Below are 275478 nucleotides of genomic sequence, written 5' to 3'. Positions count from 1 at the left end.
TGATCTCCGCCTCGAAATACTCCCGTCACGCTCCAGCCTACTCCGCTTCATGCTTGCAAATTTCCTAATCTGATCACCACCCACCCAGTTCTTTCCCTTGCTCAACAACGTTTATCGTCTCTCGGCACACGTCCTGTAACTCTGATGGGCCAGCGCTTATCCGCTCTACCCAGTGCACGACCTGGCAACTTCCTCCAGTTCTTCATCCTCAACTACAGAACGTCAACTACCGGCGTTTCCCTAATCTACGTTGGCTACCGTTTCCTGTCTCCAAACATTTAATGTCTACCTTTCTTTGTTTTGTTTGATCGCTCGTTGCGCTGTCCCTATAGTTTTCGAAAGCACGATTCCCTAAATCCGAAACAAAAGAACTCGGATAAAAGGCACGGAGCGTGCGAGATAACAGCTTGCCGGAGTGAGCGGCTGCGAAAACTTTGCCGGGCACCGCCGAGCCCGGTGTTCAGACCTCGAACGACGTTGCAGCGAGAACGAGAAACTCGTTAAACGCACTCGCTGCGCCCCTCCCCTTCATCCCCCATCCCGCTCCCCTCTCCTCCAAAAACGGCCTCGTTCTGAGACCCAGTGGCCTCTCTCCACGGCGCACGGTTTACTCGTTGCACTCTTTCTCTCGCGAGCCCCGTCCGTATCGTTAAAAGGCGGCTCGCGCTCGCTGGCTTGTAAATTTGATAACTTTATCACCCCCCTTCTTCCACCACCCCAGCAGTCTTTCCTCGACTCTAGCCTAGCGCTTCGCCGCACGACACTTCCGCGAGGCCGTGAAGAAACCTTTGTTACCACGTCAAGGCAGAAGAGCACCGTTAACGGCCGATTCGCAACGAACGGGCGGCCGATTATGTACCGTTTATAGCCGCATACAGCGTCAGCTTTTTTTCCTCAATTCCTCAGCATCGAACGGTGCAATGACGCGCGCTGATTCTTTGCTGTCGATGTTTCCGAACTCTTGCGTGACGATGAGATAAAGTTGGTTCTTTTTCAAGTACAGCTTCGTATTGCGTTTCGCGTGGAAGTGGACAACTGTCCACTTGTTGACCAAGGCAGTTCTCGCTCTTAATTTTCATCGCCCTTTACCTCTTTCTTACATACATTTGTCCGGACGATAAACCAGTTGTCAGTTTGCGGAACCGTTTGTCTATCCACGTGCGTACTGTTCCAATGTTGCGCGTATCGTAAAAATAAATAAAACATAAGCGAACGTGCTCTTCATTCACGTGAACATCTCCTCTGCGCACAAAAACAACATGCAAACACGCAACACAGCATCGCTAAGCCTGATCAGAAAGGTATGGACTACCTTTTCCCTATCTTTGAGCGCCGGCTTAAGCGCGACGATATCAGCAACTTCTCTCACCAGCTCATTATTCTCATCAGTGGTAGCTCGTGAGCAGCTCCAGTTGACGCGATTCAAAGAGGACAGTGCTTGTGGACTCCTTGCTTCATCTCTCTTTGTTTACGTGTGTTGTTCCTTCGCTCAGGGAACAATAACTAGCTTATTACGGGAATACCCTTACATGCCGTGATATACGGTAGCAGCGCGTGGCGGCAGCCAACCCTTTCCGTTTGCTCCTATGGCCGATGCTATCTTTCAAAGGCTCCTTTTCGCGCGGGTTTCATCTTTTCTTCTTCTCTTATCGCTCAAGCATACGTTAAAAAACTGCTCGAGAGTGCCCCGTCTTATCTTGGAGGCCGAATCTCTTTTGCCTAGAACTGGCGTAGATCAGCTCGGCCGCGACGTAATTAGACTCGAGCGCTTACCGTTGCGAAAGAGACGATAAGAAGTTTGCCTATGAGCTGCATCTGTTTCGATTTGCTTTGTAGCGAAGGGTGGCGTTAGAGCTCGGCCAAGGAACCCTTTAGTATCTGCAGCTTCGTAGAGAGCGAAGCACGCCTACGTGCCAAACGTTGCTAGTGAAAAGCTAACCTCTACACCAAGTTTCCATTTTTCTTTCTTTTCTCTTTGCTACATTATAATGTGCTGCACCGACCTCTTGCGGACAGGAAGTCCCACTACCGCTGTAAGCTCTTGGGCCTCCACCAGCGCGTTCCAGTCATTGCTCTACGCTCCCTGTTTTCTAGCCCTAAATGCTCTTATTGCTCTAATGACCCCGCGTATCAGCTAGCTTCCTTTCAGTCTACCCCAGGTGGAGGAAGCCCCTTTCAAGAGGAAGTTATAAACGAAGGTGGAGGTAGGCCGCTGGAACAATTAACGCCATTTCTTGCAGCAACGCGTCCTCAACCGACCGAACGGTCGCGTTCTTAACGGCCCGGTCAAGTCATTCCTGGGTAATCAACGGAGTGTCACATACAACGATGTCTGTCTAAGGAAAATAAGTGTACTGAGAGAAAAGGGAGACTAAACTCGGCAGAAACCATCGCGGGAGCATTGTCCCAATGCAAGCGATAGCTTCGTTGTGTAAAATTGCCGAGACGTCCAGTCGTGTATGATGCGTCGAGTGTGAGAGTGACGACAACGACAAGACGAGATGGTTCGATGACGATGGTGCAAACGACGACTACACGAGAACGATAACACGATGGGAAGGAATTGACGACAGAGATACGAAGGACGGTGCCATGAATACGACAAATCAGCTTATACTGGTCTCTAGCTGATGATAGTCCTTATCTATATGCACGCTTCACGTCGTCTGCACTAGCGTACTAACGACTCTTGTTGAGCTCGCTTCAATTCGACAGTGACGCAAACACGCCGCTGAGAAAAGCAGCTGGTGACCTAGGATGAAAATGTACTGCAGTAAGTCCCCTGGAACCTTCCTTATCTTGGCCGCGCCCTGATATTTGCTTAGATGCGAGGGGCACGCCGCTTCTCGCATCCCCAATTGAGTCAAAAAACCGAACACGACAACACTACAAGCGACATGCGATGGCCATCCAAAAGAAATCAACCCCGAACAATAGTGCGTTACCTTGTCTGCCACCGCTTCCCTGGACATCTCGACACGTGTTATCTGCTTTTCACTCACTATAAGGTTCGCCGTATCGTTTTATTACGTGTTGATCTGTATCTGTACAAACACTTAAGTAGCCTTTCGTTCCATTTTGCTTACGCCAAATTGCTAACGCCGTTTGCTACGCCTAAAGCACTGCTTGGGCGCAGACATTGTTTCTGCCATCGCTTAACATCGTGCGGAAAGTTGAGAAGTGAAGCACATGTACAATAAATGATAGGAAGAAGCACACGAAAAGACAAAATACAAACAAGCAAACAAATAAACAAACAAATGTACGAGTCCAAGAAACATCCTTCCAAGATCTCGTCCGCCTTCCTTGCACTATTTCTTTACATGATTGTATAAGTAGCCGTTGGCATAAAAAAATGATACCGACTACTCTTCGACCCATTAGGAAAGCTGAAATAAATCGCAGACGTTCGCAAGCAGTTGTTTAACGTTCAGAACAGCACCGGCAGAAGCGTTTCGCCTTCTCCCGAAAAGCAAGTCTCCAAGCTTCTTTCGTGACGCCACCTATAGCCAACAATACGTACTGATAGGGCGCAGCGCTGAACCATGCCAAAATCATTACTTCCCACTGACACAAATTCCTTTCTTTTTTTCCGCGGCTGTCGCATTCCTCCGCGTTCTCTCTCGTTCGATATACCTCCGTGTTCGCCGGACCACCGGTCCTACAGCCGCTTTCCGGGCCTCTCCGCGGGGCCGTCGTCACACCTCGGAAGTTCGGTCACGTCCGTCCCCAGCCACACGCTTAGACAGCAGTCTCGGGAAGAGCGGTCGTCGGCGCAAATAGAGGAGGCGCGGCACACCGAGCTCACTCAGCATACCCGACGGACGTCCCTACAGGGGCCTCGCTTCGAAATACCCGCAAAATAAAAGCAATCCAAGTTGTAACACACCGTGGGTATATGCAAGCGTCGTGTGTTTCTATTCGGCGCTGCGGCGTCCGGTTGCGCGCGGGCGCAAACATCACGTGCCACTACGTAAGCTTCACGCACGACCACGCACTTCCGGGATGGAAGGCACGCGGGGTTGTCTCTCTCTTGGATCGGCAACGTCGTGCTTTCTTTCTTGCTCGCGTGCGCGACGCGGAGCACGTGGGCGACGGGGGTGCTTTACGGAGCCGCGGTTGGTTGTACACGCGTACGCGTCGTCAAAAGACGACCTCCCTGCATTGGTTCCTCAAAAGGGCGCTTAGTCAGGACGGAAGGAAAGAGAAAAGCAGAAGGCAGGGAGGTTAACCAGAATAACGTCCGGTTGGCTACCCTACACCGTGGAAATGGGAAAGGGAAAACAAAGATGACAGGGATAGAGAGGAGGGAAGGAAAGAAGGAAATCAGCGGCGAGTTCGCTGACGAGTGTGGTCTAATAGTTCTTGCACTCATGGTCACAGACGTTCGCACGAGCCCGTCGTGCTCAAGAAGCACAAAACTGCCTTCACCACTTTATGGGCCGACGAGCGATGGGAGCGGTGCTCCAGCGGCACCTGCACGGAAAGCGGCCGATAGTCCAGTTTTTGGAGTGCGTTAGCAAGTTCGTTGTCTTTCTGGAGCATACCGTGGACAGGGGCACAGCAGGTGGTCAATATTTTCTTCGGTGCCTCAGACCTCGCATGCGGCACTGTCGGTCACTCCCATTAATGTAGGGTGTATGTCAGTGTGTACAGGTTATCTACCAACGCGTAATTTTCTTTCGCTTGGCTGTGAAATGTTGCATAACTGAGTACGAGGTCGCGGTTGCGATTACCCTGTCATGGTGAACGCATCGCGAAAGGGGGTGGCATGAAAAAAAAAAGAAAAGCACGCGCACGTGCTTCGATTTAGGTACGTGCACGGTATGGTAGTCCAGGCGGCCCCAAATTACTCCGGAGCCCCAACAGCGTCCTAACCCACCGGGCCCGGTTCGGGATCACAAACTGCGCAAATTTTTCTGGAGCAAATGAGGGCAGAACGTACTTCAATTTCGCTCCGGAAACTCGTCGTCGGTACATACGTCACCGCATCTCTACCCTCTCTGGTCGAGGCATGCCTCACCCCGTGAGGGTGTTCCTAAAGAGCGAGCGTTAAGAGGGATCTGAGGGGCTGGATTTTTTTTTGTTAATCACATCCAAAGAACGTAACATACAATAAAGACCTATAGAGAAGCGTAGGGGAAAGTAATCGTTACGATTATTTGAAACAGAATCAATGAGAGACAGGGAAACGAAAACGCCCGAAAAGATAACTTGCCACAGGTGGGACCGAACTCACGTCCGTGCATTACTCGCGCGGTGCTCCACCAATTAAGCTACCGCGGCGATCATGCTCTCGTCCATTTCCATGGGTGTTTGTAAACAAAAAATGACCCCGGGAGTGTTAGCCGGCGCCGCCTATACGGTCAAGGCGGCGGGCGTGGTAGCCAGCGCCACAGAGAGGCGCTGGCTCCCCCTAACACTCCCGCGGCTAAGCGGGCACAAAAAACGCCCGAGAAAATGGACGAAAGAACGGCAGCAGTGACAGCCTAAGTGGTAAAGCGCCCGCGTGCGCAATGCCAGGACGTGGGTTCGGATACCGCCCCCGACAACTTATCGTTCCGTCCACTTTCAATTCCATCTTCCTTAATAGTTCTATATTTGAAGAGACTATAACAATTATTCCGCCCTCTGCTTTTTTCTGGTTTCTTTGTCTGTTACTTCGCGTGGTTGTCATTAACAACAACAACAACAACAACAACAACAACAACAACAACAACAACAACAACAACAACAACAACAACAACAACAACAACAACAACAACAACAACAACAACAACAACAACAACAACAACAACAACAACAACAACAACAACAACAACAACAACAACAACTAAAAATCCAGCACCTCTTATCCCATCATTGGGTAGCTTGCCGAGCCACTCCCGAATGGATGCGCAGCTTGTGCGCCAACGAATTCGCCCTCATTGAGAATCCGCTGAGCGAGCACCGAAGGCAGCCAGTGCGTTCTTGAACTCTAATCGAAACCCCGATTGTCATTCTGCTCGGGGGATCGAAACGACCGCGGCGCTAAGCAGGCGCCATTTGCGGCGACGCTGGAGACGCTAATCGCAGCAACAATTAAGCGTAATCATTTGTACCGGCGCCAGCAGGTGAATCTCCAGACGTCCCCCCCGCTAATACAGTTCGACCATTAGGACCGTCGCGCCCTGATCTTAATTCATGACGCAATGAGCGCGTCTTATCGCGATTAACCTTGCGCGTCGTTCCCTCTGCCAAGGAGAGAGTACCAAAGGCCCGTTCTTTGTCGCTGGTGGGCAGAGAACATAAAGACGCGCAGTTAATCGGAAGACAAATTTTGCGCAACTTAAGGCATCCTTCTGTTCCATTAACAACGCGAAGGCAAAAGGAAGATGGAGACGGTTCCCGACAACAACGCTTTGCTTGGCGTCAGAGGTAATTACTATTTTCTGGGGGGATGGAGATGTTTGCCTTGCCGCACGCCATAGCATGGTACTCCTGAACACTAAGGTGATGCATACGTTGCGCACGTGCAAGCGCCGTACACAAGTAACAATCACACAGCGGTATCAAGCACACAGCGGTATCAAGCAACTAGAGCGTCTCGTTCAGGCCGAAGGAAGCGTGCTACGAGCGCCCAGCGTAAGGCACATTCGCAGCTTCTCACCCGCAATGCTGATACTAGTACGTTGGCAGGGCCCTTACCTTTACTTAGATACGTGCACCTGTACTTCAGTATTTATAGTTGGTGGCCACCCAAGAGTTACAAGTCGAGCTCGTCCCACAAGATCGCAATACATCACCATTCTCTGACCCCAGGTTCCAGTACTTTTAGTCCTCGAGAGGGGCCAATATAGGTGGAGCCCAAATCTATACGCCCCCCCCCCCCCTCTGATCCCCATACACTACCCCACTTTATCCCCAGAGCGACGACTCCATCATACAAACAAATGCCTATGTCGAAGGCCATGCTTTTGCTTACTGCACGCGCCAGAAGCGATTGCAGGAGCCGCAAGCACGTCATGGCCGGCATGTTTGAAACGTCACTTATTGAAAGACGTTTGTATCCGCCGTGACGTCCCCAGAGCGAGCGAACGTAATTGGCTGGCACATGTAATGAGTTGGAAAGCGGTGAACTTACCATTGTGTTCTTAAGGTGTACGCTAACATAGAAAACGATTTACCGGCAACAGATTGAAAGACTAGTCGTGAGACCTGTAGGGAGCTGAGTGAAAATTGAGGACGCTTTCGTCGTTTCAGGCTTGCCGTCTAACGCCAAATGGGATGCCCATGGCGAAGATAATAAACGCAATCACAGACACGGGTACTTAGCACACGCGCACTACGCATGCGCACGCACCAAGCGCTTGCACACATGCTCCAAAATACACAAATCGACATGAAGCACACGCATATAAGAGATCCGTACAGTTTGCAGACCTGCGTCCTTCAAGTTCGATAGTGTCTTAGGCGAGTCAGATGCAGAAGCAACACCTCCCCCACCCCCCCTCGCCATGAATGAAGACTGTTACGAAGAACTCAGCGTCTAGACGTCCAAATACCGCAGCTGAGGACGACAAGAGTGTCACGACTGTTGCCTCACATCTTACACAGAAGCGCTTTCATTAATTCACCTGATTTAGCTTGAAAAAATGCGACAGACATGGCCTGCTCATGCTTACGCGTGCGTCTCGCACATCTTGAGCAACATGCCCAAACGGTATACATAAGCTACGACGACTGCGATCGTGATAACGTAAGACGCGCCAACCATGCTAAAGTTTCCGGCTGCTTAGCTCCTTCCACGAGGTTCACCGCATTGCACCAAGGACTACGGCAAAGTCGCGTCTGGCTGGGACACAAACTTGCTACGGCGAGCCTCATTTCACATCTTCGCGCAACGCCTTCTTGGCGTGCGGTGAAACTGGCTCTCAGGAACTGCCCGGATCGGTCTTCCAAGTCGAGAGATGCCATTGAATAAATTGCGGCGCAAAGCGGGAGCAAGTAAGGAGCAGCTCATGTTGCAAAACAAGAAGAAAGAAAGAACGAAGGAAAGGCAGGCAAAGCACTGGAGAAAAATAACAAAACAACAACAACAAAGAAAACGAAGAGAAAAGAAGACACAAAACGGGAGAAGGCGAGTGACGACATCGGACCCGGGAATGCACAAGTGGCCGAAATGGCTGAAACACGAGCGATCCCTTAAATAGCACCCCGTGGGCCTCAAGCCCCAAGGCGCCGGCTGCTGGCGCTGCGGAGAATTGGCTACGGCTGGCCGAGCGGCCGGCCGGTCGGCTACACGCGGCGACTGACCTCTCTAATTGGCCGGGGGCCGTAGGTTAGCGGTGCCCTAATGAGCGCAGTGTGCAGCTTGTTTTGAAAGGCAACGTTATTAGCATCCTCCGCACCGCGTCTTCTCGCCAATGAGAACGAAAACCGGCTCATTTAGGCCGCTCTGCCTCGTGGCTCGATTTCCTCCCAAGACTTCCAGGGGAGCGTAGCTTCGGTCTCTGCGTTGTCTTTTTTTTTTCTTTTTCTAATTCTTGTTTCTTTGTCTCGATGTCGAGGACATGACCCAGGCCATTGTTACTTTTCCACTTCTTGTGCTGTCTTGTCTCTTGTCTGCCCTTCTTTCTTTCTCTTCCTTTATGTATTTTGATTTTCTAGTGCTTTTCTTGATTTTATTCCTCCTTGCCTTTTCCTTTCATTTTATATTATGATCTAAATCTTACTCTTCCTTCTGTTTTCGTTATCTGTTTACCCGTCTTTATTTTCTTTCCTTCTTTCTGTCTTTCCATCCTTTCTTCTTTTCTCATTCTTCCTTCTTCACTTTATCAAAATCTCTCTCTCCCCAATTTCTTTCTGTCTTGAATTATCTCCAATTCTTTCTGTTCTTCCTTCCTTTCTCTCTCTCTCTCTCTCATTTTCTTTTCCTTCTGCTGTCATGCGAGAGCACATGGTACCGCTCGCTTCACCAGACGCTTGTGCGTCGAATGACCCCTCCACTGTTTCTGGGCGCGTGGAGAAGAGTTGACTCTGCCCAACGTGCCCAAAAGTCACTCTTGAACTTTCTACGCGAGACTGGTTTAGACGATTGCCTCTAGAACCTGGGCAACGTGCAGACAGTGCGAAATGTGTTTGCGCGATAACTTTTTGTGTGGACAAGATTACTCTTGTGCGCATTGCGTCTACAGTGCGCATCCTCATATTGGACAACGCGTATAGAGTAGCTCATTGTACCATAGCATAATCAATTGCCACCTACCTCTCCCTGCATTTCCCACTTCCCCTTTTCCCAGTGAGGAGTAGCAGGCTAGAGACACGCTCTCCATGCCGACCTCTCCTCCTTTCTCTTCAATAAAATCTTCTTCTCCTCCTCGTCCACTGTGACAGACCCACACGAGAGAGCGAGGCCGCTGTCTCCAGCGCGCCCTCCGGTGCTGTCTTATAGCGAGGCTTGTTACGTTTGTGCCTGTTATGCCCACCATAGTGACGCACAATGCGGGGCTCCACGATGTCTCACGAGCTTGTAGTTATGACCGGGAAATAAGAACCCACCGTTTAGAAATGGCTGAGTTAAGGAGAAGGTGCACAGAAGGGTGCTAGCGTATTGCAGGCCATGTTAAGTCAACTGAAATAAAAATAAGCAAAAGCAGATATAGAGAAATTTAAACCACGCAAAAAAAAAAAGGCTGAGTGATGAGCTTGCAACTGCCAGAACGTGGCGCTTTTCTAGGCGCAAGTTTTGTGTTAGAATTTCTCCGCAGCTCACCTATTAAACATATTCTTGTGTTTCATTGGAACTGAAAGTACAGGCTTGTTTTGCTTTCAGGCAATCGAAAATGTTGGCAATCACCATGGTATTGGCTTCGATGCCACGAGAAATTGATCAATAAATTGAAAGGCAACAAGAGGTGCAATGTATCCTTGCAACGATAAAGCTGCTCAAGATAACGTGTCTTTCTTTCATTTTTTGTTTTGAAAGCTGGCGCTGTCCTTTGTACACTTCTTGCAACAGTGCGAAGAATATGAACAGGAAATAGGGCACAAAATAGACTAGTCTGGGAGTTATTTCGTGCGTTTGTCTTCTTCGCACCTCCGACCGAGGGGTGCGGCCGAGTGGAACAGGAAATAGGGCACAAAATAGACTAGTCTGGGTGTTCTTTCGTGCGTTTGTCTTCTTCGCACCTCCGACCGAGAGGCGCAGACATTTCCATAAAAAACGCAGTAATGACAAAAAAGAAAGAATTCGCAGCTTCACCGATAGGCGAAGGATTGATAGCTTATAGCAAAGTATAATGATATTGCACGAATTGAGGCTCTCGGTTCTACGTGCACTATAAATTGCAATAAACATTCGCTCACACCACAAAACCAGAGTTACACGCCCGGTGATCCAAGCTGTTGTGAAAGAGGCTGGTTGCAGACTAAGTAAACAAGCGTGGCGTCACGCGCTCAGCGAAGAACACGAACAGCCTTGGCTCGATGACTGCACGCATTTGCGGTCACAACCTTGGCGCGATAAAGAGTGACGGCTGCGGAGAGCATGCGCACTTGTCACGCAGGGAACGTTCCACGCTACCGCTCCCTCCGCCATTTTACCTGTGCCGCGCCTGCGAAACTCTCAGCTGAATGAATGGGCTCCGGAACCCTGCTCGCGGGCCGCGTATGCACTCGGCCGCGCGGGCAGAGGGAACTCAACCGACCGGGCCAGTTCTGACTGCGCATGCGCCGTTCGCGCACGGGCGCGCATCGCCGCATCGCCGCAACGCCGACGGTGGCAGCTCGGGCGCGGAGCGCGCCTCGAGTTTAGCGCATAATTAGTGTCGCAATAATAACTGTACAGACGTTACGTTCCACAAGGTCTACAATGGAATAAACGCTATTATGATTGGAGCAATATACTCCGAAATTAATGCCCTGTTGACAGTCACAGTGTACAAACGCTTTAAAATTCGATCTCCTGGAGCACCAGCCCACAATGTTCAGTGTTTCTTTTTCTTCGCCAAATGGAGGAGCGCGAAGCTCGTCGTGAATGGGTCGCGTGACGTCGACGACGCGACGTGACCACAATGACCCCGTGACGAGGACGACAACGTTGACATGACAACGAGGGTGTTTCGGAAATGACGGACGAGTGGAAACGGGAAACCCAGTTTCGAGTTTATAAGTGATTTCGTTGCAAGTTATGGAATCCTGTCAGCCGTCGTTAAAGACAAAAAGGACGGGAGTAACTTGAGCGCCCCCGAAAGCTGTCTGCTTTGCTTGCTGTCTGTGTTTTCGCATGTAAATGGAATGTTAATATGATAAATTTTTAACCTTCAGCAAACGAAAATAATTATCTATGCCTATTCTGCTTGAAGTGACGGGAGGGTCACGTGGAAAGAGGTTTCCATTTAGACTGTCATGTACGGAAACCGGAAAGCATGTATTCGGAAAAAAAGATAAAATAAAAGAACGTGAAATTAGGTTTATACGCGTGTCAATATTTGTCCAACCGAGTAATAAGTTCAGTAAGAAGTGTTTGCACCGCACTTGAAATTGAAATCGCCAGTAGAAGCACGCAAAAAATATATAAAGGAGGAGGAGAGAGAGAGAGAGAGTGAAAGCGACAGTGACGATGGGTAATTCGCACTGCTCAATAAACTCGAACAAAAAATTCAAAAATCACAAATGGTTAGAAGCGCTTGCCGGTAGTTCTGATCAGCTTCCACCTCTCGTCAGAATCCCCTCGCAAATACGATCCGAAACTCATTAAAAACGGGCCTGACAGAGAAATCAACAATGAACAGCTCCTAAGCAGAAAAACTACGTCAACGTGCCGCCCCTTTTTTTTAATAGGCACACAGCGCGAAGAGCAGAAGTAAGGGAACACGAATCAGCAGCAAATCGAGATAACAGGGCAGACAAAAGAGAAACTGTACAAAATGCTCAGAGATAAAGAGAAATTTCCCCGTCGTATTCACGAATTCATCCGGAAACAAGGACGGAAAGAAAAAAAAAAGAAACAGTAGACGAAACAAAGCTGCGCATAAACTCGCCGCTGAAACAAAGAAAAAATGGTCGAGAAGCTTCGAGCCGTAATTTTAAATTAATCGCGGAAAAGCGGCTTCCTTTTCATTTTTTATTTTATCCTTCGGTAGAGGTGGGGAGGCTCTTTTGGTACATTAAGCTCTGGCTATATGAGGTACCTATAACGGGAACACAGTTCTCGTTGTGATGGGACGCGTGACGAGGCGATTCAATTCCGCCCGTTCACCTCAAACACAGGCCACGGCGAACCTTTGCAGAAACAAGGAGAATACGTATATTTGTAGCTCATTCGCGGACATTCAATTTTCACGGGCCCGTCGCCGGTCTCCGAGCTGCTTCCCGAACACGATAAGCGTGCAGCGGTGCGCAAGCGTACGGGCCGGTCCCGGAGCCTAAATTCTGGACACTGCCCCATTTGTATATGCCAAGTTCCGACATGTTTGTCCTTTTGAGCCAATCAGAGAGGCCGTGGCAGCCCTGTGAACCAATCAGAGTGGACAAGATGGAGAATCCGACAAATGTGGCATAGTTTGGCCGTAAAGAAATAGGAACAGACTAGAAGGAGGCACGACGGCAGGCAGTTAGTCTCGGCAAGCCAGCCCCCTCTGACGCTGATCCCTCCTTTCCGTCGGGGTTCATCTGCGCGTTCACTCCTGCGAAGTAGTCCCTACATGGTTGCCGGATATTTCAGGGCATTGTTAGGTTAATGGTGACCCTATAGTGGCGCCTTCGTCAGGACTGGCCCTCGCTACTTGCTTTCCGCTCTGTCCTCCTCCATGCAATCCGCGTGCTCGTCGGCTAGAAATTACCGCTCACCTATCACGCAGTGAAGGCTTATTTCAGATGATCCTTTCTTTTATAATGTAGTGCAGTAGAAAGACAAAACAGCTTTTATTTCACTTATGTAGGCAGAGCGAACAATAGGCAGCGCGTGTTTGTTTTTTCTTTGCTTGCTTGCTTGCGTGTTCGTTTGCCTTCTACCACTGGTAGGGCGTGTTCTACTTGCTCTTCTTCGTTTTTTTTTCTAACAGCGCCCACAACGCATCGATCGCGGAAAACGCTTTCGAACAGAACAGACTCAATCGTAACTGCATCAGGTACGCCATACAACGTACTCGCACGGAAAAGTCTACGGAAACTCTTGTCTTATTTTTAATGCTGGCAAGACGAGACCACCAGAGATGCCTAGACAGGCCACCGAAGAAGCGGAAAGCCATAAAAAACTTCACCGCTATGCAGCAAACAACGTCAAGTTTCAGCGTCAGGCAACGAGGTCCGCGCAAACGCCGCGAAGGCTTCGCGTTCTCATGGATCCGACATAATCTTCAGACCTGTACAATTTATTTCTGCGTATGTGTGTCCCTACGTTTCGAAGCTACGAACATTCTGCATAGCGCGACTTCGAAAAAACGGCGGTAGCAATTACATCGAATTTTACGAAGAAGAAAACTGTTTCAATGCCCTCTACTGACACTAATTTTCGCGCACAGGCAACGCTAATAGAAGTGGGTGAGCTTTCATGAAGTTAATTCGCGGAGATTCGTTTGAAGCAGAAATTTGTTTATATTTATACAGTGCGCGGCTGAATTGAGCTCGCGCCACGCGCGGACTTCGCGGCGGCGCCGCTAGGTGGCTCAGCACGTGCAGTTGGAAGCGCGAAGAAGGAGCCTGGCTGCAGGTCACTTCTAGGTGGTGGCAATGAGGTGTGTGTGGCAATGGTGCTTCAATGCTAATCGCATCAACACCGGGCATTTGTTGTGAGATATGGGTTCTGCCGAATTGTTTTTTAATTTCAGAATTCAAGCCACAATTTGATATGGAGGAACGCCGTAGTAGGGCGAGGACTCCGGATTGATTTTGACTACAAGGAGTTACTTAAGGCGCACCTAAATCTAAGTACACCGAAAGTTTTTAGGATATCGCCCGCATCGAAATGGGGCCGTCACGACCGGGACCGAAGACTTCGACCTTGAGCCGAGCAGATATTTAGATAGATTTCCACAGACGTTTGTGACTCACAAAAGAAATGCCAGTAGGTGCCTCAGACCGGATGTTTCTTTTTTTTGTAGCTGTGGTTATCGTAATGGTTATCATGTGGTTATATTTACCTCTCTCAGTATAACTGATACTAAGGAGGAAGTACAGTGAGCGGTGACCGCTCTCACATTGCTACGGCATATTAGAATTAACTGCAAGCAAGTAAAACTTGATAATAATGAAGAAAACTGTCATCGACTGCTTTCGCAAATTAGTGTCTAAGTTCATGCAACGGTGAGCTGAAGCCAGCGTTGCCACAGTTACCGGATTTACCAGAAGGTGTGAACGACTTCTTTGAAGTATTTAGGAATTCAATCACAAAGCTTCAGTAGGCACCGATCTCTGGCTTGTTCCGGAAGAAAAACGATGGAAAAATCTCCTACTTTTCACAATTTTCAGCTTGTCCCACTGTTTTCTATTAAATCTACTTTTTTGTAGCAATTGCAAAGCGCGAACACCTTTTACTGTGCACGAGGAGCAATGAGTTACATACGCATTTTATTCACTTTCGGGCTTAAGGTTTCAGGCTTTCTGTGCAAAATTCATCGAACACTTCATGCACGGGCCAGGTGTCTTCTAGGGCACATTAAAGAAAAACTCGTTTAAATGTTGAAAGCAATGCGTCTTTTGAATAGCTATGGCGTTCAGGATTTCCTACGCGTCTTGCGGTTTTCTAAATAACGCACAGCGTCGGTAATTGAGGAAATCAAAGCAGATGGCCCATTGTAAAAGCTAACAGCAAGCGCACGATCTGCGCCGGCGAAAAAACTGCGCTCAATATACCTCGTTTACCAGCGTACAGAGTTGCACCAGAACCAACCTCGCGATGAGTGTCGACGTATGTGTGATTAGCAATGAAGCAACGTGGCGACAAACCGCAATGCCAACGCTGAAACGTGCACGCGGCCGGGTTCCTTTCTCGCGGTTCCCAACTGCACACGCAGCGCCATCTGTCGGTGCCGCCGCGAAGTTCGCGCGTGGTTCGGGTTCAGTTGCGTCGAGCTCCGGAGAGATATCGAAGGATCTGCTTCGTCAGTGAAGAGCGGCACGTAATGCAGTGACTCACACCCAGTAACTCAAGTTGGCGCCACAAGTGTTTCGTCGAAAAGCGGCGCAGACAAAGTGGCGGCTCAGTTCCAAGTCGCACGTACCGAGCGCTTCAAAATGGTACTAGATGGGTTCGTTGAACAACGGCACGTAACCAGGGCCACATAACTAATGCCACATAACGGGTGACCCACGTTGGTCCGAGAGTTGCGTTTCAAGCCCCGTCTCCTCTGCGCAGCAGCCCAACGCCCTACCCATCATACGATGCACTACCTACCCAGTGACCGACGTTCTCGAGCAATTCGTTAGAGACCCAGGCAGACAGACAACCAGACCGACAGGCAGTCCGAGGAGTACCCATGAAGTGCCCTCTACCGAGTTATCTATCTACTAAAGATCTATTGATTTCTACTAGTTTGCCAGGCAAAACACATTGCTTTTGCGTGTGTGTTTGTGTGTGGCTCATGGCAACACTGCCATAGGCTGCCGCCACAGTGCACACTTTTAAAAACTGCCGGGTAAATCGAGTGCTCGTGCGAAACAGATGGCGGCGAGGTAGAAAGCTGAGCGCGCATAGCCGCGCTAGGCACTAAAAATTCATGGCCATACCTGATTAACGTCCTCATTTCCCGGCGCCCTCCCTGGAGGTAAGAAAGCTAGTGAAGCTTCGGCGCTGCCGCCATATAGGACCGTGGGCGAATTGCGGAACCTCCAGTTTCACGCGGGCTTTTTAATCATTGCTCGATTGTTTCGCGAGCCCACTGTCCTCTGTCTATTCGTCTAGAACACCGGACCGGGAGGGGGGGGGGGTGCAGCGTTACGCTTAATTCAATTTGAATGTCTCCGCCCGGCCGTGATAATGACCTTCATGGAGCGCTCGGCAGACCGTGACGGCGCACTTCCTCCTGCCGAGGTGCGGAACTATCAACGACTCGTATCGATTTTCTAGGAAAACGTCTATGCGATCCTCTTTCTCCTTTCTTTGTTTTGTTTTGGTCGTTCTTGATCTTCTCGTTGTCTTTTGTGTGTTCTATGATTCAGTGCGTCGTATTCGTTTATACAGCGTCCATGCATTCTTCAGTTTTTTGGCTGCTGCTGCTGCCACAGATCGATGTTTGCGAAGTTATTTCGAAAACCTTATACTGGTATGTCGGACTACGATAACATAAAACAGCATATTTCAGTAAGGAGACGCCACCAAAAAAAAGCAAGACAATTCACTTTTGTCTCTTCCGCCTGTAGCAGATGCTGCGTGCATTTGTAATTACTACTAGAAATTCTACTAACTTCGCGGCTTAATTTTTCCTATAGGAAATATGTAATAAACATCGGTTGGGACTGACGATGAGGAAAATAGTTTAAAAAAGTAAATCAGGAACCCCTATTCCTTGATCGCGGTTTTTTTTTTTCAACTAGAACGGCAGGGTCCCTCAGTTCCACCTTTTTAAAAAGGACAACTTGAAAATTTCCTTACGTAGCGTTTAATTCGGCTTTAACCTATAGGCACCTCCACAGCCTACATAGCTTATGTCAAATTCTAAATAGCTTATTCGCCGGCCGGCTACCTTTCTTCCAGCGCGAAGCAATCCCTATGAGTGCACAAATACAATACCAGTTCTGTCTTGGCAACCGTATCGCAGCCAAACAGCGACGGCACCCTCAGAGAAATAAAAAAGAAAACTGATGCCGAAGGCCACAATTAGCCATACTGCAAGCGCCGGAAGCATCTCCTAGGGACGTCGTGGCCACTACGTTCTGGACACAACCTACTGGAAGTTGAGGGCTACAGTGACTAGAGAGCACTCTCTGAACTCGTTCCCCAGCTAACCAGTCTCCTGTAGAGTTTACGGGGCCGTTAATCCAGACTTAGTCCGATTCCGCCCCGTGAGCGCTTTGAGCCGATCAGTTAGAGCGCAGCCAGTCTGGAAGTGAGTCGCGGTTGACAAGATGGCGAGATTGGCAATACGGCGGAATGTGACGATGTCCGCTACAGCAATCCAGCCCCCCTCCCCCCCCCCCCCGTATTTTTTTCAGAGGCGGATATCCTGGCATTGTGGACTCGTGTGTCTGCAGTTTTCGAATTCCTCAAAAAGTGCTGCTGAGTTTCTCCAGCTGCAGCAACAGAGCGTATGCGACTGCTTGTGTTGAACTGGACGCGTTATTGCTTGTGTGGTCATTGCATACTTTATACCTCTCCGCTTCTCATCTTTCAATTCCCCTTTCCCCTTTCTCCAGGGCGGGGCAGCCATCCGGGCTCATTCTGGTTTTAACCTCGCTGCCTTTCTCCCCATCATACCTCTTCTACTCATTCCTTATCATAATGTCCGACACACCGACGTGCGACTTATGCAACTGTGAAGCACGTGATCGAGCACCTGTTGTGTTTTTGTGATCTATATTGACAACGAATGCAACGTTCTTCAGAGGGTGTTATAGAGATTAGACAACAGGACATTTTCAGAGACTGAAATTCTCGGACCATGGGGCCACGCGTCGCAGGCCTACAAGGCGACGCGGGCACAGCTACGTTTCGTGAAAGCGACTGGCCTCAGTGACTGATTATAGGTGTGAAGTTACGGACATCCGCATGTACTCACACCGACAGTACCTTCTTCCCTTAAACCCCTTGCCCTGTGTAGGGTAGCAAACCGGACGTGCATCCGGTTGACCTCCCTACCTTTCCTTCCATGCTTTTCATCCTCATCATCATCCTCCTCCTCCTCCTCCTCCCCGGTCGACTCCGCCCAATTTTGGTTCGGAGCAGTAGCGGCTGCTCTTGGGATTGTTCTCGGATCGACATGTGCTCCAGATTTGCCACTGGTACGATAACTCTGCAGTGCGTGGTGAAAATGTGTCTTGGGAGGTGCTCGGAGTCTGCCAACGGAATGCGCCGGCAGTCGACAAGCGGCAGTGCTCGTAATTTTCTCACTCTTTCTGCTCTGACAGTGGCCATTAGTTTCGCCTTGCTCGCTGCCGCGAGATTTGTACTTCTACAATTCTTTTTTTTTTTGCGTGCACGCCTGGTAACTCTAGTTATGGCACTCTAGTCATCACGATTAAATTTATCGCGTGCGTTTGCGTGTGTGTGTGTGGGGGGGGGGGGGGTGGCATTACTACATTAATTGATTTTTCGACAGATTTATTTATCTATTGATCATCATCAGTATAATAATAATAATAATAATAATAATAATAATAATAATAATAATAATAATAATAATAATAATAATAATAATAATAATAATAATAATAATAATAATAATAATAATAATGTTTGTTTTTCATCATCACACCGATGAATGAAGCTGTAGGTAAAAGCTGATTTCCCTAGAGGCAGCTTTACAAAGGCCCAAAGCTAGCTTTATCACAGTCATTATCACCCTACTTTTAGGTCCATCGCAGGACGAAGGCTTCGCTCTGCGATCTCCTCCAATTACCCCTGTCCAGCGCCAACTGATCCCAACTTGGGCCTGCAAATTTCTTAACTTCATCACCCCACCTAGTCTTCTGCCGTCCTCGACTGCGCTTCCCTTCTCTTGGCACGCATTCGCTAACCCTAAAGGACCACCGTTTACCCATCCTACGCATTACTTGGGCTGTCCAGCCCCACATTTTTTTTCTCTTAATGTCAATTAGAACATCAGCTATCCCAGTTTGCTCTCTGATCCATACCGCTCTCTTCCGGTCCCTTAACGTTACGCCTAACATTTTTCGTCCCATCGCTCTTAGCGTGGCCCTCAAATTGTTCTAGAGATTCTCTGTCAACCTCTAAGTTTCTGCCCCATATGTTTGCACCGGTAGAATGCAGTGAATGTACACCTTTCTTTTCAATGATAGCGGTGAGCTCCCAGTCAGGATCTGGCAATGCCTGCCGTATTCACCTCATCTCATTTTTATTCTTCTGTAAATTTCCTTCTCTTGATCAGGGTCCCCCGTGAGCAGTTGACCTAAATATAACGTACTCCTTCACAGACTCTAGAGGCTGAATGGGAACCTGAACGCTTGTTCCCGTGCCATGTCACGCCCCGCGAAATGCGGCCGCCGCGTCCCCTAGTTCAACCCGCAAGCTCGGGTTCAATAGCAAAACGTTATAGCCAGGGAACCATCGCGGAGAGTACTCGCTATACTTTCAACGACGCGTATTCGAAGCGTGAAACCTTGAATGTTGACTTCTATTGCAGCCTGCAGTGCTTTGCCGGGAAGGGACGTTTCTTTTTTTTTTTTAGTTTTACTTGAGCTACTGGCAGTTCTATTCGTCTTTCATTCATCGAGGCCATTCGTTCTGTTTTTTGTTTGTTTGTTTGTTTGGTTGTTGTATTCTCCTACTATGCCGTTCAACAAGTGAAAGAGAGACTACGCTTATAACCGGATAGGTTGAGTGTAGATACCGGCTCATTTTGCAACTCCAGATCAGTGGTGTCCTTCACCTGCATTGAAGAGGGTCGCGCAACCGCGCTATCGTGTTTCATTCGCTGACCATTCATACACCTGGCCAACGCTCGCACATTTGCACGTGATGCGGCCAGCAAAAGAGCAAAGCGGAGCGAACAGTGAGAGCCGCAGGAAAAAGAAAGGAAGAAAAAACAGAGAGAGAGAGAGAGAGATGGGAAGAGAGGAGAGAACACACACAGAGACCGATCCAGCGGTGGCGGGCGCCTATTTTTGTCCGTCGCCATGGCAACAGGCCAGGTTGATCCAGCGCTCCGCCGTCGAGCCCGCACAAGGTGTGTCCCGGGCCTCCGCCACCGCTTGCTCGGAGGGGCCCGGGGTCGCTCGACCGAGCAAGAGCGAATGTTTCTGTTATTCTCTCGCTCTTTCTTTCTCCTCGTTTCTTTCTCTCGCTCTCTCTCCATCTCTTACTCCCCTTAATCTATCTATAGCTCTCACTCTCATCCTTCTCTCATTTTTTCTCTCCGCCTTCATCTATGTATACCTGTCCCTCTGCCATCCTTGCCTTCTTCCTCTCCTCTTCCTGTATCTATACCTCTCCCTCCGCCCTTCTCTCTTGCTCTCCTTCCCTTGCTACCTATCTATGCATCTGCCTCTCTCTCTCTCTCTTTGTCACTATCTCTTCTTCCATCCACCACACTTGTCCCTCGCTCTCTTTATCACTCTTTCCTGCTCTATGTATACACACCTTTCTATCCCTCGGTATATCTATCTATGTATACATCTTTGTTTCTTTGCTTTCGCATCTCTCTCCCTGAGCACCTTGAGACATCTCCCTCCCCTCTTCGTACCTTCGCTGGGCCGAACACTCCGCAGAAGAGAGACCAAGAAAAAAAAAAGGCGAACCGAAGAAACGCACGTCGTTTCCGTCTTAAGGGGAACTTGTTGCTAGGCTAGGTGGCGTGCACAGTTATAGGAAAGACAGTATGGAGAACACTGTGTCCAGTGGCGTACAGTTGCGCGTGTAGCGTTTCCTTGTCTCGTGTTGAGTACTCACGTGTTGTGTACGCAGGTGCTCCACTTGCGCTTTCATTGATTTGTGCCTATTACTTATCTCCCTTTTTTTGTCTTTGGAAGTTACATTAAAGGCACTGTAGCTTTCGCTACAGCTAGCCAGATACATTTACGCGTCTAGCGCTTACTAGTCAAGTGATTAGTGCTCGTATATAGTGTGCATGCATTTGTACCACTTGTATCTTCACGTATTTACACTCCCTTGCTTCTTCTTTCTCCGCTGCAATGGCGGAGTTGTATGCGAGTAACTACGGCGTTCCTTCTTGGTCCACAAGCCCGTCTGTGAAGCCATAATCAGGTGGATTAAGGATCGACCAACCAGCAGTGAAACGCGTTGTTGCTGTTACAGTTAATAAATGCAGAACGAAGTACTACTGAGTTGAACAGCGCGGTTCGCTTTGCTAGAGAATTTGAGCTGCTCGTTTCTTGAAACCCCAGAGCAAGGCACAGTTTCCAGCAAAAGGTCATGCGTAGAGTACAATTCCCAATTACAAAACGCCTTCTACAGCTATTAATTAAAAGCCACTTACTAAACGATTGGTAATGAATACTTGTATATTTGTATTTCTTGAGCAAATTTCGATATCCGCAACTGTTACGAAGCTTGGACAGTGGAAGTTCTTCCGTGTCGTATCTCCTGTCTCTTAATGCGAAAGCATTATCTGTCCCATGAGGCAGAAACGCGGCGTTGTCCGCTACGAGTGTCAACAAAGCTAATCATCATCACTGACGTCATCAGCACCTTGTATGAGGTCAGCAGTAATATAGAAGTTAGTATAAGTTAGAGCAAGGTGACCTAAAGTGGAGCAAAGTGAACTAAGGTGAAATAAAGTGAATTAAAGTCTATTAGGCTTGGTACACAAACTAGAGCAGAGTGGACTAAGGTGGACAAAGGTAGAGTTGCGAAGGACAAGTGACAATGTATGACGTCACGTATCACTGACGTAACCAAATAATTAAAAGAGTCATTGCGGTTTCGCATTCAAATCTCGTAAGGCCACCTAAGTGGCTGTCCTTTTATTTAGTTACCCGAGACCAGACGTCGCAGAAACAACGTCTATACGCCGCACTGTCTTTCTGCTGACAGCCTTGTGCCTGCAGCTAAGCAGAACGTTAGTCTATCATTGTGATAAGGTAGGGCACGTGCTTGGGTTGACCGTAGCATCACAAGGCGCTGCTGCATCTGTCTATCATGCAGCCCCGCCACGGACAGCAGCATCTTAACGGCCGGACACTGCAAAGCTTCCGCGCGATAGCCCCCTGCGTCTCCTAAAGGGCAATGAGTGCATCCCACAGCTCGGCTGGATGGCTCTCTATACTTTCTCTCTCTTCCCCTTCTTTCTCCTCCCCTTCCCCCGGCGTAGGGTAACCAACCAGACCCTTGACTGGCTAACATCCGTGCCTTCCTTATATGCCTCTCTCTAGCACGAGAGGACAAGTGGCCTATCTTTCTCCTCCCTCCGACGCCACCGACACTGTGAGTCGAGGAACCCGGCCAGCAAGCAATAGGCCAATACACTGGTCAGCTATCCAAAGAAATCTCTCTCTCTCTCTCTCTCTCTCTATATATATATATATATATATATATGCACACGTGTACATCTCTACCACGTGGCCGTATTTCCCATAATTCACACTTCGACACTCTTAATTCTAATGCATAAAAAAAGAAGTAGACTCGGATGAACGACAATTTTTTCTTTCCTGAACCTCTTCCACCTTGCGGAATTCCACATAACTGATCTCTCATTGGCAAACGATGTGCAAGTTGGAAGGAGATGTGTCACACGTTAGAATAAACCATCAGCTACTCGTTAGATCCCATGGTGCGCCATTCTCGCCATTGCCATCGCTGACAAACTCACTATAAAGATACGTATACAAATCTATGTGTCGCACATAATACAGCCAAACGACGAAATGACGTCACATACTGACAGCGTTGTCGCGAGCGGTGAATTCTGCTACACGCGATTAACCAGTTATTTCTGGACGGCTTCCCAGGCTAAAATCTGCATAATGAGAAGTAATCCCATCGTTACAATGTAGCAGTAAGACAACGGTCGTACTACTGTGCCTAGAACATATGAGTCATACTCCAAGGAAAAAAGATATTGTGTGGAAGCCGTCGCATAAGACTACGAAAATAAGCGAAGCTTATACAGTTTTGTATCACATTGCGCTTGTCTCTGGGACCTTTTCCTGTACACTCGAAGGGCCGTCGTTCCGGGCGTACGTTTCACGGCCGCACACCTCGCAGTCTAGGGAAGCCACGGCATCTTGGTGCGAGGTTGGTAGACGAACTTTTCGGCGGAAAACACTCTTTTCGCTTTTGTCGCGTACATTAATACAATATACGCAAAAACCGGAGGCGCCCTTTTTCGCCGACCGACTCGAGCCAATCCGAAAGACGGTGCAACTTATTTGTCAGCGGAGAATAATTGGGGAAATTGACGCGTTTTTGTTTTTCACATTTAAAATCAAATTACTACTCTGCGACGCAAGCACCAAACGTGTCAAGGCTAGCTTTCAGGCGCGAGTGAGCGGTTACGTTATTCAAGCGAAGGTTTCTTCGCGAACGTAATTGTGCATAGAAAAAGTTTATTTCGACAAGAGACGATACGAGCACTGAGTCACAATCACGGCACAATTCCACCAGGACGATAAAACAAAAAACGAAACACGGCACGTTTTCAAAGTAGTGTCCGAGTCCTTATAGTCACATATACCCCCATGTATAAAACGATGTTCCATATGTACAGTGTACGCAATTGGCTACAGGTTGCTACTCGGCTACTCGAATGCCACGTAACTCCCACCCAAAACGGCACTACCATCTTTACTACCCCCACAACTGTCCCTGGTGCTGGCATTGTTTTCTACGGAATTGCTAGGCGATGCAGAAAAAACTGATGCGGTAGTTTACTTCGTAACTAATGCGCGTCACCAACAACGCAATTCCTTTAATAAAGCGAACTTTTCTGTGCGCGCGTTCTTTCTTGAGGGTTTGGCACATCTGCTTAATCTGACTTTGGCCTAGCGAAATCCACTTCGCTGCTCAAATTCTAACACGTGTGTTCGATCTCTCACAATTTTTATTTTATTCTCGCTCGCACATCCTTAGCCTAAATTCCGTCGGGCTGCGGCAATGGGGTTACCTGGTTAAAATGCAGTTATCGGACACGCATTTTTTTTTTCTTCTGGAGTGCAGGTTCGTGTTAGGCGCCCAGCTGAACCGATCTGGCGAAGAATCCAGGAAGGCAGCCGCCTTAAACCCAGAGGAGGTAGGCAAAAAAAAAATCTAAAATTTTTTGTTTAGAAGACATGCATATTTTCAAAGAACGGTTATGGAAAAATATTTAAAAATAACATACATAGGGGTTCAGTAGACTAAGCGAAAACAATAAGAAACGTGAATTTAACGGAAGACAATTGCAAAAAAAGATACCATCAGCCTGCAGTTGAAAGACGACACCTTCTCACTAAGATTAGGCGTCTGATTTGAAAGAACGCAGCGTCGGAACACAATCTGCAAACACAAATAAAGCTCAAACTAAGATACATAAAGACGCGCGCGGTAAGCTTCTATCAAAACATCAAGCGCATGCGCGCAAGAGAGAAAGGAAACTATTCGAGATGCACGTTTCAAGCGCAGCATGCCCAGTGCGCTATCAGGAACGGAGCTTATTTTCGGGGCGCGCTGCTGGAGATCTCCACGTCTTCCTTTTCCGCGCGTCTAGAAATTGCATCCGTTTCGGATAGGGAAGCGAGAAAAAAAGAAATAGTGACCGAAAACGAAGAACTCACAGTGGAAGAGAGGAAGCAAGGAAGTAAAAAAGAATTATAATTTAACAGCGCAAGCAAAAGAGTATCTCAATTCGAACAGAAAGCTCGGAAATGCGGACGTATACCTAGGTAAAAGAGGCGCTCGACGCCCCAGAAGTAGGTGCAAAGGGAGGCTTCGTCCCAGCTCCCGCATTTTGTGAAAAGGAGGAAACACGACAGGCCCTTTCAGGTTGATCGGCCTTCGTGACAGGGGAACTTTTAAGGAGTCCCGACTCGTTACCCGGGCGACTTGGCTGGGAAGTTTGCCTCCACTTCCACGTGGCGTCTTTTCCATCTCGTGTCGCAATCCCTGTTTCAGATACCGCCTCAATATTTTCTTTTTTTTTATTTATTCATCTATTCTTTCATTGATATCGCTCGGCTCTTCCAAGCATGTCATTTCTGCGAACAAGCAAACCATGATTTAGGTCTAATCCTGCCGGCATCTCCTGGGAAACGCGGCATTGAAATCGAGATCGGCGTTCAAACCACTGGTTTTCGGCTGTCAGTGCCAGCTGTTGAAAGCACTCATGAGTAACGCATCGCACCAACTAAATTTTTGAAGTATAATTTCTTCTGTTTCAAACACATATGCCTTAAGAGGAAGCTTTAGCTCGAGTGCTCCTATCTAAATACATGTAAAAGGAGAATTCGTTTTTCTCGGCAACCACTGCACCAAATTTGACGAGGTTTGTTGCATTTAAAAGAAAAACTTAAAATCTAGTGACTGTTGGTTTCGAATTTTTGAGTTAGATTGTCAATTTTTTGTTAAAAATTGGCAAAAATCGAAAATTTTCAAAAAACGAAACTATCAAGTTTACAACTCTGTAACTTAACTACTAAAAATGATAATACAATTCTATGAATTGCACCTAATAGTACATCTAAAGCGGACAAAATTGATATGTTACACATGAATATAAAAAAATTTAATAATAGAGAAATACAACTTTTGCAAAACCGTTGTAACCAACGTAACAAATTCACTTAAGATGTAAAATGACATATTGAATTTGTCCGCTTTGAATGATCTAATGGATGCCGTTTACATAACCGCGATATCGGTTCTTGATGCAGAGCTATAAATTTATAAACTTCGTTCTTCTATTTTTTTCGAACGGTCAAATATTTGAAAATCGTTTTAAGAAAATTGAAGCCCTAAATAGAAATTCCGCTTCCAACAGTCACTAGAATTTAACTTTCTCTTTCAAATGCAACAAATTTCATCAAAATCGGTCCAGGGGTTATCTCATAAAAACGTTTTTGCGTTTTACATGTATTTGAATAGGCCGCGTCCGAGTTGGGCCCGAGCTAAAGCTTCCTCTTAAAACAGCTTTCTTTGAATAAGAATACAGAAAAGGGGGAAGAGACCACAGGCTTAGATTGACCAACAGCAGAAAGAGTTGAAACGATTCGTGGTTTGAAACGTTAGGCGTAGAAAACGTGAGCGGAGGTGTTGTCCTTTGCTCAACTTGTGTGCGTGCGTCTTCTGCCTAACCTTTCAAACCATGAACTATACACAGTTCCTTTCCTAGCAGAAAGACTTGTTGTAGTTGCTCACCCTCAGATAAAATTACATTAGAAGTTTATCAAATATTTTGAGTACATCGCTGAGACGTTCTGTAGGGCGAACTGGCCGGGGGATGCTAGTGGTTAAGGAGCGAGGGCACGGAATGGGCTTTTCTGATTTGCTCATATGACCAAGTCGCCGAGGGAAGGGACGGACATAGAACCAGCTAAGACGAATTTTGAACAGCCATACTAAAAGAACATAGGACAAGGGAAGGTAAACAAGGATGTCTGTCTTCCCTTAGTAATTTGTTTGTTTTTCTTCAGTTCAGCTGTTCAAACCTCGTCGTAGCTATGAACCAACTAGCTCAGTTAAATACTGTTCTGATAGAACCAGCGCTGGGGTCCGGGCCCAACATTGCGCGAGGACAACTTTGCCCTTCAAGCAAACTTGTTCCGCGAAAGAAATGCGAATCTAGTAATGAAGAAATGCTTCAGTAGGCTTAATTTTCTGTTGCTTTTTAGTGCCCCCTTTGTTGTCACTTCTTTTATCTCCTTATCAGATGACAATTCACTATCATCTCATCTGCTCGTCACGAAGTGTCGAACGCTCAAGGGCATGCGACCGTTCGCTGCTCCCATAGAACCAATGTGCCCATTTGGACGTGCTGTTTCGCCTTGTCCAAGACTCTCTTGTCAGCTTCAGGCACTCTGTGCAAAGGGGGCTCATCAAAACCAAAGCGATGATGAAAGTAAGAATATATAAAGCACCTCACATACATATTAAAAGACTTCCGGTTGTAATTTTACACCAAGTCAGAAGGATTTTCCTAAGGCGTTCACGAGAAAACGTGAAATTCGGTACCTACGTTTATGATGCAATCGCGACATATCACACTTTGCTTTTATCTTAGGGTATGGGGCGGGCGGTCTATATTCTACGGAGCGACGCATAAAAAGGTGTGCCGGGGTTGCGTGACCCTCCTTGAAAGCTGCTGAGCTTATCTCCGCTGATATTTCGCTCATGGATACAATTTTGCATGAAGTTTAGTTTAATACCACCGTTTGGCGGACAATAATTACCAGATGCTTCCACAATAAGTGCGAAGTTGATGGCCACTCAAAGCTGGTCGACTGCGCTGCAGTTAGAGCGCCTCAATGGCAACGTCAAGGGCATCGTCACGCCGCCGGTCATGACTTGGAACCTGCCTGCCAGTGCTCTCGAACCTAATTTTCGCTCGTCCGTAAACATTCCCCATCAATCGTGAACGCATTCATATCACACAAATTCAGGGGGCAAATCTAGAGTCCACCGAAGGACGCATGAGATATGGTATAGGTACAGGGTCGTCCGCTCTTAGCAAGAACACGGCTCAACGTGGCCACGCTGCGCCATGGAGCCCGTTGCACCGGAGCCACGTTGCTCTACGGAGCGCGGCCACGTTGCACCGTGGAGTGCGTTGCTCCGGAGCCACATTGCTCCACGGAGCGCGGCCTCACTGCTCCATAGCCGGGGGGGGGGGAGCGCAAACCAAAGGTACACTCACCCTCTTGTCAGACTTGCGCTGCGCGTCGTAGATCTTCCATATGAGCTCGGGTCCCGCCGAGGCTGTCTGGCGACCGATCTCGTAGAACTGCGAGATCGGGTTCGCCTCCAAAGGCGTGGCAGGCCGCGCGCGCAGCTGGGTCAAAGCGCGAGAAAATAAAGAAAAGACTAAATACTCGCTGCACGAAGGTTTGAAAGGATAGAACAGTAGCAAAACTGCGGGCGTTGAAATGCGTTATCCTTTCTTTTTTTTTTGGGGGGGGGGGAAGGCGCGTAGGAGGGAGCTACAAGGAGAAAGAGGAATCGGTGTCATTGAAAGGCAAGAGTGCCTAACACGGACACAAGAAACAAACAAAACGACCAACGCAAAGGCCAACTCTCCATTAAGCGGCCGTACGGCGACGGGAAAGAACGAAGGCACAAAACTTATTTTTGCGCATGCATCAAGGAAGGCGGTTCGAGCCTACGCGGTTATCGAGAAAGATAACCGCGTAGGCCAGACAAATTTCTCTTCGCGCGTGATAATCGAGGGCTGGCCTACGCGAGCGCTACCTCTATTAAAGATTTAAAGAAAAAACTCTGGGCGCACCGAAGCCACAATTTCATTATGAAGCATGCCATATGGTGGGGGACTCTGGGTTAATTTTGACCGCCTGGGGTTATTTAACGTGCACCCAATCCACGGTACGCGGACGTTTCTGCATTCGGCCCCCATCGCAGTACGGCCGCCGTCGCCGGGATTCGATCCCACTACCTTGGGCCACCATAGCCGCTACGCCCACCACGGCTCTAATTAAGATATCCCATGCCTCGACCATAAGGAACACGTTTTTCGCACTTATGTCGGAGCAGAACTATTAAATCCCAGAAATGAGGATGGTGCCTCGACAATAAGGCGTACTTCTTTTTTCTTATGTGTGAAGAAAACTAGCGATGCACCACTGTTAATAGGTTAGGTGGTGTTCCACCAGTCAACAAACATTTATGCTCAGTTACTCCTCGACTGATGCAACCCCCTGTCTGCACTACATAATAGTGACCGCATCTTCTCGAGTGCTCGTAAGTGTCCACGTGGTGAACGGATTGGATTGCCTCTGCTGCTTTCTTTTGAGCATGCGCAAATAGGTTTTGCGCCTCCCTTCTTTTCCGGCATCGTGCGACCTTTGAGTTGACAGTTGTGCTTTCTGCTGTCGTGTTAGTTCCTATCTCCTTTCTGAAGAGTAGGCAGGCGCTGTGTTCCTTGTGGTGGCAGTTGCTAGCCTGCTCCTGGTTTTCCCTTTCATTTTAAGTATATATGTGTTTTGAAATAAAAAAAATATCAGTGTCATTATTCGCACACCTGTCTGAGTGAAGTGAGGCCCTGCGAACTAGCTCAACCACCAGTCTTTCTAAGTAAAGCAACAAAGAACGGAAACGTTCGCCGACTATAGCTGAGCATGTACCGAAGCGCAAGAGTAACGTACAGACTGCGCGCATGCGCATAGAGGCTATGAACCATGAAAGGAGGAAAAGCTAGTAGGAAGCACGACTCTCTGCGAGTGTTCGAGGGCTCATTTGATTACTTCGAACGGTGTACGTAACTGTGCATCTCAGTCTCCGTCTTTCTTTTTTTTTTTTTTTGGTACTGCATTCTGTTGTTTGCTGTTACCTACCTGGTCAACTACTGTTAGAATAAGCTCAGTGTTCTTTGGCACTTGCTGTGCTTCCTTTTACATTTTATTGCTAGTCCTGCGACGAGTAGTTGCCGATGTCCCTCCCAACTAAAGGCACCCAACTCTCCTTCAACTTCTCATTATTTTAAATTGAGTCGTAACAAACCGGATTCCACTAGCGCAGCCGGTAGCGCGAGGCAACTTCCGCCACGATCGGGCGTTGGAGGGTCCTTCTTCCGGTGGACTCGGGATTCCCGAAATTTGAACGCCCGCTCGAGTAGTTAGGTGAGTACTCCGACTCGAGTAGTGGAGTTCGGCATCGGGGTTCAATAGAAGAGTTCTGTGATATTTCAGTCATCGTGGTCTGTGTCTTTTCATGCGTTTTCTTTTTTTTATGCCCACTGAGAGACTACCGTTATCTTGGCCTCTAGGGTACGACTCTCAATGAAAGCCTGTACTCCAGTGGATGCGCCTCTCGACGAAACGAGGAACACCGAACTCTCCTTACCTTACTAAATGATACTGACCTGGCTTCCCGTTTCTAGTGAACCTTCCTTTCTTCTCTGTTTTTTGAGAGATGAGACCTCGGACGTTACTTCTTCTATTCGTTTACGCTATTTCATTGTGCGTGCAGCAGTGAGCTTTTCTTTGTGTGTGTGTGTTTTCTTATTGCTGTATTATTTCTTTTTGCCGAAATGCTTTTAGTCTTTCAGATGTGTCATTTTGTTCTTTATTGGATCTTTACTTGCCCTTTCCTTCTCTTCTTCCTGTCTGCCATATTTACGTTCTCATTCCTACATATTGAAGAGTACGAACGCGTTATACCCCTTCCGGTGGCAGTTTCCAGCCTTCTCCTCACTTTCATTCCTCTACCTTGGGCTGGTGCAATATGAGCTGCAACACGGTGACCAATGTCGAAGGCGCCCGAATACTTCACCGCGGCGCCTACACACGAAAGAGTGTTTTATTGATACCATTCTTCGGGGAATGGTGTTATGGTTCTCCAATTCTTCGTACGTACGCGCCAGCGCGCACATTTAGGGGCCTCTTGAACCACGGACCACCGTGTTGCAGCTCGTACTGAACACAACTGTACATATGTTTTCGGACGAAATAACATACATAAGTGTCCCTTTTTTATGGTTCCTGTTCCTCTATATGTAGGCGGCTTATCCGAAGGGAGGGGGGGAGGAAGGTGGTTGAAGCGGGCACAAGCGAAAAGTAACTTCATTTCATTTCATTTACTTACCCTAAGGGCCGAGAATAGGGCATTACATAGGATGGATAACAATAACAAGCAATTTCAATAAGGGGGTTATAAGCACGAAGATCAAAAACAAAATAATGAACCGAACTGTTTTCAGCATTAAGAAGATGCAGTGCATCTGGTAGTAGCATGGTGTAATGTTCATATAATGCAATAACAGATTGGAAATAATGCAATACCTTCACGGTGAATAAAACCGCTACAGACACGTTACGGAGGGCGACGACCTGTGTTGTCGTCTCCCTCCGTCCTGTGTCTGTGTCGGTTTTATTCACAATGTCTCACCAACTGGCCTACAACTTTATTACCTTGCCAAAAAAAAAAAGTTAGCTCGGTTCACTTTATAGGTATACTCGGAGGGGAGAGGAAGGGCTCACCTTGTCCCCCCCTCCCGGGTTCACCAGCTCGGCGATGACGGAGCGCCGGCGGCCCCCCTTGGGGCTCACGGGCATGCCGGCCACGGCCAGCTTGCCCCGCTCCTCGGCGACCAGCGAGGCCGGCAGCGTGGTGGGGGCGCCCGCTGCCCCGGGCGCCGCCCCCGCGGCCAGGCTGCCCACTCCCGCCAGTGTGGCGGCGCTCGGAGGCACGGCGGCGACGGCGGCGGCGGCCGACGGCGGCGAGCCGGCGGCGGCCGCAGCCGACGCCAGCTGCAGCACATGCGGCGAGCTGGGCGTCCTCGGGAATATGGTGGTGGCCTTTCACGGGGCCCTGCGCATGCGCCGTCGCGCGACGCGCTGGTCATTCGCGACATCCGGGGCAAGAAGCACAGGGTTGCTCGCTATATTACCTAGAGGAAAATCTGGCGCTGCTGCGCTGTGGTATGCATGGGAATGCCGGTATATTGTGACTTCGGATTGGCATCGTTCTCAGAGAGCCAGGCAAGCACCGTTCCGTCTGTCACAATGATTCATTTTCTACTAAAAGGGCACGCAAAAAGCAGTTTTAGCTTTATAATTACAAAACAACTTGTTTTGTTTAACTATGAGAACTTGCTATTGCACGTAGAACTACATGAAGCGTAAGAAGCATCGATGGGCCGCTAAAGTTGGAGAACAGACGACAAGATTCGTGCTCGCTTTGGAACAGTTTGTCGTCTGTTCTTGCTTTTTTTCTTCGCATGGTTATGCATTGCAGGTGAGTAAACTTCGCTGAAAGATGTAATATGCGTGAATGGAAACATTTTATGAAGATTTTAATCTAAGAACGCGTTATTTGTGTAGCCATATCCACGTTTTAGACGAAGCCTCTTACAACATCAGCCAACACAAGCCTCGCAGGCACATATACCGTCATTGCCATGTCGGCACGGAGCCCCTTAAGAAACTCCCATAGATGGTGACGCCAGAGTTCCCTCTAGGTGTTATAGTGAGAAGCTCTATGCCAAGAAGAGACAGTGAGAAGGCACACACACACACACACACACACACACACACACACACACACACCCTGCATGGGGGAAGGGTTAAGGAGGATAAAAAGAGAAAGAGAGTGGAAGGGGCAGAAAGAGAGAAAAAGAGACGAGCACGAACAAAGCGCGTACACTACAAAGTGGTAGGGGGCGGCGTTCTTAAAGTCTATCGTAAAGCCCCGTGGACCGCAGGAACCTTAATAGCGCGAGTACGGCCTTCAACGTGGATGTTCTTTCGGAGCACTGACATAAAGCTTTGAGTGATGATAGTGGGCGATTGTCCAACTGGTCCAGCACTCCGCACATCACTTGTCTCTGGGCACTATATCACGGGCAGACAGACATAATATGTGCGAGCGGATACAAACTGAATGAGTGCAAACTTTTTCACGGACGATAATGTGGCTGTTTGGGCGTGTTGGTAAGAGATCACAAAAGAAGAAAAGAAAGAAGGACTGTTAAGAGCACAACTAGACGAGGACGGCGAAAGAAGACTAGTGAATACCGCTCGTGCGTCTCCTGCCTTCCTTCGCCGACCTTGTCTGGTTGCGGGTTTAAAAGCTTTTGCCACATTTTACGGAAACAGTTGATTGACGGCATCCTGCACTATTATCGGCTGCCGCGTTCTCTCTGCAGTCGCCAAATGCAAGGCCCCACAGCCGGTATACATGTTTATTTATTTACACATTCGGGGGACCCGTGATCGATCGCGAATTCTAGAGAAGAGAGTGTAGAAGGGCGCAAATTATTAGTTTTAGGTCATTAGCCCCGAGGCCGCACTGATTTGGCCACCACTGAAAACATCAGTGGAACGCCACTACATACATTTGTTTTCAAAGTCAGAAAAAATATGCGTCTTATTCTATATACTTATCCATCTTATCCCATATACTTATCCCATAGTTATCCCATACACATATCTTATCCCATATACGTGAAATGGAGAAGCAGGAGACACGGGCTTCCGTGCTTCCAACCACTCCTACAGATCCATCAGATCTATCTATCTATCTATCTATCTATCTATCTATCTATCTATCTATCTATCTATCTATCTATCTATCTATCTATCTATCTATCTATCTATCTATCTATCTATCTATCTATCTATCTATCTGTCTGTCTGTCTGTCTGTCTGTCTGTCTGTCTGTCTGTCTGTCTGTCTGTCTGTCTGTCTGTCTGTCTGTCTGTCTGTCTGTCTGTCTGTCTGTCTGTCTGTCTGTCTGTCACTCCCTTTCCACTTCAAACTCACGCCATGACGCCATCTCCCTCTCTCTCTCACTGCTGTGCCGACGAATCACCGAAACCTATTTCGGCAGGCCACCACTCACTCCTGTCTCGTGGATCCGGTGCCCATGACGATGGCTTGCCGCCGTAAGAAAAGCGGGGACCAAGGACTTTCTTACAACCACTAGAAGAAACTATGGTGCCTGTGTCTATAGGAGCTGCAAGCATGACGGCTCAGCCAACACAAGAACGATTAGCAGTAAGTGGACTTGTCTAAACTTCTTCCTTCTGGATTCCACAGACCTTGTGAATTTGCGAATGGATTCGAGATAGTATTGAGTCATAAATGCAGCAATTCGGAATACTTACACATGTGCGCAGAGTCTCAGTTCTTTCTTGCGCTTAGAAAAATGTGATAGTCTCAAATTTTATGCCAATAGGCGCTGTCCAAAAGAATGGTTGCCACGACGTGTCCGCGATTCCGCAATCACTTCCAGCGTGTGCACACCGCAAAAGCACAGCCTTTTGAGATCTGTTTTTGGCGAGAATCTCGTTGGGGCCTGGATTTGCACACCACCTATGGAGAAGGCCCATAAGGCGTAAACAATAAAGCCACAAGAACGTCTGAAGTCAAAGGCACGAATATTAGCCAGATCCACGAGCAAATAATAGTCCATATGGTACCCGAACGATGGCAGCACCAGAGTTTTGTACAGTTATTACTAGTGCTAAAGTTTGACGTGGAGAGTGGTTTGTTTGCACGTGGTTGGTCACCTGTGGGCCGCTGGGCCCTGGACCCGACGCTGGCGGTGCTGACGATGCCGATGACGCCTGTGCTGATGCTGTTGTCGCTCTCGATGGGGTTGCTGATGCTGATGCGGCGTCGCTGCTGCTTTCGGGGGCGGCCGCATAGGGGGCGCTCTGCCGTCTGTCTCGTTTTCTCCTCACAACAGGTGGCGAGGCGGAGTCTGCAGTGCGAAACGAAAAGAAACGAAAACGAAATTATAACTCTTCTGCCCGGATGTGGGACTTGTACTTTTCGTTCTATTAAACAGTTCAACGCTCCCTTGCAATGTGAACTGCGAATCGCAGTTCACGTTTACTGCCCTGGTTTACTACTCTAGTTGTGCAAGACAATGCATTTGCAAGACACAAAGAGCAACTCGCGAAGCAAAAAATATTAATCGCACCTACATGGTTAATGGCTAGCTCTCACTCACTCACTCACTCACTCACTCACTCACTCACTCACTCACTCACTCACTCACTCACTCACTCACTCGCTCGCTCACTCACTCACTCACTCACTCACTCACTCACTCACTCACTCACTCACTCACTCACTCACTCACTCACTCACTCACTCACTCACTCACTCACTCACTCAATGAACCTCAACTAACCAGTAAAATATAAACAAGATAAAGCATGGATACAAATCAACCGTTCCATAACGTTTCTTCTATACAGGAAGACACACTGCAAATGCGTGTTAAGCGAGAGCCTCATACATATTCTGTGTTGTTTTCCCGGCTCAAAATATTCATCAGGAAGTGCCTGAAGTCTGCTGCAGGTGACTGAAAGGCTACACTACTGCACGGCGAGGAATAAAAAAGAAAGCATCCGGCTCCCAAATAAGACTCACGAATCTAATAAGACTTCTCGCAGAAGCGATCGAAAAAAATGTAATCGCGACGAAGCATACTCACAACAGCAAACAGTAACGGCTTCTTTTCCCGAACCACCGAGCTCGTTATAGTTTCGTAGTAGTTTCTCAGGCTACCGCAGAGTCGGAAAAAAAAATACTTCAACGCGTTGGCGGAGAGGATGAAAGCGCCGTGGTTCTCTCGGCTCAAATCACTATCGCATCTTTCCGGCGTCTTCGCGGAACGAAGAACTGCGCTCGGTAGTTTTACAGTGCGGTCACGTTCTCCACGGAACTGTTGATCCGCAATGTGTTCTGCTCGAGGGAACAAGGAGAAAACAGCCCGAACATAATGCACTGAGAGTTTTTCTTTGCTCTTTTTTTTCACTCTCTTCGTTCCGTACTCGCGCAGTTCGCCCGAAGTGGAGCGAGAAGATAAACGGAGACGTGAACATACCCGGTAGGAAAACACTCACGACTCAAGGCGAAGCACGCGACATCGGTTTGAATTTCAAAGAGCCCCATTTGGCGGCTTGGTGCTCATGTTCCCGCAGTTGTTTATTTAGAGGTATGCAAAAAAAAAGCAAGACAAGATAAAGGAAAATGGAGAACTGGTGTGATACGTGTGTTGAGACCTGCGTGCATTGCCGGAGTTTTTAATTCATGTTCTTGCTTAGACACCCGGAGTCCTTTGACGTCGCAGCATTGGAGAATTAAAAACAAACAAAAAATAACCCTTTGATTCACTCAGGAACGCTAACGATCACCCGAGGTTTTCTTTTACAGGACAAGCATATATGAAGCAATGTGCAGCTGTGTTGTCTTTCGTTCTTTGTTTTTGTGCGCTGCTACGTTCTTGCACGCTTCTTTTCCTTTGTCGCAAACATATGGAGTGCCTTGTTTTTTCTTCCTTTTTCTTTAATTACTCGTATATGTAAAAAAATGGAATATGCGGTTTTACGTGCCATACCCACGATCTGATTATGATGCACGCCACAGTGGAGGACACCAGCCCAGCTGAGGTTCTTTAACGTGTCGCCTAAATCTGCGTACACGGGTGTTTTCGCACTTCGCCCCCATCGAACTGGGGCCACTGTAGTCGGGATTCTATCCCGCGACCTCTTGATTAACTGCCCAACACCATACTCACTAAACAACTACGGCGGGTAGCTGTATTTGTAGGAGAGGATGACAGCACAGGTGGTGCTGGCTACTGCGTCTAGTAAAGATAGGCCGGCGCCTAGCATCGCGGATGTCACAACCTTTGCGGGTTTCCTTTCTCTTTCTACTGCACTTTTTCTTTTTTCCCACGACTATGTCCTCTCTTCGAGAACACGCTGCCAATAGGCCGGTTAGTGATCACGCTGCTTTTGTGCACATTGTTTTGAACCATCCACGTCCCGTCTAGAGATCATTACAGAGCGAATATTCTAGCATTAATGAACAACCCTATTGGGCTGTCGGCATCGCTGAAATTATTACAAATGCCTAAAGCATACGTAAGCGAAAAGCAACTGTTCCAGAACCAGTTTAAGAGCTCTAGCCGTCTACGTTGGGCCAAAGAGTTGCGCAAGCATGAAATGATGCAATAGACGTCGCTGTAGTAGCTTTAGCCTTGGTTTGTGGACGTAGCTATTTTGGGAATCTACTGGACACGAAAACCTGTTTCAAGTACAGCAGTTTTCATACGAATCGTTTTATCAGTTTAAAGGCAAGACGGTAAATTCTGGGCTCCAAGTAACAGTCACCAAGTAACATCAGTCAATCCTTTCAACCTTCTCTCCAACGTAGGGCTCTACGCAGTAGTGATTAAGAAAACGGATCTTTCATCAAAACAGTCACGTGTCAGCGATTCAAACCAGAGCAATAAAAAAAAGTTGTGCTGCACTAACTTCTGCAAGGATGTCGTAGTTGTTTAGAAAGTGCTGGGGAATTTCTCTGTAATTGAACGTGCGCGCTTACTCCTATTCACAGGAGAAAAGAAAAAAAAACACGACATCGTGGATCGCAAAAAGCAAGCGCAGAAGGTATCAATCTTCAGCAGCAAACTTTAGCTACTTCGCGCATTCAAAGCAGCAATGACAGCCACCAAAAATACACTGGGGGCGTGTTTCCCGACAGGGCATGTCCTTACGTGAAGCGCGGGTTTGTTGGTGCGCAAAAAAAAAAGGGTGTTGGGGAAGCTGTCCATCGAAATGCGTAGTTCAAAATGAAAACGCAAGACAAAAACAAAGACAAAAGAAAAGAAACGAGAACACTTGAGCAACCTTCAACTATTGAGGCCACGAAGGGGAACCAAAAGGTGGAGGCGACGTGAGGAACATTTCCGAGTAAACTCTGCGCGGGAAGCAAAAGAAAAAGAAAATGAAGCGAGCGACGAGAAGATTTGGGACTCCCCGAGCGCCATTTGCATGCATCCCAGCACGGGCCAAGCACAGAGACGCGGGGGAGTATTTTTCGTCCATTCTCTCACTCCCCGCCCTTGGCAGCTGTTATCTAACGCAGCGCACGGCTTCACGTGGAGCTGCATTCAAGTCCCGTGCGCTCTGTTTGACACAGGCGCCGAACTGGAGCATGAAGAACGCCTCGGGTACCTTAGTGTAAGCGCCAACGACAAGACAAAACAAAAAGTGCCCGGGCCGACTGGTTCCTGAACAGGCAACTCGAGACCACCGGCCCGTCACCGCTGGACTGAGTGGCTTTCTTGCCGAGGACACGCACGTTCAACCCCAGTTGGCCAAAAGACATTGAAGACATGAACTGTTGCTTTCTCTTTATGATTGTGTTTACTGTATTCCTCTGTCAGTTGGCGGGTGTCAGTGTCTGTCTTCTCTTCTGCTAGTTCGTTTCAAGGTGTCCATGGAAGATAAGAAGTCCTTTTATTCACCACCAGTTCACGTCCTTGCAAGAGTCGGGTCAAGGAGAACTTTACTCCTCAACGTCGGACTCTAATAAATATATGTAGATCTCCACATGGGAAGGAGGAGAGATTCAAACATTGCCAAAATATGCGGGCATCACACCAGCTGCATCTTGTTTTGCGGCGAAGATGTTTAGATTTCAGATCAGTTTCATTATCTGCAACAGTTTTACATAAAAAGAACTAATTTAGCACTAGTTTTTAGTTTCCCGTCTTCTTCGTTCGCGCTGTCCTTTAACAGACCACGTAAGAATGGGTTGTTGTGTTTTACATTATATACACAGTAGGCCTGCTCTACAACTGAACATGACTGACTCTGAAAAGCTTCCGAAGACTGCTTAGGGATTTGGGCTTACAACTTGCGCATGAAGCGTACGCTTACGAATGTGAAACGTTGGGTTTCAAAAAAGGGTTGTAGAGAAAGACGACAACAGTAAGGAACACAGCTGACCTTCACCACAGCATGCCATCGAGCGCCACAGTCTTGAGCATGGTCTCACCTAAAACACGCGTTGTGGTGATACCGCACGATAATTTTCACCGTACACGAACTGTACTTTAGCAGAGAGAGAGGGTAATGTATTTGCCGTCCTCCAGAGTAGCCCCTAACCTCGCGCTCTAATCACTTTTTTTCCCAGTTTCCCGATTGCCACGGGCGATTTTGACCAGTAACCGTTTATTCAGACAAGCTCTGAAGTGCCCGAACTGCCTGAAGCCACAACTGTCTGAAACTCCATGATGCGTCTTCCAAAAAGTGTCCGGTAATTAAAAAAAATAAAAACAACGGTCATATTGAAGTAGATGGTGAGGGACCACTCGTCTCACCGAGATGCTGCCGATCGTTCTTGGAAAACGAGGCCGACGAGGTTCCGGTCATCGACTTTCATTAAAGATCCCCGCAACTTCCACTACGCGCATGCCACTTCCGCCATCACCACCTGCTTTGTCACGCAGGCCAAGCAGACCTGACATCAAGGACGACAATTCCAGCGACCAGGATGCCAAGAACAGTGATGTCGAGGGCAAATAAGCTGCGGGGAGAGCAGCTGTTGATTGCTGGCCTCCACCTGCCAGGGCACCATCTATCCTCTATCAAGGCAAAGCGACAACGCAAACTGCCCGTTAGCCCCCGAGAAATTGCCCAAGCAGTAACAACATGGTATTCGTCATGCTGCAGTCCCTAGTTGATGATCTTATGCATGCTTGCTGACTAATCTGCAGACGCTGTCAGCTCAAAACGCCGTAGAAGTACTGTCGCCCTGCATCCAGTGCTTGCATACCTTCGGTATGCAACGTTACTTTTCGTAAAGGAGGATTCTTCGACTACGGCTGTGCGTGTAGCTGGCGCAGAAGGTGACTACAACATTGCTGCCAAACATCAAGTCAGCAGGTCTGTGTGACTGTGCAGACTTGTGCATCTTCATGTGTCGGACCTCACTTCCTCTCTCTCTTTTTGTCCCTAAATCCTCTCTAACACAGTGCAGGGTAGCAAAGATGATGTTAGTCTCGTTAACCTCTCTGCCTTTACTTGTTTCTCTCTCTCTTTCTATTCATTAAGTCAATCCTATAGTGACGTCATGATCCCTTTTTTTTCATTTCAGAAACACGTTTCGACTTTCGGTGCGATGCCCTTTCTTTACCACAGTTTAAATACCGGTTGTCTTTTGAACGTTCTGTGGCGCAGGGGCAGGCATGGGGACACACGAAGTTAGCAGAACACGAGGAATGCAGGACAAGTGAAGCGCGAAGTTTCGTCGGAGTTTCATTCAAACGGACATAAATTATACCTGTGGCCGCTATCAGCAGCAGCGGATTACATGTGCACGAAAAAGTGGAGAGAAGGAAAGAGAAAAAAGAAAGATAAAAGGGTGAAATATCACATCTAACGCGCGTTCCACTTGAATCGTATGAAAGCGATACCACCTTATAGCAAAACGAGAAAGACGAGAAAGTGACAATGACAGCTCACGCGCGCAGGCTTCTGCATTAGCGGCAGTCATTGGTATGGTATGGTATGGTATTCCTTATGCGATGGCGCACACCCACTGTGGGGGATTGGCCAAGATTTGGATGAAATTAGGCTATCTTTATTAAAAAACTGAAAATGGTAAAGCTAACTGGAGGAAATGAACAAAAATAAAATGTTTAAGAATTCAAGACAATCTCTTTGTAGCAATTATAAAATCCTCCACGGTTGAGCAAATATCCCTGTGGCACTGTCCAAGAGAGGAGGCTCCTAGAGAAAGGATATTTATAATTGAAAAGCTCAAACCAAGCTGTGTAAATCTTGATTCTAGATTTTTTCTTAAAGAAGTAAAACGGCGGCATTGAAAAAGCATGCATTTATTTCTTCTCCTTTTTTTAAAATATAAATCTCGGTTGACAGTTTGCGTTTCACTTTTGTGTGTATATTGTTTTCCACTAACTTCGCGCTTCGCCATGCCTGCCAAAACGCCTTAGAATGATTAAGCTGCATCAACTAGGCCCTTCTCAAACTCTGCTTACTCTGTCACTTACAATCATGACTCTTCAATGTGAGCGACTCCCTGTTCACATTGACGGTAACTCATATTGACGATAACTAGTGTTTTAGTATGATTAGAGGTTCAACACCTGCTCGTCACAGGCTTATGCTCTGGCTCTTTATAGCACATTACATGTACATATGTGCAACTCCGTGGTACGTTCAATAGTATAGAGCAAGGTTTCCTTAAGGAATTGGAACGGTTTAAATGTTATGTTTTATTCCATTATATTTTTCTTTGTATTGCGTCATGTTTATCGTCAATTTTCCGATAGCGGCATCTTAGTTGTTAAGCTTTTCGTTTCGCTTTCCCATTTATTGAACAACAACAACAACGACGACGACGACAACAACAACAACAACAACAACAACAACAACAACAACAACAACAACAACAACAACAAAACGACTGGGAAATTGCCTTTCGATAAAAAAAAGAAATAGGATTCGCTGCATGCGTACGGGGTGCTGAGCACCAGAGGGCTCTTTTTTATACAGATACATGTCAGCCAACTCATACACAGGTGATCACTCTCTTTTATCAAAAACATGATGATACGCGCCGAATCTTCGTCTATAGGCAAGCAATTTCTTTTTCACTGAAATTCCATCAACAGAATCTGAAAAGACCGGCACAGAATCCGTCAAAGCAGAAAAAAAGAAAAAAAAAAAGATAACCACGGCAACAGCTCCAGCACAGTAGCAAAAGTGGTACGCATCTTAAGAGGATATAGAGCATCGGTCGAACAGAGCCGAACTCCACCAAATAGGAGATGACAGGATTCAATCCTCGTTCACACGGAGCGCTTGTTTCGCCGTATTTGTGTTTTTCTTCCTTTCCGTTGACGTGGGGTTCTATTGCTTTCTTTCCCCCTTTGTTTGTAAATATTTTCCTATGACTGCCTCGCCAACAGGACCAGGTTGCTGGAGCACGGGAAGTCTCTCAGCATTATTACGTTTTGTTCGTAGGCCCATTTCCTAAAAAAAAAGAAGAAAAAACACAAGAGCGGGTCTGGAGCTACTCAGTCAGCATGACAGGCCGATTTCTTTCGCCGATCCACACCGCGGGCGCCTTTCCTCGCTGTTGACACGAGACAGCGCCATTGCAGCCACGGTTGGTGAAGTCCTGGAAGACGTGCCCTGGATTTCCGAGTTTGTCCTTCGCGTTCTCTCACCTGCCGCGTGTGCTATGTCTCTCTCTCTCTCTCACTCTACGTGTATATATATACGTAGAGAGCCACTAACGCTCACTGGAGAGATTGTGACCTTTGTTATGGAGCACAAACAAGGACCAATTGATTTCGGCCCTTTAGGACCAAAGGGAATAAGTTGGCGTTGCGATGGCACAGAAAGAGCGCGTTGATGGAATTACATAAATCGTTTGTTCTTTGAGTACTTTCTTTATAGACGGCATGGACCGGGAGAAGACCGCATTGGTCCCTCCTGGCGGGCTTTAACGATTCGAGGTTTATTTCCAGTCCGTAGGGAAACATAAGGGCGGCAAGAGAAAGGGAGCATCGCAGCACTGCCTGGGAAACCTCGCCAACGCTTATGTAACCGGCGTAGGACAAGATATGAATCGATACACGAGTTAACACCTTCCGCTCTGCTCAACGCGCCAGCAACGTTTGGGAGAATGATGGATATGCTGCATCAAGCATACGAGTGGTGCACATGCCTGCGCTATCTGGAAGTTCTCGCCGACTTTCGTATCACACGGGCCTTAACGTTGTATGAGACGGCCTCGCACGAGCTAGTGCGTTTGGATGGGCGCCTCTAATCAGAACGCCCTTCTTCCTTTTAATACTTTTTTTGTTCTTTCTCTCTCTGTCTCTCTCTCTCTGTCCACCCTTTCCAGTCCCTGTTTCCCCACATCCCAGTGCAGGGTAGCGAACCGGAAACTCGCGACTACTACTACTACTACTACTACTACTACTACTACTACTACTACTACTACTACTACTACTACTACTAATAATAATAATAATAATAATAATAATAATAATAATAATAATAATAATGCCTTTATTTTTGATCCAAAGGATGTGGGAGCCAGAGAGAAAAAGCTAGATTTCCAGCTTGACGGGCTCTCGCCTCCCCGATACAAATACATGATGTTTAGAAAAAAAAAAGGCACACTGGTTTTGACATTCCTGTCTTTCCTCTAGAGGAATGGCAGGGACAAACCTTGGCCGCCAGCCTCGTGCACCATTCTGCCTACCTTCCCGCAAGCTGGACTGGTATATATTTTCTCTGAGTCCCGCTTAGCTCTTTGTTCGTTCGCAGTTTTACTGCGGGAGCGCGAACGCAGTGGTTCGGAGTTGGGCCCGAATGTGGCTTTGTGCGAAAACGAAGGAGACGAAAACACGGATGATAAGTTACGAGAACATATGAACAAACGTACCAGAGCAAAATAATGTTGGTGAGCTTTCTGATAGCATGTTGTTTAAAAAAAGATTATTGTGTGAATGACTCCTCAATTGTGTCATTAAATAGAGAGTGATATATATATATATATATATATATATATATATATATATATATATATATATATATATATATATATATATACATATATATATATATATATATAGAGAGAGAGAGAGAGAACGATGAAACAAAAGCTAACCAAAACGCGTTTGTTAGTGCACCGTATTATTACCGCTTCGTCTGTGTTTGATAGGATATATATGTGTGTTTGGCACTGGTAAGCTATCCGGTAAGCACTGGTAAGCTATTTTGTAGCTTACGGTGACAAGGCGGTAAGCCGCGTTGTCACCGTAAGCTACAAAATACCATCATCACTCAACTCTAGAAGCCATTCAGTAGAACGAGTTCTTGGGCGAGTTGGTCACTTAATGCAGGCGTAACAGCTGCGCTAAAGAACGCACACAAAAGACAGGAACACTGACAGACATGGAATATCACTTTCTCACAACTGATTTCATTCCATGAAGAGTTGAATATAAAAGCTGCTTCGCACATGCGCGTTCGGACACAGCAACGGCTGTCCGCTTCTGTCAGTGTTCCTTTCTTTCGTGCGTGTTTTTTTGGTGTTGCTGTTAGGTTTACAAACCACTTTCGCCATGCGACGTTTTACGCAGGACATAATCGGGCGCGCTTCCTACGTGTGCGCTCAGTTCAGGAACGCTCACCCCATGAGAACGAAGACTGAAGATGTGTCTGGTCATTCTTATGGACTGAGCTGAGCCGAAAGTGTCGTAGCTTGTCAGGTGGTTACGAAAGAGAGAGTTTGAACTTCGTTTGCGCACTACTTGAGCGTGCGCGAAGCGTCTTAAACTATGTGCTTGTTTTAAAAGTAGTTGTCGTGGGCTAAAAGGTTAGTGTGCATAATGATATATATATATATATATGTATATATATATATATATATATATATATATATATATATGTTATCGCTTTCTGTGACTGCGAAAAGGTGAGGAATTGAACTAATGCAAATCTATTCTTTGCGCTTCTTGACGTTAGAGCAAGGAAGCCAAACTCGGCAATATTTATCTGGGGTTCAGGTTGTCCTGTCTGACCCGAACAAAGCGCAAACGACCGCCTGCCCAAGGAGTTGTGTACCTAACAGATTAAAGTGCACGGTGGACAGAAGCTACACATTGGCCACAGCCATATTGACCTTTGCAGTTGGCCAGGCGTCACGGATACAACAATGTACCATACAGAAGCACAACGCGAACTGCTTCTCAGTATTGACCGTGCGTTCCGAAACAAAGCACCACAAAACCATCAAGAGTACGGAAGCATACACCGCACACTAGAAAGTTCGATGGCAAATTTCCTTGTGGGTCACGTCGGGCGTGCCTGCTATTTACTTCACAAATAGAGCAAGTCCCCTCAGAAAAGTTCATTTGTGTTTACTATCGTTTCCTCGAATAGTATACACGAATCATTCTGAAAAGCCTGCTAACAGTTGCTTCCACAATGAAACACCCCAATAGAAAAAAATTCACGCAGGAGCTTCTCTGGGAGTTGCTTAAGTATGCGTAAGCATTGTGCCACTTGCTCATCTCCGTGCAGCCTGGTGTCATAATCAATGTTACACCGACCCGTATACACCGACCCATATAAAGCTAACACTGACCCATATAAAGCTTATATCAACCCTTATCAGTCGTTATAAGCCCAATGGGACAATATCCGACCCTTATCTACCCTTATCGGTTTTTATCGAACTTAATGTGCTCTATTCGATTCTTATCAATAATTACCTGTCCTTATCAGCCTTACCAGGCACGACGCGACACTTATCAGCTCTTATCAGTCCTTGTCTACCTTATCGGACTTTATCCGACCCTTATCAAGCGGTATGAGTGCTTATTAACATTATCAACGTTGATCCGACCACTGTCATCATCATCATCATCATCAGCCTGGTTACGCCCACTGCAGGGCAAAGGCCTCTCCCATACTTCTCCAACTACCCCGGTCACGTACTAATTGTGGCCATGTCGTCCCTGCAAACTTCCTGATCTCATCCGCCCACCTAAGTTTCTGTCGCCCCCTGCTGCGCCTCCCTTCCCTTGGAATCCTGTCCGTAAACCTTAATGATCATCGGTTATCTTCCCTCCTCATTACATGTCCTGCCATGCCCCCCCCCCCATTTCTTTTTCTTGATTTCAACTAAGATGTCATTAACTCGCGTTTCTTCCCTCACCCAATCTGTTTTTTTCTTATCCCTTAACGTTACACCTATCCTTCTTTACATAGCTCGTTGCGTCGTCCTCAATTTAAGTAGAACCCTTTTCGTAAGCCTCCAGGTTTCTGCCCTGTACGTGAGTACTGGTAAGACACAGCTGTTATACACTTCTCTTTTGAGGGATAATGGCAACCTGCTGTTCATAATATGAGAAAGCCTGCCAAACCCACCCCAGCCCATTCTCATTCTTCTACCAACCACTATAGTAAGCGCTTGTCGCTTTTTAGCACCTTATCCGTCCTCGCCGAACCCCTATCAACAGTGATGAGACCGATATAACTCCTCATCACTCCTTATCATCCTTATCCAGTCACTGACTACTTATCTGCCTGTGTTGCGCGACATGAAGCACATCAGCCCTCATAGATTGCTGGCATTTTGGCCGGTGAACAAACGCCCGAATACAAGGCGCACCCCGCGACCCCCGAAACGGAACGGAAATGTGGCGTGTTTGGCATTAAATTTTCACACAAATATGAATTTTTCTGATGCGTAGAATGCACCAAGTTGGCCCTATACGTGGTTCTAGAGTTGGTGTTTTTTTTCACCTTCACCAAACGTTTCAACGAAGCCTTCATGATAACCACGTTTTAAACATTATTTTCTTTGTATCGATTCGTCTTGACAGGTTTCCTCGCTGAGTAGGCATAAAAATGCTTACGCATTAAAAAAAAATTATTACTAAGTTTCCGCGAAGGAAGCAGCACAACTTAAGAGGAATCGTGCATTGGCGTGTTGCTGATCAATTTGATAGAAGCGCTGCACCAGTTGGCGAAACTGCGACGCCCCTCAGTATAGGTTAGCGTTGGTTATGATTACTGTCACACATAGCTAGACTACCCTCTCTGACGTGCAGCTGCTGTCTGGGACACATGCCTGCGACAACTGGGAAAAGTTGCAACTGCGAAGTGCAAGCCGCAAATCATGTTTATCATGGTGGTAATTCGATATCGTGGGCACGAACAGGATACGTTAGAAAGGGGAAAGAATACGGCTGGGCCTTTCCTTGGCAGCGGGAAGCCATTGCATGAGCATTGTTTTATTGTCTTCAGTATGACTTTACTGACGTAAATCTTTCGCTTTTCGAAAACTCTTGTACTTTCTCTCTCTCTCTCTTTCTCTCTCCACCTTTTCCTACCAGTCTTGAGCGCACAGTCAAAACTCGAACCGTCGCTTCGAAATTACAAAACTTATGTTCACTATCTCCTCTTGACTAATCGTCTGGTTCGTGTTGGAAGTAGTAACTTAGCGCGAATAAAACCACGAAAACAAGAAAGCGGGACAAGGACAAGCGCTTGTCCTTGTCCGTCTTTCTTGTTTCCGTGGTTTTATTCTCGCTAAGTTTCTACTTCAAACATGGGCGAGAGTCAACAGTCAACTCGTCTGGTTCGTGATTCTGTTGTGGCCACCAAGAAAAAAAAAGCCGTTCAGATCCTCTAGTCTTATCGCTAAAACCGAAAGCAAATAGAACGCAACGTACACGTAAGCAAAAAAAAAATCTATGTTATTACTTTTCACAGCATACAAGTATAACGTTGCCATATGACCGAACCGGCAGACTGATCCCCTGCATTCATGAAACAGCACACTCATCGTTTCCTGCAGGGAGATTATAATTACTTCCTCCGAAGAACCTTTGACGAGTGTCAAGTCATTGAGGCCAGCTCCGTAGAATTCAGCGGAGAAGACTTAACGGAAAGTTTTTTTTCCTCAGTCACCACGACACTTTGACTCTTTATGTTTCTTCGTCTTGTGACAAAGTGTCGCCATTACTTGTCGCGTTTTGCCCTTCGGTGAAGACAGATGCCTAAAGAAGCGCCATCCATCTTCACAGGGCAATATCACTCACGAACACGTGGGTCTGAGCCCTTTGAGAGAGATTAGCAGACTTCATTTATTCTCTCTCTCTCTCTCTGTGTGTCGGGGCGCTTGCGTGTTATGTGCGTGTATTCTTTGCAAGTGTGTTTGTTCACTCTACCAAATGAGCTACGGCGACGGCTACCCCACCGTTAACTTTTGTTTGCTGTGAAGCTTGCAAGGCGGCATCGATATATAGTTCAAAAAAAAAAAATAGGCGATTTAAGATCCAGTTTAACTCGAACAAAGAGAATGTCTGGCTGAGCGAGCTGGCTTTGAAAATGGAGCCCAGTCACTGCGCACGGCACTCTATCGCCTCGCTCCTAGCGTGAGAGGAGTCGAATGAACGACGCACTGCTTCATTTTCTTTCCTACTGTGCCATCTTTTGAGGATCGTTCCACGTTTGCAGACTGCACAACTTTCGGGATCGGTCCACACTTTTTTAGGCTGCACATATCCGCTAGAACGTCCCACATTCGTAGACTGCTCTATTTTCGGTGATCAGCGGGAGAAGGCTACAGAAATTCAAATACCAGAAACGGAAAAGTGGAGCCAACTCGTTAAGAAAAACAATGTTCTTAATGAAAAAACAAAGAAACAAACAAACGTGGGGATCCTCCTTGTGCAGAAGTGGTGGTACTGGTTTAACGAACCTGTGATTCACGGGCCAAGGCCGATAACTGTCTGTCGACTCCCATAGCCATTCGTATAGCGTGGCAGATCTCAGTATACTTTTTCGAGCTGCCCTGGTTCTTGGGCAGAGCCACAACAGGCGGTGAATGTCTGCACTATAAGCGCTGGAGGAACATGCTTTATGCATTTCACGGGGTCTTCGGGAGTTCGACACCAGGCCCAGGTGATGAAAGGTGTAAGGGCCGCTCCACCCCGTATTCTCCAAGAGAAAGACTTCCTCCATCCAAGAAAGATTACGAGGAAGGAAGTTAGCAGGCACACCGGAGGGATGGAGGCGCGTGTCAACCGATGGAGAGCTGACATTTGGGCTAAACGGATAAAGTGGTGGTTCTAACGGACGGGTATCAGGTGCAATTTCGCTGCGGATTTATAGCCGTATCAACGCGTTGTGCATTTATGCAAATTCATGTGCAACACCACCTTTGAAGCATAGCGGCAGCGCAGGCGTTATGTGGAAGTTCTGGGTTAGGTTCCCTCCGGTGGAAAATCCTCTTTCGTTCCAGCTTTGTTTGGTTGTCTTACTTTTTTTATTAGGTTCACAAATCTTTTTCCTGTTTGTAAGCCCTGTTTGCCATTGCTTAGACAGGCTCGCTATAGTATTACGACAAGCGCAATTAGTTGACCGCTACTCTTGCAAGCAGTCTTTAGCGCATTAACATTTTTCTGAATACGGGCCCTGAAAGCTTACAGCAAAGTTAACACTTATACTGCGCCTCGATAAAAAAAAGAATAATAAAGCGCACAATTTTCTACGCTTTTCTTGGCTGCATTGCTTGTTTGGTTCATATGGCTCCTTCTAAAAATCTTTGATCTTCTTGTGCTTCTAGAGAGTATCGAAATCACCCGACAGTGTGTTTTTTCGAGGTGTGGGAGTGTTGCACGGTAAGTCTTACGTACATTGCTACGAAAGAATGCGCTCGCCGCGTGTATTTAGTGGCATTAACCCTCTGTGTTAATGGATTAATTAATGTAATGAATAGTGTAATGGATTCGTGCTTTGGATTATTAATTAAGTAAGTAATTAATTATTTGTTTAATTATTTAATTAATCTATAAATCACACGAGTGCTCAGATTGGACGAAATTCTTTGCTGAACACAAAGGGTTAATGCTACTAAATACACGCGGCGAGCGTATTCTTTCGTAGCAATTTACGTAAGACTTTCCGTGCAACACTCCCACACCTCGAAAAAACACAAACTAATTAATTAATTATTCGATAGATAGATAGATAGATAGATAGATAGATAGATAGATAGATAGATAGATAGATAGATAGATAGATAGATAGATAGATAGATAGATAGATAGATAGATAGATAGATAGATAGATAGATAGATAGATAGATAGATAGATGGCTGTGCATAGCATTTGTTTTACTATATTGAACTTGACTGTGAGCATTTGCGTTGTTCGAAAGATCAAGCCATGAAAGAAGAGACGTTGATTCCGAATGTCATAGCAGAAAGAAGATTTGCATGTCGAAAAAGAAACTAATGCGTAAATATCCGCAATATTTTTCTTCTGCTGACAAATAAGACAAAACGGAAACATAATTTAGAGAAACATAACATTGTAAATCATAGCGGTATTCTTCTTGACAACAGCAGGCTTCAGATTTGAGCTGGAGAAACGAAACAATACGACTTCCTATTCACAATGTTGTAAAATAAGCAGTGTCGGCGCAATACAGTTTGAAAAGTAAATATACGGCTCGATAATGGGACCCGTATCATGATAACGCAAACACAAGACAGAAAAAAAAAATAGAATAAAGTTTTAAGTTTTCTCATGCCTTTCTTTTTCTTTCTTATTTTTTCCCCTTTAGCAACTGGAGATTTGAAACATACATTCTCTTTCAACAAAGCCAATGAAGCTGGAACAGAGAGGTTGCCTTGACTTCGCATATTTCCCGGATCTTTTTCCAACTACTTCAGTTGCGGTGCGCAAATTATTTTTCCCGCAGCCTGCGTACACATGCTCAGGCAGAACAGCTTCAACAAGCATCAACATAAAAAAAAGGAATAATGAAAAATAGCATCACCGCAGGGAAGTGAATACAAAGGGCACCCACGTGGTGCCTTGCAGGTACTCAAGGGGCCGGGAGGCGAAGAATGGAAGACTACACGCTTCACGTAGCAGCATCCATAGCATTCCTTTGGCTTCCGAACAAAAGAGTTGAATAGACGCGCCCCAGCAAGAAAACAAGCCGGAACAAGTGCCATTGAAACGTCGCCGTCTTCTTCCATTCCAGTCCCCTCCTTCCCCCTCGTGCACCCCTCCTTTCTTTTTCTTTCTCTCTTTCCTTTTAAGACACGACGCTTTGAAGCGGCGCACAATAACGTAGCCCAAGGAATCGATTAAGGAGTGAAGAAAGCGTCTTTCGTTTTCATCCTTCCCGATCTTCCTGGTCATCGATCGTCCTTGACACTTCAGTGTAACCGTCTTTTCTTTCCCGAGGCACGCCGCTTTTAGCCTCCCGCAGCTTCACATCTATTCTTCCGGCAGAAGCCAGCCTGCGAGCTTTTTCAATACTCATCTCGAAGGTTTACAAACACGTATCTCCGGAAACTAAAGCTGCGCGGTATCGATGGCTCGCACGTTCAGGGGGATAAATGAAAGCGATATTGCGGTGACGACGCTGCAGGATTACGCATTGAGCGCGTTGCAATCGAAAGGGCCTCCGGAAATTCGTTTCGCGAGAAGATCGCGTGGTTATGACAAGCGCGTACGCTGGGGAAATTCCGGAAATGGTGGTTTCCACGCGAAGGAATGAATAAAGGTTATAGCCGCGGCGCTGACATCGGGGTTCCCATTAAATTCGAAATGTCGAATTCTACGCCATCGTCGAGCGTGGCGTCCGTGTGGGATCCACCGTACCCGAGCGCTGTCCAAAAAACAAAAAAACAATAACGCGTCACTGGGCGGCATAAGCGGAAGTCATCTGTTTCCTATAGGAGTGACACATTGATTCTTAGCAAGCGTTACAAATCTTGGAGCTTAAACTGAGCTCAAATGATTCGTTGTCGAGGCACATTCGACATTCCTTCCTTCTTGCAGCTGTAGTCTGTCGCCTCCATCATTTCTTTCGTCGTATGGGCTGTGAACGACGTAGCCTTTCCTCACCTTCTTCCTCGATCTGTGACTCGGCCTCTGCAGCTATCGATGCGCCGCGACGGCGAGATCACCTAAGGTAAACGGTAGCTGTCAGACGTGAAGAGATGGCTTCCCATCTTGCTCTCGCAACTTACGTCATTTAGACGCAATTTCGAACGGCGCCCCGTAGTCAGTTTATAGACGAGCGCGAAGGTGGTGTTTGGCGCCCAGCGCCTTGCCGGCCCAATTGCAGAGCGATCGATGCGTCACGAGTGCTATACACGGTAGCTGCTCAAAACAACGCTGAAGATGATACGTTACGGCGGATATTCTATCCTATATCGAGCGCAAGTATGTGCGTTGGTAGCGCTATGGAAAAACGTCACTCGCCAATAATAGCAACACTCCTGTTGTTCCTGTATCTCCTCAGAGGCGAGGTCGTCAGAATCGTCTTTTTTGTTTTACCTCTCCGCGAATGTCCGGGATGTCGTCTCGAATGGAACTTGAAGTATCGGTGTTGTCGCATTATCATCTGCATTAACATCCTTCATCGGTCACGTGTTTGATGACTCGATAGCATATCGAGCGTGATAGTACGGTTAAGCGGCGCCGAGTTCCTAAAACAACAGCTATTTTGACGAGTCAGCGTATATTTTTTTTCGCCCTTCTTTTATCCTTCCTTCGTTCGCTAGCTTGTTGCCTCTCTGAGAGCTGCTTTCGATGGAATGAGCGCTTGCATAAATCTCGGGATATTTCTGGCTCGTCGAGTCGCTTCGAGTTCTCTGGCCCAGCAATTGGTGACACCATGCAAACATCGATGGAAGAATCGGAATGCGGGTCGTGAGGTCAGTGAGGAGGGACAGTGAAGAGCACGTGGCCCACGTGGATGACCTCAGCGGTCGGAAACGCCGACTGTTTCGATAGAGGAGAGTGCATATTTGGAAGCGACGACCAGCGTTGGGACTTACGTGTTCTTTCTAAACACTCCCGTCACGCACGTGCGTGTACGATCAGCAAATTCAAATATAGAAAGAAAGAAGGAGAAGCAGGTCGTTGAAAGCAAGCTAAATAAGTATTACGCAAGTCCAAAGCGCAGTTTGGAATCTATGTGAATCTAAGCTTTCGCGAAGCGGTCGAATAAATGCTAAAAAACTGTTCACCTTCTGCACTGTCTCGAAGTACGGCGGTTCGAGGCAAACGAGCAAGACGCGGAAAGCGCCACCGTGGCGTGACCACGTGACCCACGTGATCACAGATTGCACTGCCTCCGCGACTTCACTGGTGCGCTTTTTCATCGCGGCATCTCGGGGATCATCCCAGTTCACCGTTGCACTATCTCAGGGGAAGGGTCCACCTTACGCGGTGAAAAGCCGACTGAGATCACGAATGTTCATAGCCGCAAGAAACATTTCCACGTCAGAAAGAACCCGATGCGCAAATATGCGAACACGCTCCGAAGTCCAGAACAACAACAACAAAAAAAAGCTTCGCTTCGACAAAAGGAATGTGCGCGTGAAACAAACGGCATTGCTGCACTGGGGATATTTAGCTGCGGTTTCTTGTTTAAAAACGTGATTCCGCTGAAAACACAGTCGGCCACAGACACATTTCTACGAGTAGCACAGAGAGTGCTGTATATACATACAAGCCGCATAAATATACGAGTGCTGCATTGTATGTGAATGACATTCGGCAAAGGAGCAGCCCCAGCCACGTTCAGGAATGTCAAGGAGGGTTAAAATAGAAAGCTTCGCATTAGAAAATCGTACTATTAAAACGCCCGCTCGATTATGACGAGAAGATGGTTTGTGCACCATCTTATCTAGCACCTGCACAGATGGATGGCAACCTTCGATGACCAGTCCTTCGCTTTTCTGTATTCAGACTTTGCACGGTACGTCGACGACAGAAAAGACCTAACAAATGAAGTGAAAAGGCTGTCCGATGAAAAGCTGCCACGTGAGGCTTTATCGCGTACACGTGTTGCATGTCAAATGCTTATCTTGAACCGACACGCCCTTAAATAAGATCTGCTGTCCCGATAAAGACCAACGGCTGAGGCTTTTCACTCTCCACATGCAGTGCAGCTCTGTGCGTAGTGGTGCAAACGTACACAGGCTCGATTATGCAGACATGAAACACTGAAGAGGGCAAAACGAGCGCTCGATACGGGCCTTTAAAGAAACGGTGCCTGGGATAAGACGTGCTCCCGCTTTGCATGCAATCGCGCCAACCAGGACGCCATCCCGGTTATTTGCAAGGCTAGTAAGATAGGACAATGCGAAATTTATTCCGGCAACGCTCAGACCGCGATGTGACAACTACACGCGGCGCACTATATAGCTATTGTTCGGTGGAGTACGATGCTAATTAAGCACGTTGTCGCTTCGTCTCGAAGACTAAAGAGAGCATGCCGGTGCAAGTAACTCGGGAGAGAAGTGGTGGTGCAGTTCTGGTGCCCTACGAAGGCGGACATTAATTAACATGCCGATTCCAGATGCCGCGCACTGTGTTGCTCTCAAGGCGCTCGGCCTCCTCTGCCTTGCTTCGCCTTGTGTAAGCTCCGCGACGATCGTTTTGTACGTTGTATTGCGCAGCGACACACACTTTGAGTTGGAGGCGGTATGTAGAGTATGCGACAGGAACGACCAATAAATTACGATAGTACAGGCCTGCGACATCTGGTACATTTGGAACAGCACACTATGGCCACCTTATAGCGAAGAGATCTCGACTAGAAGTTGTTCCTCAACTACACGGACGGATATACACGGGTGTGCGTGCACCTAAATCTAAGCACACGGGTGTTTTCGCATTTCGCAGAACGCACATCAGACATTTTGCACGTGCCCCCTATCACCAACTTGCAACACTACCTTCAGACAGGCACCAATCATCACTCTCTAAAACTATAATCAATTACAACGACAAACTTCCCTCGGGCTTCACCGCTGCATCTAAACCATCGATACCCCGTTGGTGTCTTATCAGCCCCACAATCCATCTCAGTGTACCAGGAATCGGGAAAAAGTCTGAACTGTCGTCGCCTATGCTGAAACAACTGTCTCTGCTTCTTCTGCACGAGAGGTACGCGGACACTGAACACATCTATACTGATTGTTCCACAAACATCCAGTGTTCGTCCGGTGCTATGCTTGTCCCAGCAAAAGCTATTACCATCAGCTTTAGGACTGACCACCCAGCGACATCTACATCTGCTGAACTAGCTGCTCTTAGCGCTGCAATTTGTTTCGTCAATCGGGAGCCACCTCGACAATGGTCAATCTTCAGCGACTCAAAGGCAGCCCTACATTCTGTACTATCAGCTCTGCGTCGCGGGCCATTCGAACAGCTCGTATTCGATATTAGATGCCTACTCCATACATCACAGGAGAAAGGACACCACGTGGCGTTTCAGTGGCTGCCAAGTCACTGCGGCGTCATTGGAAACGAAGACGCCGATAATGCCGCTCGGGCAGCTCTTGAAGACGCACAAGAAGAGGCCATATCGCTTTCACGATCCGACGCAGCTAGCAGACTTCGAGTGCTTGCACAGGAGATCACGCTCTCTCTATGGTGCACACCAAACAACCAGACCAACCGGAGCGACCGTCAATACCACCTGCCCTCTTTGATGCATCTCTATATGCCAACTGGACTCCGCCGAAGAGAGGCGACTCTGCTTTATCGCTCATGGCTAGGGGTGGCTTTCACGAAATCTTACTCACTTCGCATTGCAATGGCCGACAACGCTCTCTGCAATGCCTGTCTTTGCGAGGAGATGCTGGAACACATTCTGTGCGACTGTCCTGAATATAATGTTCATCGACAGTCCCTGGCATCCGCTCTAGCGCACCTTGACACTAGACCATTGTCCCTCGACACGATTTTCACATGCCGCCGACAGAAGACATCGCAGGTGAAGGCGACGAAGGGACTATTTCGGTTTTTGAAAGAAACGGGATTGGACAAGCGGCTGTGACAGTGATATCACGTAACATGCCAGATTGATGGACTCTAACGGACGATGTGTGTGTGCAGTGCTATGTGCTTGCTCTTTCTCTCTCTCTCCCTTCCTCATCTTTCATCGCCCCATCCCTCTACCGTGTGCAGGGTAGGAAACCGGTTAAGCTAAACTGTTTAATCTCCCTGCCTTTCCTTCTCCACTTTTTCCTTCCTTCCTTGCAACGACACAAATGAGAAGAAAAAAATATTTGAGTCGTATTAATGCATTACCCTGCGCGTTAACTTGATCAAACGTGCGCTAGAGGGGTGGTGGGGAGTGCGTCTCCTCCTCCTCGAGTGGTGGCATGGTATGGCTGAGTGAATACGCAGTCCGCGCGGACTACATTGTAGGTAATCTGCAGCCGGTGCAACGTTCGGCCGAGCCGAGATGGCTGTGTGGCGTTATGTGCGATGTCTTGCCGCGCGCCTCTAGTGCTGGAAGCCACACACCCACAAGTTACAGGAACGCATTTAGGGCAGCGTTCACGCCCCACTGCCGGCGCTCTTCATCACGCCGGCGTTGTGACAGCGAGTGCTCGCGGTCATCGAGTGAGATGCGTTCATGCATACCTGTGCGCGCGTGACACCATGTTTTCTAATTTAATTAGTAAGCGAATGTTTATTGCGAAATTCACTGCCGATAAAAACTACGAACCTTGTTTGGTATAGTTGCCTAAATACTTTGCCGTAGGAATCAACGCGTCGCCTATTAGTCGAAACTGCGAATCTTTATTTTCTCTTTTTTTCTTGAAGCAAGCGGCTTCACTAACCAAGGGAAACGCTAACTACACATCGCAAGTAACACGCGAACTCCTTCAAGTTACTTAACGGTCGCCCAAAGCCCGACAGGCGAGTGTTGTGGCACTACACCCCCTCAGAATCCGGCAGACGTGCCGAGCCATCGAACCCCGCGCCTACTGCTCCGGCACTGAACACCGTTGTCACCGAGTCATAACGAGTTTATATATAGACCGTACTGGGGGACGGTGGGGGGGGGGGAGGTGCACGCGTTTGTTCGTCGTTCGGCGTTCCTGACAAAAAAGTGCAGCGAAACTGTACAGTCCTTAAGAGTGTTGGCTATTATGGGTCGTACCGTTACATCGCAGTTCAACTGCAGACGACGACGCGGGTGCAGAAGGCGCCTCATCAGTATACGACCGCCTTCCTGTACCCCATCTCACAAGCCGTTTGCAGCACTCTGGAAGCGGCAGGACTCCTTATACCTCCTGTCACACGGGCATAGTTCGCCTCTAGTGTCATTCGCAGGCTGCCAAACAGGAACGTTCAGTGACACTTACTGCAGAGCGCGCGTAACGGCGAGTGTCTTCGGCGAACCCACTTTGCGGCGGCGAAGTGCTTAGCCTCGTTAGCAATCAGTAAAAAAACAAGTAAAATATTGTTGAAAGCAGAGCCAGGAGTAACTTTAATAATATTTTTTTTATTGCTAACGTTACAAGTTTATAGAATGTGTCACACTGCAATGAAAATAGAAAGGAAGGAAAGAAAAAGAACAAGAAACTACTCTCGCTCTCGGGCTGTTTACGGCCACGCCGGGTACAGGGCACGCAGTTGTTTGGCGGAATGCGTCGTCTAGACTGGTCAAGTCTCTTCTCGTCTTGGCTCGTGATGATTAACCTTAGTATTGAGGTAGCAATCAATTACTTCCCGTGCACTTCAGTTGATTGTAATCTAACAGTAACAAACTTTTTTTTTGCCTACGCACTTTTAGCTTAACAAATATAGGCTTTGCCTTCTGGCTCCCGATCGCCATCGCCACCAATTTTAAAGAACACTTTTCTCTCTCGTGTAGCAGCACGCGGCCAAAATGACACTCGGCGCGCTGAAGGGCGCTTGCTCAAAGTGCACTTTAGTTTGCCCTTGTGACAGGGGTATTGGCCAATGGGAAGGTCGAATGATCCTCGAGGTGTGTTCATCCGCACCACGCCGTCTGCTCATCGCCACAGTACTTTCCAGTATACGCGTGCATGTGCAGAGGTCCTAGTATGTCACGTATCGCTGTAAGTTATCACGTATCAATCAAAAATAGAGCTGTACGTTCCCGCCAATAATCGACCGCTTACACCCGGAACTGTATCACGTCGCGCAAGGATACTACCTGTCTGCGTTTCGTACTTTCGGCAGTGCTGCAGACGACTTGTGAGGCGCAGCTGAAACAGTATATACTACAACTTGGGTTAGGCTTAGGGTACGGCTTTCGACTCTTCCGTCATTGGCCCTTGGTTCGGCTTGCAGTACAACTCGTTCGTGGAATGCTGATGAAAGATACGCGCAGCAGAACCGAGCTAGAAGCGGAAGGGGGGGGAGAAAGGAACAAGACTCGGGGCTGGCTGTTAGGAGCACGCGCGCTAAGTAATGGGTGCAGAACGATGCTTCACTCGGCCAGCTAGCGGAGTTGTTGTTAATTAGGCTTAGCGAGAGGAGAGCAATAAGCGAGACAATACGGCGGTGGTGCGTAGGTAGGGAGCGTTGTTCCTCGCTTCTGCAGCGTAACCGTGGCGTGCGCGAAAGTTATGAACCCGAACCAACTGCACTGCGTACACGCGGGCGTTATAGTTTCGGCGCTTGGTTAGCGGTGGGCTTCCGCCAGAAGCGGGCTTCCGTTTGCAGAGAAGGAAAAACGAAAAACGAGACCGGGGCAGATTAGTTCTCGCCGGCGATAAAACGGCTTGATTACGGCGACCCACTTGCTAGAAGCCCTAATTAACCGCTGCAAACGCGCCGCTCTTAGCAGGGGAGCAAAGGAGTAGCTGTCAGAAAAATTTGAGGACAACGGCTCGGTATTCGAGAATCACACCGCTGTGTTCCCGATGAAGAGCTGACAGGTTTGGTTGAGCAATAACAACGGCTATAACAACAACAACAAATAAGAGAGAACGAAAAGCAAAAAAAAAAAAAAACACGAGATTTGAGTGCCGACGACACATTAGTGCATTTGTCCAGGTAAATCACGCTTGCTCGACTGCAAGAGAATATCAAAGCAGGCCTGTTATATTTTTCCGTATCTTAGATTTTGGGAATTCGTTACCCTGGAGACACATTGTGGATTTTGTGAACGGGGTGTATTGAGTTCCCTTGTATTGTAATGAGTGCCAGAGAAATATTACGTGCACATGAAAATATTACGAGTGTTCTGTAGGCTCCTTTGGGCAAAGATTCTGCACGATTTTGCAAGGCTGTCGAATTAATTGTCTAATTATTGCTCTTGCGTCGACTCCAAAGCGTTCACTGTAGACTACCATAATCAACCACGGTAAGTCCTCTGGCGATACCCTGGAATGTTTGTAAAATGCTGCGTCTGTCTTTGTAGCATCCTGTTTGAGCGTCGCAAGTGTAAAAGAATTTCAGTCGTAGCTTCTGACCTTTAGTGTAACGCACATTTTTTTTTTCTTTTTTGCTATTCAGAGACACAGAACTGAAGTTTCGCTAAAAATAGATCCGCTTTTGCCGCTGCTAGACGAATACTGTAGGAGGAGCACGCAATGACACCGGTGATGCACCTGTGAGGTTATGGGGCCGTTGTATCAGAAAAAAAGAAGATTACTGCAGAAACTCGCTAGTGGGACAGAAACGCTAGTGGGACTAATATTGTATATATAACATTTATATTTCTGTATCCTTTTTATATTAATAAGCTGCCCTAATTGGCCGAAGGCGAATAATTGAGAGCGATTAGAAGAATTATATATATATATATATATATATATATATATATATATATATATATTCTTTTCATATCGGTTCGTACGTCGCGTGGGTGCTGGAGTATTTAATGGTGAACTTTGCTGCCGTATACACAAGTCGCAGAACAATTGCGGCAGGTTAAAGTTTCTAAAATGCCGCACTGTTCATGGCCGCGATAGAAATTTATTATGTAACCTAAGATACAGTGGTGGTGGTGGTGGTGATAGTGGTCTCGGTGATGGTATTGTTTAGGGCTGTGTTTGCCTGGCAGACAGTGCAAACGGTTTCTCAGCCGTAGCGCCTCTTAAAGCAAACAACAACAAGTGGTTAGATCACTGCATAGCCAAATGTTCACACTCCCAAAGAATGATTACCACTTGCCCGCAAGGTCACAGTCTCTTAGAAAAGACTAGACAGTTCCGGGACAGTTCTTTTTCCCAGAAACGTATATGTCTTTTGGGAAACAGCACCTGTGCCGCGTCCCCCATGAGGAACGGAATTATTAATAAGTACTTAATTAGCTGCCCTAATTGGCCGAACGCGGATTATTGATAGCGATAAGAAGACTTAGTTCAGCACCCGAGGTTCGCGCGCGGTGTTCTACACGGAAGCTACAATGCATGACGCGGCACGGGAGACAACTGCCTGTGCGCCCCAGAGAGAGAGAGAGGAATATAGGAAGGCAGGGATGTGGACCAGTCAAGAGTCTGGTTTGCTACCCTGCGCTGGGGGAAGGGAGAAGGGGAAGAGATGGAAGGGACAGAGGAGGTGTAGATACGTGTACGGACAGTACTTTAGTTAAAGCCGCTCGCGCAAACCAGAGGTTCTGAGAAAGCACAAAAGTGCCTTCACCGCCTTCTGAGCCGATGATCGGTGGGGACGGTGCTCTAGTACTGTCTGTCCACTCAGGGGACGGTCGTCTAATTTCCTCAATGTATTGGACAAAGATTGTATTTCGGCTTGAAATTGAGGACAATGGCACAATAAGTGGTCAGTGTTCACCTCGCATCCGCAAACGTCACATTGCGCCCCAGGTGCTTCACAAGGCTGGCGCGATGAGTGAATACGACAGTGAATACGGACGTCGAGTGAATACGGACGTCGCGTCTCTATAGTACGCCTGATATGAGCGACGGAACAGCGTCCGCCTTGGTCAGCGCCCAATAAAAGAATCACATTCCGTATGGCAGAAACGCGCCTCTCTCCGGCGTTCGTGTAATTACTATCGCTCTCGTAAATCAGCATTGACTAACGACCTATTATATTAGCTAAATCTAACGAGTGTAGCTGAAACCACGTGATAGAAGACCTCTTTGCGAAGCTGCCGAGCGGTTAATCTTTACCTTAGCTTGGCGTGAAGGAAACAAAACTATAACAAATGAAGAGCTGAATCGCAGCATGCACGTCTCATGATGAATTTGCAACAACTCGCTAGGTTGTAGTCTTTCTATGTAATACAGTCAGCTCTTGTGTCATTCAGCCCCTTCACGCATCCGCGTCCTTATTGTTCAGATGTTTATTTATTTTTTAGCCATCAATTTACATCGAGAGACGAATGAATGAATATTTCAAAAATAAGGTGGTACGGTAAGGACTGCTAACCAATCTGCCTCTTTTTCTCCTACCGACCTCTTTCGTTAAGAGATATATTAACCGGAAGATTCAATTCCTTTCGCATGCATTCCGTCCAGCACATCACCAGGGGGAAAAATTCGCTTTTGCTGCTTCTCTGGTGCACTTCCTTCGTACGAGCTGGCATGCAAAGGCTCCAAAGAATGCGGAAAAACGACTGACTCGTGGACGGAATGACCGCGCAGGACGGCAGATCGTTGGGAGAGGTTGCTTGATGGTTGGCCGCAAGGCAAGCCTTCGCCGGCTCGCCTGTTTGTGGCGTGCAGTACGTATGCTGCACGCAACCAGTCCCACTCAATCTGCTCATCCCACAGAACGAGCACTGCCACGTACGCAAGCGTAACTGAAATGCACTTGTTCAGCGTGTACTGCACAGCATGCTCCACGCCACGATGCCACCAGGTGGCGAACGGTGGTGCCCACTGAGCAAATGGTAATGTTTCACGTGACCGCTGCCGCTACTTGTCGTAGAGACAAACTTTTTTTTTTTTTGGAGGCGAGTTTTACATTTGCAGCATCGAGCCTGGAACTGCGGTATATCCTCTGCCCGTGCCAAAGCACCACACAATCGTGTTACGCGTTGCAAAATCACTGCTGGTATTTTTTTTTACGTCAATGGGCCTTGTCGAAGCGCTGTACATACCCTTACTGTGTATACGTGTGTGGCCTGACCACTGTATGTGTCGTTTGCGTGTTTGTGTGATCACCGCGTATGTAATGATATCGCCCCAGCACCTGGAATAGTTTACCGGGCGATCAACCAGGCTAACTGCTCCAGCGTAAGACTAAAGGCCGGATCTCTCTCTCCGTCCACTGAATGAGCACTGCCACCATACGTAGACAGGAGATGCCATTCTTCAATAGAAGAAATGCCTGCGCATGTAATTACTGAAGACGGATCTCACTTGTTATCATATCACAAGCAAGGGCGCAGTTGCATGAAACAGCTGCTATGTAAATGGAACTGCACCGTTACGTGTTCAGTAACGACGACGGCGCGAAAATTCACTACTGCAGTTGCACTACACGGTTGCCATAGAGCAAAACTGCCTTGCTGCACTTACTCGCACTTCCACAGAGCAGGCTTCAAGTACTCTACCGGTCCTATTCCCTGTGCAGCCAACATATGTCCTTGTTTCAACTTCAATGGAGCACATGTAAATAAAGAAAAAAGAAAACACCGACCACGCACTCCGTACACATGGTCAACCAGCGAAGCTGAAACGGGCGGCCCTGGTGTTTATCTCTCATATTAATCACGACGGTTCATTAAACGACGGCTTGGTAGGCAGCCCGATCCTCGGTATGCGGTTGCTGCTTGCGCTCGGCTGCACGAGCCTGTTCTTGTGCCTGGTCTGCAGCATCGGGACAGCGTAGACGAGCTCGTTCCCGGTTCTGCTCGCGGTGTTGCTGATCGAAAGCTGCCTGCTCCGCAGGAGTACGTATGCCGCGTGGCCTACTCATTTTGGAGCCGGAGAGAAACTGGTGCGCGTGTGCTTCGCTGCAACGGCGAGCAACGACGTCACCACTGGCGCTGCCAATCGGGCAGCTCTCTTTTTTTTTGCGCATGTGCGTGGGGTTGCGCCGGAGGAGTTCTCGGCGTACAGGTGACAGACAGGACGAATGGACGGATCGGCTAGACTACCCCCCCCCCCCCCATATACAGCTTCGCTGTAAAAAAAAACAAATTTGGTGCATGGGACAAGCAGGTACACTCATTAGAGAGTCACGCTTACACTTTTTAGTACACCTTTTATTTTTGGTTTGTGCTCCCTGTTATCGCTCACGTATGGAACACATCCCCAAACGTAAAAGCGCAGACGCAGTGGAATGTATCTTAGTGCGGCGAACAAAGAAATAGGCATTAACAAGTGCGCAGTAGGAGACATGCGCCAGCGTGCGCTGGCAAGTATATGTAATATTTATTTGTGGTGAAGAGCTCTAAATATCATGTTCTCTTTAGTCCTGCGGACTTGCTTTCACCATTTCTGTGCAGCCGTATGAAGGAAAGAAAAGGCACGCACATCCAACGCGCATTACTGAAACCCACATGAAGCGAAGCCGATGTCGAGCGGTTATTTAAGCGCTACAAAGCTTTGAGCGTCGCCTTTTGAAACAAGACCACCACGTGAATGCCAGGCGAGACATTATTAAAATTTCCCGATGGCAGGATTCGACGTAGCACCTCTTGCACACAAATCCCGTTATTGAAAGCATTACGCCACGGACTCACGAACAAGCAGGGTCACTGCAATTAGCAGCGATTATGCGTGCTTGTAGAGTCTTACTACCGTCTGCTATAAAAAAGAAGAGAAACGGTGTAATTGCTTGGAAATTTAGGCCAAATTAGGCCCAGGTCAAGTGTAATAAAGGAAGCTGCAAGAACGCCTGAAGCCCCAAACACGAATGTCAGAGAAATGCATCATTCTCATTGTGGCAGAACGATCACAGCGCCACATTTCCCTCTAGTCATTATTGTAGGAAACCTTCTGCTGGCAGCTAGTAGGCGTCTCACAACGCTGCCCGTGATCAGTAAGTCGCGTTGGACGGAGCAATGAAGGGCACAGTATTGAAAGCGATATTGAAACTAAAGAAACGATAAATTAATGGAAATTAAAGTGGTTGAAAAAACAACTTGCCGCAGGTAGGAAACGAACCCATAACCTTCACGAAGGTTGTGGGTTCGGTTCCCCACCAGCGGCAAGTTGTTCTTTCAACCACTTTAATTTCCATTATTTTATCGTTTCTTTATTTCACTTACTAAGCACAACAAATTTCGCCTATGTTATCCTTGGTGTCAGTGTTTGTTGGCTTGTTATGATATGACCAATAAAAATCGGGCCCCTTAGTTAACCCCCTTTCTTTTCGTTTATATATATATATATATATATATATATATATATATATATATATATATATATATATATATATATATATATATATATATATATATATATATATATATATATATATATATATAATTTCGTCCCGAGAGAGTCTGACGAGATTCGGAGGAGTTTCGCAACAGAGTTTTAGTCCTGTTGGCCTTAATCTGCGCTGAACGAAACGCGGCTGCAGAAGTGTGTTTTTCTTTTTGTTCCATGGCGTTTTGCGGAGGCATGTTGATCCAATGACGACACCGGACCTTGGAAACTGTGAGGGCTATTTGAGTGTATACCGATCACTGAAGCACTGCCTGCAATCAATATATATATATATATATATATATATATATATATATATATATATATATATATATATATATATATATATATATATATATATATATATATATATATGTAACATCCAAGAGCAAAATTAGAGGTAGTAGAAAGATTACGTGGTTTCGAAATCTGAAGGTCCCAACAGCTCTGTGACGGTGGAAGTTCGAATCGAAAAGAAAGAAACGGAAGATAAGAGAGAGAAGTTTTAAATGAGATTTCTTGAACAAAGCTATCAGTGCCCCACCACTTTGGAGGGTGCTGCAGGCGCTTCGGGTGCGGGGAATGCCCTCGCCAAAAGTCTTACCCTTCTGCCGCCCAATTTAAGTTCAGTGATGGAACACTCGTCTCCCATTCGGGCTAGGAGGCTCCGAGGCAATCTGTTTAGCCCACTCCTTTGGCCCAGTCTTTGAATCCGAGAGCATCGCTCCTTTTAGTTTACGCGTTTTTGTTGGCCGAAAGCAATCTTAATTCAATTCCGCGAAAAGAAAATCCTATATCGCTGAACTGAGGTTCGTTATCGCCTTGTCTTTTTTCTTCTTTCTTTTTCTTTTATTTTCAGGGGAGTATAGTTCGCAAAGCTGAAATCCGGTGTATTTTCGAAAAAATGGCGCAGAATTAAGGCCAGTTTTAAACGTGAGAACGAAAACTTCGTTTTGAGATATGGTGAGATTAAAGTTTTTGGAGGATGAGATTTCTTTTTTTTTTTCACGTACATTTCATGTACAGGAAACATTGCACGTTTTATAACTAAGAAAATTGTGCCAGAAGAAAATTTCAGAGCCCTTCCACTATGTGAGGATGGCAGAACAGGGAAGCTGTAGTGCTCAATAGCTATGTTAAGTTCTCTATTATGGTTATGCTATATTGGTTGAATAAAGGCACAGACACATTATTTGGTTGTGTGTCACGTCTTGTTGCTTACATGCTTTTATTTTTTAAACTTATTTTCGTTTCTGTATTTTTTTACTTTTAATTTTCTTATTTATTTTTTCACTTTATACACGTACACTGACGTTCCGACACGCATCGTCATATATTAGCGTTTGGGCAACAGCGTTCATAACTCGGGCGCATTGTATTTGTCAAAAGCATAACGTTTTTGTTTGTCTCGCCTTTACTTACGGTTTTTAAATATTGTATCTACTTTTTTATTTGTTTGTTTAACCTATTTTAGCTTTTGTTTAATTTTCATTTCATTGTCTTTTTGTACTTTTTATTATGATTTCTTTACCTCACCAATCTACACTGACCTTTCGACACATGTGCCCCACCTGTGACAAGGGTAGTTCGAGGGCGCGTCGCTTCCGGAATAATATTATATATATATATATATATATATATATATATATATATATATATATATATATATATATATATATTGTTACGCTGCTAGGTGCGAGATGGCGAGCTTGATACCCGGCGGTGTCGGTCGCATTCGCAGACGAGCGTGAAATGCGTAAAACATTCGTGGGCCTAAATATAGGTGCACGTTCCAGAACCCCAGGTGGTCGAATTTATTCCGGAGTCCCCAACTACAGCGTGTCTCATAATCAGATCGCGGTTTTGGCCCAGAAAACGCGGAATATATCTCGTTTATTATATTATATATATATATATATATATATATATATATATATATATATATTGCGCGCGAGAGAGATGTGTGCACTAAAACGTCACGAAATTTCCATTGTCGATAAAGCGAGCCTGCGACATAGCCGGAGCCTATCGGAGGCAACGACGCCTAAAACCTGACGAGCTGGGTGCAAAAGTAGGGAAATACTGCTATTTTTACATTTATTATTTTTCTATATTGAGCTGCAAAAAATAACCCCGTTAGCGTCTTAAACACGCGCCAGGAGAATGAGTAGAACCTGTAAACAGAGAAATAATGTCGGCGATCAGGAGCTTGAACGCTTCCAAAGCAATCATATTGCTTTCGCAACTTTTACGTCGTTTATGCGCAGATCTGGCGTTGTATTCTCGTTTCTCGCTGATAGAAAACAAGTGATGGAAGGCTCTTGGGCCCCCAACAGCTGCGCCAGCGCGCCAGAAACACTCTCCGTTTCATTCTTGTTTCTATTCAGTTATGTTTTACTTATATGGGCTGTGTTTTTCGTGATAACGTATACTTTCAATTCATATCATCACCTACCCGTTCCTCCCCGAGGTACTTGACTTTGAAACTTTCCCCGGTTATGTTTTGCCACAACTTATTAGCTCATTCCACTTTATCGTGCCAAGAGGAGCAATTTAGGTTGCCCTTTCACCAATGCAGCTGATATCTCATTACGTGCCAAGTTTCCTCATAAGTGCCTACTCTACTGAGCTACAGCTGAGACAGCCCAGGACATTGACAGTTCTTATAACCTGAAACTTATTAACTATTTCCTTTATGGTTACTGTATATGATGGTATAAGGAGAATATGTTTAAAACAAATGGCTCAAGGCATGGTTGGGAAATAGGAAGGCAAGGGGGCACATAGCAAGTTACCTTGCATCTCCGTTTTAGCGTAACAATCTGTGACAATTGAATATATTGAATGTTAGAAAGCTTTATATAGCTGTTTTGGCTTACAGAAGGCATTGATGACGGCGCCATCTTGAGCGGCTGTTTTCTTTCTCTCTCTCTTTTTTTTTTTTTTTGCTTGGAGGTCCTCGTCATCCAACATAAGTTATGAAATAATCATCGAACTCGTTTTATCCCCGATCTATTCGTCTGGTCAACTTTTTTTTTTTGTCACAGCCTTCATCTATCGCTTCATCGAGAAATTTGAAATTAGTTGGCTTCTTGACTTTTAGGTCCCATCTTATGCGTCACTTTCTGTGTTGCCGGTGATGCGCCGTGCTAAGTTTTCGCCCCCAGCAGTAGGCATCGAACGGATTTATCCGGATACTCACACTTCAGCAATTCACTTCTTTCACCGGCATTGTCATATGAATAAGGAAGGTTTCCGAGCTGCATTTTCTATATGTAGTTCTTAAAGAACACACCGCACCAACTAACACTGCCACGTGATCAGAGATTCGGCAGAGACGCTCAAGACTGCTTACGTGTGGGGATGCGAAAGCATTTCACAGTTTGTGGACCTCGGAACGCCAGCAACGCGCTCATGTTATACGCTCATGACGGGGCGCCACCTCCTCTCCATCGACTGCGCCGTCACGTGCCGTATGACGCACGCACCACGCCACGCCTCTAGTCAGCCAGATGGCTGCGACGTGACGCGTGCAATGACGCACGCATTAGGCCACGCCTTCAGTCAGCCAGAGCAATGGAGCCGAAATGTCGTCGGAGAAGAGTGCTCGTCTGGCTGCCCTGAGGCCCGGATTTGATTCCCGCCCAGAGCGAAATTCAACAAATTTTCTTTACAAAGTCGTTTATTTACTGTGTTGACCGAAACGTCCTGGAGAAAGTTAACGTCAATTCGAGCATTCTTTAACGTTTCTTGTTTTTTTTACTCTTTGCGTTGTCGGCCAATTTCGGTATACCCCTTTCGATCATGCCGACGAATTTTCGCGTAACATTTTTAATGCTTTCGCATTAAAAATTTTAGGTCAGTCTCACTTTTGTTACTGTTTGTTCTTATCACAGGATGAAACACTAACTTAGCAGTGAATGAGCAACCATGTTGAGAAACAGCGTGAAGCTTTTCTAGGTGCCGTGGGACTCTTATGTACAATACAATCTTGAAGGCACTATGAGATCGTGCAGCATGAAGCTCAATTAAAGCAAAACTAACGCCAAGTTCTTTTTTTTTGTTCCTGTGTTACTGTCGAAACAATGCTGCTGCAAGGTTCGGCATGGTTCGGATCTCGATCGCGAGGCTTCGAGCTTTCGACTAAACCTGAACAGCCAGTATCACCTCCACCGTGCACAAGTCTCGGGGTTTCTCTCTCTCTCTCTCTCTTTTCTTTCCTTTCTTTCTCGGCACCTTTCGTCTCTTCATTGGTCGACTATTTACGTGGCCCGCGGGCTCTGAATTTCTTACTTTCACCTCACGTCGCACGAACAGAACAAACAAAAAAGAAAGAGGATAGATGTATGGCGAGGAGATTGCGAAGCGACGCAAAAATGTATCAAGGGCGCCGTCAGCAACAAACGTCTCACGTCCTGGACTCGTCGTCCCAGGCTATTGTGTCTAGGAACGAACGGCGAGCGCCGCAAACCGAACGGAAGCCTGAAAAAGCCAGTAAACGAAAAAAAAAATTAAAGAAAAAGAAGAAAGCGACGTTTGCGCTGCGTTGTTTGCGTCGATGCAAGGACCAGGCCGCACAATAAACTTTGGGTGCCCGAAAAAAAAAGAAAGGCGGGCTTTCTTATATCGTCTCCTACGGCGTCGCCGGAGCTCTCGATTCTTGTCTCTTCATCTTTTCCCTGAGAACACAAGCGTCTCGCCAGCAACGTTTTTGATTTTCTTCGTCTTTATTTATTTCGCGGATCGCACGACGGCACCTATTTCGGGACCACTCACTTCAGAAACCGTTTTTTTTTTGTTTCCTGCGATAATGCAACCGCCGGCAGGTGCTCCGACAGCACAGCACCCGAGCCCCTGCATTTGCTGCTGTTGTTTTTTTTTAATCTCTCATTCGACGTGTTCGCATTCGATGCTTACCATTGGCGTATTTCCGTTCGCTCTGCTTTCGTGGGCTTTTCGCATATGTAGTGGCACGGAAGGACGTCTTTCTCCGTCGCCTTACGCCCCCCTTCTCCCCCCCCTCCATTGTCCCACTGCGTTCTCTGCCTGCTGTCCTTAGCGCGAGAGTTTCTCCTGCTTTTACCAGCCTAACCACGTTGGTTACTGTCCGCGAGAGTGTCGAGTTTGTTGAGTCAGAGGTAAGTGCCGTGTGGGTTTGTTGATGGGTTGTTGTCTCGGGCATGGGGCTGGGGGATGTTGCTATTTCTCTGCTGCTGAGAAAGGTTAACGTGTTCGTCCTTTCGCTAGTTAGTGTGACTCGGTCACAAAAAAAGCACAAAGAAAGCATGCCGCCAGCCTCATTGTGAATTGCCGAGACCCTGAAACATTAATAACTCCACCATCGTCAAAGCATCGCTACAGGTGCGTCAGAGACTTTGCAGGTTAGACCTTTTTCAACGTTTTTGTAACTGTTTTCCTGTCTGTTCTGCGCTATACAACCAGTGCATCCGGTCTGACGTCTTTACAGAGTCTGAACCTTTATAGTAGTTGCCAGCGCGCATGGAGGTTTTTTTCCGACGTTTCTTTGTTGTCTGTCATGAGTATCTACTGAAACGTGTTTGCTCCTGAAATTCCTTTGAATGTGGGTCTTATGCGTATGCCCATACGGAGGCGGCAGACGAACTCTATATACAGTGCGTGACTTTATTACGCCTTTCTTCTTCATCTGTATGCCGTCATTATCATAGATATATCGATGATGATGATGAAGAAGAAGACGACGACAACGATGACCACAACGACGACGACGACGACAACGATGACCACAACGACGACGACGACGATAATGATGATGATGATGTGCAGATGAGAAGTAACTGCATAATACAACAATGATTGATTAAGGTAAAATGCACTTTTATTTCATGTTAGTAAAAAAATTACAAAAACAATTACAAAGCGTGCGGTGTTGTCTGCTTGAGACGATCTTCAGAGAATGAGCCGCTTTTCACGCAAGAAAAATTATGCAGGCCCGACGCACGCGTTGGGATCTCTGCAAAGCGCAGCCTTCGCGAAGCGGTTACTTAAATGCTCTAAAAAGGTTCACCTTCTGCTCTGCGCGTTTTCCAGGATAGCTATTTATGCATCCGCCGGTCAAGACCGCAAGAACCCGGGGATGAAGGCGAAAAATTGGATTGGATTGGAGGCAACTTTATTTATGGCTGCAGTTGGGCGCTTGCGCGCCCCGACGAGGGCCTACGAAGGCGTTTTTGCGCTTGAACGTGCACCCTTGCTGCAGTGACGATATTTAGGCACAATTCTCCGCGCCACTGCGCGATTCCACGCCGATAACAGATTTGGAAAACGGCACATCTATGGCACATAATGTGGATTAGGCTACATACATACAGATTCCCTAGGTGAGTGCTGTCTGTTGCATGAACGATTGTGCAGCGCAGCCGCAGCAGCGACACCCGACCTTGGTCAGGTAGGTCCTAAGGAGTTCGCGAAGATGGCTTCGCTCTAAGATATCCTGCTTCCGCACTATCCATGAGCGCATTTCGTATAGCACCGTCTTGCCGCATTTTCTTCTAACGCCAAGTACTGGTTTTGGTCAGTTCGATCGAGTTAATACGTTAAAGAAAAAATGAAGGACTGCACAAAATAGGATGATTAGACTGATAGAATTTCTTTTTCACTCGCATGGTGAGAAAAAAAGTGTCTTTATACTTTTTTAAGCAAAAGCCAGACTTCGGCTTTTGCGAATTGCGAGCCGGAACATTAGCGCTATAGTAGGTCACTGTTAGTTCAGAAATTTTAGTGTTTCTTTTCTTTCTTCTTGTTCTTATTACATTTGGGACGCTCCCAAAACTTGCTATGTTGAGTGCCCTGGTTCCTACAGAATCTCGTGTAGCGATCCTTTACCAATAAAATGTTGTCAAAACGCGGGTAGATCCTGTCAAAACTCTATGACCTCACTGCTAGGTGAAGCGACTTCTTCGAGGTGGCATCGGCCCTGAAACCGTGTCCCACTTTACAATCTTTCTTATTTTTCTGGCATTAACGAGCCCCACGCACACCGACTGGAAAGTGTGACCGCTTTGCTATAGCAGCAGTGCCCAAGTTACTACACACAGCTAACATTAACATTCATATTTCGTTTCTCCTTACAGACGTGTCTTCAACTGTTCGCGGGAACTATAAGAAATATGTGCAGTTCACCGCCACCGCGTATTGTACTTCCCTATATCACGTGTCTTTAGCGCTGTTGCAGTCGTGCCGTGTCTACACTGTTAGAGTAAGCAACCGTACACGGCGTCGCGGAGAGACAACGCCCTCACTTGAGCTTTCCCTCGGCGGTTTGACCTTCAATCGGCGTGTTTGCACCACGGTAGGCACGCTGCTTACTGGTGCAGGCGAGAGCAAAAGCGAGCCAGGAGCGAGAACTAAGCCAGCCCCTTTTTACTACTGCCACGAAGTGCGCCATTGTTGTCACCGTTGGTCGCCCCGGAGCACTTTCAATTTATGAGCTCCAGTAGCACGAGAGAGAGAGGGGAGTTTCATCTACACTAGAGGGGTCGTAAAAAAGGCTCCGCACGGCATGGTCAAATAGAGAAATGCTGCAGCACGGCGGTTGCAAGCCAGAGCCGAAAGGTGAGCAGTACGTTCGCGACCAAAAAATGGTTAGCACGGATATAAACCCTACGAGGAGAGCAGTAAACAAACAAACAAAATTTTCCCCCGAGATTGGCGCAAGATATTCGCTTCTCTGTGCAGAAGTGTGAGATACTATATGCGACTTTCATAGGGCTGAAGTTTTTGGCCACGGCGTCTTCCCCACAGTTTCGGGGGCATCAGTTCCGGGTCGTTCATTCCCACGTCGGAAAACCTCAGCGGCTACCAAAGCTTCGGAACAGCAGAGCTGACAGGTAGTGTCTGCGCCGATCGCAAGCGTGTCTGTGCCATAGCGAGAGATTGAAAATATCACTGCTGCAATGGAAGTTTGAGAAACAAACGCATAATGCCTATTCTTATCAGTAGTCATAGCCCCACCATCAGTGTGGGGGTTAACTGATCCCTCATTGGACAAGTGGAATAATAAAATATGTATGTATGTATGTATGTATGTATGTATGTATGTATGTATGTATGTATGTATGTATGTATGTATGTATGTATGTATGTATGTATGTATGTATGTATGCATGTATGCATGTATGCATGTATGCATGTATGCATGTATGTATGTATGTATGTATGTATGTATGTATGTATGTATGTATGTATGTATGTATGTATGTATGTATGTATGTATGTACACATTCTCGTTTTGCAGAAGTCAAGTAGTCAAGTAGGTGCATAAATTTTTCTCTTGTCACATTAAGTGCCTTGAAGATCCATTGCATATCACACTACGTTTCTTTTGCTTTTGAGATGTTGTCTTACTTGTAATATATTTATATGTTTGTTACGTGAAAAGGGACAGCCCGTCTTATCTCTTGCCGCAAACATCTCCTTATTTATTCTTGCCAACAGAAAGAACGTCGAAAGAAAAACTGCCTCCTTCAGCCAATCATCTGAGGGCAATCATAATAGAAGGAAATTTAGAAGTGCGTGAAGAACGAGTTCCAGGGATGGTCAAGGTCTGGGACATAGAAGCCAGGATTGAAGAGTAAAGATTAACGTGGGCATGGGACCCCGAAGTGAGGCAAACAGGAGGAATCTTCTGAAGCACAACATGGAGAGATAAGGACAGCAAGGTGCACCTGTAGATGACGCGTTTTGCATGGTAATCTAATAAAAAAATAATTCGAAGCACTACTGGCACCGCGCAGCGGTAGAGCGCGTCATGGCGCTTGCCTCTTACATTTGGGGGGGATTCGTAAAGGTTTACTGTGGCTACGTGTGGTCGTAGATTGCTATATTTTTGCATGCAATTATGAGACCTACTTTACTTCTTGTTGTTGTTTCTTTTCCGTCTTTCCTCCTTTTTCCTTCCTATTCTAGTTGTTCATCAACTTGTGTGTGTTCAATGCTTCGGTCCACCCGTGTCAGACTTGGAGCATATAGTCGCTGTCGTTCGTGGATAATAGACAGTGGTCCTGTAAGTCAAGGCATAAGCCGATACCGGTACGGTTGAACTAACTTATCGAAATTCTTGCGCGCGAGTTCCAGAAGTTGGTAGTTAACAAAGAGCTGTTTGTGCGTTGCGCCGCAGTCAGCACCGCCGGTGGTGCCCATTTGTTATCTTCCCCTCTGCTCCATGGCTTCGCACAAATAACAAACACGACCCGCTAATAAACTATAGCTGAAGAGCAGCTCTCGTACTGAATCGAGTGACTACTACGAAGTCATTTCGAATTCTGACGGCTTCCTAAAAAAATGTGGCATAAAACTTTTAAAAATCAGTTGCGCCAGAAGATGCATCAGCGCGCTGGCGCCGACGCATGGGTAAACGTATTATTCACATAAGACGAAATATATGCAAAACCAAGCGCAAGATTATAGAGGACATGGCGGATGTGCTCGTTGGCAACAGTTATACCGCAGTGTTGAATGCCTGCAAGACGCCAAACTATTTCGGGTGCCTGAGGGAACAGTTGCCGCCTACTACAGAGCCGACGGTGTTAAACTACACGTTGTAAAATAACAATGAACGAATGCGCGACAATTCCAGAACGCTATGAGCACCTAATGACGCGAGACAAAGGAGCCACTGCGATTGTTTCGAACATAGCAAATATGGCGACAGCTATTGCCACTTGAGAGCCAGGTTGCCCTTTGAGCAAATTGGAAGGTAGTGTCGGTCACGTTTGCAACATAACGCAATCAGCTTGTCGGTTCGAACTTGCACGCGCCTAAAGAAAGAACAACTTAGCGGTGACTACAGTTGCAACACAGTTTTGTGACCAGCGAATTGAATGCGATAACTTATAGGCTGTCGATACTTAAAGGCAAATACGCTTGGGCAGCATTCGGGTCTATATCGATGGTTCGAGCAAAGTGGGTAATACTTCAGAGAGAAGCTGTTATCCGACATTTGCCTAGTCTTGATACAGCGAGCATGGCTTAGACCGGCGAAAGGAAACATAGTGCCCTATCGGGGAAAAAGTGAGCAACAACAAAAGATAAGTTACTGGCGAATACGTCGGAGCTCTCGCAGTTCACCAGCTTGCTTCCCAAGTTGTTAATATCGTACGCCAGTGACTGTGCTCAATATAAGCGCGTGGAAGAGGAGACTCTTGAACAACATGGCCACCGAACCGTGGTTCCCAGCCAGTCTTCACTCTCAGGTTTGCGCCACCTCTGTCAAGGAGGTGAAGCAAACGTTGAAGAAGAGATGGTGCAAGAACTTTCCTTGAAAGACAGTCTGGAACTGTACAAACTGTTCTCGAAATCGCACGGTCGGCCAGCCGATCGAGAGTGCGCCAGACACTGCCCGACATCTGGCAACAGCACTGTCGAGGGGTACGAAAAAAGAAGAAGAAAAGTTATCACGGAAAGAACGGGCTTCTCTTTCTCCCAGCCCACCCCAAGTTTGCCGCGGCGTAAAGAAGACACTTTGGGCAGAGACGGGTCCTTGTCGTGCGAAAGGCGGCCAAGAGTGAATAACAGGCAACTCCTCTTCCATTTGCGACGCAGTTGATAAACAACAACAGGAGCAGCGAATGCCCCCTCCCGTGGCAACAGCGCACTGGGCTGGAAGCCGAAGCCGCACATGTCCCTGCGAGGGCAGCTCAGGCGTGAACGAGAAGCAATCTCGCCCGTTCGGAACCGCGCTCCGCTGCTGCCTTCGTAAGCCGACGTGGGGCGAGGCTGTAGAGGTGCATCTAATACGGCCGTCTCGGGAACGGGTCGAATTGTTTCGTCGATGGCCAAGCCACAGTGCGGACTGTTTCGCACACGACGCTCCCGAAAGAATATTGGATCCGGACCTCTTTATTTAGTGCTTACGTATACCCCTTGACCTTCGAGTACTGGTTTCCCTTTGTTCACTCTCAGAAAGGAAAAAAAAGAAGAGGAGAGGCAAACTGGTGAAGCGTATCCTACGCGGTGAATTGAAAAGATGCTTCGATTATCGAGCAAGTAAGCAAGATGATAGAAGAAAAAATATATATACTGCCCTGAAGCAGCGTACAAAGGATGCCAAATTCAGCACACGTGGTCGAAAGTAGCAGAAACTACAAAAAAGAAACTACCGCAATATTCATATATATCTAAATATTTGTGAGGAGGAGGAGGAGGAGGATAAATAGACGGAAAGATAGGGAGGTTAGCCAGTGCTCAGACCGGCTGGCTACTCTGTGCTGGGGGAAAGGGGTAAGGGAAATAAAAGAGAATAGAAAAGGGATGTCATGTTCTGCAATACACGTGTTTCACGCAAATGGCTTGGAAAAGAAATGCTGCTTCGTCGCAGTTCGTGCACATGTGAGCAGTAACAGCGCCTTCTCCGAGATATCGCGAATATCCGAAAATAACGTCACCCTGTTCTCTTTGAAGACGACGCCGAGTAAGTGACACCACCCGCGTTGCGAACTCGCGAGTTGCCTTTCCAGGTGACCAGTATGTCATGAAGACCACACGCCGTTATGAAAAATAGGCATTTTTATTGCGAAAGCAATTATATGGAACTCCACGCGCACTTTTGCCGTCGCCGTGACGTTCTGTATAAGGTCGCCGCGCAGCGCGTCGTGTACTGCATGTGCGATTGAAAGCACGCCAGGGCAGCCGACGATTGCGGCTCAATCTGGGCCGCGCGAAGGAAGAAAGCGGGGAGCAAACGCGCCGTCTTCCGTCGCGCGAGAGGCCACGGGGGATGGGAAGGAGGAAGAGGGGGGGGGCGTTGTGCCTCGGCAGCAACTGCGCATTTCAAGACCGGTCGCAAGGGGAACTGACGATCGCTGCTCAATCTCGCGCGCCGTATATGGAAGAAAGCGGGGAGGAAGCGTGGGAGGCAGGTGGGGGGGGGCGTCTTCAATTTTGCCAAGTGCGCACTTTGCACGGCCGTGCGCGGACGCGCGCGCCGTTATCTTGAAAGGGATCTGCAGATACCTTCGTGCGCGCTGTGTTGCCGCCGCTCTTGCGTCGAAGCGATAGACAGCACGAAGGTCACTTCGCTCGCTGCTGCTACCGCGCTTGCTCCCACCAGCGTTTTGACAGCGAGTGTCCGCGCTCATCGAGTGTCATTTGTCTATGTTTACTTGTGCGCACTGACGCCATGCGTGTTAATTGAGTTAGTAAGCGAATGTTTCCAAGTTTATAAGGCCAATAAAACTTACTCTTACTTCGTATAGATATGTACTAATTTGCGATCGCAATCGATGTTCTCCTTTCGGGCGAAATTGCGGCTTTTCTATCACATATACATTGATCATGGTCATTATTCGAATGATTCGAAGGTCGCTACTCTGAAGGCTTGTTCTGCAAAATTTTGACCGAAAACTTCTTCGAAAACCTCCGCGACAGTTTTCTGTTTCTTTCCTTAAGAATTCAAACCTCGTAGGGAAGGAAGGAACCGGTCTTTTCGCACCTATCGGACGCAAAAAGATGCTTGATAAGGAATATTAGGGTTCAATACACCATAGTTTCAAAGAGTGTCGAATTCTTGCAACGTAATTAGTATTTTATGGTGCGAAGAAAAAGGTCACAGCTTCTTAAAAATGTGATTGTGGCCAAAACCCCAGAAATACGATCGTCCAGCGTCCTTAAATTCATGTGTTCACCCCTGAAATTTCTCGCGTGATTTCGCGAAAGAACTTCTGCCCAAAGTTGCAACCCTGTCAAAGAACCCATATCCATACTCTTATTCGCAACTTTTGACCACTGCACGAATTGCAGAAGGCAGAACTACTAGCCGCCTTTCTTGATAGACACAGCGTCTGTTTCTGAAGGCTTTGTACGCCGACAGAGGCCTGATGACGTTTCTCTCGTCCACCGTAGCCGACTAATCCTTCCTACCCACAGATATTTGGCAGTTGTCCAAGTCAATCAACCGCGCTCGCAAGAGCCACACTGGCTGAAGTTGGCGCACTGCTTTTAAAAACTTGGGTTACCGTACACTGGCATAAGCTTTCTTGCTTCGCCTTGCGTTCGACTTGAACAACAGCCTCTGGAAAACGTTAGGCGGTAACTGTGAGCCACAACTGAAACTTTCTAACTCGGTGGTCAGCACTGACCCAGTGGGATCGAAGCTGCAGCCGCCAATCACACGAAGAGAACGCGAACAGGCAAACGCATTCGACGTACAAGGTGGGCGTACGCCTACTCTTGACAAAAAAAAAATAACAGAAAGAGATTAAGAAAGTAGACGAACAGTTTTCGCCTGTCAGTGGCCGCTTAAGATTTGTAGCACGCAAGAAAACTTTTATTTCGCGCGCAAGGAAACTTTTCTACGCACCCTAGACCTGAAGGGTACTTGAAGCCTAGATTAACGTCCCTCTGTCACTATCTCACCTTCTCTTTCTGTCGTTGCCCGCAAGCTTAGGTAATTAAAGCCGGTGGCTCAAGTGGCAGTAGAGCATCGCGATAACTCCAACTCCTGCCAACGTAATACCGCCTTCGATATAGCCCCCTGGTTCTCAACTCCTCTCTTTGGCGAAGTAGGCTTAAGGACCGCATGCCTTTCACGCACCTGCACTCATTGCGACAGTCGCTAAACTTCGAAACGCGTAAGTGCCTTAAAGTCTGAGGAGGATCAGTTTCATGGGCAATTGTTCCTTTTTTTTTTTTGTCGCGTCCGCTGCTCCAACTATGGAACAGCAACTCTTGAAGGTAACGTTGTCGCCCCTCCACGCAAAGCCGGATTAGCAGGGGATATTCTAAGTGGACGAATTGAGACCTTGGCGGACACTTTCTCAGAGTTTGGACTTCTTTAGATACCACTTCCCCGTCAGTTACGTATATGTGATGGCGTTTTATAATCAGGAGAGAGAGAGAGAGAGGTGTACAAACTTTAATTATGTGCTCAAGACGCTAGCCTGGCTCATCGCCTGTCATGCCATTCCAAGTGCTCGATGGATAATTACAGTATTCACAGTGATCGCGTACACGCACAAGCAGTGCATGCAGTCACAGACACACGCCTAGATGACATATATTCACAGAATTTTGCTGAGGCATGTGGAACCTCAGAGACATCAGCAGTGCTTTCGAGGCGCTCAACGCGATGGAGGTGCCTTTGCACAGACCCGGAAAGTGCCGCAGCTGCAAGCTCGAGTTGCGCAGCAAAGGTATAGTGCCGCCTTCAAATGTTCTCTTAGAAACAGCGAGAACGGGTTACAGATATTCAGTAGAGCTACACACAGAGCAATAGGCGAGTCTGCCCGTTGAACTTGGCTACCCAGCGCAGGGTAGCCAGCCGGTGCTTACGCTGGCTGGCTACCCGCTGGTCTTTCCCTCTCTTTTCACGCGTAAGTGTAGAAGACCCGCCTGTGAAATCGGCGAGATTATGTTTCATGCTGCGAGGGAGGAGGGCGTCGGGGGAGGAAGGCACCTGGAGGTAGAGAAAAGAATGGCCGCTTTCGCGCGCCCTTTCCCTTTGTGCTTAGACGCCAGGGTGATCGGTGTGCACGTTCGCGGCGTCCATTGAAACCCGCGTTCACGAAGTGAAACCTCACTCGAACTTTTTTCTTCTCCTCTCTGAAGTGGTTCGTATACGCCACGTTGAGTCTGATGCAGGGAAGGGTACTTGAGAGATGGCACGCTTGATCTTGCCTATACTCCGTTTCACACATTAGATGCAACGCTGTGGAAGCTACGCAAGTAGTGCGGTCTCCAAATTTTATCACTCCACGCGTTCCAGCTATGCTTGGCTGGGCACGGCGTTTGGTCGCGCGAGCATGCACGTGACACTGCCGTGACGCGAGGCAAATAAAAAACAACGAAAAGAAAATAGACATAAAACAACGTGTCAGCAGCCGAATGAACGCATGGTTTGATTGCTTGTAAGAGTAAATTCTCAATTTCATTCAGAACTGACCTTATATAAAGAACGTTTTACCAAAAATCCGCCAAGGACACCGGACTGTTTCTAAGGATGAACGCAGCCACTGCAAAAAGTATCTCTAGCCTCCACAGCGTTGCAGCTGATGACGGAATATAGTGAGGCCTCGCGGTACATAAAATTGACAAAACGGATCGATTCCTCTCTCTGTACAAGTGGAGGTGTGTCCGCGAGATGATTTCGAGAGAATACGAAGGTGACGAGGCTTAGGAAGACAGTTGTACAAAGGCTCGGCTGAAAATGCTTATCAGCAGCTTCACATAGAGCACATAAAAGTTTTACATCCCACAATGGATGAGTTAGCACCTACACCTGCCTCGCTCCGATAGCATGGTACCCCGTGTGAAGGGGATGCTAAATAAAATCATGCGCACACCACACGCGGCAGACACCTAATATACGCAAAGCACGCAAATAAAGCCTACAGAAATGAAGTGTCTCGCTGACGCCGGTATATCGCGGGAAAGTTCACGAACGCCTTCTAGCGCGCTGGCTACACAGCCGGGCCGAAGCCAGTTGTACTGCACAAGTGCCGACTATGCTAACGCTAATAAACGGGGAAATTAAAATGAGTTTTCGTGCTTACTTCTCTCTTGAGTTTGTTCGGCGTCTCATAAGTAAGGAAGCCTACGTTAAGAAGAGCTTCCTGAGCAGAAAATGGCTCTATAGTCATGATTCCTGCGCATTAGGCATGCTGCTATCACACCTCCTTTCTTCTCCTTCCTCCTTGGCACAACGTTAAGAGCGTTTCTTTTTTCAGCGCACCGGACAACAGTCTCAGCGTAATTTTTTGTTTTGCCTTTTTAAAATTTTTGCTTGTTTCTTTAGAACCACGAGTTTCCGTGCAGAACCTCTCATAGGGCCGACCGAGGGACACAACGGCCTTAACTTTCTTTTCTTTTTTTCCACTTTTAATCTTTCGTTTTCTTATTTTTTTTTAGAACCAAGCGCTTTCGTGCAGAACCTCTCATATAGGGCCGGGGGACAAGATTACGACGACGCGCCTTCTCGTCGGCTCTCGTAGTAGTCGCGCTCTGCGCTCCACCCTTAATCCCGGGGCGTCGTCTTTTCGGCAGCCTAAGCACTCTCGCTAATCCCGACGCGCCATAAGGAAGATGATCCCAAAAGCGTTATATGCACCGCTGGCGGAGGACGCCGATCAAATCCCCGGGGAAAAAAAAAAAACGCACGCACGCGCGCGCGCCGGAACGTGCAAACTCTCGGACGAGAGCGGCCACTCGACGCTGACGCCGAGACAAAAGAAAGCGTGGTCTACGCAGGAATCCCCGGCCAAACGATGAAACGAAAGAGATAAAGCTCTTGGCACCCCGAAATCGTAAAGTGTGGTGCCGTGCTAGAGTGGAGGAGGGGGGTTGGGGGGGTGGCGTACTACCACTACTAGAACCGGACCACTTGTGCAGCGCGGCTACTTGGTCTCGCGGGCTATTTGCATAACACATTCGGCTGCCGGTATTTACATAAATGGCGCAGCGGGGCAAACGGTCTGCCGCCGAGCGCGAAAGACAGAAGCGAGCGACGCGCTGGAAGGGCCCGACGCTGCGAGGGAAGAACACGCGGTTCCGTCGAAACTCCCCACGCCCCCCCCCTTCCCCCCTTAGGGATCACTGGCTCTTCTCTTCCCTAATTCGGTGCAACGTTAGAGAAACCACAGCTGCTTATACGTAACCGGAAGTAGGCCGAGTGTACTCGGGTGAGTAAATGATTAAGGAAAAAGAAATTAAAGTTTTGCGCCCGCAAAAAAAAAAAAAAAAATTAGAGTTTGCGCAGTCTGAATTGTGAAGCAATAGATTGATGACGTTGCTGGTTCATTGATCGTTCACGTCGTATGTTCAATTTTGTATTTCTCCTTTTCCCTTGTATTAATTACTACTGCCCTTCCATTCCTTAATGCAATCGATATTCTGAGATTACAATAAGTAAATGAATAAATATATAAATGTTAAATAATTGAATACATGAATATTTTAAATTAATTATTATTTATTTATTTATTTATTTATTTATTTATTTATTTATTTATTTATTTATTGAAATCTCGGCTTATGGTGAGGAGTTTTATGAGAGTTCAGTTCTCACTCATTAGAGAAAGAAGATGTCAAAAGCTGCGGCGCGGCATACTCGTGGCCCCCTGAGAAATGTTGTATAGGACGGTTGCCACCACTGAACTAGCTGGCTAATACTTTTTCGGGAAGTCAGCCGACACTTACTTTTGAGAGGTTCCCGTGTTCCTTCCGTCCGGCCAAAATGACTGCCGGCTAGTTTCCTGAGAGGGTAAACACTGCTTTCGGGATATATGTACACTTCAAGTACAAATGTTAACGAGACTTTATGAACAGCTTGAGTGTGGGCGAGTGGGCTTCACTTTCTCACTTACGGCTCCATCACCCAAGGTGCGAGAAAAAAAAAAAAAAAAAAAAAAAGATGAATGTTTCTCGTCATTTGTGGTGTCCAGGCGTACGTCCGTGTGTGTGTGTGTGTTTTTTTTTTTTTTGTTTGCTCGCGACTGTATAGCTCCAAACTGATTTTAATAGGAACGTCTATTACAAAGCTGAAGTGACTATAATGCTTCACGTGCTGGAAGCGGTTGATGATAGCATTCCTTCATAGAAAGATGTCTGAGCTGGCAGTTGTGTAGCGTACAGCCTTCCTGTGTTCTTTTCTTCCCGGTCCGGGTTGTTTAAATGCTTAACCAGTAAGCGTGGACACCAGAAATTCAAAAGGCTCGGTTCAGGTTGCAGCCGGCTTATAAGAAAGAAAATGAATGCTAAGTTAGAACTTGACAAGTTAGCAGCTCCCAACCCGCCGTGGTTGCTCAGTGGCTATGGTGTTGGGCTGCTGAGCACGAGGTCGCGGGATCGAATCCCGGCCACGGCGGCCGCATTTCGATGGGGGCGAAATGCGAAAACACCCGTGTGCTTAGATTTAGGTGCACGTTAAAGAACCCCAGGTGGTCAAAATTTCCGGAGTCCTCCACTACGGCGTGCCTCATAATCAGAAAGTGGTTTTGGCACGTAAAACCCCAAATATTATTATTATTAAGTTAGCAGCTCCCGGCTTCTCCCTGCGCTCCAGACCAGCCATGGCTTGGCTTGCTACTTCAGGTGCTATAGATGATGAGGAAAGAGGGCGAGAATACACTGCTGCTAATGGAACACTCCTGTACACTGCTGTTAAGGGAAAACTAGATATAACGAATACCTGGCTGATGGCCTGTTGTACATAGCTTACACGTGGCGTCGTAAAAGCAGCTTATCAAAACGCTGGTTCAACAACATGGCGATTAGGATGACGTCAGTGTAACTTATTCACTGCCGCGGGTAACTCGTTCCTGTGGAGAAAGGAAAGCTTAGGAGAGGCTCCTGTTCTACTTAGGCTCTGTTGTGGAGTCTTGGAGCCGCGCATTCAGTGCTCCCTCTCTCCCTCTTTTCCTCTTTCTGCTCCCCTTTCCCCCCGCGTAGGGTAGCAAACCAGGGGCTCGTCTGGTTGACCTCCCTGCCTTTCCTGTCTTTCCTCTTTTCTTTTCTCTCTCTCTCTCTCTCTCTCTATGGAGCTGCGCGATACGCCAATAGACGCAGCTGCTCACCGTGCTGGTTCACCAACATGGCGCCTGTGATGAAGTTAGTGCAAGCCATCGATAATACTACTCCAACTACTAGTCAGGCTCCTGGTTGTCACCACAATACAATAAATGGAAGTGTATTACGGAAGAAGTTAGATATGTATTTTTAATCGCGAAAATAAAGGTTTAGCAAGGAATCTCTGCTAAACAGCTTTGCCGTAATTAATTTTTCGGCGAAGCCGAAATACCTACTTGTGGGTTTGTTATTTCGTACGAATGCTTTCCTTTTCCTTTCCTTTTCGGACTTTGCATGTTCATCTTTATTGTTATTACGCGTCTGTGCGTGATATTACAGCGGTCTGAGCTTACAGAACAAGCTGTAGTGGTGGTCACGCACGGCACGAAATACATTAAACGCGTCCTGTCGAAACTTACACCGGCGAGAAGCCCGCGAAGGTAACTCAGTCACTCTGGCGACCGGCAAACTGGTACAAAAAGGAAACCGATGACGTCTCGATTGTATTTCAACACCCGCGCACATCTCACACCCCACCGTTCCACAGCGGCCTGAAGCGCGATCGAACCTTTAAGCTTCCTCTTGGCCCCGATCAAAGATGCCGACGCCGCCACTTTATACCTCGAAAACGGGTAAGCGTAAAGCAACTCTCGGGAAATAAAGGCAGCCGGTCGGGAGCGACGCCGAGGCTTTATACGTGTAACGAGCCCTTCAAGTCGGCTGTCAATTTTGAGGCCGCCGTACAACGCTTGAAGAGCGATCAATTTCCCGAGTCACCGAGCAGCCCTTTCACATCCGGGCCTGGGAGATCGCCGGGTACAAAGTGGTTGAAAAACAAACAAACAGAAAACATTTTTCCTTCGAAAGCGTCGCACGCCAAGAAGTATAAGCGGACGCAACCTGGCGGCAGCCGAAACGCGCTCGCATCAGCGAAAGGGGGACAACACTCGATAAAGCCTACGTCCCTCGCCGCCAGCATTTGCCGCTCCCTTGGCAGAGCGGCTTCGAAGTTTGCAAGGACGCCCTCTGGCTCCCTCCAGACGTTTCACCCGCCGCTTCACCGTGCCTTTGCTTTATTATTATATTTCTTTTTGTGCCGCCCGGACCCTGCTGGTACCTTCCTGACTTCACGCGAAAGCGAGAAGTGCCCAACTTGCTACTTTCGTCGCTCCTGTATAGCGCTACTTTGCTGGAACGAATTCGAAAGAATAAACGTAACAAACGAGCAAGCTAAAAGTGCGTGGCCCCCGTATAGGCGTGTCGCCATAAAACACAAACACAAAGTAACTCAGGTTGAAATACAATTTTTCTTGTTTGTCCACTGCCTCTCCATTACAACGGGTCCTTGTTTATTTTTTCGGAGGGGGGGGGGGGGTGTCGGGGGTCTTGAGGGAGGAAAGCTGCGGTAAAACGTGAAGCGGGCACTTGGTCTGCAGTTCAACCTTTTGTGTATACCGAGCATTCGGTGCGCCATAAACGCACACTGTAGATGCCAATACTAAGTCAGTTTAGGCGGGTAAAGGTTTATTTTCGTTATCTCCCACTGATAGAATTGATTACTAGAAGGGAAAATGGATGTCTAAGTTATATGTTTTTTCTCTTTTCAATTTCGCTCGAACTCCCGAGAGCCGGCCTTACGTCACGAATTTCAATGTATCGTCATGTGCTCAAGCCGTTGCGGTCCAGGAAAAGTTCTCGAAGCTTTAAAAGTCCTGTAATTGCTTATTTTAAAGTACGTAGTTATTCTTTAACGATAGCTAGTTAACTATGCAGCATGACTTCAATATCCCTGACTTCATGGCGTGCCGGCTTTCTTTTCTGCCTACTCTTCTTTCTTTTCCGTAGGAGGGCTCTTAACTAATATAGCTCAAGATATTTTTGTCTTTAGTTGCCCTTTCAAGAATTGTGTCGAAGATATTGGGGTTGCTGTGGCTCATCCTTATGCAGGTGTATGGTGCTGCAGAAATATATGAACGCTACAGGCCCCAACGAGAAACAGAAAGAAACAAGCAATCAACGAAAAAAAAAACAATTCGGTGACATAAAAAACTGCAGAATTCCAATTGGGCATACTTAACAAGAGAGATTAGCGGACGGAGCTGGGGATCACGGGGACGCCGACTGTGATGTCGAGGAGTTTCCGGTAACGTACCGAGAGATGTTTGGTCCCTACAGGAAGGAACAAAGGAAATATCCACAACCCCACGGGCGGCTGGACAGCTCCTACGCGGTCGACCTGAAACGGTTGCAGACGGGCACTTTCACCAACCCCTACCACCTGTGGCCCGCGCTGCACCCGTCGCCCGGCTGCCCGTAGTGCGAGAACGAACGGGCCGATATGGCCCATGTGCTTTGGAAATGCGAACGCCATGAGAACGAAGGACCAGGAGGAAGGGGGAAGGCAACAGCTGGGCCCTCTGAAGCGGGGCGCCTCGCTGAGAGATGGCAAGCCGCCCTCCTCAGCGAGGCACTCGAAGACTAGGAGTGGGCCGTCCAGGGGGCCAGGGCCGTTGCCGACGATCTCGGAAGATCTTCCTCGGGCGATGGACCCCTGGCAGCCTAGCCCCGGGCACCAACAGCGATAACCGTTGGACAAATAAAGTTTATTCCTATCCTATCCTAGGAAATTCTGTGGCGATTGAGCGGCAAATGCGAGAGAAATGCGTCGGCATTCCCTCACATCTCTTTAAAGGTCGCGGTACATTTATTTGAACCACGTTAGCGAGTGAGTGAGTGAATAAACTTTTATTTGGTCCAGCAAAGCGCGATAAAACGCGCACCCGGCTAATCCCACGACGGAACTGACAGATCTAGTCTGCCGGCCCGATCGCGGGCGCGCTGGACGGCCTGGATTTGGTCCTCAAAGACGAGACTTCGCAGGAGCGCGTCCCACTCTTCCTTGGTGAACTTCGGGCCGAGCGACCCGCACTCCCAGAGCGTATGAGGCAACGTAGCTACCTCACCACAGGCCACTGTGGTGAACACGTTAACTAAATTGCAAAAACCAGCGTCAGCTATATATATATTAAGTGAAGAAAAAGAAGAGTACGACGTACGTTGAATAAGCACAGTATATTGCACTGACTGACGTTCTGGCTGGTGGACCAGCATTTGTCAGTGCAACATACTGTGCTTATTCAACGGATGTCATGATCTTCTTCGTTTTACTACCGGGCCCAGCGTGATTGCCTCCAGCCATTTATATATATATATATATATATATATATATATATATATATATATATATATATATATACACAGAGAGAGAGCGAGAGACAGATAATCGTTATTCCACAACACTCTTTCGGTGCGCCAAGCCGGATGGCGTAGCGGCAGCTGTGGCAGACTAGAGCGATGTTCCAGAGGGCGTGGAGTGGTAATAAACTTCAAGAAAATGCATACAGGGACGCGAGGGAAAAGTAGGGTGCGTCGTGGGGAAGCGGCAGCCAAAGAGTCTCAAACCTCTGATCCCCCTTCCTCCCCCCCTCCTCCCGCCTTTGCCATTCTTTTTTCCTCACTCCGGCGCTGCATCCCGATTACTTCTTCGTGCTTATAATCTTTCCTCCGCTTTCCCCTAGCATGAACTCGAGAATAATGCCTACGTTCCGACCTCGGCGGTCATTAATATCACTTACGGTGGGGGCACCCTGCGAGACGGGCTCCACCTGCAGGAGCCGCTCTGCGGTAGAGGGCGCCGATGAGGATGAGGAGGAGGATCAAAAGGAAGGAAGGAAGGAATGAAAGGCAGGGAGGGGGTCAACCAGACGCACGTCCAGTTTGCTGCCCTACACAGGTGAAGGTGTTTAAGGGAAAAAAAGAAAGGAAAGGCAGGGAAGACAGTACTATTGGTGTAAACACGTGCTGATGTCCATGACTTCACGCCTACAATCGCTCACTGAGGCCAGTGGCCGAACTCGTACTGCAAGTATACAGGACAAAGCGGTCTGGCCACCCTAACCATGGTTCTCTGATATAAATTAAATTATGGGGTATGACGTGCCCAAAACCACTTACTGATTATGAGGTACGCCGTAGTGGGGGACCCCGGAAATTTTTACCACCCAGAGTTCTTTAACGTGTACCTAACCCTAAGTACACGGGCGTTTTCGCATGTCGCCCCCATCGAAATGCGGTCACCATGTCGGGGATTCGATCCCGTGACCTCGTGCTTAGCAGCCCAACGCTATAGCCAGTAAGAAACCACGGCGCCCTTATCATGCCCCCTCTCACTCAGTGATGTGGGTACGAATGTACTTCAATGCAAGGGAAAAAGACTGGGAATGAATGTTTTATGTGGCATAGATAGGACCCAACTTTATGACGGTGATCAACACGCTGTGATACATAATGGGGTCGTGTAAAGAATCGCATAGGCAGTGTAGTATGATGATAAATCATATGGAAGAGGTGTAGACGTGCAATTCTACGTCCAACAGACAGCAAAGGAAGACCAAAATTAAGTTTCATGGAAGAAATGTTGGCAGTTCTATTATAATTAGAAAAGATAAATCGAATTGAGTTGTTTTGGAAAAGTTCGGAGGCCGTTTTCAGGTTATCCTGGACAGGATCCCATACAGAAGTAGCGTATTCTAATTTAGGGCGTATTAGAGTTTTATACAGTAGGTGTTTTAGGTTAGAACGTGAGCTAGCGAAGGTACGGCGCAAGTAGCCTAACGTACGGTTAGCGTTGTTAATAACGTATTCGGTTTGAATTGACCATGACAGGTTTGTAGTTACATGTAGGGCTTAAATACTTGTAAGAGGTAACAGTTTCTCAAGGAACGCTGCTTGATATGTAGCATGTTGGCGAAAAACACGGGCTACATGTAATACTTTACATTTGTTAAAATTTAGCTCCATTAACCACGAGTTACACCAGCTAAATATTGCGTTCCGGTCGAGTTACAACCTGTTAACGCATTGAAATTTATTCAATACAGCTAACTCACCAAGCATGGCAATTAAGCAGGTGCTTCAGGCAACCCCGCCCGATAGACCCGTTTTTGATCGCACGCTTAGACTTCTATCGTGCCAACGCCTACGAGCTCTTTGGCGTGATCTTCGTGTCCGTGGGATGCGTAGCACGGGTGTACGAGAGTACGTGCGTACGCCAGCTTCCTTTGCGCTAAAAACGCAGGAATGAAATGGGCAAATTTATAGCACTTGATTAAACCGGTTCACGAAAGCTTCCCTTCGCATAGGTTCTCACATTTGCGTTAAATCTACAAATTTTTTTTTCTAGACGGTATAGACGGTCAGCCAGATTGTTAGACATCACTGAGTCCCTTCATCCGCCGCCCTCCCGCCCGCCCGCCCGCCCGCCCGCCCGCCCGATCGTCCGTCCGTCCGTCCGTCCGTCCGTCCGTCCGTCCGTCCGTCCGTCCGTCCGTCCGTCCGTCCGTCCGTCCGTCCGTCCGTCCGTCCGTCCGTCCGTCCGTCCGTCCGTCCGTCCGTCCGTCCGTCCGTCCGTCCGTCCGTCCGTCCGTCCGTCCGTCCGTCCGTCCGTCCGTCTGTCTGTCTGTCTGTCTGTCTGTCTGTCTGTCTGTCCGTCCGTCCGTCCGTCCGTCCGTCCGTCTGTCTGTCTGTCTGTCTGTCTGTCTGTCTGTCTGTCTGTCTGTCTGTCTGTCTGTCTGTCTGTCTGTCTGTCTGTCTGTCTGTCTGTCTGTCTGTCTGTCTGTCTGTCTGTCTGTCTGTCTGTCTGTCTGTCTGTCTGTCTGTCTGTCTGTCTGTCTGTCTGTCTGTCTGTCTGTCTGTCTGTCTGTCTGTCTGTCTGTCTGTCTGTCTGTCTGTCTGTCTGTCTGTCTGTCTGTCTGTCTGTCTGTCTGTCTGTCTGTCTGTCTGTCTGTCTGTCTGTCTGTCTGTCTGTCTGTCTGTCTGTCTGTCTGTCTGTCTGTCTGTCTGTCTGTCTGTCTGTCTGTCTGTCTGTCTGTCTGTCTGTCTGTCTGTCTGTCTGTCTGTCTGTCTGTCTGTCTGTCTGTCTGTCTGTCTGTCTGTCTGTCTGTCTGTCCGTCCGTCCGTCCGTCCGTCCGTCCGTCCGTCCGTCCGTCCGTCCGTCCGTCCGTCCGTCCGTCCGTCCGTCCGTCCGTCCGTCCGTCCGTCCGTCCGTCCGTCCGTCCGTCCGTCCGTCCGTCCGTCCGTCCGTCCGTCCGTCCGTCTGTCTGTCTGTCTGTCTGTCTGTCTGTCTGTCTGTCTGTCTGTCTGTCTGTCTGTCTGTCTGTCTGTCTGTCTGTCTGTCTGTCTGTCTGTCCGTCCGTCCGTCCGTCCGTCCGTCCGTCCGTCCGTCCGTCCGTCCGTCCGTCCGTCCGTCCGTCTGTCTGTCTGTCTGTCTGTCTGTCTGTCTGTCTGTCTGTCTGTCTGTCTGTCTGTCCCTCCATCCCTCCGTCGGTTCGTCTGCACGTCTGTCCGTCCGTCCGTCCGTATGTCTGTCTGCCCGTCTGTGTGTATGCTCGTCTGTTTGTCTGTATGTCTGTGCGTCCCTCTGTCTGTCTGTCTTTCTGTCTGTATGCTCGTCTGTCTGTCCGTCCATCCCTCCGTCCGTCCCTCCCACCGTCTGTCTGTCTGTCTGTCTGTCTGTCTGTCTGTCTGTCCGTCCGTCCGTCAGTCTGTAATATTTGTCTTTCTGTCTGCCTGTCTGAACCTTACTACAACCGCTAGCACGAACTTGTATGCGCAAAGCAAATGCCAAGCTGCTTGTACAGGAAAGCAGCAAGGAAAGGGGCATTCCAACATACAGTCAAGGCAGCACAGTCCGTCCTTTATAGGAATCTAAAAAATCTCGCACTAAAGTGACACAGACTTCGTCGGTTCTGCTTTTAGTGTACGGTAGTATCGAGAGGCTTCAAAAATGAAAAAGAAGAAAGGAAATAAAATAACGACGAAAGACAAAAACGCCAAAGCGAAGAACCACACAGTAAAGGCCACAAACAATTTTCCAAGAGCTGAGCCACACGGAAGGACGGAAAGCGGCGGAGAAGAGGCGCTAAAGAAGGGAGAAAGAAGGGACACAGTGCATTTTACAGCGACGACGACGACAACGGAGAACGCCAAGGCGGTGGCGGCAAACAGCTGCCATCGTGTATTTCGAGCGCAGCGTGATTGATATGAATGGGAGTCTCCGTGCCAGTGGCAGTAGCCGCGCTGGCAAGCTGCAGGTTTCTCTCTCTCTGTCTCGAATCTACGCTGCGAAGCAGCAGCGCAAGTGCGAGAATGCTGGGCCAGTGTCTGTCTCCCTTCTCCCCATTCTGCACTCTCCCTGTCCCCCGTCTCCGACTTTCCTTTTTTTGACCATCGTTCTTTCTAATGCTTCCCAACTTCCTAGCTCTCGCGTGTCGCAACCCAGCGCCTCGGTTTCACTCACTTCCCGTTTCCCCCTTTTTTTGGCCTGCGGTTCCTTTGAATCTCTGCGCGACTGTCCTGCTTCCTTTGTTTCATCTTCCCGCTCCACGACACCATCTTGTCTCAACCGAGGTTCTCCGGCCACCGCCACTATATACTACTTTCAGTGCTCTCCGATTTCTCTTATTCCCGTCTTTCCCTTTTTTCGCTGCATTCATCCCTTCTTTCCGTTCTTCCAACCTCTCCCTCTTCATTCCTTTTGTTCCTTGCTTCTTATCGACGTCTTACTTCTTGCTCCTGTCCTTTTTCGAGGCTTGTTTCTTTTTTAACTTGAAGCCAAACCATCCTTTCTCAAACAGTGGTTTTTCCCTTTATCCTCCAAATTCCCTTGCATCCCCCAACATGTCTCTCTCACTCCCCACAATGTGGTCTCTGCTGCTTCCGTTGCCGGCTTCGTATCCGCATTCTCGGCCTGCCAGCGGCAGCAGCAGCCGCGTTGGTGCAGGGGGTGACAGGCAGTGGCACTAAATTTCACTACGCGAAGATAGACCCCATCGATTAGGTGACTACAGCGCCTCTGCTGCGGCAGGGTGCCCTCGGTGTGTGTCAGAGGCTCCAGGAAACGGGGAAGGGAGCGGCTCCGAATTGACTCGGCGCGATTCCCGAACTCCCCACGAACTTTCTCTGAGACATTGCCTAGCTCCCCTTCTTAGACATCTCGACTTTAACTTGCGTGGAAAGTGACAGGAATAGGAGGTCAGAAAGGATACTTAACGAAGGGTGGTTAAAGGACAGAGGTGAGAGAAGTGGTAAATTTTTTGAGGACCGGGGCACAGTTTGGCCCTGTTAAAGGATCTGCATAAACCATGCAGTCTCTTTATAAAAAAAAGAAAGGTGTTCATGTGTTTTTACTGACACTGCGTTTTGTATGTAGAGTGGTAGCGCTGTTTTCTTTGCACTGTTGTAACTATAGTTTCTGCATTCATAGTTCATTCAAAGTAAGGCTGGGTTGTTTATACTGTTACGTCGTTATATACTGTCACACATATTCAGTATACTATAGTTTGTACGTCATCTGTCTACAGTATCCCTTTTCGGTGTGGTAGGTATCCGCATTAAATTACATATATGTTACAGCTATAAAAGTGTATCAGAATGTATAGCACCAAATGCAAAAACAAAAGGAAAAAATAATGAAAGGAAACTCAATTTTTTTACCACAGAAAAATGAGCTGGTGCCCCGTTCGTGCGCAAAAATCTACTCCTTATCGTGAAAGTACGGGTTTGAAAGAGAGCGGAAAGAGCGTTGGAAAAAAAAATTGAGAAAGAGCGATTCTAATTAGAGGGACGCTGCAGCGAAGTTTCATTTGTGGGTAACTCAGCAGACCAATTAGCGATCACTAATTACTCTATTAATTTTCAGTTAAAATCCAATTTCAAGGTTCCTTTGTGCGAACGTACTCCCCACGTTCAGATGTGAAACCAGACAAATTGTTTCGACTTTCTTTGGTGTGGAATGGTGCTTCGGCTTTGTGGGACTAAGGTGATCTTGTGCCTAAAAAAAAATTGAAACTAATGCTAGGAGGACTTCCTTCTTTTTCTTTTATTGGGACAGCGCGCCTTTCGGCATAAAGCCAGGAGGTCTTGTTCAAGGACTGTCCGAGACACCCACGAAGCTGTGATCGCCTCGGACACGGCCCTGGCTATCTTCTCCAGACGGCAGTGCAAGCAGCTCCAGCGTCCCTACATACCCTCAGAGTGGTTTCCCACAACAGGTGCTTCCGCCAAGGAAATTTATGAGGCGCAAGCCAACTACTAAGCGACTTGCAAGAGCTTTCAGATTAAGCAAATGAGCCGTACGGTTCGAAGTTTCGCAGGACGACGCACTAAGCCAGCGGGTTCTGGTATGCAAATTACTGCCCCACCAGCTGCTTCCAGGTAACCAGAAGCTCGAACGACCGATGCGAGCTCACCTGACCTCACTGTGGTGCCACTATATATTGAATGTGATGCAAAAGTACTGTCTCTAGCAGCTTTGAAGAAAAAAAAAAAAGCCGCCCCCGAGAGCGGGGCTTCGGATCTGCCGGATCGGAAGACTGCCACAGAAATACAGCAACAAGAAACACACTGGGCGCGCGGTGATCGCCTAACCACGTTCAGAGACCTCACCCAACACTAGAGACTCGAAAGACACACATTCCTGCCACCGCACGATAAATTGAACAGGAACGAGGCCGTAACTTTACGCTTGCTCCAGACACACACCTACCCTAGCCTCGCTATCTTACACCAATGCTATCCGCGTTTATATCCAACAGACGCGTGTAAAACTTTCGGACAAAGAGCAACGCTGCGACAGATGCTCTGGGAATGTGCCGGCAACAACGGTAATCAAACCAGTTGCGTTCGCGACGCGTCCATAATCGCGGCCGTTGCCAGAGTACGGGAAGGCTCGAGCTCGAGCTCGAGCCGCCGGGGACCTTCTCCGTAGGCGTCGCCGCCGCTGGGAGGCGGCTATCAAAAGTTCAGAGCTGGCAGACCAGCTCTGGGCCGTCCGGTGAGCCGAAGATGCCGCCCGAGTCCAAGGACTTCGAGCCGCCACCTGAGGCCACCGCAGCAAGAACTGTCAGACTATTCTTCAATAAAGTTTCTTTTTCTTCTTCTACTTCTTCTTCTTCTTTTTCGTGAGAACGGCATAGTCCAGTGCTATTAGCGCATATGCATACACCCCACTATGGTTATCTGAAGAGAACAAAAGTTTTTCTTAAAAAAGTGCTTTATTTTTACTTACTTCTACGTTTTGCATGTTACGTGGTAGTGCTCTTTTGTTGCACTGTTGTACTGAGATTTTCTTTATAACATCTTGTTTATATTATGTAGAAGAGTGCATGATATGCACGTGAAATGTATATCGACGTGAGTGAGTATATGTATATGTATATGTAAATGTATATCGTAAATGTATACGTAAATGTATATCGATGTGAGTGAGTGAGTGAAGAAACTATATTGCAGGTCCGGCGAGGACGCCAACTCGTCGCGTACCCGGCTAGTCCCACGTCGGCACCGGCAGGTCTAGCCCACCGGCCCGGTCGCGGGCACGCCGGACGGCCAGGATTTGCTTTTCTAGAGCGGGGCTACGAAGAAGCGAGTGTCACTCCCCCGTCGTGAACTTGGGGTATGTCGACCCGCACTCCCAAAGCATGTGCGCTAGAGTGGAGGTCTGCCCGAAGGAGAGGCAGGCGTCGTCGCGAAACACGTCGGGGTAAGCCTCGTGGAAAACGGCAGACACGGATATGTGCTGGTCTGTAGAAGTCTAAGCGAAACGACTTGCGTCCCATTCAACTTGTGGTGAGGGGGTGGAAAGACCCTACTAGACATGTTGAAGAATTTAATAACCTCTTTATGAGTAGCGGGAGCGTCCCTGTGGCCGTAGGGAGGAGCGTAGTCGGCGCTCCTTACAGAGGAAGCGCGGTCGGTGAGGTCACGCGCAGCCTCGTGAGCAGACTCATTGAGGCTCGGCGGAGCACCCACTGGCTGCTTTCTTCCAGGAGGGTTGCTGGTATTGATTCTCAGCCCCTCCACACCGGCTAAGGCAGCCATTTTTATTCTGGAACCTTGCGGAGAGACAGAGAAAGACAACGCACCCAATGGTGACGATATGTACAGATGAAGGTGAGGACAGTTATGAACAGTGCTCAGACTAAGCGCGTTATCTATGTAGAAGAAAATAACATATCTGCACATGTTATATGTGTATTCTTTATATGTACGTTGATCTTTATGCACATGTTACATGTACAAGAGTACCAGCGTGTATAGACCGCACGTATGAAACATTAAATCTACGTCATACACGGGGTAGCCGGCAGCGCATTCATGCACAATTTCCTCTTCTTTATCATGTCACATAACATCGCAGTTTTGCCCGGAAGGCGAAGCATCGAATGCGATAGCAAATTCGTGTGCAGCTATATGAAGTTAGGACAGTAACTTTATCGACCGTATAAATTGGTAAATATAGGCACACTAACTAAATTAGCAAGCATAGTGTCACGCGCGCACAAGCAAACATGAACACATCTCACGATGCCAAAACGTTCCAGTGAGGAAACGCGGCAGCAGCAGCGAGCGAATTGACCTTCGTGTTGCCGCTCGCATCAACGCCAACTAAAACGCGAAAACACTGCGCAGCGCGGACTCTGTACCCGTAGCAGTTGGCCTTCAAGATAGAGCAGCCCGGCCGGGAGTGCGCGGCCGCCGGGACCACATGGAGTAGAACGCGCCCAACCACCCTCCCTACCCTCCCCCGAAGCCCCGAGTGCGACGGAAGGCGGCGCACTTCGTCCCCGCTTTCCTCCGTTGCGTGCGCGAGATTGAGCCGCCATCGCAGGCTCTACCTTCGCACGCTTTCAATCGCGCATACAGCGTATGACGCGCGGAGACGATTTGAGCTCCCTTGGACTTTAGACGGAACCTCACGTCGACGCCGACGTCTGCAGCAGAAATGCACCTGGAGTGTCCATATAATTGCTATCGCAATAAAAAAAAAGACTACAGATGTGCGAGATTTACCTGTGGATAGCCAAATGGGCTTTGCTTTCAATAATGAGTGCATGACAGCTCAAAGCGACACGGTCGAGGCTCCTTTTGTGAACATGAGGGTCTCTGAACTGTTTGCATGAACTCTTACTCAGCTCCTCCTTGCAGCCGAAACTCAGTTTATTTTTCTTTCAGCATTTTATTTATGTATTTGTTTACTTATTCATTGTTCTTTCTGTTGATTCGTAAGGAACTGTGCCCGTATAGACAGAACCTCTTACGCTAGAATTGTTCGTAAGCTTATATACCAACCAGTCCTGACGCTGGACACGTTAGCAACGGCTAATGTGCCCAGCCATGGCGCACTGGCAGCCATGGCATCGCCAGTCATTGCCAGCCAATGGCAAAGGGCACTTAGGAACAAAAAGCTTCAGGAATGCGTCTTCCTGATTGCTAGTCATGGAAGCTACATCGCGATGCGGGCGGAAAACAAGTATTGTTCGTGAACTAAAATCCAGGCACCCCCATAGGACAGACTAAACATATTAGTCGAGAATCGTCAATACCACCTGCCCTCACTGATGCATCTCTGTATGCCAACTGGACTCCGCTGTAGAGAGGCCACTCTGCTTTATCACTTATGGCTAGGGGTGGCATTCACGAAATCTTACTCACTTCGCATTGGAATCGCCAACAACGCTCTCTGCAATGCCTGTCTTGGCGAGGACACGCTAGAACACATTCTGTGCGACTGTCCTGAATATGATGTTCAGAGACAGTCCCTGGCGTCGGTTCTGGAGCACCTTGACAATAGACCATTGTCAGTTGAAACGATTTTTACATGTCGCCGACAGAGGAAATCGCGGCTGAAGGCGACGAAGGGACTACTTCGGCTTTTGAAAGAGACGGGCTTGGACAAGCGGCTGTGACAGTGAGGTCACGTACCACGCAAGAGTGACAGACTGTAACTGAGGATGTGTGTGCTGTGCTATGTGCTCTCTCTCCCTCTCTCCCTTCCCCATCTTTCATCGCCCCCAACCCTCTCCCGTGTGTAGGGTAGCAAACATGTTGAGATAAACTGGTTAACCTTCCTGCCTTTCCTTCTCCACTTTGTCCTCTCTTCCTATTAGTACAGAAAGGAGGAGGAACTAAGGACCGTCATTCAATTATATAGGGAGCTCCGGTGCGTCGTTGACAAAAATATACTAATCCTATCATGACGATCGTACCGAAGCAGCAGGCATTTTGACGAAGCGATACCTTTTCTTAGGCATTCCGCAAAGCTGCAGACAAGTTGCTATGCTTGGCGTGTTAACATCTTGCCGAAGAGCTTTCGTTACCTACCATTTCTACCAAAGAAACAAAGGAAGAAAGTAAGGACGAAGGAAGGAAGGAAGCAAGCAAGCAAGTAAGCAAGGAAGCGAGAATGAAGCAACGATCGGAGGAGGGAAGCAAAGAAAGAATGAACCACAAGGAAAGCAAACGGGGAAGCAAATAGGAAGAGAATGAAGTGATGAAGGAAATAAAGAACCTACCACCGAAGCGAGCAAACAAGAAGGCAAGAAAGGAAAAAAAGGATGCAAAGAACGTAGCGACAAAGACAGGAACGAAGGAAGGAAGTTAACTGCAGCCCTCTGCGACCTCGACTGTAACTCTTAAAGGGCCTGTGGCGTACCTAAAGGTCCAGAGGCAGGTCTTTTCTCGTATTGCAGAAAGCCTATAGGTTCTCTAAAGGCATCCGTCTGCACTCTCGAAGCCAGTCAAGGAAGCGCACGCCACCGTGGTGAGGACACCAGCCGTCTCTCCAAGCTTACCACCACGTGGCGTGGTTACGTGTGAACTATACAGAGACGGCGAATACTTGGGGAACGATTTTCGATGCAGCCAGGCACCCGACACGTTTGCGCTAGAGAAACAAAACAACGAAAACCAACAGACGAGGCATTTCGATTGAAATCGTGCCTACGGAACACCTGGCGCTGGGCGGCGCGGCAGCGAGCGATAAGAAGAGATTCGCCACGACGCGCTGTGCCCGACTCGAAGCTGGCGGGCGACGGTCGCAATCGAACGGTTGGCGCGTCCTGCGTCACGCGTTCCGCACATCGAACCGGAGTTGGACCCCGGGCCCCGGGCACGTATCGCCGGCTGTGACGACATCCCCAACTTTTCCCCTCTCAAAGCTCTGTCGCAACAGTACGTGAGCCCACCTGTGTCTGACTCTCTAAACGAAAGACGGTGCATTGCTTTGAAAGCTAAGGCGGCACTCTAAGGCATTGATATGCACCGTTAAACATAATGTGTAACCCTTAAAAGCGAAAAAAAGGGTTAAAAATCGGTCTGTAATTCGTGCCCTTACACCCCGAAAGAGTGGACTCAGAATTCCCAAGGATATTCGCACGAAAGCGAGTACTACATTCACCGTCATCCGCGAAAACAAATGTCAACAGCTAAGCTTTACTCTTAAAAGCATCGACACATATCAGATTGAGTAACGAATTATGACAGACTGCTAATAAGTGGGTCAGAGCTACATTATTTTATTCCAAGGCGTTTGCATATTTCAGTGAAAGAAAGTCGAGATGGTAGGATTGTACTACGCGCATTTTCTAGTTAACCCTCGTAATTGCAGAGTAATAAACCTATACTTTGTGCGCAATCAATCACAGGGCGATTTTTTTTTTGTCGAACTGTCACCAGCTCAAAGCACACGCGTAAGTTCATTATCGACTGTATACATTAACAGTAAGCCAAAACCGTTTTTTTATCAGCGCTGACAGAAAACGGCATGTCGGCTATCCGTCAAGCATGGTGCGGTGCCTTCAGTTGAGTGGTCATTGGTGACAATACTCTGCGGACTGCAGTGTAATGAATCCACATTGGGCGAAACGGGGTTTCGATTGACTCGCAACCCTATGTTCGCGTGTTTCATGTTTTCTTTTGTTTTTCTTGCCCCCACAAGATAGGACTGCCAAAAAAACAGATCTTGTGCGCAAATGTTTAGACAGTGAAGGAAGGGCATCCTTACGAAATTGTTGAAACTGTACCACACGCTTCTCGCGCATAAAAAGACAAAACTCAGCAACTAAGAATGTTGGGCAACGAAAGGCGTCTTAATTTGGAACTCAAGTTGGGAAGGGAAGAGGGGGTGGGGGTGCGGGACTTGGTACATTTGACCTGCCGTCATCTGCGTTATTGTGAAGTCACGAGAAAAAGCAGAATTTACTGACGCCGTGTAAATATAACCAAACTTCACTATAACCGGTTCCGCACGGTGCGATGCCCCCATGCCTCCTTATTTATTTATTTATTTATTTATTTATTTATTTATTTAGACATACTGCGTGCTTGTACAATATTTTGCCGGTGGCAATTACAAAGAACTAACAAACAATACATCTTACAAAGCAGATTACTGTATCAAACAAATTGCTGTTGATCAAATACATAGCTAGCAAAGAAATAGAAAGGACAAAAGAAAATGCAATTTGGCGAGTAGACAATGTCACAAATGAATACAAACCATGCTTTTATACGTAGGACGTCACTGCCCCACAAAAGCCGCTGTGAAACTCTCCCACACAGCAACGCTACAAAAAACTGAACCCGTAAGCTTCCCTGATTCCCACTCTTAGTTGGCTTATCAACTTCTTAATCCATGCAGAATACAGGGTTACAAAAAAAAAAAAAACCTACGGCAGCAAGAAACTCTGGTAGCGACACCTCATGTCGCAGAGTGTAAACGGATAGCACACAACGTAACCTCCGAGATGGAGCACCGCGCTGTCCTTGCCATCTCGGAGGTTAGGCACATAAAGCCTAATGCCGAGGTGACCCACCATATTCAACGGGACTGCTTGCGCAAAGGGTTGGTAGCGATAAAACTGAAAACATGCCTGTCTTTTTACGTTTAGCCTTCGGCTGGAACGCTCGCACAACACAAGACTGTTTCTAACAATTTGTAGTGCCACAATGCGCCCTGCGATGTCGCCACCAGCTTCGCTACCACAATTCACGGCTTCTGTAACCCGGTAATCCGCAAGCAGTGAGAAGTTTACCGGGACGCTAAAACTCTCTAATGACCGGGTCTGTCAGAAGAAAAAAAAGAAACGATATTTTTTTCGTTTTGTTAGCTGCTTTCAGACTAGCGACCCGGCTCGAGCTCGTGGGTTGCCAGGCTGCGACTTGCGTAACGCTGCACGGAACTAGTGATTTAGAGCACAGAGGCGCAAACGCCGACGCTATTGCATACTGCATCGCCCAGAACCGAGTCACCTCTCGCCGCAGGCGTTGACAAGTCGGCCATATATTATTCGGACGCAGATAAGGCAGGGCGACATTGCAGAAGTCCGCTGTACGCGCGCGGGCCGGCAAAACTGGAAATGCTCGCTTGGCTGCAAGCCGCTTAGTGTTGCGTCATCTCGAGACATTGTATATCAATCAGGGATGATACGCTTTGTTTGCGAAAGCCGACCCGCTTGAGAATAATTTGCTTGCGCTTGTGTACGCGTACGCCCCAAGGCTATGTTATTCCCCCTCGATTGGCACACAAAGCCCTTGTGCCAAGATTTTTTCTCGCCTTCCACCTGTACCGCTTGCAATGCCTATCTTGTAGTGCGCACGGAGCGTTGCAAAGCAGTGACGCTTTGGAACTTCACAAGGACGCAATAGATAACGTCGCAGGAACGCTTGGAATCGCAAGTACGGACATTAGACGAATCCATTTACTAACCATCATTGTCATGGCAACGAAATGATCACAGCGGCGGCATCTCCTTCACAGTGAAACTGGGATATAACGAAACCGAATCTCTATATCGAACACGAGAAACTTACTGATCGACACTCATACCTCTCGCAATACCTCTCGCAATACCTCTCGCAATACCTCTCGCACAACGTGCTGGACAATAATCATACCAAACTAGGGCCATCCGCTGCTAGAGACATAGAGCCGCTGGCACTCTGGCAATGTTGCTTTCTGGGGAGTTAGTGTGAAGTAGACACCAAGAGTTACAACCGCAAAGAGAACGCCATTCTTAGTGACGCTAAAAAAACTGCTCAGACGCAAGAAATTTGTTCTTTAATTTCTGGCTCTTTAAGTGTCAAATTTACTTTAAAGGGGTGGAGACATCAAAATTTTCGTTCATGCGTTTGTTGATTCAAACGTTGCGTCATGCTTTAGGGAGCACGATACACACAGCGGGATTCATATATATCCGATAAATAATTTAATAATAGCATTATTATACCGAGCGATTTCGGTTTCGGTTTCTGGGCTCCGGAGGATGCTATGACGTCACAGAGGAGGAAATGCAACATGGCTTGGTCACGTGGACCATAAAAATAGTGACGTAAAACTATGCTGCGTCGTCTGCTCGCGCATACGCGTGCTCTGCCAGCAGAGGTCAACAACTGGCGATTCGAAGTGCATGTCGCGATGATTATAATTATTGCGAAGAGCGACAACAACGGTAAGAAAATATTGCGGCTTGTGAGAGTCGGTGATTCATTCCGAAGCGCCGTAATTTAGCTTTGAAGTAAACCGGAAAAGGCCTAGCAACGATATCGGCGGCACCGAACGATCAGAGGCGGTGAAGCTGCCGTCGGTGCCAGAGTGACCACTCCTCGGTCGCTGATTGGCCGCTTCGCCGTACGGTTGCCGCACAAATGGATCCCGGGCCCGTCCTCTCTACGGCAAGGAAATCTCGCCGTTCGCGAGCAAAACCGCCGGCGCACGGGGGCCCGCGAACGGCAAACGGCGTGCGGCGAGCTTCCGTGCCGGTAACGTGGACGGGCTCTCACGTTGAGAAAGGCCAAGCGAACGAGAGACCGCTCCGAGCTGCCGAACTATGCGACTATGCGAGGAGAGAAGCGGACAAGACGAACGCCGCATATACTGGTCCCTTTCGGAGTCGGCCGGCTAGTGGACGGGCTTTACACTCAAACGTGCAAAGGCCCGTCCGCACGGCAACTCGCCGCACGCAGTTTGCTGTTCGCGGGCCGCCGTCCGGCGTTCGTGTTGTCCCCTTCTCTCCTCTTGTGTCCGTGCCTGCACGCCTTACCCCTTCTTTGCATTAAGAAAGGATTTCTATATGCCTGTAGCTCGGTCATAGTGGAGGCTATGCTCGGTCGCTCGGCTCAGCAGGCTCCGTAATCGGCATTTCATCGCTACTCATCATACGTCACGTTTTTGTGCTAGTGTGCTATGACGTCAATATTTTCGTTCCTCCTCTGTGACGTAGTAACTGCCGCGCTAGCGATGGGTCTCGACTACGAGAAGGAGTTTTTAATGACTTTTTGGAGCTGAAGTAAAATTATTTTGAAATGTTTGCAGCGTCCAATACCTCATTCTGGGTGTCCTTGCATACGGAAGCAGCCTACAACATGCTTTTTATAGTCTCAAAATTTGGTGTCCCAACCCCTTTAATTATCTGGCATGCGGTAGTGGGGAAGTACGGAATAATTTTGTCCAGGTAAAGTTATTTCGCGTGCACCTAAATATAATTACACGAAACCTTATTTTGCATCATGTCCCTCGTGAAAGTGTGGTCGCCGCAGCCGTTATTAAACCCGCCACATCGAGCAACACCCAGAGCAACGGTATAGCCACGAAGCTACCATGTGGCAGGCAAGGCAGAATTACTGCGCGGCAGGAGAAAATGCAAAAATAACTGGCTAATGATCGTAATGTCTTTTTCTTTTTAAATAACTGTACTTCTTCCTTGATTTTTCATTGACTTGAGATACTAGAGAGGGAGATAAGCCATAAGGGAAAGGCAGGGAAGTTAACCAGGCTGAGCCCGGTAGGCTACCCTGCACACCGGAAGCAGGAAAGGGGATTGAAATAGAAGAAGGAAGAAAGAAGGTCCCAGTCTCCGCTGTTACACACCAAAGCGTGCACCACTGAGTCAGTCACAGGTGGTCATACACGCTGGTGCACTTCAAGAAGCGCACCAGCGCCTATGTGGCCTTGTACATAACAGACGCACGAGGCCACAGGCTCAAGATCTACTCCTCTATGAAACGACGGTCATCTGAGTGTTCTAAATCTGTACGAAGGGCACTCCTCTCGTCTTCGTATGCGGAGAAGTCGCTCAGGATATAAAATTGGTATATAACAAATGCACCTTAAATGCGCGTATATATTTGTTACAGGGAAGCTTGGATATATACCGAATGACCTGGCATATCGAATTATTTTTAGCGCTGAAGCCCGTTCATTTTAACCAGGTTTGACTGTAGTTATTACGGCGAAGCTGTATATGGCGAGCCGATTCATCTGTCGGTCCGTCTGTCGCCTGTACGCCAAAAACTCATCCGGCGCAACCCCATGCTTACGCGCGAAAAGAGAGAGAGAGAGAGAGAGAGAGAGAACGAGCGGCGCGCGATCGGCAGTGCAGTAGTGACGTAGTTGCTCTCCGTCGCAGCCAAGCGCGCGCAACAGTTTCTCTCAGGTTCCGAAACGGGTAGGCCAAGCGTCATACGTACTACTGAGGAGCAGGCAGCTGTCGATCAGCAACGCCCCGAGCAGAACCGGGAACGAGCTCACCTACGCCGTGCCGATGCTGCAGCCCGTGCACAAGAACCGACTCGTGTAGCCGAGAGCAAATAGCAACTGCGTACCGACAATACGGCAGTCTACGAAGCCGTGGTTTTATGAACCGTCCGGATTAACCCAGTGATAAACACCGGGGCAGCAAGTTTCAACTTCGCTGGTTAACCATCTGCACGGAGTGCTTGGGCGGTTATGTTTTTTTTTCCTGTTGAGACATCTATGGCAGCACGTTGAGAACTGGTGCAGATGGTCGAGCACTCTGCGACCAGCTAATGCAACCCTGGAAGTCATGGCGAATGAAATGGGCGACGTCGATGCCGGGGGCACAGTACGTGACGTGAGGGCGTCCCAGCAGCCTCGGGTGTCTTTGGAGTAGACAAAACGGACGAGCAGACACGGAGCCCCCTTCAGACGAGCGCCCCGAAGATCGTTACAGCGTCGCGCGCCCCGCACGGCTGTCCTCGAAGCCGGCGGCATCGATTTACGAAGCACGCAGAGGTATAGCGGGTAGAGCGGCTACGCTGTTGCTCACCGGTGTATCGCGGCGCAGCCGGCCCCCTTTGTTCTCGCACGTTCGCGCCGCCTCCCCCCCCCCCCCTTTTTTTTTTTCGCATTCCTCGTGGCGACCGGATCTGATGCGAGCGTATTTCGAAAACGAGCCGCCACATTGGTTTCCTCAAGCTGCCTTTGAGCTATAGCAACGTTTTCTTTCTCTGCCTTTCTTGTTTCTTTGTCTGTGCGATACCGACTTCTACGGACTGGACGGTTGTCCTTTATCTGTTTCGCATTAATCGTACAAATTGTTGCATTTGTCGTACAGAAAAAACTACACACTGGGCTATGAGAGGCACAAAGAGCTACCGACGAACTGCCGACGAATGTGAGCTTTTCCCACCTTTTTGTCTGTAGGAGAAATTAAGCAGCATGTAACTTCGTGGCGCACTCGCGGCCCATAGCGCGCCTACGAAAAATGATGGCAATGCTTGAAGTCGTACACCTCTGAGGCAGGCGGAAATTTTCACCGACCCGCAAGATTCAACAGTTGCTGTTTGGAATAAGAAGTCCACGCGCTCCACGCGAGTTATACCGGCCACTTGACATCAATATCTACACGTTTTTTTTTTTAATTTGTGTTCCCAGTACGTTGTTTCTAACGGCGTAAGAAAACGTATATACAAACTAAAAGCGTTCGAAGCAAAGTGGGTTTGCAACAACTGAAACACGAAGTGGAACTGACAGCGCGTTCATCCTTCGCCTTCTAGTACAAGGTTCGATACTTCTTTGAACAAGAATCTCCACTTGGCTTTCACATTCCCTTGGGCATTTCTGTCAGCTTCGATTCTTATTGCAAAAGAGAAAAGAAGGAAAACACGCATACAACACAGAGAGAGACTATTGCCTGAAAATTGCCGATTGCCTTGCTTCTACCACCGCTGCTCTGAGCCTACGAGGAGGTCAGGGTTCGCGATGCGTTCTGCCACGAAGAAAACTGGGGCAAAGTTGCTTTTTCAGCTTTCCTGCACAATTATATGGCACGAAATATTTAGCCTTATGGATTATGCAGGAGCTTCGTTGCTCTACACACACACACACACACACACACACACACACACACACACACACACACACACACACACACACACACACACACGCACACACACACACACGCACACATATATATATATATATATAGCTTTCATTTTATGTGAGACTTACCTGGTCTACGCATCGCGGGGACTGAGTTCTTTTGAAAGATGAGCTATAAATGTCGCGGGGAAAAAGGGAGATATGTCGCGAAAAATAGAGACATACGACAATTTCGCTCGAAAGACAATATAACGCAACGGAAGAATCGGAGCGCTCGACAGGTGTTCCCTTTGGGAATAGTTTTCGTCCAAGATAATAAAATCCCGCCGCGGTGGCGTAGTGACCTTGGCGTTGCACCGTTAACGTCCGAAGGCGTTGGATCGAATACCAGCAGCGACGGCTGCATTTTCACCTAGGCGATAGGGGGGAAAAAAAGCTGACACCCGCGGTGTACGTGCGCTACGCATTAGGTGCACGTTAAAGAACTTCCAGCGGTAAAAAAAAAATAATAATAATATTCTGGAGTAGCGCATTACGGCTTGCCTCGTAATCACATCGGTGTTCCGGCGCGTAGAACTCCCAGCATTATTTTTTATATATATGATAAACACATTTGGTCAATGTCCCCGACGAGAAATACGTATATTAGCACAAATGCTTGCCCCTGAAACCAACTTATTTCAATAAAGTGCCACACTCGTGCCCAACAGTCTAGCTCACGCTTACTGGCGGGAACGAGTGTGCGAGCCCCATATTTAACGGTTATTAAAATCGCAGAACCCTAGCTCTCCTTTATCGGCCTTCTCTAAACCTTGACGCATAGCATAGCGGCTCAGATTATCTCGCCAACGTTGTATCGAGAGAGACGAAAGAAGTATGAGAAAGACAGAACCAACAAGGCAAGGAGAAAGGAACCTTTCGGCGGCGAAAAACAAAAGGAAAATACGGCGTTGTCTCCAAGGGACACGCGCGAGGCGAGATAATGGGATGACACAGCCTGCCCGAACAAGGCGACCATACGGCCCACTAGACATACGAGCACGCGAGCTCCTTATACGGCGACCGTGGAGAAGACAAGCCAGAAGACACATGAACTGTGCGGGCCAGGAAACTCCGAAGGAGAGGCGGGAAACTGGGAAAGGAGGACGGAAGAAAGAAAAAAACGGGGTGGTGGGGGGAAGGGGGCGTTGACCAAGCCAAGACAAGTCGAGCCCCAAATTGGCGCTCGCGGACCAGCGCGGAAACCCCCCCTCTTACCCGCCTCCCCGAAGTACGGCCATTAGTCTCGCGTACTCTGCTAACCGTTCTTGCCGGCTTGGTCGCGTTGAGGGCGCACCGCGGGCACATTATGCTGCCGGCGACAGGCGTCCCTGACACACAGCACCCTGGGGTTCTCCCCGCGTGGCACCGAGAAGAGAGCCGGCCGGTCTCCAGAACCCCGGGCGCTGGACACACAAAGGGGACGCCGCTATGGGGCGTGGAAGGGGCGGCAGATAGGCGTTGCGCCCAGGCGGTGAAGAATGGTCTAGAACCGCTACGGAGGAACAAGGAGGAAGCTGGCCTGGCAAAAAAAAAAACACCGCGGCAGCTTACACGACGGCGCAGATAAGAGGACGACAGCGCGGATGTTGGTTGCGGTGAGGTTAAAGCAGCTTGGGGTTTGCCGCTGTGTAGGAGAACGAGTGGCCTGCAGGGCCTGTTCTGATTCTTGGTTGACGTCGCGCTTTCTTTAATGTTCGTTAGGCAGGAAGCTACCCCGCGGCCATAACCGCCGCTGTAACCCAGTAATTACGACGTGGCGATGCTGAGCTCGAGACCGGGTGTTCGGTGGCGGTTACGTAACGACCGCATTTCGATGGAGGCGAAATGCGAAAAAAAAAAACGCACTCGCATACTCGATTATCCGCTCCTGACAGTGGAATTTGCCGCCGAGTGCCGCGACATCTGTCGCAGCGGAAGCGCAACTCTGGGACGGATGGGCAATGTACAGGCATCCTGTGACGGCGCAGTTAGCGACCTTGAAACCTGTCGCGAGCGCAGCGTGGTATTATCGTGTTTGATAAAAGAATGAATCTATTTTTGAAAGAGTCTTCAAATCACCGGTGACTGCGTTTTCGACGCTCGTACGTTGACATTATTAATGTCATCGCCGGACAGTTTGTGTCATTCTTCGGCCTGTTCGTATAGAGGCTTGGCTACGACGTCCTCTCCGTCATTTTAGGGCGAACAATTTTTATTAATAAATCGAGATTAGCATAAAACACGTGTCTTTTTTAGCTCGTTGCTCCGGGCGATCTGATGGCTCTCTCGATTCCCCCGCCGATGCTTCATAGGATTCAACGCCTTACCGCGCTCGCGCTGGTGACCAGGGCAGGCTCCTGTTACTGCAGTATCCCTTGAAGGTATACGCACCTGGGAGGTGCTATTCACATGGAGCGGCGGTGTCTGGCTAACCGGACCCATTCACTCGGACTTGTAACTCGAGACTAGTTATTTGCATTCTTATTTTTTCCATTACGTTTGGGTAGCGTGATAACTGTAACCGCTTTGATCGATAGCGCTGCAATGCATAATTAAAATGAGCCAGAATTAAGTCTGTCGTGAGGCAGCCCTATTACAAAAATACGGATTTATGTCTTCCTTAACGCGCCTCTATATCATTTAGTTTTCTGTTTCGCTTTCTTCAAAGCGGGGCCGCAGCAGGACATTTCAGTGGCGTGAATGTAATGGGCACACTTCTTCATTACCTCTGTGCATTAGCTCTAGAAGTGGCTAATGACTTTGAGCACGCTAAAGTAAGCGAAAATTGAGGGTTCGCTAGAATGTCGAAGCAGTGCCACGAAAGAGCGAACTAATCGAATACCGAGACCAGTCGTGCTCGCAGACTCTATAGAATAGCTAAGTCAAAGCGTAACTTAATATACGGCATGGCGACATCCGAAAAGAAAACGAAAAGAACTTTTTGTCTGTTTCCAACGCTTTGAATGCCGCTACTCCGGAAAAAAAAAGACTAAAAATAAAAGATCCCTTCTTTAACGCCGAGGGCGTGTCCAGTGGCGTACAACATTTGTCTACATTAAAGCGAATAACTTTGCGATCGTTTTCGAGTAACGAAGCGAAATTTCGCGTCATTTCTGTTGCTGTAAGTAAGAGCGCGCACGCAGTTTCGATGCGAGCAAGCACTACGCTGGCATACCGGTCCTTCCGCCCCAGGATTGACCCAACTTGCCGCGAGAGGCGCTGATAGTCCTTGCTCCGACGCGCCGCCTGGGCAGTGCCACGAGCCTATAGGTGCACGTCAAAGAACCGCGGGTGGTCAAAATGAATCCACCCCCCAACCCCCCTACCTCATGATCATATCGTCATTTCGGCACGTCAAAAACACGGAACCTAATTTTTTTTCAACCCGACGGCTTTCAAGGGACACGCAGAGACTCGGTGGTTCGCCATTGTGTCTTCGTGTGCCTGCCGTTGTGTGTGCGCTAGAGTGCGTGTATTCATTTTCTTCAGAAAAGCCATTTCGGAACCACCGCTGCATAAACGTTGAATTTTTCATGATATATAAGCTTATGTATGTCTTTTGCACATCGTGTGACGCGTCGTTTATCCAGCAACGTGTTTGTATTCATTGTGCGCCTGACCAGCAGTATATATATATATATATATATATATATATATATATATATATATATATATATATATACATGTGTGTGTGTGGTGTGTAAGGGAGAAGTGATCACCAGTACGAAAAAGCAACTTTACTGCCTAAGTTCAACAGCCTTTAGTTTCAGGGAAGTGCCTCACATCCCAGTGTTCAGCTCTAAAACATAGACAAGCTTTGCCGTCACCAACTAACTATTAAATATATAACGGGCGCACGTCTAAACTCGAGGCAACATTGCCCTGACTTAACCGTCGTTAGGGCATATAGGAAGAGCGCCGACTGAATATATCATCGTTTCCTCTTATCCCTTTCGCAAATACTTCCGGCAAAGTGTGCGATCGCTTCAAGATGTGCCGTCTAGTGACAGACTTTTGTCACGTTCCTTTCACGGCCTCGAACGTCGCGTTCCCAACGTTGCGAAAATATCGCGTTGCCGAGAAACACCGTTATTGTCTGCTCTCTTTCAAAACGCAGGCTAATCCGTACGGCGAAACTGACTCACACTAACCAACTGCTTGCGGGCGTCCAGAGTAGCATACAAAAAAAAAGAAAAGTAAAAGAAACGAGCAGCGCTTTCGTAATGCCGCAGTAAAGTCAAGTTACTGCGCCGGCGTGCGCAGGGGCAGTCACGCAGCAGGCTCGTAGCTAGATGTTTAGTGCATAAGCATACCCGGCCGCGTCTCATTACCACTAGTAACGAAAAAAAAAAAGATATTGAGGTGGAGGGACCTACTGTATTCATCCGGGCTTTTGCGTTGCGTAGCTCGCTGCATCTTTGGTTGTACTTCTTCGAACCGCAACCTTTATGTTTCTCTCGCTGCCCAGCAACGGCACGTCAGCCTACTACGGCTTTGTATTTTCCCGCCCCCTTTCCCGACCGCGTCCCTAGAATCAACGTGACGTGCTGTTTTTTTTTTTTTTTTCCTCCGTCGGTATACGGCCGACTTATAGCACAGGTTACGGGGCTTGCGGCGCAGATGCCGGAGCCCGGCGCACGTGGCAGCAGTGGTATCCCCTGGCGAAGTCAAGTCGAGCCAAGCCAAGCCGCGATAGAGGACTGGCCTGCCTTCGTGGGAGGGGAGGCCATTTCTCACTGGCAGAATCAGCAAAACCGGCGGGCTCAGTGGGCGGGGGCTGCGAGTCGAAGAGGCGCAGTCTTTTCCTTTCTTTCTTGCCATGCATATACCCTCTGCTCGGCGCACACTTCTGTCTGCATTTGCTTGCTGTATATACTACATGGGCCACCCGCATATTTCAGAGACCGCGGGCACATATCTACGACGCCGAGCAATCCATCAAGGGGGAAAAGGTAGGGGCTGGTTCTTAAGCCTTCTCGCAAAGCGAAAGAAAGAAAAAGACAGAACCAGGAACATACGTAAAAACTTTTGCCGTCGCTTCCGTCACTTGTTCCTTGCTGCTCTCGCAGTTCCAGAACTGGCACTCAAGCTCGCTGAAGCCCCATGTTGCCTTTACGTGCACGAGAACTTTCATGCTTTCTTTTCTTTTTTTTTTGCACGGAAAGCAGTGCGATGGGATGCTCTGCGCTCTGCGTAGCGACAGGGTAATGGGGAATTTCCTCCTTCCGAGACAGGTGCTCCGAAGCTCCCCTCGTATAGAGCGGCGTCCCGAATATGGTGCTTTGGAAAGGTGGCTAGGGACGCCCGCTCGCAATCCCGGGCTTCTAACACCGCGTTCACTTCTCGGCTGTTTTTAGTCCTCGCTTGAGACGCGCTCGATTATGCATTCACTGTTTTCCCCACTACCGTAAGTTCGCTTCTTTTTTTGTGTGTTTGTGTGTGCAAGCTCGTCACACGGTCAGAGACGCGCGAGATCGGAAGAGAAATAAGCCCTTATACTGATCGGGTGTCTCCCACGTAGGGACTCAGGCGTGCGGCAACAACAACAACAATAACGTACACCTTCTTAGCGCTGTGACTCAATGGTACTTTTCGGAAATGCTCTAGCATTTGAAAAGCACTGCTATCTGCTCCCCATTGTTCTGAATTCACGGACCTTCGATACAGCGGCTCGTCGGGGTTCTTCAAGAGCAATAGATGGTGTGTAATAACGTCATCTGGGCCGCCATATTGTGGTACCAGCTCGCCGAGAAGCTGTGTAAAAAAATTGGGGGACGCTTAAGCTTCGCCTTTAAGAGTGGAACGCGATAGCGTTGAGAGATACCTGAATGCTTCTCTCGCTTCCGTTATCTAAGCGTTATGTTGCGTAAGCGTCAAGCTTATGTATAAGCGTAATGCTTACCGGGAAACGCTGGCCACGAATGCTATGCACGAAGGCGATCTTTCTGGTAGAAACGCAGCCTTTTGCTTGGGCTGCGATGGGGCGGAGGCGAGCGCCATTTGGATGTGTTGCAAGAAACCGGGCGCGCTGCTCCGCGGCCTCCGAGATTTGCGCGCTCCGGTGCGCGCAAATCTCGGGTGCTGTGGCCGGCCTATATTCCGCGTAACAGAATTATGTTCTCTCGTGTATTCAAATCACAATACGACGCTATGATGTCTGCAGGATGTGTGTAAGTCGTATTTTACTATTGTTTTGACGTTATTGAGAAATTAAATTAGTTGAACTTTTTTGCGCTACACGGAGGGTATGCGTGGTTGGGCATGCGTGGTTGGGTTCGCGCAGTTCTGAATGATTTTTGCCTAAACCACGGTCGACACTGGACGCGGGGTGCCCACGCCGGATTTTGTGCGACACGGGTCCCTTAACGCTATCGCGCTAACAACACACGGGAGAGCACAACAGGCCCGTCTTGCCTTGAGCGACACATCGATAACAGTGACAGTCCGGTGACAAACGGTGACGCTGTAACAGAAAACCAATGTACGCTCGATAATATTTATTTATTTTATTACTTTCAATGCCCGAAGGCATTACAGAAGGGAGCGGGGAAAAATACATAATTGGTGTGATTGTGATAATGACTGACGTCAACGTGGCCGCCATACTTTTGTATGCGAGCATCTTCAGAAGCGGAGTCTGTGACGTCACGGGAACTATGTATCGCCTGATGGTGATGCTTGTGGTGGTGGTATACATAGTAGGCAATTGTTCCAGCTGAGCCTCATGTGAGTTGAAACCAGGGGTCGAAGAGCCCCTTGTCTAGCGTGAAGGCAATCAGCAGTCCACCCATTGCACTTCCCATTAGATTCACTGCCGTTGCACTTCCATTGCACTTCCCTTTCCCGTTCTGGGTGTAACATTCAGCCCTCCTCTCGACTTTTCCGCATATGCCACTAGCATTGTGTCTAAGGCTCGTCGAATTCTTGAGTTTGTGTCCCGTGTCTCCCTTCTCTGTGGACCCGAGGTTTCCAGAGCACTCTACACTTCTATCATTCTGCCGCGGCTTGAGTGCTACTCATCAGTATAGTCCCCGAACCAAACCCGCCCCGCTGACAGACTTGAGCTTGTTCAGCGCGGGCAACATGCACCCTCTTACTCCCTTGTTTTCGGTTGTGACAACCTACTGCCAACCTACGAGGACCGCCTTAACACCCTCAAGTTGCACACCCTACAATATCGGTGCAACATTGCACTAGTCTGTCTATTCTGCAGGACAGCTCTGTGGACAGCGCTCGTCTTTCTTCTTCAGTCCACCTGAACAAGCGGTCAGGACAGCCTGAGCCCCATCACGCCTGTACGACCCGACACGGCGACTCCATGCCTGTATCTCGTATACAGGGCTTTTTATCCCCCCCCCCCCCCCCCCGGCCATTCAGACTCTTCTTTGAGACCGGGCTGAAACGGCGCTGCTGTGCTATGTACATCTGTTGACTGTCCAGTTCTTCTTGCCTTGTGTGTGTGTGTTTGGGGGGGGGGGGGTTCTGCACCCTGAGAATTCGTGCTCTAGATGGCTGGCTATCAGGCACTCTAGTGTACAGGCCTCAGCCTTCTTTTAACCTTGCGAGCTGTCTAGAGTGCCATATTAGCGTTCAGATTATTATTATTATTATTATTATTATTATTATTATTATTATTATTATTATTATTATTATTATTATTATTATTATTATTATTATTACTACTACTACTACTACTACTACTACTACAAGCACATTGAATGTGTTGAAGCCAGCGTGACAGGTAATTCAAAATATTTCTGGAGCTTCGTGTGCTCTCACTCTTTAAAGAGAGCGCCGAAGATGTCCTCTTGATGAAATGGTGATGTTGTCCAGAACGCTGCTCATGCCTTTGCAGAACAGTTCTGTTCTGTATATGGTGCAAAATGTGCTTCAAGTAACAATCCTTCTCAGTCTGGCACGGTGTGTACGCTATCAGTCAATGAAGACGTTGTTTTCAAATGCATGAAGCGCCTCAAACCTTCCCTTTCTTCTGGTGCTGATGATATTCCTTCTTCAGAGCTTAAGATGTATGGAAGCATACCTGTTACCTGTTCTCACAAGCGTCTCCAATAGTTTTCTAAAGTCTAGTACGTTTTTTAGCAATCGAAATGCAGCATGGATATTGCCCGTACACAAATTGGGTGGTAAACGCGCAGTTACTAATTGCCGGCCTGTATCTGTCCTCTGCACTGCGTCAAAAGGGTTTGAATCAGTATTGCATTATCTGCTTTCTGTTAGCGCTAGGAGCATTTCAACAAATGAACAACATGGATTTGCATGCCGACGACTTAAAACTATTTAAGACTGCAAATAGTGTTCACCACTGCACTGACCTCTAAAAGGACACTTTTTCACTTTCAAATTGGTGCAGAAACAATAAGGTACTCTTAAATGCTTCCAAAACTACGGCATTAAGTAATACGCAGAAAACATATCGTTTACAATTTTCATACACCTTTCGGGATGCTCCACCGCCCAGGGACGATGAAATGAATGATCTTGGTGCACACTTCGACAAAACGCTAAGCTTCTAAGCACACGTTAAATATGCACAACGCACCCTTCACGCTCTTGGAACTATACGTCGTATACCGCATGATTTCCTCTCACTTGTTCCGTTTCTGAAATTGTATTTTGCTGTGTGCCTTCCACTACTAGAGTATGTCTCTGTAGTTGGGAGTGCAACGAGCAAATATAATTGTGACCTCATTGAACGCGCTCAGAATAAATTTACCACTTTTGTCGTCCTGGTGACCATAGTTGAGCCTTCTTAACTAAACTTCAACTCGCACCTCTAGACTCAATACTTCACTAATCAGACCATTTGTTCCTGTATAATGTGGTCCACGGCATTATACAATCCCCAAAGCTTCTTGATCATATGCAATTTTTCGTGCCGCAGCGGTATACCAGGCAGCACTCCGCATTATCTGGTTGGCCTTGTTGCATTAAACACTGTCCTATATGTGGCTCGACTCCAAAAAACGTAGTAAGAATTGTGCCTGTATTGACATATTTCAGTTTTCATTTCCTGTGTTTTGTACCTATGTAGGTAATCATGCTGTACGATTAACTCCCTTTTACGCTCCCTCGTCTTTTTTTGCCTATTTGTTTCTCCATCTCGCATTTTTTTTTTTGTCTACCACATTTGTGTCCGCTGTATATTTTGGCTCGCATATTGCTTTTTAAGTCCACCAGTACGAAGGCTCTCTAGCTGTTCCTGAGCACTATAATAAACTTTTGATTGATTGATTGATTGATTGATTGATTGATTGATTGATTGATTGATTGATTGATTGATTGATTGATTGATTGATTGATTGATTGATTGATTGATTGATTGATTGATTGATTGATTGTAGTATAAAATCGTGCTTTTTAAGTGTGTACTAGTATATTATTTCCGTGCAGTAGCTTTTGTGCAATATTGTTATGGTATGGCAAGTAAAAAAAATGAAAACATGAATTAAGCAAGTGTAATAATATACTATGCGCCTGATCATAGGCATTGGAATGTTGATTTCTTCTGAGGCTTAATAACGGTTGGCTACTGTACCCAGTGTTGTGCAAAAAAATAATATGCCACAGCAATCATTGCATTCCTCATAGAAGGAATTGAATGTATTCCACAGTCAAAACATCATAGTAGGCTGAAAAGAATAAACTGTATTTTTCTTGTGGTCACTGTGTAAATTGTGAAAAATAACCTGTTTATAAATCTATCCCTTATATTATGCAAATGAACTTCCCCCATACATTTGAATGAGTGTAACGAAAGACACCTATTAAAATCCACCGATTCTCAAGTTTGTTTTATCTGATGGTATGTCATTTCAATAATGTGGAGAAAGACAGGCCTGACATGTTGAAACCAGCTACAATAGAACATGGCCTTTACAGAGTGAAAAATTTTCTAGCAATATACTGAAGGACTCCCGATGGGGTACTGATACTTCCAATTAACCTAGAAAAATAAATGAGGTGCTCAATGGGCAAGATTAAACAAAAACAAGAATCGGGAGGAGAATTACGTAAACTTTAGTTGTTCTAGATGTTTTTTGTCAGCGCTACAGGTGTTCCAATCCTTTCTGCTGATTTTCTCAGAACCCAGTTCACGTTTCTTTCATACACCAGCAAGCATAATTATAATGACGCGCATACTTCTTTATCTGTGTCCGGTGACCATATTTCACCAGCTCACAAATGTTAAACGTTATACCTCGGCGCAGGACGCGCCTGCACATGTCGGAAGTTTCGAGAATGTTGTCGATGGTTCTGTCCGTTGTCTGTTGTCGCCGACCCTTGCATAATCTGAATGCATACGCGATACGAATTTCGTAGTAGCTTCTGGAAGGTGCGCGGGCACCAGCGAATACGCTGGAACTTTCGGCCACTCATGTAAGAGAGCCGACGCGCTGGACCCGCAGATCAGATTGTCGACGTTCGCCGACTTTGCTCGCCGATATCGTTGCGATTCAGTGTCAGTCGTTTTGATGGGCACAAATTCGCCCAATAAAGAGTTAAAATCCTAACTCCCAGCTTGGACTCCACATCATATAATAATATTCGGGGTTTTACGTGCCAAAACCACTTTCTGATTATGAGGCACGCCGTAGTGGAGGACTCCGGAAATTTTGACCACCTGGGGTTCTTTAACGTGCACCTAAATCTAAGCACACGGGCGTTTTCGCATTTCGCCCCCATCGAAATGCGGCCGCCGTGGCCGGGATTCGATCCCGCGACCTCGTGCTCAGCAGCTCAACACCATAGCCACTGAGCAACCACGGCGGGTTGGACTCCACATCATTCTTCACCTTCACTACAACGTGACGATATTTACAGTAAGGATTTTTCAATGATACTTTGCACGCCTAATTCTTACATAGTTGGCTGTGCGATGAGCCATCAAAAATTGAAATCGTGCGATAGCTGTGGCATGGTCGTGCAGGTGTTTGCAAAGCGATATTGTAGACAGACGACGACGCGAGCGCTGATGTCGATATTTTGTGAATTACTGTTACTCCAAAGGTAAAAGGAAACCGTTACTGCAGGCGTACATTCAATAACGAAACGTGTTTTTCATATCTAAAAGAGCATACAGATCACTAACTTACGGTTTCATGCTCAGTTTGCAGTTGGCTGTTTTAGGCCTGACTTTGACGGCTGTAGACAAAATAGTCCAGCAACAGAGCGCCGCAGTCGAGGAGTGAGTTTCGGGGGGCGCGTCAGAGCTTGTGTCCAGTGGTTGCGCGTCCTTTTCCTCCTTTCGGCGCGAAGCGACGCGTTCGCTTGTCGGCGCGCGCCGACGCGTTCCGACGCGTGCCGACGCGTACCGACGCGTACCAGTGGTTCAGACTTAAGAGCTGCGCTCTAAATGATGTCGCTTACAGCTAGTGCGGGCTACTCCTTCCCACATATAATTACCCCATAATAAAACTTTCAAGCACGAACCAATGCAACAAACCCACCCACACGCACGCGCTCGCGCTCACACACACACACACACACACAGGCGTGCACGTACACGCACAAAAAACGAACAAATAAAAGCAGCAGTTACGCTCGCGTAAACAGCGCATATTCATAACAGAGTAAGAGAACAGGACTACGTTCTGACATTTTTAATAATAACAGTTAGATCATATTTCTGCCCCCCCCCCCAGAAAAAAATAAAGAATGACCGTATATGTGCACTCCCCAGCAAGAATTTCGGGCGAATGGTACCGCGAGATTATTGCTTGTTTGTTTTTCTTTTCAGCCTGGGCGTCAATCAAGGCGTGCTACCTATATGAGCGCTTATTCTACTGACGCAATATACTGAAGCGATTTCGCGGTGCGCAGCTGCGTTGGAGAAGAAATTCCTTTTTTTTTTAATGCTTACGCCGTGATTTGCAACATTTCGCCTGCTAATATACATAGTGTACGTACCTTCTCGCGGTCAACAAGCAAGAAAACATGAAAATAAATAAGCGGGCAACCACCACGAGCTACCGTTCGCGTTCATTGTGACAAACGCGAAATTTTGCTTTGAAATAACGACAAGCGTACGCCACGCTTACACGTGTGTCTCTCTCTACGTGACTTCCGGCACCTTGCAAAGTCACGCTTGACGTGTTCCGACGCTTCGCTGTTTAGCCACGCGTAGTTGCGCATCAACCATGTGAAATAGGTACTTTCTTTAAAAAAAAAGAACAAAAAACTTTCATTATAAGAACAATAGAAAACAAAGACACGCATGGATGGCAAAGAGAGGCAGGCGCTCGTTGTCACTTTTTGCTGACTTCTCTCTCTCTCTTTCTCTTATATATATATATATATATATATATATATATATATATATATATATATATATATATATATATATATATATATATATATATATATATAGATACAGTTCTCTCTTTACGCTTAGTTTCTTCATACTGACAACACCATCATTCAAAATCCCGAGGGACAGCCGCGGATCTGTAGTTAACGCACACGGCGAGGGCCCAACGTGTGAATGGGGACACCGTGCTACGGCCAGCAAGGAAAACTATGTGGCTCTCCCGTAATCGGGAGTAGATGTCAGCATAAAATGGCTACCGGTAAATCAGACTGGTTGGAGATGATACTAGCCGCAATCCTAAAAGGGGGTCTGGCACACGTTCGCAACGGCGCACCACACCACACCGCACCACACCGCATCACACCGCATCACACCGCACCACAGCGCACCGCTCCATGCCGCGCACAGGTCTATACGGACGTAATAGTTTCCTGTCCCAGACGGAACCTCATTACAAGTATATACACCCGCCGTGGTTGCTCAGTGGCTATGGTGTTGGGCTGCTGAGTCCGAGGTCGCGGGATCGAATCCCGGCCACGGCGGCCGCATTTCGATGGGGGCGAAATGCGAAAGCGCCCGTGTACTTGGATTTAGGTGCACGTTAATGATCCCCAGATGGTCGAAATTTCCGGAGTCCTCCACTACAACGTGCCTCATAATCATAAAGTGGTTTTGGCACGCAAAACCTCATATTTTAATTTTAATTACAAGTATAGTCTCGGTCAAACAGCCATTCGCGGCGCGCCGGACGCTGCCGGCTTGGACGCTGCCGGACGCGCCGCGGAATCGCCGACCGCTGGCGTTGAAAAGAGCACTCAGCCCTAAAAGACGACAATCAAGCGTATAATGCCCTGTAGCTCCTTTTTGAACGTTGATATTGGAAATGTCAAATAAAACTTCAGCGTACTAGAAGATACAGCTTCAGCGGTATTGCGAACAAACTTTAGGAACGACTCAGAAGCAATAGTTTTTGTAACTTGTTTGGGAAGTAACTAGCGCATGTAATGTCATCTTGACTGGTTGCCCGGATCGATCTCGTGTTGTTCTCGCAACTTCCCCGGACGTTCTCGTTCGAGTGTCCGGATAAACGGTTCTGGCTTTTTTGACTCGCGTTTACTCGAAGCTCGCCGACAACGGGAAGCTAGAAGCATTTCACGCCTAAAACTCGCGCACGTGCAACAAATACCCGCTTGTGCTGCGGCGTACTTGCAACAAACCCTCCACGTGCGCCGCATATCCGAGGCCGACGGCCGCCGACGTGCTCGAACTGCGCGCCGAAGCCAAAGCGTTTGTCGGGGCGGCCTCGCGAATGGGGTGCAGCTCTATCCGCCACGTCACACACGGGCCGGCGTTACGCGCCTTCAGCACGTTGCGTTCTCGTACTGCAAGCCGGCTGATGCCGCGTGAGCGGGGCTCGACGCGTATGCTCAGTCAGTGTAGACCCCCCCCCCTCCCGACCCGTACTCGCTATACACAACTCGTTTCACAAGCACGAGATAGAGAATTAGTGAGTGAAGAAAGCGTGTGAATGGAAGTTAGTGGAAACAGAAGTCAATGCCGCGGTGACCTCAGAGTGAACTCGAGTATGTGGACTTGAACGAGTACCGGCTAGCGGGGGGGGGGGGGGGGGGGGGGGGGGGGGGGGGGGAGGGGTGTTCTGCAAGTGTCTATCCATCTAGTGGACATGTCCATTTCCCCTGCTGCTGGGGTTCTGATTGGCTGGGCTGGAGTACGCGTCAGAAGGAGACAGGCGCCCCCAGCCAATCAGCACTCAGCAGCAGACGAAATGGACATGTTCACTAGGTGGACATTTAGAGAACAGCCCCCCAGCGTAGTTCAGCGACCCCTTCAGCCCTGAACTAATTCCCCGCGAAAACAGCACGCTTCCACAGCCAGTCACTGTCATCTTCCAAAAAGAACAATTATTTGTCCGTGAACACAGTTTCGTCCTCCCTCCATTGCATGCTGCGGCCTCCGAGATGTGTGCACAGACGCCACCACTCTCAAGTTTCATCTGTGCTTCCTAGCAAAGCAAAAAAACGGAGAAAGAAAGAGTGGTCTCGGGATCGAATCCTGGCCAAGGCAGCCGCATTTCGATGGGAGTAATATCCGAAAACACCCTTGTACTTGGTTTAGGTGCAGTTCAAAGAACCCTAGGTGTTTCATACTTCCGGAGTCCCCCACTATACGGCGTGTATCAATATCAGATCGCGGTTCTGGCACGTAAAACCCCCTAATTTATTTTAAAAACGAATAATGTGTATCAATCCAATTTATCGCTTAGTGTCTATTCTCGTTCACCGCGAAACAGTATAATGTTGAACGCAAAAGGAGTTGTGTCCTTCTGATCGCAAGTTTGGCCTTTCTAGGCAATATCGAACGTCCGAGCTAGAAAAAATAATTTAAGAAAAACGGGCTTTAATCTTTTTCCTAGGCAGCAAGAGGTTTGCATACCAATCCTAACAGAACGTTCGCCATCGACACCACTGTCAATGGAAGTCCACGATTTAATACCTGCAGGACAACGTTCTTTGTCATTATGCAATAAAGAAACCAAAAGACTTTAATATTCGTGCATACATTGCAATCGAAGCGAGATTATCCCTTCTTAGTTGTTTTCTTCTTTTTCTTTTTCACCTGTTTCTTTTTTTTCCTCTTGAAGTGTTACGAAATGTTGCAAGCAACCAGGCAAGCCAGTATAACTCGACGACTACGAATATCTTCTTCTCTATCCTTTCGAGAATGTGGCAACCAACAAAACTCCGCGCCGCTCCTTCAAACGTAACCACGATAGCCGAGAGCTGAATATAGGTTCTCTTGCGGTGTCCTCAGCGGATACCTGCCCAAAAGCTCCGGCACAGTGAGCGCCGTCAGGCTCGACGAATGAGTCTTCAAGCACGCCCCACCCCACAAGGTTTCAATTGCATTTCAAGTGCGTGTCTATTGACTTCTATAGATTCTCTGTCTAGCGCACCTTGACAATAGACCATTGTCAGCTGCAACTATTTTCACATAACGCCGACAGAAGACATCGCAGCAGAAGGCGACGAAGGGACTACTTCGGTTTATGAAGGAGACGGGCTTGGACAAGCGGCTGTGACAGTGATGTCACGTACCGCGTAAGAGTGACAGACTGTAACTAACGATGTGTGTGCCGTGTTATGTGCTCTCTATCTCTTCTCCCCATCTTTCGTTCCCCATCAAGCTCCCGTGTGTGGGGTAGCAAACCAGTTCAGCTAAACTCGTTAACCTTCCTGCCTTTCCTTCTGCATTTTTTACTTCCTTCCTCCTGTCTCTGCAACTGACTGTGGGTGACTGACTATTATTTTTCTTTTCTCTACTCCTCTGTTCTTCCCTCGTCCCCCTGCCCAATTGTAGGGTAGCCAACCGAGCACTTCCTTGGTTAACCTCATTGCCCTTCCCTCTTCGTTTCTCTCTCTCTCTCTCTCTCTCTTTGTCTGCATGCGTGTAAATTTCATGCGCAATTTTTGTTAGGGACACGCGGGAGCTGGGCATTCGCGTTGCACGTACACTCCGCCCATAACCATTCCTCGCTAACTAGATTGTTCACTTCATGCTTCATTAAGTGTAATAGATGGAATCTTTTGCCACTGAGTATGCTGACGATAATTTCAAGGTTTTAGCCGACAACGAGAGAAACCACGGGGAACGAAAGCGAGGAAAACCGTTCCTGTCATATTACGTGAGGTAACTCCGCCGGATCCCTCCGCCATTTAATTCGAAATCCTCGTGGAGCTGCTCGTATGAACTAGGAAAATATACGCTGCTCAGATTACAGTATGGAGTTGAACTCCAGACAGGGCAAGCCGTATTTCGGTTGAGAGGAACGGAATGGATAGTGGCTCAGGCTTCCAGCTTCACGTGCGAATTAAAGAACAAGTTTGCCATTACATAAATCCGGAGGGCCCATTATTGTATCTGCGCTTTGCTGAGCAAATAGCAACAGCGCTAATGTTATATTGGATTCCGAGGTTTCACGTGCTGAGACTTCGATCCGATTATAGGAACGAACTATTCCGGGACTCGGGATTATTTCTGATTATTTCCTTACCGGGCTCCTAGGTTTAAGTAGACGCGTTCTTTTTTTTTTCTTTTTTGTTTTCATTTCACTCCCATCGGACCCACGACTTCATGATCTCGGCAGTGCAACGCCATGAGCTGTGGTGGCGGGCAGTACTACTTTTCGAATAAGTCAATGAATTGCTCTGTCAATTAACCACACAACCTACTTGAGGCTCCTTTTACACCAAGAGCGAAACTCGAGGAAGACAGAGGTTTTCTTTTTTTGTTTGTTTCTTGCTGGCAGAATCTGCCGGCAATATTCCTCTGTCCGAGTGACACATGTCAAAGGCTGCAGGGTCTCAATCCCATCACAATGCTTTCAGCAATGTATTAACACAAGGAGAGACTAATGACGTGGGGCAGATTCGAACCGGGGCGCTACGGGCTGCGCGTCATTCACCCCCACATCGCGCTGCTACATCCCAGCCCCGCGGCTCACAATTCACGCTATTCGCAAGTGGCATAGCTGCTCCCCGCGAATATACGCTATACATTTACCACCGCATTTTCTAAGCAATCGTCTTTCTTGAAGACGACCGGCCAAGTGAACCCTTTTGACTCGCTCAGACACTCCGCGCGCGTGCGAGAACTCACCGCGGCTATCTCTCTATCTTATCTTTCTATTCCCTCTTTCCCATCCCCCAGAGTAGGGTACAGCAAACAAGATGCATTTCTGGTTAACATCCCTGCCTTCTCTCCTTATTTCCTCTCCCTCTCATTCATCTCTCTATCTTATGTTTATATTCCCCTTTCCCATCCCCCAGAGTAGGGTAGCCAACCAGAGGCATTTCTGGTGAACATCCCTGCCTTCTCTCCTTATTTCCTCCCTCTCTCTTTCATATCTCTATCTTATCTTTCTATTCCCTCTTTCTCATCCCCGGAGTAGGGTAGCAAACCAAACGCATTTCTGGTTAATATCCCTGCCTTCTCTGCTTATTTCCTTCCCCTCTCCCTTATCTCTATATCTTACCTTTCTATTCCCTCTTTCCCATCCCCCAGAGCAAGGTTGCAAACCAGACGCATTTGTGGTTAACATCCCTGCGTCCTTTCCTTACTTCCTCCTCCTCCTCCTTCTCCTCCTCCTCCTCGACTGATCCTCCACTCCACCGATTGGAGCATAACGCTGCCTCCTCAACTTATGAAAACGCTACATTTCGCACAGATTGCCGTGCTTGATAATAAAGCGTAGTGAACGCTTGCGTGGAAGGGTGGCGCTGCTCTCTGCTTTCTTGGGCATAGGTGTAGCGTTGAGTGGAGGGACGTTTCGATTCCGACTGGTTAGAAAAGAGGTATACTGCGGCCCCCGCCCCAAATTATTCCTTCATACAGAGCCGTACAAAAGTAAAAGCCAAATGATCGAGTGAGACACATACGCAATTACGTGAACTGAGGAAGAGTAGGCCAACAGCGGAACTCTCAGTTAATAGTGAAACTTTCGAAAGGGAAAATCGTCTTGTATGTTGAATATCGTCTCATCTATTGAAGTCAACGTATTACATACTATATGAAAATGGATTTGATCTGATTTGACTTATTCTTCTTCGCCAATGCCCCCAGGAGAATGAGTCAGGGCTGAATAACATAGTTACGCTAGCTCTGGCCGAACGAGGCAGCAAGATGTGATTGTGTGTAGCATGATGAACGCGATTGATATAATCGTCTCGATCCATTTATAACCGCAGCGACAGCTTGTCTCGAGAGTAATAAAAGGGAGAAAGGACAAAAGAATAAAGAGAAAGCTGACTCACCGTGACGAAGACAGGCAACAGTGTTATTGCTTCAGCCGCTTTCTGCAAAGAAAAAAGAAAGAAAAGAAAGGAATAAAGCAGGAGAACTAGCCGCAGTGTTCAGCAGTAGAGTCCGACAACGACGGAGCGCACTCACAGCTAATAAGGTAACCAGTTTTCGCGCGTAACCACCGCTTCGGAAAACAAACTTCGCAATCCTATCTCTGACGCCCCGCCAAAAAGAAAAAAAAATATGAGTACAAAGAAAGCACCCGATTTGAGCGCTACATTATATGATTTCCTGGGGCAAAGCAACGAAGAAAACGCACAAAGGAGGCATTCACGTGAAAGGTTTGGCGCGTAGGCGCCCTTAATTAGGGCGTTTCGGCAAACAGGGTCCACTAGGACATGATGAAACATGCACAGGCACAAGCACTCGTAATTAAACACGTATCTGAGCAAATTTCTTTAACAATTAGTTGGAGCATTTTACACTATAGTGTAGACACACTACCGTAGATGTACAACTCGCAAGTGAGACGTTGGTGACGAGGTAGGTTAGGTTAGAGCCGCGGGGCTGATGTCGACACCTTGAGACGCCTTTATCAACTATAGAATGACCAAAAGGCTTCGAAATTTTTTACTTCTCGCTAGTGTAGTTACAGTGTTAAATAAAATATAAACGAGTTTTTCGCCTCGGTTACGTCGCCGCTATAACACTTCCACGTCACCAGATAAATAGATAATAAATTGCTTGTTGCAGTAGCAACACCACGTGCTTTGGATGAGCAGCGAGTCTTTACACGTTATCGCCAGTGCCACTGATTTCGCCTGCGCATTCTGGAATACGTGTACACCCTGAACCAATGCTCTCAATTTTACAAACTCAACCGGAAGACACCATAAATTAGCTCCTAAAGCATCCCTGTTTGCCTCGCAAGTTTCTTAACACCTCGCAACTCTTCATTCATCTAAACGTGACTGCGCCACTGATGATAAGCGTCACCCGGACCTGACAGGTTTTCACGAGTCAGCGAACGGTATCCGTTCACAAAACGAAGACAAACGCGGAGGCGCGCGAGTCCGCTTGAATGCTCAAATATCGCGGAACCTTTTATTCACGAACTTAGAAAACGTTGGTCGACTCGACAAACTTTAGTTATACTCTGTCGCATTCATGCACCTTTCCCGCAGCGAATTCTGTCACCTCATTGTAGGATGGCGCATATACTCAAGGACTTTGCCATTGCGCACCGTTGCCCATGTGCCAGAAAACTCAGTGCCCAATTTTTTAAAAAACTTATTCCTTTATTTTTCTTGCGCCTCCCTCCTCTTTCTCTCCCCAATTCACTTCCCTACCCAAAGCAGCATGTAAGCGATGTCTATACGCCTGCTAAAATCTCTGCCTTTCATTAAAAGCCTCTCTCTCTCTCTCTCAAATATCGTGGCTGTTGAGGACTGCGGTGAGCTCTTTCGAGAGTGCAAAGGAACAGCTGCGAACAGTTCTTTTATCTTCGATATTATTGTTGTTAAAGGAAAAAGCTAATTATCATTTTTTCCACGACGCGATAATCTTTTCAAACGAAAGTGCATCCTATACAATACATCATATTATAAACAGTCCTTCATTCCTGGGACCACTATCGATTAGGACAACTTGCGATGTGATATTGCCCCTTAAATCGATCTCGCACTTCTCGATTCGGTAACCTTCCGCTTACTGCTGAAATATTTTGATCTTTCACCAGGTTTACTCTTTATTCTTCTATGTCGTCCAAGGTCGAAACATCAAGGCGCTTGCTCAAACTTTGTTCATTATTGGTGTAAATTTCAGTTGCTTTCCATTCAAATGCTTTAGCTGTTACCTTTTTAATATTTCTGTATTGACGGTTTTTTTTTGTATATTATCGTGACATATATTGCATTCATGATTTCCTTTTTCCCTCTCTTTTTAAGTAAACTTATACAAGCAGATGATTCGATTTAATCGCTGCAAAATTTCCGTAGCTTGTTTCTTACTTGTCGCTGCTGAATGGAACAGGCAACACAAGTCGCTAAAAACGGGTACACCTTGTATAAAGGAGTTATTACGACCCTTGACTGGCGGCCGGGTTCCTGAAGCATCGTTCAAGCAACTGCCGAGCGCAGCATCGAAATGATTCTGCTCCGAAGACCGCGTAATGAAGAGGCTGTAACGGTCCATGCGAGACGACGCGCAAACCAAGCGTTCTGACGCTTTCCGTCTCCTAAACAAAGCGTGTAGCACTTACGGAGGGGGGGGGATGCGCTGTAAACCAGAATCACGAATTATCCGATCAATCGAATCGCTTCTCCCTAATCGAAGATTCTGCATATCGACAACTCAGTGCGATGCAGCCAAATCCTGCGGCTCATGACAGCCAGTCAGCAAAGAGAACCGGCCGCGTGTTTCAGTTTCAGTTTATTGCGCATTGTAGTGTTACACAAGTGGATTGCACGCACATACATACATACATACATACATACATACATACATACATACATACATACATACATACATACATACATACATACATACATACATACATACATACATACATACATACATACATACATACATACATACATACATACATACATACATACATACATACATACATACATACATACATACATACATACATACATACATACATACATACATACATACGTACATACGTACATACATACATACATACATACAGAGAGGGAGGTCCAAAGTCAAGGGACTGTGGAGTAGACCTGTTAGTATCGAATAGCAAATCTAAACACACAGCAGCCACATGTAACTACAAAGGGAAAAAGAGCGTATTACTGGAAGACAATGAAGGAAGGCAACGAGGGAAGACAACGGCTCGCCCATTGTGCGCCACTGATCCTCCCGTGACGAAGCTTTCGTTCAGTCGGCGTCGAGTAGGGGTCGATCAGAGGCGGACAACGGGCAACAATGCAACGCAAATGGATGCGTCTAATTAAGCTCGATGTTGGAGTTTACTTTGTTATTCATTTCTCGCTAATATAGATTGTAAATGGGGTGCTTTTTCAACGTTCCACTTACACGTATGTCCCTTCACGTTTATTTTGCATAAATTCTTGCCCTGTAGCGCGCACTGCGTTCAATAACAAGCGGCTGTGGTGCGGTGACAAAACGAAGTCAGTTCCTCAACAGCCTAAGCTCAGCTTGGCCGCGGCAGCGTAAAATGTAAAGTAACAACAACACGAAAAAAAAGTTGGAAAACGATAAACAATTTTACGATATGTATACGGGGGGGACATGCGAGCTTTATATACAGGTAAACGTAACACAGTGACAACATCATGTGTTGTGAACGCGGTGCAGGGGCAAAAAAAAACAACAAGTCATTCATTTTCTCCATCTTTGCAACGTCCCAAGACGTGTAGAACGAAACAGGCACACAAAATGACGCAGAGCACATCGGCGACGAGACACAATATATGAGAAAGCGGTGTTTAAGAACGACGATGAGGAAGGAGACGAAAGAATGAGGGGAAAGAAAAGGAAGGCTTTGAGAACACAACATTTCACTGCAAATCACGAAATTCATTGCAAAAAAAAAAAAAAAGAATTGCAGAAGAATCTCTGGCGCTGGTGTTCACGAGAGCTTCGAGAGCGGCCGTTTCTGCGAAAACTGAAGTGACGGTATGTGCACGGATTCAACTAAACATTGCTCATAAAAATTCACACGGCTTTGTTGACTATGCAAATTCGATCACATTCATGAACACATCGCGTTATAAATCCAACAATTCGCACCTTTGTGGTGCGCTCGCCTTGACATCTACCCGTACGCGTAACCTTAACGAAAATTTTCTGCGTTATAAGTGGCACGACTGCTTCACAATATAGGCCAATAACGGCAGATTCGGCGTAGCGAGCCACAATAAAGCCACAAGGATGTCTGAAGCCGCAAGTTCGAAGATGCGACAAACGAACGTACTAACCATCATCCCCATACTTGCTGAACGACCGCAGCGCCGCAGTTCCTCCTAGTGGCTTAAGTGGGAAACTGTAGGTTGAATACAGGCGTAAGGGGGGGGGGGGGAGCCAATAGAATCGAAGCAGTGGCTGTTTTACAAATGCGCAATTAGAAATCAGGTTAAAAATGCGCACTTATGGAGAAATGACACGACGGAAGGAAGGTACGAGCAGATGCTATAGTGGTCAGGCGAGTCGTCGATGAGTGAGTGAGTGAGTGAGTGAGTGAGTGAGTGAGTGAGTGAGTGAGTGAGTGAGTGAGTGAGTGAGTGAGTGAGTGAGTGAAAACTTTATTGAATATAAATAAAATAAGGCACGATGGTACTCACTGAATGCACACTACTCATTGCATTAAAATAATGTACAGTACTTATTGAATGAAACACGGCCGTCGGAGCGTGTATAGTGGATGAATGGATGGATGGATGTTATGAGCGTCCCCTTTGGAACGGGGTGGTGGGTTGAGCCACCAATCTCTTGCTGTTATACTGCCTAATCTCCTACCTACGTTAAAAAATCAAGAAGAAAAAAAAGAACACTATGAACTCCCACACCCAAATTTTCTGATCACCTATTGCGAACTGTGCTTTTGTACGTCTCCGTTTTTTTTGTCGTTTCCCTACTTTTCTTCCACCAATCCTCCAACCGCCTCTTACTAATCCCTATTGCGGACATGTTTACTTTTCTACGTACTGCTCTCGCTGAACCCAAGGGCTTCAAGGAGGCCAGTGGTGCCTAAATCGACCGCCGCGTTTAATTCCGCGAATATGGTAACGCGTTAATCAAGCTAGTGCAGCATTGCGGGGTGTATAGCTGACGATACGAAGAGACAAAACAATGACGCACGTGAGCTTAGGCTTCCTTAATAAACGACCCTTCTGCAACAGTAGTATAGGGCTACCCTTATGATTAAAGGAGGCGCTGGGAAGGCGGAAGAAACGTGGGAAGACGTCACCTCAATTTTCTGTTTCAGCCAGCCATGACGCCACGCCGTTTGACAATGTCTACGAGAGTGCAGGTGTAGGGCCAAGCGTAATCCGCTGCCTCCAGAGACGCCGCAGAGGAAACCTCCTGGCCACGATCCCCGATCCAGACGACCCTCTTCTCAAAGGGCTACGCCGAGCAGCGCAATCCTCATTAAGCAACGCCATGCGCAAGATACGCCAAGAGAGGCGGCACTATCGCCCTGTGGCAGTGACGACGGCAGCGCAATCAACTTACTAGGTTTTTAAGAGCGTTGAGCGCAATGACAACATCCGACAGCAACAACTTCCGCAAATGAAACGCTGCGCATGTCCAATGGAGGTGCGGACCACCTCGTGCGGAAACGTGAATGCCTGTAGACATTACGATGAAGTACCGGGTTAGGGCAGGGACTTGGCCCAGCCACGGGCTAACGTCTGACACTTAACTATGAAGCTTCGCATACTAAGGCTCGATAGAGAGTTACACCTAGCCCGATCTCGCTTTTCCTTGCCCATTTGCCCAAGTGAGCCCCGAATCATCATTTAAATACATCATTCTCTCTGCAATCCTTCAAGGGTGCGTGTTAAGGACCAGGTATCAGTCACTCATTAAAAAGAAATGCACACTCTTTCGGGGTAACCTTGCCCTCCAGCAATAATCGTCAACAATTTTTCGTCCGCATTATTTCGCCCCTCGCACTTGCTGCTTTCTTCGCACGAAAGTTTCGTTAGGCTGACACGCACATGACATGTGTGACGTGGGAGTACCCGGAGCGCTGAGTTAAAAAGATTAAATTGTGGGGTTTTACGTACCAAAACCACTTTCTGATTATGAGGCACGCCGTAGTGGAGGATTCCGGAAATTCTGACCACCAGGGATTTTTTCACGTGCACCTAAACCTAAGTACACGGGTGTTTTCGCATTACGCCCCATCGAAGTGCAGCCACGTACCGTGGCCAGTATTCGAGCCCGCGACCTCGTGCTCAGCAGCCCAACACCATAGCCACTGAGCAACCACGGCGGGTGGCGCCGCGTTAGAGAAGTGATTGCACGCAAAGTAAATTACGATTACTCTTTCGGGGATGAGTTAAGCTCCAAAAGGAGCACATTTTTTTTCCCTCAAGGCGCCACGGTGTACCTGTCGATCCCAAATAATTCTTACAATCAAACACCTTTAACCCTAGGGCAGTCCATCTTCTTTACAACGCTGAACTGTTCTAGGGATCCTGAAGTTCAAACTAGAAAAAAAAGACAACAAGAGCAATAATGAATAGCGCGAAAACCTCGGCTGCAGCCCACAGTCGGCCAATCACCTGGCCAAGCCGCAGTGCAAGCCCCGGGGCTAGATGTATAGAGAGCGGCTACCACGCTGTACGCACTCCCGAAACAAGCACACACGCTGCTTACTCGGGGCCCTCGTTCCCTGCCCGGCCCGACAACGCCGTTTAAGGCGTGCGTAAACAACAGACGAGAGCGCCAGGGGCGCCTGAAGCGGTGAACAACAATCGGGCGGGAGCTGCGGCTTTCTGGCGGTGACCGCCGCGCCAGTTCGGCTGCCGCTGGAGGGCAGGCAGGCGGTTCATTGTGGCCGCGATCTTTGTGTGTGTGTTCGCCGTAGGCGATGTACGATCAGCGTGGTTCTTTTGTTGTTTGTTGCCTGTCCTTTTTTACTATCCGCGCTCGACGAGTAGTCGGCATCTGGAGACGGTGCAGCTACTCTTTTTTTTTTTCCCCTAATTGACAGGTGTGCACAGAACGATACAAATGTTACGTTTATATTCGAAAGCTCGCCCTTGTGGTATAAAACGTCAAAAGCATGCGTGTTTAAGGTCGTGTACATGAAAGGGGAAAAAAATTCACAACCACCCATCTTGTGGCACGAAGCTACAAAGGAAACCCGTACGCTTTTCTCAGCAAGAAAGCTTCGCGGTTGAAGCAAAATTGGTCCTCATCCGGGATTCAAACCCTGGAACAACCTTCTTTGTTTTCACGTCTCATCGTCTGCTTCTTTTTCTTTTTGTCATTGCTCTTGCCACGCTTACACTGATTTCAAGCACACCACGCTCCGGCTCTTGATGCGTGCACCAACTTATAGAACAGCAAGAGAAAATTAAAAAGAAAAAAAAAGAAAGAGGATCCACGAAGCCCAGGGGGGGAGGGGGGGGGAGGTCTCCGCTGCTTGAAGTGCTCCTCGAGTAAAAGGCCTGGTAATCCCCGTAAGCCTCACCATGACAGGTGGACTCAGACCGGCGTGAAGCGCTCACGTCTCGGTAAGCTGACGCTGGTTGAAGGAAGACGCTATCCAGAAGCCCCCCCTCACCCTTCTCCTCCCTTCAATTTTCTTTCTTAGTTATTTACTTTTTTTTCGTTGCTTGACCCTAGTGTTTCGTTCCTTCTCTCATCAAAGCTGACTCTCCTTCTTCCTCTTGTTTTTTCTTTCATGCCGAGTCCGTGTCCAGAAACAGAAATCGAATTTCAACCTGAGGCTGTCGCCACTGTACCAATTATATAGTTGCACACTGTCTCATTTGGAGCAGCCCACTCCCACTCCGTAAAGCCGGCGGTGCAAATCTTGTACGTTTCTTGAAGGTCTGCAGTAAAAGGTGCGACCCCCCTTTCCGTTGTCGCTAAAGGGCTCTCTGAGCAATCAAAACAGGTGTTAAGAAAACATAGCACAATGAAAACTTCCTAAATACCGAAAAATTCTGCCACACTCCGTTTCTCTGATGACGAAGCGTCGCGTCCCTTTGTGTTCTTCGTGCCGCTTTGGTTGCATGCACGGATGTGTGCGCACACACACGCACATGCACATACTCACAAACCCCCAAAGTGCACACATGAACGGGGACGCGCATTACACTCACACGTTCGAAAACGCACACAACGCGCACACGAATGCGCGCGCGCGTTCTAACAAACCCACCAACGCACTCGCACGTACACACATGCACTCAGACACAGAAGCACACACACACACAAATAAAGTAGCCCTAGAAACCGATTGTGAGGCGAACGCCGGCTGGGTTCCTCTTCATTCCCATGTCGTCGTCACAATTACTCTACCAGACCGTGATGTCGTGCCTAGTGTTTCAACATTCCGCATTGTTGATCTCGACAGAAACCTATACATCCCTCGAGGCGGGCTCGCGATTGCCCCGACGAGAGGCGACATTCTCGACGCAGACAGAAAATCCTCGACGAAAAAGGGAGCCTGAGCCGCGAGGCACAGTACAAAGCGAATCTGTACCGCCGTCATGTTTGTTCCTGCCTGGGCATTTCTATTTTCTTTCCCGTTCTTTTTTTCATCTCTTGCTGAGCGACCTCACGCTTGAGCGGTCCATTGCTCGATGAGATGAAGCAACGTCCAAGGTTTCAATACATATATGGTAGAAATATATCCCTCACTCCAACGACGCTCTTTTCGAGAGAGGTGCGCACCGTCGATTTGGAAACACCATGACGTGCTCATCAGCGATTGCACACTCTTCAGTGCTTTCCTCCGGTGTATAGACTCGTCAAAAGTCGTCCTCGCGTCGAATGCTGGCACGCGAGGCACGTTCATCCTCCAACAGGCAGTGTACCGTACGAAAAAAAAAGGAAACGGTTGCTTGCAACACGAAATGCCTTGCGCGTATAGGCCCACTATTTTTGAACGCGGTTTTGTTAAGGCCATGCATCGCTGGTCTTTAGCTATAGCATCGCCGTTACGAAATTGCGTTTCGCTGATCCATGGGAAATCAACTGAGGTGTAGCCATCTGTGGAGTGTCGATATGATATGTAAATTGTGCCCACTCAGTCACAGCACCATCAGCTGCATGGAGTAGAACACAAGAACAAATATACATATAGCTAACGTCTCCAGATATCAGTTAACTAACCGTCTTCCAATAGCGTGCTGTCTATTTCTTCAGGTGACTGGACAGTCGTCTGCTTTCCGAGCAGACGTCGCTGGAAAACGATCCCCAATGGTCGTTGACCCTGGAGTTGGTGATTGCACTCTTGCACATTTTCGAGTGCGACCGGGCCTGCCCGAATGCGGTGAACGCGCGTGCGAGTGCTCTCATTTACCGCGTTCGGTCGCTCAGGTGTCAGCGCAAATTTTGACGGCTAGAGTGAAGCAATTGTAACTTGCCTTCTTCTTATTAACGAGACAGCAGGAAGGAGCTCGTGTCGCAGAAAAGCCGGTGTCGTCGGCATCAGCGGCGTTGGCCGTGAGCGAAAAATCGCGGAAGGCAATTCATAAATAAAAACAACTTGCAAGATGGGCTGGGTGGGAATCGAGCCAGGGTCTCCGGAGCTTGAGACGGAGACGCTACCACTCCGCCATGAGCTCGATGGTTCAAAGCAGGACAAAAGCGCCTCTAGTGAATGCGGTGTTGCCTAAGAAACGGGCCGTAGAAAGTTATACTGCGGTGTATATCAGTAATTATGAGCATGTAAATTACAGAAGTCGCAGGTAAACGAGGAGCGAAGTACGTTTGCGCTACATTTCTTCTGCGCTTGGCGCACATGCAGAGCCATCTTGCAGCAAAACAGAAGACCCTTGGCTCGCAATGTATGGCGCTGCCCCTACAGGTGGCGCGCCACTCGTCCGCTTCTCCCCTTCGTCTCGCCAAGAGCATGCCGGGCGAATGAGTGGGCGGTGCGAACGGGATGCGATAACGCTATCGCGTTCCACTCTTGAAGGCGATGCTTAAGCGTCCTCCAATTTTTTCCTTCCTCTCTTGCGATGAATTAAAAAAAATCACCGCCCAAGTCCTCCCTACAGATGGTTAAGGAAGCTGAAACGTGCAGCCCCGGTGTTCATCTCTGGGTTAACCCCGACAGTTCACTAAACAACGGCTTGGTAGGCTGCCGGATTCTCTGTACGCAGTTGCTGCTTGCGCTCGACTGCACAAGCCTGTTCTTCTGCGCAGGCTGCAGCATCGGCACGGCGTAGACGAGCTCGTTCCAGGTTATACTCGCGGCGTTGCTGATCGAAAGCTGCCTGGTCCTCAGAAGTACCCGTTTAGAAGCCGGAGAGAAACTGCTGCGAGCGCACTCAGCTGCGATGGAGAGCAACGACGTCACTACTGGCGCAGCCAATCACGCGCCTCTCTTTCTCTCCTTTTTTCGCTCATTCGCATTGGGTTGCGTCGGAGGAGTTTTCGTCGTGCAGGCGATAGACAGACGGACGCACGAATGGGCTAGCCATATACAGCTTTGCTGTAAAAAAACAATGCGCAGGTTTTTGTACAGACGTGATACCACTTCAGCTTGCGTAACAGAAGAAAATTTGCGTAGTCGCTTCATGTTTTCATTCTAAAAAAAAGTTTGGGCGCTTGAAGACATCCAATTCCACCACCACTCTCACTTTCTCTGAAAGCGCATAACGGGCAAACTTATTTACATCCTTCAAAGTGCGAAATGGTGTAAATATGTTTATAACACGCATGTTTACACCTAAACAGGGTGTAAAGGAGGGAGTTATAGGTATATATGTCGTATATATATATGGTGTATATATATATGGTGTAAATCGATTTACAGTGCAGTCCGAGATTTACAGTGTAGTCCTTGCCTTGTTTGCAGATTTACGTCAAACAATCTGTTTGTCCCTGCCGAGGTGACCATGCTAAGTGGGAAACGCTTCTTCATCATCATCATCATCATCATCATCATCATCATCATCCTGGTTACGCCCACTGCAGGGCAAAGGCCTCTCCCATACTTCTCCAACAACCCCAGTCATGTACTAATTGTGGCCATGTTGTCCCTGCAAACTTCTTAATCTCATCCGCCCACCTAACTTTCTGCCGCCCTCTGCTACGCTTCCCTTCCCTTGGAATCCATTCCGTAACTCTTAATGACCATCGGTTATCTTCCCTCCTCATTACGTGTTCTGCCCATGCCCCCCCCCCCCCCCGCCACTTCTTTTTCTTGATTTCAACTAAGATATCATTAACTCGCGTTTGTTCCCTCACCCAATCTGCTCTTTTCTTATCCCTTAACGTTAGACCTATCATTCTTCTTTCCATAGCTCATTGCGTCGTCCTCAATTTAAGTAGAACCCTTTTCGTAATCCTCCAGGTTTCTGCCCCGTACGTGAGTACTGGTAAGACACAGCTGTTATAAACTTTTCTCTTGAGGGATAATGGCAACCTGCTGTTCATGATCTGAGAATGCCTGCCAAACGCACCCCCGCCCATTCTTATTCTTCTGATTATTTCAGTCTCATGATCCGGATCCGCAGTCACTACCTGTCCTAAGTAGATGTATTCCTTTACCACTTCCAGTGCCTCACTACCTATCGTAAAGTGCTGTTCTCTTCCGAGACTCTTCCGAACGCTTCGCTAGAGCCGAAATAAACCCTTTGACAGTGCGGGCTTGCAATATAAGCCGAGGTAGCTTCGTAGCTATGGCACTGCGCCGATGAGATCGATGTAGAGGCTTCTAGTGGGGCCGCGATACGGCCGCATTTTGATGGGGACGAAATGCGAGAAACGCTCGTGTACTCAGATTTAGGTGCACGTTAAAGAAACAGCATGCGGTCAGAATTTGTTCCAGAGTCCCCTACTGTGGCGTGCCTCTAAATGAGATTGCGGATTATGAGTGCAGAAACGCTGAATACATCTAAATTTGAAGGTTAGTGACGTTCATCGCTGACACTACAAAGTATTCTCAGGGGGATGACATTTCCCGCCTAGATCAGTCGAAGTTCAATCCGCCTGTAGCAATGCCTACCATGGTTATTACTATGGCTTTCATTTTAGTTTAATTAAATGATTGGTGCAGTGCTCGCAATTATTCTCGAGCAATGAACGTGCTCTCAATTTTCTTTTCTTAAGGGTCACCGGCGTCAACTAGAAACTGCAGTTGCCTTTTGCAGTGAGTGTTCCAGTTTGTCTCGTGCTAGCATGTACCGTTCCAATCCGTGAGCCAATTTCGCTCAGTATGAGCAGGGCAGAAAATCTCGAGTCAGGGACCCTGGGATTGCGCTGGAACTCATCTAGAAGATACACTGACGAAGCCGTGGCAGTCAGCTTTGGGGATTGGCTATCATTGGAACGGCAAAAGCAATAATCAATCACAATATAAGCAAGTCAGGTGCTATTCTGCAGGTACCCGAATATTTTTTCTTCGAGGCCACTCCTTCTGCCTCATTGAGTAAGAAGTTCTAACCGTCATTTCTTCATGAAGAAAAATCCATTTGTCCTCCCGGTCTTCTCTCTTCTTCCCTCGAAGTGTAGGCCGCAACATAAATCTAGTTTGAGTTTCATAACGTCAACCGGTAAGGAGCTAAAATGAAATTTACCGACGTCTGGGTCTCGCTTACGTTCAAATAAACCCGACGACATTGCCATGAAAAACGAACACTGCTATAGCGAAGAAACTCGCGCACCTTCGGTAAGCAAAAAAAAAAAAAATATTCAAAAATAAAGTAACCAACTCAAGAGAACAAAATTTTGTCGCCTCGGAGTAAAGGGATCGTAGAAGAAATGTATTCGGCGCACCTTGGTATATTCAGAGACGAAAACAAACAAAGAAAAAAAAAGCAGCGAAGAAAATCTTTAGTTCCGACCTCAACATCGGGGGAACAGGATTGGACGAGCGCACTGCTGCACTCCTAGGCTGGAGGAGCTGGCGACTCTTTGGAAATCCTCGAAAATCCTCTTTAGGGAACTATGCCTCGTTGGCGCTCCTTTGAGACTCGAATGGATGGCTCCGAAGAAGGAGGGAGAGGAGGAGGAAGTAAAGAGAGGAGGAGAGTCCGGCGGCGGTGGTGTTGGCGGTGATTTCGTTTTCCCGGCGCAGAAAATACTGCTTGCGGCGGCGTCCGATCAATATCCGCGCTCCCGCTGTGGTCACAGGGGGGGGGGGGCGGAGAAGATAAACCCTTTTGGCTGAGGCCAGCCTTGATAAAAGTGCTCGCGAGCTGTCACACCGACGCTGGATCGGCACAGGCTTCGCAGAAGGCGAGCCTCCCTGTAGCACTCGTAGCGAGCACTGACACTAGAGTAACAAAAAAAAAATCGCGTGGGGCGGGCTTCTCTTTTTTTTTTTTGCCATTTCCAAGCCTGTCATGCTTCTTCCTTAGCCAGTGTTACTTAAATGACGGTGTAATGATGAACCCTTCAACAGTAGTTCAAGGCTCAGAAGAGGAGGCCTGAAAAACTGTTGACTTCGTTGTGTTTCTGTTGAGTTTGCATTGCTCTCAGTAGGATATTTGTTGAGTTGCAGTGGGACGTCGTAAGATTTTTGTAATGGAAAAACGTTCGTGCGATCGCGACAGCTGTACAGTGGTGCGGCGTAAGCTGAACTCGAGAGCTACCAAGCCGGTGTGGTTTAATAAGAGCTCGCAAAGCGAGGGATCTGACATACACAGTATGTTAGTCTCTGGTTTAACGCATTCTCAGTCGGTAATCATGATGCCTATAATACTAAACGTGCATCTTGCGCAGCACGTTTATTTCTTGAGTACCGACTCACCGGAAGTTCCACTGTAGTGAGCTTTATCTGCATAAAGATGGAGGGAGAGATACAGAAGAAATGGGAAAGGGCAGGGAGATCTACAAAAAGAGAAAATTTTGTTTTCTAATCAACGCTGCGAACAGTAGAAGAGGGGGAAGATAAACCATCGGAAGGCAAATAGGTAGCAAGCACATCTCTAAGAAAAAAAAAACGTTATATGAGTACTGCGGTGTTTCCATTGAGGTTGTTACAATTCAGAATTCAATAGATTTCAGTTAAGAAGAAATTGAATACTGTACGCTATTTTTGCAACTGCTGTTTGCTACGCGCACAACCTTCAAAGTAATGTAATTAACCACGCGACAAGTTATTCTACCTTATGCGACAGTATGCATACCAAAGTACTTTCCAAGAAGCGTGTCAGTGCTTTCGTGACTGTCTGCTGTGACGAAACGTGATGTCGGCACTCCCAACTCATCAGTTCAAAAAGTAGTCGGCCATTAAGACGACCTGACCCATTAGCGAGGCATTGTTGCACATTAACACGACGGTGTGGCCACCAAGATGAAAAAAAAAGTGTACAAGTGTAAGAAAATCAAACGCCTCTTTGCAGGCACACTCCCGAGGCCTAAGGGCACACGCTGGGGCCATTAACCTTCACAAAAACTCATTGTTGTAAATCTGCAATGTTTCTTTGAACATTCTGTTGCGTTCAATGAGCATTCCGCTGAGTTGCAACCGTATTTGATGCATGTTTCTTGCGAGAGTTCAGACTATACACGCCCCCGGTGCCTCAGCGACAAAGTCCTGGGTTCGATTCCCGGACAAGGTTGTGAGATTTTAATGAAGGAAAAATTCAGAATGCCCCGATTACAAAGAAGCAATGGAATTGCTGAAAACGACCAAACGATATATATCTTTCTGTCTGAAATAAAGTAGTAATGACTGCGTTCTCAAAGCCGGCGTGCCGGCATCGCATCCGGCAAATCACCTCGCAAAACTAGAAAGCCGAACCATTCGATTAAGAAAAGCCACCAGGGACTCGTCTCTGAAGGGGTGGAGAGAACAACATCAGCCACACGACCAAAGCAGTGCACATGTTTCTCTTGAAGACGCCGAAGAATCCCGAAATCGCTTAGAATTGTTCTTCTTGCGCTCACACGTAACGTATCGGCGGGTCTTGGATCAATGGCGCCTAGGACCCAAGGCGCCCGCGAGGGGCAACGCTAAGCCTAATGAAGCGGTTGAGCCAATTGGTCTGCGGGGAGAGAGAGAGAGAAAAAAAAGGGGGGGGGGGCAGCCGATCTCAGCGGCCGCTTTCGGCGCGCACTGCGCTTAGCGGGTTGCCATGGAGACGGCGCGGCTTCACACGGCCCGCGAGAGCAACGTGTGGGAACTTGCGGCGAAACGAAAAAAAAAGGAGCGGAAACCTCCCTCGAGGTTTGGAACGAGACGACGCCGAGACGAAGGCGAAACAATGCTGTCGGCACAAACACGTTGCTTGCGCCCTCATCTCTTGGGAAAATTAGCTTCACGACGAGAGGTACAGGAGAATAAATTCTAAAGCTAGAAGGGCGGCTATCGCTATCCAGAGTTCATGAGGTCGCCTTCGGTTTTGCTTTGCTTCTACAGGGACGTTAGATAGGCGAAGAGAAAGAGCTGAGACAATCACAGCGAGGCAATACACAAGAGAAAACTATTCAAGGGTTAAAGAGAAATATATACATAGTCACGTTTTCATGAGGCGCTTTCACTGAAGAAAAGTATATGTATGACGAAGAGAGAATTGAATGCCGGCCTTCCAAAGAAGTGCAGGAATTTCATTATTCAGTCGAGCGCTTTACGCAGACGTCTAAGAAGACACCAATCAACAGAGACTGCCTTCCACTGCGTCATTGTGCTGTGGTAACTCTGATGACAGAAGCTGTTCGTCTGGGGTCAAGCTCAGTGTGAGATTTCTTCTCGTGTAGTATAGACTGTGTAGCGTCAGCGTACCATCCTGTCAGTGCTTCGGCTGTATTGGCTCCATTATACCATGATCTTCCTTCTGATGCGTGTCGTGGCGATCATCGTACCTTGTGTGGACACTCCGCGATCACGTGACCAGAGCTTCGTATAAAGACAAGTGTGCTGCCTTCGCTGAACGTTCGGTTGACACCCATAGCGCATTCGTATGTCCGTTCCTTCCATCCTCCCTCTTCAAAAATATGACTGCGGAAAAACTCATGCAGCTCTCCATCTTACATAACAGACTCGTTAAATTTTTAACGGGCACATATCGGGTAGGTTGTAATTTAGGACTTAATTTCATACAGCGCACCTGAGAAAACGTGGATGTAAAGAAAGGGAAAAAAAAGAAAGAAAAACACGCACCAAGCGTTTCCTGTGTGTCCTCCTTTTCTTTTATTTCCCGTTCTCTCTCTCTCTTTCTCTCTTTTCAAGTGCGGTACTTAGTTGGAACTAAGTCTTTTGGTGTAGAATCCCTGATCAAAGCAATGCTTGTTGTGTACTTTAAGGCACCAAACAAGGTCCGCAATTCTTACAATAAAATAGAAACGAAACAATAGTGGCATGCGATAGATAACACTGCATCAACAGTTCTGCCGGTTCGTCTCGAAAGGGCGCCGCGGTAATTCACGGCGCCGCCACGCTCGACAACCAACGAGAAATACCGGCACGAGTTTGGTTGTGGATCGCGCGGAAGAGCCACAGTTCAAGGGACAAAAAAGAAATAAAGTTGGAAAACGGCCAAGAAGGAGACCGAAACTGGAACCGTCCCAAATATAGCGGCTCTCTAGCGTGACGTTTCCGACGCCTCTTATCGGATTACTAACGATCTCGGAAGGAAACCGGACGCTCTGAAAAATTCCGGTGGTGCCCATATACGTCCCGCCATAACGTACACCGCGGCCGGTCTTCTGCCAGGAGCAACCGCTCGAACAACGCGACCCAGATACCAGACTCCCTCCCGGTGGATGTAACCGTATAACCCAACCCAGGTAATGGCCGTGTCGGCAATGTGTGACTCGTTTCTACGGCGATTGTTTGCTTGCGAGACGGTTCCAAATAGTAAACAAAAAAGAATGCGAAGAAAAAAAAAGAGAAATAGAGAAAACGTTAAGCAACTAGAAAGTGCCGTTTGTTCGGTGCATGTTATACGTCTCTGGCGATCCTCGTGGTTAAGCTGACTGGGCGTGGTTTTCCGCGCAGGCGACGTTAGCCGTTTGCGGCCGTCGGATGCAACGAAGCCACCGCTGTGCAGTCTTTTCTATTTATTGCCGCGCCTTTATCGGCCCCACTGAGATGGCTGTCGATTTATCGTAAAGGTATAGTTTTCATTGGCTCTTTTCGGTGGTTGGCGTTTGGGAGATTGCGCTTTACGTTCGGAGAACTGAGATACAGCTTGCCGCAAGCCGGGCGATGCAGTGCTCGGACGCCTAGCTTCTCTTACCTCCAGTTCATCATGACGGTGTAAAAAAAAATCTTGCGGCCATTCGTTTTATTGATCAATCAACCAATCAATGGCGCGTTCGTTCGTTCGTTCGTTCGTTCGTTCGTTCGTTCGTTCGTTCGTTCGCTCGTTCGCTCGTTCGTTCGTTCGTTCGTTCGTTCGTTCGTTCGTTCGCTCGCTCGCTCGCTCGCTTGTTCGCTCGTTCGCTCGCTCGTTCGTTCGTTCGTTCGTTCGTTCGTTCGTTCGTTCGTTCGTTCGTTCGCTCGCTCGCTCGCTCGCTCGCTTGTTCGCTCGTTCGCTCGCTCGTTCGTTCGTTCGTTCGTTCGTTCGTCCGTCGGTCCGTCCGTCCGTCCGTCCGTCCGTCCGTCCGTCCGTCCTTCCGTTCGTTCGTTCGTTCGTTCGTTCGTTCGTTCGTTCGTAAATAAAATATGATTCACTGCAGTATGACATTAAAAATGGGACGACCACCACCAGTTTCACCGACAGCTGGAATATACCCTCGTGCCCACTGTCAGAATTTGGCAGTTTTTTCAGCGTAAATAAATATATCACTAAACTAATGTATTTTAAAGATATAGTAAGCGACTGCATCGAGGTAATCTAGTTACTACGATGCACAATTATACATATTGCAAAGAAAAATGACATTCACTTTAACACTTAAGAAATACCAATATAACTGACAAGCACACCACCAAGCAAACTGATTGATTGATTGATTGATCGATCGATCGATCGATCGATTGATTGATTGATTGATTGATTGATTGATTGATTGATTGATTGATTGATAGCAGCACCTGGGCTGAGAAATACACCATTGTGAGAAACTCCTGATCATTTCGACTGCCTAGTTTTGTTAACCCCGCACCTAGAGCCAAGTATGGGAGCATCTTCTTGCATTCCACCTCAGTCAAAATTATGCTGCTGCGGTCGGCAGTCCAAAAAGCACCGTTGTGCAAAGTGCCACTGTCAGTGACAGAGCCACTGCGACGAGTATCACCCAATTTTAAGAAAGACAAGAAAATTCGCAGTTTCGTCTGAAAAGCGAAGAACCGATTGCGATAGGAAATTAGTAAATGCCCGCCGTGGTTGCTCAGTGGCTATGGTGTTAGCTGCCGAGCTGGAGGTCGCGGGATCGAATCCCGGCCACGGCGGCCGCATTTCGATGGGGGCGAAATGCGAAAACACCCGTGTACTTAGATTTAGGTGCACGTTAAGGAACCCCAAGTGGTCGAAATTTCCGGAGTCCTCCACTACGGCGTGCCTCATAATCAGAAAGTGGTTTTGACACGTTAAACCCCATAATTTAATTTTTAAGTTATTAGATAGCTGTACGAAGTAAGGACAGTAGTTTTATCGGCCGTATAAACTTTTAAACATCCGCTTACGAACTAAATCAACAATGATAGAATGTGTAAGCGTGACTCAGCGAAGACGTAGAAAGAGACGGACACACAGAGACAGCGCTGTCTTTGTGTGTCTGCTTCTTTCTACGCCCTTGTTGAGTCGTGCTCACACATCCTATCATGGGTTCAAATCAACTAGCCCGCCAACGTGCTTTAATTAAAATAACCAGCGCGGTGTTACGCGCGCACAGGTAAACATGAACCGATCTCGCTCGATGAGCGTGGAAAATCGCCGTCAAAATTCTGGAGCGAAGAATCGCGGCAGCAGCAAGCCGAATTGGCCTTCATGCGTCTCTGGCTTCAACGCGAACGAAACGTCGAAAGCACAGCGCATACGAAGCTACCGGCACTACGCGCACTCTCCAAACATCGCAGATCTGTTTGAAGATGAGGCCCGCGCGTGCGCGCACATTGGCTACGTCGCAGATCGCTTTCAAGACACGAGCGTGGCAATGCGTTCTTGCGGCGTCCGCCAAAGGAGTCTACTACGGCGTCCGCGATTCGCACGGCCAACGCCGTAGTAGACGCCGCGATTGTCTCCGCTCTGTACGGAGCGGCGGGCGAGGAGGAGATCGAGGCAGCCTAGCAGCCGCCGAAGAAGAACGCCTCTCCTCCCTCGCCTGACAACCCTGCCTCGCGCGTGACAGGAGAGGGCACGCATCCGGGCCGCGTTGCCCGCTCGCGCACGCGAGAATGAAACGTGTTCGTCGGCTCACCCTCGCCCGCTTTCGCTCATACGGAACCTCACGGCGACGCCGACGGCGGCGGCGGCGCCGACGGCAGAAATGCACCTGGAGTGTCCATACAATTGCTATCGCTATAAAAATTTTCTGGAAAGCTATTCACACGTGATGCAAATGCAAGCAAATGTGCAGCAGACAGCACCCGATGTCAGAAACACTAAATAAGTGTACGATTGCAGCGTTTCTCTCATTTGAAGCAAACGAAAGTTTTTCTTGTTTTTCTTTTTTTTTCGTGCTCTCTTCACCCACAAGATGGTACTCAGTTTGTGGGTTTTCGCGCTGCCCTACGTCCACGCGTGCGATGTTCGAGCAACACACGGTAAAACATGTCGAGCGTTACAAATAGCGCAGCCTGTTTACGGCACGTTTGCCTCCCACAGAGAAAATTTTGACATGCACATTCGTGAGCAGGCTTCATAGAATTCGCCTCTGCGTCGGCCGTTATGCCCGACGCGACGCACATCTCATCGAATGCGCGGACACCCAAAACTACGAGCACTCCCGCGTGCGTGCGAACTCTGCAGCTTTCAAAAGATGAAGCGCCAACAATGACGGCACACTAGGAAGGAACATGGACAGGAGAGTAGCGCATTCTCCTGTCCTTGTTCCTTCCTAGTGAGCCGTCACTGTTGGCGCTTCATATTTTGACAACTATGCGCAAACTAGACCCACAACGTGTTTTACTGCAAATCTGCAGCCACGCCTTCTTGCGGCATGCCTGCTTGCGAGAGCGGCAGACGCCGGAGCCTCCGCGTTGGGAAACTTGGGCAGACAAACCAAACATTGCCAGGTGCTGCTATTCTATTCTGGGCGATCGGTGTGACAGCGTGGGAAACCAAAAAGAACAGTTGTGCAAGCGTCGTTCTAGGCTATTTGCAGAAAATCGGACTAGACACAAGGCTTAGGTGAGAACTACTGCTGTGTTACGCAATTATTGTGAATACGCAATCTTCCTTTTATTAGTAATAACCTTTCGGCATGCTTTGTTGCGCCATTTCCTACCTCTCCTGTGCAAAGTAGCATGCCAGACCACATATGTTCAGTCCAAGCCCTCCATCTTTCTCCTACAACAGATCGCCTGTCTCTTGTGCGTTTGGCGGAATTAACAGTGAAAATGAAGGTCATAGTTTCTCGTTTTCAACTTGGCGCCCGAATCCCGTGGCCTGTGCGTCACTGTGACGTCCCGCGTTTCGCCAGCAGAACCACTGAACTTTCGTAAAATGGAAGAAAATTGCTGAAATCGAGCACTGCCGACACAATATCCTTGTGTTCGAGAACAAGCGGTCGCCTGGCGACAAGTACAAAAAAGAAATGATTATCCTGTCGGTTTACTTTTCACATCTTCCATTCCACAAAAATATGGCTCCCCCTCTGCCTTCTGTGGAGCCAACTCTACAGTATACGACGCCACCTGGGAATGTCTGCATCATCCAGACTATAGTGTCATGGCGGGTGTCAAAGCGTCGCTCGGAGAAATATGGAAAGCTGTAGTGTTTCACACTGGCGAAAAAAACCTTTTGAAGAACCCACGCACTGCGGGAATCGATGTCGTGCGAACGATTTAGCAGGGAACTGGCTGTCCGGCATCTTTTGGAGTTTTGTAAAGCGTCACCCGATGTGCCAACGTGTTTGTGTGAGACGAGAAGTTGTGTGCGTGAGACGCGAGCGTGTTTGTGACGACGGCGACAAGGTGACGACGGCAACAAGGAGACGACGTCGACGACAAAGTTGGTGACGATACTGTGACGACTGATTTATTGTACTCCAATGGAGTACCGATAAGCGTTACAACCTATTCCGTTACGCCGCGCGCCATTACCAAAGACGGTATGCGGTGTCACATAAAGTCTCGTTCTACTCCGGCTGCCGCTGCGTATGGCGCGGAGTAGCGCGGCCGCGCAGGCCCCATCTTTTAAAGCTATCTGCGATGGGGTACAGAGTCCAGGAGCGCCGAGGGCTGATAGCTTCGTGTGCGCTGTGTTCTCACCGCTTAGTTTCCGTTGAAGCGAGAGGCAGCACGAAGGTCACTTCGCTCCGCTGCTGCTGCCACACTTACTTTTTACCCCAGCGTTTTGACAGCGAGTGTAGCGGTCATCGAGTGAGATGCGTTCATGTACGCCTGTGCACGCGCGATACCATGCTTGTTAAGTTAGTTATAAAGCAAATTTTTACAAGCTTATACGGCCGATAAAACTACTACGCTTACTCCTCATAGGTGCCTCATAATTTGCTATGGCAAGCGACGCTTTGTCCTTTCGAGTGAAACTGCGACATTTATGAGCAGCTTGCTACTACCGCACGTGACGCACGCAAAGGAGATCGGTAAGGCTGATAGTTATTCGCGATTTGCGCGTTGCACTCCTGCGTCTGTGACCTGAAGAAAGGGCGCCCCACATTCAGCGCTTTTACCGGCGTTTTCCGGCGTCGCGTCTCTCGGCGTCGTTGCATGAGCGCCGCCAGAGGGAGCGTCCAACCACAGCAGCGGCACGCGGAGCAGCGCTGATTGGCCCCCGCTCATCGAGCCGCTTCCGGTGGCGGCGGTGAGATCACGTGCCTCTTGGGCGCGCCACTTTCGCCAGCGTCGACGCAGGTTGACGAAACGCCAGAAGACGCCGGGAAAACGCTGAATGTAGTTGGGCGGCCTTAATGGAAACTGGTGCTCGTGCCCGAATTCTCTCGCTTCTTTAAGTAATATCCTTCTTTAAAACTGTCACTCAAGTGCTAATACTCTCAATGGGCTAGTTGGCGTTGCCGCCTAGCGAATCCCATACGCATATGAAAAAATTGGAGGACGCTTAAGCTTCGCCTTCAAGAGTGGAACGCGACAGCGTTCCCGCCGACCCGCCAAGGGGGTGTAAGACAATGGGCTACGGCGCAGCGACTACGCGCCCCGCATCGGACGCGGTGAGCGTCGAGCAACGCAGCGTTCGGCGCGGCAACGAAATGTGCGCCTGAGCAAGCGACGCACGCCTGAGCCTTAGAAACAGCTCGTTTCTAGGGCAACACCGCGTTCACTAGAGGCGCTTTTGTACCGCTTTGAAGCATCGAACTCGTGGCTCAGTGGTAACGTTTCCGTCTCACACTCCGGAGACCCTGGTTCGATTCCCACCCAGCAACGTTGCTTTTTATTTATGAAGTGCCTGCCGTGATTTATCGCTCAAGGCCAACGCCGCGGACGCCGACACCGACGCCGACGACACCGGCTTTTCTGCCACACGAGCTCCTTAACGCTATCGCGTTAATATTTGCCCTAACGGGTAGAACATCGGGCTTATGTACTGGAAGACCGTGCTTCGCAGCCTAATATCAGACGCGGAACAATTTTCGTCGATGATGCCCGAAAGGAGACGAGGCAGGAACCTACCGCAAGGTGTCTGGCATAAGTCAAGGAATGCTTCGCATTAAAAGGCAGCGCCAAATAGCAAAATCAATAATGTTTCGCCATTATCTACAAGCCGATATGCGTGTTGCTGTCGATAGACCTTGATTAAAGTACTGAACACACGTGAAATATTGCCGGTACCTTCGCAACATCGCGCTCTTGCAAAACTGCGCAAATCCGAGACATTTTATTTGCGAACAAAAATGAACGTAAGCGTCTTCTTTATTCATAGCGAGCCCTGCGATTATGTTCTGTAGAAAATTACTTGGCGTTCTGCGAAATCAATTTACTCGTATTATGTTTTTTTTTTGCCATACGGGATCGTCTATCATGCTTCTTTCGACGTGATACGTACGCCCGGAATAAGCGTTTTGCCAGCGAGTTCTTTTTTTATTCATTCGTCACATAAATGAACAAAGTTAGACTTTAGAAGCGAAACCTTATTCCCTTCTAGTTTCGCAATGTTTTCGCCGGCTAGTATTCTTTTATAGCATAATGATAAGAAAAACAACACTGTTCTACATCCGACGCATTGTTATACTTTTGGCAGCCCGATCGCCCTAATAGATGTTTCGAAAAAGAGCTCAGTGCCTGTAATCATATGCCTCGTTTCGTAAATAGCACGCAACGCTACGGAAAGTATATCGGGCGTTCAGTGTTACGCTGCTCAATACAGAAATGGAGATCCCATTTGTTTCAAGAGAAAGGTTTAAGGTTACTCAGTGTAATTGCATTAGTTGATGCGTAATAATGATACAGCTGTTGCGAAAGGGGTCATGTTCGAGTAATAAAAAAAGAAAAAGACATTTAATACTCCTTCGGTAATTACTTTAAGCAATCTTAGATGTTTTTTTTTATGCCCAGATAGCTCCGCATTTTGAGTGCAAACTATAGTTGGGCCTAATATATTAGATTGAGACGACACTGGTCTACTTTTTGGATATGCCCACGTAACGAAAAGCTGAAGAAACAAGAAAAGTGCAAGAAAGCTTGATGAACAAATAAGAAACAAAAACCCGAAGTTGGCCTACCTAGCGCCATATGTCGGCCCAACACTTTTGTTAGGCGGTGTACCTTTGTCGATCTGATACTTTCTTTTCTGTTCCTTTTTTGCTCTCTTCTTTTTTTTTAACTGTTAAAAACGCGCTTGAATGCCGTTGTGGTTCCATGGCTGTCAGCTTCTGCTCCTGAGCGTGAGGTGGAGGGTTCGGTTCCCTTCAGCGCAACGCATTCGGATGAGGGCAGAGTATGAGAAGCGTTCTTGTACTTAGACAGGCATATGCGCCGGGGAACCTCACGAGGAGCCAGAGTTAAGCTGAAGACCTCTCATACATGGCGTCTGTTACAGGCCCAGTATTCTTCTGCGTTGTTAAACCCAGCGAAACAACCAAACTTGTCCAAAGGCTGGCTTCAGAGACATCTTTTGTTCGACAAGTGTTGATCACTTGTAGTGGTGCCGCTGCAGGAAGACATGAGGCTAAGTTAGCGCATTCCCTGCCAATAGGGCCTTTTTAATTGATTGATTGATTGATTGATTTATTTATTGATTGATTGATTGAGAATAGACAATGTTGTCAACGAGTAGTATATGTTGGCGGCTACTCCACAACGTTATGAATGGTGATGGCGATGCGGCAGAGTGCGGAATTCGTTTCGATTTCCACCAACCGCGCCGGAAAGGGGAAGGCGCGCAGCGAGGAAGTTCTGAGCGCAGCCGGCACTCAACAAGTTCCGGACATCGCGAACGCGAAGTTCACGAGTAAATTGCGATGGGGCCAAGCAGCCCGACTCGCCGCAAACGTCATCAGCGCACTCATATCTAGCTGCGAATCGCGAGTAATCACGATTGAGCAATTTCTTGTGCAGAAGCGAGTGAGAATTAGAGAGAGAGAGAGAGAGGGGCAGATAGCCAGGAAAAGGGAGAGGCAAAGATTGCCATAGCGATGGCAGGCGGGACGTTCTCTGAACCGCGAGCTCTGGGCGATATTAGAGCGGCCGCCCTTCCTCCTCTCTAGTCTTTCTTTTTCTCTCTCTCTCTCTTTCTCTCTCACACTCAAGGACGACAACTTCCAGCGAACGCTTCGCCCGGTACGGTGTGCTCGGGTCCCACACATCGCGAGACGCCTGACAGGCAGAGGCAGAAGCTCCCCGTCAAAAACCGTAGGGTCTCTCCTCCCTGCATTTCATCTTCATCCCCCTTCCCCCCCCCCCCCCCGTTCTCACGCAGGACGCCCTCGCAATTTCGCGAGTTCCGACCTTCAGCGAAAACGTTAGGCCTGCCAAACCGAAGCAAGCGAGAGAGAGAGAGAGAGAGAGTATGTGATCGCAGAAACGCAGGCGCGCACAATGGCTGGCTCAGAAAAGGGGCAGCAGGGGGGAGGGGGGGATGCTAGCGGAATTCCACTGTGGGTTGTCAAGCCAGCGATGACGGCGCACCAAGACCGTGGGGAGTAGGAATATGACTCCACTGTCTGCACAAGTCACCACTCCTCGCTCTCTCTCTCTCTCTGTTCATCTACATTTCACCGTCCCGTCGCCTGTATATTAAAATGCGCTGCCGCCCTGTACCGACATAAGCGCCTGCATATGGGTCTCTATCGCACTTTCGGTTCTGAAGGTCGTGCTGCTTTGAATTCGCCGACGAATGCAGTTACGGGTGCAGACAAGGCAGACCGACAACGCATATGGGGTATCGAGCGCCACGCGACAGCCTGAGCTCAGAACCGGGTAATGAGGCTAAAATATAAATATAAAGAAAAAGCGACTTAGTGTAAAGCGAACTGCTTTCTTTCATTGTTACCAGCTAGTACTATCCGAGGAATTAAACTCGGAATCTCTCGTAGATTTCATAGAGACTGGCGGTGCATTCAGGTGAACAAACACTGCCGACCAACTACTGCACCTCCTGACACTGAAAGTGCTTTCGGCGAATCGAACCAGCGCCGAGTTCATTATTCCTTTAATCTGGGGGAAAGTTTCAGGAAAGCCAGGTGGCAAACTTTTCTTTCTTTTCTATTTTTAATTGACACGATGAGATAGGGGAGTAGCGTTGTTAAGAAATGACGTGGTGGTTGGGTGGTACAGCTTTGAAACGCGTGCGCCCGAAACACCTTGTTTCAGAAAAGCCAGGACGCCCACACGTGACGTCAGAAATTTCCGAGTGTGTTTGCGCATGCAGTTCCTTTCCTGTGCGGGGGAAACCAACGCTGACGTCTCCAGGTTTAGTTGTTCGCTTACTTTGAAATGCAATGCCAATGCTTTCGTTTATCTTTTGTTTCTCTAAGGGTTGATGCGCGAACTGCGCAAACTACGTCAGATGACGGCAGGATGCATGTATGAACTCGCAGGAAGCTTCTGCTAGAATGTCAACGCAGTCCAATGTTGTTCGGCTTCTGCTTTCTTTTTTTCGATTGAGGTACCAAGTCTTGCCTTCGGCTCATTATGATTATCATCGTCAGCCTGTCTTTATGTGCACTGCAAGACGAAGGCCTCTCCCGGGGATATCGAATTACCCCTGTCTTTCGATTGCTGATTCTAACTTTCGCCTGCGAATTTCCCAATTTCATCCCCCTACCTACATTTCTGCCGTCCTCCTCCACGCTTCCCGTCCCTTGGCTCCCGTTTCGTAACGCTAATGGCCCAACAGTTATCTACCCTACGCATTAAATAGCCTGCTCAGCTCCATTTATTTTTCTCTTATTGTCAACTAGAATATCGGCTGTCGCCGTTTGCTCTCTGATCCACCACAGCTGTCTTCCTGTCTCTTAAATTTACGCCTAACGTTCTTCGTTCAATCTCCCTTTGCGTGGTCCTTAACTTATTCTCGAGCTTCTTTACTAACCTCCAAGTTTCTGTCCCGTATGTTAACACCGGTACAATGCAGCGATTGTGTGCTTGTTTTTTTTTTTTCAGCGACGGTGGTAAGCTTCAAGTCAGGATTTGGTAATGCTTGCCGTATGCACTTTAACCCAATTTTATTCTTCTATGAGTTTCCTTCTTACGATCTCGGTACACAGACGTTTCCCGCTGTTCAAACCTGCCCAATCTTTCTTGGAAGATCTGTCCCACCAGTTTGGCCAGTTCTTTTATGTGTGTAAGTGTGTGTTTCATCTCTCTTGCTCTCTCTCTTCGTGCGCGTGCGCTTCTCTTCGTTGTTTTCCTTTCCCTCTTTCTGTCTCCCGTAACCTCCTCTCCAACGTAGGGCCGTAAAACGGGTGTTTCTCTTCAGGTTAACCTTCCTTCCTTAGTTAGTATTTTATTATTTTTGGCCGTACGCATATACCAAACCTCGAAGCTGATAACCCCGAACGCTGCTCCCAAATCAATATTTCGCTTTCCTCTCCGAAATGGGGGAGCACAATTGATTGCTGAAGGAGCGAAAGTATTGAGCCTTTCTAATAACGAGCAAAAGACGGATTCATGATGGGGCCGACTGATGGAGGCAACCTATGGGGCGCAGTTTGTTTAAACAGGGATAAAATGCCTCAGATAGCCCGTGACCGTGCCTTAGACAGCGTGCGCGGGGCACGTTATCCCTGTTTATACAGCTTATACCCGATAGCAAAAGACAGAAGAAACTTTTAATTTTTTACTCGGTACACTTTTTGTTGCTCGCGGAGTCTGCGCGTTGTTTGTATCGGAACACGTAAGCTTCAGCGATTTCCGATAAAACACACAGTGATTCTCAACCGAACCGACTATTGAAAGTGCGAACGATCTCCTTCGAAGTAGGACAGTCTTCTCCCGTAAAACGTAAGATATAGAAAAAAGTAATGCACCCTTAAAGATTTAATTTGTTATGGCTAATACTCTCGCCATTAAGGGGTAAGATCACAGTGCTGACGGGGGCAAGCTTATTTTTTTGGCGACTGTTTGTGGCAACTAAACACGACGACATGAACGCAGATGTCACAGTTCCACATTAACGTATACTAGAACAACCCGTTCTCTCTTAAGTATAGCCACGGAGAGAACAATTGTAGAAAAATAAACGAATTGTTATGCGAAACACAACAGAATCAGTAGCGTAATTACAGTAATTCTTTTGCTGAACAATCCACCACTTAGGCAGCCCGTGCATAATTAAGAATTTTCAGGTATGAAAAAAGCATAGCATGCACGATACGTTCGTCTTTACATGGGTAAAGTGTAAGCGCATTAGCCCTGGGGCCAGTCGGTGCACTAAAAGGTACACACACAAAAAAAATACACACACAAAAATTACACATGAAAGGTATTCCAGTTAGAGACATTCACAAAGGCCGGCAGATCGCAAAAAGCGCAGTAGTGCTTGCACGGCCTTCTTCTGTGACGTTAAGTCCTTTCGACGATGTTTTTTTTTTTTTGACGCTTTCCTCTCTGTTCTCTTTCTAACCGCTATCTGCCATCCCCAGTGTAGGATAGCAAACCGGAGGCTGATATCTGGTTAACTTCCTTGCCTTTCCTCTTCATCTCTCTCTCTCTCTGTGTCTGAAAGGGTACAAAAATCTTTGCTGCGTAGAAAGCGTCTCGGCAAGCGTTTAAAGTGACCGTTAAACGGACATAGAGCCAACCCCCTACCCCGGAACTTCTACTGAACTTAGTCGATATTCCACAGCAGATGTCGAAAGCGTAATTCTTCTAACGCTTGCATCCGCTCGCCTCGTCACTCGCCGTGGGCTACCACATCCAACGCGACTTTCATCCTGGCTTCACTCGCCCTCCCGTTTTCCACATCAGATGTGTAGAATCCGGAACCGCTTCCGGTGGACTGTGATGGTAGATGAGGCGGTAAATTGGCAGCCGCTACACTGGCGTATCTTTCCCTCCGCTCTGGTGCTTCAACACTGCTTTTTTTTTAATTGTTGATGCACTGAATATCGGCTCCATCACGTGTTACAACGAAGCCGTTAAGGGAAGTTTCGTAGCCGCTTTCGAGCGGCGGTGACGGTCCGCGTGGGACGGCGTGGTCGATGACAATGGACAAGTCGCCCTGGGTAAAAGTTCTGTATTTTGTTGCTTCAAATAGCATTTACCAAAAAATTACGAAGTAAGGATTTACACCTTACTCAAATAAAAAGAGGTGTCTTGCACTATTTTAGTTTTCCGTAGTTTTTGGCAGCCCAAGTCGTGCTTTTCCGGGCCCCACGCTGGAGGTCGGCTAGGACCTTGCACGGCTGCGGCGGTAAAGAGCAACCAGCGAAGCCGTATGCGTAAAAGGCCCGGAGCGGGCGCACAACCACGTGACCACGTGACGTCATTGTGACGTCAGTGAGGTGGGGCACTTCCGGACTACCGGAGGCCGGTGCTTTCGGCCGGTTCTCTCTTGCACAGATTCGCTGTCCGTGACGTGGAAGTTGTTCAGATTGACATACACGCCCGCAAAGGATTTTAATGGGAAGCATTCTTCTCCGACTCCAACCACTTTCGTGCGGGCGAGCCTATCCCACCGTTTTAGTAGGCCGATGCCCGTGACAGCGCAGTCTAATACCCGTGTCAGGCGCACAGGTCTGATCATGATCGGGCCGATCCCAACTAAGGTCTATCAGGTTCCTAGTGCTGCTACACGGTCACTGTCGAAGAATGGTGATCGCGATCGCAGGCTGACATGTGTGCCGCCTAGCGCAACATCCTGAGTACGCTAAAAAGGAAAAGTGCGCTCGTATCGTGTAATTCCTTTCGTCCGGGTTGCGCTGCCCACCCCCTAAGAACATGAAAAAGTCAAGGCAGCTCAACGAAAAGAAATAATTAAAAAAAAACGAATATTTAAGAACCTCTTTATCAGCAATAGCAAGATGTATCACTGAAACATAGTCCAAATTGTCAAAATAAATAACTCGTAAAGCTCGTTACACGCATTTTACAAGTTAGTTGGGCGCGCTGTGGCCATCTGATGCACCTGATCTGACCAAAGCTCGATCGGGATCGTCGGACCGTGCAACAGCGACCATTGTTGACCACGATCAGCAAATCGGATCCGGATCGGCCCAGATCGCGATTAGAAGTGCACGTGTGACGCCGGTATCAAATTATGCGCCACACGAGCGACTGATTATATGCCACTGGGTGTGTGCACCATGTCCACTGGAGCCATCGGGCATCTACCACTGGGTTTCACTTGGCTTTCATTCTTATACCCTGCCATTGCAAACATTCTGTCTTAGTTAATAAAAAAAGATACAGACACTATAATCTTCATAACTTCTACATAACCCTTCGCTACACAACGGTTACATCTTTCGTAAAAATTGTCTCATGGTGCAACGACTCACGAGATGCCTCGCCGCATTACGTAGATGTCAGCTATACAGCTAAATATGCCATTTATTTTGTTGTTGTTTACTCGAATGGCTTTTTTTTTTTTACGAGTACTCCAGCTACCATAGCCAACAGGCCCCTGCGTTAAAGGTTGTACTTGTTTAATTGATCGAAGTAAGCGCTGAGCGGTCAACATGTTTTCTCAGCACACCTCGTGCGTCCATGCTAGGTGCTTCGTTAATTGATTTCATGATATTGAAAGCGTTGGCAGCAGTTGTGGCTCTTCCACATTTTATTGTCTCACGAATGCACAGGAATGACAAGGAAACACCCTCCACCCCCCCACCCCCCCCCGCAGGTAGCACAGTGGCTAAGGTGTAGCGCTGCTGAGCGTCACATCATGGGTTCACCTTCCGATCAGGGCGGCGGCATTTAGAAGAGGGGGGGGGGGGGGGCGACATGCTAAAACGCTCGTGTAGCGTTCATTGGGTGCACGTTAATGAACCCCAGGTGGTTTATAAAAGTACGCCGTAGTCCCCTCCCCTACTTCGTGCCTTGTAATGAGATCGCAGTTTTTGATACGTGGAGCGTTAAATTATTACGTATATTAATTGAAATGAAAAACAAGATAAACGATGAAATAAAAGAAGTACCCCCAACAAAGGAAACAACGATGAACAAGCTTCCGGAACATTTTCTCTTTCTTTTTTCTTTTTGCGTCTTTCATACACAAAAACAAAACAAAAAATGTTTCTGACAATGCAATATCGAGTGCTTCAAGTCGAGAAAGGCCCAAAGGTATGCAAATGTAGAACGGCTGGCGAAAATGAATTCAGAAGAATAAAAATAGAAGAGTGAAAGAGAAAAGCTTCATTGTGGCGTCGAATAAAAGAAAGCGAATTAAGTTTGGGGCTCGCTGCCTGCACATACGAGAAAATTTCTTACGAAACGGGCACATACACTTCTAAACCACAAGGACAAATGGACGACAAATACTGAACAGGGATTAAAAAAAATTAAGGAAGTAAGCATCAACGAAGCAGTTTTCATCGCTACTGATGTTGGACAAAAGGTAATATATATATAAAGGAAACAAACTGACACTATGGAAAAGCACTCTGTGAGAGAAACTCAAATTAATGGGCTGCTGTACTCGGGGGGGGGGGGGGGATTCATTTTCTTATTTTTTTATCGTCAGAACGGGTATTCGCAGTCCCAAACAGTGGACTTCCATACTGCGCGCTTAATTTGTATAGTGACCGAATCTGTACTCGGCTTACTTTTCTTTTTCTCGCCTCCGGTGTTTAAACAGAAATTGCTTAAAAGGTGATTTTAATGTGTTTCGAAGGGAAGTAGCAGACGTGTTCCGCGAGCCTTTAACGCTGAAAAGCCTTCAGTTGCCCGTGTCTTCGGTTTGACTCGAGTTCCCCGTAATGGAATGTTTTTATCTGCTTTGATAAAGTAGGTCGCCTCAGATAAAATGAAGGGAACACAAAAGACCTCTGCAGAAACATTATTATCTTAGTAGAGACTTTGCCTTCTTAAAAAAAAAAACCTGCCTCCCTATAGAGTGAATTCTTCGGTCAGTTATAACAGAATTTAACGAGCGAAGATTGGTTACACAATTCGACGCTGCAGTGAGAAAGAACCGAACGTTTTGAAAATTTGTGTAGAAGGGAGACCCAACGAGAATTGCGAAAACGAAGTAAATTATCATTTGCTTGTATAAGCACTGTGCCAAATGGGTCATTTCGATATAGACACACATAATTTTGTTGTGCGTATACATAAGTGCGGCTGAAGAGCATATAACAAATGGCTGATTTCACGATGCTTTTCTCTCGTAAGTGCTCCTTGCGGTCGGTCGGTCTTTTCTCTCGTAAGTGCTCCTCCCTCGCTAATAAATAACATGCCCCTCATCAGGGCTGGCTCGCATTCGCTCTTACGAAGCAACTGTAGCGTAAGAAACAAGGCGCAAGAGTGCAAGAGTTCGTAAATATGGGCCCAGATGTAGCACAAAACAATAGTTTCCACGTAAAATGCTGTTACGGAAGGGTAAAAGAAGAGAGAGAGAGAGGAAGAAGTTCGCGAGACGCTGGCTGCTGCGTGTTGTTGCTAGGCAGCCATCTTATCCACATTGACTCTGCTTGTAATACGGCATGTCTATACTGTATATACAGTATATATATTGTATTTACAATATACATTGTAAATACAGTGTATCTATACTCCTAGCATCCCCGTAACAATACTCACGAGGTCCACCTTACGATCAAATCAAGAACCAGAAGACCGAGCTCGCTGCCCCACGATGTCTTCTAGCTCGTTCGCTTTGCACACCACCGCGTCAGCCCTGTGTTGTAGATTGACTTGGCCGCACGGAAGCATCCCTCCTATGCAGAATAAGAGCGGGATTGGCCCGCGTCCCTATTTAGAGGCTAGGAACTATAGCACGGATTTCGACGGCGACGAGGGAGGACACAAAGCAAGCGCGCTTGTCCTGTGTCCTCGTTCGTCGACGTCAAAGTTTTGTGCTCGTTCCTAGCCGCTAAGTACGTACCAGCTCTTGACACAAGGCACATTACTACATGACTGCGTCGATGTTCAAGCCCAGCGGTGCCATGCTTCTCGACCTGTTGCCGAGTCCAACGAAGTGGGCTATGTATAAGGCACATTCATGTGGTCCTGCAGCATGCCAGCGGTTATATACGCGCCGGCAAAATTCTCCGTTTTTCTTATAAAGAGCCCTCTCTCTCTCTGGTCCTGCAAGCGCTTCCCTTCTGAAAGAAGGAGGAGGCTTCTTTGTTTCCGCATGAGAAGAAGGGAGTTTCCTCACACACATGTAAAATTGTTAGGCGGCTTCCTGGAAGGATCGCGCATAGCGCGCGAGGAAGTTTTGCGCATTCTTCTCACATTTCTGCGAGGGACAGCACTCGCTGACCCCGTGACAACACACCTGACGGCGAAAGAGACGCTTCGGCGGAGTGATTGGCGACCAGGTCCTACAGGCTAACCTCGCCGGTAGCGGCATCATCGTCACCACCACCATGTTGCTCCTAAGTGGAGCGCTGTTTGCTTCCAGATATGCACCGGCAAGCTCACTACTAGTCCCGCGCTTGAGCAAACAATCTGCAGCGTAGATAGGCTCCTGTTTGTGCCGGGGCTCACCGGTGCAAACGATGACCGATTGGTTTTGAGTGCCTCACATTTCATTGGACTTCACTTTTTCGTTTCGTTTATTTCGTAACGAAGACGTTGGATGTTCAGTCTAAAAGTCACTGCGAGGGTTGATGGCGACTTGACCCTAATAGATGGCGTAGTGATTGCAAAGGAGCCCTTGCGAGCCAACCTATAATCAAAATACAGCACAATGTAGATTGACTATTTCCGATATGCTATCTATAACAGCAGCAACAGGGATTGTAATGTCCAGAAAAAACACCAGTTCCTGTATTTAGAGAGGTCAATATTCATTATTAGAAAGCACATTAAACGAAAAATCAACTGAGAAAAAATGCAAAGAAGAATTGTCAGAAAAGAACGCCATTAACAGTAAAGCGAGGACAGGCCGTATATTCTAATGATCATTCTTGTTTCCCACTAGTTTTGGCTCCAGCAGTGAACAAGTGGCAAGACCCGAAAGAAAAGCAAAAGCTGCAACAACAGTAACAACAAAAAAATGCTGCTTATGCACGCAACAGTCCGCTAAACATCCAAGCACTCGCGCCAGAAGCGCGTGCCATTGGATCTCCGGTCTCTCGCCACCACTCCCTACCTTGATCGGCGCTTCCGTGACCTCCCTTTCCTCCCAATTCCTCATTTGCCCTCTCCCTTCTCGCGCAGGCTTTCTTCCTGAAAGATCCCCGGGCCCCGGTGCGGTGACGTCAGCGCCTGCGTCACGGTTTCCCGCGCTGCACGTAGGCGCGAAGCCCGGTTGACGTCACCGATTCCCGCAGCCTGCGTCAATCGGTGCCTCCGCCACTCTCCCCCTAGTTTCGTTACTTCTTTTTCATAAAGCGGGGCTCCCTTTTCTCCCTCCGTATCGAGCGCACCGAAACCAACGCCAGTGCCACATTACCCCGAGAAAAGAAAACCAAAGGTACCACCTGCAACAAAACACCCTGGCCCAGTTTCCAGAAACACAAACACTTTTCAAAAGAACACGTTCACTGTTCCTATAGCGAGAGAAACAACGAATACGGTGCAAAAGAAAGACGTTTTTTTAAGGGAAAAGCGACCTCAGCTCGGAATTCCGGATGTCTTCGGGCCCACCAAGGAATACGGGTATATATATATATATATATATATATATATATATATATATATATATATATATATATATATATATAGGTCGCATCGCACTTGCAACAATGAGGCAACAGCGAGAATCGCCGAATTTTGCTGTCTTATATTTTGCTCTTCCCAGTTGCTGCGGAGAGATAATCTAAGGAGAAAGAGACGCCATCTTTCACGACTGGCGCGTCCATAGCCTCGCCGCGACCTCCACCCATCGTAGCCCTGTTCTTGAACTCGGCCAATTGTTGCGAGCTGAGAATTTTTTCTTTCGCTTCGCGTTTTTTTTTCTTTGCTTTGTTTGTTTTCTTGAAGGTTATACTCCCGGTGTTCTCTGACACTTCGGCGGTTGTTGCGAGCTGGCCTGTATTGCGTACTGCTTCATATTGCTTTGTAATATTTTCTCTTTTTTTTTTTGCCGCGGCATCGCCTTTCTTCAATATTTCGACTGAATAGAACGCATCGAAAAAAGTAGTGTCGAGGGACAGACCATATTTTGGCATTCCACTTTGGGATCACCCATTTTGTTTCTCAGGTCATTGTTTCCTATTTTTTTCATCTTCTTTCTGTTTAGCGTAGACAAGCTTGGCAGAGAAAAGCAATAACACTCTGCCATTTTGAGACGTTGCCGTAAACTTAAATGGACACTCAAGACAAAAATTGTTTGACATGTATTAGTAAATTACAATAAAGAAAGAAGCAGATCCAACGAGCTAGCATGCAGAAACAGCGAAGCTTTGTCGGAACACGAGCTTCTTGGCTCCCATTGTTGAGAGCGGCAAGCATGTTCAAATCTCTTGGCAATCAGCAAAGTAGAAGACAAAGCAGACGAAACGGGCTACGAGCCCACTGAGCTGGCCGTAAAACGCGAGCCGCGCGCTTCGCATCAATCGCGGGGCCATCTTCGTGCTTTTCTAGTTCTTTTCTTTCCCCCACACCGCTGCCGCAGCAGCGCATGCGCGGAGGCGAGCGCCATCTGTTGGTGGCGCAAGCAACCCAGCGGCGGTGACGTCCCGCACGCAGGCCCTCCGCTGTGATTGGTTGGCCTCTTCGGCTAGAGAACAGCCACCCCACGGCACCCACGGTTACGAAAGCCTGGGGAGATTCGTAAACACAAAAGTTCGCTTTTACATCAGTCTTACCTTGTAAGCCAGCAAGGACGCAAAAACGAAACATGAATGGCGACTCCGTGCTGCGAAGCATACATTATTTTTACAGTACTCATTATAGTATTCGTTAACTCATTCCATCACAGCCCAAATTATTATTGAACTTGGAAGACCATAGTTATCGGCTGAGAAAGACAACCCTACTCATGCAATTGTTCCTTCTCTATTCTCTGAGAGAAGGGAGGAGGGAGGTTGGAACGCACTAGCTGCGTATCACGTCATCGATATCGACGGCGCCGACTCTGGCCCAGTGCTTCTTTTTTGCAGATAAATATTGCGCAGTATCTTATGGAGTAGTAAAATACGAGCAATTTTCGAGAACCTGTCACTGCTCCACAACAACCCAAATATGAAAACACACTTTGAAATCTATCACGTCACATGGACGCATCGGCGCTGGAGCTTCGGCGCTTAATTCGAAAAGCGAAAAAATTCGACATACATTTTCTCATTTCATGATCAACCTGTGATCCAAAGTGAAGTCGAACTGTTTCTCTTCAGTGTACTTTTAACGCGCGCAGTTGGTGAACCTCTATTACACATGTTGAGTGTGAATCAGGAGGTAATCGGCGTACACGTGAACGAAGTGTTGTTTCGATGCGGCGAAGCCGGGAAAATCGCGATAGGTGTATCGGGGGTAAAAACAATTCAATGGTGAGGACCTGATGACCCTAGTTTCGAATATAGCCCGAATAAGCCTGTACCTTCTTTTTTTTATTTCTTTTCAATTTGTCGCCGAGACGTTGCCGCATGAAAGATTTAACTAGCAGACACACGCACATGCGCAGCCATTTGTTTCAGAGAAAGAGAGAGACAGAGAGAGAGAAACAGAGTGAGAGAGAGGGAGAAAGGGAGGGAGGGATATAAGGCTGGCAGGGATGTTAACCAGTCAAGAGTTTGGTTGGCTACCCCACGCTAGGGGAAGGGAGAAGGGGAAGTGAGAGAAGGCAGAGAGAGAAGGTAGAGAGACGTGCACAGACAGTCATCGAGTCGACGCCGCCAGCGCAAGCCAGACGTTCTGGGAAAGCACAAATGCGCAGCGAGCATATTAAGCTATATACCGTTTCTTGTTTCGCCGCGTAATTCTGTGGAGAACCATTTGCAGGGGGTAAGCACAGATGGGCCTACTGCATATAAGCGGATTCGTCGTACGAGTGCTGTTCTTTGCGTTAAGCTATACCGGTAAGACGACGACAGCGGCAGCCGCCGCTGCCAGCGGCGGCATTCGTTCACAAGGCGGCGCGGCACGCGCACGTTTCCTGCCGAACTTCCGAGCCTCAATGCTTTCGTGTCGAGGGGAGAAACCGAACCACTGCGCGCCACGCGTATCACGCGATCCGCTAGTCCGACCGGCCTTTCACACCCCGCGGGCGACGGCGACATCGATGAAACAGAAGGAGCAGCCGGCCGTCTCCCGTGGTTACAAACGACCCGTCGCACGCCGGCCATATGAATGCAGCCCCCCCCCCTCCCCCTGGAGGAGGCCCGTCCTCGGCCACGTGCGGTGCACCTGTTGCTGCAGCGGCCCGATCGACGACTGCGGCGTTGGACACCACGTATGCGGCAAAGCTTGGAGAGGCGCAACAGGGTGTTCATATCGAGCGCTTCAATTATATTACAATGAGGCTCTGTTATCGAACCGGCCCGGACGTGAAGGCTAGGTCGCCAGCGCATACCTGGCCTTGTGCTTGGTGTCTCTTTGGGTGTACGGAATTCGCGAGTACCAGAACTATCGTTTGAGAATACTGGCCCTATTAAAACGAAGCTTTGTAGGCAATCACTCCCGGGCATTGCTGACCGTGTCATACAGCTGCCTTGATGAATAGCTCGCAAACGAGACAGCGCTCGTATAACGAATCGGAGTATGTGTGGCCGCACATGTACTGTGTCTACTGATGTATCAGTGGCGGTTTGGATTTACCTATAAAAGTGCGAATTGAAACAACTGTACGTAAATATACTCAGTGCATCAAATATTATCAGCCTTCAAGCGCATAATTTCGCCGTTAAAGCTACGCCCTCTGAGTGTTCTCTCCCGAAGGTATTGCGCATCTGCATACTCACCCGGCTTCTTTTAGGGCAAAGTGTGCCGATCCCGGAGGCTGTGCAATAGCAAACTGAGCTGACCCTGAAGAGAGTGTCTAACAAAGTCGGCCAGTCACGGAGGCAAAGTTTCTCGGCGGTCGCGTGGGCCACGTGCTGGGAGGTCTCTGTGTACTGCCCGACGGGCACTGGATCGTTGTAACGCAAAATGCTGTCTCCTAGGTGAACGGTTATTAAAATGTTTTATTAACTGGTTTCGTCAAAATGTCAATGTCAAGGTCAAAAGTTCTCTGGAAAAATCCCTGTCTCCTTTTTTTTTTCTTTTGGCAATGCAAGACATGCACAATAATCACAGCGCTTGTGCCGCAGTGCGTGCTTCTGTTTGTGTCCTCATTTCAGTCGGAATGTCTCGACTTACATTGGAGATTACCCTGCTTTGTCAAGTTAGAACTGATTCTGCCTAGACATAGGCATGGTTATTTCAGATTGAACGATCCGCCTATTCGCTTCCTTCAACACATGGCCAAAACACCGAGAATAGAAAGTAGCAACCTAGCATTTTCTTTGCGAGGTGTGTCTTTTATATAGTGTAGAAAAGCGCTTTGCTAATACACATCTGCAATTATTTTATCTTCTGCTTTTTACTGATGGTAGAATCAAAGAGACGAGCAAGAAAGGCGCGGCGGAGGTGAAGGGGATACACTTGGTGGAAGTGTAACAGAAAAAAAAGGATGTCGCCCATTAATGAAAGCGGAGCCGCCGAAGCCGAACGTCTTCGAAACATGAAGATCGGATTTGGTCGAGAGGCCGACCAAGACGCTAGCGAGAAGGCCACTGTGTGTCCCAGGAAGAAAAAGACAGTAGGAAAACAAACGCGCCTAGAACTCCGCTTGAAGAATGCTCATCACCGGCCAGTATAAGCGAGGGCCCCGAGAGACATCGGGTCGGATTTCCCGCCGGTTGTTAGCTTGCGCAGCAGCTATACCAACGTTGTGCTTCACTCCTCCTCGCCTCGTTTCCTATACTGCCATGTTTCTGCCTTTGTCCGCGGCTTCTCCCGTGAACGGAAGACCTAATGCTTTTCGTAACGACGTCGACTTGGGCAGAGCAACCTCCATGTTTCTTCGTTTAGACAATACCAGACACGATACCAGCGGAGTGATGTCTTGGATAAGACGTTCGAATTTAGGGGCGCTGTTTGCGTGCCCGTATGTATGTATGTATGTATGTATGTATGTATGTATGTATGTATGTATGTATGTATGTATGTATGTATGTATGTATGTATGTATGTATGTATGTATGTATGTATGTATGTATGTATGTATGTATGTATGTATGTATGTATGTATGTATGTATGTATGTATGTATGTATGTATGTATGTATGTATGTATGTATGTATGTATGTATGTGTGTATGTATGTATGTATGTATGTATGTATGTATGTATGTATGTATGTATGCATGCATGCATGCATGTATGTATGTATGTATGTATGTATGTATGTATGTATGTACATGCGTGTGTGTGCGTTACGTTTTCGGTATGTGCGCATGTTTGCGTGATATTAGGGAACCACATATTTTTTTTTCCTTTATCGACTGCGTGACCAAGGTTTGACTCGGCAAGATGTTAAAACCTCTTCTCAATATACGCAGTCATGCTCACGCTGAACATGCACGAACATTAATCAAAGTCCATTGAACATTGAATACCTTGGAGGGCTGCCTTCGAACTTTAGAAAATGGTCCAGCCATGAAGTGGTTCCCGATGGTTAAATTTGAGTGCCGTTTAAAAACGGCAGGATGCTCCGCGCTCCCGTAGAAGCTTAAGTTTAAGCTTAAGTCTTAAGCTTAAGCTTAAGTTTAAGTCTAAACTTAAGAAGGTTAAGTCTAAACTTAAGAAGAAGTAGGCACTAAGTGCCTACTTAGTTAAACATAATCTAACACATTGGCGCAATGGGAGGCACAACTCGCCAGCTCAGATGCGAAGGTGCAGAAGGCTCTTCTGGGTCACGTTCGGCTGGCGGCTGAAGCCAGTGGAGCCCTGGACTTGGGGCCCCACCCATGAAGCTCCTAACCCCCTATCCTCCTTTCCCCTATTCAATAATGTTATTCTCTTTCTCTGTCTTTCATACCGGATGTTCCGATCTTGATTTTCAGCACACTTCCGACGAATGACAACTGCTTCAGCCGATACTGGTAGAATAAACACAACCTTCTCCACAAACACGAAGTCACTTGCTGTTCCTCTCGCATAGGCATAGTAGCACGGATGGCTTTACCAATGCCAACGACACTCTAACAACTAAGAAACTTACACCATCGAACAACAGAACAGGGACTGCATATATACTTTATCAGTGGCTGCGCCGGTACCCTCTGGAGTCTACAGAAGCGGTCACCCAGATGCGTCCACACATTTCGCGCACATCAGTGGCAGATACGTTTCAATTCCACCCGTAAAATAAAGAAGAAAAAAAGAAGACGCAGCAGATACGGCATTGCTCCATGCGCACAGGTTATTGTACGCTGGGCCTCGCTGAACTCAACCAGTTCCAGGAGCAGTCGTGTACGTAGTACATTCCTTGGCTCCTGATTTGAAGATCTGTTCAGAAGTGCAGGGCCAGACGAGTTGCGAGGAAACTGGAGCGGCTGCTGGTTTGGTTTCGCATTCACCGAGTCGCACTCGTTTGTAATTGGGTGGGCCGACAGCCCTGCCCGTGACGTTTGTGGAGGTGAAGAAACGACCACACATGCCTCTGTGTCACTTGCCCGCCTCACAGCGCAGGTGAAGTAGGCGCTGGGTACCACCTTACAGGCCCTGCGAAGCCGGCCACTGTGAGAGTAAAATATTCTTGGACAGCTCTCGTTCGTTTCCTGCGGTCTACGAGCCTGCGCGATAGTGACGTGTGTCGCCTCAACTTTGTGCACCAATTTTCCGTTACGATACTCATCTTTCTCCTTTCATATATCCTCTTTAAATCCCCTTTCCCTTTTTCCCACGTGCCGGGCAGCAAACCGGACTTATTGCTTCTTGATCTGCCTGACTTCATTTTGTTTTTGTCCTTTCTCTCTCTCTCTCTCTCTCTCTCTCTCTTAAACACCGATTGCACTGACGTGGTCTGGTGACATGCGAACGGCCATTCTGACTCTCTGTACTAACGTTCGTTTAATCTAGGTAGGGGTGCACTGATAATTAACTTGTTTTAACCCTTTCAAAGTTGATCACATACCGATAAGGGCGTAACGGCCGTCAACGTCACGTAACTGCAAAGCCTGATAAGCGTATTCAATACTGTCAACCTCTAGGAGGGAAGATGAGATCCTAGAGCAGATGAACAGCACAAGAAGCAACCAATCACAGAAAAACGAACGAACGAACGAACGAACTAACGAGCGAGCGAACGAACGAACGAACGAACGAACGAACGAACGAACGAACGAGCGAACGAACGAACGAACGAACGAACGAACGAACGAACGAACGAACGAACGAACGAACGAGCGAGCGAGCGAGCGAACGAACGAACGAACGAACGAACGAACGAACGAGCGAGCGAGCGAGCGAGCGAACGAACGAACGAACGAACGAACGAACGAACGAACGAACGAACGAACGAACGAGCGAGCGAGCGAGCGAGCGAGCGAACGAACGAACGAACGAACGAACGAACGAACGAACGAGCGAGCGAGCGAGCGAACGAACGAACGAACGAACGAACGAACGAGCGAGCGAGCGAGCGAGCGAGCGAGCGAGCGAGCGAGCGAACGAACGAACGAACGAACGAACGAACGAACGAACGAACGAACGAACGAGCGAGCGAGCGAGCGAGCGAGCGAGCGAACGAACGAACGAACGAGTAAAAGCAACAAGAAAAACCAGAACGCAAAAAAAAAAAAAACGGGAAAACGTGCTCGCGCACGCATACCCGCACGCGCAAGGCACGCAGACAGCGATGCAGCAAGAGTTCGGAATTGACGGCTATTGCTAAGGGAGAGATTACGAGTGCTTCTTGAATCCGCTCAAAGCTCTGAGCCCGTCTTTCGGGTGCTCGGCATAATCTCCGAGCCCGCACTTGTGCCTCGACTCGCTCGATTCGATTGAGAATTTTCCAAAGCGAAAAACAACATCCGCTAGCGAATAAAGAACCACCGCCTAGAAAGACCAAACCATACGCGAGCAAAAAAATAAAAAAAATAAATAAATAAAAGAAGAAACGAACAGTGTTGTTGGCAACTGGCGCGAGCGCGAAGCGCGTTTCTAAAGCACTCTTGAATGTTGGAAATAAAGCTTGTTCTTAGAAAACTTAAAACGGGGGCGCATTCTCAGCGTTTTCCTCTTCTTTTATTTCTCACCCTTCGGAATTGCCCCGGTTCGGCGGCACAAAGAGTTGTTCCGGAAGGATGAGATAATGAAGCGAAAAAGCAACCTGCACTCAAGACAGTGCGCGAGCGCTTTGCAGGGTCTGAACTGCCCACGGTAGCATCTTCCCGGGAGCTTCTTAATTAGGCTCCAAAACTTCCATCTTTTCTTCATCGGTTGGCCGAACGTCGTTCAGGGCAAACGAGAAAGTCGGAGCGGGGAGAGAACGAGAGGAGAATAATGAGAAGGGCACGCAAGTACCGCACACACTCGAGTAAGAGCCGCAACCCGTGTAACAGGTGAACCCCCTCCCCCCCCCCCCCCCTCGATCGAGATTGAGGAGATCCTAGGAGCTCGTTTGGCTCTTGGACACGGTCATACGAATTGACAGACAATGAAACCAGATAGACGCGTAGAGTAAGGTAATTCGTACGTTTAACTGAAGTGCTTAAGGTGGAGGGACATTAAATTGAAATATAAAATTCCGATGTTGCGTGTCCAAATGCAATATATATTTATGAGTGAGGCATGCGTAGCGGGCGGGACTTTGGCGGAGTAGTTTTTACCGCCTGATGTTCTTCAACGTGCACTCAATGCGCGGTATGGGAGCGCTTCTTTTGGGCGCTCCGTCCCCATCGGAATGTGGCCGCCTAGAACTTGATCGAATCCGGGACCACGAGCTGAGCAGGGCAACGCCCTAGCCAGGTGATCTACCTTGCTGGTGTAGATGGAAATGTAATTGGATGAAAAGACAATCTCTCTCCGGGAGGGGGGGGGGGGGTCACCGGAGCCAAACCTATACTTTGCGCATTACGCGCGCGGGGCTTCATTAATTACGCAGATAGCTGAAAGAACAGCGCGTGGCTCTTTTCTTTTTTTTCGTCGGGAGGATTTGCCACAGGGCGCATATTCTGCGTGGTCTCTCTGTTTCTCTGGCTTTATTGTTTGTTGCCTCCTAATTGGCGGCAGAACTTTTCAAAAAATAAATAAAAATAATATAAGGTGAGCAAGAAGTATCACGGCCGCGCATTTTCCTATTCATTCTGAGCTTGCGGAGTGTAGCGTCATCGGCCATATCTTTTTTTAGGAGAAGCTTTATTTAACGCGACTGACGGCAACGGGGGAACGCCTGTGCTAACCGAGTTCAGTGCCGAATCTAACCTGAGAAGCGGTCACAGCTAGTGACATTGGTGGCAGACGACTGGGCTCGTAGTGGCATTCCACGTTAGTTAAATTAAGAAATTTGTAGCATTAAAAAAAAAAAGATGTCTTCCACTTAGTGTAATTTTTTTGCGGAACGAGATTACGAGTGTTGTAGAAGCAGTGCTGTCACAAAGCTTGATCGAGGGAAGAGCCGACACTCACAAAACATGGGTTTCACGAAGCTTCTCCATAGTCATCACAATCAGCCTATTTTATGTCCACTGCCGGATGAAGGCCTCTGCTTGCGATCTCCAAGTTCCCTTGTCCTGCGCCAACCGATTCAAGCTAGCACCAGCGAATTTCCTAATTTCATCACCCGAACTAGACTTATGCCGTACTCGACTGAGCTTCCCTTCTCTTGGCATTCATTCTGTAACCCTAATGGTCCCCTGGTTATTTAACCTACAAATTACATGACCTGCACAGCTACATATTTTTCTCTTAATGTCGGTTAGAATATCGGCTATACCCGATTGCTCTCTGATCCAAACAGCTCTCTTCCTGTCGCTTAACGTTATGCCTAGCATTCTGCGTTCCATCGCTCTTTGCGCGGTCCTTAACTTCTTTTCAAGCTGAATTTTTGTCAGTCTCCAAGCTTCTGCCTCATATGTCAGCACCGGTAAAATGGATTGGTTGTACACCTTCCCTTTCCATGACAACGGTAAACTTCCAAGCAGAAGCTGACAATGTCTGCCGTATGTGCTCCAAACCATCCTTATTCTTCTGTAAATTTCCTTCTGATGATCAAACTTCGCTGTGAGTAATTTACCTAGGTAGATGCACTCCTTCACAGACTCCAGAGGTTGACTGGCGATCCTGAACTCTTTCCCCCTTGCCCGGCCATTCATCATTGTCCTTGTCCTTCTGCACATTAATCTTCAGTCCCACTCTTACACTCTCTCTGTTAAGGTCCTCAATCATTTGTCGTAACTCGTCTCCGCTGTTTCACAGGACAACGTCATCTGCAAACCGAAGGTTAATGAATCAACTTTTTGCAAATAAATCTGTTCCTCTTACTTTGTTCAATCTATGTAGAGCGAGATTACGAGTGGGATGGATGAGCGCCAGGCATGTGTTGTACATGCGTAAGCGAATAAATTCATTATTTAACAGTATCGTTCGCTTATTTTGTACAAAGGGATCACGTATAGATCACGTGCGGTAGGAAATTTGCGACCGAAATTGGCCGCTTTCGCGTAAAAGGACCACCGCACCTCGGTAAGATTGCTGAAAAAAAGAAGTGCTGCCCCTACGCGAGTGTATACGGTAACGAAAGCACTAAAAAAAAATACTGTTTTGAGCTTCCCCTCTTCGCGGTGTCTTCAGCGCACGCGCCAACCTCTTCTATTTTATATTACAGAAAACGTACGTTTACGCCAGACTTTATTCACTAAGCAAAGTTTTCTTTTTCGTATACGTGGGCCAACTTTTTACATTTACGCTGCAATTTGTAATATGACTCCCAAGGCAAGCTTATGGGGAAAAAAAGAAAACAAGACAAAAAGAAAACACGTAGGTTGAGGTTCGTTTTTCGCTTTAATAACTCAAAAACGGATCTCGCAGAGAGGGAATGAGCCTGAGAAAACTACGAACAAAAAACATATTCTGCGCTGAAAGAATTCCGCGTGGTCGCACCCCTGCCTTTTTCATGCACTAATTACTTCTCGCGTACAATTTTACGGCAGCAAAGCCAGAAACGTCAGTTGCGTGCTGCAGTGGATAACGTCTCCGTTCCGGTCACTGGGTTGTCACGGCCACGATGACGTATAAGCTCCTGCTGGTCACCCAGAGGGAAAAACCACCTCTGTGGCGACGATCGACCCAGTGATGCTGCCGTGTTTATCTGAGTATAACGGGATAACGTAAATTGTGCGCACCTCGAGATTTGAAAGAAACGTTTCCGAACAGATCGATGTTGCCACGCAAGTTCTCGAGGAGAACAGAAATTCAGTATATTACACAAAAATATTGGCAGTGGCTTAGCACGGCTATGCCAGGATATACGTAGCGAAAGCTAAGACATAGCATGGTTAGCCTTAGTTAATCTTGATTGCAAATCCAGGTTAGTCTGGTTGTCTAGCTATGTTACGGCGTTTAGCCCGTCATTCGGTGCGCTGTTCGTCTGTTTCCTGGGCAATTCGTTTCCGCTTCATCTCGTTCCGATGTCGATTCCAGGTCTCCTCCTGCTTACCAGAATTGTCGCCGTCCATACTGCCGCATCAACTGTGGTTGCGGTGCACACGAGCTCTCCTTTTCAATCCTCCGACATGTTATCAGGCATGCGATGCAGCTGCCGAAGTGAGCGCAGGCGAGCGCAACGACGAGGAACGCGGTGTGACGAGGAAAGTTGTGTGACGTCATGTGCCTCCTCGGAGCACGGCAACGGCGAAATCACAAGTTCGCGGCCAGTAAAGCTTTCACTTTAAAAGACATAATCCATTGTAAGTGGACTTTTTCGTTCTATGTCTATGCCCTCAACATCGTCTAGGATGTTGAACGGGCGATGATTTTTTTTTTTTAGGAATGCGTTACAGGCCTTTAGGAAATCATTGGGTAACGGGGGATTACAATTACAGAAACGCAAGGCAAGCTTTGTACAAGACAATAAAAAAAAAAAACTTCAGCGTAACAATGGCATTTTTCGTACAACCCAATAGCACACAACGTGAAAAATCTGTACAAAAAATGTAATTGAACTGAAAAACTAAAGGAGGAGCAACTACACGGAGAACGAAACGTGTACATATTGGATGAAGGTCACTGTAGTTACAAGGTAACCATACGAACGCGAGGGAAAACGTATCAGCTGATGAACCATCGCAACGCAAAATTAGAAAAAACAAACAAACAAAAGCAGGCAGGCGACAATAAGGTATGTCATCGACGATAGGATGCAGGTTCAGAAATTATGAAAAAATGTGTGGACTCGCACATGATTTCAGGCTTTCTTAATTTTTGATTTGGAACTTGCCAACATTCCTGAAACGGCAAGATTTCTGATGACACATGGTCGTCGTCCCGAAGTTTTTGCTGAACATTGATACGACCAATGTATGTGGTAGAGAGTCGAGCTAGATTGCCCGGTTGGCATGCCGTCACTATTGTAATCGTAGATGCATTACTTACAATTACCAACACTGTATCGATTGATCGAACAAGTATTTTCACTGGAGCAAACGTTGCGACTACGGAAGTCGTCTTCGGGAAGGTCGGTATCCCTGACGTGAGCAGCTCCCCTTGCCAACACGTTGGCTCTTCATTCTTCATTCTTCATTCTTCAGAAACATACTTCATTCCGCGCTCTTGCTTTAGAGAATGTATCACTCGTTATTTAAGAACTGATATTTGAAACAACACACTGCTTTACGCAGTAAGAGCTTGCATGCTGCAACCGACCTTAAAACGCCTAGTTATTCAGGGTTGTTTTGATTCGGAACAACTAAACTAACAAAGCACCTATCTACATTTGGCAATGCTTATTCAATACAAAATACGATAACGCCTCACGTTTGGCATTGTCTGAAATAACGTACGTTCTTCAGTGAGATAGCACCGGATGCAACTGATAATTCTGCAATAACTAGCCTGTCATGCTAGTCTCGGCATAGCGCAATACTCATCGGTTTGAGTATTCACCGGTATAAATTATATATTTTCCGGGGTGATCACGTAACTGCATAGAATTTATCACTTTTAGTCTTAGTAAGCACATTAGCGCTACTAAATTAATCATTTCACTTTCACACATCCTGTACACATCCCATTCTACAGGGCAAGCCTTCAGCGCTCTGTATATATTCACACAGAAACTCGGCATGTTGTTGTTGTGTTTCATTTGCGATAGCAATTATACGGACGCTACAGGCGAACTTATGCCGTTACGTCACCGTCGCCGTGGCGTTCCATATAGAGTCCAGGTGCACTAAAGATGAGCGGTCCGCGCGCTGCATGTTGCGGGTGTGAGGGCAAGCTTGCGAGAGGGAGCCGAGGAGGAGGGCGGATCGATGCGTGCCGTTTTTACGTGCGTCCATTGGGGGAGGTCACGTGATCGAGCGCGCCTGTCCTCCTCCAGGCAGTCCGCGGCTGCGCACGGCTGTCCGCGTCGCTGCGCGCGTGCGCGACCCACGCGCAGTGCGTTGGAGCCCATCTCCGGCGGGTGCATGGACTAACGGCGAGCCCAGATGGCCGGTGGCTCCATGCCTGCTGTCTTACCGCCGCGCGCCTGGTGTTGCAGGTCACGTGATCCAAGTCTCGGAGACGTGGCGGGGCGAGCGGCGGGACGAAGCTTTCTCTCCCTGCCGCCGGAACTTCTCATCGCGTCAGCGTTGTCACAGCGGGTGCTTGCGGTCATCTAGGGAGATACGTTTGTGCTTGCTCGTGCCCGCCTGTGACGCCGTGCTTTTTTCAGTGCGTGTCATCATATGGCCAATCGGTCGAAAAAATCCATGTGAAGCCATAAAACTCCTTTCCCAATACAGGGCGAGAACGTAAAGCCGGAGAGCTCCTTTCCCAATACGGGGCGGGAAATCGCAGTTTAACCCTATTGTGTGCGTTATAGTTGATAGCTGCCATCCGGAGTATAGTGACAAACGACCCATTATCAGCGATAAATATGGACGCGCCGGCGCAAAACGTTCTACAGCCTCTTCCGCTTTCACCGTTCGCAGTAAGCCATATACGTAGGAAAGAGGCGTTAAACCTAGAATAGAAATACCTCAGCTTATACTTAAACGGTGATAGCAAGCAGTATGAGACGCCCCGGTAAAGACCCAACCAGTGAGAATGGGAGATGACTAAAGGGGACCCAAACCGAGAGGATGCGTTAAACCGAGGCAAAGCTATATTCGGCAATGTAAATATGAGCCTCTCTCTGTTCGTATTCTTCGCGTATATATAAATAAATAACGCATACTACACCAGCATAACCCCTCACACATCCCTACCACGCATAACGGATTCTTCACCACGCCGACCGACATTGTATACTGCAATCTGTACGACCAATAAAACTACAAACCTTACTTCGTCTAAATGTCTACCACTTTGCTACCGCTTTATGTTTCAACTTCCGGGCGGGGGGGGGGGGGGGGAGGGGCAAACTACGGCTTGTTTCTTTTAGCCGTTGTCGTTACATTGTTTGATGCCTTTTTCTTTTAAAAGTCTTCATATACATTCTTACCCCTAGAAGGCTGCGTTAAATGGATCTGGGAAGGGCAGGGGTGCATGCAGAATGCACGGGATGCAACTACATGCGAACGCACACGGTACTCCTCAGCGAAGCCGTCAGCGCGCGCAATAAGGAACCCAATTTTTGAGGCGCGACATCGGAGATACGCCTTATTCGTCTCCTTCGCGTATTCAATTTCCGCCTCACGTCGTAGATGCCGACAGGTGTGTCCCCTGCGAAGATGCGTACCAGAGCAGCAGTCGCCCGCTTCGTCTTCCTTTAGCCCGAACGAGCTTCTGCAATACGCGAGTTGCCTGTTGTAATTTTCTACGGGAGCAGCGCAAAAAAAAAAAAAAAAAGGGGGGGGGGGCGGCAGAAACAAGATGCAGCCGACGCATCGCGTTGCAACCAATAATTACGAATGGTTCAGCAGGAATTGATATTACCGGAACACAAAAAAAGAAATAATAATCGGAGCTTTATTAGTTAATGAGACTTTTACGACAAGAAAATCCACAATTACAGCGACATGAAGCGTTGTAAGCTAAGCAAGACTGGCGGCGACGCCCTCTGTAAGTTTGCGCACTAGTTCGCCGTGAAGTCACAGATTTCGACAACGTGTGCTCGAGCCTAGGTAAGCTTTTGCTGATAAATATAGACTAGATCACACTCCAAATGAATGCAGGTCTGAAATGAGCAAGTTTCAAGAACTTTCGATGAGCCAACTGCCCGAAAAGAAAGCTGATTGAGCGCTGTTTTACAATCACCCCTCCCACACACACACAATATATATATATATATATATATATATATATAGAGAGAGAGAGAGAGAGAGAGAGAGAAATTTGTGACGTCACACTGACGCACCGCACTAATATTTGAGCGCAAGATTATACAAAAATATAACTTTGACCTGCATTTTGTTTTCTAAAAATTAACTTCTAATGTCGACATTAACGAAAAAATACTTTTGAAAGGACAGTTTGCAATCTTTAGCGTCATTTTAGGGAACGAGATGGCTGTGGAAGAAATTAAACCTGAGTAGCGCGAATCGGTGTCATAAACGCGGTCAGAACCTCAGAAATCTTTACGAGGTTCGTCCAAACAAAGGTGTGACGTCACAAATGCAACCGAATGTAATTTTTCTGACGCATCTTTGAACTTTCTCCCTGAGATTGATCACAAGGTTTCAAAAAAAGAAAGGTTACCAAGGGAAACTTTGTCAATAGGAGCCTCAAGCATATGACGGTTCAGACAGCAAGGAGCGAATGGTTAGTACGTGGATTTGCCTAAACTTCGTGCTTCCGGCTTCAAACGGATTTGCGGAGCTTTTAGTCAGAGATGTTCTTCCCGGTGTGCTGGCTCTCCGAGAAATATGTTGATCCGTAGCCATTACATCCCGCCATTTTCACGAGTACAACAGCACGGCAGCACTAGCTTTCCCTCCAGGTAACCATAAAGAAAACTACCTGAAGCCGAAGGAAGTAGCAGACGACACCCAGTGCAAAAGCCGTGAACAAAGAAAAAAAGAAAAAGGAAATGAAGCAACAGACGCCACGAAGTGTTTTTTGTGTCGTCTGTCTCTAAAACGGGCACAGCGCAACAAGGTGCAGCCCAATCCTCAATCCCAGTCGTCTCTCTCTCTACAAAAACAGCATGGCAGCACTAGCTTTGCATCCAAGTAATTATAAAGGAAACTACATGGATCAGAAGGAAAACGCAGACGACACACAGCGCAAAGACGCTGAAAGAAAATGAAACAACAGAATAGACGAGGTGATTGTGTCGTCTTTCTCTTCGTTCTGTCACGCATGCGCCATCAGTACAGTTAGGCTACGGAACAAACCGGCCCAAACCTTAACTCTCCTCGTTGTTTCCTCGTTTTGCGCATGCATAACCATATTCCCAGTTCCGCTTGTCGAAACCATGGTACTCTGCTTTGAAACGGCTCGGCTAACACGCCCTTTAACCTAGTTAAATGCGAATGGAATTACACTCGCTGCTTCCGCTCTCAAAAGTCTTTTAAGAAAATTAGTGAGAGAGGATGAGGGAGACAGGAGAGAGATAAAGATATATGTACAAACGAACCCGAACCCGTACCCCCTCTGGCATCGCGGAAGAAGTTGTGTTTTCCTTCGACAGGGCTTGCAGAGCCACGCTAATTAATTTACCACTCGTACGCCAGCTACCGATACAGAGTGGCCTTAAGTAAGCTGGAAGCTGTTGCTGTCAGCCACTTAGGGCCCCAGCGAGCGAACAAGAACAGCGGACAGCATAATGAAGTGCGTATTAGGCAATTTTTCTTTTTTTGTTCTGTTTAGGGGATCATAGGTCAGAGCTTTTACATCCTTCATTTCTCTGTCGCTCAGGAAAGGTTGCCCACATACTTTAAAGGGGCACTGGATACGAGCGCTAAATCAGTTAACGCTGATAATGTTTTCTTTTAAATTTTATTTTTGGTAATTTCGCGGTAATGCGCCGTTTATTTCAAAATAAAACGAAGGTGACAGCTCTATTTTATGAATTTCGCTTTCGAAACAACAGCACAGGCCCGTCAGAGCGACGCCATAGCTTTCAAACTGTTCTCGTACTGGGGCAATTTTCCAACCAGTTAGGGTTTTTGAAGCTCGTCAAGTTTTCTACACTACTCTAAGTTTAGCCGTTGGCTCTTTTAGAATATAATGTGAGCTATCTTCACAGATCACACACACACACACACAAAATTAACTGGCTCGAGCAGACGTCGTCAAAATCCATGAATTCCCACCGCGGAGCTCTAGTACGCGAACTTCGCAAGGGCGTCACCACCAGTCTTTATTATTTGCGTCTTTGCTGGTTTACAAAGGCTCCTCTCACTGTAAGAATGACTTTTTCCTGTGTATTCTAGGGTGGTAATTTATTAATACTGCTCATATATATATATATATATATATATATATATATATATATATATATATATATATATATATATATATATATATATGTGTGTGTGTGTGTGTGTGTGTGTGTGTGTGTGTGTGTGTGTGTGTTAGTGCCCCTTCAAAACGCACATTTGTCACTATCGCTACGTAGATATGGCTGTATACTGCCGAGCGCGAGGTCCGGGGTGCGATTCCCGACCTCAGAAGCCGCGTTGCGGTGGGAACAACATGCGAAAACTCTCGTGTACATTGCTGTAGTTGTAGATTATAGAAATTATTGCGGACCCGTTTATTACAAGGTGCCTCTCATAATCCATTGAAGCGGTAGCTTTGAAACGTTAAACTTTATTATCAGATCTTTCTATGCTTATCTAAAAAAAAAACGTTAGGGCAGTTCGATTTATTAGCCAAAACAATGAACTGCGTGCCTTTCCAAGAGAAAGATGTCTGTGAAACAAACCCACCTAATTGAACGAGTGGCAAAACATTCTCGAGGCCTCACATTCCTAAAAACGGAAAGAAAGTTTCAGCAGGGCGGGAGAAAAAAAAATAAGGAAGGAAATTGCTTGATTCATTAGTTTCCTAATGATGTATTCAACTTCCACTGTCATTGGTCCCGGCCCGTAAGACCCATCCGACGTCAGCAATAGCCCCGCCCACCGTGAGAACTTAATTCCGATCCCGAGTACTTTGCTGGACGCTCCACCGCTTTCTGCTTGCAGAGGGCTAATCCCCTGCATCGACTCGCTGTACGCTCCCTCTCACACTCCCTCTCCCTCAACTTAATTATTGCAGGACAGCGCCCACCGGCTAGCACTGGATTTTTCAGCCACCAAGTTTCTCGACGGACCTTCCAGTGTGCTTCCGGCAGAAAAAAAAAAAAGAAACGGTTTGACGTCATCGTAGAGTTTGATTTGACCTCAATTCTCTTTTGCCCCTCGTCCACGCTAGCAACTAAGTCGGCTCGGCAGGATTCGAGTTATCTTCTTTCACGCGCACTCGCATTATCTTCTCTTACATTGCAGTTTCCTTACTCTAGTGCCCCGTAATGCGCAATGAGGTCGATAATTATGCACATATATAGCGTGCAGCTCGAGCACCTTTATATTTTGCACCGACAGAAATTAAAGCCGGAATTTCTTGGTTCTGAGACGTTCGGTTGACTTCCATCAATCTTCCGCTGAAAAAAAGAAAGAATGCAAATCCAACGCACATTTTGGAATGTGCTGCGAAGCTTTCGTGAAGTGGGTAATGAAATGCTCTAAATTTGTCCACTGTGCTCTCTCTCTTCATCTCCATACCCGCATGCCCCAGTACTCATCACATTACTAAACAACCGCAAGCCGTGACAATCAAAACGAGCGCGAACGAGACCGAACCATGCAAACCAAACATGCGCGTGCGCAGAGCCGACGCGAGCAGACGATAGTACTAAACGAGCGGTACGGCTGAGACCAGATACGGGCAAGCATCGAGTAGTCCTGCGGGTCCACATGAGACCAGTTAATTAAGTAAATTATGGCGTTTTACGTGCCAAAACCACTTTCTGATGTTAAGGCACGCCGTAGTGGAGGACTCCGGAACTTTCGACCACCTCGGGGTTCTTTAACGTGCACCTAAATCTAAGTGCACAGAGGGAAATGTTTTCGCATTTCACCCCAATCGAAATGCGGCCGCCGTGGCCGAGGTTCGATCCCGCGACTTCGGTCTCAGCAGCCCAACACCATAGCCACTGCGCATCCACGGCGGGTGAGACCAGTTTCCCGCGCGCACGTCCCTGAAGGGGCCGCTCTCACTGGTATTCGCCGTTCGCGGCTAGCGTCTTTCGTAACCCGCTCCGCGTTCGCTCTTTCATCTTTTGATGTGCTCGTTCGCTCGGTTACGCCACCGCCGACGCCGACGCTCGCCGCGGCATCGGGCGCCTAAGAGGTGCGCTCTAAAGCAACGCCAGCAACTTGGACACCTACGAGGGTATTAAAGTTAACAGTGCTGTTGTGCGTGCAAGCTATCTGGCAAGACAGCAGGCGCAACCTGCCAGCAAGGATGATCACGAAAGTCCGGGATGATTCGGAAAGAAAACTTAGCTTTGAAAGACGCGCACCTTCCGTTACAACGAATAACCGTGCATACGTACGGCAGAGGATAAAGAGTGCTAACTTTATGCAACTTGTTGCAAGTTTTTTTTTTTTCATGCTCTCAGCACGAGCGTACTAAATCCTGCCTTCTCGACTCTTGTCGACTTCACGCCGAATGCCATCGATGCGGCTGTATCAGCTGTATTGATGCTGTGATTAATAAATGCTAATAAGGTCATATTGCGATTCGGTCTGTTTTCGGAGTGCACGCTGATTGCGCGCACTGTTTAATTTCATCTTTGTTTTATCGCTTTTCGCAAAAAGAAAATAAAGGAAGAAACTATGGGGTATATGCATGCTACGCCAGAGAGTCAGTAATTCAGCACGCCCATATCAGGATCATTTCAACTACTACTTTGACTACATTGTCTCCGAGGTTGGCCTTTGTTAAAAGGCACAGTAATACCCTAGCAAGGAGAACTTATCACATCCGCCGTAGCGGATGAGTGGGTGCGGTGCTTTGCTAAATGAGAACAAGGTCGTGGGTGCGACTCTATCCGGCCGCGACGGCCGCTCCCCAGTGGGAGTGCCATGCAAGACCGCTTGCTGCCGTGCTTTGGGTGCAAGTTCAAGAACCGAGCGCGGTAAGAATTACTCCGGATGCCCCCACCACAGCGTCTCTTATAACCCACTTCGACAGTTTTAGGAAGTTAGAAATCACATTTTACCGCCGTGCATTGGTACCACAATCGTCCCGCGTATGCCTTTAATTACACTGAGATCGACCCGCTTTCTTTTGCGCGGGCACCAAATACGAATGCAATCCAATGCTCTGTTATATGCTTCCGCATTAAAAGCACCGCAAGAAAAGATCAAGCCCTTCGCAACCAAGGCAAGAGAAGCTAACAATTTTAAGTTTGCCAGTAGCTTGGGAGGATGTACGAGTATATAATAAATATTTTGGGGGGGTTTCAATACTTCACTTATCGCTCTCCCTACTGAAGCGCTACCTATGTCCTTATTTTCGTTCGAAAGGCTCTATCGCTCTCCCTACTGAAGCGCTATGTCCTTCTTTTAGTTCGAAAGGCATCCAATATACTTGCAAGCTGGGCAGCAGTTCATGCCGTATGATGCTCCGCGTTAGATTTATGTTTCACAATAGTTATTTCGTTGTACTCCCTCTGTTTCCCCACAGAGGAGCAGCCGTAATCTCCCCAGGACTGTAAGCCGAGCAAGTTTATAATGAGTCAAGGCATGGAAAAGCAGGTGCGCAAGCATAGACACAAAAACAACGAGAAGAGGGAAAATGCCAGCCGCTTGCTTGGGAAACCCCCTTCTTGCTGATTCACTGTCTTCATTACCATCGAAAACGTAGAAGAGACAGAAATGGAATAAGCCGAGCGAAACTACATTTACTCTTAGAATGTGCGCATGCCTAAGCTTATTTTTATTTATTTTTACTTATAAATACTTCAACCCTGAGTTGGGGTTTCAGCAGAGTGGAGTTACATTTCTTGGGGTTTGCAAATTGGCAAACAACTAACAATAAAAACATACACGGAAAGTACATAATTTCGCAATCTCAATACAACGATGTATCGGAACCAAGCCCTCAAGCATATAAAATGCTTAGCGCGACATGCGAGTCAAGTCACTGTTCTAGGTGTACAGAAAGAATATTTGAGGATGGTTGTGAAACGACTTCATTAGGAAGTTTATTCCATTCAGTTATTGTCCTAGAAAAACAACGAATACTTGAAAGTGTTATTTCGAGTGGAAAATGGTGGAGGCGTGTGTCTGCCTTGTGGCATGTCCTGTAGAAAAAGAAAGTATCTGCGATATGTCCACCTTATGATGACCATTAACTTGAAACAAAAATTTCAATCTCAAAACGCAATTTCATTGCGTTAGCGTTGGGAGGTTGGCTTTTGCTAATAATGATGTGTATATATGTATATGTATTTCTTTTGCATCACAGCTGCAGAATTCCAGAAATGTGCTGCTGCTATTTCCGAAGGCTACCAGACTGAGCGACCATCCGTCACACAGAGCAGGTACATTACACTACCCCGCCGACCTCCACCAAGGACTTTATATTCTTCTCTTATTCTGTCCCTCTGTTTTATCCTTCGTCCAGTGTAGGGCAGCCATCTGGCTCAGTCCTGGTTAACCTCCCTGCCTTTCATTTATACTTATCTCCCTCTCTCTTTGTTTCTCTAATTTCTTGTGCTTTGTGGAATGAGAATCTTAGTTTTCGTTTCCAGGGCAGTTTTGCATTTTCTCTTGTTCCGGAGATATAGATGGCTGCCAGATGTCTCAGACATCGTTTTCTTTATTTTAGTGTTCATATCTTCGCAGCCCTTAAGTGATAGTACATTTGCTACTTGTATTACTCTTCCGCATTACTTGTTACAACTGCCCTCTATAATATTACACATCCTTTGTACAGGAGGCCCCATTGGAGCCAATGACCTCGGGCCGTTTTGTTCAATATCATTAGATTGTAGCGCACCTTTATGTCACTAAACTTTATTGCGATTCTAAATAAGCAGCAGTAAAAAAGATGCATCGATATAATTTGTCTCTCCCCTGCGCTGTGGTAACAAGTCAGTCATCATGATCATCAAAAACAACTTTATCCTCAATCTACTTCGCACCTACAGCAGCGTAGATATTTGTGCCATGCAACGATCTCAAAGTACATCTCTCTCCCGTATTTATTTTCACCCCCTCTTACTTTCCAGACAATCAGTTTATTAATCAACTTTTCCTATCTCCGTTTAATTCATCCACCATGCAGGGTAGCAAAACAGGACGACCATCTGGCTTATCTCCCTACCTTTGTTTTTTTTAAGGGAAGTTGTCTTTGCCTTTTCTTTCGGCTTTCCCACTGCTGCTGCTGGTGCTGTGACTGCTGCTGTCCCGCAAACCGCGTCGGTGGTGGTTCAGAACGTGTACATACACGGAAGGAGCGGGGCAGAGAAGAAAATAGACGCGAGAAACTCGTTTGGACCGCACCGCGTCGAATGTGCAGAATTCCCTCTGGAGCTCCCGGCTTGACGCCATTTTAGCCTCTTGACAGATGTGATTATCCGTGACCGCCCGCAAGTGTTTACCTTCCTACCAACGAGCGATTCCAGAGGGAAGCTAGATATAATGGAAAAGAGGAGGGGGGAGAGGAGGCAGATAATGGGTAGAACCGAAGCAGTCGCGAAACGAGGGAATAACATTCTTGCCCCTCTTCGCTTGCAGTTCCCACAGAAATTTAAGGGGGGGGGGCGGCCTGGATAAAAGGTGACGTGAAAAGGCAAGGAAACGCTGGATAAACTTAAGTTCAAGGCATTGTATGGTGCGTTTCTGCTATTTCTGAAAAAGAAAACCATGCAAATATGTTTAGCGTACAACTGACGCAGGGCGTGCAGAAGCAGAGGCGCATTAATTGAGGCGCACCGCAGGGTCTAGGCGACACAACGGAAGCGGTCGTGCGTCTAAGCAACACTTCTGTGCCCGCCGCGATAGCTTTGCGGCTGTGGCATTGCTCGAGGGCACGGATTGACCGAGGAGCCCACTTTTAGGTGGAGGCAAAATAAAAACGCTCGCACACTTTCATTTAGGGACACGTTAAAGAACATCACGGTGCCAAAATTATTCCGTAGTGCGCCACTACCACCTGCCTCATAATTCGATTGTAGTTTTGGTACGTACCCAGCTCCATAATACAATTCAAGTTTAATGCTTCTGCCACGATGCGACGTGCCAAGTGAGGCAATCACAATTCTCAACCTTATCAGAGGTTATGAAATGTGGCGCACAACAACGCCTCAAGCAAACACCTCTCCCTTTGTGTTTTGTAATAATAATAATATTTGGGGTTTTACGTGCCAAAACCACTTTCTGATTATGATGCACGCCGTAGTGGAGGACTCCGGAAATTTTGACCACCTGGGTTTCTTTAACGTGCACCTAAAGCTAAGCACACGGGTGTTTTCGCATTTCGCCCCCATCGAAATGCGGCCGCCGTGGCCGGGATTCGATCCCGCGACCTCGTGCTCAGCAGCCCAACACCATAGCCACTGAGCAACCACGGCGGGTCCTTTGTGTTTTGTGTACTACGCAGACAAACAGCAGTGGTGCACGCAAGGTAACGTTTAACATTCCCTCACGACTCTTGCGTTGGAAAAAGCTTTGAAGAAATTAAACATTCACCGTCAACATCACCGCTAATTAACATCAGTCCCAAAGCAAACAGCCCAAAAAACTTCGCTTACATCGATTCCCACACTGCGTGGGATCTGCATAAACTTTTTCACCTCTATCTTTCTCTCTTCATTTGCATTAATTTTCGCATGCCTTATTTTTGTGTCGCCACAAATCAAGCCACAGTCCGCGTAAGGATCTGCGACTCAGCGAACCTCTTCTTTTAGTAGTTTGCATTAAATGTTTGCTCCTCTTACGGTTCTTCCGATGTGCATTTATTCTCGTACTATAGCGAACTTTCTGAATAGGCTTACGAAATCGGCACGCTTGGGTCCTGGCCCGCGCAGCACGCTTTCCGCTTATCCAAGCGAAACCACTCGTGCGCGCCATCGCAAAATTCAAGAGGCGATTGGAGGAGAGCAACAGGGATAGGGGAGGGGAGGCTGGGGGGAGTGAGTTCAAGAGAGCTTAAGTCTAGGAAGCAATCCGGCGCCCACGGCACTGAGTGCAGAGAGCGTTAGCGCAACGGCCGAAGCGCATTTACATCGTATTAGGGTCGACCAAATTTAGCAGCTCGCGCTTGCAGGTGAGGTGGAGCGCACGACGTTCGACTCTGGCGCGTATGCAGATCAGCAGGCGAGGATTAGGAATGCCCGCTGCGCTGGCGTAAAGGACTGAGCGCGCGCGCGCACACACTCACACAAATACACACACACATATGCGTATGTGCAGTCGGCCTCAAAACTTTACGTGCCATGGGAGCTGAGCCTAAGCAGAGCATTTTCGCAGCGTGAGTGTTTGATTGGCCATGGTAATGAGGTGCTAAAAAAACTCCACATTTCCTGACATTCACCGTTTGTTTAAGCTTTCAACGGGCACTGCGCATCTGTACACACGCATGGGCACACTTGTAATTCGACCCCTCAGCATAGATGAACGCAAGCGGTCCACTCATGCGCGTATCACTTAATTATGCATCAGACAACCTCCGGTAAACAAACGAGAATAAATATTAGATTCTGTGTTGGTCAGTTGGTTGGTTCGTCGGTAAGTAAGTAATTAAGTAAGTCAGTTGGTCAGTCCTTCGGTCAAATGGTCAGTCAGTCAGTTTGCCAGTCCTTTGGTCAACTGGTCAGTGAGGCAGTCAGTCAGTCAGCTGATGAATCAGTTGGTCAGTCAGTCAATTGGTCAGTTTATTGGTCAGCTGGTAAGTCAATCGGTCACTTAGTCAGCCAGTAGGTCGGTCAGTCGGTTGGTCACGCCATTAAATCAATCAGTCAATCAATCAATCAAATATTGATTTCATAATGAATAAAACATCGATAAGTAAATCATTCAATCAATCACTTTTTAAATCAAACAGCCAATCTATGGTATTTCGATCATAACTTCATAGAAGTACGCAGTGATACTTTAAGCAGAAAGACTCTGAGCGCTAGGCTGTACGGGGACGTCGTACTTCATTACCTTGTAAAACCTTCTTTCCTTATTTTCGGAAGCTCTTATGTTCACTGCAGTAGAGTATTTACACTATACATCACACACACACACACACACACACACACACACACACACACACATATACATATATATATATATATATATATATATATATTCGATTGCTGGCGCTGCAAGTGTGTGGCTAAACGTCTAACTAAAGACATCAAAGGCTCCTGTCCACGTTAAGAAAAGTTTACTTGCACGTTGTGTGTACGCATTAAATTTGAAAGGAAGGAAAAACAACAACGAAGCAACGGCTATTGTAAGGTTACTGAAGACGCCACAGAACGTGAACCTTACTCTAAGGCATGTGTTTTGTCTGAACCAGGCACCTGCAAAAATGCGTTTTAAATCGAATGTCGACTCCCAAGACATTCGACTCCCAATACAGAGCAGTGTCCTTGTGCTATGAGAGCATTTTCACCACCTTCTCAAATAACAACTGAATGCGAGCATTTCACGCGTCTGAAATAAGATAAATGTGCACCATAAAGGAGAGTAACTGAAATCGCACAGCGCACGAATTGCCACGACTATAGATAAAACAAGAAATTAAGCGCAATAAAGCCTTCTGAAAATTTGCCACAGTTTACGTGAAACGAAAAGCTTGCAGATGTATATTTTCTGTTCTTCAGGGGACGTATTCTGAAACGTTCGCCGCCGCGAAAGTTTCGCCCTGGCCACGCCTCCGCCGTTGCGGCGCGCTCTGAATGGCTGCTTTGACAAAACCGGAAATTCAGGTGGCGCAAGTGAATTTCCGGTTTTGTCAAAGCAGCCATTCAGCGCGCGCCGCAACGGCGGAGGCGTGGCCAGGGCGAAACTTTCGCGGCGGCGAACGTTTCAGAATACGTCCCCAGTTCTCTAAACACTAGAGGGAGTTGCTAAACCTTAAATCATGGCTGTGAAACGGAAGCGAGATACAAAACTACACGAGCCGAAAGTGAACAGACGACCAGAAACAGAAAAGCAGAAGGAAAACAAATGAAAGCCAGTTCCACGAAGTGAAATCTGTCAAAACAGCGAAGCTGGTCGTTGGTTTCTCAAGTTTGAACACGTGTTTAGCGCGACTTTCATGAAAGTCTTTTGTCCCATTGTGTTCATTTTCCTAGATTCGAGCTTCGATTCCGGAATGCGCACCCTCTTCAGTTGCGTGAGGGTGTGAACAAACCACAGACTTTCACACACCTTGCAGCTGTGGCTGCACTCACGGTCGAGGAATTATCTCTTGAACCGTTCATCGTCACCCCCCGCGGGAGGAATATCTCTGCGTCGAGGTCTCTGCTCGGCCTCCTACTCTCGAAGTTGGGGGCTAACTTGCGTCTGCTGGCGCTCGGCTTGGTTTGCCTTCTCTCGAAAGTGGGGGTTGATTTGCCTCCAACGGGACTTGGCTTGCGGTTCCCATTCTCGATCCTCGACGATAGCGGCTTCCCTCCGCTGACGCTTTGCCTGCGCTTCTCGCTTTCGAAGCTCATGATTTGCGCGACGTTGGTGCTGCCGCTCTAGTGCAAGCTGCTGCGGCCGCTCGCGCCGAGCGTAATCCATGGGGAGAAAGGTCGCGCGCCGGCGAATCCCTTGCTCCAATACCCCTCTCCTCCCCCTCTCGCGGCGCACGCTCTGCCCCCTGCGCCCCTCCGGGACGCGTTTTTAGAATCTATAGTAGGCACAGCGGGGCGGGGCACTTTTGACGGAGCTCGGCGTTTCTGCGCAGGCGCGAGTAAGAGCGGGGGCGAAAGAGGAAATCTGAGGGCTTTTGCTCCTTGGATATATGACTCAGCCTAAGCACTACGGAGGAGGTTTCTTAGAGCACGTTGTATTCGTTTGTCCCCTAGACATGCCGGCATTGCGGAGTACGGTCGAGTTGGTTTATGCACTCCGACGCTGGCTGCCCGCGCGGTGAGGCAGTGGGTGCGGACGCCGCTTGGTATTCGCTGTGTCTGAAGGGACAATGTTCTGACTTATGTTGTATAGGTCGCCGGTCGCTTTTTTCGTCGCGACGATAGATCGGATTTTTTATAAGCACTGCTCCAGGAGGGCACACGTAACCGGAGACGGAGGCCTCAGGAGAGCACCTGAGGTTATAATAACGCAGGTGGCGCAGGATCTCCGGGGCACCCAAGCGGTAGCGGGGTGATCAAAGCTCGAAGCCGGGCGGCCCGTGGGTTGGGGCCGCAGAGCCCGAAGCGTGCCAGGAATGTATAAGATCGGCTGTCCGCGATAGCGGACAGCCGATCTTATACTCCCCTGGCACGCGCAGGCCTCTGCGAGCCCCAACCCACGGGCCAGTCCGGCTTCTAGCTTTGATGTCCCCGTTGCCGCTTTGGTGTCCTGGAGGCGCCGCCAATAATGCGAAATAATGACACGTTGTTTCCATTAGTAAAAACATGATCGAATAAATATGATTGCGTCGAGCCACCAATTTGCGATACTAAGTTCAGCACAACCACGCCCCGCGACTTCTGCCGGCACGCCTAGGGACAAGCGCATACAACGCGCGCCAAGAAACTCCTCCGCAGTACCTAGACAGAGTGGTACTTTCAAGGAGCAGAACTTCCCACATTTCCTCTCTCGCACCCGCTCTTACTCGCGTATGCGCACAAACGTCCGTCGTCTCCGCAAGTTCCACGCCCCGCTGTACCTACAAGCGGTTGAAAATAGGCTTCCGGTACATCGGAGCGAGGCGGGGGGCAGAGCGGAGCTGGATATCGCGAGAGCCGGCGCCTGGGCGCGATTCACAGCAGCCGCCGCGGACAGACCCACCAGACGGGGCGCGCTACTGTCGCGCCATCTAGTAGTCATTGTCACCGCACTACGCTTTCCTTGTCACCCTTTCACCCTGCCCTCCTCCCCTTTCCTCCACGTGTCTTTGATTCCCGCAGCGCTCCGCGTTCGCTTTCATCGTTCGCTGTGCTCGTTCGCTCGGCTACGCCGACGCCGGCGCCGACGCTCGCAGCAGCAACGGGTGCCTACGAGCTGCGCTCTAAAACGACATACAATTGCCCATCTGTTCCTATTCCGGTGCACTCAGGAATTGAGCTGTAGAATCAGGGTTTGTTTATGCGAGGGTCACCTATACATGCAAAAGGAGGTACCTGTCGCTAAGCTTTCCACAAGGAAACCATTTTGAACTATTCCCTCTCAGTTTACGTTTTGCAATAGTGCTATTATTTCTCGCTTGGATCAGCTCTCAACAACTGCGAGGTTATGAGATGGCATTATTGAAATCCATTAAACTATTTTTCGCCTCTTCTCTTTATATACGAGAAAAGGAAGTTGGAGCGCTCGTTTGGTAGTGTATCTATACGTATATGTATATACCCCGTCCACTTGTCTCCCCTGTGTTGTCAGGTTATTCTGTGCTTGCGTAACTTGACAGGTAGATGATACCCTCTTATGCACCCCTTCATGCGCCAAATAATTCTGTGCGATGAAAAAAAAAACCCGTTTCGCCACATTTCGTGCATCTTCAGAATCACGAAAAGCGCACAGCTGCAAGGCTTCTTTAGGATCTTCGATTATTCAGTGCGTTTTATAAAGTGTACAGAAAACGGACTTCGTGCGAGAACAGAAACGTGAAATATAACAACTTACACTATTTAATGTTTAAGCCCTTGCGAAGCACTAACCAAGCCACTTGTAAAATATGCCTGATGTAAAGCAACTTCAAGAACACGAAAGACGTGAAGCTCTACCTGCCGACATACTGACAGACACAGGATGCAACCCGCTAATCTACCTTCCAACTGAATATTGCTAAATTAATTGAGACGTATTATTCAACCTCGCAGCACAGGTCCAATCAGAAGTGTTTCATGATGTATGACGAACTGTTTAAGCGTCATCATTTTCATTAGCGCTTTTGCTTTTTTTGTGCGCGTTATCTCGGCGGGCACAGTCATGCAGTGAGCACCGAAGGTCATGCAAAGTTAGATCACATGTCGTGGCGCCCTCTCCCGGGTATACACACACAGTGCCCGAGGACAGTGCGCCTGAAATACTGCAGTCGCACACGGATGGCTCTCTGCACGAGCGACGAATGTGGCCAGGGTCCAAGAATGCTCCTCTCAGCAGAGGTGCCGGCGCCCAGCCGGCTTAGGACCGACGCGCTCAATCCGCACACCTTCCGCACGCGTGCGGTAAAACTGTACATGTGACCTGCAGGTGCACAAAACTTCTGTTTACAATTGGTTCAGAAGAAGCAACGTAAACCGACATAGTGTGCCAGTGTAATGCGAAATGTGTGCACCTGTGTGCGACGTGTGCAGTATCCCGCACATCGGCACGCGTGCGGAAGGCGTTCCCATGGCCGAGCCGATTCAGCGTAACTCGGTGTCTTAGTGCATGTCTGTGTAGACACGCTGTGCAGGTAGCGTCCAGCACAGATGTGCAGCAGGCGTTCGACGGCTTCTCCAGATCCGCAAAAAAAAGCGAAAGATCAACGGCAATCCAACTGCGAGAGTAAAAAAGCGGAAGCCCACTTGCTTGACGAGCTAAGCGCACACTTGCTTCTTTTCTTTTCTTTCTTTTCTTCTCTCCGCACGCATATCATCATTCTCGATCGCGCGCGCCGCGTCCGATAATACCGGAGTTTATTTCGCTCGCGTGCCACATGCACTGTATGGGACTCAGAGCACAGGGCACGTAGAAAGATCGCGCCGGCAGCACCGACGGCCATCTGGAATCGCGCTATATACAAGCACTCAGCGAAGTGAGCGCTGAAACATACGCACGTAAAAAAGGAGAACGAGGGAGAACGAACAACAACAACAAAAGAGTAATGGAAAGGAAACGGCGCGCACACATCCAGCCAGACCCCGGTTGTTGCCGTATACTTCCGAAGCCTCACGTCAGAGCTGCCTTTCCGCCATCATATATCTCCGGTCGCCGTATAACCGCCGCTGTCCTATCTCATTCCCCCTTTTATTTCTGTGGCGCCTACTTCTCTTCTCTTTCCTCGGCTAGCTCATCCTATTTGTTTTCCCTCTCTGCGCTGCTCGCTCGTACCCGGTCCTATATACGCTGTCGGAGTGCGGCTCTGCTAGCCTGCTATAGGGAAACGAAGGCGATGGTGGGCGAGGGAGATGTGCGTTGGAGAGGGTGGTCTGCGAGCTACAACTGCGTGTAGTGTTTCTTGCAGAAATTACGCAGAGAGGAGTCGGGATCTAGTGTACACGGGATCTGCAGAGTATGGCTGTTCAGCCAGTGGGGGAAGTATTAGCGGCGCAAGGATTGGGGAAAAAAGCATTGTCCTCATTGTGAGCTTCGGCCTCGGCAAAAACTTTGTCTCTGGCATAAACTTTGTCCTTGGCGTAAACTTCGTCCGGCAGGGCAACCACCCTCGCCGAGTGCACAAAGCTAGCTTGGAGTGTCCATATAATCGCTATCGCAATAAAAAAAAAAAAAACGCGCCTCTCTCTTCACATTACCCTTCGGCATCTGCAAATGGAGCATGGGGATCTTACGCGAACATCTAGAACGCCTGCCATGCGTAGGTTGACAAGCGGCGGGGGCAAAAGTCAGCGCCACATCTGTATTCTCATCAGCTGCTTCCCCCACGCCCTCTTCACTACAGACGCTAAAGCAGAGCACGGCAGAGACACCTAACACCCTCTGAACACCAGGACACAGAACCACAGCCAGCGTATCCCTCTCTTAAATGCTGCTCCCGGGTGAATGAGTCAAACACAGAGCCAATGCAATACGGATGCATACCCGGGCGAGTTGCAGTGATGTTTGTTGCCGACGATTGGGTAACGTAATGACTCTGCCCTCGCGTGATGACTTTTCTGCGATACTTTATGGTGGGTTTTGACTACTGAGGGTTCTTTTCGGCGAGCATTCGGCACTCATACAACCTCTATTTTGAACATTCCTGTTATGTATAAACTCACACCATGGTCCTTTCATAGACGTCGCTTGTACAGGGTGTTGGGTGTTTCAGTGAACACTTTCGAGAATTTTTAAAAATTGCCTTTGGCAGATACCACATTTATAGTCCATGAGCTGGTCTACTTGAAGAGGCGGCCATTACTTGCACACAAAAAATTGAAATCTGTAATCTACTAAATAAAAAAAATTCACTAGTCAAGCTTTAAACTCATTGCCTTACGGTACATATTGCAATTTACAAATTCTAGCTCGTGAGACTGCAAGGTGTATTACTTTGAAAGAAATTGCGTGGATGACACCATTTACGAGAAATGCGCCGTCAAACTTGCGGTAAAAATGCATTGTCGCTCAATTTACTTTGTTTACAAAATGTCGCTTTACGCATCTAAGCACAAATGTAACTGAAACGCGAGTGGATTTTTCCGCAACGTTCGCGAATTAATATATCGAAAGTGTCATCCCGAAAATTATTTTCAAGTGGATCCGCCTTGCGAACTCCCTGGCTAGAATTTGTAAATTGCAATGCGTGTCATAAGGTAATTAGTTCAAAACATAATTAGTGAATTTTTGATAATTAGTCGATCATGCATATTAATAATTTTTTTGCAAGTAATGTCCGCCTCTTCGACCAGACCACCTCACGAACTAGAATTGTTCCATCTGCCACAGGCACAGGTTTTTTTTTTTTTATTTGAAAGTGTTCTCTGAAACACCTGGTACAGGCTGTCTCAATAAAGAAAGCGAACAAAAACAGTTCACTTCGCTACTTAACTTCCACATCGATCACCTTATGAATGTCTTGTCTCTGTTGTGCCATCACCATAGACAAGAAAAGGTTGAACAGTCAAAGTTCTTGCGCGAACTGTCGTTAGGTCACTTCCTTCATTTTTTTTTCTCTCCCGGATGCAATTCCTTGACAACATTCGATTGAACTTTCGTCGCTCAGAAACTGCCAACTTTCTAAGTTTTTCCCGCAATTTTATTGCGCAACAAGTCGCTTTTCCTTCTTTCCTTGGCAGCTCTTCTACTTGTACATATTTTTCTTTCTTTTTGAGCATATTATTGCCTTCTCTTTATAGAGCGTTCCACGATTTATCTTCAGGCAGTTTCATACTGGTTAAGACGTATTTTTGGGCTCGTTGGTTCATCTACGTAGTAAAAAAAGCGCCAGAGAACACAAAAGACTAGATGTGCACGTGACCTCCTTCGTCTGCTCTCTTGTGTTCTCTGGCGCCGTTTTACTATAGTTTCAGACACCAGAAAATAAACACAAGCCGGATGTTGACAACTCTAAGATCCTGAATATAGCTGATTTCTTCTTCTCATCCTCTTCTTCTGGTATATTTTTTTACTGCGCAGAACGCTGGGCAGCCACTACGGCGTGTTTGAGTTCTTCTGAAGCTGCAGCATGCCTAACTAAAAACAACAACAACAACAAAAGAACCTGAGACAAGCGATTCAAACCACCTATGCAAACAAAACCTTGATGGGCATTTTGTGGAAAATAATGGAGATCTCTTTTGTGCTGACCGTTGCTATAGCTTCCACTTCTCAGAATTTCTCGTGTTTTTCCCCCCTCTCGTAACGTCAAGTCCCAGGGAGCGCTTGCTCTAGACAACTCGGCTTAACATTCCTGATTATCAGACAGATTATTATCTTGCTATTCTGGGACGTTAACTCTTTACAACGATGCCCTGAGACACCGGCAGCACAATTTTCCAGTGCAAAGGTTGGCTGAAACTCCAGCATCGACGTAGATCCACCGTAGGATTAGTTACGCTTTCATGTGTATCATCTGATGTGAGCGTGTGGGACGTTCTAGTCTTGCAGGGGGAATGGTACGTTTAAGAGGAAGCTTTAGCTTGGTGTCCAATTCCCGATGCCGCCTATTGAAATGCATGTAAAATGCAGAAACGCTTTTCTGAGAAAACTTCTGGGCCAATTTTAGTGAAATGCGTTGAATATGAGAGAGAATGTTGCATCGTACTCACTATTGGAAGTGGAATTTTCATTAAGCACACGAATTTTATTGATCAATTTACATGCTATGAGAATTTGTTACATTGTTTGCAAGGGTATTGTAAAAGTCCTTACATAATAGTGGTCTTTTGAGAGCCATGTATAATACACCAATGTTGCAGGTTTAGATGTACTATTAGATAGAATTTACAGAATTGTAATATTGTTTTTCAATGCTGAGTTAGGTAGTTACAACTTTCATAGTTTCATTTTCTGGAAATTCGCGATTTCGAACCACTATTATTTTAAAAATTGACCGCGTAAACAAAAAAATTCGCTACCGACAGTCACAAAATTTTAATTTTTTCTTTGAAATGCATTAAACCGAATCAAATTTGGTGCAGTGGCCGCGGAGATAAACGATTTCTCTTTTCCCATGTATTCACACAGCAGCCCTCGAGCTAAAGCTTCCTCTTGAGAACAGTACCCATCCTGCACCTTCGTCAATGTTCCTTCTTAAATATCGTTACGATACTAGCTAACAAAGCTGGAAGGAGAACAAGCAGAGAGAAATGAATGAATAAATGAATGAATGAATGAATGAATGAATGAACAGATAGATAGATAGATAGATAGATAGATAGATAGATAGATAGATAGATAGATAGATAGATAGATAGATAGATAGATAGATAGATAGATAGATAGATAGATAGATAGATAGATAGATAGATAGATAGATAGATAGATAGATAGATAAAGCCAAATGCCTCTATAACAGCACAATGCGTTGGCGGGCTAGTTGGTGAGAATCCATGAATACTTTGTTTAGCGCAAAACAACAGACACAAAACACATAACAAAGTGCCTAGGCCCTCCGAAATTATTCGTTATACGAGTCACTTCGTTGTAGAGATGTTCGTTGTAGAGGCGTTCGAATGTAGACAGATGATATAGATTCGTCCGGCTAGCCATTGAAAGCCACTGCCTCCCCGGGTCTCCAGTTGCGCACCTGAATGCCTTATCTAGACTTGACTACTCCTGTCCTTTCAGTGCACAGCCCTTATAGTACATTTGTCTGGGAACTGCACACACTTAATCATGGCGCTCGTGAGCAACCTCTTCTACATTCCGGGGACCTTGCACATCGCAGTTTCACCGACAATTTTTCGCGCTTCAACTTGCGCGAACGCTTCTTTGTTGTGCGCACAAGAAGGAAGCGAAGCCACTATACACCGATGGCGCGACGAGGCGCACCCGGGAACGAGCAACACTGCCACTTTTACAGTCGAGGCTGTTTGTTTTGATGGAGGCTGCACATCATATTTCTTTAAAAAGGAGACGCTAAAGGTACGACCAAATTCCGACGTCATCTCGAGATTGCAGCGGTCCTTCCATTCCACACATATGCATATAGCATCGCAATACGCAACAGGGAATTTCCAGACGAAAAAAGACTGGAGGGTGACATAGAGTTAGAGGAAGAAAAATGACAACGACAACGAGAGCAACTTCTGACACAAACACGTGAGCCTATTGTCATACCTTCTTCCTTTATTATTTTTTTTTACTGTCGTATGGACAGCGCTGCCTCCGATCCACAATCTCAGTGCTTGCATCAACACCGCTCGAGGCATTTACGTTCGCTAACCTCTCAATACGGCGTCCCTGCGCAGCAGTTTGCTTCAAGAGCGCACCGGGCCTCGAACAACCTGTGCGCCCTCTATAGGCTGTCTCATCCTTTATGGCGGCCTTTTCCGGAGAGACGACTTTTCAAAATTGGCAACAGCTGCGCAGAGCACCCTCCTCATTCCGCCCCCTTCTCTTTTCCCACAGAGGGAACCTCCCTAGGGACAACGACGCGGCGTTCCACAAAAGGGAACCGGCAAAAACAAAACACCGAAACTCGTTTACCCGGCTTGAAAGAGGTCAGTGTGCTCTGGGGCGATACACCGTGGGTCGCGCACTTATTGTTGCAATCTCCCGCTGGCACGCTCGCTTACCTTGCAGGCTATTATTTGTGCGGGAGCAGTTCTAAAAATGGGCCCCGTTCGCTTTCCCGTTTGTGCTCGGGCATAGTCAGCGTGAACGGCCGCCTTTGCCGGAATGAAAGTTCCTTCAACCAACAACGTCCGCCAATACAATGTAAACGATGCTTTTTTTATTGGCAGCCCCCTCGAAACGGGGTACCGACAGATTGAGAACTAGCATGCTTCGGCTAATTAGGTTTTACTGGTTTAATTTCGTGCTACCATTAGGCCTTATTCGTCTTTATACTCTCTTTCTTCCCTGAGACGTATATTGTTGAATTGTATAGTTACGTACGCGCGTATTGAGCCCAGCCTTATCTGTTCTCTTTTTTCCCCCTCTAATATTGTAAAGGTATCTTGCTTCTCTAGACTGCTGACTGGTTAAGGCTACAGCATTAAGCCAGAGGGCTTCTGGAAGGTGGATGTCCCCTGCGGTTCGTGCTGGCTAACCACCTTAGCACTCCATTACAATGTGGAGAGTCATCTCCAGACGCAGCGCGCGAAGATAGTGTTGTCTATCGGGCGGCAACATTGTTCTGCGCCGGCTTATTTCTTATGCGGGGGGAACGCATTCAGGAAACACATATAAACGAAAACATCGTCGGTGCTTCCTCCAAGCTGCCATTGTCGTGTTTTATTCAAGACACACAGAAAAAGAAAGAAAAAAAGAAAGACAAAGCAGGAAACGCAAATTGTACGCTTGCAAAACCGGCCGAAGCTGTTATTAAGAAGAGCGCCTAACTGGAGACAGTCGACGCATGATTCATTGTGTTGTATCGTCTTCGGAATTCTTGATTTTATCTTTTTTTTTTATTGTCAGCACGATGAATTCAGACATACCGCTTAAAAAATGAAACGCCTCCAGAAACAGCACCCACCAAACAAAAGAAAATAAAAAAGGAAAGGCCGGGGAGCATGGGGGAGTGGAGGAGGGACAGCCGTGACAGTAGGCAATGGTTTCTCTGAGGAAAAGACGGTAAGGGGCCATTTTTACCGACAATGGTCGAAGTTTGCGTACATGCGGGGCAATTGCGCAAACACAGCTCTAACTTCGACTCTTTCTCTCTATGTACAAGAACGAAGCGGAGGAATTCGACGAAAAAAAAAAAGAAAAAGAGAAAAATACACGACGTCCAAGCAATAGGTAGAAAGACAGACAAATGTACGTTTTCTTCTTGTTTTCTTTATCTATTCATCTTTCTTGACGGGGCACACCTGTTTGTCCTTTTCGCGCTCGCGTCTTCTCGACTGGCCTCCATTGGACACTCAGACCGTCGGCCTTCCACGATTTTTAGTGCACACTTCACAGTGGATAGCAATAAAGAAAGAAAAAAGAACAAACAAAGAAGAAAACAAGCTTGAAAAGGGAAATGTTATATACTCAGACTGGAGGTCGTGTCTTTCGAATGTGTCGTCGTATTGAGCGGGGGGGGGGGGGGGGTCATATATTGAGAAGCTCATCGGGAGTAGCTGTCTCGAAGAAGCAGCGCTGCGTACGGCTCGCGCATTGCGACACGATACGAGATACTGTCGACGTACTTTCGAAACGTGTGTCAGTGCGCAGTACATAAAGTCGGGGTCAATGGAGCGCATCGAGCGAGTTGCGCTTCAACAGTGGCTCAGCGGAGGTATAATAGGACTTGTCCACCGCACGCCTCTCGGCTTAGTCGTAACGCAGTGCCGTGAAAGAGATGAGAAGAATCCTCAAAAATAAAAAAAGAAGCATTCACAGTCTTTTTTTTTTTTGTAGAATGCTAATGTAGGACGAACACGTGCCCAGCCATGCTACAGAAATAAAGATAATTTTCGTTATCACTTAATGAAAAAAAGAAAGACAGCAGATTTCAGCAATTGCTCCATCTCTAAATACGGTTACTGCGACAGCGGCACTGTCTTACAGGGAAGACCACCACCTTGTTCTTATTTGCCTATATTTTATTCTGGAAGTGAAATTAAAAGAAATGACGCCGCGTTTCGGCGCCGACTGTTCCTCTTCGCAGGGCAATCAAACGAAAGACACACACGCGCGCACGCGCACGCGCACGCGCACGCACACACACACACACGCACACACACACACACACACACACGCGCGCGCACGCACGCACGCACGCACGCACGCACGCACACACGCACGCACACACACACACACACACACACACGCACGCACGCACGCACGCACGCACGCACACACACACACACACACACACACACGCACGCACGCACGCGCAAACACACACGCACGCAGGCACTGGGAAGAAATCAAACCTGAACTAGGCATATACAGCCTGTGGCATACCTAAAAAGAAGCTAAAGAAAGGCCAAGTGTTGTTAAGCAACCCGATAATGCGAAACCACGCTAGCCAATTCCGGCGCGTACCCACTACAGGCAACGCTGTACCAAAAGGAGAAAGACAGTTTCAGTTCCCATTACAATCGCACGCACAATGTGCGCAATTCCAATACGCCAAGAGACGGAAATGGAAGTTTAGACACGAGCATACGTGAGACAACGGGAGCACGTGCTCCTCGAAAACAACGTTGATATCGTTTTCGACAAGCAAAACAGCTTTTAGGCAACTCGTAAAAGCAAATCACCGCAGATATATAGCACTGGCTTTTGCGCGTGCACAACGGGTTACAGCAGATGCGTCTCTTCCTCGGAGAATGCCTCGCGTGTTAAAAAAATGAACAGTGGTGAAATTGGAGAGAGGAAACAGCTTTCGGCTGCTCGGCGATCTCCACGGAAAACAAGAACAACAACACCAACAAACTTTGTGACCCCATTTTCTTTCCACACGCACGCCTGCATCTGCACGGTCCGCATTTTTCGAACGGCGAAAGAACGATTTAGCTTTCTCGATGGCAACATTCCGTGCCATTTGCGTTAAGGTCGAATCCAAATTGTTGTAAATCGAAGCAGGCTACGCTAAAGGACGTATTTCATTTTGCTTAATGTATCGCTACGGATAGGCTTGGGAACGTTGATGTCGAGGCAGTTACATGCGCTATCAGATAAAAAAAAAGAGAGAGGTAGACGAGGAAACGCGAGAAGATAGAAAATGGCGAACAGTGAGGCAATTGAAATATGTTACCAAGGGTAGCGTGATGTTTCCGTAACATCTTATAAGTTGCCCCAAGAAGACAAGATGCTTAGGAGACGTTCGCGCCTTTTAAGCGCGCTGGTTACTCATTTTTTGACACTGAAGTGAACGTAATGAGAGGTCACAGGAATGTAAGAATTACTAAAAAAAAACGTGCTCTCATAAGTCAGCTGCACATTCTATGGTTTTTTGTACCAAAACAATGATGTGGATAAGAAGCAAGCCGTAGTGAGGGCGACTCCGGAATAAGTTTTACAACCCGGGGTTCTCAAACGTTGGCCTCGATGGAAGTACAAGAGCTTTCTTGCATTTCGCAGCCAAACGAAATGGAGACGACGGGGCGGGGATCGAACCCACGACCTCGAACTTAGCGGCGCATCGCCTTAGCCACTGGGCCGCCCGCGACGCGTCTTGCGAACATAGCCAACTGAAATGAATAAACGCAATTAAGTTTTAAAGTGGTCACCTATTTACACAAAAGAAAGTTCACAAAAAAAAGTGGCGAGATGAAAGGAAACTGAGGTGCTGGACTCTGTGAAATTTAAAGGAAGCCAACGGACAATGAAGCTAAGGAAAGAGCAGGAGAAAATAAGTGTGGTTTTTATTGAAACATAAGATTACTGAGGGAAAAACATGAAAACGAAAGTGCGCGAAAAGGCAACTTCAACCGGAGACGCGCCATCTCTTTTTTTGTTTACTTCGACTTCCATTTTCTTCGTCATTTATGCGTTACACTTAAAACGACAGGTAAGCTCCCCTATGCTTTCCTTGGCTTCACAGTCTGCTTTGCTCACACGTAGTTCTATCTCACAAAGAACTGTCGGCCCGCACGCTCCGTACAGATGGTTAACCAGGAAGCTGAAACGTGCGGCCCCGATGTTTATCACTGGGTAAATCCCGACGGTTCAATAAAGTCTTTGTCAATTAGTGGTTACGTCTTTGTGTTTCTTAATGAGGTTGCTCACAGGTTCGGCTGTGCCGGAGAGAACGACGTCAGTGACGGTATGCCCGCAGTCGGCCGTTGTCGCTGGCGTTCGTTGTATCGAGTTTGTTCGGTGGCATGTTTAGCAGCATCCGCCCGGCATTGCCGCTTGCGATTCTTCAAAATTAAATTGCTCAAAAATGAAATCTGTCCGTCGCGTAAGACAACAAATGGCTCATTTACCCGTTTAAGCAGTGGATCACACCCCCGTAAACGCGGCCTCCGTTGCGACGACAGAAAAGAAGTGAAATTCAACGCTGGAATGACGAGCGGCAACGGTGCCAGCTGTGGAAGACGACGGCGACGCTCGAGCCATTGCTGATGATGATAGTGAAGTCCGACAACCTCTCCACAGGGTCCGCATTAACTGATTCGCCGTAAACATTTGTCACATAAAAGGGACGAAACCGTAAAGTCCGCGCGTCACATAAGTAAGCTAAAGACAGGGCGCAAAAGTAAACGCGGGAGTGAAGTCGCCGAAAGGAACACGAAGTCGGGCTTATACAGAGGAAAGCACTTGTCTTCGTACAGACAAACGTAGATTGCCTTCTTTCACGTTTCTCCCGTTTAGCTTCGCACTAGGAGAACGCAGTCATCGTGTCATAATGACCGAGATGTCTGCAAAAAATTTACTAGAAGGATCGCTGGCGATGCGATCGCCTAGCTACCACGGGAGAAATGCTTATTGCGTAAACCTGTATCATCTCCAGGGCGGCACAACTGGTGGACACTATTGCACAGGTACACTGCGCACATTTACAAATGCATTGCCCGCAGTGATTTATTTTGCCTGTCAGTACTGAACTACGGGGCACGTTGCCAAGGGCTGCGGTGAATGCAAACGGTGTTTGTGAATTTGCGAAATGCGAAAACACCCGTGTGCTTAGATTTAGGTGCACGTTAAAGAACCCCAGGTGGTCAAAATTTCCGGAGTCCTCCACTACGGCGTGCCTCATAATCAGAAAGTGGTTTTGGCACGTAAAACCCCAAATATTATTATTTGTGAATTTGAACAATCTTTAGACCTGTGTTTACAAGATTACGCAGCGTGTCGATATCTGTGTACGTCTAATATGAATGTACTTCTGCAAGGACTATTTTAGCGCGCCCTGTAAAGACTCCTGTGAGAAGCTTGACAGTCTGAATAAAGGGAATGTTAAAGTATCCCGCTAACCTTAGCTTCACACGCGAGCAAGTGACTTGGAACAAATATACATAAAAGAAGAAGAAAGCCGACAAGCGTAAGACACGACAAACGGTAAACGAAACGCAAACAAAGATGTCAGAGAGCGGAAAAAGATGGACGACATTAAAGGAGGCAGAGACCGTAGGAACGGAATTTGAGCGACGTGAAACACGAAAGTTAAATTACAATTATATGGTGCACGGCGCTGGAAGAAGTCATTAGCGGAGACAAAGCAGAGCCACACCCACGCGTGTCAACCTAACGATGCAAGACACACGTGTTTGACGTTAATTTCTTTTGCGCCCCTTGCTTCAATGAGGAGTCGGCGGCCATCCTTGAAGCGTTTCCGTTCACATATGCTTGACTGAGTCCTACGTCTCAGATCCGCACAGTCGGCTTCGAGGAAAGCTGTACTCCCTATTAGTTTGGCGCCGACCTCTGGTTGATTAAAGCTACCCGCTGGACTTGTTAGTTAGAGCTGACTAGAGACACATAACGCAGTAAAGAAAACAGATGTCTAATGAAGATGGTACAGGAGTCGCGGCATATTGCCGAGTTGTTCAATCCTTTTTCTTTTCTCGTACTATAAAGACGGGCGTAGATAATATTACTAATACATCTGCTTATCACTTCTGCAATTAATTTCATTTTGTCTGACACGTTACAGTGATGGGTTTCGCAGTAATGAAAGCACGCTCATGCTTTTGTAGGCATGTGGGACATTCGCCTGCAACACTGCTGGCTAACGTCTGTTCGCCTATAAACGAATAGCGCCTGTCTCGTTTGCTCACTTGTGTGTTGTATTATGGCACACGGTACAAGATCACCGCCCAAACACTTCGTATACAGATGGGTAGCCAGCTATACTGAAACATGCGGCCCCGGCGTTTATCATTGCGTTAACCCTGACTTTTCATTAAACGATGGTTTAGTAGGCTGCCGGATCCTCGATCCGCAGTCGCCTCTTGCGCTCGGCTGAACGAGCGTGTTCTTGTGCCCGGACCGCAGCATCGGCACGGCTTAGACGAGCTCGTTCCCGGTTCTGCTCGCGGCGTTGCCGATCGAAAGCTGCCTACTCCTCAGGAGTACGTATGACGCGTGGCCGATCCATTTCGGAGCCGGAGAGAAACTGCTGCGTGCGTGCGCTCGGATGCGACGCAGAGCAACAACGTCACTACTGGCGCAGCCAATCGTGCACCTCTCTTTCTCTTTGTTTTTTTTTCTTTCGCGTATCAGCATCGGGCTCCGCCGGGGGACCTTTCGGTGTACAGGCGACAGACTAACGGACGAACGGACGAATCGGCCAGCTATATACAGCTTTGTTGTAACATATACGGTGAGCTGCTTGTGGTTCTCAACCGTGCACCTAAATAGCAATAGACGAACAGTTTGCAGTCCCCTCTAGCCGGAATGCGGCAACCACTGCGGGGAGTCGAACCCACGGCCTCACCAGTATAACGCTATAAGTACAGTGAGCAACCGCTGCCAACATTGGCTGCATATCACCGTGAACGGGGAATCTGCGTGGGAATAGAGGTCGGGAGAGGTTGACGGTATAGTGCATTTCGCCATGACCATTGATCGCTGCTAAAGTACAGTGCGATGATCGTGAATCGCGTTATTCACCGCTCAGCAACACGGCGCTCTTTCCTCTCGTCTTCATCAGGCTTTTAAGAGAGCAGCGAGCCGGAATATTAATGCCACGCTCATCAGCGTGCTCGTCCTTGGGGTGAGCGAGAGCGGAGATGACAGAAAAATACATAGATAAAAAGATGCAACGGCACTGCTAATTCAGAAAGCGATTCGGATCTCCATACGTTTACAGGATAGGAGCGAGAATGACGCCTGTTTTTGACATTGACGAGGGCTGTGCTTTCGTATTCCAGAAGGCCAGTGCGGAGCCGTGCAATTGCGGAAGGGAAGTTTGTGCGTAAAGTTTTTACCAGCCAGTGACTGCTACGTTTTAAAAATACGTGTCACGTGCGCAAGTTCTTCTTTCCCTCACTTTCTTACGAACAATGTATTTCAGTACTTCCGGATGTATAACATATCGGTATGGTACCTTTGTCGTTAGATACAAAGAAAAAAATGAATGTGATCCCACGAAAGGACGTGGTTCATTCTATTATATTCTGCAATATTCTGCGTGATGGTGTTATCCTGCTGTCAGTGCTTCCCTCTTCTGCATTACTGCGCACAAATTGGGAGTGTCGGCCCTGTGACAGTTCTTTTTTCCTCCGGCATTAAAGCATATCATTCTTTCCTTAACTTTCTACCTTCGTGCATATGGAAGAAAACGTGCCTGTCACTTTAGAGAACCAATTTCGTATTACGTGCTTTAGCAGCACTTAGCTTGGCGCATGAGAGACGCGATGTTCGTACGCTTTGAGAGAAGTGAAACAGATGACATCGCATCTTTATAAAAGTTATAAAGTTATCAAGCGTGCATAACCGATCTTCATTACATTCCATTCATTGTGAACAAGGCCGCCGTACAGGACCGAAACGTCTTTTGTTTTCATCGATTGGTCGATGCTTGATGTTTCCCGTTGCAAAAGACAAATTCCGCACAGAAACTTCTTATACCTTTCTATAGATGTCACGGATCACGCTCCCCCCCCCCCCCCCCCCCCTGATGGTGTACCATTTCTAGAAATAGTTAGGGACTCGTTCGCACGTTCGATACGATGTGCGAGCCTAACATGTCGTGTGGTCTTGATGGACGCGATATGGCATGCCTGGCATGATCAGGAACCCGCCATTAACGATGATGCAATGTTGCATAATTGCTGGAGATTATTTTACGTGCTTGTATATCGACGTTTTTTTTCCTTTCGCGTCAACAATGAACGACACGCCTTTCTTTTTCTTTTTTTTTCAATAAGAGACCAGGTGAGCCGATCGCCAGGCGAGCCAGTCTATGGTGCAATGTGTTTAATTTTCTGCAATACAGGTGCTAATTACGCCCGTACCGTTAATTTTACGGCTTTGCGACTGATTCTCGTATCCCATCTTACTGAGACCTACATGTCAATACTTTTTTGTTACACGCTACGACATTTCAGAATAATGAGATATGGCATTGCTTCTTTCGTTAAGAGGTTACATATAAAGATAGCCAGATCCCAGATACGCCAAACCTATATGAAGGCAGCAAAGAAGTCCTCGTCTTCAAAAAGAAAATAAATAAATAAATAAATAAATAAATAAATAAATAAATAAATAAATAAATAAATAAATAAATATGGAGAACCCTCTTGCCCATAACCTTCTTACCGTCTACGGATTACCGGTTACCGGAGCCATGAGCGGCAGCTGCAAAGTTGGTAGTGGCGTATCGTCAAGTTTTGTCTAACTACAATGTGTTTCAGGAATCGCTGTGTCGCTCGAGTGTTCTCGTCAAAGGAAAATCCCAAAATGGCTGCGAGTTAGCGATTACGTCGTCACGAAGGCGTTGCACCAGCAGAGAGGTGAAATATGACAAGAAACTGGCAGCACGAGCTTTCGCGCTTTTTGGTTCGACCCTGCGTCATAAGATGTCGTTACCAGCGTTGTTGCTGATATGAGAAGCAAGAAGAAGCACGTGCTTGCTGCGGGAAAGCTAGGAAAACGATGGAGCATGTTTATTAGAATGTGAAGGCGCCTGCCCATCACTCGATTTAGGCACCACTGACCTCCTTGAAGCCCTTGGGTTCAGCGAAAGGGGTGTAAAAGTAAACATGCCCGCACTAAAGATTACTAAGAGGCGATTGGAGGATTGGTTGAAATAGGGAAACCACAAAGAATGGAGACGTACGAAAGCAAAGTTCACAATAAGGGGTCAAAAAATTTGATTGTGGGAGTTCACAGTGTTTCTTTTCTTTTTTAACATAGGTAGGGCATTAGGCAGTATAATAGCAATAGCTTGGTGGCGTAGCCCACCACGATGTTCCTAAGGGGACGCTCATAATAACCATCCATCCTGCAGAACAGCTGCTAGGTAACCTGGTGTTTTGCGAACGCTAAGGAGTTTACGGACAAGCTAACAATATCTACTACAATGACCCAGGAGCCATTTGGAATGTAATGGAATGGAAAACTTTATTGGTTCTTTAAGATATTAGCGGGTTGAGGACTAAGGCTTCATTCTTGAAAACTTTGGGTCCTCTTCAGCCTTGGGTGGGCCCCTAGTCCAGGGCACCACTGAGTCGGGCCACCTCGCTTGCGTGTGCTATGAGGGCCCTTTGGACCGCTAGCTCGCAGCTGGTGAGCCGGCTCTCCCATTGCGCCGCACTTGGTGTTGTATGTTTGTGGAATGTCTTGCTTCACTCGCATTCCCATGTGATGTGATATAGTGTTGGCTTTGCTCCGCACCACGGGCATACTGGCGCAATATTGTGTGGGGAACATCCTGCTTAGTATGGAAAGATTTGGAAAGGAACCCGTCTGCAGTCTACGCCATCCTGCGGCTTCCTCCTTCGTCAACGCTTTGTGTGGTGGGGGGTATTGGAATCTTAGCCCTCTATATAGGTTTACCAGCTCTGAATAACTGTCCACACAAGTAATCTGAGGCTCTCCCGGGGGGACTGAGGTGCCCGCTCGGATGGTTAAGCCTCGAGCTAAGCTGTCCGCCCCTTCATTGCCCTGAATCCCTGCGTGGCTTGGTATCCAGATTATGTTGTGTGTAGGTTGTCCTTCATAGAGCGGAGCTCTACTAAGGATCTTGAGTGCCGTGCAGCTTATTCTACCCCTGATATAGTTTCGGCACGCCTCTTGTGAGTCTGTTAGGAAGTTGAGGGATTTTCCTATCCTGTATCCTTACTCTGCTGCCAGTGCGACAGCTATTTCCTCTGCTTCGGTTATGTCTGATACCGCTGCCGTGAGACTCGTGATTAGTTTGCTTTGATTATTAGCTACTACCGCTACTGCGTGTTTCCTGTGTTCTTTTGGATAGAGGGAAGCATCTGTGTAGACTGTGTTGTATCTCTGCCCCATCGTTTTTTCATAGAATTCTGCCCTAGCCTGTCTCCTGCTAGTATGGAGGTTGGGCTCCACATTGCGGGGGACAGGTTGTATGCGTAGTTTCTTCCTTAGCAGGTCCGGTATTGTTGCCCTACTACTTTGCGGTTGTTCTATTTCCCAACCCAACTTTGTCAGGAGCGCCCTTCCTGTTGTTGTGTTACTGAGCCTTCGCGCTTGTGCCTTGAGCTGGCATTCTTTTAGTTCTTCAAACGTGTTGCTGATTCCCAGTTGCATCAGCTTGTCAGTGGATGTGTTTCTTGGGAGATGAAGGGCTGTTTTGTATGCCTTCCGAAGGATTGCTTCGGCTTGTTCTCTTTCGGCTTTGATGGTTACATGGTACGGCAGGGAGTATGTGACCCGGCTGACCACCAGGCTGTTGACCAGCCAGCGGGTGTCTTCCTCTTTCATGCCGTATCTCTTGTGCGCAACTCTGCTGATCATGCGGCCCACTTGTTCCGCAGCTCTACTCAGCAGGTAGAGGGTGTGGCTGCACCTCCGGCTGCCTTGGAGCCACATACCGAGGATCCTGATCATTTTCCGTTCCGGAATGTTTTGGCCTTCGAGTTGTACTTCGAGTGGGGATTTGTTGGGTGCCTTCCCACTCTGAGAAGCTCAGACTTCTCCGTGGAGCATCTGAGGCCTCTTTGCTGCGTATATTCCTCGATGCAAGCGGCGGCTTTCTGTAGCGCTTCTTGCTTGTCCCCAAGAGATCCTTCGGTGGTCCAGATGGTTATGTCATCTGCATACATGGCATGAGTGATTTCCTGGACTTCGTTGAGCTTCTTCGCAAGATTAACCATGGCGATATTAAAAAGTATCGGCGAAATTACCGAGCCCTGCGGAGTGCCCTTGCATGGCGTTTGAAAGGTGTCACTCCGCAGGTCTCCGAGGCCTGTTGTCGCTGTTCTATCTGTGAGGAAGCTTCTGGCGTAGTCGTGAACTTTCTTCCCGCAGTTGGTAGTGTTGAGTCCTTGCATAATGGCGGCGTGAAATACGTTATCAAAGGCCCCTTTGATATCAATGGCCATGACGACGTTCTCCCCGTTTCTCGGCATTGTTTCAAGTACCTCTTCCTTTAGTTGTAGCAAGATGTCTTGGGTGGATAGGTTTGCCCGGAAGCCGAACATGGTGTTGGGGTGCCATCCTCCGTCTTCTAAGTGCGTTTGGATTCGTCGGGTCACAATTCTCTCAAACAGCTTGCCGAGGCACGATGTGAGCGAGATTGGTCTGAGGTTTTCAATTTGCAGTTTCTTGCCGGGCTTCGGAATCATGACCACCATGGCGTGTTTCCACTCCGCTGGGATTGTTCCTTCTTCCCATAATGTGTTGAGGTGGAGGGTGAGTTGGTCTATTGCTTCTTCACTTAGGTTTCGTATTAGCGAGTTGCTAATCTTGTCTGCCCCTGCCGCCGTGTTCTTCGTGGTTGCACGTATGGCTTGGACAACTTCTTCCCTTGGGATGGGCCGGTCTGTTGTGGGGTTCTTCTCTCCTTGGTAGTCGCCTTGATAGCCTTCCACCGAGTCTCTCCCATAGCATTTGTCTCGAACTGCTTGAAGTAGCTGGTCGTCGGTCCTTTCATATTGGTGAATTAGTCTCTGAATAGATTTGCTGCTTTCTGTTTTGCTTTTGCTTGCGTCCATTAGCGTTCTGAGGATCTGCCACGTTCTAGCTGTGCTGAGGGTGCCATTCAGTGAGGTACTAAACTGTTGCCGCCCCTGTTTCGCTAGCTGCATTGCATATTCCTCCGCTTGCTGTGTTATTTGAGCAATTTTCATCTTTAGTTTCCGATTTAGTTTTTGGCGCTTCCAGCGCTTGGTTAGGCCCCGTCGTGCCTCCCATAGTAGTCGCTTGTCCACTTCCGGCGCTTGTTCTGTTCGATCTACCTCTTTGGTGTAGAGGTCCCTGATTTGCTTGAGTTGTTGGCTCCATTCTTCTACTGAAGTTATATCCCCTTTTAGCTGTTTGCAGTGGATTCGGAAGGCATCCCAGTCTGTTAGGGTTGCCTTACCAATTTTCCTCTTGATGCTTTCTGCTTCCGTGCTGATCCTAATGATGTAGTGATCGCTTCCCAGATTTTCTTGCAAGTTCTCCCATTCCACTTGCTTGGCGCCCCCGACAAAAGCCATTTGGAAAGTTTCCCCGTAACACAAAGTTTCAATAAGTAACGTAACAATTCATGTGACTCTTAGTATTTCCGAACGAGAAGAAAGGGGGTTAACCGAGATTAATCGAATTTTATTTAATCATGTCATGAGAAGCCAACGAAAAAAGACACAAAGGAAAACATGGGGGAAATTACTTTTACTTACTAATGTACTTAAAGAACTGATAAATCTATAGCAATGAAAATGGATGCAAAAACAACTTGCGTTTTTATAGTAGATCTGAAATTATTATTATTATTATTATTATTATTATTATTATTATTATTATTATTATTATTATTATTATTATTATTATTATTATTATTATTATTATTATTATTATTTTCCCATTAGCCATCAATATTTAGGAGGTGGACAAGGAACTTCCGCATTTGTGAAACTACTAATGGTAAACCGAACATCATATTTGTCCGAAAGAACGCAGTAATTGTCGAATAATAATTACTTTTTAACCTCTCGTTTTTTTTTATTCATCCATATAATATTCATTCAATCATTATCAAAGAGTACTTCGAAAAGATGTCTCAAGTGCGGGTTACATTTGGATTGGACATCTGTGCGCGCGAGAGAAAGTGAGAGAGAGAGAGAGAGAAAGTGAGAGAGACACGTAGATCAACCACTGCTTCGTAGTCCTAAAGTGAGCGCCCAATCTTCCCGTGTCTTGGGAGGGTGCATTCATGTCGTGGAAGGCCTGACAGAATGCCGAGCTGTACATTAGATAATAATAATAATATTTGGGGTTTTACGTGCCAAAACCACTTTCTGATTATGAGGCACGCCGTAGTGGAGGACTCCGGAAATTTTGACCACCTGGGGTTCTTTAACGTGCACCTAAATCTAAGCACACGGGTGTTTTCGCATTTCGCCCCCATCGAAATGCGGCCGCCGTGGCCGCTGTACATTACGAGTCCAGGGTATGAAGGCATCCACTTGTGAAGTCAGATGAATTCCACTGAAGCAGCGTTGCCTTACGCGCAAGCGCGGTATTTTTTTTTTTTTCCGCAGCGTCATCTCTCGAAAGCAGAATGGAAACGCAGTTGACAAGGTCACGGGCAGATCAGGCAGCTGCGTCCGCTTGATCATTGCCATGTATAACAGAGTGGCTAGGTTTGGAGTGGCATATTCAAATGCGTACTCATTTCTTATTGCAATGGCCAATAGCCCCCTTTGTGACTTCTGCGGGTGCAGAAAAATGATCGCGCATCTTTCCTCGCGAGTGCGCTCGTTTCAACCCACAGACGCAAAGAGCAGCCCTCTCGGCCCCTCAAGGCCAACTCGACAAGCTCCCCCTCACGGAAGACAACATTCTTGAAAACTGGCCTACACAAACATCAGCGCGAGCCTCTATGAAGCCAATGCTGCGTTATCCAAAGGCCATGGGATTGTGCGACAAGTTGTTACAAGTTGTGGCTGTACAATGCGTGACGTAGAATGTATTAGTGGGACATTGACGCTGTGTAACACTATGTAACGCCTTCGCAGACTCTGTGTCAGCGCCCATAGAGACAGTTCTGCATTTTTTGTGTGTTTCTTCCTTGTCTTTTATTTTCGTATTCTTTACCTCTCCATCTGTCGCATTCCTTTCTTCCTCCCCAAGTACAGGGTGGCCAACCGGAGATAACCTTTGGTCAGCCTGCCTGTCTTTCCATTGACTTTCTTTCTCTCTCTTCCCGTGTGCTTCGCGGAAAGCTATCAAATATCTCTAAAAACGCTTTCACCTACTACCGCAAAACAACAAACGGCTAGACCAGTGCGTTCCCGAGCCTGATCGCTTCAGATCATCCAATTATGTTCAAAATCCTGCGATCGCTTCGTACCATGCTTGTTACACAAGCTAACGAACCGGAGAAAGCTCTGGTTGCTTTCTTCTTGTCTTTTCTTAGCCACTGCCGATACCACCAACGTAGTAAGCTTGTTATCGCTTATACAAAAAAAGCTACCGCACGTGTGCTCATGCAGTCGAAGTTTTACGCGATTCGATTACTTCTTCGCCGCTCAGTTCCTCGTTGGTATCACGGTCATTGTTGTTTTTTGTAGTCTATGATTCGGTGGAATAGTGTTCCTACGGCGACAGGACGGGTTCCACGAAAAGCCGCAAGGTGGAGGAAGATTCGCGAAAAATTAACATTGTCATCCACTCGACAGCAACACAAAGCTAAAAGGTAGTATGTACGGTTTTCACAGATAAGAAACTTCGAGGTCAAAAAAAAATTCTTCGTGGTCTGGGGATCGAACCCGGGACCAACGCGTTTTCCGGGGTGGTAGGATCACCATTTGTGCTCACTGGGTGGCTAGGAAATTGCAGAGGGGGCCGAATTATTCAATATCTCGAAGCACGGGAACAGTGAGTACGGCAGACAAATTCTGCGGAAGCACTCGTGGTGGAGGAGAATTTATGAAAGGAAAAAAAAATAGTGCCATGCTCCTAACATTCACACGAAGCTTTGTGGCTCCTTGGCACAAATAATAATATAATGTTACTTTGTATTCGTGGAACTGTCGAGTCAGTGAGAATCCTTTCTTAATTTAAGGTGATAGGGCGTGGGTGAAATGGGAGCTGGAATGAAAGCAGGCATCAGAGGACCAATGCTGTGTATTAGTTACCTCATTTCAGTCGTCCTCTATCAGCTCATCTTGAAGATGCAGCAACCATAACCTCCACCCTCATGCTGTTACAATTTCTCCCTGTCATGAATATGAATAGAACTCTCCTATGCAATTCCGCATGCACCCTACATAATGCCAAGGATGGGCATTCTACATAAGCGTTTCCTAGTAAGGTTTGAAACCGATTAAAAAAACAACGTGCAGTGTAGTGACTTAACCTGGGCAACGCACGTTACGAACATAATTTCATCTGCAAACAAAACACTCGGATTTTTAAAACGCCCTTTGCGTCACGCCCCCAGAAATGTATAATTGCTCGCCTATCAATCGCTCGTCAGGACGAAATTAAAATGCACGTCCCCCATTTGAAACCCGCGTCAAGTACATCTCATCAATCAACTCGAATCGCTTCAAATTCGAGCCACAAAATTTATTCATTCTAAGTATCCTTGCGAACGTCAGCATATCGGCGCTGAAAACAGAATACGGCTTATCATTGCTTGCATCTCGTCGCCGCATTGCTAGTCCTTGTTTTTTTTTAAAAAGTTCTTTTACACCTCACTTGGCAAGGCAGCACACATTCTCCCCCCGGCCCGCATCTCCAGTCGCACCGGTCACCGCAAAAAGTCGCGCGCCCCCTTACGCGCACCGTAACTTTTTCGTCTTCGTTCTTTTTTTTTCGAGGGGCAACAGATTGGATCGGCCTTTGTAACGAAATTGCAGTCAAAACCTGTCCTTTCACATTTTTGAACACCGTAAGAAATTACCTTTCACGGTAATAAAAAATATGGCTTTCGATTTTTCATGTATGTATCCACCCCTTATGTAATACCCCTTCCAATGGGATCTTTAAGGAAATAAAATGAAATGAACTGAAACGTGAACCATGTCTTTATGGTGATTTCAAGACGTCCAAATACGTTTCGTACAGTGAATAACAAGAACAGGACACAAATAGCGTGCAGAACCAATGATAAAAGAAAGAAGCCTTACCCACCGAGAACACGTGGTCATTACATGCAAGAATGCACAAACGAATTCTGAGGACCGGGAGGAACGTATAGTACAATTTCGTCACTCGTTTCTGCGAATCCCACGATGAGGAACGTGTGTACAGAACGGCGAGACAAATACACGGTGCCATACACGGACGGGATCCACGAAGTTCCCACGAATAGCGTCTGCGCTAGACAAACTGCCCAGCACTAGACAAACTGCCCGGCACTAGACAAACTGCCCAGCGCTAGACAAACTGAATCGCCCCTCGTCCGCGTCACTCGCCGCTCGTCACGGCATCGAGGGCCTCGTAATGCCTGTGTGAGGTTGATGAGGATGGTGGTGAGGGAGGGCTTTCCACAGCGATGCGGGCATCAGTCGGGCCGCATTCGCGTATTCAGCGAACCGCCCCAAGCTAGAGCCGCGTTGGATCCCGCAGTTGACGCGAATGGGGATCTTACCGGCCGGATACAATCGTGCTGTAGCGTAGGCCGCTAATCGCTTAAGCGGCCATACTGGTAGCGCTTAAGCCGTAGAGCGGGCGCGGCTTGGATCCTCGTGGCCAAGCGCGGTCGGGGTAATGAGATTTCTTGTGGAGCTGTCAAGGAACCGGTATTGAATTAGGCGACGCTGCGAGATGTTACGTACGCGCGTGAGCGAGTGTGTCGTGGTGTGCTAATGACGGCCGGACGATGATGCGGGTAGCGTCAGTGTCTTTCACGTGGACGCCAGTATCACACGCAGTATTACTGCATTATAGAAATGATAGAGGTTAGTTCTAAAATCCCCCCCCCCTCCCACTAATACGATACAGATGCTTGCCCAATAAGATTTCGATGATCGGAGAAAGGTGAAGGAACATCAATTAGCCATGAAGGAGACGGCGCTGGTAATTAGTTGTCATATTGCGGGCTTTGTGATACGTGAGAACTGTTTTTTTTCCTACCATTGTCATCGTACCAGAAAAAATGTCTCAACAGGCATCCCATTCGGAATGAGAGGGAGAAAGTTTAATGGGATCTGAAGATGTGAGCACTGCTTTATGCATAGCTTGGTACGTCGGATGAGGTATTTCGATTGACGTAACATGGACACGACGCCACCCCCCCCCCCCCAATAAAAAAAAAAGAAACGAGAAAAGGAAGAAACAACAAGAAAAAATGAATGGACATATCAAGGGCGAATGATTTACAGAAAGCGAAACGATGTCCATAAGTCCTCACTGGCGTAAGTGTAACAACAGCGCCTTCATGGCTTGGATTCCGTAAATACTTCTGCACCACGGTCATAAGAAATCACCAGTCTGGTGATGCTGCAACGGAGCTTACACAAGAGCACCCAAAGTTCTTCAGCGAATTACTGCTTGCGCAAATTTTGTCCCAAAGAGTTGTACTAGCTTACAATCAGTAAACGCCTTGACAGACACAACAAATTTATATACAGTTAAAATGAACGTACAAGGCATGAAACACCCTAACGCAGACGAAGCAGAACAGCATGCAATGTCACTACATACCAACATATTTGGGCACAAGAAAACGTCATGCTAAGCGCATGTGATACAATCTGCGCTATGGTACTGACCAATGATCAATGATCACGTTGAACTCGAATAACTTTCGCGTTTGTCAAAAGAATGAACTCCGAAGTGCCGAACTACGGCAAGAAAACATTGAACTCCGAAGTTGGGAGCGACATTACGAAATAACAACAAATGTAGATCGCATTTCTCTTTCCGGCCGTAAAAGAAGACCGTGGAGGAACGACCACGTTAGCTTGCAAAGGAAAAAATAAAGAGCCAAATGCAGACTTGCGTTGGCCAAAACCTTGACGTGCTTGCTGGAAGGCCTGCGCGGGAGCCAGGTCGGTCAGTGGCCCCCCTCCCCCCCCCCCCCGTATCCTATCCGGTCGTTAATCTCAAAGCCGTTCTTCGGCTGCCTCCGCTGCTGACATTTTCAAGGCGCCAATTGTGAACGTGACCTTTCTTTGCTTTACCCCGTTCCATCTACTTCGGCCTCGCCTCGTGATATCTCCTCGTTTATCTCTCACGTACCACTCTTTTTTTGCCGACCGTTTGTTCTTCTCTGTCCTGGATGATCGACGAAGACCGGGACCGCCAGCTTCCCTTCTTTGTTTTTTATGCCTTTCTTTCTTTCTTTCTTTCTTTCTTTCTTTCTTTCTTTCTTTCTTTCTTTCTTTCTTTCTTTGTCTGTGTATTTACTTTCTATTTTTCGTTCCTAGCTTTCTTCTTCCTCCTTTTAAGTCTCTTATGTTTCGTCACTTTCTTCTTCCGCTCATTTCTTTCCTTCTCTCGCACTTTCCTTCTATCAACATTTTTTGTTTCTGTATTTCGCTTAGTCACTTCATTTATTCACTTCCTTCATTCCTTCTTTCCCGCACTCCTGCTTCCGGTCTCTCAATTTGTATTGCTTCCCATTTTCTTCGTTTCCTTTCTTTGTTTCCGTCTTCCGTACTTCCATTTCTGTCCCCTTTTTGCTTCCACATATTGTCATTTTTTTCCTGTGTTCCTTCCTTCTTCCGTTCTTTCCCTTTCCTCTCTTCATTGCTTCGTCATTCCCTTCTTTTTTATATCGAAGCTGTCAGCCTCTCTAGTTCGTCGGGATACTTGGTGTACGCCCGATTGCCTTTCTGCGAGGCATGAGGGCTCATCGCCTCCTGGCGACACATCCCCAATCTGAACTTATACTAGGATCAGGCGGAACGATTGCCGGCTCTGCATGCCTGGCCAACCCCGCCTGCTGCAACGCCACCACCACCACCGTGTCCGCGTGAGCAGTGCTCACGTAAAGACAAATGGCCGCTGGAATGCTTCGTGTGTTGAGTTTCCGCGTAACAGATTTATGTTTTCTCGTATATTCAAATAACAATCCGACGCTATGATGTCGGCAGCTTGTGTGCAAATCAAGCTTTGCGTCCTTTTCTGACGCAATTTAGTTTAAAACATTAATTTAGTTCAACGAGGCACTTGTGCTTGGTGGATGGCCGAGAATAATGAGGACTTATGCTGCACTTCCGCACACGTGCGTGCGCACGCGACGTACGTCGCGTGTGGTGGTGGCGCTTTTGTAACGTCGTCTGACGTCAGTACGTCCACTTTCACAGGGTGGAATGGAGGCGTTTTTTTATTTATTTAATCTGAGTCGGCGTCCATGTTGTGGTTCTAACGGCTCTCCAGATCGCGATGTTGTAGAACAGGACCTTGCATATCGCGTTTTCGCTCTTTAAATATTTGCTTTGGTCACGTTGAGCTTAGAGGCTTCAGTAGCCGGTCGAGCAATTCACGAAGGCTATTTTGATGTTCTCCTTAATGAGATGGCGAAAAAAAGTTTTTTAACGCAATAGGCTTAAGGGCCCCGTGTCAGAAAAGCCTGTGTCAACGTCGTATGAGCGAGAATTCGCGTATATATTTAGGTATATGCATCCGTCCAGTGGGCCAGGGCCGTTGCCGAGGATCTCGAAAGATTTTCCTCGGGCGATGGACCCCTGGCAGCCTAGCCCCGGGCACCAACATCAACGACCGTTGGACAAATGAAGTTTATTCCTATCCTATCCCACGCCTTGCTATGCGGCATGGGTATATGCGGCTTATATTGCCACAACATTCTATTACCAAAGTTGCTCCTACCTTGCCGTACTTTCTTGATAAAGTCATTCCTCGGAATTTTTTTTAATGACAGCGCACAAACTACCTGAAACAACAAAATGACAGAGTATGCCTTTTATGTTAAATCTTCTCAGACCGCAATATTAAAAGTGCGAAATAACAACACAAACCTCACGATGATGTAAATTCTTCTGGCGCGGCTGTGCACTACCTCCAGGATCGGCTCACACAAGAGGCCGCGTTTCTACCTGAAGGCTCGCCTTCGTGCATAGCCTTCGCCGCCAGCGTTTCCCGGTAAACATTACAGTTGCGTAAGCTGCAGTTTCCGAAAAGCGTGAGAAGTAGTCGGGGATCTTTGAATGCTATCGCGTTCCACTCTTAAAGGCGAACCTTCAGAGTCGATCCTCCAATTTTGCATACTATTCACGAAAGATGGGAAAGAATGAAGTGTATGTATACGTTGTAGACATGACCCAAGATGCAATAAGCTTCCCCTTTGAAAATGCGCGGGATGTTTTTTACCTTGTCCGTGGGGCCACTCTCACAACGAGGCCAAGTTGTCCGTGTGATCTGCTGCGACATGTAATAGCAATGTTCGGGTTATTTCATTAGCGACTCACTGTGGTTGCGGTTCTCGCATCATGTGCATCTGCTCGGGCGGCATTCTGCAGCTACACCTATGTCTTTTCGGTCTGCGACCTCTTCAGCCGAGGGAGACTACTGCTTCATTTTGGGCCGTTCGAAACTACTGGGGAGTACGGTTCGTATAGCCCACGTGACAACGGACTACGATTCCGCCATACGAATGTGCTCATTTCGTGCCGCTGGAACGCCATGTGCATGTCGTCATTAAGAAGAAGCTTTAGCTCGGGCCCAACTTTGATTGATGCCGCCAATTCAAATACAAGCAAAACGCAGAAATGCTTTTCTTGAACAACCCATCGGCCGATTATAATATGAAATTGGTTGCATTTGACAGCGGAACATAAATTCTGGTCAGTGTAGGAAGCGGAATTTGGTTTAGGAGAGTGATTTGTTTCGTTTCTCCCCTGCATTAGATTCTTTTCAATTTTTTTTCTTTATAGTTTCGTTTTGTTTTCCTTTCGTTCCTTCTCCCTCTGGTTCTTTCATTACTCTCCTCATCGCTTCGTAATTTTCTTCTTTCTTGATACTTTACATCTTTCGTTTTGTCATTTGTCTTCCCTGCTTGTTTATCTCCTTTCTCTTCTTCATTCGTTCCTTCCTTCATTCATTCGGGCATTAATACCTTCTGCTTCCTAATTTTCTTTTTCTCTTCTTTCTACCTTAATTTTTCTATCCAGTTTCGTGTGGTCAGGTTTTCGTATTTCTTTCATTACCTCTTGCCTGCCCTACTTGCTTCGTCATTTCGTTCCTTTTTCTCGTTCTCTCCTTTTCTTCCTTTATTCCTTTCCATTTTGCGTCATCATTTTGTTCTTTATTTCGTTCTTTAACAACCTCGTTCTCTCATGTGTCTCATTCTTGCTTCATCGTTTTCTTCTTCGTTTGGTTCTTCATTTCTTCTTTCGTGTTTCTTCCTTTTCTCCCTCATGCTTCTTGTCCTTCGTTCCTTAGTCGCCGATTCCTTCTCTCGCTTTCTCATCTGTGTTCTTTTTTGCTTCGTCCTTTTTCGCGCCTTTGACTTCTTTCTGTACGCGATTTTCTCTCTCTCTCTCTCCGCGTGTCCTTCCTTCCTTGCTCCATTTCCTGATTACTCCCTTTCTCTCGTTCTCCAGCGTCGACCGGTTGCTCGACAAACACGATGGCTTAACGGGGCACTGTTCTGTTTCAAAGTCGAGAAGCCGACGGAAGCCGAACTGGGTGACGTCAGCCCAATAAAGATCTGGAGCTTTCCGCGAGAAACCATTTCGCCACTGCATCCCCCGCATATCAATCGCGGTCGTAAGTCAATTAACTCTTGCCCAATGATTATCCGCCCCGGCTACCGCCCCCCGCTAGAGTGGCACAGAGACGCTGCTTATGTCCGAACGCAGTTTTCATTTTTGGTTTATTTTCTTATGTTGCTTTTCTAGCGCCAGAAGAAGCTCTACGCAGCACCTAATTGCTAGGCAATAAAAAGGCGTTCGAAGGCCGTGCGAACGTCGAACTCCAACGCTTAACGCGGCCGCTCATTCGTATCGCAGTAAAAGGAAAAAAAATTCATGTCGGAGTCTGTAGCCGAGCATTTGATAGCGACAGCATCCCCTTTACATTTCGTAACAAAACTAATGGTTACGGTAATGAATCACGCGGTCATGTGAAGAGAATCAAGCAGTCAAAACGTAATACCGCCGGTCAGAATCTTTAAATTCGCAGCAGCCGCGCACACTCATTACTGAAATGTCGACAGCCCCCTCTTAGTCGCAGGAGATGCTACGCTGTGTTAATTCTCAGTTAGGTGACGTTGCCGTTACCACTCGTCATCAACGGTGACGATAACACCTGCTCTTGTGATATATATATATATATATATATATATATATATATATATATATATATATATATATATATATATATATATATATATATATATATATATTGTGCAATAATGAAAAGGCCCAAGGTCCCTTGGCATCGGTGCTGCTGCCTCCCTCACCTCCAGGGACCAGGCAGCAGCAGCGAAGCTGGGGCTCTCTACGGCGTTACAGTTGGAAATGATGTTGAATGTTGCACCCCATCTCATCTGATGCTTGGTGCCTCCCGTGTTACTAAAGTACCTGCTTTTCCAAGCATGCGGCTGATCACGGAGTACTAGTAGCTATCATTATTATTTTTATTCCACTTGAAAATACACATATGGAAAGGACAAGGAGATGAATAAGGAGGAAGCCGGCTGGAAAATGGCAACGAATGAGGGCACTAAGCCTACCTAGTCTTTAGGAAGGCGGGACTAGGAAAAATAACTAATTTAAATTAAGTTTCGGGGTTTTACTCGCTAAAAATATGACCCGATTATCAGACATGCCGTAGTGGCGGGTGCTGGGACTCCGGATTCATTTCGACCATCTCGGGTACTTTTACGTGCACCCAATGAACGACGGTACACGGGCGTTTTTGTATTGCGCGCACATCAAAATGAGGAATAGAAAATAAAAATAAGTTGAAGATAGGGAGAAGGGAACTAAAGGGGCAAGAAACAGAAAGATGACAGGCCGCAAAGACAAATGTAGAACGACGACAAAGTGTAGAGTGCGCCAGTACGAACAGAACGGGCGCACAGGAACAGAAAAGAGAAACGCGTGCATGTCAAACTTATAACAAAAAGAATGTAAACGAAAAATTAAATATTTTATCTTTCTTTTATGTTTTAGTATTACCTCCTTAGTTCGGGCTACATTTTTCTTGGCCCTTTGGGCTTGTGCTACTAGGTGGCACCAATATCTGTGTGTGTGCCATTCTTGGCGAACACTCAAGAATAGGTGTACAACCGTGAGCAAATAGTATACGGACCACAGGGCCGCCAAAAAAAAAAAAACTAAAAAACTAAATTTCTTTGTGACTAACATGCCCAAACTGAAATTGTCGAGTACACTGGAAAGTTCACACTGCCAAGTTTGGACTGCAGTGCTCAATTTCAAGTTGCATTCAGAGGCAGAGGGAGAAAAAAAAATCGGCTTTATCGGGCAATCCTTGGTCCGTATGCTTTTGCTCACGGGCTACTGCGACACAGAGGATGCATGATCCTTATATGTACTTAAATATGTGTTGTACTTATCTGTGCACACACCTCTCTTTACCATGCCCCACCCTCGCCACCTCAGCCCCGCATGTCATTCATATGATTCCATTCCAAACACCATTCATCGCCTGCGTCATTGTGTGACGTAGCTTCGTGGGCGGGGCCCGCTGCACTTGCGTATAAGCCACCGGTTGCACTTCGGTACAGCTTGTAAACTGTGCTGTGCTTAAACGTAAACAATGCACGAGATTAAGGTTATGACCTGCGTGCGGAGCGTAAACATTAACGTTGCATGAGACAGCATGAAAATACAGAGAGCCGGGCGCATCGCATTTAGTTCTTTAGCATTTAATTAGCGTCTTCACTAAAGCTTCTGTTTGCATAGATTCCAACATGTACATTACATCCGCATGGTATGTTTAGCGTTTTTTTTTTTCCTATACCTATACCTTCGCTGGGCCGTACTACAGAGCCGAGATCGCTCACAGATTTGTCACGCAGCAATGACACAAAGAAAAGAAAGAAGATCGAGAAAAAAAACCAAAAGCAAGAACAAGAGGAAGTTCGCACTGAGACGTATAACCAGTATTACGAATATCTTCGAACCGCTCAGCCACGGGTTTCATTCGTAGGAGTACGACCCTTTATTGTCTGCGCGCGATGCTGTCCGGCGTTTACATTTTTAAATTTCCATCCTTGCATGTAATTTTATTTTTTTTACTTGCCTTCTATTTTCTTACGCCCGCGCAGACTTTATATTTACGGGTCGCCAGAAACGGCAGAACGCCGTTTGCGGACCATCGACGCGGTTTTCGTATTCAGGAATAAGTATGAGGAGAGTCGCCATTCTTTCGGAAATATCGAGACTGAGCGCAGGGAGACCGCGCGAGTGGTAAATTCACGGAAGAGAGGATAAACTAGGGAGAAAGAGTAAAAAAATAGCGATAGTCGGCGCGTTGGTCGATGAAGCCTGTGCCGGTTTCGAAGCAACGAGAGCCGGAAACCGTGTGTCCCCGATTTATTCATAAGACGAAAGTGGTTCGCGACACATCATTTTTTTCCGGCGCTATATTCCGCTCGAAGAATGAGTGAGGTACGAATGTTCCCCGAGGTGGCTTACTTCTTTTATTTTCTTTTTCTTTCTGGGTAAATCACGCACGTTCGCATGTTTTACACTTTTGTGCTGAAACGACCATCCTCTTCTTTCTTTCTTTTTTTTAAAGGCATTTATAAATAATTGACCTGAACTACCGCTTTTGCACAATCTTTCCCAAGCCTTGCTCACAAACGCTGACGTTGTCATGCTCAGAAAAAAAAAATTGGTAAGTTGGACCACTGGGCGCCAGTCGCGGAAGCTCGGTGGCTATGACGTTTCGTTGCTGATCTCGAGGTCGAGGGTTCGATCCCGGCGGCGGCAGCCGCATTTCAATGGTGGTGAAATGTCAAATAAATAAATAAATAAAAACGATCGTGTACTTAGATTTAGGGGCATTCGAAAGAAACTTCGAAGGGGGAAGGGGGAAGGCAGCTGGGGAGGATCAGGTAACAGCAGATTTGTTGAAGGATGGTGGACAGATTGTTCTAGAGAAACTGGCCACCCTGTATACGCAATGCCTCATGACCTCGAGCGTACCGGAATCTTGGAAGAACGCTAACATAATCCTAATCCATAAGAAAGGGGACGCCAAAGACTTGAAAAATTATAGACCGATCAGCTTACCGTCCGTTGCCTACAAAGTATTTACTAAGGTAATTGCAAATAGAATCAGGAACACCTTAGACTTCTGTCAACCAAAGGACCAGGCAGGATTCCGTAAAGGCTACTGAACAATAGACCGTATTCACACTATCAATCAAGTGATAGAGAAATGTGCAGAATATAAGCAACCGTTATATATAGCTTTCATTGATTACGAGAAAGCGTTTGATTCAGTCGAAACCTCAGCAGTCATGGAGGCATTACGGAATCAGGGTGTAGATGAGCCATATGTAAAAATACTGGAAGATATCTATAGCGGCTCCACAGCCACCGTAGTCCTCCATAAAGCAAGCAACAAAATCCCAATAAAGAAAGGCGTCAGGCAGGGAGATACGATATCTCCAATGCTATTCACAGCGTGTTTACAGGAGGTATTCAGAGACCTGGATTGGGAAGAATTGGGGATAAAAGTTAATGGAGAATACCTTAGTAACTTGCGATTCGCTGATGATATTGCCTTGCTTAGTAACTCAGGGGACCTATTGCAATGCATGCTCACTGACCTGGAGAGGCAAAGCAGAAGAGTGGGTCTAAAAATTAGTATGCAGAAAACTAAAGTAATGCTTAACAGTCACGAGAGAGAACAGCAATTTACAATAGGCAGCGAGGCACTGGAAGTCGTAAGGGAATACATCTACTTAGGGCAGGTAGTGACGGCGGATCCGGATCATGAGACGGAAATAATCAGAAGAATAAGAATGGGCTGGGGTGCGTTTGGCAGGCATTCTCAGATCCTGAACAGCAGGTTGCCGTTATCCCTCAAGAGAAAAGTATATAATAGCTGTGTCTTACCAGTACCCACCTACGGGGCAGAAACCTGGAGGCTTACGAAAAGGGTTCTGCTCAAATTGAGGACGACACAACGAGCTATGGAAAGAAGAATGATAGGTGTAACGTTAAGGGATAAGAAAAGAGCTGATTGGGTGAGGGAACAAACGCGAGTTAATGACATGTTAGTTGAAATCAAGAAAAAGAAATGGGCATGGGCAGGACATGTAATGAGGAGGGAAGATAACCGATGGTCATTAAGGGTTACGGACTGGATCCCAAGGGAAGGGAAGCGTAGCAGGGGGCGGCAGAAAGTTAGGTGGGCGGATGAGATTAAGAAGTTTGCAGGGACGGCATGGCCACAATTAGTACATGACCGGGGTTGTTGGAGAAGTATGGGAGAGGCCTTTGCCCTGCAGTGGGCGTAACCAGGCTGATGATGATGATGATGAAAGAAACTTCGGGCGGTCAAAACTAATCCGGAATAGCCCCCGCTGTCGCGTGCCTTGTAATCAGATCGTGGTGTTAGCATGTAAAACTCTCGAAATTAATTAATTTCATTTGGTCTAGTTAGTACCGTTTCGTAGTGGTGTAGTGGCGCCACCGATGAAGAACGAATCGTAATAAAGACAAGAAGGGTGCAAGCACCGACTCTCAATTACAGGTTTCTGATAATGATTTTTGAAAAAGAAAGCATCAGATCGAGCGTGATAAAAACCTCGACTCGAGAGTCGTCACTCGTGTTTCGGGTGTCTTTATAATTTTTTGTTTGTTTGCTATCTGTGAATTTTAATAGACATTGAGCGACAACTTTCCCGAGGGTGCTTAGTGACTGTGGCGTTGGACTGCTAAGCACGAGGTAGCTGCATTTTGATGCAAGTGAAATGCGAAAACTACCGTGTACTTAGGTTTAGGTTCACATTAAGGAACCCCAGGCGGTTCAAACATCCGGATACCCTCAATACCACGTGCCTCATAAGCAGGTTGTGGTTTCGGCACGCAAAACCTGCTAACTTAATTTTTAATAGTGGGCGTGAGGCTTTGCATCGAGCCATATAGATCGTACTAAACTAAAAGGCACACACAGACAGTCACAAAAATAAAGAAAATATACCTCATTCTTTCTGCAGGAATGCACAAAAACAATGTGATCGCCAGAGCAACCTGCCATCGCGGTCGGGTGAAAGCCACGATGCTCCGGCCCCGTGTCAACGATATGTCCAATTTGGCACACAGCGGTGTTTGCCCAGACAACGCCCTCCGCATGAGCTCCCTCTATAGCGGGCAAAGAAAAAAAATAAAGGAGAAGAAGAAAAGAGAGGTAAATAATAGTAGAGAAAGTACGCACTATACTACACTTGTGGATGAAGCCACAACAGGGGATGATCAGAAAGCTCTTCCATTCAGAGAAGCATTTGGCAGGTGTCCAACGGCGTTTTGTCTATTTATGTTCATGTTTGAATTTTCGAACAGACAGAAAGGAAAAGGGACCAGGAGAAAAGTGGAAAGTACAGGCAACAGACGCCGTTATAGAATGGTTGCTGCAAAACCTGTCTTTCCGTCTTCTTTGTCTCTCTTTTACGTTTGTTATAGGTCGTTTTCAGAAATGGATAATGTACGGTTAAAAACTTGCGCTCTCGGAAATGAAGCGGAAAAGAACGTTCATTGGAAGGAGCGGATTATTCCATTCTTTCAGGGTCACAGGCCAGACAACGAATACGCAAAGCGATACAAATTCGCTACTTTCTGACAATTGACATCCTGTTATACTTGCGTCTTTAGCATAGTGTTCTGCTCTGGTATGGAAATTCTTTTCCAAAGATGCATTTGGCACCGTTGTGAACGTATTACAGAACTTAATACGATACCGGCAATACCTGAAAAAATGCCTGACAATCTGAGATACGCTTGCCTTGATCAGGGTTATGAGGAGGTTAAGGACAACAGCGACACATCAACGACGTGCTACGGGTAGTTGGACGTCAACTTCCCTTCAAGAATTTAAGTAGCGCTGACTCGGTAAAGCAGTTTCTTTAGTCTTAACGCTGTACGGTGTAATATTTCTAGTCTTCACCAAAAAATAATTGGGTTTAAACTAACACTTGCTGGTTTTCTAAGGCGTGCATATATTCGCTTAGCAAACTAGGCGTGACGCTGTAACCACACAAAGGAGGCAGAGTAGCGTAGGTGCAAAGACACTGAGCTTAGGCTGAGAAATGCGTGGCCACGTCGACCACATCAGGGATACCTGTGCCGCTTAGACACCACGGTGGGTAGGATTGTTCGCAGCGTCCTCTGTAATCGCAGCTACTGCTCAAGCTAAAGGCTGCGCTGTTATCTCCACTTCCTGGTTCATGCAAATACGACGCTACATCATTTATGGGTGCCACAATTGATCTAGAAGCTGTCAAGTCCATAGTGTCGAATCCGGTCGCCCGGCCTTCCTAGGAAAAATTTGACGATGGGCTAGTTGGTCGAAAAAAATATGTGCGCGAAAACAGTGGAATGGCCAGGCTCACGCAAGTGCGAAAACAGATGCCAGCGCAAGCTGCTAACCGTTTATATATTCACAAGTTTCTGAAAAAAAAAAAACAACCGTTGATAGCTTACGCTTCGTGTCCTGTGTTTGTGCGCTTACTTCGGCGTGGTTCTCTCTATTTTGTTCGCGCACAAATTTAAGTACATTTCCAGCCACCCGTTGTGAAATACGAATCCAAAGAATGTTGGATTCGCTAATGAGCCTGGCCCTACCAGGTCACGCAGTGGAGTGCCTCGCAGGCAGCTCACCCAACACTCACGAGCTGGCGGCAATGCGGCTGGCAATGTCCCGTGCTCTCCCTGACATTAACGCTTTTGCGGTGCTATGTGTGAGCGCGTTCTGTAACCTTTTTTTCTTAGAATATAACGGGAGACAATCGAAGTACTATTATTGCCGACTGTGGCAGAAGACTACATTGATTCATGTTCACTACCGTTTGATGGCCTAAATAGAGCAGGGCATGTTTTCTATCTTTTTTTCTATTACGCTCAGTTCTACTGCACGCTCATTTTTTTTTTCATCGAGATGCCACGCTTCCCCGACATCACGTCGACGTCACAGTGATGAACACCACTTCCAGCCCCTGAAACTATGGGCCACACACAGGTCCTACATATCGACGTTCATCAGCTCCTGTAAAGGGTGCACCACTGCCTTCAGAGTAGTCGTGAGAAAAAAATAACTTTACGTATAAAAGTCTGTGTTTTGTTAATCTCGAGTTTCGTGCGGAGAATTGGCCTGTATTTCCATATTGACATAAATCATCATCATCATCATCATCATCATCATCATCATCATCAGCCTGGTTACGCCTACTGCAGGGCAAAGGCCTCTCCCATACTTCTCCAACTACCCCTGTCATGCACTAATTGCGACCATGGTGTCCCTGCAAACTTCTTGATCTCATCCGCCCACCTAACATTCGGCCGCCCCCTGCTACGCTTCCCTTACCTTGGAATCCAGTCCGTAACCCTTAATGACCATCGGTTACCTTCCCTCCTCATTACATGTCCTGCACATGCCCCATTTATTTTTCTTGATTTCAACTATGATGTCATCTACTCGCGTTAGTTCCCTCACCCAATCTGCTCTTTTCTTATCTCTTAACGTTCACCCATCATTCTTCTTTCCATAGCCCGTTGCGTCGTCCTCAATTTAAGTAGAACCCTTTTCGTAAGCCTCCAGGTTTCTGCCGCGTACGTGAGTACTGGTAAGACAGAGCTGTTATACAGTTTTCTCTTGAGGGATAATGGCAACCTGCTGTTGATGATCTGAGAATGCCTGCCAAACGCACCCCAGCCCATTCTTATTCTTCTGATTATTTCAGTCTCATAATCCGGATCCGCGGTCACTACTTGCCCTACGTCGATGTCCCTTACCGCTTCCAGTGCCTCGCTGCCTATCGTAAACTGCTGTTCTCTTCCGAGACTGTTAAGCATTACTTTAGTTTTCTGCAGATTAATTTTTAGACCCACCCTTCTACTTTTCCTCTCCAGGTCAGTGAGCATGCATTGCACTTGGTCCCCTCAGTTACTAAGCAAGGCAATATCGTCAGCGAATCGCAAGTTACTAAGGTATTCTCCATTAATTCGCATCCCCAATTCTTCCCACTCCAGGTCTCTGAATACCTCCTGTAAACACGCTGTGAATAGCATTGGAGAGATCGTATCTCCCTTCCTGACGCCTTTCATTATTGGGATTTTGTTGCTTTCTGTATGGAGGACTACGGTGGCTGTGGAGCCGCTTAGATTTCTTTCAGTATTGTTACATATGGCTTGTCTACCCGCTGATTTCGTAATGTCTCCATGACTGCTGAGGTTTCAACTTAATCAAACGTTTTTTTGTAATCAATGAAAGCTATATATAAGGGTTGGTTATATACCGCACATTTCTCTATCACCTGATTGATAGTGTGAATATGGTCTATTGTTGAGTAACCTTTGCAGAATCCTGCCTGGTCCTTTAGTTGACAGAAGTCTAAGGTGTTCCTGACTCTATTTGCGATTACCTTAGTAAACACTTTGTAGGCAACGGACAGTAAGCTGATCAGTCTTTCATTTTTGAGGTCTTTGGCGTCCCCTTTCTTATGGATTAGGATTATGTTAGCGTTCTTCCAAGATTCCGGTACGCTCGAGGTCATTAGGCATTGTGTATACAGGGTGGCCAGTTTTTCTAGAACAATCTGCCCAACATCCTTCATCAAATCTGCCGTTAGCTGATCCTCTCCAGCTGCCTTCCCCCTTTGCATAGCTCCCAAGGCGTTCTTTACTTCTTCCGGCGTTACGTGTGGGATTTCAAATCCTTCTAGACTAGTCTCTCTCACAGTATCTTCGTGAGTGCCACTGGTACTGTGTAAATCTCTATAGAACTCCTCAGCCACTTAATCTATCTCATCCATATTAGTAATGATATTGCCGGCTTTGTCTCTTAACGAATACATCTGATTCTTGCCTATTCCTAGCTTCTTCTTCACTGCGTTTAGGCTTCCTCCGTTCCAGAAAGCATGTTCAATTCTATCCATATAATAGTTCCTTATGTCAGCACTCTTATGCTTGTTGATTAACTTAGAAAGTTCTGCAAGTTCTATTCTAGCTGTAAGGTTAGAGGCTTTCATACATTGGCGTTTCTTGATCAGATCTTTAGTCTCCTGCGATAGCCTACTGGTATCCTGTCTAACGGAGTTACCACCGACCTCTATTGCACACGCCTTAATGATGCCCATAAGATTGCTTCAACACTAAGATCCTCTTCCTGAGTTAAAGCCGAGTGCCTGTTCTGTAGCTTGATCAGGAATTCCTCTGGTTTCCCTCTTACCGCTAGCTCATTCATTTGCTTCTTATGTACCAGTTTCTTCCGTTCCCTCCTCAAGTCTAGGCTAATTCAAGTTCTTACCATCCTATGGTCACTGCAGCGCACCTTGCCGAACACGTCCACATCTTGTATGATGTCAGGGTTCGCGCAGAGTATGAAGTCTATTTCATTTCTAGTCTCGCCATTCGGGCCCCTCCACGTGCACTTTCGGCTATCCCACTTGCCGAAAAAGGTATTCATAATGCGCATATTATTCTGTTCTGCAACTCTACTAATAATTATCCCCTGCTATTCCTAGAGCCTATGCCATATGCCCCCACTGACTTGTCTCCAGCTTGCTTCTTGCCTACCTTCGCATTGAAGTCGACCATCAGTATAGTGTATTTTGTTTTGAATTTACCCATCGCCGATTCCACGTCCTCATAGAACCTTTCGACTTCCTGGTCATCATGACTGGATGTAGGGGCGTAGACGACCTTCAATTTGTACCTCTTATTAAGTTTCACAACAAGACCTGCCGCTCTCTCGTTAATGCTATAGAATTGCTGGATGTTACCGGCTATATTCTTATTAATCAGGAATCCGACTCCTAGTTCTCGTCTCTCCGCGAAGCCCCGGTAGCACAGGACGAGCCCGCTTTTTAGCACCGTATATGCTTCTTTTGTCCTCCTAACCTCACTGAGCCCTATTATATCCCATTTACTACCCTCTAATTCCTCTAATAAAAGTCCTAGACTGGCCTCACTAGATAACGTTCTAACGTTGAACGTTGCCAGGTTGAGATTCCAATGGTGGCCTGTCATAAGTACACCAGGTTTAATAAACGACACTTTTGTGAGAGGAATTTGCAACTTTTGGCTCGTGAATCCATACCTCAGTTTCAGTTCAAGCCTATAAACAATTATGTCGTCTTTGCACCGAAATCATTTTGTTTATCACACAGCCATCCCTACTTCAAAAAAGCTACGTGGGCTTATAATCCCTATTTTGGTTTGTCTTTGCGTTTCTCCATGCGTTTCGGCATTTCACGTTGTTTGTCGCGAAGTACTTATGCATGCCTGCATGCGTGCGTGCGTGTTGCATGTATGTATGTATGTATGTATGTATGTATGTATGTATGTATGTATGTATGTATGTATGTATGTATGTATGTATGTATGTATGTATGTATGTATGTATGTATGTATGTATGTATGTATGTATGTATGTATGTATGTATGTATGTATGTATGTGTGTATGTATGTATGTATGTATGTATGTATGTATGTATGTATGTATGTATGTATGTATGTATGTATGTATGTATGTATGTATGTATGTATGTATGTATCTGAGACAGGTTCTCGTATCGCCCACATTTATGTGGACCATGCTTAGGGGTCTGCTTCTCATCTCTATAGGATAGAATAGGATAGGATAGGGATAACTTTAATAAACTGCCGGCAAACGACGGTTTAACGCGTCGTGACGCTGGCCAAGCGTCGACCCGGGTTTATACCCTACTCTGCACTAGCCCAGTTGCGCCCGTTTGTAGTGGGTCATGAGGCTTGTGCTTTTTGAGCGCACCCCGGGCCTGCTGGATGGCCCATAGTTGTGAGTCCTTGTCTGCAGACTGCAGTGCACCTTGAAGTTCGGGTGGGTAAGTCCTGGAAATAGCTGCCGTCGGGAACCTGGCACAGTCCCACATGATGTGCCATTGGTCCGCCGGACCCGCTGCACAAACACCGCACAGCCCACTCGGATAGGGCTCTGGGTGAAGCACTTGCAGCATTGCGGGGGCGTGTAGTGACGCGGTCTGTATTTGTCTTAGCATTACGGCCTCCTCCCGACTGAGTGCCGTGTGGGGAGGCGGCATTGTCCGTCGAGCTAAGCGGTAACACTTGGTTACTTCGGCATAACCAGTCAATCTGTCCTTGGTTTGGAACCACCACACGGAACGGTCACTCTCGGGCGCGCGGAAAGTAAGCGCTCGCGCCGCCGAATGGATCGTCTCGTTGTGGTTCGGTGAGGATGCACACTCGCCGGCGTGCGCCGGGAACCACTTGATACAGACGATGCTGCCGCGGTCTTGGAGTTGGAGTTTGCCGATGATGGCGGCCGCCGGCGCGCATATTCGCCCCTCGGCGAAGTTGCGCACGGCCTTCCTCGAGTCGCTGAGCACGGTGCGACACTCGGCCTCAGTGATCGCCAGAGCGATGGCAACCTCCTCGGCGTCTGTGGCGTTCGTGCACCGCACGCTCGCTGCCGTTGTCTTGGCGCCGGTAGCCGCCGCAACGACCACTGCCGCGAAGCCTTCCCGCTTGTATTCCGCTGCGTCCACGTACTGGCCGTGCGGGTCTTGGGCGTGTTGTTCGGTGAGGGCCTTGGCCCGCGCCTGCCGCCGTTCTAGGTTGTACTCTGGGTGCATGATCTTCGGGATGTGGTCCACGTAAATGTGGGCACGCGCCTCATCTGTGATCTCGTACGGTTGCCGGCTGGGAGCTTGGGGGTTGTAACCCAGGGACGTCAGTATACTGCGGCCCGTCTTGGTGGTAGAGAGGCGCTCGAATTGCGCGGTGAGCTGCGCCTCAGCTATTTCATCTAGGGTGTTGTGGACGCCAAGCTGCAAGAGCCGAGCCGTACTCGTGGTCTCTATTAAACCCAGCGCCGTCTTGTAAGCCCGTCTGGTGAGGCCTCTTTTGTTGCGATACTTTAATCTCTATTAAAGTATCGCAACAAAAGAGGCCTCACCAGAATCGTTCATTCAACTAACTAGACGGGCTTTCTCCCTTTTCATTTCTTGTTTTTCATTCGGTGAACCTTTTACATTACCACAACATTTAATTGCGCCCACCACGTGACGTGCTCTTTCCTTTCTGCGGCTCTAAAAGCCATAAAGGAAGCGTGCCAGGCCTGATTATATCTGCACAACGACGCACACAAAAGTGCAGACTCAACGAAATGAAGCTGGGGAGGGGAGGGGGGGGGGGGACGTGAGCTGTCTCCGACCTCGCCGACGCGCTCGAACGATTCACTTTAGCCTCTTTCATTCTTTTTTTCCTTTCTTTCACTCACCGGGCATTGCATTCTCGTCGGGGGAATTGTGTGTGCGCAGATTGTTGCAGCTAAGCAGCAGTGGTAGTTGGAGCTCGAGACAGGGATGGGGGGAGGGGGGGCAAGGGCAAATGGTGGCATAGGCTTGGTGGTTAATGCCATTAGCTTAATGAGCGGGTGCCACCGGAAGCTTTGCGCCGTCCCGCCATGACTTGTCCCAAAGACTGACTGCTTTGGGCTGCCGTTCTCCGGCGAGCGGTACAGATTAGCGCGAAAAAGTGCGCCGGGTCCTGGACCCATCGGTAAACACCATCTATGTCACTCTTAACCTCATTTCCCATAGGTTTCTCTACGTGGAACATATTCGAAAATAAATGTTCCACTTACTCAGCGGAACCTACGTTGAACATATATATCGTGTGTCCCAGCTAACGTTGGCCAAGCTGTTCAAAGAAAAGAAAATGAGATTCGAAAAACACAGTGCTAGATACTGTAATAATTACGCTGTTCGATCATCAGTGGTCTGACGATCGAACACCGTACATCGTAGGATCGTATCTGCGCCATCTATTCTAAATATATTTTTTTTCGTTGACCAACTTGGCTAACGTTAGCTGAGACACCCTAATATGAGTGAGCGTCAACTTTTCAGTTGTTGAAGCTTCTTACCTTTGCTAGGGCCTTCCTCTTGTGTAATAGAGCGTTCCTTCACATAACAATTCACCTTCACTCAAGAATGTAGATGGTAGCGCCGCTCTTCGACAGAAGTGGTCACTGCGCTTCACTAACACTCCACGGTACTTCTTGAGAAGCGTAGTGTCGTCTTCAATCGAGAGGCAGCGCTGTGCTCAACTCAGTTAAGTAGAGGAACAGCTTCGAGTCGAGCATCGTTTGCGAACACGAAGGTTAATCTCAGTTCACATCACGCGGTCGTCTTGTCGAGGCCGCACAGATAGACCAAACTGGTGTATAGTAGCTAAACAAATACCTTCGCATTTAGCACTCTCCAGATGCCACTCAAGGTGATTTGTCTAGAGTTTGATCGTTGTGTGCGGCTGCTCTAGGGCTGGATGTCGCAGTCCTACGCAGGCATGAAACAAAAGCTAGCGGCTGCACGTAAATTTCTTCGCAATACGTATGTTTCGCTTTTGCACGACCTGGATGCCTTTTTCCTGCAACCAACCTGTGCCAATCTCGTGAAGGTGGTGGCCTTCTTCCGCTTGCGGGAACGGGGGTTTTCGGACTCGTCAGAGACTCCCCAAAACGACACCGAGACCTCGAGAAAAAACAATCACTGTTGTTGTTGTTGTTGTTGTTGTTGTTGTTGTTGTTGTTGTTGTTGTTGTTGTTGTTGTTGTTGTTGTTGTTGTTGTTGTTGTTGTTGTTGTTGTTGTTGTTGTTGTTGCCTCCGCCTCAACGCATGACTCATACCCACGAGGGGGATTGGCCACATTGGAGTTAATGAAAAGCACAACCAACCAAGTACAAAGAGGGAGTAAAAACCAAACAGCGAAAAACGAAATATTAGGCAACTAAACCATTACAAAAAAAAAAATAGAGAGGGTTCATTCATAAGCATAGAAAAAGAAGAATGAAGAAGAAGAAAGAAGGTTGAACGTCGAGAAGTTAGGGCTGGGACTGTCGCAACAGTGCTGCCCGAATAGCCGGGTCTGCCGCGCTGCCTGAATAGCCGGGTCAGTGTTGAAATGGAGTTGAGTATGGACGAGGGGATGCGACGAAACACCACTGGCAGTGATCCTCGCCACTCCGGCGTTTCGGGACGCCTGGTTGGCCTGCCGGGGCGCTGCTCTTTTTGTGCAGCATGAATTTCCTTCCGGTTTGCATCGTGTCAACGCGTCGCACCCTCGTATAGTTATCAAACCGCCTGAGAGGGTTCAAGCGCGACGCTAAACTTTGCCGTAGATGGCAGCGCTTCGCCCTTCTTGCGAAAGTGCGGTGTTTTCTGATGACAGATCCACGCCGAGTTGTTGTGAGACCCCGCTGAACCAGATACCGCCCCGAGGCTTCGCAATCTAAAATTGAAACTAAAACATTTAGATGTTTTACTAGCACCCACATGATCAGTGCCCGTCGCCAAGGGTGCGTTTAGGAATGCAGAGATTCGTGGAACTGTTCTGACGCCTGTGTACGTTTCGCAAACGTCAACGATAGCTTCAATTGTTTCGATACGCGAGCTCCCGCGAGGAAACGAGATAAGATGACATTAATGACTGTTAGCAGCTCCACACTAAGGCGAACGGGACAGTGTATGAAATATGTGGGGCAAAAAAGTATCACGATATTGACCAGTAAAGATGTTGAGCTTTCAAGATAAATATGTTAAACCTTTTCTCTACCTTCCCCGTCGACTCCGGTGGTAAATAAAATTATCATCATCATCATTATCCTCATAATGATCATTATTAACATATAAAAACAATCCGTCCATGCCAACTCGATAATACGCCTAAGAACTATTAGTCTGAAGTTTACGCAGTCTCCGTGTTTCCAGAAAACACCGAAATACATTGAAAGCAACTCGGGCTGACGTGGACTAGGACCAGGGTTCGAGGATTTTGTTGCCCGTGAGTTGACAGTTGTCGAGTATGTCGAGGGCGAGGGGGAGCGTGGTTCTTGGCGCACAGGAGAGGGAACCTTCAGAATATGCTCCCTTTGCAAAAGTTCACATTTGCTGGAGGATAACCGACGAGAAAAGACGAGGCACACCGGGAGCGTTACTCCGAGCCAAGAACGACGTGCGACCGTTAGGCATGTACACACGTATGATATTTTGTGTATGTAGGGGTGTGCGCATTTGTGTGTTTGCACATGTTCGTTCTGTTAAAATAAATACTGCTACTAATTAAGCGGTTACTAAAACCGTGTGTTAGGCGCAACCTCACATGGAGGTCTAGGTCACAAATGCGCCGGCTTGTAAAGTCAGCCGGATTCTACTTGACCAATTAAACTAGCGTACAAGCACCTGGAACTTCCCGTTGCTTCCGTGCTCTTGACGGGATAGCAACGCAGCCTGAACTCTCACGGACAGGTCGAGCTGCTGCATCTGCTCAATACTTTATCAGCATTTCCCTGTGGTAAGGCGTGTCATTTGTGCACACCACCTATGTTCGCGACAACGTGTTCATGGTATACGCGATGTAGTGCAGAGATTAAGCTTTGAATAATCACCCGATCTCGATGTCTACGCTGTAAGGGTGCATATTCGACATGTCGTCCGAAGGCCACTCGATCATCTAGCTTCCTTTGCAATGGCGTAGGCCACGTAACAGTTCAAGCCTCATTCCTGCTGCCATCGAAATGAGCAACTGTAGTGCATGCGTTCCGACGTTTATCTCGAGTACGCTTTACCACCTCAAGCATCAAGCAGACGCAAATGCAGTGAGTAGCTTCGAAACAGGCAACACTGCTGCGATTAAAATAAGTCTCGGTGACTACTTTCGTGTTTACACCGACGGATAGCTAGCTGCAGTGGTGGTTCTCGCTAAATCCGTTTCACTCAAATTCAACCCTTTTCAATGACCAGCGACGAAAAGATGGAGAGCTTGCTGCACTGCCTGCGTCACATTAATTATCCAAATGGGAAGCTCCCGACCGTATTTATAAGGGCGCATCAAATGAAAACGAAACACCCGAAGTTGTGAACATCGAATTGTATAATATCTTGCACCTCGTATGAACTTAAGTATGATAACCAAGAACTGTTGATAGTACCCTTTCTTTTTGTTTCAATTATCCCATCATAAGAGATTATGTTTGCCAGTAAAGTAGGCATCATTTTCTGAACACACTGTTCCGTTTCATTTGATCCGCATAATATTTATTCAGAAATTGCGGCAAACTGATACCCACTGTTTTTAAAATCTACACGTGGTCCAAAGCAACATATTTAATTACGAACAGCTTTCAGAGAGGCTATAGACATATGAGATTCTCAACAATTGTCACATGGATAAAGAGAGGAAGCATAACGCTCTCTGGATAGGTGAGCCTGGATACAGGCTTGGGATGTTACTATAAGTGCAATATGGGATAAGGGATTATAACAGATGACTACAGATTGCCGAAAGTGAGTAAACAAGTTTTGTTTAGAGCACCGGAACAATCAACAGGCGCAAAAAGAAGTATTTAAAAATGCCTACATATTGTCTACGTGCTACGTCTCTCATACAAGTGTTTTCTAGCCGTAATCTGTACAACGCAAAGCATTCGGTAAGAAACAGAACATAGCTGCGAAGTGGCGTTAACGTCATGAAACTGTCACAGTTTCCGTAGCGTTCCTAGCACGGAGAGCAACTATTAATGCCTTCATTTTCTTTTTCTATTATCAGAATTTGATCCAAACTAACTCACCAATTTACGATCACCACTGTTGGATGACGTGGACACGGTGACGTCTCTTTCTGCACGATTTCTGTGAAAGACAGAGAAAGAAGAAAAAAAATCAGTTTGACCGGGCTTGTGCAAAGACCAGCTGAACAGGCTCACGCACATTCAACGGCGACAACGTGCTATAGTTCACATAGGTGAGGCGGAAAAAATAAAGCGTGATCTTGAGAAAAGGCAGTGGCGAGTGTATAGACACACTCCCTCAAAAAAAACGAAAAGAAAACGCGTCGACTGTCGAAACGGGCCCAGAAAAAAAATAACGTGGTTAATTGGAGAGGCGCCTCGTCGGCTGTTGAACGATAGCCCACGGCTCTTCCTTTTTTTTTTTTTTCACCGCAATCAAACCACCAGCAGAAGCTCGTTGGTGGCAGACAAATGAGATATTGGAAAGCAAAAAATATATTTTATCATAACAGAACAGCAAGAACAAGCAGTTACATTCTCAACGGATACACCTCTCCACTGAATTTCAAATGTTCTTTGGATGATCCAAAACCGATACGAAGGGGAGAAAAAAATATAGTTTCGCTAATTGGCAAAGCAGCCGGCATATTTCAAGTGCAAATGCTGCGAGTAATTTATATTTTAGTGCCGCGGCGCTAAGAAGTTCGTTCGAGACCGAGAAAAATTGCCCGCACTCACTGCGTTAGGCTGATCGGTTTGATTGTACGAGCGTAACGAAAGTAACAAGCGATAAAGTGTCTGAACACAGAAAAAAAATTTAAATTCCTGCTCGGAAATGGCAACTGTGGTGCCTTCTTCTTATCAGTGCCTCTCAGTCTCGACTATTCATTTCAAGTAATGGATGCATTACAAGTGAACGCTGGTTTAACCAAGCTATGCGCGTTATAGAAAGCTACGAAGCAAACAGAGGCGAACATGCCGAGCAGTCAAGTGCGCCGAGCTCAACGTCTTCGGTTCCTCTGTGTTCTAAATAAGTAAGCAAACGAACTTTAATTAGGCGTTAGTCTATTCCTAATTAGAAACCCAATCTTTGGGCCGAGAAGCGGCATTACGCGGATCAGATTGCCGTGGGTCAGACTGCCGTGGGGTGGGCTAAGGCCGAAGAGCCTATTCTTTTTACTAGTACTCGAACTTGAAGCAAGAAAGCCAGAAATAACTCGGGAAGCTGTAATGCTACGCTGGCACTTCGTTACGGCGAGTGACCTCCTCCTGTACGTGCAAACCTCCAATTTTCTCGGTTCCGGGTTAGGTCCGAAATAGACGGTTACCGCCGCTTCCACACAGCTGCCTAGTTCAGGAGAAAGCGATAAGATTGTTCCACGTCGGCTTTAGGCTACTAGTATGCGTTTGCCACCGATGCATTATCTCATTGTCTACGAAAACAGTAACGAATTGTGGCACTTTGCAGTGCAACGAAGCGTCATTAGCTTAAATTACGTAATACAGCGTAAACGACACCGGCAGGCAGAGAATCTCTATGATGACATTTGCTGTAAATTACGTCGCGGGGAGTGGGAAAGGAGACTGTGAATTATTTTCTTTTTGCTGATTGATCCATCTCATACACGTCCCCTTCATGCTTCCGTGCCATCATAACGCGAAACAATAACTGCCCAATGCAAAGAATATTATTCAGCAAATCAGGTCTGCGGGAAAACCGCGTGGAGCAGGAAGGCTGCCCGGGAGGATAGTTGGTCCTGGGTTCGATCCCCAGAGCAAGACAAGGTTTTCTTCAACTGCGAACCTTTCTCTGCGAGAAACCGGTATGTTTCCGTGGTAGCCTCATGCTGCTGTCACATCTTTCTTCTTTGCTTTTTCTTTCTTTTTTGCATTTCGACAATAAAATAAAGCTTTTTTACTCGTGGGACTCAATTTATAGTTATCTCGTTCCCATGTTTCTGTTTTGCCTTCATATGACTGCGTCATTGGCGCGAGGTTAGATTTCGTTCCTTTGTTTTGATGTTCTCCCACGGAATTACAAAATTCAGCATAACAAAAACCAGAAATATGAAATCGCAATAGCAGAAAACCCTCGCGAATATAAACTGTACGTCCAGGTAAGCATAGGTGCAACTTTATTACAGTACGCATCCCTCACATAGCTCCAGGGCGAGAGAAGGGCGATAATGCTGCGTAAAATGTCACACATGATGTGACTCGGCTGAAGCCATATTACATTTTACTCTATGCTGCGCTGGGTCGTCCAAGGTCACGTCTGATTACGTCGCCTACGGAAAGGTACGGCATTGAATTAGGTTGCGCTGTGTGATGTTGCACAGTAACGTGTCATCGGGCTTTGCCGTCTACACGCCATTTGCGCGAACCGTCTCTTCCAACATGAAAGATTCAGCTTGCTGGAGCTCCCGAGTTTGGCGTCATTGTCAGCCCCAAGGTGACGTCAGATGGCGCTGCAACGGGTGGCTTCGCCTCGCCCGCTGGTTCATTCTTGCACAGCGCAGCGAAGCTCTCCCGCTAAATGTGCCCGTCTGTCGCTGCGCATCACTTATTCACGTCGCAGTGGTCACTTTAGTTGATTAAGAGAGCGGCTAGCCGCCTCCAGGGAAGCCGGGCATGAAACGACCAACAACGGCTGTTCTTTTTTTTTTCTTTTTGGACGGACAACAAACAGCACGATCAAAACGGTCTCTGGCTATTTCTGATGTGGCTAAACCGGATAGCCGACTTTTGGTGTGCGCTGTCGCGGCTTCTTTTAAAATTTCCATTGACTTGGAACCGTGACTTGGAGTCGGAAATCCGGACCACTATCGAAGGTTACCGGAATCGGTCGCTGTACTCTGCTAAACGTGCGTAAGGTGACGCATGTGTCAGTGCGTATGAAGCTCGAGGTGAACGGCCTGAAAGATGAGACGTTCCCCTTTTACGCAACAACTGGCGTCAGAAAAGCCGTTACTACTTGGCCTGCCTCTGACATGAGTTCCGGGAAATTTTTTATGCGAAGCATATTACTAGAGCTCAACCCAGCTACTCAGGCGCGGCGGTGTCGCCTTCAATGACCTTTGACCCCATGCCATACCACGTGGCACCGTGACGTCACGACAGAGGAGAAACGGGGCTCCAACTCGCGCCGTCGCTCGCGGCGTCGCGGCGGTATATAAGCAGCTGCGCTTGTTTCTAGGTGGCTTTGGCTCAACTCTTGCAAGATGGGCTGGGTGGGAATCGAACCAGGGTCTCCGGAGTGTGAGAAGGAGACGCTACCACTGAGCCACGAGTACGATGCTTCAAAGCGGTACAAAAGCGCCTCTAGTGAATGCGGTGTTGCCTTAGAAACGAGCTGTTTCTAAGGCTCAGGCGTGCGTCGCTTGCTCAGGCGCACATTTCGTTGCCGCGCCGAACGCTGCGTTGCTCGACGCTCACCGCGTCCAATGCGGGGTGCGTAGTCGCTGCGCCGTAGCCCATTGTCTTACACCCCTTGGCGGGTCGACGGGAACGCTGTCACGTTCCACTCTTGAAGGCGAAGCAGAGTAACGCATGAGTTGTTTCTTCCTCTAGCCGAACCAAATATAGCCAAGCAACAGCAGTTCACCAGGCTAAACAGTGGTTCAACAACTAAACTAAAGGCTAGTATGCTTCGCATCCTGGGCTTAACCTTAGCTAAGCCACAGCCATTTTTCTTACGGAATCTTTTCCAGAATGCGTAGGTGAATGAATGAAGAAATAGAAAAAGGGACGTTTGATGGAGGAGCGAGAAATGAAGGACACATAGAAGAAAGAAAGCAAGATGGGAGGACAGAATGAACGACGTAAGAAATAAACTAAGAGCGGAAGATGAAAGGAAGCAAAGAAAGAAGGAAAAAAGGAATGAAAGGCGAAAGGAGGTTCGGAATGAAGCAAAAATGGAAGGATAGAACGAAGGAAACAAATAAAAATAAGAAGAAGCAAGGAATGTAGGAAGGAGAGAACGCAGCCAGCAAGGAATGAAGAAGACGTGGAACCAAGAATGGACGGATAGAATCTATGAAGGAATGAAAGAAAGAAAAAGGGTTGTCGCAAGGAAGGAAACGAAGGAGTGAAGGAACGAATCGACGAACTAACTAGCGTCATGTTTTATTAAATAGTATTTAGGAGATGTCGCCTTTAATTGGCGCGGCTACTCCTTTTCACATAGGTTTATGAAAAAAGAGTAAATCATAATAAAACATAGTGATATCATAACGACACAAATTCCATTCACATAAGTAGACTAATGTCACACAATAACTGAAAGTCAATTCCAAATCATGATAACACCAAGTCTAGTCACGTAAGTACACTAATTGAACGAACGTCTGGAGCTATTAGTATTCGGCCCACTAGAGTTCCGGCCTTAGAGGCCTGAGTGGAGGGACTATCAACGAGGATTAGCAAAGCTTAACCAAATTGCCCAAAAATCCTCTTTGCGCGTACTATCAGCGTTCCGCCTCAGCTAAAACAGCTCCTTCTTTCCTGCCGACAGATCCACGCCTTAAGTCGCGCAACTCCTAACTAATCTGTTCTGGAACCAGTGGCTTGCATCAACATCATAATCATCAAACAGCTCCGTAGCGCCGGCTTCTTCATCGAATCCGCGCAGGATGACACCATCGAAACGAGCAGTTACAAGCGCACTGACACTGTTTCGTAATAAAATTAGTCCAAAAAGTAGCTGCGGTTACTCTCTAAGTATGCGACAGCATACTTAGATTGTAACATCTACGCAGGTGCACATTCGTGTGTCATGGGTGACATTTCAGATTCTCATTTATCAAAGTGGCATTTGATACACACTGTAACGTGCTGGCAGCACCCCTCCAGTATTCGGTTTGATAACTCTATGGGGCTGGTGATGTGCGCGTATAATGCGACAAAGCAAGGCCAGTTTCGCGCACTCTTCTCTCGTGACAGCTAGCGCTTGCGACTCTGTGCTCGACTGCGTTGGCTACGGTATCGGCGGAAGTTCTTTACTGTTGGGTACTGAGCACGTCTAATGCGGGTGAAATCAGCTTACAATAACATCGCCATAGAATTCTTCGTTAATTCCCCCCTTGCTACGGAAAACTTGGCCCCGAGTCCACTGTGACATAACTACTGTTGTTTACCACAAAATTCGCCAGTTTCACCACCTGGCTCCGAAAGAGCAGACCTGATAGGGTCCACTTCAGAGAGGAACCATATGCACCATAAATTCTACGTCAGGTATACTTCGGTAAGCTTTATGAGGTTGTGCACAGATAATAACCACTTACGCTTTCACTGCTGCAGCACGGTTAGGCACACAACACCCCAAACACACAGGTTCAGCGAGCAAGAGGGAACAAACGAAGAAGAGTGAGGAGCTCAACCAAAACCGCGTTCGGTTGGATACCCTATACAGAGAAACGATAGAAGGGGAATGAAAAAAATAAAAATAAAAATAAAAGGCGAAGTTTACTGAAAATATTCCCAAGTATTCAAACTCACTCAAAATTGAGACAGGCGAGTGAAAGGCAAGCAGGTGGGCAAAAAAAAAGAAATAATCCTAAAGTCTACTGCGTATTTACGGAAGAACAAATATTCAAGAAGAGCTAGTGCATAAGAACCCGCACAGAGGCAGAAAACAAAAAACAAAAAGAAATTGTCTACTTCGTTCAAACAAGATGCAACGCCGTAAGCAAAATGCAAACAAAACCAACAAGTTAAAGGTACTTGTGCACGAAAAGCAGCGATGACATTTCGTGCGTGCGTGTGTGTGTGTGTGTGTGTGTGTGTGTGTGCGTGTGCGTGTGCGTGTGCGTGTGCGTGTGTGTGCGTGTGCGTGCGTGCGTGCGTGCGTGCGTGCGTGCGTGCGTGCGTGCGTGCGTGCGTGAGTGTGTGAGCGATTGCACTGTTTCTGTTTGCTTTATTGCGCATAAGTGCTAGCCAGGACTGCCGCTCTCCAATTTCATCGCCCACTGTTTGTACTGCGTTCAGCCTAAACACGATGAAAACGAAAACGCAATAGGCAGCCTTTTACCCAGTGCCTTCAGTGCGCAATCTTCAGCCTTCCGGTATACTAATGGGAAGGTTAGGGAAAGAAAAGCATCATGTTATTTCGGGGAAGCAGGAAGAAGGAGAGTGCCTAAAACAGTAGTTGGAAAATTTCTCAACCGAGAACAAGAATACTGAAACATAAACCTTCGCAAGCAACCAGAAGAGCACGCCCCATCTCCCGGATATAAACAAAACAAAGTACAATGTGTAGGGATGCCTGGAGTGCTTTGTGCCTTCGATCCATTAGTAAGCGCGGACTTAATACAAAAACTGGGAAGCGCGCCCGCATATTGAACAACCGTAAAACACGGCTCCCGACTCGCTAAAGAGCAAAGTGTTTCGGGGAAAATTGAGGGTTCGTTCGCGCTGAGGCAAGACACAATAATCTAACAACGTGATGAGCGCCAAAATTCAAAGACAGAGAACAGAGACAGAGAGTAAGAGAGAAAGAGAGAGAGAGAGAGAAGCGCGGAGGTTGATGCGCACGTGCGAAGGCAGCCCCTTTGTTCGGCATTTCGGTCGGCGAGTAATAAAGCAGATCGGCGAATCTGCATGGCGGGCTTCCCCTCGTGCTTTGAAGTAGTGTCCTCGTGAAAAAAGAGAGTGAGAAAGAGAGCGAGGGGACGGGGGGGAGGGGAGGGCCAAGCACTCACGTAGTTTAAGAGACTCAAGGCCAGAGGAGGGGAAGGCGCTGGAAGATTAACGCATGTTCGGGGGAAAACGCGCGCTCCGCAATGAGGACACCGAAGATGAGAAAGAAGAGAGAGAGAGTGAGAGTGGTTCAGTACTCGAGAGTGCCAGCCTCGAAGCGGGAACCCGGAGCAATATGGTGGCGAGGCGCGAGAGAATATTTATGAACCGTGGCGCGACGCTGGCGCCGAGACAAAAAAGATGGTGGCGCAAAGAAGCGAAGCAGAGGAAGTGATGACGGAGAAGACGTCGGCATGGGCGAGCTCCCTGGTGGCACTGCATATTCATGGGGCAGACAACAGGGTACGAGGATTGTCACGCCATCCTTCCACCTCTTTACACTGTCCCCCCCTCCCCCCCCACCCCCCTTCGACCCTCACCCCCGTCAGTCGCGAACCGAGTTTTCCTCTGCGGCGACGTTGTCGCGCACTTACCGCGCACGTGCTCCTTACGAGCGTCCGCATCTTTGACGTACCGTTAACCCACTCTGTTTGTTGGTCGCGACATTTATTTTGTAACGTTTTCGTCGCTGCTTTACTTATTTATCACTTATCTCGCCATCTGTGATGGCATAGCGTTATTTTCTATATTGCCAGTCATGCGTGGAGCATGTAATGTCTGTGCCTTAGACCCCACGGGATGATAATGAGTCGGCAGAGCTGTGGACGGACAGACAGACAAACAGACAGAGTCACAAACATCCGGTTCGTTATCTTACAATGAGACAGCAGGATTCTGTAGCGCGGCAGTGTTGGTGGAAGCCTGCAGGCAATAGTGCGCAACACGTAAAAAAAGGAGCTTGGAAGGGCGGCAGAGAATATAGTGTCGGTAGAAAATGAAACGGAATCTTTTGGCTATGTATACACTAGGAATGGAAATGTACTATTAATACGCGCACGATAAGGGCGCTTTGATTCTAGATGCAACTTTCGCGCCAAGCATGCTGCGCGCACGTACCCCCCCTCCCCCCCCCCCCACACACACACACATCCCCCTACCCACCCAGCCCACGGACACAGAAAAACACGGCTTGCACGACATTGAAGTGCGGGATATGTGCGACAGTTCATGGCATATTCGTCGATTTCGATCTTAACGACCGCTTCGGTGTTAATCAGTCAACTTGAACGCAGGCGACAAGGTAGGGAACGAACATCGCGTTATCGTGAGCTAGAGCTATAGTTGAAAGGCAGAAAAAAATAGCCAAAGCAAAGACAGAGAAAGAGAGAGAGAGAGAGAGACGGTACAGCGTACCCTGCACTGGGGAAACACACAAGCGGAGAAAACATTGTATAAAAATGGAGGAAATAAGAAACTGTAAAGACAGATTAAAGCGCATCACATTTCGCAGTGCCAGCGAGTAGCACCCACAGCGACCTAGATTGAAATGCGCTTTCTACAGATAACTTAGTGATAGAATAAAGAAAAAAAGAAGAAAAGAGCGTCCCAAGTAACTCCATGCTCGTCGTCACCATGCTTTTCTTGAAACTGTTGGCTGCGAAGTGACAGTATAGACAGTCTTAGAATAGCGCTTGTCGCCTTGCATAGGCTAAGCGCGAGCACCTTTCTGTGACATTACAGTGCGCGTTTCTTCAATACTTTAACTTTGGCGGACGGGAACGCAGACGTAACGAAGACTGAAGGCCGTCTGGTGCCTCGTTCCAAACATATCCCAGTCAAGACAATCTAATCAACCAGTGTGTCGTTTTTACGGCGACGCGTCTCGTTTAAACTGGCTTACGCCGGAATCACCGAACGATCTCAGACGCTGAACACGCTCGTAACTAGCGTTTCAGATTAGTTTAGAGGAAGCGAAAACTCATTCCGCCAGTTAGTGGCGACTGACGAGGGCGTAGCCATCACGAGAATTCGCGCTGAAGCGGGAGCGATGTGGATGCGGCCCCGTGTTAGAAAACTCTATTTCTTAGCTTACGTAAGCATTACGATACGTCAAGCTCGCCGAATAACGTACCGTAACATAGCGTACGTAGTCCACAGAAACCAAATCACCCACGGAGAATGCGCAGTGAGGGAAACGCTATTTTTCTGACGTAGTGCGTTTACGTTTGGTTGAAAACGCCATTCTGAAACACTCTAATGGCATTTGAGTGCCAAAGTATCTAAGAAACGTCCGACGAGTTACGTCATGACGAAGCACGTCACAAGCAGACGACGACATTCATTGTCAGTTTCCCAATGAGGAACAGTGCTTTCAGTGCGCTGTCCAGACTCAACGTGTTGCACAACTGGCCAGAAATGGAACACGATGGCTGCACCATGCGCGGAATCACAGAATGCACTCCACTTTGGCGAGTACGCAACGAGATAAAAGATAGTGAGCCTGTCGGAAGAAACGCAAAAAAAGCGTAATCAGAGGACATTTAAATTGGCTAGGTTGTGCCATCAAGGACGAGCTCTTGAAACAAGTCACGTGTATACTGGGCAGCGGAGGCACATCGTTACGTTTACCGGATGACGTCAACTCTGCATTCGCAATCTGCAAGGGGTGTTGAGGCAACGCATCAGGTCACTTACAGCTATAAACGGTAGCACTTTTCTTTGCGTTTTGGTATATGAACTCCGATAATTTTTTAACGGATTACATAGTCTTTCGTTTTGCTAGATAAAGAAGGGGTATTTTTTGACAGGAGTAGTACGAGGTTTGGACCACGGTTTTGCATACTGTGTGAACGTGCGAATTTCCCCGAGAACAAACTAATGAAGGTGGCGCAATGGTGGAGTTTACAGTCTCGTTTCCCTTTATTTTTGCTTGGCGCTAAAATCCAAATCGTTTCAAACTTTTCATGGAGCTTCACATAAGGGTAACGGTTGGATTTATCTCGTAGCATGGATTCCCTTATTCGTCATTACCTTCCCCCCCCCCTTTTTCTTTTGGGTGAGCGTCCACCCACAGAGAGAGTATAAAAGCAGCAAGTTGGCGAAAGTAAACACGTAAATGCCCACACATGCACCCATTAACGTCACAAAACCAAACGTATACTTCGCCACCTGAGTTCCTTTAAAAAAGAAATGCGCAATATGGGGGTCAGGCTTTGCGAGTTCCTTTCCTTCCATAGCCTGTACTCACTTTTCATATTTTACTCTCCTTATAGGCAGCGCGTAGTTAGTTTCACCCTTTCTCCCTTCTAAAGGGATACTGAACAATAATATGAAAAAAAAATATGAAAGAAGTATCGAAATTCGACTCGGTAGACGCGACTGTTCCGATACGCAGTGTTATTGCTTTTTCACATACCTTTTTTTTTTTAAGGATGGCTGTATTTTTGAAGGATTGTGAGCGCCCGACGGCTGTACGCCTACACCGCCGTGACGTTATGCACCCACAGCCGTGACGTCACACGTGCACTGGCTTGCAGCTACAGCAGCAGAAGCAGCAGAAGCAGCAGCAGCCGTTTGGTAACAAGGAGTTACAGTTTTGAAATTGTTCACGTCTAAGTTTCTGAACACTGTACAGAAACAGAGTGGAACACGGGAAGAGCTTGCTTTGCGCAAACAACGGGCACTCGAGAAACACGAAGCAAAACGACGTTCTCCGTTTGGTTTCTTTCTCGCGAGCTTTGTCTCACAAAGCGCGTTTCCACCGGCTATTCTTATCTCTTCACGTGCCGGGCTTGACGACGCAAAATCGAAGACAAATTGGCTGTTAAGCCGGTCTATTTCTATCCGCGCGCGTGCGGGCAGAAACGGATTATGGAAATTTCAAAGAGAGACGTAGAACTTCTTTATTGAACTACGCACCGGCCGCATTTCCCTATAGCGAATGTCGCCTAGTTATCAGCAACATTTCCTCGAGTTCGAGAGCTTCCTGAAAATTAAGGGCTCCCATTTGGAAATTGGTTCCGTGTTTGCCGAAGGGAAAGAATTGAAGCGAATACGTGGGAGTTTCTACACATTTAGGCCTAGGACTAACAGGAAGTAAGGCCGGTCCAGCGCCGGATTAAGGGAATAACAGTCTTAGATTATTCTATTTACGGAGCCGAAGCCGAAGCCAACTTAAGCAACGGGGGCACGCGTGCACCGGCAGCTACAGTGCTGACAACGGATCACATAAAAAACAAAACAAAGAAAAAACAAAAAAACGGACTCTTTATTAAGAAGGCGGCTCCACTCCGGCTTGACTGAAGCTTTCAGCGTTCTGAACGTCAGAGTTTGCGTCGACTGTTCAGCTGTTCGAAAGCGAGGGGCAGGGGGGCAAGGGGCGGTGGTGTAGGGGCTTGCATGGCATTGCGTCTTCTGCCACTGAAGTTAATTTGTACTGAGTTCTTCATTTTGAATTATGGGGTTTTATGTGCCCACACCCCGATACGATTATGAGGCACGTCGTAGTGGGGGACTACGGAAATGTGGACCACCAGGGGTACTTCAACGTGTCCCTAAATCTAAGAGCAAGTGCGTTTGTCGCATTGCGCCCCCCCCCCATCGAAATGCGGCTGCGGGATACACGCTACGGTGCTTATATATATATATATATATATATATATATATATATCAGAACAAGGTTCCAGTAGAACAGTGCGCCATAACTTTATCCCGCAGTTAATAAAAAAAAAATTGTATTCGATATGCGAACGTGCTTACAAACGCGTACGTACACTGTCATTCCGACTTTAAGCCGGGAGGCCAGCAGGGATAACAAAGGAAAACCTTAGGGAATACAATCTGGCCACTATGTTTGGACTCGGAAAACATTGGAGCCAACTTTGTGAAACAGCTACGTAAGCTATGGCGAAATAAAAACAAACAAAGAATCGTAAACGTATGGTTGAGTATCGACTATAGCGCACTGTCTCGTGCAAAAAGAAAAAAAAGAAGAGAGGCGCGGTAGTTATTAAGCAGTCGCATGAGGAGGCTACCGAAGGTCGGCTTTACCAGCCGGTAAGCACGAGACATATCACGAAGCGAGGGATTGCCAAGTGTGTAGACCGAACAAGAGAATTTACTGAACAGGCACAAGCGACAGCGCCGCACAGAGAAATTGGGGAAGAAAAAAAAAGAAGAGAAAGGGACAACCATGGGAATATCCAGACAAAGCGAACACGACGGCGCGCTCGGGATATGGCACGGGGACGGTGCTTTCCTTCTTTACGAGCGTGGCAGTAAAAAACGGATCTAAGCGTGGCAGGTCGGGATTTTCGATGGCTCCTTACAGTCCCTGGACGTAGCTGCATCGTGGCCGATGCGAAAAGTCGTTCCAGAGACGCGCTTATCTTCCGCGACTTCACTTTTCTTTCTTCTCTCTCTCTCTCTTTTGCTTCCGAAGCTTAGCTTCTCAATAAAGCGGTACAGCTTTGTGGAAGCTGCAGCCGGCACCCTTTGGCCCGGAGAGTAGGAGCACACCGCATAGCACAGATGCACTGTATTCCTGCGCGGCACCTTAATGAGCGTCGGGTGAGTCGTCTGCTGCCGAAAAGTGGGAGCAGACGACAAATACGACCCTGCATATACCAAGTCGCGACGTAAGGCTGCGTTGTCGGGAAGTGGAAAGCCAAGAACGCCAAAAAAACATATTTTACTTGCTTAGGCTGGTTGCCGTCTGACGCAGAAAGCGTGTCGTAACATCAGAGCGCTTTGTCATGTTTGCGAAACCAAGGGCCTAATTTTTCAAAGCTCTTCTTACTCAAGTGCTCTTTGCCAATGACAGGTCAACGTCGCTAATAACGTGCACGACGTCGCAGTTCGCTATCACCTACTCTGATGAACCAATCTGCCTTACAGAAGAGAAATCTACCTGCCTGGTTGACGGCTACGCAAATTTTCATTCGAACCACTTAACACTGGCCACGGATCTCGTTATGCACCAGCCGTGGTTTCTCAGTGGCTATGGTGTTGAGCTGCTGAGCACGAGGTCGCGGGATCGAATCCCGGCCACGGCGGCCGCATTTCGATGGGGGCGAAATGCGAAAACACCCGTGTGCTTAGATTTAGGCGCACGTTAAAGAACCCCAGGTGGTCGAAATTTCCGGAGTCCTCCACTACGGCGTGCCTCATAATCAGAAAGTGGTTTTGGCACGTAAAACCCCATAATTTAATTTTTTGATCTCGTTATGGTGCTGTGAATGACGTAATTTCGCAAGCTAAGTTGAGAAACAAAAGTCGATCTACGAGCAAAAGAAACATCGAATTATTCGTTCCCATTTTCGCTGCTCGGCCTTCAATCCAGTGCATCTAGCACTGCCAAAATGTTTGAAATAAGCTAAGTGGTCCTCAAGATTACAGCTCCAGGTGAAAGAACATGTAATGATACGTAATCATCGTGAAAATACAGCGAAAGGTACTGTACAAACGTTTTATTTGAACAGCTTATGGAACGTATGTGTACATTTGTTTACCAATGCTATAGAGACTATAGACATGCAGTGTTGGTATAATTAGGCTTTCTGTAGGCTACGTACAAGTGACCCTTGAGACTACTCGGAGCTAGGCCTGTCGCAGGCTTGGAAAATAGACGTCCCGTTGTAGTAATAACACTTTCGAATCAGCACAAACATGCATTTGAATAACTATCGTACAGTAACTCCCGTTCTTCGATGTCCTCACTCTCCTGATCACATGTTCACAATTTTCCCGTTCCGCTCTTGCGAGTGCGTGGCAATGTTTCTACTTCGGGACCCGTATTCGCGCAAACCTCTTACGCTACATTTGTTTCTTAAGACCAAATCGCAGCCAATCCTGGTGCTGGACGTATTATTAGTGAATGCCCGCGGCCTATCGCAAAGAGCACTTACGAATGGGAAGCTTCTTGAACAAGGCCGCAGCACTGGTGTAATGAAGCTATTCTTTTTGCTCGATTCTATTTCATTCCAATTATCCACCGCCCACAAGCAGCCAATCCTGGTGATAACGTAGCAACAGCTATCGAACAAATGACGAAGCGCGATAAAAAATAAAAATAAAAATAACTGGAAAAATACATTATTCCTGCCCATTAGGTTAAGCATGAGAATGCAGTGTTTGTCTGAGCTTGCTGGTCGGATGTAGCAAGAAATGTGTCTAGCCGAAATCGATGGCACGGACAGAAGGAACCACGGATCAAGGTTTTAGAAAAATGAAACACAAGCTAACTCGTGACATTTTAGAAGTTATGGACCATTGACGGGAGCGGGAAATCGTGCATTAGTGCGTCATCAGTAACATTGACAAAGAAAGACAGAAAAAAAATAGATTACCTGTGAGAAACCAGTCTGTCAGAATTATCTGCACGACAAACAAAAGAAAGGGTACTTCTTTAGTTGACGTGTTCATAAAGAGTCTCAAATCGTATACTAAACTTTCAGTTGCTAGTCCAGTGGTGTGCCGTCTTCCCTCGTGTCCTTTCAGTGCTTTTAGTTGGAAACAATTCTCCACTAAACTAAGCATCCTTGCTTTACGACATCTTACCTTTGGGTTGTTGTCTAATGAATTTATGCAAATCAGACGCATAGCTTAAGTAGATTCCATGAATTGTCACTGCGCTGAGAACTCCACAGACTTTCAGCACATTAGTATAAATTTACATTATAATGCATAACAGGGCTCCCACCTTTCGCAAAAGGCTCCAGTAAACCGTACGCAGATTTTTTGAAATTTCGCCTTTAACTTGCGGTGCAGCGTCCGTGTCCAAGTTACAAACGTAAATAAGGTAAGTCCTACAGAAAGCTCGATGGTTTGAGCAGCAGTCCACGAAAGGTCTACATGCAGCCGAAATGTTATTCAAGTTTGTTTTACAAGACACAACGGAACTGCCAGCCTTCCCAGCGCTGAACCGTATTAACGAAACACCAGCACATTCTCCTGCCTCGTCTTTCCGTTTCTCGAAGGTACGTACCCAAGAGCCGCCTTCCGAAGCATGCCACCCTCTGCTTCTCGTTTCGCGACCCAGTGTCTGAGAGCTCCGAGTACGCAAAGCTTGATTCAGCCTTCTTCGGACGCTGAGCATCTTCTTATACTTATTCCGTTTGTTCTATGCGCGCTACAGTTGTTTCGCTGACGCCCCCTGCTTCGTTCTTCGGAGACGGCAAACGCAGTTACGGCTGGTTAGGCGCGCTTCGAACGCGCGTCGGTAAGTCGCAAGAGGCACGAAGCTTTTTCCCAAAGGATCGGAAAAAAGGCGGAGTGCTCTCCGACTGTGACAGCGGTGTAGTTTTTTACGGGTGCTGTATATATCCGGCGAAACTGTCTTCTGGTCCTCGACCATGTCTGCCACTTATTTCTTGGAGCTCCCTTGCTATCTGCTTGGAGGTCGTCTGCGTATAAACACGGCGGTGCCCTCTTTGGAATCTCAAGAGCTCCGGGGATAATGCAGTCGATTCAGCTGTTTGGTCCCACCAAAACACATGCACGTATCCGTGTGTGTGTGTGTGTGTGTGTGTGTGTGTGTGTGTGTGTGTGTGTGTGTGTGTGTGTGTGTGTGTGTGTGTGTGTGTGTGTGTGTGTGTGTGTGTGTGTGTGTGTGTGTGTGTGTGTGTGTGTGTGTGTGTGTGTGTGTGTGTGTGTGTGTGTGTGTGTGTGTGTGTGTGTGTGTGTGTGTGTGTGTGTGTGTGTGTGTGTGTGTGTGTGTGTGTGTGTGTGTGTGTGTGTGTGTGTGTGTGTGTGTGTGTGTGTGTGTGTGTGTGTGTGTGTGTGTGTGTGTGTGTGTGTGTGTGTGTGTGTGTGTGTGTGTGTGTGTGTGTGTGTGTGTGTGTGTGTGTGTGTGTGTGTGTGTGTGTGTGTGTGTGTGTGTGTGTGTGTGTGTGTGTGTGTGTGTGTGTGTGTGTGTGTGTGTGTGTGTGTGTGTGTGTGTGTGTGTGTGTGTGTGTGTGTGTGTGTGTGTGTGTGTGTGTGTGTGTGTGTGTGTGTGTGTGTGTGTGTGTGTGTGTGTGTGTGTGTGTGTGTGTGTGTGTGTGTGTGTGTGTGTGTGTGTGTGTGTGTGTGTGTGTGTGTGTGTGTGTGTGTGTGTGTGTGTGTGTGTGTGTGTGTGTGTGTGTGTGTGTGTGTGTGTGTGTGTGTGTGTGTGTGTGTGTGTGTGTGTGTGTGTGTGTGTGTGTGTGTGTGTGTGTGTGTGTGTGTGTGTGTGTGTGTGTGTGTGTGTGTGTGTGTGTGTGTGTGTGTGTGTGTGTGTGTGTGTGTGTGTGTGTGTGTGTGTGTGTGTGTGTGTGTGTGTGTGTGTGTGTGTGTGTGTGTGTGTGTGTGTGTGTGTGTGTGTGTGTGTGTGTGTGTGTGTGTGTGTGTGTGTGTGTGTGTGTGTGTGTGTGTGTGTGTGTGTGTGTGTGTGTGTGTGTGTGTGTGTGTGTGTGTGTGTGTGTGTGTGTGTGCGCGCGCGTGCGCGCGCGCGCGCGCGTGTGCGTGTGCAAGAGAGAGTACTGCGGTTTGAACTCACCACGTGTTTCCTACCCCTTTCTCTCATGTTTCAATTCCCTTATTCATCCCCCCCTCCCCGGGCATGCTAGCCAGCCAGACACTTTTCTGGTTAAAATTTCTGCCTTCCTCCTTTCTCTCTCCCTCCTTCCGCGCACCAGGTTGCCCAGAACACACAGCTGGAGTAGTCGATCAGGAGGACCAAAGCGGCAATGGGTTTGGTAGCGGTCAGCGATTAGTACTTGCAGTCGTCCAACAAGTCGTATGTACACATGGTGTGCACCTTGATAGTATACCATATATATAGGGTGTCCCAGCTAATGTGAGCAAAGCTCTTGGACGAAAGGAAATGCTGAAAAAGACACGGTGCACGATACTAGTTTAGGACTTACCGTGTTCGGTTGTCAGACCTCTGATAGCCAAACACCGGAAGTTCTATCGTTGTATCTTGTATCGCTTTTTTTAAGCTGCTCCCTTTTTTGAACTGCATGGATAACGTTAGCTGAGACACTTGTTGGAAAGTGGAACTAATGTTCTTGTGGACGGTGTGTCATGCGCTTCCTGAAGACTATCGCTACCAATACATTCGCGACAAGGCAACACCGAGGTAGGTGGGAAAGTGAATAGGGAGGAGAAGTGGACGAGTGGTTGAATCACACGAGGTGCTTGTATAGGTGCATGCATGTGAGATGCTTGCTGCTGCCTTTTGTCATCCGTTACTATACTAGAATCATGTGGACAACAAACATCGTTATGTAGACTATCGAATTAAGCTGGCAACACTTCGAATGGCAAAACTTGCGCGTGCACGGGTAACGTAACGTTTTGCTGCAGAATGGACACGAACATCTGCTACTTAACGCGAATGCATATGAGTCGCTCATTTGCATATTACATTGTCTTATACAATTTACGCTTGCGTGTTTTTTTTGTAGAGTTAGCGTGTTCATGGTGTGTGTGGCAGGTGCGCGTGTTATACGGGAGAAGGGGCAGCGGCAATTTTTTAATTTTGACTTTTTTTAAACTTTTCTTTTACTTTTTTTGTGCTTATTGAACGACAACAAACACAGAAAATATTTCAGGTGAATAAGGAATTGTAGGTGAACTATGAACAACAACTATGAGCCCAACAAACACGAATGGCGCGTCCTACTAAGAACACAAACACACCACCACACACGAAAGCAGGAAACCGATTACACTTTAATCATACCACAAGAGAAAACTTGTGAAAGTTGTCCGGGCAAATTCCGCGACAACGAATGCAGAAAGCCCGTAAGCACAGGATCTTCATGCCGTCACATGGGTCGTGTGAAATGTGGCATAAAAATTGAACTTGTTCGCTACGTTTGTGGTCAAATAAGATGCAAAGTTCGAGATGCCTGCATTTCTTGGCTGGAATGTACACTTCTTTGTCTTATATGGTTGCGTGAACAGCCGGTATACAAAGACCTTGATCAACTACGAATTATCGATTTGACGAACAAACGCCCCCTTTCGCAGGTATATTTTGGCATAACAAACGAATAGTTGGAGGGGCACAAAAGAACGTAACCCTTCTAGCTGCCTCCGCCGCTGACCCGTATTTGTTGGCTTGCGTTAGTGAAACACCCGTCTTTCTTTTTTTTTTTTTTTTGCTATCTCTAAGGTGCGATCCACCAGCATATGTAGACATTGACCCAGCAAGTAAAAAGCGCACTGACAAGCAAATTTCCGTTGTGACTGCTAGCTGTGCAAACAAAATGGTTGTGGAGCACAAAAAACACCCACCTGTTTCAACGTCGGTTCGATGGACAAGCCAGGGAGCCGACAAAGAAATGCCCCGTGTCAGTGCTTCAAGCATTGACATGTAACAGCAATGGAGGACAAATACACGTGCCCTTTTTAGTTCCCTTTGTAGGGAAACTTTGCAGAGCTTCGCTCGCGTTTACTGCGCTCATTTATTTTCCTATGGCGTGATTCGATAGTGTACGCCAACCTTGACCCAACGAGCCAGCAGTAAGCTCACAAACAGATGCTCCCTGTCGCTGCTGTGCCTTCTGACAAGAAAAAAAAATACAGTAGCTGTGGAGCAGAAAGAAATGCCCGTCGCTTCGTTTCACGGCATCGGCGAAATCAAACGAGTGTGACATTCTTGCCCCCAGGCCACTGCTTTCCTTTTCGCAACCCGTGGCAATTTCGCAACGAAACGCTGCTATTCGACGCGGAAGCCGTCGCCAGCATAGTCGGCATATGTTGGCGGTTGCGTCTTTCTTTTCTTTCCGAACCGTCCTGCCTCGTTCGCTTCACACACACACAAGCGAATCGAGACAGCGGATACAAAGGGAGCGATATTGTTGACGCTCCAGCTACTAAACTACACGATGCACTAACCAATACCGTGCAGTGTAGTGGAAGCGACAGCTATGTCCGGCAAAAATGCCACGTGCAATGAATTTCTGTTCTCGCTTGCTATGTACGGGTTGATTTGCACAAATTTATGTGGTATACACCTCGACTAGAACACGTCAGCAAAAGAAAAGTTAGTTATTTTAGATTCTTTTAATAACTGTTGTGTAACGCGAAACTATGCTAGGTCAGAGCCGACTATCTCAAGACAGCTTATAAATTTAGAGAGAGAGCAAATTATGAATGAAAGGCAGGGAGATTAATTAGGACTGAGCCCGGTTAGCAACCCTACACTGGGTCTAGGGAAAGGGGAAGGAAAGATTAAAAGAAGTTAAAGTCCACTGGGTATATCGATCGCTCACTCAGTTGGGATGACAGACGGTGACCCAATCCGGTATCTTTCAAATATCGCAGCAGCGCTTTTGTGGCCTTCTGTAGCTGCGATATGCGATGCCATGGTCCGAAGAACTTGTTCAAGGTGAAAGGTTTTCTATCTTACTGATTCAGAGCTGTGCAGAGGTGACGTCTTTCATTTCCAAAAGATGGGCACAAGAATCACAGTAGATGTTCTGTAGTCTCCTCGACACCGCAGGCATTGCACTCGGCGCTATCAGCCATACCAATGAAACACGTACATGCATTGATGAATGCGACGCCCAAGCGTAAGCGGCACAACATTGGTTCCTCATTTCGCGGAAGCCCAGGTAACAGCCACACATACATAGATGGGTCGAGGGAATGCAATCGATGTTGGGCGAATTCAGGTGTGGCACTTCTCCAATGCCATGCGGTGCGCTAGCTTGCTTAAGTGTTGGGCTGCGTCAGTCCGCGATAAAGTACAGAAACAAGGGTTGCTCCTTCGTGTGATTCCCTAGCAGCTTCGTCAGCGAGGTCGTTGCCGGAGATACCCCAATGGGGCCCGGCAGCCATTGAAACACGACGTCGTGTCCTTTCGCGCTAATACGATGGTGCATTTCTCGTATCTCCGACACGAGTTGTTCGCAGGACCCGCGATGAAGAGCTGACAGAAGACATTACAAGGCCGCCTCCAAGTCGCAGAGTATCGCCCACCGATTAGCCGGTTGGCTGTTAATATAATCAACGGCACCTCGGAGTGAAACAAGCTCGGAACCGGTCGATGTGGTATAACCAACGTGCCAAGTTTCCCTGCATGACATGCACACACGCAGTGCAGACGTAGACGAAGCTCGGAACCGATCGAGGTGGTATAACCAATGTGCCAAGTTTCCCTGCATGACATGCACACACGCAGTGCAGACGTAGAAACATGCCAGGTCGACAGAAGACGTAGGGATAGCGCTGGAAGTTAACTAGGGTGAGAACGCTCTATAAAAAAATTAAATCTATTGCCATTACAGCAAAAGCGTTGTTACAGCATCTCCGCGTTACAGCAAAAAATGTTGGGCTTGTATTCATAAAAATGCTTTTCGCATAATGTCTTTCTTTAATGTCAACCACTGTTGACTCGCCTTCTTTTCGATACTTCAACCACCAAGAACGCCGATTTATTTTATCGAGGCGTAATGCTAAAAGCTTGAATTACGGTGTTTACCAGCCTGAAGTTGTGGGGGAAGGCGTGGTTGAGGACTCCGGGTTACTCTAGAGTAACTGCGGTTGGTTACACCGTAAACCAATTTACACCCGTCTAAGAGTCCGTGAGGGGCGCAAATTGGTCTGTAGCTCCATACTCTTCACCCGTGAAGCGTGTACGGATGTAAGGCGTAGATGGGGAAAAAACAACCTTAAAAGCGCCATCTACGCTGTTACATCTTTTTGTGGCGGTAAGGGTGGCGAGTTACAGACCTATTTGTACCTTTAGGGACTCTTCAGAACCCTTAAGGGTGTGAAACTGTTTACAGTGCAAAGCCCACTCCAAGCGCGGAACACCCGTGCTTTTGCGGTCCACCTCTTTCGAAATGCGGCCGCTGCGATCAGGATTCCAACCCGTAACCTCGCGCTCAGCAGCACGACGACGCAGCCACTCGGCGACCGCGGCGGGTAGACATAACTAAGGAGGCGCCAGCATCACTCACCAAAAATGTATAATCCGCGATACGCTTGAGCCATGTATCAATGGATTATGGTTCGATTGTACCTTGTTTATCGCATCGCTAAACCGTTGCAAGTTATCAAAGCGTAGACGAGACTCGAATAAGTGTGTCCGTACACCGCAGCCGCGACTAAACATGCACATTCACGCGAGGTTCCACGCGTGTGAGTCAGCATATAAACATGGCTCGTTATCGCGCGCCGATGTTACCTGTTGAGCTTCTCAGGAATGATAAATGGCCGGCTTAACCTCGGATTACCCGTAGCTCCGCAAAATACGTGTAGGTTAGCATTGTGAGAGTGCACCGGAGTCGGTGACGTCGATGACAGCGTGCCCCTTAAAAACTTCGTTGTTCACCTTACGTTCTCAGCGTAACGTTCACGTAACGTTCCCGTGACGTAACGTAACCTGTCCGCGAGTCACAAACCGTGGTCACGTGCCAACAACTTCGGTACAGACGTATTCGCCGAAAAGAGCTATGACACGCGGAAGAAAGAAGACACGAGAACGGACTGGTGGGCTTGTTGGTATTGCATACCTTGAGGCAAAGTGCAAAAAAAAAAAAGAAGCACGACAGCGCTGTGTCTTCATTCCCTTCTGTTGTCGCCTTGCTTTGTTGTGCATTGCCTCAAGGAAGACACGCCGACAAAGACGCGGTGGCATTGCGTCTCCGACACAGGCACCCGTGTTTCGCCAATGTGTCTTTCTTTTTTGTTCATGTCCTCCTTGCGACGGAAGATCGTTCAGCAAGTGCCAGCAAATCAAGAAGTAGTTCTCTGGAATCTTCGCCATAATCCTCTGATTAGCATCTATAGTACTTACATTATATTAACTACGCCTAGCACACTGCACAACAATTTAGATGCTTAAAAGGGAATAAGGGTCTAAACTATTCTACAGTGCTCCCACACTATGCTGCACAGTTTTAGTGTGACACACTGTGCCATCCGGGATGCCGCTGGCATGTTTTCTTTTCGCCTTTCCCTCTTTTCTGCGATTCTTCCCTCGGGCTACTAGTTTCCGCGCAGTGAAAAGGGAGGCATTCAACGAGGCGCGAGGGTTGTGTTTCCTTTTTTTTAATATTTGTTTGGTACGTTTGCCGTCAGAATTGCCATTCCTGAAAGCGTCGGATTGTCGGGTCGGGCAACAATGAGACTTGGTCTGTTTGCTTTTTCTGCGCGTCGTTTCACGAGAGTTGCGAGGACGCGGAGTGACGCGGCCTTGTGCGCAAGCGATACCGCTTGCCTATGCCGTCCCCATCGCCGCGGGCTCGGCAAATTGAAGACGGGGCTCCGTTTCGGCGAACACCCATACGCCGTTATTGCGCCATGCCACGTTCAAGTACACACGAAATTCAAAGACGCTCTTCTTGGCCAGCTTACCGATAGCCTGAAAAAAAAAATCGATCATTGCTTTTTATCGGTGCTCACGTGGGTGGCACTGCGCTGTGGAGCGTCTAGGTCGCGGGTTCGATCCTGACCGTGGCTGCAGCATTTTTATGGTTGTGTTCATATAGGAGGTAGTGGGGCCAAGTATTGCACCAGGGTGGCCAATCCTGCTCTGGTGAGGGAGTGCGTTACCGGTTCTGGTCACCGAGATCAGGACACACTCCAGACCTGTTTATGCAATTTTATCAACACGCGGATGTTTTCTTTAATCTGGTGGAAAATTGCGAGGCACCGGGATTCGAACCACGGACCTCTTGCACGCGAGGCGGGTGCTCTACCTCTACGCCACCGCTGCACCATTTGATGGTAGCGGAATTCAAACACGATCGTACACCGTGCATAAGGCGCACGGTAAAGAAAGTGAAGTGGTCACAAGCTGCTCTAGGCCACGTAAACGAGGCTCATCCAGTCGCTTGCTACTAAACACGTGTCCTTTTCCTGTTTTTCCTATTCAACGATGTAAATAAGTTTCGTTCAAGTTCAACAAACCTGTTGGTTGTCGGTTTTCCCGACTTTCGAGCTCCCGATTTCTTCAACCCGAAGCCTCCGCCTTGCTACCGCATGGCGCCGGGTTCGAGGCATAACCTAGCGCCGCAACAGTATCCTCTGCCGCGGCTCCGCCTACAGAGCGGCAGCATTACCGCGCGCTCTTACGCGGCGATCACGTGTTGGGTCGATTCGTTTGGCTTCAACTGTGTGCTGCAATGCTCCTTCCTCGTTCTCTTCTTAAGCCATGTTGGTGCATGAAGTCAAGCAAACCTTGTTACGCGTCACGACGTCACGCTCATGGCAACAACGCAAGTTCGGCGTTTCAAGACCAACTTTAGCATGCACCCTTCGTCATAGACTGCTAAGTATGGACAGCTGGGCTAGTTGGTTGTGGTTAGCATTATGAAACATCGTTCCAGTGCACAAATGAACAAGGACGAGAAGAGAAAGACAACACTTTCTCTTCTCGTCCTTGTTCATTTGTGCGCTGGAACGATGTTTCATAATGCTAGTCATAGACTGCATGTCTACAGCCTCAGTAACAATGAGCTATGACGAGTACCATGCACACGTTACCGTAGGCCCACACACGAGTATGGCATACTAACGCTTTGTAACAGTTTAAAAACTCATGTTAAGGTTAGTGTCCCGTTCATCGCGTTTCAATTCGAAGTACGACATTTTCTGATGGAGAAATGAGCTCATCTTCATAGTTTTCATAATTATCTACCTTACTAATTTTTCTTCTGTGTTCAATACGTTTAAGATGCTAAGTGCATCAAAAAATGCAGGGCTCTATCGGTTTATCGCGTAGCTTCACTTCCTACTTGCGATGAGTGTAGTGATTTGCAATGGAATTTTCTGTGAATTCGTTGTTCGTTGCTACCTGCATGCACTGAAGTTCTGTAAAGCCGTTTGTGATATAATTATTTTTGCCTGGTGAACCCCAACTTGTGTGTTGTGAATAAAGATAATCATTGTTCTTCATTAAAGGAAAGAAAGAAAGAAAGAAAGAAAGAAAGAAAGAAAGAAAGAAAGAAAGAAAGAAAGAAAGAAAGAAAGAAAGAACTGCTTCGTAGGTGTCTTGTAATTCGATAGGTCGCGGCAGATGGTGCCGCTATTGTACAAAGGATGTTGCAGTGAAACGTATTCTTATTTAATCCAACAAGGGGAGCAGGTTCCACCTCTAGTAATAGTACTCAACAATACCCACTGCTGCCCAATACACACCTAAATATTATTTTATTGCGATTTATATGGTTTAACTGAACAAGCCTGGTTGCCAGACCTACTCAGCGTTCTTTAATCTGTGGACGTGGTGAAAGTTTTCGCATCTTTTCATTTTTTTGCTTTAATTCCATGTTTGATGGAGCACAGTCAACGACATATTTGAAAGCTGTTCGCAAAATATTCGTACTTTCCGGGAGTGACTTGTCAATTCGAGAACCGAATCAAATAGGAGAATAATCAAATCGTTATGCAAAGTTTGTAACAGTGACTAGTTGATCCGCGGGTCGTATCATATGAGAAAATATTCAATTCGTTTTTTCAAAAGCTGAAATATTCACAGATGCCTAAACAAAGTAAATCAAATTCGCGTACCTCAGCCGCATATCTCAATACGTCTACCGGGAAGCTATATCTCTTTACTTTGACGATGTTCCTCGCATTGTTCCTGTCCATTAACTGAGCGAACTGGTTTTGACCAGGTATAGCAACTTAGCTTTAGGCCTTGCTAGCACACTTCTCACGTATGCTGCAAAACTGGCAAAGTATATACGACAAAACCGTTTCCTATCGGTCCTATACACAGTATGCTCAGGATTAATGTTTCCTATCGTTACACGGTGCAGACCCATCCGCAGGGCTAGAAATAACGAACGCGGTATGATGTCTACGGGATCAAAGCGAAAACATCTCCTCCCGCAACACACGTCATTGCAGAGAAACAACAAAACCAAAAAAATAAAATAACTCGCGAGTTTACCGGCACAAAACCGAAACGCCCCTCGACGAAAGTGCCGTTGCCGTCTTTCCAACTTTCAAACCTGCCGACTCACTTTCACTGCGGCGGGTGCTCAATTAGTTCGTGCTCCAGTTCTTCTACAGCGTGCGAGAAATAAAGGATCGTGGAATCAAAAATAAAAATAAGAAAGAGAGAAATAACAGCGCATCATAAATGAAAACAAATTACGCACTGCACCTCGCTCGCTGCTCCTCCTCTTAACGAATGAAGGAGGAGGAGGGAAAGCGAGGAGATGCGATTGCGTGCCTCGGAGCTAATGAAAACGGCACACAGCCAAACGGCCTCGCTGCGGCCTCATCAAGAGCTGTGTCGCGGCGTGCGCCAGATTAAGAGACTGTTCCCCCTTCCCCTCCCTCCCCCTCCCTCCTGCCCCGCGCGCCTTCTACCCCACTAAAGATAAACGCAGCAAGTGAAATAAATAAATCCTTCATATATACGCGCAGCTCGTAAGTCCTGCTGCGTTCGCAGACGAGCTCTTCTTGCTCGCCGGTTCGTTTACTTGTTGCACCGTTTCTCTCATTTGCGATCGCCTCGTTCATTTATTCTTTTTTTTATTATTATTATTACTACGAAAAGCCGAGTGAATCACGCTCACAGCGTTTCGGCCAGGGGGTGCAGGGCGCACTTTGCTGCGAAACTTTCCGTAAGCGTATGGAGTGGTGTGTTTTCTACTTCTTCCTCGCCTTTTTTTTCTTTTCGCGAGCGTCACTAGTACAAGTAATTGATTGATTACGGGAGCTCGCTGGCTGGCATGCTCTCCGTTTTGCTAATGGCTCAGCGAAGCACCCAGTATCGCGCAGCTATGTGTGGCGAAATCGTAAAACTCGATCGAGGATTAGTTTTACGCGCGCTCACACAAGCGTGCACGGACACGCGCACGCGCACACATCGGTGAGCGAGAAAGCAACAGAAGGATAATTATGCAAATGTCGTCGATGAAGCGGTGAGCGACGTCACGGGATGTCGCAACGACATCTGCCTCGTCCCGTGCAGATGCCTCATTCAGGCGCTCTTCCTTCTTTCTTTATTCCATTTCTTTAAGCCCGTCAGGAACGAACGAACGCAATAAAATTAAGCTGACATCCAGCATTCATTGTTTTGAAATTCATTGTACGAGATGTGAAGAACAAAGTACGCTGTACGTCTGAGAGAGCGAAGCCTGCTTCGCAGCCCGCCATACTGTAAAATTATTTACACCATTAAAAGTGAAAAAGGGTGTAAATGTGTTTATACCACACACCATTAGGGTGTCCGTTATATAAATCACCCCCTAAGGGTGTGAGTTATAAACACATTTACACCCTTTGTCACTTTTAATGATGTAAATTTCTTACAGTGCACCGAAGATGCGCTGGCGACGATTTCTCCCTCGCCTGCGGTTTCAACCAAGCGCAAGTCTGGCTTGGGCTTACCTGTGATTTTGCGTTCCAATAATAGCAACAGCGAAATACGTTGCTTCCATGCGTATGATCGTTCCACTGACCGACAGTTTATTCGAAGATGGAAATGCACAGGCATGTTGTCCTTCTTCATGTGGCTCGTTGCGTCTTCCGCGAACCTGGGTTTATGTAAATACCACAAGGGTTGCCCCGTCTGACAGCAAAGTGTTGTAACGAATTGCATTGTGCATGTGTCTTTGAAGCTTCACTTAATTTTACGGTATAGGTTCGCCGCCGTTGCATAGTGTCTAAAGCAGTTGTAGTGCTCTTCGCGAGGTCGCCGTGGCTGTTCGGTGTCAGTGCAGTATTTGTTTTTTTCAGTTGCCACAGCGCTCTAAAGTAGGCTGTAGAGCGTAGTTATTTCTCTGTTGCCTTTGTGATACCGCCACAAACAGTTGTCTCTTTCATTTGTGACATAGCGTTCCTCACGCTACGATGTTTTCCAGAGCCTAGGCACATCCGTCCACGACGTACGCTGATACAACGCGCCGAACAATAACTTTTCGGTTGGTTTAAAGGTGGCTCACGGTTGGTCAAGGGTTTACAGTGGTACGGTGTGCCACCTTGCTTCTTGTCCCACTCATGTGTGAATTAGGCGTCTCTAGCGAACATTTCTGTTCGAGTTACTTCGGGACTTCTTCCAAAGGTTTATGCTTCCGCAGTAATAAAAAGATCAGGGAAGTTCACGCGTCCCAGTATTCAGCTGCACCTGAAAAGCAAACGTTTGCGCTCCCTTACAAAAATAACATCAGCGCTGCGAACCTCGAATAAAAGTGAATGTGAACACATGAAATGGCTTCTACTACCTCAAGAGCGCCGTGTGTTTTTTTGTGCTCCTGCGTATCTGGTAACGTTTTTCGTCCTGATGACCATCCTGCAGCTTGCCTCAGTTTGGCGAGGGCGGACGCTGCCCTGGAACGACCGTCTGCTTGCATGCAAACAGTCACGAGCTTTCTTCAGTTCAAGTGCCTTCAATTGCCTAGGGCAGAAGTTGGACCCCTTGCTACATCTACAACTGTCATTTAGCGTTTCCCGTGGGGAAACAACTTTGCTTGAATTGATAGTTAGCGCTCTTTCCGTCTCCGTCGCCTTATTCTGTGGTTGTCTTTTTTCAATGCGCAACTTGGACCTTACGCATTCTCCTATCGCATGGAAACCCTATGCGCGAATCCTGTGGGTGTGAGGAAACCATCGAGCAGCTATTGTGTAGCTGCCCTCGCTACGACGTAGAACGCCTCTCTCTGCATCATCATCATCATCATCATCATCATCATCATCATCATCCTGGTTACGCCCACTGCAGGGCAAAGACCTCTCCCATACTTCTCCAACTACCGCGGTCATGTACTAATTGTGGCCATGTTGTCCCTGCAAACTTCTTAATCTCATCCGCCCACATAACTCTCTGCCGCCCCCTGCTGCGCTTCCCTTCCCTTGGAATCCAGTCCGTAACCCTTAATGACCATCGGTTATCTTTCCTCCTCATTACGTGTCCTGCCCATGCCCCCCCCCCCCATTTCTTTTTCTTGATTCCAACTAAGATGTCATTAACTCGCGTTTGTTCCCTCACCCCCCCCCCCCCCCCCAATCTGTTCTTTGCTTATCTCTTAACGTTACACCTATCATTCTTCTTTCCATAGCTCATTGCGTCGTCCTCAATTTAAGTAGATCCCTTTTCGTAAGCCTCCAGGTTTCTGCCGCGTACGTGAGTACTAGTAAGACACAGCTGTTATACACTTTTCTCTTGAGGGATAATGGCAACCTGCTGTTCAAAACCTGAGCTTGCCTGCCAAACGCACCCCAGCCCATTCTTATCCTTCGGATTATTTCAATCTCGTGATCCGGATCCGCAGTCACTACCTGTCCTAAGTAGATATATTTCCTTACCACTTCCAGTGCCTCGCTACCTATCGTAAACTGCTGTTCCCTTCCGAGACTGTTAAACATTACTTCAGTTTTCTGTAGATTAATTTTTAGACCCACCCTTCTGCTTTGCCTCTCCAGGTCAGTGAGCATGAAGTAGTAAAGGCAAGGCGCAGAAGACCAGGACTCGAGAAGAAGAACACAAACGACAGGACCGGCGCCACTCACAACTAAGTTTATTTTCGCAACAAGCCTCCCTTATGTAGGTTATTCACGCCGAATCAAGGTGACTCGGCGTGAATAACCTACATAAGGCAGGCTTGTTGCGAAAATAAACTTAGTTGTGAGTGGCGCCGGTCCTGTCGTTTGTGTTCTTCTTCTCGAGTCCTGGTCTTCTGCGCCTCGCCTTTACTACTTCAAGCATGAACCAACTAGCCCAAGCAAGAGTTTTACTTCAGTCAGCATGCATTGCAGTTGGTCCCTTGAGTTACTAAGCAAGGCAATATCATCAGCGAATCTCAAGTTACCAAGGTATTCTACGTTAACTCTTATCCCCAATTCTTCCCAATCCAGGTCTTTGAATACCTCCTGTACACACGCTGCGAATAGCATTGGAGAGATCGTAACTTCCTGCCTGACGCGTTTCTTTATTGGGATTTTGTTGCTTTCTTTATGGAGGACAACGGTGGCTGTGGAGCCGCTATAGATATCTTTCAGTATTTTTACATACGGCTCGTCTACACCCTGATTCCGTAATGTCTCCATGACAGCTGAGGTTTCGACTGAATCAGACGCTTTCTCGTAATCAATGAAAGCTATATATAAGGGTTGGTTATATTCCGCACATTTCTCTATCACCTGATTGATAGTGTGAATATGGTCTATTGTTGAGTAGCCTTTATGGAATCCGGCATGGTATTTTGGTTGACGGAAGTCTAAGGTGTTCCTTATTCTATTTGCAGTTACCTTAGTAAATACTTTATAGGCAACGGACAGTAAGCTGATCGGTCCGTAATTTTTAAAGTCTTTGGCGTCCCCTTTCTTATGGATTAGGATTATGTTGGCGTTCTTCCAAGGTTCCGGTACGCTCGAAGTCATGAGGCATAGCGTATACAAGGCGGCCAGTTTTTCTAGAACAATCTGCCCACCATCCTTCAACAAATCTGCTGTTACCTGATCCTCCCCAGCTATCTTCCCCCTTTGCATAGCTCCCAAGGCTCTCTTTACTTCTTCCGGCGTCACTTTTGGGATCCTCTCTCTCCGGACAGCTTTAAACCGACTCGACTACAGACCGTTATATGAGTCAAAGATCCTCGGACCGCGGCCACATCCATCACTGGTACAAAAGTCGGTTCGTGCAGTTGTTCAGTACTTGAAGTGAACTGGTTTTAGAGACCGCTGAAAGTGTTCTGGTTCATCCTCCCACGTGCGCTGAATGCTGACTCCACCCCCTCTTTTCCTCCTTCTATTCTCCAGTCCCTTGCCCTCAGTGTAGGGTAGCAAACCGGATGCTCGTCTGGTTGACCTCCCTGCCTTTACTATCGTTGCTTTCTCTTTACTACAGCTTTTATATTACACCTCAGTCTAAGATCCTTGTTGCAGCATTCATTCATTCATTCATTGGTCCTGTTTTATGTACGAATTCGCAAATGTTGCCAACTGCAAAAAGAGATATAAGCCAACAATATTTGCCCAGCCTGGAACATCATTTGACCTTCTCGGACGTCACTAATATTTTATAAAGCGTCAACAGCAACAATAAAACAAGCATTGGGCTGAGGCGTTTACATACTACGCTTCTCCATAAACTATAGCGCCGTTTTGTCATATGAGCACACACTAGAGAGAATAAAAGAAACAACACAGGACAAAAAGCCAGAGTATTCATGTAATAAACACGAAACAATAACGGGAAGGGATGTGCCCACACTTCGCCGGCGTATTCGAGCAACGCAAACATTCTGCCCTCGATCGAAGGGGTTTAGTGTTTGCTGGAGTGTGCCGCGTTTGTCCGGCTATTGGTTCACCCGCTCTTCGGCAATATTTCAGGAAAGATGGCGGGATGTCTATCTAGTAAGGGGGAAAATAAAAGCAGCGTAGCCGATTCACATCGTTTAAGCAAACACGTACCGAACTTGGGACGACATGACCTTCCACAGATGTCCTATAGAACTTTATTGAAAGAACCCTTTCCAATGAGCGCGCAATTTCCATTGGCTGAGCATGAGGCCGGGTGAACATCTTCGAAAAGCGCACTGCACATCATCTCAGCAGTTAAGGACACTTTGTTCAGTTCTAGAGTCGAACTTCGCTAAGAATGAACTAAACCTGGCGGCAACACAACGGGAAAGGCTAATGCACTGTCAGCGCGGATCCAGATATCACGCATACGCGCGCACGCACACACACACACACACACACACACACACACACACACACACACACACACACACACACACACACACACACACACACACACACACACACACACACACACACACACACACACACACACACACACACACACACACACACACACACACACACACACACACACACACATATATATATATATATATATATATATATATATAAATATATATATATATATATATATAGTATGCCTCAATGGCGAACAGTGCATTCTCATCATCTCATCATCTCTCTTTCCTTTTTTTTCGAACATTGGCCTGCACCTCAACTGGTGACAGTGTGCAGGCTAGAAGTGCAAGGAAGCGTTTGCGCTCAGCGACTTCTCGAGCTCACTTAATCAGGTGCTAACGCAACCCTCCGTTTACCCTGCGTAAATCACTTTGCACGTGACCAGGCACTGCTTAACAACGCTCACAGAACTCTAAACAAACGGCTTCTCGTGTTTTATCGCATAAGTTTACCTCAACCATGTTTTGGGTATTTGCAAGTTTTTTTTTTCTTTCCTTCGTGCTTCCTAACATCTCCAGCGTCTCATTAAACGTCGTTTCTATCTCTTCGTCGTTTCCGCGCTGTTACTAAAGCTTTCTTCAAATTGTACCAAACTCACCTAGCTCTCTATTCCTGTGTTGTATTACCGGACGTTGTCCTTACTGCCGAGTGAATACGGTACATAGAAGACGCGCAACAGGCGGGCATGCGAATCGGCTAAGCGACGCCGAGACAGGGGAAACACGCGGTCCGTCGCCAAGGCGCCCTCCGCCTCAGCCACTTCCGCGATCGGCTCCCCGCTGGTCCCGATCGTTTACACTTTGCAAACAACGGGCGCGAAATAATGCAACTTCTCTATGTACAAATTTTCTTTTCGTTCTTTTTCCTTTATCTTATTCTCTGCCCGACATAGTGGACTAGCGTTACTTATGCGTGCACCGCAGCGCCATTTCGTTGTCGGTGTATGGCGACGAAAGCCAAGTTGCTCCCTCTCGCTTTCTCTCTTGTTCGCTCTTTCCCGAGCTGCGCGTGCTATGACTAGCCGAGGAGGGCTGCGCGGGAAAGCGGCGGCTCAGGGACACCAAGAGAGATGTCACCACCAGTTTGCAGGGAGCGGGAGTAGGATGGCGCAAACTATACGGGCTGGTCCATATCTTTGCAAATGCGTGCCGTCAATTGCTCCGCCCAATGGCGCCTCCTGTTACTAAGCGGGAGATAAAGATGCACGTCAACTAGCAGTTCGCCGCAGCCCACGTCTTCCCTCCGTATTCCACGGTGCTATCAATTGCATTACCCTATTGGTAAAGTTCAGCATCACTTGCTAAACTTCACTGCACATTTAATAGAGCAGTGGCTATGGTGTTAGCCTGCTGAGCACGATGTCGCGGGATCGAATCCCGGCCACGGCAGCCGCATTTCGATGGGGGCGAAATGCGAAAACAGCCGTGTACTCAGACTTAGGTGCGCGTTAAAAAACCCCAGGTGGTCGAAATTTCCGGAGTCCTCCACTACGGCGTGCCTCATATTAAGAAAGTGGAGTGGTTTTTACACGTAAAACCCCATAATTTAATTTTAATTAATGAATAGAGCAGTGTCCTCAAAAAAAAAGAAAAAGAAAAGAACTTGAAGAGGTGGCGAGGCGCCTGTCCCTAGAGAGAGAGGGAGAGAGAGAGAGAGAGACGGGAAATGCCGGGATGTTAACCAGATGCACGTCCGGTTTGCTACCCAGCACTGAGGGAAGGGGTATGGGTATGAAGAGGGAGAGAGAGAGAGAGAGAGAGAGAGAGAGAGCACAGTTTAGTGCACAAAACCCACTGTCCTCGCGAGAGAAGCTCAATTCCTCCACGGTAGCGCACGGAGAGACCTTGTTCCGCTCCATCAAGCAGAGACTTGCGCTATTCCACAAATTGTAGGACTTCTAGCACCACGTCTCAATTCAATTCAATTGTGGGTTATTGGCCTTGACAGAAGGAGTCGGCACAGAAATCCGCGAAGACAGCTTGACGGTACAACGGAAGGCTTGACCCTTTGACAATAGAGCAGAAGTAGCAATGCGATAAATGCGTTCAAGCTATTTTAGTAGTAGGTTCGTACAGGCATGCGCATATAACACACCAAATGATTCTGTGTACTATGCCAAACCAAGTTCCGAGCTAATGCGGAAATTGGCAGATTAAGGGAAGCAGTGTGTCACCACAAATAATAATAATAATAATAATAATAGTAATAATAATAATAATAATAATAATAATAATAATAATAATAATAATAATAATAATAATAATAACAACAAAAAAGGCTGTAAAAGTAAATAGGTACATCTAACAGATAATTAGTTATGTCATTCTGACACCCCTTGCGTACGTTAACGGACTAAAATACTGTCACATGTTCCTCAGCTGTCTTCTTCAGGTCTTGGGAGGCTGTGCAGGACAACTTCGGCTGGAAGTAAATTTCGATAAAGTATCAAGAGGAGGAATGGAAGTATAATGGAATGGAAGTATAGAACCAAATCGTCCATTCTTCCATTTTACTAAGTCAGAGTCTTCCGAGTAAGTCTCAATGCGGCCTTTTTTTTCTGCGGATATGGTAATGAGTTAATGTACGGACTGCTTAGCGCCTATGGTTTCCGGCATCGGAAGAACAAATGCATCCATCTCACTATTAAAATAACGGGTGACCCTTTTCAACGAATAACAGCCTTCGGGCCAATCACTTCCTCGTACATCCAGAATTACATAATCACCGCATACCACCAGGTACTGTTGACTATTTTACGCGGAAGCATTTCAGCGCTGCCATCTTGGGTTGTTAAAGCTGTCGTTTCCTATCTGTAACATCCACGTGGACGCGCACGGTACAGTCTATTCCTCAATACATCAGAATTATTGCACATATGCGTCCGGCGGTTCATGACTACAGTAATTTGGCGTCACCGCTCAGAAATCTGAGAAAATGTTTGCAAAACTGATGACCGCATGCCCGTGCAACGAAAAAATTGGCAGTGGCTTAGCTCGGCTATGCCCGGATATACGTAGCGAAAGCTAAGGCTAAGCGAAAGCTAAGCTAAAGCTAAGGCGAAAGCTAGCATGGTTGCCCTTGGTTAATCTTGATTGCAAGTCCAGGTTAGTCTAGTTGTCTAGCTATGTTGCGGCGCTTAGCCAGTCGTTCGGCGCACTGTTCGTCTGTTTGCTGGGCAATTCGTTTCCTCTTCATCTCGTTCCGATGTCAATTCCAGGCCTCCTCTTGCTTATCAGAACTGTCGCCATCCATACTGCCGACTCAACTGTGGTTGCGGCGCACGCGAGCTCTCCTTTTCAATCCTCCGACATGTTATCAGGCATGCAACGCAGCTGGCGAAGCGAGCGGAGGCGAGCGCAACGACGAGAAACGCGGTGTGACGTCATGTGCCTCCTCGGAGCACCGCCACGGCGAAATCGCAAGTTCGCGGCCAGTAAAGCTTTCGCTTTAAAAAATAAAATCGTCTCTATAGCGCCCACTCGGCTCCGTTTGCCCGGCACCCGATCGTAACCTCTCGAGACGTCTCCGCGATTCAAATGAAGAAGCTATTCTTTGCGTTCTGCGGCGCATTTTTATTTTGCCTGGTACTTTCATTTCGACGCAGTCCTCTATTGTCGCCACATTCACCGGGTGACATTCTTTTCGGGCTAGAGTGCCCGACTGTTTACACTGGCCGCCACAACATTTGCGCCCGTCCCATAGAAAAAAGCCGCGCTTATGCGTCAGTTGGACCGAACAAATACGGCGCGAGTCAACCTTCTTTTTTCCTCCTCTCAAATCCGGCCAGGTTTCCTGTTGACAACAACCAAACGTAAGGAACAGCAAGAAATGAAACAAAAAATGAAAAGCAAAAGAAAATTAATATCCCCGCGCAGAAGAAAAAAAAAAAGAAGAAACTGAACCCTCGCGCTTTTCACTGCTTCGATTACTTTGAAAGGCACAATAACACCCACTAGTGTAGAATAGCTGCGCGATCCGAATGAAGTGACTTCATTCGCAACGTGCCTGGGCGCGGTTGGGACTCGTAGAGCGGGGAATCTCTATTTTGCTGACTTGCTGCTTGCACCCTCGCCTTCCAAGCGTCAAGCGCAAATGCTCCGAGTCAATTCTCCCCCCCCCCCTCCCCTCGTTCCCCTCTCTTACCCCGGCCACCTTTATTCTCCTTCCACCCTTTCTTTATCTGCGGTTATCTCTTTCTTATTTTTTTTTCTCAAACTTCTTGTTACTGTCAGTGCGCCCTCCTCTCCGGCCGATTGTTCGCGGCCGCCTTCCGCGAGCTTGGGTCGATCTCTGATCGATGTGGTCCGTTTGAGTGCGCCGAAAGTACACAGCTTTCATCATTGCGGAAAAATTTATTTTCCTTTTTTTTGCGAAGGCTTATGTTCTTTTTTATCCGGAGGATAAAAAAAAAGAACAGGATAACGTCATTGCTCCACTGTCATTAGTCAAAAATGTGGTTCGAACAATGTGGCATTGTTGTCAAACCGCCCATTAGGGAAGCGGAGCTCCCGCTGTCGGCTATCTGTGGCCGTTATGTGCGCCAACGAAACCTGTCAATTAGCGCGAATTTTTTTCTTTGTCAGCGCCAATCTGGGTATATAGTCTTCAGGTCTCGTGAGTGATGATTTCATGCGTTGGCAACAGAGAGCGAGAGAGAGAGAGAAAGGCAAAGGAAAGGCAGGGAGGTTAACCAGAGATTATCTCCGGTTCGCTACCGTACTGGGGGAGGGGCAAAAGGATGCGATAGACGAGAGAGAGAAAAGGATAAAAAAATGAAAAATAAGTTAGTGAACCCCCCCCCACACACACACACGCACACACACGCTCACGCACACACACACGAACTGTTTCTGTGGGCACTGTCATGCAGCCTGCAAAGGCGTTCCTAGAGTTACGCAGTGTCACCGTACAATCCCACACCCCACAGCGTGCAGTCACAATTTGTCAGAAAGTCAGAGGTGCTACTCGACAATCGCGTCTGAAGCATGTATCGCTCGTTACTATAGAAATTCATCTGTGCCAACTCAATTTTATTCGATTCCCCACACTCTTCCTTGGGCGAAAGACTACTTCCTACAGAGACTTTGGACCGGGGAGGCACTTAACCAGCCCTCAATGAGACCCGGGCTCCACCACGCGAAGACAATGTTCGAAGTTCCCCGCTCCTGCGTCTGCTGTGAATGCCTGTCATCCACATTGGACATGCCCCGGAACAAAGACGGTCCTTGAAAAAAGAAAGATGAACTCAGGAACGTGAAGTTAAGGACCGAGCAACCTGACGACTATGTGAGGGATGGATAACGTACAAAGAACCTCGAAAGCCGATTTTGCATGCAACTGCGTGAAATGCGCCTCCGTGCTTGTTTTCGAATAATTTCCGCCATACCGCGCGGCAACCAAATGAATTTAAGGACACCCATGTATGTGGTTGTAATTGTGCTTATACGAAGAGGTTTAAATGCCCTAGAAACGATATGACAGGCATTATTCTACCCAATGTGAACTGGGATGCCGCAAAACAAACAAAAAATGTTTCTTCTATTGTACACAGCAGATAAAAAGAATGTTGGCAGCTAGGCTATAGTCCACCAGCGTACCGCCGCCAATCAGACCCCTTTCCGCTCTGCATCCCTGCCTTAATTCTTTCTTACTTTTTTTTTTTTTTGGTCCACTTCTTTCTATCATTCTCTCCCAGGAAAGTTGGATCAAGCTGCGACCCCTACGTGGCGCAAGAGAAAGGAAGGACTTAATAAAGAAAAGAACACTGAAAAAAACATATAAACCAAGAAACAAAGCGCCTTAATTCAATAAAGTAATGGTTGGCCTATTTATGTGGTCCCGGAAGAGTGACACATCGCACAATTTCTCAGAGGTCATCTTCGAAGCTTAGCGTCATATTTGAGAGGTAAAGTTGTCATTTTCCCAGTACGGCACGACTACAGAGAGAGAGAGAGAGAGAGAGAGAGAGAGAGAGAGAGAGAAATAAAAAGAAAGAAAAAACACTACTCGAAGAACATCGCTCATCGCCATGTTAATACCCTTCCCGGCGATTTTCAGAGGCAGCGATTAAGCGACGCGGCATTAACATATACGAGAGCGCCAGGTCAAGACCGCTCTCTTAATTATCCCCTATCGCCGCCGCGCATGCAGTATTAATTGCGTCTAAACGAGAATCCTCGTGAATTTGATTATCATAATAAATTGTCTTCCTCTCTGCCGCTCGTCCTCCAGAGTTCCACATCCTCTCAAAGCCCTCTCGCCACGAGACGGGGCAGCGCTGGCTTTCCTGCAAGACGTACCGCCTTTTGGCCTGCCGCACGAAGTATACGCGGAGTCGAGATCGTATATAGTTTGGCCGCTGACTTGGGGATCTACAGTAGTACACCCTCCTCGATAAATCTGCCAATGAGACATCGGCTTATGACGTCATTGGTACCATGCGTTCCTTACTTCCCACAACCCACTGCAACCTCATCAAAATCGGTGCAGTCGATGATGACCGAAATGATTTTTCCTTTCTGTTCCCGCGTATTAGGAGCCCCTGAGATCAAGGTTTCCCTTAACATGCGTTTCCCTTTTCTCCTGATGTCGCCTACGCTGCATTCGGATTAGTCAGGTTATAGCTATGGGTTAGTTCGTTGGTGAGGTCTATGGTTGATAGGTTACTTTCGACGCAAACTTAATAAGCATAGGTGCCTTATATGTCAACGCCAATGTGCTTTAAGTAATAGACTAGTTAAGTGCATGCCAGAGCTATTGCATCTAGCTCTAGTTTTCGTAACACTGCAGTCTTAATTACCAGGCTTGAATGAGGTAAAATTTAGTAGCGCATACTATTTATGCAATCTTCGTGAAGCTAGAGTGTTGGTAGTTGTCTAATTTTCTTATTAGCAGCCTTAGCAGACGACGAAGTAGCTCCGAAGCAGACGATGGGCGCACCTGGCGGTTAGCGGATGTGACGTAAATCCCAGCACGTCGCCTCCGATATTTTTTACCGAGCCGCGCGCAACCACTGGTGCCGCCTAATCTTTGAGGCAACGTGTTGGGGTGTAAGCCATTGGAAGTCATGCCGAGGAGCTGCACTGGCTTTCAACGTTCTGGGTCATGCGCGTCCCATCCGGCACACGGTAATGGTGGCGTCCTTGTTTTTTTTTTTTTTTTTCGCTTCAGTATCGCTGTCAAAAATACATATTTTTCCGTATTGTTCTTTAAGCATTCACTATTATTTCAAGCTCATCAGTTGGCACGGAAGATGCTCTATATATAATATGTACACGCTATCTGTAACTAGACCCCTTACGGGGTCCAAAATTGCGTCGCAGTTAGACTTTCAGAAAATGCGGGGAACGAAAGCGCTGGTCAGTGAGTTTTGAGCGTAGTGGCGCGAACTATCCCTCAACGAAAACTTAATCCAATTTCTCGCCTCACCGGGCAAAAAAGATATGAAAAGAAACAAGAAAAAAGAGAAACAAAGAAGAGGTCACCGCTAGCACCGACTCGCGCTCGTAAATTTTACCACGGACGGAAGTCGTCTCTGGCACTTCCGCCGTAGGCACTTCCGCTTGGCCGTTCCCTCTGTTATCCCTCCTACAGCAAGGCGACTTACTTTCTCCTCAGTGTTCTTTTCTGACTCAGAGTTCCCGTGACTTCCATGCCTCTTATTTTAGCGCACGATAAGCGGATATGACGTCACTCTCCCATCCCTCTTCGCGCTGTGACAGATTTCAGCCTCGCTTTTAAAAGCGCGGTCTGTACGGCTTGCAAAATCAACTCGTCACATTTCAGCTGCTCGGTGCTTCCGGACTTCTGTTCTTCAACTCCCTTTATCAAAGTGCCACTTCTTTGTTTCTACACTTGAGTAAGACACCACGTGACCTGGGGTCGAATTCGCAAATATTTTTCGTTCGTAAGTGCTGCCTCCCATTGGCTGGCTGCCTTTGCTGAATATATGTCCGGCATTGCAATAGGCTCGCATCTATACTTACGAACAGCTCAAGCGTAATAACGTCTTTTTGTGAGTACGGGCCCTGAATTTTAGTGTAAAAGAACGTTCTAGCTGATGGTCGTGCGAATGTTTTAATCACTCTTTACTGCGTTAACTTCTTGCAGTAAGAAAATTTTACAAAAAATTTCGTTCGCGCAAGTGTTTCTACACAGACTGTTCGAGGAAACATAGCGTCATTTCAAGCTGATATAATATTTGCTAAAAAATTTGAATTACCTGTTGTTACGTGGCAAACGGTGTGGAACTCTGGAATAATTTTGAATATACCTGCGTTTATTTAACGCGCACCTATATCTAGGTACGCGAGCGTATTCAATTTCTTTTCTTCTTTTTTTTTGGGGGGGGGGGGGTGCTATTTCTTCACCATTCATACGTGGCCGCTGAGGCTGGCCGTCAAACCCGCGACCTCGACAGCGGAATGCCACAGCCGCTGGACTACGTAGGCGGGCCTAATGCAAGACAGAGAGAGAATGCGCGATGGTGATTGATAAGGGCAGCCAAGCTACAGGCTTGTCACGTTACACAGGACGTATTACGCGATGAAGGATGATAGGCTGAGAGATGAGGAAACACGGACACACATGCACATACGTATACCTGCATGTAGACGAAGCCGACGCGCCCCTCTGCCCTTTTGTGAGAACGTAGGTTACCTGTCTTTTTCTGGCTCGAGAGCTCCTAATTTCCGAGGTGTCCCTTTTCTCCCGATAAGAATGGTGGTACTTGAAAACTTGCGCAATGTGCTTCCTTTCGGCTTTTAGTTCCGTCTTTAACAAATTACTGCGTGCGCGACAGTTAAAGTAATTACAATTGGTGCTACATCACAAATAATTATAATGTAGCAAAAATCACTCTTCGTCTTAGTACTTTTTCTTTTTCAACTTGCGAAAGTTACGGACAGTTTATCTGAGTTTTCACAACTGGCCGACGACACAGAACCCGAGCTAGATTTCTGGTGTGGCTAGCTGGTACAGGCGTTATGCGACACAACGTAAAATATTGATCTCTCGTCATCTGATTTCTCAACTGAAGGCGTTAAATTTTCCTGCTTCTCACTCTGGGAACGTTCCAGCAAGAGCACGAGAGAGTATTTACAGAACAAAAAGATGGATGTGCTTAACCTTTTAAAACTTCGTTGATCATCTCTGATAATGGCTAAAGTGAGGCGATAAAAAGCAACATTCGGCAGAAAATTGCATGAAAGAACAAAAAATTTAAAGAAAGGGGAGAAACCTTGGCAGTGCGTGAACGTTCTCTGTCGAAAACCTCGCGTCCACGTATTCAGTCTCGACATGCAGTGCCACACAACGTGCATGCTAGGGATCGTTCTGCGGTGCCCCCTCCCCCCCCTCCCCCCCCCCCCCCGTTAGAGGGCGTGGGGCATGGGCTGCTCCACACAGAGACTGGCAATGACGTGGCCCCGGCAGTGCCCTGCGGCTGTCCCGCGTGCGGCGGTCCATCCATTAGCATCGCTAATTCGCGGTCATCCATCTGCAGACCGTGGGCGACGCCACACATCACCGCCAGTTTCGAGACGCGGGAGGGCAAACAATCGGGACAGCGGAGGAGACGCTTCGTGACGAGAGGAGGAGTAGGCGACACCAACGATACCGCGGAGTGGCAGTCTACCGTTGTGAACTGAAATTCACCAGACCCCGCGAGAAGTATATAGCTCGATACCAGAGGTATACCACAGCGCGGCGGCGAACCCCGAATGAAGTTAGCATCAGAACTTTTTGCTGGGCTAGTTGGTGCATGTTACTGAAGCACTAAAGCGCCAAATAGAGGACACGAGAAGAGACGTGGACGAGCGCTCGTCCGTGTCTTTTCTTTTGTCGTGTGCTTGGTGCTTTAGTACTTCAGTGATGTTATCATCGCTTCAGTCTCACATCTTTCATTTCTTGCAGCCGCCCCACTGGGAAACGCCCTGTTAGGGTAGACGCCCAGAGATCACGTGGAAAGTGTTCAAAAAGCTAGTGCTGTCTGCCGTGCTTGCGACCGCCCCTAGGAAGCCTTCGTAGGCACACTCGCTTGGCACACATGGGACGGTGTTTGGAGGCATGCCGTACGTTCCTTGAGTTGTAAAAGGCATAGCGCTGTGAAACGGGCGTGAACTCAATCTTCGAGTCTATTCCCCACATTCCACGATGAGCAGAAATTGAAATGAGTTTGATAAAGACGAAAAAGAAAGAAATGCGCAGATCTAACGCACATGTTGGAATCACTGTGAAGTGAAGCATTCGTGAAGTGGTAACTTAGATGTAAATTCAAGAAATCTTTGTGTTGGTACCCGAAATCCCTCCCCCAGCGCGGAGTAGTATGCCAGAGGCACTTCGTTCAGGTCGACCTCTCCACCCTTTCTGACATCCTCTTTTATTTATTGAAGTGAAAATAAAAAGAAAGAGATGTAGTCACCTTATAATGGTGACGGCTACTCGTTTTCTCATAGCGGAAACAAGAATATAAAGAAATATGTAGGAAAATGAAAAATCACTTCATACGGTCATAAATTCACAGCACAGTGCAATACGCCCATGAACATAACAGTGTAAAAGTCAAATGCAAGTTGCACAACAAAGAGTTCTTAAACAAAGTCACAAACACACACACAAACGGCCGTGATGTACGCTTCGATGAGCATATAAACAGATGAGGAATTACACAGCGTTAAAACAAATCGCGCACAAATAATGTACAACACGTGTATAGAAATGTATAATATACAAGTACTAATAATTACAAATAATACAAGAACGTTATAGTGACATCGTGTGATTATTCAGTGCAATACCTAGTATATGTTAAGGATGTCTGTATCTTCATAAAGATGTTCAAATGCGTTCAATGCTTTTCGCCGTGCTATTTTCGATGGCCATGGGCCCAGCAATCTGCACCGTATCGGTCACGTTCTTAAAGGGACACTAAAGCGAAACAATAAATCAGTTTAGACTAATGGAGCATTGTTTGAGAACCCTGCAGGCAGTCATTTAAAAAAATAGTTTGATTAAAAGATGAGAAAGCGAAAGTCCAAGTATCAGTATTTGAATTTCGCGCCGAAACCCTAGCGCAGGTACGCCAGCGTGACGTCAGGGGTTCTAAAGTATGTATTCGCATTTGGGCCGGGTTGGCTGAATAAAGGTTCCCGAAACTTGCCATGTTTAATATCTGGTTCCTTTAGAACACAATGTAGTCAATCTGTACCGCTATATATAATTAGTAGGCCTCAGAAGATGCCATCAAAATCCAAGACGTCACCGCCCCCAGGTGCGGGAACTTAAGTAGGCGTCGGCACCCGTATTTCGTTCTTGCGCTTTTTCTGGCTTACCAAACGTCTTATTGTTGTAACAGTGGTGTTTTTGGTGTCGTATAACGGTAATTTACCGATGCAGAAGAAATCATTTTTCACTTTAGTGTCCCTTTAATGTGGTGCCTTGTTTTTGATTGCGCGCTACACCGTTCATCGCAACCTAAGCCGATGGGCAACGCGAACGTGCAAGTGCGAATGCGCTCTTCGGAGACGTTCACGCAGAGATGTCGCCAGGACGAAGGCGATGTTTGTCGAGGGGAAAACAGTTGCGAGGACGTATGCACGCTGGTAGAAGCACGACGCCGAAAGCAGGGGCGACGTTTACCATCATTCGTCCCGTTTCGTGATGAGGCAATGGAGTCTGGCACACATGTATACATGTTGCGTGACGCGAAGTACGCGCCTGTATTCGGCGAGACAGCTCCAGCAGGTGGAGCCACAAGTCCCGCAGGGCTCGATATAGAGAACTTTGCTATAAGAGAGACGAATAAAAAGAAAGGGAGATTATAAATCATAGGTGTAGTTGTGGCATGGCTACCTTGCACGGAGGGAATAGGGTACGTGGATATATAAAAAAAAAGAGAAGTGCAAATAAATGCGAAATGCGTATGCATTCCAGCAATAGATGACAGCGTTCTGACCGTCCGTTACGAATCCTCGCAGACGGTGGTCACGCGGGTATGTAGCCTTCTGCGCGGCGTTGGTTGGGAAGAACGGGCTTTTGCATATACTTTTTTTTAAAGCGAAGTTCTCTAGGCGCACCCGCCCGTATTTCGCTGACCGCTGCTGCTGCTGTTGTAGCCGAATAGCTTTTCACTCAGGACGGCGCTCGCGTAACCAACCTGCTTTACACGAAGCCCATCAACAAGCGATACCAACATGTTCTCAGGGCAACAGTCCCATGCCTTCGAGTGCATAAGTACTTTATTAAAGCGCGTCTCTCTCTCTCTCTCTCTCTCTCTCTCTCTCTATATATATATATATATATATATATATATATATATATATATATATATATATATATATATATATATGTGTGTGTGTGTGTGTGTGTGTGTGTGTGTGTGTGTGTGTTCCCTTGTCAGGCGCGACTGCTCTCTCGTCTTCTCGCCGAGTAACGTGGTCGTGGAGATAGTGGAATAGTGAATTGGCCTGATCCCTGAGATAGCGCGAAGAAGAGCGCAGACCGTGTAATCCGCGGTCACGTAGGCCACGGAAGTCGCGTGCTGGGAGATACCGCGTCTCGCTAATTTTGCCCGGCGGGCTCGCAATCGCTATGCTGTAAAAACAGGTTACGGGTGACGAACTATCTTACAGCGTTTCATTGAACGCTTCACGAAAGCCTCGCTCCGCGTACATTACAAGGAAGGAAAAAGTGGAGAAGGAAAGGCAGGGAGGTTAACCAGTTTATCTCAACCGATTTGCTACCCTACACATGGGAGCGGGATGGGGGGATGACAGATGGGGAAGGGAGAGAGAGAGAGAGAACACATAGCACAGCACACACATCATCAGTTGCAGTCCATTACTCTTGCGCGCTACGTGACATCACTGTCACAGCCGCTTGTCCAAGCCCCTTCTCTTTCAAAAAACCGAAGTAGTCTCTTCGTTGCCTTCAGCTGCGATGTCTTCTGTCGGCGACATGTGAAAATCGTTTCAAGTGAGAATAGTCTATTGTCAAGGTGCGCTAGAACGGACGCCGGGGACTGTCGCTGAACATTATATTCACGGCATACATTAAAAAATGCGCATTGGTTGTGCATGAACTTTCTTTGTTTTGTTGTGTTTTTCTTTTTTGTGACGCAGGAGAATTGTCAATTCTATGAAGAACAGCGCGCCTCACTTGCCCCTCAGAGATATAGCTATATATATAATATATATATATATTGGTAGACACCTAGGAGGTGTGTGAGTGCCTCGTTACAGCTGAATGTGCCTCATGGGCTGTTCGCGGCTCCAATGAGAAAGGCGTAGGTGTTAATAAAGGCGACGTAGAGTGCCGAACGGACCAACATGGTCTTCTGTTCGCGTCGTGATAACCCAGGCGGTAGCTGTACATTCGGGGACGACGAACGTAGGCGAGACGTGTTCTAGATGTTTTGACTCCCAGAGGGCCAATGTACGTTCCCGGTAAAGGTATAGGGAGGCTAACGGAATAAGTTATCTTATTGATTGATATATTAGGATCCAGTTAAACATCTGGTGAATATGTTGTTGCCGGCTTTTACGCAAATTATAGATTGTTGAATGATTAAAAAAATAACGTGAGGTGAAACGAGGGCACTCTGGCATCGAAGTTGTCTTTCGCAGGCGTGCGTGGACAGTCAATCGCATTTAGTTGGTTTGTTAGCCTATGCGAATGAATAAAAAAAAAACTTAGAGAGGAAAGCCTAAGAAACGGCATCAAAGTGTAAAAGCCCACGCTTAGTAGCATCGCAGTCACGCCTGCAAAGTATCATCAGGGTAGCAGAAGAATACCACGAGCATATTATTTTTTTCTCTGCTTCTCCTGCTGCTGCTGTCAGCTCGGGCATCTGCACGACGTGGTTTCTTTTTTCTTTTTCAAGTCGTTCCTGCGAGCGTCGTTGTCAGTAAACGACGTTTAGACGTCAGGCCTCTCCCCCGTACCAGCCCCATCTCGCACGGTCTGTCCCAAAAAGCCGATGCCTTTATCAGCGGCAGAGGCGTCTTTTAGCGCCTAACGCGCTTTCCTTATCGCAGCTGCTTATCGGTAGAGCCATTTTTCAGTGGACATCGGTGCGCATCGGGCCTAGGTCATTCGTTCGGGAAGACCCATTCAAAAAACAAAAAAAAAAACTCTGCTTGGCCGACGGTGACAGGAGATCAATACGGAGGAGAGGGAGGGGAGGTGAGGGTGGTGCTGAAATGCTGCGACCCGATGCGGGTGCGACAAGAGGAGCATGACGCACTTTCTCATCAAGCTCACGCGTCCTGGTTCCTAAAGAAAAAAAAAAGGGGGGGAGGTGTGATGGCCTATTTCGCTTCAGAAATAGAAATGTATGTGAACGCAGAAGCTGTGATCGGCTACGATCACGATCTCGACGTTCAGGGCCTCGCGATGACGCGAGAAGGAAGAAGAGGATATATACAAACCTAGGGACAGCGACAACTTCGGTATCACTTTAGATTTTGGAAAGAATGTCGATAGAAATAACGGCAGCGAAGCGCTTTCGCGTCAAATAATGGAATGAAATATGTAGGACTATTAAGAAAATATATATGCGCAGGAATGCCAACGACGATTGTCAATGCAAGGAAATTTAGCTGAAAGCTTCTGGAAGCCTATATTCATTTCATTAAACGAATGATGCGCACGAAGGCTTACATTTGTTGTGGCGAGGATATTGAGGTAGCCTTCGCCGTTTGACTGCGCAATTCCGCCGAGAACAGAGCGGTTAAAACGAGCGCATCTGTAGTGATGGTTTAGGTGACCGTGCACCTAAAGGCCGATTCGCAGTATGTGTGTTGCGTCGAACGACGCGTGGAGCGCCGGCTTAGATGGCTGTACTGTCACCTCTCAAACTTCAGACGCCCCCAAGACACTCGGGCGAGAACGCATGCATCTCAAAGACGTACGCATATTAGTTGAGGCTTGGCGCCAAACTCGCCTCTCGACTCGGTCACGTGAGAGCTTTGCGCAGGAGCCGTCGTATGGCCGGTGAAAGAACAACTGCCGCAACCGCAAACACGGACGACATGAGCCGGAAAAAGAAAAAAAAACTATTCGCTATAGAGGGGTCATTCGCTATAGTGAAATTTCCGAATTCACTCAAGCACCAATATTCGAGAAAAGAGTGGTTACGGAGTGTCATATTGAATTTCTATCTTTTTTTCCCCTCATTTATAAAGGTGCGCATGTAAAGCATGCACGGAGTCGGTTCGATAAAACATGCATGTAATACAAGCTCACAAGTTTACGACCGGACAACCGATGAGCTTGTAAATGACAAACTGCTTTTAATTATGCGGGGCACTGCGGTAACGACAGTATAATGAAACATGGAAGCAGAATGCATGTTACCATGCACGTACATTGTTATGTTCGCTGAAGGGGAGAAGTGTGAATGTAAACGTGGCGAGGCAAGCCATGTAACAAATCGGAGCAAATTTGTGTGCAGGCTGCCTGAATTGGAGCCGATTTTATTGAACGGGCGGCAATTATTCAGTTGAGGTTATCTGCCACGTGCGGGTTCTGAGGAAGTGGCGACGCTGCGCAAAAACCTCGGCTATCCTCACACACAATGATTCGGAACCATCGTCATATCCGTCGTTCTGGCTCCACTGATACTACAATAAGTATTTTTTTTAATCATTTATACGTTCGAAAGCAACAAATGTTCGACAACTTTCAATCGTCAATTCTTGAATTGTGTACAAATCAAATAGCAGGGACCATTATATTCGTGTGCGAAATTCCGAATGTTCACGTCCCCCCCCCCCCCCTAGTATTTTCTTTAAAACAAGTTATGCAGGTTTCAGACTACAGGCTCCTTAAAAAAACACTGGAGAAGTTTGCCTGGCAGGACTCCTAGTATGTTACGCAAGGTCCACGCGATGATAAACCAAATGATACGCACAGGACATAGCGCGAAAACGTAACACACACAGGAGTGTTGAGACGAAAACTTAAAAGAGCCTTCGTAGCAGCAAATGCACTTAAGACACTAGTCCAATGGTGCAAGCACACTCTGTAGCTGAAGGATGCGATCCTTGAGATACTATAGACTCTGCGCCGAGTTTCAAGACAGTCCTTAGAAGTGTTCAGAGTTTGTAATAGCAGACTGAGTGTGCTATATGTCGTCTCGAGCATTACGTGCAGATAACTGTCACGATTCTGTCCGTTTGATTTTCTACAAGGAAGTACTTTGCGTTGGTCCCGTTCAGGCGAATACGCGGTGCAGACACGCGCAGTAACGCCTTGTGTACAGGTTTGACGTCGCCCCTCCTTTTTTTGTTTAGTTTTTGGGAAGCCCATCAGCAGTTCCGCGTCGAGACCGGCGGAGCGTCGACGGCGCGTCCACTTCGCTTCGTCGTTCTTGCAGCCAAACACACTACCCCGCTTCTCTGCAGACACTTCGACGGCATGCGCATGCGCCGTTGATAGCGGGACAGCACCACAACGTCGACACCAGCGGCGGCGGCGGCGCAGCGGAAAGGGAAAAAAAAACATAAGGATGTGAAGTGATGCGCGCGCACGCATAAGAGTGCAACGCCGGGCAGCCAAATGTCATAAAATCGAGACCACCACTAAGGCCAGCATTCTTGCGCAAGAGTGGCCGCTAATTGCAGAGCGCTCTGAGCGAATCGAAGGGACTGGCCGCTCTCGTTAATGCAGAGTCAGCCATTGTTCGGCACGTCAGTCAGCGCGCACGAGTGGCAGAGCGAAGAACAACAGCGGCGTACGGGGACACAAAAGCCATGCAGGACGTTAGAGAAACTGCTTACTTCCCGTTAAAGCCGCTTTATCCTGTCACTTTCTTGCCGTTATTGCATTACGTAAGCAGCCGTCAAACGGCTGCGTCAAGGCATGGTGAACCGAAAAACAAACGGAACAGAGTCGAGTTTGTGCTTCCTACGGTGGTTCGGATCACCTCAGTGTTGCTGCCTTATTTTATTTTTAATTTATTCTTTTGTTTCTCTTTCACCAGTCGGCTGAACCACGGTGCTGCTTTGGTGCTGCGATGCTGCTGGAATTCGCGCCGAAGTTTAATCTTTTGGACAGTTGTTTGTGTGACTTAATTTTCAAACCGTTCTCTTTGACCTTCTCGCTCGACGTTACTGTGAACGTTACTTGTGGGCAACACTTGGGCGTGAGAACAATGCAACGTTTATCCCACTCGGACGCCGTTTCCAGAAGAATGTCGCAATTTTTAAAAGGGGTTCGGGAGACTCTCTTGCGGCACAAGAGCAGACTGTACGCGAAAAAGCTAGCTGCTCGTTACAGTCCTTCTGCTTCTTGTCTTTCTATACCGGTATATACCGGTATATATATATACCGGTACGTCTCGGCGTTTCTGTCCCGCCACATTTTTTTACGACATTACTTTTGTCAGGCTGGAATGCGAGGACCACACCAAGAGAGCATTTGCCATTATCCGTGTCAGTTTTTCTTGTATATTTCCACAGCCATAACTAAACTGTTGGTTTCGTCTTATAACATCCGAGAGAACAAACTTGACGCTGGGGTTGCGTCACCTAGAAAACCGGACACCGAAAAGGTTAACATCTGCGCACAACTCTGGTGATCCCGCTGACGTAGCAGGATTAAACTGCGTTATACATTAGGAGGCTTCGTGCAGAAATGAAGCTCGCATGAAGGCTCCTTGCAGTCTAAACATTTTTTTTTTAGGCCTTTACGAGTGTATAACTCACTGGTACGCTACCGCGTGCTCGTTTTATTTCGCCTCAGAACGGGAAACTGTTG

At 47.4% G+C, this 275478-nt stretch overlaps 1 protein-coding gene and 1 long non-coding RNA gene across 3 annotated transcripts in view; both read right to left on the bottom strand.

Moving 5' to 3' along the window:
• The window catches only part of bma (SCY1-like protein bma), a 141315-nt gene extending 110385 nt beyond the window's left edge, over positions 1-30930 (bottom strand). For both annotated transcript variants that reach the window (XM_075669279.1, XM_075669280.1), the window contains exons 1-2: positions 30739-30930; positions 27444-27578 (exon numbers count right to left, since the gene is read on the bottom strand). In XM_075669279.1, coding sequence (XP_075525394.1) covers positions 27444-27578; positions 30739-30813 — 210 coding nt within the window. In that variant the 5' untranslated portion in view covers positions 30814-30930. The remainder of the gene's footprint in view (positions 1-27443; positions 27579-30738) is intronic.
• Positions 30931-33906: 2976 nt separating this feature from the next.
• Positions 33907-227609, bottom strand: LOC142557434 (uncharacterized). Its single transcript, XR_012822771.1, has 3 exons — positions 227548-227609; positions 120459-120500; positions 33907-33964 (listed from the first exon to the last, which is right to left on the bottom strand). It is a non-coding gene; the product is annotated as an uncharacterized LOC142557434 (long non-coding RNA).
• Positions 227610-275478: the final 47869 nt, after the last annotated feature.

The sequence above is a fragment of the Dermacentor variabilis genome, chromosome 9 (genome assembly GCF_050947875.1).
Source record: "Dermacentor variabilis isolate Ectoservices chromosome 9, ASM5094787v1, whole genome shotgun sequence".
Lineage (NCBI taxonomy): Eukaryota > Metazoa > Arthropoda > Arachnida > Ixodida > Ixodidae > Dermacentor > Dermacentor variabilis.
The sequence above is the reverse complement of the archived record's forward strand: the minus strand, read 5'-3'. Positions and strand labels throughout refer to the sequence as shown.